The sequence below is a fragment of the Phoxinus phoxinus genome (assembly GCF_949152265.1).
Source record: "Phoxinus phoxinus genome assembly, chromosome: 2".
Taxonomy (NCBI): domain Eukaryota; kingdom Metazoa; phylum Chordata; class Actinopteri; order Cypriniformes; family Leuciscidae; genus Phoxinus; species Phoxinus phoxinus.
This window is the reverse complement of record NC_136877.1, coordinates 48,191,938-48,480,295: the sequence shown is the minus strand read 5'-3', so window position 1 is coordinate 48,480,295 and position 288,358 is coordinate 48,191,938. Positions and strand designations below refer to the sequence as shown.

The 288,358-nt window shown below is 38.6% G+C and overlaps 17 protein-coding genes across 29 annotated transcripts in view; 3 read left to right on the top strand and 14 right to left on the bottom strand.

The window, feature by feature from the left end:
- vax2 (ventral anterior homeobox 2) overlaps nucleotides 1–8,246 on the bottom strand; it is a 26,491-nt gene extending 18,245 nt beyond the window's left edge. The window contains exons 1-2 of the mRNA XM_079598016.1: nucleotides 7,465–8,246; nucleotides 4,215–4,402 (exon numbers count right to left, since the gene is read on the bottom strand). Of these exons, the coding sequence (XP_079454142.1) occupies nucleotides 4,215–4,402; nucleotides 7,465–7,714 (438 nt within the window). The 5' untranslated portion in view covers nucleotides 7,715–8,246. The remainder of the gene's footprint in view (nucleotides 1–4,214; nucleotides 4,403–7,464) is intronic.
- A 4,759-nt stretch (nucleotides 8,247–13,005) lies between these two features.
- On the bottom strand, nucleotides 13,006–36,989 carry adisspb (adipose secreted signaling protein b). Its single transcript, XM_079588975.1, has 6 exons — nucleotides 36,733–36,989; nucleotides 33,332–33,430; nucleotides 25,152–25,288; nucleotides 19,161–19,299; nucleotides 16,071–16,196; nucleotides 13,006–14,738 (listed from the first exon to the last, which is right to left on the bottom strand). The coding sequence occupies exons 2-6, from the start codon at nucleotides 33,348–33,350 to the stop codon at nucleotides 14,638–14,640; spliced, it is 522 nt and encodes a 173-aa protein (XP_079445101.1). The 5' UTR covers nucleotides 33,351–33,430; nucleotides 36,733–36,989; the 3' UTR covers nucleotides 13,006–14,637.
- A 6,076-nt stretch (nucleotides 36,990–43,065) lies between these two features.
- On the bottom strand, nucleotides 43,066–46,327 carry LOC306986791 (uncharacterized protein). The gene is made up of 5 exons (XM_079590428.1): nucleotides 45,997–46,327; nucleotides 44,308–44,392; nucleotides 43,761–43,847; nucleotides 43,446–43,652; nucleotides 43,066–43,328 (listed from the first exon to the last, which is right to left on the bottom strand). Exons 1-5 carry the CDS (start codon nucleotides 46,027–46,029, stop codon nucleotides 43,246–43,248), a joined length of 495 nt encoding a protein of 164 aa, XP_079446554.1. The 5' UTR covers nucleotides 46,030–46,327; the 3' UTR covers nucleotides 43,066–43,245.
- Nucleotides 46,328–49,512: 3,185 nt separating this feature from the next.
- LOC306986798 (uncharacterized protein) lies at nucleotides 49,513–72,620 on the bottom strand. Of its 2 annotated transcripts, XR_013795027.1 has the most exons (8): nucleotides 72,512–72,620; nucleotides 71,373–71,472; nucleotides 70,302–70,451; nucleotides 69,553–69,640; nucleotides 54,882–54,966; nucleotides 50,330–50,416; nucleotides 49,885–50,091; nucleotides 49,513–49,779 (listed from the first exon to the last, which is right to left on the bottom strand). XR_013795027.1 is itself a non-coding variant. In XM_079590441.1 (5 exons), the coding sequence occupies exons 1-5, from the start codon at nucleotides 64,750–64,752 to the stop codon at nucleotides 49,697–49,699; spliced, it is 495 nt and encodes a 164-aa protein (XP_079446567.1). In that variant the 5' UTR covers nucleotides 64,753–64,811; the 3' UTR covers nucleotides 49,513–49,696. The 2 variants fall into 2 exon arrangements, 1 of the variants encoding a protein (XP_079446567.1); XM_079590441.1 differs by lacking the exons at nucleotides 69,553–69,640; nucleotides 70,302–70,451; nucleotides 71,373–71,472; nucleotides 72,512–72,620 and adding an exon at nucleotides 64,720–64,811.
- Nucleotides 72,621–80,695: 8,075 nt separating this feature from the next.
- Nucleotides 80,696–98,180, top strand: LOC306987991 (3'-5' exoribonuclease HELZ2). Its single transcript, XM_079592681.1, has 14 exons — nucleotides 80,696–80,845; nucleotides 80,933–80,990; nucleotides 83,733–86,775; nucleotides 86,843–86,952; nucleotides 88,158–88,301; nucleotides 89,329–89,499; nucleotides 89,819–89,963; nucleotides 90,512–90,604; nucleotides 91,320–91,512; nucleotides 92,559–92,693; nucleotides 92,771–92,983; nucleotides 95,857–96,007; nucleotides 96,328–96,498; nucleotides 97,916–98,180. Exons 3-14 carry the CDS (start codon nucleotides 83,816–83,818, stop codon nucleotides 98,056–98,058), a joined length of 4,629 nt encoding a protein of 1,542 aa, XP_079448807.1. The 5' UTR covers nucleotides 80,696–80,845; nucleotides 80,933–80,990; nucleotides 83,733–83,815; the 3' UTR covers nucleotides 98,059–98,180.
- A 4,605-nt stretch (nucleotides 98,181–102,785) lies between these two features.
- On the bottom strand, nucleotides 102,786–117,364 carry ponzr6 (plac8 onzin related protein 6). 7 transcript variants are annotated; one of them, XR_013796715.1, is made up of 7 exons: nucleotides 114,888–115,656; nucleotides 114,685–114,755; nucleotides 113,542–113,716; nucleotides 112,600–112,699; nucleotides 107,979–108,109; nucleotides 105,302–105,462; nucleotides 102,786–103,240 (listed from the first exon to the last, which is right to left on the bottom strand). XR_013796715.1 is itself a non-coding variant. In XM_079605348.1 (6 exons), exons 4-6 carry the CDS (start codon nucleotides 108,088–108,090, stop codon nucleotides 103,019–103,021), a joined length of 495 nt encoding a protein of 164 aa, XP_079461474.1. In that variant the 5' UTR covers nucleotides 108,091–108,109; nucleotides 112,600–112,699; nucleotides 113,542–113,716; nucleotides 114,685–115,343; the 3' UTR covers nucleotides 102,786–103,018. The 7 variants fall into 7 exon arrangements, 6 of the variants coding, with proteins under 6 accessions (XP_079461474.1, XP_079461473.1, XP_079461476.1 ...); XM_079605348.1 differs by having other exon boundaries at nucleotides 114,685–115,343; XM_079605347.1 differs by lacking the exons at nucleotides 112,600–112,699; nucleotides 113,542–113,716; nucleotides 114,685–114,755; nucleotides 114,888–115,656 and adding an exon at nucleotides 117,255–117,364.
- A 4,366-nt stretch (nucleotides 117,365–121,730) lies between these two features.
- On the bottom strand, nucleotides 121,731–161,101 carry fxr2 (FMR1 autosomal homolog 2). The gene is made up of 17 exons (XM_079605201.1): nucleotides 160,507–161,101; nucleotides 156,511–156,563; nucleotides 154,088–154,181; nucleotides 151,525–151,596; nucleotides 148,785–148,933; nucleotides 144,839–144,932; nucleotides 144,635–144,751; nucleotides 143,426–143,596; nucleotides 140,954–141,032; nucleotides 140,671–140,837; nucleotides 140,382–140,468; nucleotides 139,158–139,377; nucleotides 135,956–136,135; nucleotides 134,741–134,944; nucleotides 131,597–131,704; nucleotides 125,662–125,756; nucleotides 121,731–123,351 (listed from the first exon to the last, which is right to left on the bottom strand). Exons 1-17 carry the CDS (start codon nucleotides 160,555–160,557, stop codon nucleotides 123,241–123,243), a joined length of 2,052 nt encoding a protein of 683 aa, XP_079461327.1. The 5' UTR covers nucleotides 160,558–161,101; the 3' UTR covers nucleotides 121,731–123,240.
- Nucleotides 161,102–165,925: 4,824 nt separating this feature from the next.
- On the bottom strand, nucleotides 165,926–179,411 carry LOC306994592 (putative G-protein coupled receptor 132). 2 transcript variants are annotated; one of them, XM_079605205.1, is made up of 4 exons: nucleotides 179,275–179,411; nucleotides 178,993–179,124; nucleotides 177,511–178,093; nucleotides 165,926–167,664 (listed from the first exon to the last, which is right to left on the bottom strand). In XM_079605205.1, the coding sequence occupies exons 2-4, from the start codon at nucleotides 179,000–179,002 to the stop codon at nucleotides 167,268–167,270; spliced, it is 990 nt and encodes a 329-aa protein (XP_079461331.1). In that variant the 5' UTR covers nucleotides 179,003–179,124; nucleotides 179,275–179,411; the 3' UTR covers nucleotides 165,926–167,267. The 2 variants fall into 2 exon arrangements, with proteins under 2 accessions (XP_079461331.1, XP_079461332.1); XM_079605206.1 differs by having other exon boundaries at nucleotides 178,993–179,162; nucleotides 179,275–179,344.
- Nucleotides 179,412–183,132: 3,721 nt separating this feature from the next.
- Nucleotides 183,133–193,560, bottom strand: ugt5g1 (UDP glucuronosyltransferase 5 family, polypeptide G1). Of its 3 annotated transcripts, none has more exons than XM_079605203.1 (2): nucleotides 187,111–187,368; nucleotides 183,133–185,593 (listed from the first exon to the last, which is right to left on the bottom strand). In XM_079605203.1, the coding sequence occupies exon 2, from the start codon at nucleotides 185,580–185,582 to the stop codon at nucleotides 183,996–183,998; it is 1,587 nt and encodes a 528-aa protein (XP_079461329.1). In that variant the 5' UTR covers nucleotides 185,583–185,593; nucleotides 187,111–187,368; the 3' UTR covers nucleotides 183,133–183,995. The 3 variants fall into 3 exon arrangements, with proteins under 3 accessions (XP_079461329.1, XP_079461330.1, XP_079461328.1); XM_079605204.1 differs by lacking the exon at nucleotides 187,111–187,368 and adding an exon at nucleotides 193,444–193,560 and having other exon boundaries at nucleotides 183,139–185,593; XM_079605202.1 differs by lacking the exon at nucleotides 187,111–187,368 and adding an exon at nucleotides 186,620–186,791 and having other exon boundaries at nucleotides 183,139–185,593.
- LOC306994594 (cornifelin homolog B-like) lies at nucleotides 193,444–204,536 on the bottom strand. 3 transcript variants are annotated; one of them, XM_079605210.1, is made up of 5 exons: nucleotides 204,387–204,489; nucleotides 204,068–204,197; nucleotides 203,687–203,841; nucleotides 202,483–202,560; nucleotides 193,444–193,558 (listed from the first exon to the last, which is right to left on the bottom strand). In XM_079605210.1, exons 2-5 carry the CDS (start codon nucleotides 204,168–204,170, stop codon nucleotides 193,514–193,516), a joined length of 381 nt encoding a protein of 126 aa, XP_079461336.1. In that variant the 5' UTR covers nucleotides 204,171–204,197; nucleotides 204,387–204,489; the 3' UTR covers nucleotides 193,444–193,513. The 3 variants fall into 3 exon arrangements, with proteins under 3 accessions (XP_079461336.1, XP_079461335.1, XP_079461334.1); XM_079605209.1 differs by lacking the exon at nucleotides 193,444–193,558 and having other exon boundaries at nucleotides 201,826–202,560; nucleotides 204,068–204,231; nucleotides 204,387–204,536; XM_079605208.1 differs by lacking the exon at nucleotides 193,444–193,558 and having other exon boundaries at nucleotides 201,826–202,560; nucleotides 204,387–204,536.
- Nucleotides 204,537–209,155: 4,619 nt separating this feature from the next.
- Nucleotides 209,156–211,584, top strand: LOC306992358 (cornifelin homolog B-like). The gene is made up of 3 exons (XM_079601124.1): nucleotides 209,156–209,328; nucleotides 209,432–209,586; nucleotides 210,410–211,584. Exons 1-3 carry the CDS (start codon nucleotides 209,226–209,228, stop codon nucleotides 210,527–210,529), a joined length of 378 nt encoding a protein of 125 aa, XP_079457250.1. The 5' UTR covers nucleotides 209,156–209,225; the 3' UTR covers nucleotides 210,530–211,584.
- A 12,733-nt stretch (nucleotides 211,585–224,317) lies between these two features.
- On the bottom strand, nucleotides 224,318–232,060 carry ponzr5 (plac8 onzin related protein 5). Its single transcript, XM_079605211.1, has 4 exons — nucleotides 231,891–232,060; nucleotides 228,224–228,335; nucleotides 225,448–225,605; nucleotides 224,318–225,354 (listed from the first exon to the last, which is right to left on the bottom strand). The coding sequence occupies exons 2-4, from the start codon at nucleotides 228,315–228,317 to the stop codon at nucleotides 225,232–225,234; spliced, it is 375 nt and encodes a 124-aa protein (XP_079461337.1). The 5' UTR covers nucleotides 228,318–228,335; nucleotides 231,891–232,060; the 3' UTR covers nucleotides 224,318–225,231.
- Nucleotides 232,061–237,058: 4,998 nt separating this feature from the next.
- Nucleotides 237,059–240,317, bottom strand: LOC306991392 (uncharacterized protein). Its single transcript, XM_079599165.1, has 4 exons — nucleotides 240,063–240,317; nucleotides 239,240–239,290; nucleotides 239,035–239,133; nucleotides 237,059–238,943 (listed from the first exon to the last, which is right to left on the bottom strand). The coding sequence occupies exons 1-4, from the start codon at nucleotides 240,127–240,129 to the stop codon at nucleotides 238,876–238,878; spliced, it is 285 nt and encodes a 94-aa protein (XP_079455291.1). The 5' UTR covers nucleotides 240,130–240,317; the 3' UTR covers nucleotides 237,059–238,875.
- A 9,497-nt stretch (nucleotides 240,318–249,814) lies between these two features.
- Nucleotides 249,815–288,358, top strand: part of LOC307012412 (calcium/calmodulin-dependent protein kinase II inhibitor 2-like) — a 428,881-nt gene continuing 390,337 nt past the window's right edge. The window contains exons 1-3 of the mRNA XM_079639058.1: nucleotides 249,815–250,084; nucleotides 250,340–250,645; nucleotides 253,820–254,490. Of these exons, the coding sequence (XP_079495184.1) occupies nucleotides 250,435–250,645; nucleotides 253,820–253,905 (297 nt within the window). The 5' untranslated portion in view covers nucleotides 249,815–250,084; nucleotides 250,340–250,434 and the 3' untranslated portion in view covers nucleotides 253,906–254,490. The remainder of the gene's footprint in view (nucleotides 250,085–250,339; nucleotides 250,646–253,819; nucleotides 254,491–288,358) is intronic.
- cldn7a (claudin 7a) lies at nucleotides 255,836–265,603 on the bottom strand. Its single transcript, XM_079604781.1, has 4 exons — nucleotides 265,144–265,603; nucleotides 260,099–260,263; nucleotides 258,314–258,398; nucleotides 255,836–256,666 (listed from the first exon to the last, which is right to left on the bottom strand). The coding sequence occupies exons 1-4, from the start codon at nucleotides 265,364–265,366 to the stop codon at nucleotides 256,498–256,500; spliced, it is 642 nt and encodes a 213-aa protein (XP_079460907.1). The 5' UTR covers nucleotides 265,367–265,603; the 3' UTR covers nucleotides 255,836–256,497.
- Nucleotides 268,339–283,106, bottom strand: chrnb1l (cholinergic receptor, nicotinic, beta 1 (muscle) like). Its single transcript, XM_079589062.1, has 11 exons — nucleotides 282,994–283,106; nucleotides 281,691–281,824; nucleotides 281,364–281,408; nucleotides 280,553–280,662; nucleotides 279,868–279,976; nucleotides 278,700–278,847; nucleotides 278,320–278,505; nucleotides 276,504–276,727; nucleotides 276,232–276,410; nucleotides 270,161–270,302; nucleotides 268,339–269,932 (listed from the first exon to the last, which is right to left on the bottom strand). The coding sequence occupies exons 1-11, from the start codon at nucleotides 283,043–283,045 to the stop codon at nucleotides 269,792–269,794; spliced, it is 1,470 nt and encodes a 489-aa protein (XP_079445188.1). The 5' UTR covers nucleotides 283,046–283,106; the 3' UTR covers nucleotides 268,339–269,791.
- The window catches only part of chrnb1 (cholinergic receptor, nicotinic, beta 1 (muscle)), a 33,662-nt gene continuing 31,570 nt past the window's right edge, over nucleotides 286,267–288,358 (bottom strand). The window contains exons 10-11 of the mRNA XM_079589053.1: nucleotides 287,506–287,653; nucleotides 286,267–287,381 (exon numbers count right to left, since the gene is read on the bottom strand). Coding sequence (XP_079445179.1) covers nucleotides 287,241–287,381; nucleotides 287,506–287,653 — 289 coding nt within the window. The 3' untranslated portion in view covers nucleotides 286,267–287,240. The remainder of the gene's footprint in view (nucleotides 287,382–287,505; nucleotides 287,654–288,358) is intronic.

The window sequence follows — 288,358 nt, the reverse complement described above, 5'->3', positions numbered from 1 at the left end:
ATATTTCTCACTTTGCCTATATTTTTCATTAATGCCTATATATTTCCTTGAAAATGTAAATAGTTCGATCTTAAACCTGATCGTGGAATTATATCCAGTTTGAATATGAGTCTCTATTATCTTCTAGAGACTGACTGGTTTCTGTATTATTATTAAATCACAATGAGAGAAAAAAAATAGGCCTACTTGATAATTGTATTCCAGTTTGACGCAAGAAACCATGACGTTTCGAACCTTCAGTAAATGAATCGTCACTTCCCTCAAACGGAGTTTGAAGCAAAACAATACAACAGGTTTCGTTTATGGATGGCGTTTACATTAATATTTTAATCACAAATCGTGTCTGTCATTACGAAGTTTCTCATGCACATTTTCTCTTTCAGAAGAGACGCACAAGCTCAATGAAAAGGTGAAAAGTTTATCACGATGTGTTGTAGAGATCTAGTCGTGTTTTAGTCTCCACAACTGAGGCGCAACAAGTCTCGTGCGCGCGCCTGACAGGAGATGGTCCGTTCTTTCTTTCCTTTCTTTCTTTCTTTCTTTCTTTCTTTCTTTCTGCTCCCGAGATCTCGTGAAATGCATGTTTCATAACAATCAAAATTATGTGCAAAACTCGGGCGCGCGCGCGGATACATATTTCTCTCCATCATTGTAAATCTTCAGTATATAATTAATGGTGTTGGATTAAATAGATTTATATTCAGGTGAATTATTGAATATTGCGATGTCCTTCAATATCGCTGGAAACATAACACCTGCAGATGCGCATTAATTATAAAAAGTCTAAAGACCCGCAATTAAACGTTACAAGTTTACATCGCCTGTGCTTCACTCTTCGGGTAAAGTTTGTTATTTTGCTTTCAGTAAATAAGTTATTAGAAATGTATGTAAAGAGGCATATATTTACAGAGACAATTTTCAGGGGAATAAACTGAAATGCAGAAATATTTTGGAAGCTTGATGCACCAAGGGAATTTGTATGAGCATGAATGAATATGGATTAGTATTAGCACTTACAGTCTGTGTTATAGGCCTATATGTAAATTTCAAACGCAATCGCATTCAAATGAAAATGGAAATGCTTTTTGTTGTACTGAACATGATTTGTTGAGTGTCTCCAAAGTCTTTGGTTGATTTTACGGCACGCATCTGTTCAAAACGGAAATGATTTCAGAGAAACGATTTATATGCTGTATTTATCTTTTGAAATTCAATTAAAACTTAATTGGATTATTTTCTTCAAAGTTAATGAACTCTGCGCATAATTTTTGCCTCTTTATTCATAATTTAAATAGGTCATGCTGCTTTGACAGAACATTTAATTTCTTTTAATTAGTTTTGATTTCAATTAAGAAAAAATCTTAATATTATAATTACAGGAATTCTATAGAAATATGTTATACAATAAACCTATTTGCCAGAGTTATTTTGACTGAGCCACCGTTTAAAGCTGACTATAAGTTCTTGATTTGTTTTGATTCATCTCGTTTTCTATTAGACGCATATATTCATGGACTTTCATCATCCAGAGATTAATGCTAAGAGAAGAACTGGACTGGTCACTTCTTTCTGTTCTTCACCATTTTAATTTTGAATTAAAATCCCGTAGTTTGACAAATATATATTTTTAAAGAAAAAAAAAGTGTCCATGTATATGAGCTCTTTAAAAACTAAATGCATAATAATTATAATTTATAGTATTAGATGGACTATAGCATTTCACAGAAAGTATATAAATTGCCCATGTGTAGCCCATCTACAAAACAGACTTTTTATTTGTTATACAACCTCATGTGTTTGTGTGAAAATATATCATCGTGTTTTACAAATTCACTTTCATATTTCCAGCTGTAATAATGCGCCCCTAGTGTTCAAATTCTGACAAATTTATACCCTACTTAAAAAATATATTTTATTTGTATTTTTCTTAATTTTAGAAAACATAGGCCTATTTAATTGTATATGCAACTGCGCAGATAAGAATTTGGAATAGGTTTTTTTATTAATTCCTTTCAATTCATAGTTTTTTCATTTCTATTGTAACAATTTGCCAGTGTTTTGTTTGGCTCAGATTAAAACATAGAATATAACAGGCGGGTAAGAGGCAAGGTTTGAAACCCTGACTGCAAACATTAGCTATAATATTTCTCCATTAATCGTTCCAAAATATTTTAATAAGCACGTGGCAGCAATCCGATGAAACTATTGTTTGAATTAAATAATTCCCAGTTTATATTTACATTGTATTGAATACTCTTTTTCATGGCGATGTAAGACCCGTGTTCTGTGCAGATAATATATTGGAATTGCTTTGAAATTGCTGTGTATCCTACTATTCATAAAAAATACCGCATTAAACCGAAATTGCTTGTGTTTTGAAAATTGAGCCATCATGAATGTCCACATAATACCGTGCGTCTACACACGTGTTTGTGTGATTTATAAGGTAAATATACAGGATATTCTCTGTGTAATAGTCTATTTGGACACATGCCTGATTTAGTCGTGTTATGGTGGATCCGCCGTGAGTAACAATTAGTCGTTTAATCGTATCAATTTTGTCCAAGGAAAGTGATTATTCGATTTTTTTTAATCACTTGGATAATAGGCTACATATGGCTAAAATCGGACTAAAATAAATGCAACTTTATGAATTCCGACAACTTAAAAAAAAAACGAGACAAGTAAATATTCAATCTGAAGTGACGCAGTTCGTAATGCATGAAAGATGACTGGACAACTGGGGCCCCATTTTTTCTTTTTTTTTTCTTTCTTTTTTCACGTCTGGATAAAGAAATGCTCCGCCTACTAACGCCCACTGTGCGAATACTAATTATGAGTATTGTGCTCATAACAATGGAAGCTGACATGCAGCATTTGCAGACAGGAGATTGTTAACTCTCGCGCACGATTTGACGTCTATACACTCGTTAGGTTTTTGCCAGTTTGCCACACCATCTGTAATCAGTAGCAATAGCTTTGACAAAACAATTAACTTACTAAAACGAATTATTTATTTATTCATCTGTTTGTTTGTTTGTTTATTCAATCGTTTGGGTGTCCATTTATTCATTCATTTTTATACTTATTTTCCGTTTATAGGCTAATTAATTATATTATTCTGAGTCATTATAGATTATGGTCAATTTTTTAATATCCCAACTTATCCCATATTCATATCCCAACTCTTTATATATAGGCCTATAGAGTTATCGTTGGTGCGTCCATTTATTAATTTTTTTATTTAAATTTAGCCTACTTATTTATTACCGTGTATTATTAATTATATTATTTAGATTCAACTATAGATATATGGTCGTTTATTCATATCCCAACTTATATAGGCTATTTATTATTTACTTATTTAATCGTTGGTGCATTTATTTATTAGCCTATTCTTTTTTTATATAGGCTATATTTACTTATTTTCCGTGTATTATATGTAGTATCGACGGTCGATTTATTGTCGTTTCTTCATACAAACCTATTTATTTGTTTACTATTTATTTATCTATCTATCCCACACACCGTCCTTTGTTAAACTTTTTCAGCTTTTACATTTAATTTAGCCTATTTTAATATTGCATTTTCTTTGAGTTCATTGTATTTTGACATGGTCATTGAGGATATTAATGCACTGTCACGTAAAAATAAATCTGTAGTTTTATAAGACATTATTAGGTTTTGTGTTAGTCGCATGTGTTAGTTGTGTTAGTCTTTAAATCTAGAACTATCTGCATATTAAGAGTCATTTTTAAATAATAGACAGACTACAAAAGAAATGTTGAAAATGGACACATAGAGCTGATGTAACTGCTTTTTCAATCTACTGATGCATTTTACACACACCAACATTAATTTAGGGCTAACTCTAAACCCCTTAACCGCTATTGGTACAATAATAAATAAATAAAAAACACTTGAAAATCGATAAAAACAACTATGATCTGATGTCATAAACCATATTACATGAAGAAGAATGCTGCTGAGTTCAAAAAGACACAATCAAATTGCAATTTGCACTGCTGTCAATATTAATATACAATTTCGCCTACTATATAGCTATATAGGCCTATATATAGCCTAATAATAAAAACATCAACCAAGCATCAAAATATTTTATTTAAAAGTAAACATGCATTAATGTATTGCATTAAAAAGCAGCACGTATACAGAAGTGAAGCATGTCTTTAAAGCACGGTTCCGTGTCGTACCTGTGTTTCCGACAGATTGAGCTGTCTCGCGAGCTCCGTGCGCTCGCGCCCGACCACGTACTGACAGCGCGTGAACTCGAGCTCGAGCCGGTAGAGCTGCTCCGCCGTGAAGGACGTGCGCGTGCGCTTCGGCCGGTCCAGATCCAGGCCTTTCGGCAGCACGATCTCGCGGATAGTGCCCTTGGCGTCTGTTCGGGACACACACATCATCATTTACTTTACTGTGTTGAGATTTAAAGCAATTTCTCTTAGATTATTATGAGTGGGAGAATCAATTATTGAATAGGGCAAATATATTGTGACGCGTTAAAAAAAAAAAAACGATAAGTGTTTAGATTTAAAAAAAAGTCATGACAGGATATATTTAACAGACTATGACCTTAGTTCAATATAAAGGTTACTTACTCGTTTAATGGTTAATGCAAGTTTATAGAAAAAGTAGTTTAATCGAGATTCGATTTTGTTTTATGCAGTTTCTGGCACACAACTAACGAGCAGGAAAAGTCCAGTATCTTGATGATTTTGCCCTTCTGCTGAGGTTATAGTTTGAAATGGCATCATGTTACATTTGTGAAAATTTGAGTTGGTCTATCAAATCATAAAAAAAAATAAAAAAAATGTCTGTTATATTCATCCAAGCAGACCAGAGCAGCTTAACGAGAATTATATTAGTTGGCAATCACTTTAAGACTGTTTTATCAACATGAAACATAATTATCAACACAGTGATGATCAACATTTTATTGATATCACGACTGACACGCGACAGCAGAAATCATGATGTATTAAAGCAAATGTCTGTGCCAAGTATATGTTCATATGCTCAATGATGCAATATATGTTCCATCAAAAGCATAATGCATTGGATAATATATATTGGGAAGCCATAACCAAAGCAACATTTTTATTTATCATCATATTTTTCAATCTAAACAATTAATTTCTGTCACTTTCAAATAAAAAAATAAATAAAAAAAAGTTGTTTTAAGTCTTTGGAGATGCAACAGAATCGATTAAACCCAGGAAGATTATTATCCTCATGTAACTGAATTATACAGACATTAACCCGTTTATTCCATATTTTTTATGAAGCCAACATAGTAAAGATATTTTTAAAATATGTTTTTTTTTCTCGCATCTTATCATTGATTTGAAAAAATTGAATGTTTAAACTGAGACTTATTTTAAAATCATTAAAACGTCTATTAGTAGCCTAAAATAAAACAAGACTTTCCTTAAAACTGCAGTGTTTTGGAATTAAGATGAAAAAACATGCATTGCAACGAGTCATATCATATCTGTCAGGGTGGGAGTACAAGAAGATACTTAGCTTTTCAGAACTTTACAAATGGTGATTATTAAATGATATGATTTTATTAGAATGGATTCAATCAGCTCTATTTTCTCAAATGATGTGGGGAAGTATTAATATTTATCCTGACATTGATAGCTCCGCCTATCTGGATGTCTGCCTGGCAACCAGGCTCAGTATATAGGATCACACTTTGATGAACTGTAATATCACACTAAGATTAATGGTGTTTGTTGATATGAGCAGTGAGATGTTAATGGCGAAAGCGTCTGTAATTGCGTTTTCCTCGCGGTTTAATACGAGCGCGAGCACATCGAGCATGACGACACAGACGAGCTGACCTTTCCGTGACCCTGGTTCTCACGAGGACTCCGGCGCATTCAACAGCAGCTTTAAAAACAAATAGTGACACCGGGGATCGTGTTGGGATGGTGGGCTTCCAGAGCCGCCGAGACACTATTGCTGCCACAGTTTCAATTTCACAAAGCATCCAGTGTCCGTCCGAATCAAAAGTCTCGGCATTTAAGAGCATTTCATCATTTCATTTCCCTGATGTATTGTAGCTACCAATACATTACGATCAAATCAAATTATAAGCCACATATATGGCTAAACTGAAAACATATAAATGCACTGAATAGTCTCAATTTAAAAGCATTGCTATAGATTGACAATACATATTAAAAGTCGTTTCATCTGCATGATGCAAACTATTCAGATGATGGTAAAATATTTAGTGCATTGCATGTATTATTTAAGCATTATTAGTGCCGTTTTTATTTTCAAAATTGGACCACGCGCTGCTCGTCTTTTCTTGTTTTTAAAACTAAAATGGGAACACGAAAAAATGCATGAAGAAAGGTTAATTGTAAAATTATTTCTGGTGATATTCTATAGGCTAGGCTATATTAACGATCACATAAGCCATTTAACTTTTTTTTTTTTTTTTTTTTGCATGGACCTATTTCTTACATTTTGCTCTAACTGTTATTCATTTCCCTCAATTTAATAAAAGAAAGATTTTATCTGTGTGAATAAAATGTGCTCTTCCAAATACTGTGGATTGTGTTCATACAATTCCATTTAAATAATGGGCCACATATTGAGATATTTTGTGTGAATTTAGAACCGAGTGTTTGCATTTTTTTTTTTTCTGTCGTTGTTAATGTTATTATAGCTTATTTGTTTTATGCCTATACACTCATGTTTGGTTTACCAGTAGTTTGTGACGTTAAATACATGATCTCTTTCATAATTTTCAAGCAATATAAAAGACACACCTCTCAAAAAACAATGAGTTAAAACAACAGTCTATTTAATATGTATTTAATATTTACAATAGCCTATTTATAACATATTATATTTTTCAGATAAACTCACTGCATAAAACTGTATGATGTTTTAAATATTTGTTCAATTTCAGGCTATATTATTTCATTTTAAAGGCATCCTTTTAATATTTTGTTGTGGCATATTATCAGTTTATTTTGTGCATCAATTTTTGTATTCATGTGTGGTATTAATTGTAAATTGTAAACGAATCTCAGATATTTTTGGTGTACATTTAATACTAATAATCTTAAAAATAAAGGTTCTTTATTGCCATCTATGGCTCCATGAAGAACCTTTAACATCCATGGAATCTTTCCATTCCACAAAAGATTCTTTATAGTGGAAACAGATTCTTTGGATTTTTAGAATGTTCTTCACACTGAGAAAAAAAAACGGTTCTTTTATGGAACCTTTTAATTTTAACTGTGTATGCTACGAGAACTAAGTAAAATACAAAACCAATGAATAGTTTTGTGTAAATTTACGCGGATTTTGTTAAAGACATTAGAAAAATATTGTATTTATTTGTTTTACTAAATAACGCCTATTCAAAACCAAACAGGAAATGATGTAGTCCCACGGATTTACAGTATATTCGCTCCTCACCTCTGACCAGAATCCTTCGACAGTAGTCCGGATCGACTCCTAAAAGTTTATCGTGTCCATCCTCGCTGGATGAGGTCGGTGTGGACGCCGAGGTCCCCGGTGTGTCGGTCGAGCTCTGCACAGGTGACCGGTTCCCCACTTCCGTCCGGCTCTTAGAGTCTCTCCCGCGCTCACGGCACAATGCATTGGATCCACAGTGGTTTCGGTCCTCAGCGATCCCATCGCCCATACTCGTGGCTTGATCAAACATCTAATAATTGAACTGTTTTATGTGTCCACTTACTTTTATTGGGCTATTTTCAGCCTAAATAAATAGTCTGCGTAAATTCTTTCCTGACAGAAATGGGGAGATTAGATTATTCCCAAAACAACATCAATAGAATCCAGCGACGGAACCGAGTTTCTGCCCAAATGTTTTCGCATGTTCCGGCATCGGGCGTCCATGCAGGAGGAGATGTGTGAAGAAGGGAAGGAAGGTGGAGGTGGAGGGGGCCCTGTGGGCATGTGGAAGGACCCTCCTCAGCTATAGGATCGCGCTCAACCCAAAATACATTGTGCATATATGCGCTGGGCTTCAAGGTCTGTGACCGAGGCACTGGGAGGCGCTTCACTGCTTAACCACGTAGAAGTAATTCCACACAACAAACATGGACCCGAGCAGCGCAAACTTTCCCTTTCCCCCCGTGCGTGACTTATATAGTCAATTTACTCGATGACTACACTGGGTGTTTCTTTTTTTGTGTGTGTGTGTGTGTGTGTCGTATTTGCTCTGGGCTCTACAGAAGCTGTGGAAGAAGAGCCAGCGGATTTCAGGATTTCTTCGGGAGGAGGGAGGCGCTCATTTTTACGTGGGACCAAGTCAGGAATATCCGATAATAAACGACAAAATGCAAGTAAAGAAATAATATCGGCCAATTATCGGTGTAATTCAAACACAATCCGCTGGCTTCAGCCGTCACGTTAACATGTAATTCCAGAGTATGTGTATGTTTTTTTTTTTTTTTACTTTGACTGACAGCAGTGACGTCACTTCCGGACTGTAATCCATCAATTGATTGATAAACAGAGACGAGTAAGAGCACGAGGTGCTTTCAACGCCCGTTAGCTTCAGCGAAATGTGAATGAAACTATCCCTGTTGTCTTTAGACTTTATGCTACTCGGTAAGTAGAATAAAAGATTGTTGTTGTTTTGTTATTCACAGTTGCTTTGTAATCGCGTTTAATTATTTTTCGCTTCCTGAATAACGGATAAGGCAAATGAATGCGTCACGATTATAAAGTAAGCGCCTAAAAATACGGCACGATTATTTAATTAGGCTAAGTCTTTTATTTATTTTTTTACTAAATCATCAAGGAGAGGAACACGCCGAGAGACGTAGCCTTAATATTTATTTTGCAGATTTAAATTAATGAATAAACTATTACATTTAAACTCTTTAAAACTGAACAAAATATATAGAAAAAACTAAAAGAGCATTATTTTTTTGCGATTTGACACTATTGTTTGTTTTAGCTACTTTTTTATTTTTAATATTGACAAATGCACAGATAACTTCTTCATAATGTGCCTCTACAAGTGTTATATTTGAGAGAAGGGTCGATTACGGAAAAGGGTGATTTATCAGCGATGCCATAAGAACAATTTTAGTTCCCCAAAGAACCTTTCAGGGAACAGTTCTCAAAAGAACCATTTTTCTCTTAGTGTGAAGAACATAAAGAACATTTTGTATAATTGAAAGGTTCCATTTACGGCAAAGGTTCTTTATGGAACCATATGCCAACAAAGAACAGTTATTTTAAGAGTGTAAGATGGAATACACATTATGCGCGTTATTGTGCAAGTCTGAACGAGGGGTTTATTTGTGTTTACCTCACGGTACACGAACCGCAGGTGTTCATCTCATCATTGAACCGTTGCCATAATACACAAAAAAACAAAATTAGAATCTTTTATCTGAGTGCGCAATCCCATTACGGAGGCCGCAATGACATAATTGCAGTTTTGCCACTTTCAGCAGTGTTTATCACTCAGTGCCGAAATGGCTCATTATTGAATTCAGCTGCTCAGCACAGATTAAACAGTGAACGTGATGAATGGAGCTGTCACTCACTTCCTCAAACCAACAGTACAGTCAAGAGAGGTTTAATTGCCTCCACTGCTCTCTGGCCCCACAGTCTCACACACTGGCCCTTTCCTCCAACACACTAATGTTGCAAAACAGCCAAATACACAAACAGACCTTCCCAATGTGGTTTTACCTGACTAAACCAAGAACATGCTCAAAAAAGGTCACACAGACACACACACACACACACACACACACACACACACACACACACACACACAATAATTTAACTATAACTAAAAAATAATTTTCATGATTTATTACAACTTTTTATCTTTTTTCAAATCAACTTTAATGTGGTTCAGATAACACACTATTTTAAGTTCCTATTTATTAAATCTCCATTGTAAAAAAATAAAAAATCTAAATATTTTTATTTTCAATGAGCTCAGAATTTTAAGGCAACAAGGTAACTTAATTTTAAACCAAAAAGATTTTTTACACACACACACCACACATACAGCCTTTATATATATATAGCCTTGTAAACAAAAGCACAAAACCATAATTTAAGTCTCACATTCACAGATTTTAACAAAAAGTGGTTCTTCAGAGGATTTTGCTTAATTTTTATTTTTAGTCAACTTAATTAATTAATTTATTTAATAGTCAAGGCTTTAAGGTTGGTATACAGAAATGTAGGGTAAACTTTAAATTGTGACAACTAACCCCCGTCTCTCCGTTCTGCAGCTTTTAAAAGTTATATGTTGGATATTTATATGTTTGGTCAGGCTACAATATGATTGAAGTTTTAATTGTGATTTAATCTGACTCAGTCAACCATGACAACATGTATGAATAATAACCCTTAATAATTCCTTAGTTAGACCACAACTTAAGGGTTAAAGCAAGACGCATGTTATAGTTAGTTCTTAATCCTGATAGACTGGAAAACTGTGGACCAAACGTAGATATTATTAAACTCAGCGTCATGTTAATTTCCTTAATAGTTTATAAGAAAATTATGGAACCTAAAAGAAGACTATAATTCAAGAAAATATGATCTTCCAAGGTGAGCAACTATAGGCTATAGAAAACCATTGAAACACGGAAGCTGCAGTAAACTCTTTTGGGGAAATATGAACAGACTCATAAAAAAACAAAAATAAATGTATTTGATCGAAATAAAACGTAAACATTGGCCATAGTAATACAGTCATTTACAAAACAATTAGTATTGTAAATTAGATCGATGTTAAATTTTACCCAAAATTATACAAAAATAAGGGTTTTGAGAGTGTGAGGGAAACTTCTTATTTTCGCAAACACATTTAAGTTTCACTTGAGTTTATTTTTGGCTTCAATGACCAATAATAGTGTGACGCTTACAGTAGGCCTATTTTTTAAAGTCTCATTTTTCGCGCGCATGCAGGAAATTACGTGTGCCATTTATTAATGGGAACTTGTGTTATTGTGGATCAATCAAAGTTAAAGGGATGGTTCACCCAAAAAAAAACCTGTATGAATTTATTTTAGAATTTATTAAGAAGATGTTTTGAAGAATGTCGGTAAGTTGACGGTACAGCCATTTACTTCCATAGTATTTTTTTCCCATAATATGGAAGTCAATGGGGTCCATCAACTGTTTGGTAACAAACATCCATCAAAATGTCTTCTTTTGTGTTGATCAGAACAAAGACATTCATGGGTTTGGATCAACTTGAGGGTGAGTAAATGATGACAGGATTTTCTTTCTTTTTTTTTGGGCGAATTATAATTTGCGTTTCAATAATGATAACCAACGCAATAGTGCAAAGGCGCTGCAGCTCAAACCAGCTGTACACTGCACTATCACGAGGAAGCTGCCACATCTTCACAAAACTAAGATTATAAGAGTGCATTTGGCTTTAAGCAGAGTTTTCTGCTTCAGTCCATCAGTGTTAGATATCACTGAGACGCACAAAGGTACAGTGACACTCGGGCATAGAGACAATACTGTTTCCCTGAGGGGAGAGATCTTGACAACGAATGACTGACAAATCTTGACGTGCTGATTCGGGCTCGAGATAAAATACCATTCTCTCTTTGTCATTGGACAGGTGAAAATGAGATGTTAGGGTGTCAGATTTGGACTATAATTTATAGCCTACTTCATTTTTTCTTTCTGCAAAGTTTTTGCACGCAGATTTTTTAAGTAGCATAAATTTCTACGGAGCCCCCAATGGGACAAAGTGTTGGGGAAAATGATGAGAGGGGAGGAAAAATAATAAGTCAATGCTTATGTTTTGCGTTCCCTCGAGAAACTTTGCGTTCTTTGCGCGTGAACGCAAGTTTCTCCGGGGAACGCAAAGAGTTAAGCAGGCGAACGCAAACTTTCTCTGGCGAACGCAAAACACTTGCGAGAGAAAGCAAAAGCATTGGCAAATAACTTTTCCTCTCCTCTCATATTCCTTTTCTTCACCATGTCCCTATAGGCTGCTCGATACATTTCACATATGGTATTACAATCTAAATTAAGTAAAGTTAAAAAAAGAAAAATAAGTAACTTTAACTTGGCCAGATTACTTTGCAATATGGGCTACTCTGTTTCAAGCAGGCCTTCATTTTACTCAAACAATATAACTTTAAACTAGACCATGCTTTTAAAGTGAATGCTTTACTAGAACATCTAAGTAAATAAAACTGTAGCCTAGATATTGTGAGTAACCTACTACATAATAGAAGTAATACCAACCCGAACACAAAGACCTCACATAACGGTAAGATTCGTCGGATCATTTTTGAGGATTAATGTGTCATTTTGAGTATAAAATGAACAGATGTTGTTACTAAACCTAAAACGATGGCAAAGATAAAACAGTGTAAACACAGCTGTGAAACAGTGAAAAATGCAACCTTATTAATTTGTCATGCCTAAGTGCATGATGGGAACACCCTGTCAAAAAGTTGAGTATTTTACTTAATTTTACGTTGATATTTACAGGTTTAGATTGAATAGGCTACTAATATAGAATTTACTTTGTTTTTTAAATTATTGCCTTATCCAGGTACATTTGCTGTAGTATTTACTTAACCAGAATCATCAGTGCATGATTAAAAATAATACACCTACCGCGGCTCTAGAAATGCAATAACCTTATTTAAATTATTCTGATTTGCTACTAATTTAGTTTTGGTTACGTGAATAATGGATGTTTGCTCTCTAAACGTAGCTACCCACATCTTGAGGATTACATTTAAAAAATATATATTTTGCACATAGCCTATATGGAAATAATGATACATACATTTCAGGATGAATTGAAAATAAGACTGAAATGAAGTTAAAGCTCCTTCAGAAATAATAGTTTCACATTAAATGAACGCTCACCTGTCAGCTTTTCATCTCATCTCACCTGTTCTCACGAGACAATGAGCTTATTTAGTTTTATGCATGGATGTCTTTCACTTATTTGGAAAATACATGGACATTGGTGCATTTGTATATTCATTATTTATTTGATTATCAAGCATGATCAAACCTTTTTTTGTACATTTATCAATTACCAATACAACACCAGAAGTTCAATCCTAAACCGTGAATAGATCCATTAGTTAGAGTACACTGACCACTAGTGGCTGTTCAATGCAATGATTCACTAACTACAACACACACTGATTATTATAAAAGCATTTCAAGTCAACAAGTCAATTTTATTTGAGAGTAAAAAATAATAACAGTAAGACACAGGGGAAAAAAAAGCTCTCAAAAGTGAAGAGTCAACCGTATTATTTGCTCGGGGAGAAATCCCTTTTCTGTGAAGACTTTTTTGGAGGGTTTGACGCCTTTGAAAAGAAGCTTTCACTTTTACAGAGATCCGTAAATGCAGTTCAATGGACATACAGTAGCTACAACGGACACGATGAAGAGGAAAATATGATACAGGATAAACAAGTATTTGTCAATGCTTTTGCGTTCTCTCACAAATGTTTGCGTTCCTCTGAGAACTTTGCATTCGCTAGCAAAGAACACAAAGGTTTTACGCTCGAAGCCGCGAAAGCTTCTCGGTGGAACGGAAAAGTTTTTGAGAGGGAACAAAATACATTTGCTAGAGTAAAAAGCCCACAGGAACATGGCGAAGGAAAATTATTTGAGATGGGAGGAAAAATCAACAAATATTGACAAATATCAACGCTTTTGCGCCCTTTTAAATGTTTTGCGTTCGCTCGCAAACTGAGCAAAGAGCTCAAAAGATTTTCTGAGCGAATAAAAAGTTTGTAAAAAAAAAAATTTTTTGCGAGGAAACAAAGTTTTCAGCGATTTTTTTTAATTTATTTTTTTGCACAAAAGTAGCCTATTGACGTTATTTTTCCTTCCATCTCATGTTTTCTCGCGCCACATTGGCGTACGACTGAACACAAAAGCATTGACTTGATTTAATTCCCATCTCATATTTTCAGGGGCTCCATACAATACTACGCTGCAAACATTCCGTGTTTAATGGCTCACATTACTGGCATCAGTCAAACAAACTAAGAATGTTTATGAGTTCAGGCACTTCGGCTCTACAAAACAGACCAATGTTACACATAAAAAGATGTATGAACAGCCCTTAAAGTGAGGATCTTATTAAAATATAACAGGGCAAACATGGATCTAAAATGAAAAATTTGATCCGAGTAAATAATTACCAAATCAATTTCAGTTCATAAAACATTCACACTTTTAAGACACAATGCGATAAAGTTCATGGTGCAACATGTAAGTTTGATGTTGTGGTCAGCAGCGCCCCCTACTGGTACAAACAAGAGGCTGATTCACAGTGAGCACAAGCATCGCCCTAGATTGAGTTTAAAATCACACAGATTCGAGCAAGAAAGTTCAGTAACACAGACATAAAAGCATATTATATTCGTTTCATCTAAAATAATACTAGAATTCAGAGCAAAACACACTATTTGATTGTTTTTTTCCCCCCTCCAAACCTGAAAAACGACAAATCACAGAGAGCTACAGTAAACGACAGATCATTCCTGCATTCCATTGTAACAGTACAAAGAAGCCAGTGACCACAGTGTGTTTTCGAGCAGAAAGTGGCACTGAGAGGGAAGAAGTGTGTTCAGGCGTTTAGTCGAAGCCTTGCCAGTCGCTTTGCTCAGAGTCGTACTCGAGTTCGGCTCCCACACACCGCACGCCCTCCAGCAGCATCGGAGTCCCGTGGAGACGGTCTGAGGAAAACAGGCACTAAAGTGAACGTTATCAATTCAACAGCATCGCCGTCGCACAAAACAGGCGCTTTTAACTTCTAAAATGCTGCCGTCAGTACAAGTTAAGCTCAATCGCGAGCATTTGTGGCATAATGTTTATTAAAACAAAAAAATTATTTTGACTTGTTCCTCCATTTCTTTAAAAATTGCAAAAATCTGGAGATTAATCACTTACATTTGACAAAAATAGGCCCCATTCATTTCCAAAGTCAAATACTCAATATGTAAACATGATTTTAATGAGGGAAATTTCGGTCTAAAGTTTCAATTTGACAACCCCATAAACCCTAAAACGATTACAAAAATGATGAATCCTGAAAAAAATGCATCAGTTTTCACAAAAATATGAAGCTTTAAAAATTGATGATAATCAGAAATGTTTCTTGAGCATCAAATCATCATTATTATGATTTTTGAAGGATCATGTGACACTGAAGACTGGAGTAATGATGCTGAAAATGCAGCTTTTATCACAGGAATAAATTACTTTTTAAAATATATTCAAATAGAAAACAGTTATTTGAGATTGTAATAATAATAATTCACAGTATTACGGCTTTTACTGTATTTTGGTTCAAATAAATGCTTCCTTGGTGAGAAAAGACTTTAAAAATCTTGCCAACAGTAGTGTAATATGCACATTTTAACTGAAGAATTCATGTAAATACTTTTAAGAATGATACGCTTCACATTTATGCTTTAAATCCCTCAACAACAAAAAAACTTTTGCTTCCATTTCAAGATTTTTGCTTAAATTATTATGAATTATTATGAAAAAAGTTGAAATTATTTTGTGCTAATGAACATTATGCCACAAATTTTCTTAAAGGGATAGTTCACCGAAAAAATAAAGAAAATTCTGCCTCATGTTGGAACACAGAAGAAGATTTTTTGAAGATTGTTGGTAATTAAACAGTTGATGGCAGACATAGACTTCCATAGCAGGAAGAAAATACTTTGTGTGCCGTCAACTGTCAGGTTATGACATTCTTCAAAATATCTTCTTTTGTGTTCAACAGAAGAAAGAAACTCATGCAGGTTTGGAACAAGTTGAGAGTGATAATTTTTTTCTTTTCCCAGTGAACTATCCCTTTAACTTGTATTGCTCCTGGAATATTCCTTTAATAAAGGTTTACTCCAGAACGCCAGTAGAGGGCAGCAAACAACCTCACATGTGATCTCCTTCATTCAGGGCATCCTTTAACAATGTGCCTTTAAACAGTGTCCCAAAATATCACAACAACCATAACTCTCAGTTATTAGCCAGTTTGGCTGTTAAGATCGGTCACTTACCCATGACACGGGCGTGAACTTTGACCTTCACACACGCGTCCTCTTTGCTCTCACTAAGAATCTGCACCTCCTCACACATCACTCCCTCCTGATGGGCCATGTATTCACACGTCACCCTCAGACCTCCTGAACACAGATACAGAGGAACATCATTACACAGGTTCATCTCCAGGCATTGTACATGAATGATGTGAGTTTGTTTAGCTCTGGTGACATGAGTTCAGCTGGACGAGTGTGTATCCATTAATGGACACATCTCCTGTCTGATGTTTATTCAGCATTTCCTGGAATCATGCGCACACGATCTATCACGGCAATGGAAAATGCCTAAAGCTGATGTGAGCTGTCATTTCAGTGGCAGACAGGTAGCCCCGCCCCCAAACTAACACGATTGGCTGAGACAGAAGTGGACATGTTGGGACTCTCACAGTATTAATAAGTCTAAGTTTAAGCATTAATGTTTAAGTGGTCGTTCACAAATAATGCTTTTAGGCAATCTATTGCAGTTTTATCAATTGTTTGTCTATGTAAACATGCGTTAGATTTTTTAAAATGTTTATTTATTTGGTGATGCCCAAGAGCACCGCTAGTCTTCCTGGGGTCCACACAACACTTAAATATTATTTATGCTATTTAAAAAAAGATATACACAAAACATTAAAATGACAAATGGTCAATGACAAATCCGAGTCTTACAACAACAAGCCTAGCATATATTCAAGATTTACAACCATCTGTGAATGTACAAAAAAACTAATGTTTTACACTTATAAGTCATCCAATTAACTTTTGTGCATAACCGCCTAAAAATATGCTAATCCAATGTGTGTCAAAGATGAAGTTTTTGTTTTTGAAGGCAGAGTCGTGTTAAAAGAAAGCCAACTACGACCACTGTCCTGCGCCTCCAGTTTTTAAACACACATTAAACTGCAATATTAGAAGGTATTAAGCACTGAATATGACACACTTAACCTTTAAATTCACCAAATGTTGTCCATATGTGCCTAAAAGCTATTTAGCTGCGCACTGAATAACCCATAAATGCTTTGTTATTCTAATACCTGCAAGTACGTTTTTAAAAACATGGTTTTTATTTGGTCATCAGATCAACAGCACTCAGAGCGTGTGCGACTTGCCTATTCAAGAACACATATACGCGCTGAAGAATCTTTTGTGATCATGCTTTCCTCATACAGCACTTGCTCATCCGTTCACATTAAATAAACTCTTAGAAATAACTGGTTGAAACCGGATCTGAGAGCCTTTCACTGGAATATCCTGTATGACTCTCGTGAGATTTTATTCTTAAGGGGACGTACATCTCAACCATAGTTTATTTGGGGGGGTGGGGGGTGGGGGGGGTCTAGACACACTTAAATGCTTTCATAAAACACTGTATTAATTAAAAAAGTCAATAACATTCCAATAAACAACAACATAATATAAATATATTATTTACTATCCAATCTTTTTTCTTCCAAAAATAAACAAATATAAATATCCATCCATCCATCCATCCATCCATCGCTCTAACCATCCATCCAACCTCCAACCATCCCTCTAACCATCCATCCATCCAACCTCCATCCATCCGTTGCTCTAACCATCCATCCAACCTCCATCCATCCGTTGCTCTAACCATCCATCCATCCAACCTCCATCCATCCCTCTAACCATCCATCCATCCAACCTCCATCCATCCGTTGCTCTAACCATCCATCCATCCAACCTCTATCCCTCCATCCATCCATCCCTCTAACCATCCATCCATCCATCCCTCTAACCATCCAACCATCCCTCTAACCATCCAACCATCCCTCTAACCATCCAACCATCCCTCTAACCATCCAACCATCCCTCTAACCATCCATCCATCCTCCATCCATCCCTCTAACCATCCAACCTTCATCCATCCATCCAAACATCCGTTGCTCTAACCATCCATCCATCCCTCTAACCATCCATCCATCCCTCTAACCATCCATCCATCCCTCTAACCATCCATCCATCCCTCTAACCATCCATCCATCCCTCTAACCATCCATCCATCCCTCTAACAATCCATCCATTCATTATTCTAACCATCCATCCAACCTCCATCCATCCATTGCTCTAACCATCCATCCATCCAACCTCTATCCCTCCATCCAACCAACCTCTATCTATCCATCCATCGCTCTAACCATCCAACCTCCATCCATCCATCCCTCTAACCATCCATTCATTGTTCTAACCATCCATCCAACCTCCATCCATCCATTGCTCTAACCATCCATCCATCCAACCTCTATCTATCCATCCATCCATCCATCCATCGCTCTAACCATCCAACCTCCATCCCTCTAACCATCCATCCATCCAACCTCCATCCATCCATCCCTCTAACCATCCATCCATCCCTCTAACCATCCATCCATCCCTCTAACCATCCATCCATCCCTCTAACCATCCATCCATCCCTCTAACCATCCATCCATCCCTCTAACCATCCATCCATCCCTCTAACCATCCATCCATCCCTCTAACCATCCATCCATCCCTCTAACCATCCATCCATCCCTCTAACCATCCATCCATCCCTCTAACCATCCATCCATCCCTCTAACCATCCATCCCTCTAACCATCCATCCCTCTAACCATCCATCCGTTGCTCTAACCATCCATCCATCCAACCTCCATCCATCCATCGCTCTAACATCCACCCAATCATCCATTGCTCTAACCATCCAACCTCCATCCATCCATCCTAACATTCAAAAGGCTCGTAAAGAACTTGGACACTTAAAAATGCATGTCATTGCATTAAATCCGTGAGGGGACTGCAGGGCTGAAGTGTTGACGAGTTATGAAAAGCTAATAATTAATATAAAAACCTAATGATCAATGAAATCATAAAAATGTCAAGTTAGAAATATTTAAGATAAAAACAAACCAGCACGTCATGTGACCATTCAATTATTGAAATATTAACTTAAATAATTTTAGGTCAAAGGGTTGACAAAAGTTTGTGAATCCCTTCAATAAGCCACCAAACACCAGAACTAACGTTTCTTCATCAGCGTGTTCAGTCAGAAAGCGATGGGACGTACCATCTGAGGACGCGGTTATATTAGTGATCCGCAGGTTTGGATTGGGGATCGGGGCTGGACACACGTCTTTCCCGAGCTCTGGCACCTCAGGCAGTGTGAACACGATCTCATATCGGTGCTGCGCTTTCAGGAAGCCCACCTGAGGAGATCGAGAGAAGCAGAGAGGTTATGAGTTATCTATGATGATACGAGTCAAGCTGCTACTTTTGATGAAGATCATGGTTTACTGTGATAATAAGTTCACGTTAATTAAATCTTAGCTAACTGATGAAATAATCTTATGAATCATAGTTTACTTATTATTAACAAATTCATGAATCAGATGTAACCCTTTCGAATTTAACATTCGTAGTTTTCCTTTATTCCTAGTCCTAAAGTATATTTATTTGTAACTACGGTTGATTTATATACCATAAAAGGAAGTTTCTGCATTTTAGGTGCAGTACTATCATTAACCTCTAGAGGGCGGTTGACGCTGTGGTATGTTGAGAGTCAACGTATGTTAAAAATCAGATGAAGAAGCCTGCTGAATATGTACGCACGAGGTTTGCGCGTAGCTGCAAAGACGATCTACTTTTCATTTGTTTCTTCGGTTCAATGTGCATATTCTTTATAAAGAGTCATATTAATCGTCGAGGTCGTTTATTTATCCTATTGCTGAGGAAGACAACCGGTTAATGCTTTTGGTTACTGGTTTTTCTTTTACAAGAACTCTGATTGGTTTTTTTTGAATGCTGATTCGGTTTGAGTGATCTACCAATTCGCCTTTGGCTAAGCCACGCCCTAGAATGTATATTGACCAATCACAGCGCAGCCAAGAACGAGCTCCCACAGAGGGTCCGACACTTTTTCACGGCGCTCCATTGACTTCAACGCAGGCGGCTCATATTTTTGGTCTCGGCAGGCTATTACGTCGTCGTTTTATAAAAAAATATGGTTAAACGTTGTGCCGGGGGCATTTGTAACACAGATACGCGTTTCCCAGAGAGGTTGGAGGGGGGTATCCGTTTTTTCCCCTTCCCAAAACCGAAGTTAAATACTGACAAGTGTCGTCTTTGGATTAAACTGTGTGGACGTCCTCAGTCAGCGAAACCCCTCAAGGATCAACAACACACTTTTGTGCTCTAAGATACATTTAGCTTTTAACCTTACTGTGAAGTTATAGTTAGACAGTTTTATGCTGGATTAGATTTATGATTTCGGTTCTCTGCCCTAATTGTTGATACGCTAGCACACGCTGCTAATAAATACAACTTTATACTCGCGTAGTCCGTTTGCTTTGTAAATAATAACGATTATAGAAGTGAATAGAGACCTACCCAGCTTTGCATGAACAGTGTTGCTCCTGATATTGTGAGTCACAGCCTCCGTCTCGATTAGGATATGCGGTGGTTCTGGTTCATTGTTTGACTGTGACCGTTATGCTTTTGCCTGTATTTGGATGCCTTGTTGTTGCTCGCGTTTCACCGTATGTCTTGAATAAAGCCTTTAAACGCACACTGCAGACACTTTTGCCTACTTCAATCGGACACTTTATTTGCTGCTTTATAAAAGTTTGATAAAATTTTAGCAGGAAGAGCTGTCACAGCATAAGCCATGTTGATACCAAACCAGAGCCCAGATGAAGTTGTCGGAGGTAGCAACAGTAACTAAGGGGGGCGGGGCTTAGCCAAAGGTGAATTGAACGGCGAGCCAGACCCTGATCTGCTACTTAAAGAATCATCGTGGTCCATCACGGATGCACACAAGAGAGCTAAGCACATACATACTAACCGGGTAGCAACACAAAAGGCCTTAACACACAAAGACATTGAAGCTCTTTACACACACACATGACCATTGGAGCTTTACACATGAACATTTGAGTTTTATACATATAGACAATTGAGCACTTTATATACAAAGGATCCAGAACAAATTATTGAGACTGTGTTTTATTTTGTTTCATTTTATTTTATTTCATTTTTGGTATTCACATTCAACTTCGGGTTTGATATGAATCATTTTGTTGTTGGTTCATAGTGTTGAGTGGAAACCAGACAAAGAGTCAACTGTGAGAATATTGTTTATATTGAATGCGAATTATTGTAAATAAAATTGCCGGCTGGTAATTATCTGAAATTGATTTGGTCCACCCTTGTACTCTTAAATCCTCCCAGAGCCGAACCTAGTCTGAATTTAACCTCTGTAGAGTAACCTACATTAAATACTACATTCGTCATCCTCGTTACACATAGTTGATTGCTTAATTGATGATGACATCATAGTTTGCTGATATTATTAATAAAATGAATCTGCCTTGACTGATCAATGATGAAAATATAGTCAACATATCTTGATGAATTTAGAGCTAAATGATAATTTATAACATGATAGTTGAATAATTTATGAATGGAATGAACTGTAGGTGCAGAAGACATTAAATAATATCTAATATATGATCCGCTAACTGGATGAAACGGCAAAAATATTCTGTCAGATTAAATGTTCATTACTTATTGAATATAAGGAAGCAAAATGGGATAATAATTTGAGGGTTATAAACTAATGAGCTCTGGTGGGAAAGAGAGTGACAGAACTCATGCCAGGAAACCTTGAAACTGCATCTGGGTCTCAGCGAAAGATGACAGAATCACATGACGTCTAATCGGACCAGAGTCCTCATCAAAACATAATAATCGAACCGAGAGACAGTCCAGAGGTGCAGGTGTTCATATACTGCGGTCTCCATGGCAACGCAGGGCAGTAACGGGGCAGTCAGATGGAGGGAGCGAGAGCATGTGCGATGAAAAGAGTCACAGAATATGACACCCACTGTGGGGTGAACGCTACGCGAGCATGTTTGTCTATCTTGTCTCAGATATTTGCGAGTAGGAGGAATGAAAAGACTGAGTCTCTCTGTGCCATCAAATATATTCAAAAACTCACTGTTCTCACAACAACAGCAACTTGTGCACAGTGAACTGTCACAACAAAACAGACCTTGTTTACTTTCATAATACACACTCCATTTTTGTGTGTTAATTAAAAACAAAAACAAAAGAGTCATCATAATAACATACCAATAAACAAAAACATTAGACTATTTACTATCCAATCTTTTTTTCTTCCAAAATTAAACAAATATAAATATCCATCCATCCATCCAACCAACCATCCAAGCATCCATCCATCCATCTATCCAATCCATCCATCCATTCATACAATCCATCCAACCATCCAATCCATCCATCCATCCAAGCATCCATCCAATACATCCATCCATCCATCCAAGCATCCATCCATCCATGCATCCATCCATCCATACGATCGATCAATCCATCCATCCATCCATCCATCCATCCATGCATCCATCCATCCATACAATCCATCCAATACATCCATCCATCCATCCAAGCATCCATCCATCCATGCATCCATCCATCCATACAATCCATCCATCCATCCATCCATCCATCCATCCATCCAAGCATCCATCCATCCATGCATCCATCCATCCATCCATGCATCCAAGCATCCATCCAATACATCTATCCATCCATCCAACCATCCAATCCATCCATCCATCCAAGCATCCATCCAATACATCTATCCATCCATCCAATCCATCCAAGCATCCATCCATCCATGCATCCATCCATCCATACAATCCATCCATCCATCCATCCAAGCATCCATCCATCCATCCATCCAAGCATCCATCCATACATCCATCCATACAATCCATCCATCCAAGCATCCATTTATCCACCCAAGCATCCATCCATCCATCCAATCCATCCATCCATCCAAGCATCCATCCATCCAAGCATCCATCCATCCAAGCATCCAACCATCCATCCAATCCATCCATCCATCCATCCATCCATCCAAGCATCCATCCATCCAAGCATCCATCCATCCATCCATCCATCCAAGCATCCAACCATCCAACCATCCATCCAATCCATCCATCCAAGCATCCATCCATCCAATACATCCATCCAATACATCCATCCATCCATCCAATACATCCATCCATCCATCCAATACATCCATCCATCCATGCAAGCATCCATCCATCCATCCATCCAAGCATCCATCCATACATCCATCCATACAATCCATCCATCCAAGCATCCATTTATCCACCCAAGCATCCATCCATCCATCCAAGCATCCATCCATCCAAGCATCCATCCATCCAAGCATCCAACCATCCATCCAATCCATCCATCCATCCATCCAAGCATCCAAGCATCCATCCATCCAAGCATCCATCCATCCAAGCATCCATCCATCCATCCAAGCATCCAACCATCCATCCAATCCATCCATCCAAGCATCCATCCATCCAATACATCCATCCAATACATCCATCCAATACATCCATCCAATACATCCATCCAATACATCCATCCATCCATCCATCCATCCATCCAATACATCCATCCAATACATCCATCCAAGCATCCATCCATCCAATACATCCATCCAATACATCCATCCATCCATCCAATACATCCATCCATCCATCCATACATACATCCATCCATACATCCAACCAGGGTCCGAAATTAACACCCGCCAAGCGCCAAATGCGGGTAGATTTTCCATTTGGCGAGTAAATCTCAAAAGGCTATCCGCCACACTGGCGGGTGAATGTTCATACCAAAATAGTAATGTAATAAAATGTTTTTAATAAAATGTTTGTCCCGCCATAGTCTTATCTGATCGGTGAGTAGCCGAATGTAGACGAACTGCTGCGCGTGTGAAGGGGCGCATGTTTAACTGAAGAACGAGCAGAGAGAGAGCGAGTCCCGGTCGCGCGCGCGCTCTCTCTCTCTCAGCTTCACCGTCTCCTAAGCGCTGTCTTCAGCATCCGAAATTAACACCCGCCAAGCGCCAAATGCTGGTAGATTTTCCGTTTAGCGAATAAATAATAAAATAAAATGTTCGGACACTCGGGAGGTCGTGAGATATTGCACACGTTACGAGTCAGTTAAACTGATATTCGCTTCAAAGCAGCTGGTACACGGCACGACTGTCCGTGAGCTTTCGCGCTAAACACAAGAGACCGGAGTTTTCAATGTTGCAGGCAATAGCTTCAGATAGAAAATGACAGAAATGTGTGTGAACAGTAATGGACAGATTATGAACAGCTAAATGAACAGTAGCCATTCCTTTCAACAAACGAGAGAGAGAGAGAAAGACTGAGAGTGTGTGTGTGTGTGTGTGTAAAATAAAAAATAAAAAAATTATTATAGCCTACATTTCAAATTTTGCTCTGGACAATTTTTTGTTTGTATTCAACATAATACCTTATTATCTCAATTAAATGTACTGAAATTAATGTATATGTGACACAAAAAGGCTGTTTATTATTTTGGCCGGTAAAAAATATGCTTGGCTGGTGGATTTTTTCATCTACCAGTCCCCGTGGCAGGTGAGCCAAAAAGTTAATTTCGGACCCTGCATCCAACGTTCTTTTACCATGTTGCTATGTGGTTGTTAGGCCATTGTTGTTTATTTCATACTGAACCCATTCCTTAGAAAGGTAACACACCTCTCTCTCGAGCAAGCCGCATGATTTGCGATATTATTCAGCTTCACACATTGTAAAACGAGTTGCACACACACACAAAAAAAAAATTCAAAAGATTCAAAAGGCATCAAAAGGTTATGGAACAACTAATCAGGAGTTAAAAATAGTGTCATCACAGCCGTGGGCGAGCGGTTAGATCACATGCTCTGACATATTGACCTGTGGAGCTCATATGCAACCAATCTGGCTTTTCCTGATCCCGTTCGCGCTCTTCAAATTCCAGGTGCAGCTCTTGGCATGAGTTCTGTCAATGCCTTCACATAACAAGGCATAATAACAAAGAAGCTAAAGAATTGATGTGAGCTGAGAAATAAACTCTGTGTTCGTCCTGTAATATGAACTCCTATACTTGACTAAAGACCATCAAATAAGGCTAATGAATAACCTCAGCTATATAACTCGCTCACCTTAACCAGGAAGTTCCCGGTTGATTCGGGTATCACCATGACGACGGAGTCGTGCAGTTTCTCGTCAAAATGCACGTGCGAGTGAGCGGCGGCGGCCGGTTCCTCAGCGAAGCGAACACCCCCCGTCTTAGACGACGCTGCAGAAGAACAAAAGCAAAGCACTTACAGCTGCGCTAATTACACACTGCCCACAGATTTACACACATCCACACTGAGAGGCGCTGAATGAAAAATGCTCAACAAGAAGCTTTCAAAGTTGCAATTATTCAAATCAACCATGCCATTTGACACCCGAAAACCCTGAAAGACCTTCCGTCTAATATCAGAGATCTTTTCATTTCTTAAATCAAAGAAAGTTACAGCAAAATGGGCTTACATTCAATTTAAAACTTAATTTCCATTTAGAAGGTTTTCTGCCAAAATTCATAGACTAATGTATTTTAAATAACGAAATAATTTAATTTCTTTAATCAAAGAAAGTTACAGCAGAGTGGGCTTACATTCAATTGAAAGTGTTTTAAATCAGTTTAAAAACACTTGGATGTTTTTTTAATTTTTTATTTTAACCTAAAAATGGAATTAAAAATGATTTTGACAACAGGAAATGACATTATGAGTATTAAGCCTAACAAAACGGTTTTTATTTTTATTTTTCAAGTTTGTCTCTCAGTCTCTTTCCCACAGGATTTATTAGGGATTGAAAACTGGCTTTAGGTTCACTGTGTTTTTAGGGGATGTTTATGTCTAAGATGTGTTCATGCATTCAAAAACGGCTAGATGGAGCACAACAAAATGAAACCAGAAAGCAGGAGTTAATTAAATTAAAAAGATGCATCTTTTCTGAGAGGGTTTTACAGTGCAAGCTGTCTAACACCTTCAGCACATTCAATGTGCCAATTACAGCACCAGCACTAAAAATATCAAAACTAAAAAAAGAGAAAGAAAATCCCTAGCAATGTTCTTCCCGGCTCTCCTCTTTTGCAGTCTGATTTAATAAAGCAGGAAGCCAGGCCTTCAGGGGTGTGTTTCTCACACACAGATCACACCAGGTCTTGAACTAAAGTGCGAGATCAATGCCAATTCTTCTATTAAAATCCATTTGTGTTGCAGGATTAGTGTAAAACTGCTTTTGAGAACCCACATATTCAAGTACAGTAGTTACATTATTGTAGTAAATTCACTTCCATTCAAAAGTTGGTGTGTTTTTAAAAGAAGTCTCTATTCTCACCAAAGCTGCATTTATTTGATAAAAGTGTTTTCTATTTGAATATATGTTAACATGCAATTTATTTTTGTGATTCAAAGATGAATTTTCAGTGTCACATGATCTTTCAGAAATCATTCTTATATTCTGATTCGCTTCGATTGGCAATATTGAAAAAGTTGTTTTCAAAAATGTTGTGCTGCATTTTGTGGAAACCTTTTTCTCTAAGATTTGGGATGAATAGAAAGTTAAAAAGCCTTTAAATTGAAATAGAAATCTGGTACTACACGGTTATCCGGACCACACGATGGCCTAAGCCCTAACCCCGCCCCTAAACCTACCCGTCACTGGGGTTAAGACCAATTATACGATGGCCTGCCCCTAACCCCGCCCCTAAACCTACCCGTCACTGGGGTTAAGACCAATTATACGATGGCCTGCCCCTAACCCCGCCCCTAAACCTACCCGTCACTGGGGTTAAGACCAATCATACGATGGCCTGCCCCTAAGACCGCCCCTAAACCTAACCGTCACTGGGGTTAAGACCAATCACACGATGGCCTACCACTAACCCCGCCCCTAAACCTACCCACCTACCCGTCACTGGGGTTAAGACCAATCACACGATGGCCTACCCCTAACCCCGCCCCTAAACCTACCCGTCACTGGGGTTAAGACCAATCATACGATGGCCTGCCCCTAACCCCGCCCCTAAACCTACCCGTCACTGGGGTTAAGACCAATCATACGATGGCCTGCCCCTAAGACCGCCCCTAAACCTAACCGTCACTGGGGTTAAGACCAATCATACGATGGCCTACCCCTAACACCGCCCCTAAACCTAACCGTCACTGGGGTTAAGACCAATCACACGATGGCCTACCCCTAACACCGCCCCTAAACCTACCCGTCACTGGGGTTAAGACCAATCATACGATGGCCTGCCCCTAACCCCGCCCCTAAACCTACCCGTCACTGGGGTTAAGACCAATCATACGATGGCCTGCCCCTAAGACCGCCCCTAAACCTACCCGTCACTGGGGTTAAGACCAATCATACGATGGCCTGCCCCTAAGACCGCCCCTAAACCTACCCGTCACTGGGGTTAAGACCAATCATACGATGGCCTGCCCCTAAGACCGCCCCTAAACCTACCCGTCACTGGGGTTAAGACCAATCATACGATGGCCTGCCCCTAAGACCGCCCCTAAACCTACCCGTCACTAGGGTTAAGACCAATCATACGATGGCCTGCCCCTAAGACCGCCCCTAAACCTACCCGTCACTGGGGTTAAGACCAATCATACGATGGCCTGCCCCTAAGACCGCCCCTAAACCTACCCGTCACTGGGGTTAAGACCAATCATACGATGGCCTGCCCCTAAGACCGCCCCTAAACCTACCCGTCACTGGGGTTAAGACCAATCATACGATGGCCTAAGCCCTAACCCCGCCCCTAAACCTACCCGTCACTGGGGTTAAGACCAATCATACGATGGCCTACCCCTAACCCCGCCCCTAAACCTACCCGTCACTGGGGTTAAGACCAATCAGGGATGACTATACGGGACTAAAAGACACACGTGTGGTCCGGATAACCGTATAGTTCCAGAAATCTTTTATAACATTATAAATGTGTTCACTGTCATTTTTGGTCAGTTTAATGTGTCTTTTTGAATCTTATACTAACCCTAAACTTTTGAACGGTCTCCAAATGCTCACATCTGGACCCACAGAGCACAAAGCCCACCGTAATGAACATCAGCTTTGGGGATTTGTCCTTCATTTTCACTCTAAAATCCTCCATGACTGTTCAAAGCCTCTGCCAAAAAAAATAAAAACTGCTTTTATTGTAATTTGGAGATAAGACATTACAATAAATTTCCTTTTTTGTGTGTGTGTGTGACGTTTTATTATTATTTTGAATCTAAATTAAATTATAAAGTAACTAGATTACATTTTCTGAAAAACACGTGCATGCTGATTTCTCATGCTAACCGTGTTTGTCGGAGCATTTCTATGTGGTTGATAGAGTCTTCTGCTGGTTTCTTACATTTACATTCATGCATTTAGTAGACACTTTTATCTAAAGCAAATCAAATTGCATTCAAGTTACAAATTTGATCAGTTCATGCACTCCCTGGGAATCGACCCAAGATTTGAATGCCATGCTGCACTGTTTGAGCGACAGGTTTCTTACTTGTCAAAGAGCCCACTTCCAAGATATTCTAGTTTCTAGATAGGATTCAATAAATAATGTTAACAACTCACCTCTCACAAAAAGCCACATGATTTAAAGTGCCCCTATTAGGCTTTCTTGGATATTATCTTCCATTTAATGTGTAATATAGCGGTTTGTCAATGTAAAAGGTCTGTTTCAAAGATCAAAAAGCACGATAAATGCAGTTATTGTCTCCTAAAAGAAAGAAGTGATTCTGAACTGCCTGAAACTCAATTCCTGAACAAACCTATGTAGAGGTGTGTAACAAATTTGCATAAAGCCAGTCTATGGTCTTCATTGGCTGCCCGTGAACACTTTAGTTGTACAGTATCTGAGACTGGAAGAGTTTGGTTCGTGTTGAGAAGTTGTTTTCAGTGCTGTGTGAATCCACTTTGAACTTCAAGCAATTCAAAATGAAGAGGACTTGTGCTGGATTTGATCTGGAAAAACCAACGGCATCATTCGTATCACTGTGTATCAAGTGCTGAGAAAGATCCAGGGATGAAATTAAGAAATGTGACCCTGGACCACAAAAGCAGTCACATGGGTCAATTTTCTGAAATTGAGATTTATACATCAACTGAGAGCTGAGTAAATAAGCTTTCCATTGATGTATGATTTGTTAGGATATAACAATATTTGTCTGATATACAACTATTTGAAAATCTGAAATCTGAGGGTGCAAAAACATCGAAACATTGAGAAAATCTCCTTTAAAGTTGTTCATTTATGTTCACGATTGTGCAGCATTCACTCACAAAAATAAATGTTTTATATATTTACAAAATATCTTCATGGAACATGATCTTTACTTAATATCCTCATGATTTTTGGCATAATGTATTGACGCATATGTATTGTTGGCTTTTGCCACAAATATACCCGTGCCACATGTGACTGGTTTTGTGATACAGGGTCACATATGGTATTGGCCGTTTGGTTTCAGACATGCACTATAAGCGGTAGACCAATCACAACAGACTGGGCCATTTGACCAACAATAATAGTGTCAATAATACAGACATTAGTTATAAAGTATTCAAATAAGTGCCTTATCACACATGGCAATCGCACAATATGCTGTTAAATCTGAGTGGGCTATAATGTAGTGCCGGCACTGGGGACTCATCTCATGAAATGATCGGACATTGACAGACATACCGCTGATTACATCAGGGACTCTTTGGATCCCTGCGCTACGAATAAAAATAAATGACATTTACGATTCAGAGGAAGTCATAAACGAGAGTAATAAAACAACAAGATGGTGTCGCCAAGATACTTCACATTCACACTCAAACTAGCTTCAATAAACATGTACATTTACATTTTATCCAAAGTAACTTATGAATTAAGAGAATCACAAACAATTAGTCATATAATAGCCAACAATATTTGGCAATGCACAATGCCAAGTTTAGAGTATGAGAACGATTATCACACAAACTGGAGAAGAAGTGAAATGCAGAAAAGTTAAGATAAATCTTAAGAGAACTATATTTGAGCATATTTTAGTACAAGTATATTTTACAAATATAAAAATGAAATCTGGAGGGTCAGTGTTAGCCTGCAGCTGTATGTCATGTGGCATAGAGGTAAAATTACACCTAATGTAATGTAATCTGCACGGGACAGGACGACATTTGTAGTATGAGTGATCACATAATTGGCCTCATTACAGAGGTTATGGGACTCCAACGGTTGGCCCAATGTAGAGGCTATAAACACACACACACGACTAACAGACCTGCCAACTAGTGTCTCGTGGTCTTGGATATTACCAAGGTAATATCCAACACAGAGAATATACACGGCATTTAATACTGTCCTGGGACGGAGATGGGAAATCTAGATTTAAACTTGATGCATAGACACTGCAGCCTACATTTAATAACCTGTGAGCACAACAGACTAGAAGCTTATTATCGTATAACTTCTTATTTATCCCCACACTTCACGGGTCCATCCAAAAACCCAAGGTCCGACCCGGGAACCTCGGACACGGGTCGGGTTCGGTATTACTTGCCTTGGGTATTGGGTAATTTAAAATAACTATGCTTTTTCCGAATGGACCCGAGACGACCCAAATTCTTTTCAACTATGTTGGGCATTTAACAATGTTATTATTTAAGGGCGTTTTCACACCTGAAAGTCTGCACCAAAGTTCATGTTTTGATACATTTTATACATTCAGTAAGTTTTGGTTTGGTTTCACATTGCAATTATGCGAACGCACTAAATAACTTTACATGACAGACTTGCGTCCCGTCGTCATCATCTACAGGTGAAACTTGAAAAATGTGAATATGGTGCAAAAGTTCATTTATTTCAGTAATTCAACTTAAAAGGTGAAACTAATATATTATATAGACTCATTACATGCAAAGTGAGATATTTCAAGCCTTTATTTGTTATAATTTTGATGATTATGGCTTACAGTTATGAAAAGGCTCTCCTCAGCTCATCGGGCAGGCAATAATATAAAGTAATAAGTAGGGATGCACAGAATCCAGGATTCGGTTTCGGACTCGGACGAATATTGGGCTTTTTGACGGGGTTTGGTTTCTGCCGAACCTTAGAATTTTTTTCCCATCGAACCCTAGGCTTGCGCTACGCTGGTCGACGTCACGCCGCCGTTGATTACGGGAAGGTGTTTACGTAGGTGGACCATGCGAATGCAGTAAGTTGTGAGAAAGTGAACATGGAACTCAGAAAAAGTGTTGTTTGGCAGTACTTTCGGTCAAAAGAAGGCGATTCAAGTCGAGCTACATGTTCAATTTGCAATGCCGATTTATCTCGCAGTGGCAAGGACCCTAAACAATACACAACATTGACGCGGTTAAAACATTTGCGTATGAAACATCCGAAAGAATACGAGTTGTGCCTGAAGGAATCTACAGACCGCAGCCAAAATGCAGCAACTTCAGGAACGGCAAAGGCATTAATGTGTTTACTGTGTTAATGGACTGAGGATGGGAGTAGGTTTCGGTAGAATCTTAACCAGTGGATTCGGTATTCGGCCAAACCCCAAAAATCTGGATTCGTGCATCCCTAGTAATAAGTAAATAAATAAATGAAAGTAATGGAGCAGCGGCCAAATCAGTCAGAAGGACACCGGGATTTAACCTGACTGACTGCGGCTTGGACACGTCAATGCCGTTTACGTTCGGGTCCAGTCGGGTTAGAAAATAAATGCCGTTGGGTCAGACTCGGGTCTAATTTTATCGTCTCAGTCTCGGGTTTTTCTGTTAACAAAATATATATATTTATGCATGTTGGTTCCGAATAAGAAGTGATTTAAGTCGGTATTTCAGGACCCAAGAAAGACCTCAACAAGTAGGACCAGAAGAATTTATCTCCATGACTTTCAAGGCCCAAATGTCTGATAAATGCCTGAAAAGGTGGATTGGACTAAATCATATTTGTTCTTTATGTATAAATGATCTAAAAGCAATTCCGTTCTTCTTATTGAAAGCAGAAATGCTGCTGTCTGGCAGCGACCAGAGATCGACAGACTCTGTAGTAAGCGAATGCTCAGTGGTGCTGTATAGAGGTTTAGATTATGAACCTCATCTAAAACTTCACACCGTAGCCATGGCAACGGCGAGAAATCTGGCCCTTGAGGAACAGGACATTTCCAAAAAAGCTGTTCTGGGGTCAGTTTTGTGCTTTAATACACAACGACACAGCCTTGGTTTGGAAGATGCTTTGTGAATGTCGCACAGCTGCCCGAGCTGAAGAAACCGTAGATGTTCTGATGCAACAATACACAGCATGACAACAGACCCTCTGCCTTCATCCAAAATGAAACTTTATCGCATTCATACACAAAAACAAAATGGAGGCCATCTTTGTGCCTCCAGGATGGATTGATTACCACAATAAGTGGTGGAAAGACAGCAGCCAGACATTGTCTTTTGGGACTGTTTCCGACGACTCTGAAAGGCTTCTCAGACAGACGTGAGAACACACACACGAGCTCTCGCACATTTCCTGATAATAAGAAACAGCCCACATGTTTAGCAACTGCTGAGTCACCACCAACTGAGCAAGAATTCATGATTGTTCTCGCTTTATTAAAATCTCTGAAGCCTCATTCCTGAGAATGAAAAAACCAGCAGGTTGTCAAAAATCATAATAAGCAGATTGACATTTTTGAAAGGCAGTTTAAAGTCAGTGTGGTGGGAATCGGGATTATTATTTAAAAGAAAATTAAAAGCGCATTCAACTTCCTACATTTCTTTCCTAAAAAGCATTTTTAAAAGTTGTCATACACTACCGTTCAAAACTTCAAGTTTATAATGTCTCTTATGCTCACCAAGGCTGCATTATTTGATCCAAAAAATGTCATATTGTGAAAAATTATTACAATTTAAAATAACGTTTCCATTTTTAATATATTTTGGAAATTAAATTTATTCCTGTGATGCAGAGCTAAATTTGCGCTCAATAAACTGATAAAAAAACAACAAAAAAAACATTCTGGGTTCATTGATGAATAGAAAGTTCGAATAAAACAGAAAATGCATTTAACGGAAGCACCACTAATAATTAATGATAACATTCATTTATATATTCATCAGCAGTAGTACAGTATATATAGCATTTGATAAATCACAGAGGAATTGAGTTTCTTTACCCAAAAAAAGAAAAAGTTTTGATTTCTGGCCAATTTGAAAAATTAAACACAAAGTTGATGTAAAAATGAAAACCTTCAGTTGAGAGGGTGGAAAAGAGAGAGAGAGAGAGACGTACCTTTCTTAGCAGTGGCCATACTGGCATCAATCTGGACCAAACGCAGGATTATCTTCTGTTACGACCTCATCGTAGATATCACCTGACCTCAAAACAACCCTGAGAGAGAGAGACAGAAGCAGAACCACACAAAAGAGAAATCAATAAACAGAAGCTGATAGATGATATAGAAGAAGAAAAAAATTGTGTAAAGATGGATTTTTAAAACCAAGAGTGGGGGAATATCATACTCTTAACACCGCTAAGAGGCTTGCATTGCTTCTGTTAAATCTGCCGCATGTTTCCATGACACACAGTGAACTCGGCCAGCTGTACGGACCATAATGCAACAGGACAGACTCACCATAGAGTAGTGAATTATGAAGAAAAAAAAACACTCAGGAAGAGAGCTGGATTAAAGCATCACTGAGTAGTTCTTCCGATTCTTATGCCCGGTACACATATGGTTTTGGGCCGTCCCAGACGAAAGATGGCCAATCGTGGCGATTGATTTCTGTCATCGTGGATCCTAATCGCTGGATCTACAGTGAGAGAGGCTCAAAAGACGCCCGTTGTGTCAGTCTTGCGACCAAAGATAGCCTGCGATCATCTCTCAGTGCAACCCTCGTCTACTGACTAGCCAATAAACATGCAACATGAAATGGCGTATTGATCAACGCGACATGCGCTAACTTAAAACTACTGTCCTCAAGCTCAATTTGCAAGATTGTCATGGCATTTTCTCAAGCCATGACCACGTCCATATTCTCCTCTTTTTTTCCCAGCGCACATAAAAACCACAATTGCCAAAGTTTGATTCATCTTGCTCTGTTTGTTCACCACTAGCTCATGCTGATGACGTTTACTCTTCTATATTAACTTGCGTCGTAGCCTACGATTCAACAGGATTGCGTCCTGACACCGATTGTCGTTTACGAATCCCCACGACTCCCTACGTCAAACGGATCAAGCCAAAATCGTGTAGTCTGAACCGAGCATTAGAGAAATCTGTGTTTCACAGACGTACTTTACATTTTTAATCACGCCAGAATCTGTGTTTTTCTCACACAACCTCTGTAAAAATTGTTATGCAGATGATGTTTGAACGGTCAGCGTTTCTTAAGTTTCAGACGGTCTTTGTCTTTCGATTACTCCACTCTTATTCCTCTGGGTGATGAATGTGCCTTTTATCAGATCACATCTTTCTGCAACTCGTTAGAAAACCGCTGTGACTGGAATGAAAGAATATTATATGGAGGGACTTCCTAATTCACCGGGGACTGGGAGCTGAAAAACTCGAGTGAGAGAGAGAGAGTAGTATTAGTATTGTTCACGAAAGCCTATCAAATCTACTGTCAAACACATACTGCAAGAACCAGGATGTCAAGACGTTAACGCACATCAGAGAGAAGAAAGCTTGATGACGTAATTAAGTGGCAGAGAGCTCAGATCTTCATAACCACAGCAGTCATTCAGCACTGGGACATAGAGAAAAATAATAATCATTGCTATTCTCATTATAACAAAACACTCAAGACTAGCCATTTAAGAACGATTATTCCTGCCTGTTTATCCGAATAATGAAAGATATAGAGAAACTGCAGAAGGTAGACAGTAGAAAACAATCAGTTTCAAAAGGAAGCCTCACTATTTATTTTGCTTATGCTTAAGGGTTAGTGAAGAAGTAAATAATGTGTGTTACTTTTCTAAGCAATCATACTTACGTTTTCCCCAGGCAGACGATACAGCTGACGGAAATATCATGGAAACTCTATTAATTTTAATTTATACATTTTTTAGCAACCACTCAGAATACTTCAGCAACACAATGGCATTGTAGCAGTGACTTTTGACACCATCACATTTTCTTATGAACGTAAACAAATTATTTATCTACTGCATTTGTTGCACAGTGCGCACCCAGATGAAGCGATTGCACCAAATGCAATAACAATTTGTTTGTGCACCAAATGCAATAAACTTGTTTTTAATGCACAAAATGCAATAGATATTTTTTGTGCAGAAAATGCAATAGCTAATTATTTTATGCACCAAATCCAATAACTATTTTTATGTACAAGATGCAATCTTTTTTTTTTTGTGCATAAAATGCAATAACTGCAATAACCATGTATGCACCAAATAATATGATTTTTTTGTGCAGTAAATGTTAGAAATACGTTTATGCACCAAATGTAATAAACATTTGTACGCACTAAATGCATTAATTTATTTTGTGCACAAACTGCAATAAATCATTTTGTGCATCAAATGGCAAATTCAGCAACAATTATTGCATTTGGTGCACAACAATATTTATAACATTTACTGCACAAAAATAATCATATTATTTGGTACATAAATGGTTAATAGGTCCAAGGAAATAATGATTTATTGCATTTGCAATCAATGTTATTTAGTGTTCTAGTTATGAACACTATGAACACATTATGTTCTAGTGTTATTAACTAATATGTTTGTGCTCCAAATGCAATAACTAAATCATACTTTTCAAAGGGTGTGGTTGCTAATTCCAAATTCCACAAATACACATGCTATCCTTGACTCACTCAGTCTTTTTACTTTATTATTATTATTATTATTATAATAGACCCAATATTATATTATACTAAAGTTTAAGATGCTAGGAAAAATATCCTGTTGAAACTACAGTAAAAAACATGCAGCTGTGGTTGGGTGTGCCCCTTAATATATTATTATTTATGTCTACCCCTTTTCTATATTCACAAATTACTTAATACATTTAGAAAAAGAAGTGCAGACATAATACGCAACTGCGCATGTAATCCGATATCAAAGCACAGATTTCCCTCCATCATCTCTAGGCTACATCACACACACACACACACACTTCTGCTGAAGTGTGAACACAAGCGCTGCAACAGATATGAACCAGTTTTCGGTCTGTACTAACATGCCACAGAGAGAGGAAACTGGGTCAATGTCTCATATGGATTGCTTTAGCGAGGACATGTATATGCTCATGTTCACCCTTCACAACCTAAACATACTCGGCATGCATCTTAATCCTGAAAGCCATCTGGAAAAACACGAAATCCCAGGAGAATCTGCTGTGGCTTCAGTCAGTCATGCATTCTTCGCTAATTGGACACTGTGATTATCCTGAGGCAAAATACTTTGAGAAGAATGAGCCCTAGCCTGAACTTATAGGTTGCAAATATTATTTAAATGCATCAAAAATGCATTCAGTCTGTTGCATTACAAACGATTAATGAAGCTTTCCGATGCTGATGCTGAGACAGAAATGCAGATCTGTGGGGTTTGGGACTTGAAAGACTCCACGGACGATTAAACTATGAAATACTGACTTCTACCGCGTTTAAAGCGGAACCGATGGAAAGACATTGCATTTTTAAAAGCAAAAGGCTTGAAATACTCACTTATTCTCATTGATAGTGGGCTTCTGCTGTGGTTGATTACAGTCTATAACTTCATAAGATGTTACAGAAATGAAACATAACCCGCCAAAAAACCCAAACCTCCAGTCAGAACCACCCGACTGCTGGTCTGCGAGCGACTGATCGACTTCACACACACACACACACACACACACACACACACACTTAATAGAAGCACAACTTCCGCGTTAATCACGTGGTTTCTGCTGTTGCGCTGCGTTAACAACGCGTTGTGATTCATAATAACAGTAATAACTCGGACTTTATAACGTTTGTATCTCACAACTGAGGGAAAAAGTGTCATTCCTGGTATTCGGTGCCTTTTGGCCATCATAAAATGTAGAAAATCAGACTCAGTTTTTGTGTAGTCATGATAGCAGCAGGGTGATGAAAAACATTTGAAACAATATTCTGGTTAAGGTCGGGTAGATGTAACTATTTATGAAACAAAATAAATGAAACAGAAGATCAAAAATGTCCAGTCCACCCTGTTAGGGAGAGATAAAAAATGCCTTGAATCAACACTAAATTCAACACATTTTCAAATAATTCACTTTATTCAACCCATTTATTCGTGCATTTTCAACAGCAAGCACTATTGTGGTGTAAACTGTGGTTTATTAAGATTTGTATTTATATATAAGACGAACAGAGCCTCAGGTCTCCTGCGATATGGACATATACTGTCTCCACACGCCACAGAGTGTTGTGGGAAAGCTTCCTTCACATTTGTTCCTCCTCCCCCCACTTCCTTCTTTACACATTATTCTCTTCACTCAGTTCACAGTTTTAGGGAGATTATATACAATTTGTATAATACAAACGATAATGTTCTATGTCAATACAAGTGAATAAACAGTTGTGGTGGAGATTAATTATGTAACTAACCATAGAAATCTTAACTTTACATTTTAAACTTATGATAAACTTTTATCACACTTCCCTTTTGAATGTCGGATGATGACTAACTTTCCATTCCAGATCTAACAATAAAACTAAATAATTCTTACTTCCTTTTATTTAGGATGTAGACGAACTTTCGATATGATCTAACCTTCTAACAAACTTTTGACTTTAATGTAACCTTTATTGGTCAAATGGACTCAATGTTCTGTTCTTTGACTGTATTGTGAAATGATTGACTGAAATATTAACCCTTTACAACCCACTGAGCAATGTGACGTCGGAGTGACGTCTTTACTATGTCATTTTTGGACGTCCAATTCATAGGCGTCGATTTCGGTAGAGATTTCGTCATGAGTCATTTTGTACCCACCACTTTTTTAGGGTTGCTAGTATAGGGCTGTAACGATACACCAAACCCACGATTCGGTTCGTATCACGATTTTTGACCCACGATTCGGTTCGTATCATGATTTTTTTTTGGGATTACAAAAAAAAAATCTTCATGTTTTCGGTGCTGATGCGGAGGTGTTCATGTAACAAGTTCATGTAACATGTAAGGGTGGCGCTGCCAATAAAGCACCTAAAAGCTGTCACAAAGAACCGGCAAAAGTAATGATTATGAATATGTCAAATATAGAAAGGGGACATTTTAATTGTTTATTAATAAACAAGTGTTTTCTGTGTCGGCTGCAAATATGAAGTTGACGATGCTGACTCGCGATCTTCGCAGTAGTGAACGCGCCGGAGAGAAATGCACATTTCATACGGATTAGCCTACATCTACATAGCCTAGTTTTCTCTCGTTTTGAATTGCTCTGTTTAAAAGTATGATTCCAAGCGTTCTGTAGATAATAGATATATTTCTCAGGTCTGTGAGGCAAGTAGGCTGTGCTGAGTTTCTGTTCATTTATGAGACGAGATCAAGAATGCGTCGGCGCCTCCGTGTCGTATCTAGTCTGCTTTACTTATTATTTATTAAATCCAGGCAATTGGTTGATGATACATTGATTAAAATTAAGATACATTTAATACAAAACGAAAATCACTTTAAAGAAAGGCTTTGTGCTTTCTGTTTGAAGTCTCTTTGAAAGTTTTAAAGCAGTCCGAGAACTGTCACGTCCGTAACATTTGTTTTTTCCTCATAAATGCGAACACGAAAAATTCAATTAAATAACATTAATACTTTATGTTCTGCATATAGTAGCTTGGAGAGCTTACATTAGTAGCTAAGCTACAGGACATTGTCTTTCAAAACATGACCTGCGCGAAAGAGAAAAAAAATTTAGCCTATGCATCATTGTACCCAGCACTTCTAAAAAATGCTCTTCCGAATGCGTCTCTGTCCCCAGCACATTTCAAACCAAACTGACGCCCATGGTCCAATTCGATCCAAGGGGTTGTTTTGTAACGCCAGGCGACGTCTACCGCACGTCTAATGTTGACGTCTGTGGGACGTCCGTGGGGTTATGTGGACGTCTTTTCAACATCAAATTTAGACTAATATTAAACTTCTATAACTGTAGTCAATGCAAATCCCTATTGTAAGATCATTCCCCACATTGGGGGGTGTTTTGTCTTGGTCTGAGTATATAAAGAAATGTTTCAAGAGGCTCAGGGCGATTTTGGTGCCAGATCAACACATAATGTCCTCAAGATACTCTGCATTGTGTATCTTTTCAGGTCAGGTATACATCTTTGACTCTTTATCTCTGAGCATTTGATATTATTGTGTTGACTATCTTTTTGTAATTGTCATGATACATTTACCTGACCATTAAAAAAATGTTACATTTGGATTTATTCTGAGTTACTCTGGAATGATTACCTCCAGTAGATTACATTAATAACACCTCAATTCTACGATCAGGGGTGCGTTTCCCGTACAACTATATAGGCTAGCTCGCTGCTTAACTACCATAGTACGATGCGCACCGTTGGAGAAATCAACTAGCTAGTCACGACTGTTTCCCGAAACCGTATGTCGCAAAGTATCATTCAACTACGTTGGTTTATGACGTCTCGCACGTGGTGGACTAATAACTTATTTTCCTTAATCTTTTTTAGATCGAATTAACGCTAGATTTTGTCATATAAGGCCTCTGCGAGCCGGTGCGAGACTCGAAGTGTTACAGGAATCCGGATGGGTGTCATTTCAATAAAGAGTTCAATTGAAAAATCAAACATTGATGCCTGTCATGTTCTTCTATGAATGGGACAGACAGCAGCGATTGCATTATTGAACGGTAAATATAAAATAAAACACACACAAGTACTTTTTCAGCTGTTATTGCTTTTTGTTAATGTCAGTTTTGCATTTGGAGAGGCAACGAGGTACTGCATATTACTTAGTTAAGTTTTAGGCTATATTTTTGGAGGGAAAAGCTTAGTGTTCATGTTCGCATGGGTAGTAGTAGCACTGGCTTTAGCGGCTCTAACTTAACTTTTCCATATCATTCATCTGATGATGGACGTCTCATGATATTTATTTTAGCACAACTGGGCTGTATTAGGCTATTGATTCCCGTGATTTTGCTTATAAATTCCGATTCAGCCATTAGCCTACCTTGGTGATCACGCAAAGTGGTGGCGGTCCGTTCAGAATTCGCGTAGAAGCTAGCTCACTTCTGATGAAAGTGGCCACCCCCAGGACCACAACGTGAAACATGATCATGTACTTAAGACTAATATAATTTTAAGATGAAGCCATACACATATCAAAACTATAACAGATTAAAAACGAATTTACACTTTTATGTTTGGTTGTAAGTGCAGAGTGAAGATTTTTCTCTATGGCTCTGGGTTAGTGTAAGGTTAGTAAGGTTAGCTGTAACTCAATCCAAGTAACTTAAGCAATTAACTTAGCCTGGGAAAACCCAGACCACTTCCGGCAAATTTAGATTTGCTCTGCAAGTGGGTCTGGCAAAGAGCCCATTGAAACCCATTTCCAATCCGTCGAAATCGCGGCACCAATCAGAAACGTTGGGGCGGGCTTTACACGATGACGACAGAGCAGAGACGGTGACGCAGATTTTGTACATTACAAAGATGGATGCCGCCGTGGAACATCACAACATCACTCGTTCGAATCAGCGATCGCGTCTGTTTCAAGCGATTTAAAATTGTCATTTTCGTTAACACAAACAGAGAATTGCTGAGAGTCTCAGATGTTTCTCCGTCGCTCTGCATACGTCATGTCATTCATCGCTCTGATTGGTTTTAGATCTATCCGACGTCCGTTGGTGACGCCCCTGTGGAAATGAATTGTCTATGGAGCTTTGCCAGACCCTTACTCAGTTACAACTGAGAGTGGTCTGGGTTTTCCCAGGCTACAATTAACTAACAAAACACTTGTAACTTCTGTTACAGCTATTGAGACATCAATTAAGCATAGCTGATACAAATGAAGGTTTTCAAATAAAATATTTTTTATTAAACAATGACAGACAACAAAAATGTGTGCTTGTGTGAGTGTGCGTGAACAAGAAAAACAAAAACCAGGGGCAGGTGATCCATGAAACAGACAGGACTGGTGATGGCCATAACAATCATTGAGGTCCAGCATTGTACTCACAAGCCGCTTCACTCAAGACAACAAATGAAAAGTTAGTATATCCCCAAAATTAAATAAAATAAAAGTTGCTATAAAGGTGGTAGCGATTCATTACCGAACTAATTAGATGCTACCTTCACAGCTGGCGAAGTCGCGCTAGCTAACAAGCAAGCAGGCAATGCTAGAAAATTGGTTGAAACAACCAAGATAAAATATAAATAATTACGCTGTGCATATACAAATGAAGACCAGTATAAGCATCGCAAAGGGCTTCTGAAACAATATAGACAGTTGACAATTCAAAAGAGGTCGATATTTCAGCAACTTGCCTCTGGAACAACTCGACGCGCAGCAATGTAAGTGAATGGCGTTTAACGCCCAAATAACAGTGTTTGGAACTAATCCGATCTTCAAATCCCGGAAGTAGGCGGTTAAAAGCGGCGCCATTTTTTACAGCGGAGGTCTATGGGAGTGTCGCAACTCTTTCTCTCTATGGCTCTGGATGAAATGAACCAAAATCAAGGGGGTAATCTATCCCCCGGAAACTGAAGCATCCCTGGGCGCCGCCATTGGCTAGCGGACCCCCACCTGCTGTTAGCATTCCATTGACTCCAATTCATTTTGGCGTCACTTTGACAGCGAATAACTTTACATCTGAGGCGTTTAAAGACACCGTTTCTCCATTGTTTATTTCTAAAGAAACACGAAAATGTATAAAAGGCTCCATTACCTTGTATCTTACGTTATGGCCCCGTAGAAGCAGTTTTTGTAAAAATAGGCTAACGATTGCGTCATAACCACGCGACTCTGTCGCACAAGTCAAGAAATTACCGTATAGACTGGCAGAGAAGCTCGCATGCAATCGGGGGGACGTGGAGGCATAAAGTCCGATAAAGTCAAGGGAGAAGCCCATAGAGAGTGATAAAGTTGCTCCTGCTGCTAGCTCATGGACAGCTAATGCTCACGCTCTCCGTCTCTGCGAGATTCGTAAGGGAATGATTCAGATTTGTCTCGGCACAGCAACTAGAAGACTGACAGCTGTCAGACAGGTTTCTCACGTCACATCTACGTCGTCAAGCTCAGTTTGAGCCTGCGCAGTTCGCCTGGCGATCAGGAAGTGAGTGCTAATTGACTTCACTTTTCTCCGTAGAAACCTATGGGGTCGCTGTGTCCAGTTTATATACTGTCTATGACCAAAATGCAGTCACGTGACAACATCCACACCACTCGTTGGCCAGATGTGTCTTGAACGCATTTCCATAACTGTGCTTCGATTGGTCTGAATTACCGTGCGGGAAAAATCCAACAGAATCTATGAAACCCTTTTTCCCTGAGCTGTTTGCTAAACAAAGCGAAAATTTCGCTGTTCTTGTGGGTTTGTGAAAGTTGGGACCTAATATGGTCATAAGACCAAATTTCTATGAGGCTCCGCACCTCCTCACAACTCCAAGTTTGTCCAAGAGATGCCATGCTAAAAGAGCAAACTGTCAACAAACATTAGTCCTCATCCCATAATGCTCAGCGCCGCTGACTACGGCAGCTGGTTTAGCCCAAAAATGCGCAGTTCTTTGACAGTTGGGTCTGTTCGAGGTCGGATCACGTTCTCACCACAAACAAACTGCTCCAGAGTTCGTTTGAAAGCGTACCGAGACCGCTTGTTTGGTCCGCTTTTGGTGCGCACCGAGTGTGATTGCTGCATTCACACCTGCCCAAACGAACCGCACCACGGGGGACAACGAACTCTAGTGCGATTCAACCCAACTAAACGAGGCAGGTCTGAAAGCACCCTTACAATACAGTTTTTCACAATAAGTCTGATGGCAAAATCAAATAAAAATTTGTCATTAACATAACATTGCTGAGGTAAGACTGCACACATTTATTTTTACAATATAGAGAATATACACAGCAATACAATACTTTTTACAATACATATTTACAATGACACTGCTTTAAAGCACATAACACTTCATAATAATAAAAAAATAATAAAATGAATAACATTTCATGTAGTGTACTTGTGTATCCGGATGGATATATTATGATTTATGAATCATGTTCACTGTGATTCCTCCTCGTAGACCATAATGGCGCACTGTCTTGTTCACATCCAGATGTTTTCCTGAAAATAAATAATGCTAGCAATTACTGATTTGCAGGCTTGATCATCAAAACTAAAGTTTTTAAGTTTGGTGCATCAGATCAACCTCAAGAAACAATTCACGAATGCTGTGTTTACCGTCATAAACCAGAGTCATTCTCTCTGGCTTCTTCTCTGCCCGATCACAGGCCTCCTTTAGTAAAACTGAGATTTTTTCCAGTGGGAACACGTCCACTTCCATGATCTTACCGGCACATCTCACATTAATGTAGATCTTCTCCACTTTGGCTATTTCATTAGGGTCAGTGAGGGAGATTGGGTAGTACTGAGACGGGATCTGAGGAACTGAAACGACAATGATTTGATAATATAATGACCTTGAGAACACATATAATATGGGACATATTTCTTGATTTGATCTATTGGGAACTTCATGCCAGAGTGCAGACAGACCTGAGTGTGAGTTTACGGTGGATTGTGCGGTACGGTTCCCCTCCTCCGACACCAACGCTTGAGCAGGTTTTGTGACTGGGATGTCATCTGAAAAGAGAAACTTTTTGATTCAAGATTCTGAGGACAAACCTTTTTTAATTGTGCACTATAAGACCATGAATTATGAATTCGTGTTAACTTTAATATTGCAGTTTCAGGGTCTAAACTGCTGAGATGGCTGCACTAAATTATAATCCATGGTTTCACACCACACTACTGCATAAAGATGCTACTAATCTAATCAATTTCATTAAATCTAAGTCTTTAAACTATAAAATAACACCAGTGGAAGAATGGGAATTGTGGGCAATATTATCTTAAATTTTTTCTTTATTATTATTATTAAAATATATGCACAACTTATATGAATTCTATTAAAAACTAAGCAAAAGCATTTCGATCCAAATGGGTTTAAGAAACAAATTCAGTTCAGCGTGTCCAAACGACAAACTACAACTAACTATAAATATAATGAGCTAAGTGTGTATGGATCAGATGTGCACCGTACGTTTGTGTGAACTCTCCGACGGCTCCGTCTGATCAGGTGTCGAACTGCTGCTTCCCCACCAGGAGACTGGGCTGAAGTTCTCCCACTTCAAAGCACATTACAAATCAAAGGTTATTTTAAAGTAAAGTAATGTTTGAATTAAAAGTCCACAGGCTTCTACTTTTTCACTAATCAATAGGCTTGCACACAAATGTGAGAACAGATTTCAGATTTCCACAGAATTGCTATAGCATTCTCTAAATTCTACACATGCCCATAACTTGTGCCACTGGTTTAAATACTGTTTACACTGTAAAAAAAGAAGAAACAAAAGTGAAAATGACTTTGTCATATAAAAGGTGGTGGGCTATTAAATAACAGTCCCAAACCAGTTTTTGGTAATAGTTGGTCATTTGTATGAGCAACCACAATATAGCTGAAAAAGTGAAAATAAAGCGACATTTTGGGGTTATGGAAAAACAAGTTGCATGGTGAATACACAACATTAACTTATTTAATGAAACATAAGTGCTCTGTTGATGAATATAATAAACATATCTGCTTTTTTGTAATTTCATGACTATTAACTAATTGACAACATATACGACGTTGCATGCTCGTAGTTTCTTTTCCGCATTGTTTACATAAGTGACATAGGCTACACAGCGCGCAGTTAAAGAGCACACGTGACTGGCCGGACTTTTCATTTCGTAAGTACGAAAATAACTTAAGAATAATGACACAGACCTTCCTAACCCTGACCGCAGCGCAGATACTGAATCAAGACAACACGTTTTTCTCAGGAACTCTTTAGGCTTCTATAGTGGTGGTGGTAAAAACATGTATAAAACTGATCAGAGATCAGGTAAACCCCACAGACACTTGTTCATTGCTTCATGGGTTGACAGATCTTCGCCCCCAGCGATGAAGGAATGAAGCCTCGTTTCCTGAAATCACGTGATACCCACTCGGATTCGGAACCATTGATTCGGAATCGGAACAGAAGCTTCCCGAAGCAGTGTTTTGAAATTACCATCACTAATCTTTAGTTAAAGAGGTAGTTCACCCAACAATTCTGTCATAATTTACTCGCCCTCAAATTTCTACAATCCTGTGTTTATAAATGTATTTGTACTGCTGAATGATTTCAAGTAACCAAACATTTGATGGGTCTACATTGACTTACACAAAAAAAAAACTATGGATGTCAATTAGGTTAAAAAAAATCTCCGAAATATCTTCCTTTGTCCAGGTTTGGAACAACTTGAGAGTGAGTAAATGATGACAGAATTTTTAGGTAAACTAACCCTTTAAACCGGGTCTGACCAAAGCTTTCACACACGCATTTCACAATAAAAGTCTCTCAGAAAAACAGAATTACGTTTATTGTCGTTTCTTTGACTGGACACTCCGCTACCCACCAGTTGAGAAACACTGTCATATACTTTATATTGTATTATATGATATGATATATTATTTTTAATTACTTTTGTCATATTAGACACTTACATTTTTTTAAATTAAAACCAGTATTTTTAAATGTTAACACCATAGACTGTATAAAACAAGGTTACCACTTCATTTTGTAAGTAAAATGTTGCCTAATATTTGTAGCTATTTTGATAATGCTCTCAGGTCTGTTCTACACATTTTACCAGATAAATCCAATCAAATCATCTTGTTTGAGATTCAAATGTATGCTAGTCTTACCAGAATAGTGAAATAGCAGTAGATCCCGTCCATGTCTTCTTAAACAGTAGCCTATATCCACACTTTAACACTAGGCTACTGACTGAAACTCACCAGCTTTCACGGCAACTTACTTTCACTTTCTTTCATCCCACAGGCAAATACCATAGGATTCTGCATAATTTATTCGTGATAGCAATCACGCATACCAATATTGGAGACAGTCGCATTGTCCCACACAAAAACCGCGGAGAAAAATATTTGATTTTGAAATCGAGCTTCGCACCGCGCGCACGCCAGAAACAGAGGACAGAGTGTGTGTGTGTGTGTGTGTGTGTGTTTGTGTTCATCTGAGCCTCATTGGTCCGTCACTGCCCGTCAATGTCAGAATAATTGAGATGATCAATCAAATGAAAGTAGGCGGGCGTTGTTCACAGACGCTGCAGAGCGCGCATTCAGCAGCGCGACGCGCAACTTTGTCTATAGTTTATGCTCAAGTGCGAGATAAGATGTAAGTAGCTAAACTAAACATTTCATATTTTACAGCTGTTTTAGGTCATACATATGTTAGAAATAATCAGGCAAACTAATAAACGTTTGTCTAATTTCGCCATTTTTACTGAAATAGGCCTATGTAACGTTATTCATGTAGGCCTATGTAATAATTAGTTAAGGCGAACGTTTATGGCAAGCCGTTTTAACATTTAATCATTTAAGCCTACTAGTATCTATTTTCATGCTACTAGTACTTATTCATTAGATACTAGTGCTTATTCTTTAGGTACTAGTGCCTATTCTTTAGGTACTAGTGCTTATTCTTTAGGTACTAGTGCCTATTCATTAGATACTAGTGCTTATTCTTTAGGTACTAGTGCCTATTCTTTAGGTACTAGTGCTTATTCTTTAGGTACTAGTACCTTTTTAAAGATACTAGTACTTATTCAATAGATACTAGTACTTATTCATTAGATACTAGTACTTATTCATTAGATACTAGTACTTATTCATTAGATACTAGTACTTATTCAATAGATACTAGTACTTATTCATTAGATACTAGTACTTGTTTAAATAGTGACTAGTCACTATTTTTTTGTTACTAGTAAAAAAAAATTTTTTTTGCCATTGACTTCTATGGGATCTGTCATTTAGATATCAACTATTCAGTTCTGACTAGTATCTATTCCAATTGTGACTAGTACATATATATTAGATACTAGTACTTATTCATTAGGTACTAGTACTTATTTTTTAGATACTAGTACCTTTTAATAGATACTAGTACCTATTAAATAGATACTAGTAGCTATTAAATAGATACTAGTACTTATTCATTAGATACTAGTACTTATTCTTTAGATACTAGTGCTTATTATTTAGATACTAGTATCTATTAATTAGATACTAGTACTTATTCATTAGATACTAGTACTTATTCAATAGATACTAGTACCTATTTATTAGACACTAGTATCTTTTGTAATTGTTACTAGTAACTATTCTTATTTTACTAGTCACAACTGCTTTTTTACTAGTCTTATGTTAATACTAGTCAGAACGGCCACGGTAGAGTTCAATTAAAAATCTTACTAGTAAAATTTAAAATCTTACTAGTAACATTTGGAATAAATACTAGTATCTAATAAATAGGCACTAGTATCTATTGAATAAGTACTAGTATCTAATGAATAAGTACTAGTATCTAATGAATAAGTACTAGTATCTAAATAATAAGCACTAGTATCTAAATAATAAGCACTAGTATCTAAATAATAAGCACTAGTATCTAAAGAATAAGTACTAGTATCTAATGAATAAGTACTAGTATCTATTTAATAGGTACTAGTATCTATTTAATAGGTACTAGTATCTATTAAAATGTACTAGTATCTAAAAAATAAGTACTAGTACCTAATGAATAAGTACTAGTATCTAATATATATGTACTAGTCACAATTGGAATAGATACTAGTCAGAAGTGAATAGTTGATATCTAAATGACAGATCCCATAGAAGTCAATGGCAAAATTTTTTTTTTTTTACTAGTAACAAAAAAATAGTTACTAGTCACTATTTAAATAAGTACTAGTATCTAATGAATAAGTACTAGTATCTATTAAATAAGTACTAGTATCTAATGAATAAGTACTAGTATCTAATGAATAAGTACTAGTATCTAATGAATAAGTACTAGTATCTAATGAATAAGTACTAGTATCTATTGAATAAGTACTAGTATCTAATGAATAAGTACTAGTATCTATTTATTAGGTACTAGTATCTAATGAATAAGCACTAGTATCTTTAAAAAGGTACTAGTACCTAAAGAATAAGCACTAGTATCTAAAGAATAAGCACTAGTATCTAATGAATAAGTACTAGTATCTAATGAATAAGTACTAGTACTTAATGGAATAGATACTAGTATCTAAAAAATAAGTACTAGTAGCATGAAAATAGATACTAGTAGGCTTAAATGATTAAATGTTAAAACGGCTTGCCATAGAACGTTACTGTGAGGGGACGGGACAAAAACATTAACGAAGCCGTTTTCATCATATAAGGCACAGGTTAATATATGAATGTGTACATATTGAGAATTAATATTATAATAGCCTATAATTTGTAGTCTTCAGTAAATTAAAAAAGACCAGCTTTAGGGGAAGAGACATGGCAAGATAAGGATACTGAGAGAAAAAGAAAGAGTGATGGAAATGAGGAGAGCAGGTATTGACAAATAATCTACTGCCCGCTGACATGGTTTAAAAGTTATTGTTATCCTTTTTTCTTTTTTTTTTGGCCTTCAAAACATCTTAAAATGCACATATGTAGATCAGAAACATCTAAAGTGTCTCGGGGGAGCCCCTGAGTCCCCCTAAACTGCCTCACATTTGGGACATCAGTGATTATAAAACCCTGCGTTTATCTACTAATAAACAGCCGTAATATGCATGTTAATAAACTAGTTAATAGTGAGAATTAGATCCTAAACTAAAGTGTTACATTTTTTTAATCATACACAGTGATATGTTACCATATTATCATGTTCACTGAGTTCATCACTGAGAATTTGAATCATTTGTAATGTGATGATCAGATGCAGATATCTAAATTAGAGAATATCATAAATTCTGCGGTTGGCGGGTGGATTATTTATTTTTAACAGCGGATTCGGGGTGTCTCAAAGAGCACCAGATTAATGAATTTATCTTTAAAATATACAAAATTTTCTTGCGGGGGTGCGTGCCCCGAGCTCCACTTACAGAAATATTGTGGGAAACACAGTAGCCTATATGATGTTCTATGAAAAATACAAATGTAATTATCTTATAATTAAAATACGTAGGCCTACATGATCAAGTTTTTTTCCACCTCCGCCTCATTTTGAGCCAGGAAAAACCCTGCATATACTCATCGGGGGCTGAGCCCCCCTAAAAAGAAAATCCATCGCCCCTGGTGTCCCAATACTGTTTTTCACAATATGTCTGATGGCAAAATCAAATAAAAATGTGTCATTAAAATAAAATTGCTGAGGTAAGATTGCATACATTTATTTTACAATATAGAGAATATACAATATACACAGCAATACAATACTTTTTACAATAAATCTTTAAAGCACGGAACATTTCATAATAATAACTTGAATATAACAAAATAATAAAATGATTGAGCTAAAATAACATTTCATGTAGTTTACTTGTGTATCCGGATGGATATATTATGATTTATAAATCATGTTCACTGTGGTTCCTCCTCGTAGACCATAATGGCGCACTGTCTCGTTCACATCCAGTTGTTTTCCTGAAAATAAATAAAGCAATTAGTGATTTGCAGGCTTGATCATCAAAAATAAAGTTTGGTGCATCAGATCAACCTCAAGAAACAATTCACGAATGCTGTGTTTACCGTCATAAACCAGAGTGATTCTCTCTGGCTTCTTCTCTGCCCGGTCACAGGCCTCCTTTAGTAAAACTGAGATTTTTTCCTGTGGGAACACGTCCACTTTCATGATCTTCCCAGCACAACTCACATTAATGTTGATATTCTCCACTTTGGCTATTTCATCAGCGTTAGTGAGGGAGATTGGGTAGCACTGAGACGGGATCTGAGGAACTGAAACGACAGAGTAAAACAATGATTTGATAATATAATGACCTTGAGAACACATACGCACTTCATCAAGATCCCAAAAGGACATTGTGCATCATAAATCACAGTTCAGTTCAAACAGGTTTGAAGGCCTCTAAAAAAAGTTCAAGTCAAAGAAACATGGCATTGGTAATAATGTGTAATATGGGACATATTTCTTGATTTGATCTATTGGGAACTTCATCCCAGAGTGCAGACAGACCTGAGTGTGAGTTTACGGTGGATTGTGCGGGACGGTTCCCCTCCTCCGACACCAACGCTTGAGCAGGTTTTGTGACTGGGATGTCATCTGAAAAGAGAAACTTTTTGATTCAAGATTCTGAGGACAAACCTATTTTAATTGACCCTTCGCTAAGCCACGCCCGAAAACCGCCACTGGCCAATCGTGGCTTAGCAACCGTAACTAGGCGCGGGAGGTCTGGCAATCTTTCGAGCGAGGGAAACATGCCGAAGTGTTGTGCGTATGGATTGTGGAAATCTGATACCCGGTATCCTAAAAGTTTGGACGGGGGGGTGGATCAAGCAGTGTGGGACGCCCCATTCACAACTAAATGTCGACAGGATGAACAAAAACACATATTGCTTGGAAATAATGACGGTTCTTAGTTCATAATGCATATATCTGAACGTAAAATAAGACGATTAAAGGCAAGGCGGAGGCTCACTGACATACTTTAAAATATATTTCAGCATTTTGTTAATCGACGGCCTAACGTTACCCCAGAGTAACTTTACCCCAATCCGATCACGGCTTTACAAGATTTATGGATAAGCTGTTTGATTTATCATCCATCCATCCATCTTCTTCCGCTTATCCGGGGCCGGGTCGCGGGGGCAGCAGTCTAAGCAGAGACACCCAGACTTCCCTCACCCTAGACACTTCCTCCAGCTCTTCCGGGGGGACACCGAGGCGTTCCCAGGCCAGCCGGGAGACATAGTCTCTCCAGCGTGTCCTAGGTCTTCCTCGGGGTCTCCTCCCGGTGGGACGTGCCCGGAACACCTTCCCAGGAAGGCGTTCAGGAGGCATCCTAAACAGATGCCCGAGCCACCTCAGCTGACCCCTCTCGATGTGGAGGAGCAGCGACTCTACTCTGAGCTCCTCCCGAGTGACCGAGCTCCTCACCCTATCTCTAAGGGATCGCCCAGCCACTCTACGGAGAAAGCTCATTTCGGCCGCCTGTATCCGGGATCTTGTTCTTTCGGTCATGACCCAAAGCTCATGACCATAGGTGAGAGTAGGAACGTAGATTGACCAGTAAATCGAGAGCTTCGCCTTGCGGCTCAGCTCTTTCTTCACCACGACAGACCGGTACAACGACCGCATTACTGCAGCAGCTGCACCGATCCGTCTGTCAATCTCCCGTTCCATCCTTCCCTCACTCGTGAACAAGACCCCAAGATACTTAAACTCCTCCACTTGAGGCAGGAACTCTCCACCAACCTGAAGTGAGCAAGCCACCCTTTTCCGACTGAGGACCATGGCCTCGGATTTGGAGGTGCTGATTCTCATCCCAGCCGCTTCACACTCGGCTGCAAACCGTCCCAGTGCATGCTGAAGGTCCTGGTCTGTAGGGGCCAACACGACAACATCATCCGCAAAGAGCAGAGACGAAATCGTGTGGTCCCCGAACCTGACACCCTCCGGCCCCTGGCTGCGCCTAGAAATTCTGTCCATAAATATTATGAACAGAACCGGCGACAAAGGGCAGCCCTGCCGAAGTCCAACATGCACCGGGAACAAGTCTGACTTACTGCCGGCAATGCGAACCAAGCTCCTGCTCCGGTCGTATAGGGACCGGACAGCCCTTAGCAAAGGACCCCGGACCCCATACTCCCGGAGCACCCTCCACAGGCCGCCTCGAGGGACACAGTCGAATGCCTTCTCCAAATCCACAAAGCACATGTGGATTGGTTGGGCAAACTCCCATGAACCCTCCAGCACCCTGTAGAGGGTATAGAGCTGGTCCAGTGTTCCACGGCCGGGACGAAAACCGCACTGTTCCTCCTGAATCCGAGGTTCTACTATCGGCCGTAATCTCCTCTCCAGTACCCTAGCATAGACTTTCCCGGGGAGGCTGAGAAGTGTGATCCCCCTGTAGTTGGAACACACTCTCCGGTCCCCCTTCTTAAAAAGAGGGACCACCACCCCAGTCTGCCATCCCAGAGGCACTGTCCCCGACCGCCACGCGATGCTGCAGAGGCGTGTCAGCCAAGACAGCCCCGCAACATCCAGAGACTTGAGGTACTCAGGGCGGATCTCATCCACCCCCGGTGCCTTGCCACCGAGGAGTTTCTTGACTACCTCGGTAACTTCAGCTTGGGAGATGGACGAGTCAACCTCCGAGCCCTCAGCCTCTGCTTCCTCAATGGAAGACGTGACGGCGGGATTGAGGAGATCCTCGAAGTATTCCTTCCACCGTCCGACGACATCCCCAGTTGAGGTCAACAGCCGCCCACCTCCACTGTAAACAGCGTTGGTGGGGCACTGCTTCCCTCTCCTGAGTCGCCGGACGGTTTGCCAGAATCTCTTCGAGGCCAGCCGATAGTCATTTTCCATGGCCTCTCCGAACTCCTCCCAGGCCCGAGTTTTTGCCTCCACAACCACCCGGGCTGCAGTTCGCTTGGCCTGCCGGTACCCGTCAGCTGCCTCAGGAGTCCCACAAGCCAACCAGGCCCGATAGGACTCCTTCTTCAGCTTGACGGCATCCCTTACTTCCGGTGTCCACCACCGGGTTCGGGGATTGCCGCCTCGACAGGCACCGGAGACCTTACGGCCACAGCTCCGAGTGGCCGCTTCGACAATGGAGGTGGAGAACATGGTCCACTCGGACTCAATATCTCCAACCTCCCTCGGGATCCGGTCGAAGCTCCGCCGGAGGTGGGAGTTGAAGATCTCTCTGACAGGAGACTCGGCCAAACGTTCCCAGCAGACCCTTACAGTACGCTTGGGTCTGCCGAGTCTGTCCAGCTTCCTCTTCCGCCATCGGATCCAACTCACCACCAGGTGGTGATCAGTTGACAGCTCCGCCCCTCTCTTTACCCGAGTGTCCAAGACATACGGCCGCAGGTCAGATGAAACGACCACAAAGTCGATCATCGACCTACGGCCTAGGGTGTCCTGATGCCACGTGTACTGATGGACACCCTTATGCTTGAACATGGTGTTCGTTATGGACAAACTGTAACTAGCACAGAAGTCCAATAACTGAACACCGCTCGGGTTCAGATCAGGGGGGCCGTTCCTCCCAATCACGCCCCTCCAGGTTACACTGTCGTTGCCCACGTGAGCATTGAAGTCCCCCAGTAGAACGACGGAGTCTCCAGTCGGAGCACTTTCTAGCACCCCTCCCAGAGACTCCAAGAAGGCCGGGTACTCTACACTGCCGTTTGGCCCGTAGGCACACACAACAGTGAGAGACCTATCCCCGACCCGTAGGCGCAGGGAAACGACCCTCTCGTTCACCGGGGTAAACTCCAACACATGGGGGCTGAGCTGGGGGGCTATAAGCAAACCCACACCAGCCCGCCGCCTCTCACCATGGGCAACTCCAGAGTGGTGAAGAGTCCATCCTCTATCAAGGAGTGTGGTTCCAGAACCTAAGCCGTGCGTAGAGGTGATACCAACTATCTCTAGTTGGAACCTCTCAACCTCACGCACAATCTCAGGCTCCTTCCCCGCCAGCGAGGTGACGTTCCACGTCCCTAGAGCTAGTTTCCGTGTCCAGGGATCGGGTTGTCGAGGCCCCCCGCCTTCGACTGCTGCCCGATCCTCTCAGCACCGGCCCCTTATGGCCCCTCCTGCAGGTGGTGAGCCCACGGGAAGGCGGCCCCACGTCGCTCCTTCGGGCTGAGCCCGGCCGGACCCCGTGGGGGGAGGCCCGGCCACCAGGCGCTCGCATACGAGCCCCAACCCCGGGCCTGGCTCCAGGGTGGGGCCCCGGCTGCGCCATACCGGGCGACGTCACGGTCCTCAATTTGTTACTCATCATAATGGGGTTTGTGATTTATCATTATTAGATTATTTTCACATTTCACTTACCCTGCTGTGCTAACACAGTTTGTGTGTTTCCCATTTGAATGGTCAGTGTATGAGGCGCCTATAGGCTTTAACTTCAATTTTTAAGAAATTATTCTCTAATCGGTTGCATTATGTCGGGGATATATCTCTTAAATGCATGCAGTCCCTTCTGTCTCGCTCTCTCAGATATTTCACCTGTTCGCCAAAAATGACTAATTATCTCCTTGGGAATGTCCGACACCGGTACACACTGTAATAGACGTGCCAGGCGCGAAAGCTTGTCAGGCGTAGCAACAGTAACTAAGGAGGGGGGGGGGCTTAGCGAAGGGTCAATTGTGCACTATAAGACCATGAATTATGAATTCGTGTTAACTTTAATATTGCAGTTTCAGGGTCTAAACTGCTGAGATGGCTGCACTAAATTATATTAATCCATGGTTTCACGCCACACTACTGCATACAGATGCTACTAATCTAATCAATTTAATTAAATCTAAGTCTTGAAACTATAAAATAACACCAGTGGAAGAATGGGAATTATGGGCAAAATGATCTTAAATGTTTTCTTTATTATTATTAAAATATATGCACAACTTCTATTAAAAAAACTAAGCAAAAGCATTTAGATCCAAATGGTTTTAAGAAACAAATTCAGTTCAGCGTGTCCAGACGACAAACAAAACTAACTATGAATACAATGAGCTATAAGTGTGTATGGATCAGATGTGCACCGTACGTTTGTGTGAACTCTCCGACGGCTCCGTCTGATCAGGTGTCGAACTGCTGCTTCCCCAACAGGAGACAGGGCAGAAGTTCTCCCACTTCAAAGCATATTACAAATCAAAGGTTATTTTAAAGTAAAGTAATGTTTGAATTATAAGTCCATAGGCTTCTACTTTTTCACTAATCAATAGGCTTGCACACAAATGTGAGAACAGATTTCAGATTTCACAGAATTGCTATAGCATTCTCTAAATTCACATGCCCATAACTTGTGCCACTGGTTTAAATACTGTTTACACTGTAAAAAAAGAGAAGAAAACAAAGTGAAAATGACTTTGTCATATTAAAGTGGGCTATTAAATAACAGTCCCAAACTAGTTTTTGGTAATAGTTGGTCATTTGGTATGAGCAACCACAAAATAGCTGAAAATAAAGCGACATTTTGGGGTTATGGAAACAAAAGTTACCATGGTGAATACTTATTTAATGAAACATAAGTCCTCTGATGATGAATATAATAAACATATCTGCATGCAAATCCTTGGAATTTTTTTGGTAATTTCATGACTAACTAATTACGACGTTGCATGCTCGTATAGTTTATTTTCCGCATTGTTTACATTAAGCGCGCGCCGCGCATTTACAACCCCACATGATTTGTCATTTCTTAAGTAGTAACGAAAATAACTTCACATACCTTCCTAGCCCTGACCGCAGATTCTGAATCAAGACAACACGTTTTTCTCAGGCACTCTTTAAGGCTACTTAGTGGTCAGAACCCGGCCAAACATGCATAAAAACACCTTTTACAAATCTATTGCACATTTTTTTTATTGAAAGTAAATCTTTCAACTGCAATTTATCTAATCAAATAATAAGATTATCAAGTGTCTATATGTTCTTTTATTGATTCTCAAGGTTTGTTTTGTTTGTTCTGTGGCTCAGCTAAACAGGCCAGTCGCCATACTATTAACTATTCATTTTAATCATAGGCTACTAATGTCTAATTAAAACGTCTACAAATGTATAAAACTGATCAGAGATCAGGTAAAACCCACAGACACTTGTTCATTGATTCATGGGTTGACAGAGATCTTCGTCTCCAGCGATGAACTGTTTCGAAAGCCTCTTTTCCTGAAAGCACGTGACTCTGGCGGTTTGATACGCACTCTCGGAACCATTGATTCGGAATCGGAACAGAAGATTCGAAGTTTCGAAGCTTCACGAGGCACGAATCTTTAGGGTTATGGCGCGTTTCCACTGCATGGTACGGCTCGGTTCGGTTCGGGACGGTTCAACACGGCGCGGAGCGGTTCGGCTCGCTTTGCTTTTCCACTGCGTGGTACGACTCAACTCGGTACGGCACGGTTCGGTTCGCTTTAGCTCGGTTGCTTTTCCACTGCAGTTAGTACCGCTTCAAAGTGGGTGGGACTGATCGTTAAAGGGGGGGTACAATGGTGTTTCATGTATTCAGAGTTGGTTACAGTGTTAAAGAGATGGATTCTCATGCTAATAATGGCCAAAGTTTGAAAAGTTATTTTGAACGAATAACAGAGAATTTCTGTGCTGAAAATCATACTTCCGGGTTGCAACACGTTTCGGCTGGTTTTTTTCTATCGTAGATCTAATGACGTAGACCAGAGTGGAACTCCTTATATGAGCATTGCTCTCGGAAAAGCGCGTTCACGCACACGTCGACCAGAGGAGAGAAAGACCGCGCTCATCGACATCATATATCTCTATATAATATCTATGCATCGACGCGCTACTACCGGAAATCATCATCAGCAGCGCTAAATAGGAATGGTTGATGTCAAGAATGTCTCCAAAAAAGTGTGTTTTGGGATGTGAGGGAAAGTTTACCTTGTTCAGCTTCCCAAAGAACCCAGTGTTACTGGAACAGTGGATGCAGTTTGTATTTCCGGGACAGCAAAGGAGTGTGGCAAGTGCGGTTCTCTTACGTAGAGTTCTCTCGTACTGCGTCGAAGAACGCTACGGGAAAGATATTTCTTTGTCGAGATTGAAGCCTAAAATTAATCCTTAATTTTGTAATATTGTAAAACGCTTTTCTGAAGCATACAACCTAGGCGGAGCAATACAGCTCACCCATTGGCTGCTCTGCCAGAAAAGCACAGCCTATGCGAGGCCAGAGACGCTGACCAATGAGGACGCTTCGCGCCCTTCTGCGTCACCTCCCGCCCAAACAGGCGTGGCCTAGGCCTATAAATACGAGCATAGCTGTCTAACACGCCGATTTTCTTAAATTCAACGAAGCTGCACGCATCGCTGGATTGATTCGAGCCGCCACAGCCGTTTGGAACAAGCACCTCAGCAGGACGAGCCCTTACCTGAAGCCGCTGGTCATCGCCGCCTTCAGCCGCCGTTCCCTGCTGCGCTTCTCCGGCGTGGAATATCCTTTCAGTTTTGTGTGTGTTTTGTGTGTGTGTTCGCCTACCGCGTCACACATTTTTTCCTCACAAAAGAGCAACGAGTGTCTTTTTAAAGATGTCTCGCGTTTCCTGCGGCTCCTGCCGAGCCGCGCTCATCGACGGGGACCACCACGAACTATGTGTTTCCTGCTTGGGCGAGGAACATGCAGCTCTCGCTCTCGGTGATGGCGGCTGCCATCACTGCGACATGATGCCAATCGCGACTCTGCGGACTCGCCTTGCATCTTTCGCCGAAGCTGCTCAACCGCCCCCTGTAGCGCCGCGCCGTAAGAAGCGCCGCGCTCAGCGGGTCCCGGAACCTCCCTCCACGAGGAGCTCGCCGCCGCCACCGCCGCTAGCTCCTCTCAACGTTTCGCTTGAGTCGCTCACCGACGGACAACAGCCGCAGCACGCCGCTTTGTCCGTTATGGAGGACGACCAGCAAGCCGTATCAGAGGGGGATGACGACTGCTGTTCGCTTCTCGCTTCGGAGAGCGAGGGATGGGCGAGCTCTGTGGACCTCCCCTCCCCCGCCGTTCCGGAACGTCGAGGAGGGAAGATCAGCATCGAAGCAGAGCTGATGCGTCTGCTCACACAGGCCGTGTCGAGCCTCGGCCTCGAGTGGTCGACGCCCGAACAACCTGCACTCAACCGGCTGGATGGCCGCTTCCTCTCTGGAGACCGCGCTGCGCCCCCCTCCAGACACGCACCGTTTCTTCCTGAGCTTCATGAAGAGGTAGCGAAATCGTGGAAGGCGCCTTTTTCAGCCAGAGTGCGTACTTCTGCCTCGCCAGCATTCTCCGTAGTGGACGGTGCTCGAGACAGAGGCTACCACGCTCTCCCTCCGGTCGAGGAGGCCGTAGCGACTCACCTTTGCCCACCCTCTGCTGGACGGCGGGCTAAGGGAGTCCTACCATCCAAAGCTTGCCGCACATCGTCAGCTCTGAACGGCCGCGTGTATTCCGCCGCCGGACAAGCTGCATCGGCGCTGCACACCATGGCGGTGCTCCAAATCCACCAGGCTAACCTCCTCTGCAAGCTAGACGAGGAAGGCCCGGGCGCGATCAGTGTTCCGGACTTACGTAGCGCCACAGACCTAGCTCTTCGCGCTACAAAGTCCGCCGCACACGCCATCGGCAGGATTATGGCCTCAGCTACTGTTTCCGAGAGACATTTATGGCTGACTCTCTCTGAAATGGCGGAGTCGGAGCGCTCTGCGTTCCTCGACGCTCCCATTTCACCGACTGGCCTCTTCGGATCCTCCGTAAAGGACTTCGCGGACCGATTCGCCGAGGTACAGAAGACTTCGCAGGCCATGAGACATTTCCTGCCAAAGCGCTCCAGTTCCGTAACAGGCCGCCCTAAACAGCCGCCTGCCCGAACTTAGCAGCGCCCCGCGCCCGCCGCACCGGCCCAGCAGCAACAGGCCCGAGAGAGACCACGGTCTCGCTCCGCCGGACGCCGCCCGCCACCGCGTGGTCCTCGGCCCAAGATTTCACTCAAGCCCGAGGCCTCGGCGCCATCCTAGCCCTGCTAGGAAAAAGACGGTGTTCGGGTCCCGCTGCGGCCGGACTTCCACCAAAGATTTTCGCTTGTACAGCCCTAAGTTCCGTGTTTGTACCAGTGTATTTAGCAGCCAACAAACCGGCCGTAAAGCCCGTTTGCCTGCACACAAACGCCGTTTTCACGGCGACCCAGATAAATCTAAAAAAGAGTTTAATTTCTGGTGTTCCGGCCAAGGCCGATGGTGTAATGTGTGTAACTGCAATGCCCACCCAGTGCCCATTCATTCACACAAGCACAGCCCCGTTCAACACAGGGTTTGCACACATAAAATCGGCTCATGCCGATTGTGCTTTGCATGTAGTGAGCGTGCCCACTATCCAGTGCCCACAACCACTACACACTGCACGTTCCGCGGTTTCTGTAAAAACGAAACTAACGAACGGTCAGTCAGTTCACAAACACAGTGTCCCCGGTGTTATAAATGTGCCCGCTACCAAGCGCCCACGTTTATTCACAAACATAACGAGCCCCGTAGGGCTCGCCCCGCGTGCTCTCTCTCAACTCAGAGAGTCGAGCGCGCGCGGGACGCATACTGTGTTAAACATGTCCCCCGCCTCAGACGCCACGGCGTCCATGTTACAGCACACGGTTGCTCTCGTGTCGCCGCCATTTCGCGACCAGGGCCCAGATTACATTCAACCCCTAGTCACACGTGCAGATGCATGGGAAAGACTTCCCGGGGTCTCAGAATGGGTGCTAGAGACTATAAAAAGAGGCTATTCGCTACAGTTTCATCGACGCCCTCCCCGTTTCACGGGAATAGTCGAAACCACGGTAAAAACAGAAGTAGCACATCTACTTCGAGCCGAAATAGCGAAGCTATTGAGCAAAGGGGCCATAGAGCCTTTATCTCAAGCTCAGAGCGAAGGGGGTCTGTACAGCAGATATTTCCTGGTACCGAAGAAAGACGGGGGTCTCAGACCCATTTTAGATCTAAGGCGTCTGAACAAAACGCTAACAAAGCGGAAGTTCAGAATGCTCACGACCAGAAAAATCCTCGCGCAAATTCGCCGAGGAGACTGGTTTATGGCGATAGATCTGAAAGACGCGTATTTTCACATACAAATTGCGTCACGTCACAGGCGATTTTTGAGATTCGCCTTCGAGGGCCGGGCATATCAGTACACAGTCCTGCCATTCGGCCTGTCTCTAGCACCTCGTACATTTACAGTGTGCATGGACGCGGCGCTGGCACCCCTGAGACTCCGAGGCGTTCGAATTCTGAACTATTTGGACGATTGGCTAATTCTGGCTCAATCGCCGTCAGAACTCGCTCACCACAAGACACTAATACTCGATCACCTCGAGTGCTTAGGTCTGAGAGTCAATTGGGAGAAAAGTTCACTGTTTCCCAGTCAAAGGATCTCCTTTTTAGGACTGGATCTGAACTCACTGTCTATGACAGCACGGCTGTCATCACAGCGCAGGCGAAATACCCTGCAAATGGCGAAATCCTTCCGCAGCGGCCACATAGTGCCACTCAGGAGATTTCAGAAAATGCTGGGCCTCATGGCCTCAGCCTCAACAGTGCTGCAGTTGGGCCTGCTGCGCATGCGCCCACTACAGTTCTGGTTGAGAACGCGCGTACCGCGCCGAGCATGGTTACACGGTCGTTATCGCCTCAAGGTCACTCAGGAATGCATTTCAGCCCTGACACCATGGAGAGCGTCAGACTGGTACCGGTCAGGTGTAAGCCTGGGGACTTCCTCGAGCCTGAAGGTGGTGTCCACGGACGCGTCCATCTCAGGCTGGGGAGCACTGCTCGACGGCAGACCGCTCTTTGGCCAGTGGGCAGAGCGGGCCAAACTACCGCACATAAACTGCCTGGAAATGATGGCGGTGGACTTTGCGCTGAGGCGCTTCTGTCCCCGGATAAAAGGACACCACGTCCTGGTCCGCTCGGACAACATGTCGGTAGTAGCCTACATAAACCGCCAGGGTGGCCTGAGATCCCGAAACCTATTCAGGTTAGCGGAACGCATACTGGTGTGGGCCCAGCACAACCTGCGCTCGTTAAGAGCAATGCACGTGCCAGGCCACTTGAACGTAGGCCCGGACAGACTCTCACGGAACAACGTTCCTACGGGAGAGTGGTCCCTACACACACAGACAGTGCGTCTGCTGTGGAAAACGTTCGGCAGAGCGGAAATAGACCTGTTTGCAAACCAGGAAAACGCTCACTGCCCAGAATTCTTTTCGAAGAGCACGAACGCGCTGGCCAGAGTCTGGCCCTGCCGTCCGCTCTATGCTTTTCCTCCTGTCTCGCTCCTGCCTCAAGTGCTGGAGCGTATCAAGGAGAGCGGATGCTCAGTACTACTAGTTGCTCCATACTGGACGAATCAGACCTGGTTCCCAGCTTTGATGCGACTGAAAAGTACTGCCCCGTGGCCGATTCCAGTGAGGAGAGACCTCCTCTCACAGGCCAAGGGCGCGATTCTGCATCCTCACCCCGAGCTTTGGTCCCTACACGTATGGGCCATAAACGGGTACCCGCTAACCTCCCAAGAGGAGTGTTAGACACGATCGAGCAAGCTAGGGCTCCGTCTACTAGACGACTCTACGCTTCCAAATGGTCGGTGTTCTCTGGATGGTGTTCAGATCAAGGTCTGTCACCACTTCAGTGTGGAGAACCGGAGATTCTCTCCTTCTTGCAAGAGCTATTGGATAAGGGAAGAACCCCATCCACGCTCAAAGTCTATGTGGCTGCCATATCAGCGTTCGTTAATCCAACGCTTGGCCGTTCACTAGGCAGGAACGACCTGGTGGTCCGCTTCCTTAGAGGCGCCAGGAGGTTAAACCCTCCAAGGCCCCCCTCAGTCCCCGTTTGGGACCTTTCTACAGTGTTGAACGCTATGAAAGGGGCCCCTTTCGAGCCTATTCACTCAGTTGACATGAAACACCTGTCTTTCAAGACCGTGTTTCTTTTGGCTCTCGCTTCAGTGAAGCGTGTGGGAGACTTGCAAGCGCTCTCAGTGAGAGCTTCTTGTATGGAGTTCGGGCCAAACGACTCTGTAGTCGTGTTGAAACCGAAGCATGGGTACGTGCCTAAGTCCCTCAACACACCGTTCAGGGCTCAGGTCATCTCCCTGTCGGCCCTGCCGGCCTCAGAGGACGGAAATAGCTCCCTTTGCCCGGTCAGGGCATTAAGAGCTTACGTGTCCCGCTCCGCTGTTTTTCGACAGACGGAGCAGCTCTTTGTTTCGGTCAGCGGACGCTTCAAGGGGCGAGCCGCGACGAAACAGAGTCTGTCTCGATGGGTAGTGGACGCCATTGCGCTAGCCTACGCATCTAGAGGTTTGGAATGCCCTTTGGGCGTCAGAGCACATTCCACGAGAGGCATGGCCTCTTCATGGGCTTGGTATAGCGGAATCTCGTTACAAGATATCTGTATGGCGGCAGGCTGGTCCTCCCCGTCTACATTTATTAGGTTCTATAACCTAGAGGTTCCTGCGTTGCAGGCTAAACTGCTCTCGGTCTAGAAGACTATGTATAAGTGCTCCTGCCCCGCGTTGCGGCCCAGGTCACTTCAATGTTAATATGTATAAGTGTTCCTGCCCCGCGCTGCGGCCCAGGTCACTTCAATGTTTAATATGTAAGTGTTCCTGCCCCGCGCTGCGGCCCAGGTCACTTCAATGTTTAAGCATCACTCACTGACAATGTGTCCCATGAGCATGCTATTACCCCTCATATATATCTATATTTACATATATATGCTATTATGCCTTAAGAGGCACTACTATAAAGGGATGATGCTATTTTAGCCGCTCTCCCTATACTTCTTGGGGTAGGCACTTGTATACCAGGGCGCGCGCGCCCTCAGGTGTCTGTGTCGGTCCAAGAGCACGCACGGCGGTTTACATAGGGTTCCCGTAGCGTTCTTCGACGCAGTACGAGAGAACTCTACGTAAGAGAACGTACTCGGTTACTAACGTAACCTCGGTTCTCTCTAGAAGAGGGAACGAGTACTGCGTCTCATGGCCGTGCGTGTCCACGCTGCGTCGCTTCATTGACGAAAATCGGCGTGTTAGACAGCTATGCTCGTATTTATAGGCCTAGGCCACGCCTGTTTGGGCGGGAGGTGACGCAGAAGGGCGCGAAGCGTCCTCATTGGTCAGCGTCTCTGGCCTCGCATAGGCTGTGCTTTTCTGGCAGAGCAGCCAATGGGTGAGCTGTATTGCTCCGCCTAGGTTGTATGCTTCAGAAAAGCGTTTTACAATATTACAAAATTAAGGATTAATTTTAGGCTTCAATCTCGACAAAGAAATATCTTTCCCGTAGCGTTCTTCGACGCAGTACTCGTTCCCTCTTCTAGAGAGAACCGAGGTTACGTTAGTAACCGAGTACGTTTTGTGTTCTGGTCATTTCAGTGACGAATGTTTTATTAACAAGGCCCAGGTCATCGCTGGATTTGCAAACCAAATATATATAGTATATAGTATATATATAGTAATATGGCCTACCGCACCACGATCGATAATAAGCAAACCTTCCCGGGCGCTCCCGCTTGACTCTATAGCTCCGCCCACACCCAGAATCAAGGACCTCGGCTTTTTCCGGTTAGAATCGGAAAGCTGTATTTTTATTTTATAAATATGATGAAACTAAAGACTTTTTGGAGATATGAAGGACGCACTATTACTCTATAGGTACTCAAGATTAACATGAGATTGACTGAAACTAAGTATTTTACCCCCCCTTTAAGTTGCATGTCCGGTGGTAGCCGTGTGCGGCTAAGAGCTGTGCTACTTCCCCAGATAGCAGACCGATGTCGATTCAACGTTGATTTTTAGTTGTAAAGGTTAGTATCAATCATCAATCAAATTTCAACGTTGAATCAACAGTTACGTTCAATCAGAACGTTATTACACCGAAAATAAAACATCGATTCAACATTGAAATGCGGTTGAATGGCGTGTCTGACGTTGATTCAACGTTAATTCGATGAGCAAAACGATGTTGTTTCAATGTCACGAGAAACGTTGTTTCCACATTGATTCGATGTCAGTTTGCTATCTGGGTCCGCTCCTCGGCAACCAACGAGAGGAACGTCTGCACCTCGTCCACTGACCACGATTCAGCCATTTCTTGTTTGATTTTTTTTTTACTTTTTTTGTCAAGTAAAAACTCTAAAAACAGGTGCTACCGCGTTTGCTGTTGTCTGGCTATTTAAATCTAGCGGGTTTAGTGTCTCGTGTAGCAAATATACAATGACGCTGAAGTGACGATTTTGTCTGACCAATCAGTGATCTGCAGTGTTTTCACGTCACATTTAGTATCGGTACGGTACGCTTGGAACCTCAACAGAGGTGGTACCATTTAAAGCGAGCCGAAGCGAGCCGTGCCGTACCGTACCATGCAGTGGAAATGCGCCATAAGTGAGCCGTACCGAACCGAGCCGTACCGTACCATGCAGTGGAAAAGCGCCAAAGCGTGCCGTGCCGTACCGAACCGTACCGTGCAGTGGAAAAGCGCCATAAGTTCACCCAACAATTCTTCCATCATTTACTCGCCCTCGAGTTGTTTCAACCCTGTATTGTATAAATGAATTTGTCCTGCTGAGCACAAAGATATATTGAAGAATGATTGTTGATGGGTCCCATTGACTTCCATAGTATGGAAAAAAAAATATATATATATATTTGGATGTCAATGGTGCCCCACAACGGTTAGGTTGCAAACATTCTTCATTAAATCATTAAAACCAGTATTTTTAAATGTTACCACCATAGACTGTATAAAACAAGGTTACCACTTCATTTTGTAAGTACAATGTTAATATCTGTAGCTATTTTAATAATACTCTCAGCTCTGTTCTACACATTTTACCAGATAAATCCAATGCAAATGTAGTCTTACCAGACTAGTGAAATAGCAGTAGATCCCGTCCATGTCTTCTTAAACAGTATATTCAGCAATAACACTGCTGACTGAAACTCACCTATATATAGCTTTCACCCCATACTTTCACTTTATTCAGCACATGGCATGGGGGTTCCCCCTAGAAATACCCAAGGATTCTGGATAAGGTCTTTGCATGCATTATACCGATCACTTAAATGTCTTAAAGGAATTAGTGTACCCAATATGATTTCATTTATTTTAGTGTATACAAAGGATCACATATCTTTTTCATAAAATTAGTTTATAGTGATCACCACATCATTAAAACTCTAAAAAATAATTAACAAATTGTTTTTACAGTTTCATAAAGTGAAATCATTATGTAGTGTATTTATTTAAGTATTCAAGATACTTTTTATATCATCTTCATATTTTCCATGATATATGTGACCCTGAACCACAAAACCAGTCACATGGGTCATTTTTCTGAAATTGAGATTTATACATCATATGAAAGCTGAATAAATAAGCGTTCCATTGATGTGTGGTTTGTTAGGATAGGACAATATTTGGCTGAGATACAACTATTGTAAATCTGGAATCTGAGGGAGCAAAAAAACAAAACATTGAGAAAATCTCCTTTAAAGTTGTGCATTTATGTTCACGATTGTGCAGCATTCACTCACAAAAATACATGTTTTATATATTGACGGTACGAAATGTTTAAAATATCTTCATGAAACATGATCTTTACTTAATATCCTCATGATTTTTGGCATAAAAGAAAAATCTATAATTTTGACCCATACGATGTATTGTTGGCTATTGCCACAGATATACCCGTGCGACTCCAGACTGGTTTTGTGATCCAGGGTCACATATGGAATATATGAATATATGTTTTCCATGATTTTCATGTGAATATGTATGTTTTGTCCCACTGTAGAGTGCCTGAAATAGAGGAGGATTTGAAACAGTTTTAGCTTGAATGTCTTCACAGTTTTATATTTTTTTATAAATGAATCTATTAAAGCTGAAGTTTTCAAACTGGAAGGCCTCGAGTATGTTAAAATTTCTATGGAGATTAAAATGATTTATACTTACCCTTTGTCACCATGATAAAGGCCCAAATTAATTTGGGTAAATCAATAAGGCGATCAGTGATATACGGAGATGTCAGTGCCGCTCACTCATTAAAACAACACTATTGACAGAGAGACATGTGCTTCTTCAAGACAATACTTACTTGGAATTCCCCTCACTTTTATGACATCTTCTCAGGTTTTACTTTCACTTCATTTTTATTTTTGTCTGTCAAGTTCATTACAGCACGGCACGCGTTCGAAAAAAATCTATTGGAAATAAAAAATCAATGTATTGTCAACTGGTTCCTTGTCTTCTGCTGCTACCCAACAGAGCTTCTGAATTATTGTGCAATTTGTGGTTAAAAATGGTGTCTAGTTGAGGAGCTCAGGAGGACTTTAGCCTGCTAGCTAGAGCACGAGACTCTACATCCATTAACAATACAAGGAAGGAGGAAACATATGTATAATATATATATACAGTGCTATGCATAAGTTTAGACACCCATGCTAAAGTTGCCTAAAAAGAGGAATAAAAAATCATATTTTGGAAATTGAACTTAATGCCTTAATTTAAAAAAAATAGGAAAAATCCAACCTTTAAGGACACCAATTTTCTTTGTGAATGAATAATGTATCGTAAATAAATAAATGTTCTTCCTTAAAATACAGGGTGCATAAGTTTGGACACCCCTATGTTAAATTCCCATAGAGGCAGGCAGATTTTTATTTTTAAAGGCCAGTTACTTCATGGATCCAGGATACTCTGCATCCTGATAAAGTTCCCTTGGCCTTTGGGATTAAAATATCCCCACATCATCACATAGCCTTCACCATACCTGGAGATTGGCATGGGGTACTTTCCATAAGATCATCTCTCAATGCAAATCAAATCAGCAGTTAGGCGAACTGAAATAAAACCATGCCAATCTCTAGGTATGGTGAAGGCTATGTGATGATGTGGGGCTATTTTAATCCCAGAGGCCAAGGGAACTTTATCAGGATGCATAGTATCCTGGATCCATGAAGTAACTGGCCTTTAAAAATAAAAATCTGCCTGCCTCTATGGGGATTTAACATAGGGGTGTCCAAACTTATGCACCCTGTATTTTAAGGAAGAACATTTATTTATTTACGATACATTATTCATTCACAAAGAAAATTGGTGTCCTTAAAGGTTGGATTTTTCCTATTTTTTTAAATTAAGGCATTAAGTTTAATTTCCAAAATATGATTTTTTATTCCTCTTTTTAGTCAACTTTAGCATGGGTGTCTAAACTTATGCATAGCACTGTATATGCGAGTCTGTTAAGCAACATGATTAAGACATAGCGAGAGTATTTTAAGATTAAAAATAATTAATTTTACTGGATATATAAATGTATCTTATTAAAATATATCTAACAAATAAGTCAAGAAACTCAGCAAGTATGACAGTAGTGCAGGTGAAAAAATTCCACTGTGCAAAGCGGACATAGCATAAAAGAGAAAAGATTGAAGGCAATTAACAGGTACATAGATCGGTCAGATGTTCAGAAAGGAGTAGTTTAAAAGCAACTGGTGATATGAGTTTTTCAAGTTTTAAGGTTTTTTGTAATTCATTCCAGTCATTGGCAGCTGAAAACTGGGATGATTGGCGGCCGAATGTTGTGCAGACTTTCGGGGTGACTAAGGCAATATACCTACTAGATCGTAGACTGCGAGTAGGTACAGCAATAGTAACTAGACAGCTTAAGTACAGCGGGACTTTACCAAGCAAAGACTTGTAAATAAGTTGATACCAATGAGTTAAACGCCGCACAGTTAATGACGGCCAACCAGCTAATGCATAGAGCTCGCAGTGGTGGGTGTTGTAAGGAGCATTTGTAACAAAACGTATGACGCTATGATAGATAACGTCCAGTTTTTTCAGCAGAAAATTTGAGGCAGTTCTATAAATGACATCGCCAAAGTCAAACATTGGAATGATAGTCATTTTCACCAAAGCCAGTTTGGCAGCATAAGTAAAAGAGTTTCCCCTGTTGCGGAAAAGAAAGCCAATTCTAGATTTAATTTTAGATCTTAGTTTGTTAATGTGCGGCTGGAACGAGAGAGAACTGTCTAACAAGACACCTAGATATTTATATGTATCAACATATTCTAGCTCAGACCCATCCAGCATGGTGATGTTAGGTAGACAAGCAGGTGTTGGCCGCGAACGATTGAAAAGCATACACTTAGTTTTACCAGAATTTAATAATAACTGAAGATTTTGGAAGGAATATTGAATAGAATTAAAACTCCCCTGAAGATTTTTAAGCGCAGTATCTAAAGAAGGGCCTGACGTGTACAGGATGGTGTGATCTGCATAAAGATGGATCTGAGAGTCACCAGCAGCAAGAGCCACATCACTGATGTAGAGGGAGAAAAGAGTCGGTCCGAGAATCGAGCCCTGTGGCACCCCCATAGAGACCGGCATAGGTCCCGACAACAGGCCCTCCGATTTAACACGCTGGACCCTGTCGGAGAGATAATTGGAAAACCAGGCAAGGCAATCAAGGGAGAAGCCAAGGCTATTGAGTCGGCTGATGAGAATACTGTGATTAACCGAATCAAAAGCCTTGGACAGGTTGATGTAAACGGCTGCACAGTATTGCTTTTTATCAATGGCGGCTATGATATCGTTCAGAACCTTTAAGGTAGCCGTGTTGCAGCCATGACCAGCACGAAAACCAGACTGCATAGCAGAAAGAGTACGGTGGGATTCCGGATGACTAACAATTTGTTTATTGACCAGTTTCTCAAAAACTTTGGAAAGACAAGGTAGGATGGATATTGGTCTATAGCAGTTAGGGTCGAGGGTGTCTCCCCCTTTAAACAGAGGAATGACTGCAGCGGATTTCCAATCTCTCGGGATTTCAGAAGATAAGAAAGAGAGGTTAAATAGACTGGTAATGGGGGCAGCAATACTATTTGCAGATAATTTTAGAAAAAAAGGGTCCAGTTATAAGAGTTAATAATATATATATATATATATATATATTTACTTTAAATAATATATCAATGAATAAATAAATAAATAGTAATTTAAGCACATTCCTCACATTATCTCAACTTAAATTCAAAATAACTTTTCAATAAACCTTTTAATTCAGCTCAAAATATAATACATCGGGTGTCTCTGCCGACCTCTTGTGGAATAATAATAATATAACATGATATTTGCACTAGATGACCTTATATCACTATTTGGAGCAAATGAGCTGTTCCTCCTGGGTCCTAAAGCCAGTTTCTCTTCATGATGCATTCAGATACACATATAGACATTATAAAATACATTTTTGGTAAAGGTTTGGCATTTTTTGTCAGAATTTTGAGCATTTTTAGGTTTTTCTATGTGTAGAGAAGCATTCCTCGCATACATTCAATCCTATGGGGGTCAGATTGACCCGTGAGGGAAGGATTTGTTACTTTTTTAAATTTCAACCACAAAACTCCTCAAAGGTATTAAAAAAATTTCCCAATAATTTTCAAAATGACCCGAGGGAAGGATGAGGGTTAAAAATCTATTATTTTAAAGTTTATTATTGAACCACAAAACACCTGAATTGTTTTTTGTGCGTGTGAATTATGTTTCAAATTTGGCTACGACACACGTACGTCGTCTTTTTTGCATGAATTATTATTTAGATTAATCTCGCTCCATATTCCAGTTGTTCGTTGTTGCTTGAGCGTCTGTATAAAACAAAAGCAAATAAAAACAGTAAACAATGACATCACAGTTTACCTGGATCAGGATTGGCTGTTTCCGCCACTATCTCCTCATCCAATCGCTGAGGTCACTCTCCATTGTGAGATTGGAAGGGAGCCAATCGCTGAGTAATATGGAAATCAGTTGTGATTTTTAATGAGAAAACATAATTCACAGCATAAAATAACAACCTTAATTTCAGGCAACAGTGGGATTCGAACCGGGAAGCTTGTGATCAACTTTACTCCCATATAAATGTATAGGAAAAATGTTTTTATGATAATTTATGATAAACGTAGACTTTCAAAAACATTGGTGTTGGAGGAGGTCATAAAAAATTCCTTCTCCTTTCCCCTTTTTTCCTGTCTCCTGTCTCACCCACGCTCGAACAGACTTTCTCAGGGGAAAAAAGGAGGGCATCAATAATTAATTTAACAAAACCACAGATTCAATTACAACTACACCTGGACGTAGGTATAGGCTATGTGCGTGGGTATGGATGTGTATATGTGTTATGTGTAAGGTTTAAGAATGTGTGTGAATATGGGGACTGCCCTTGTAATATATATATATATATATATATTATTATTATTATTTTTTTTTTTTTTTATAAATGGGTGTGAATATTCCTTTATGTCTCTCTTGTTGGGGTAGGGAGTGTGGGTGTGTGTGTGTGTGTGTGTGTGTGTGTGTGTGTGTGTGTGTGTGATTTCCTTTCTTTTTTTAAGAAAATCCTGTATTGTACATAATATAAAAAAAAGATTAAAAAAAAATCACAACTATACCTGGTTATGCTATTGAATTCCAGTCCTTATGAATCAAAAGCTGTCTCGTCCCTGGGTGGGCTCGAACCACCAACCTTTCGGTTAACAGCCGAACGCGCTAACCGATTGCGCCACAGAGACGGGGTTGACTCCGCTTTCAAAACCGAAGCACTTCATGTGAACGTAAGCATGTTAAAGGACAAGACAGAGTGGAGAGTGTTAGTACAACAGAAGTGACTGTAGCAGCCCTAAACTGGTACATTAAATGTTAACACTTTACAATAAGGTTTCATTTGTTAACATTAGTTAATGTATTAACTAACATGAAGTAACTATGATCAATACATTTGTTACAGTATTTATTAATCTTGTATTAGCATTAGTTAATAAAAATACAGCTGTTCATTGTTTGTTCATGTTAGTTCACCGTGCAAAGACAACTTTTGATTTTTAATAATGTACTAGTAAATGTTAAAATTAACATTAGCTAAGATTAATAAATGCTGTATAAGTGCAGATCATTGTTAGTTCATGTAAACTAATAAAATCTTATTGTAAAGTGTTAATTGTTACATTTATTAAGCATATTTTCGTGTTCTACCATTTCTGATGGCTGTATATAATTATGGCCACTAGATGGCAGTGCAGATTATTGCATAGATAGTGGAACAAATGATGGGCAAGTTCCTGGTTTATGGTAACACACATGACATTATGGATTAAGCTTTATGTTAATACTTTTCTGTAATCAATGTCCTCTATAATTTTAGTTAATACAATAGAGGAGATTGGTTTAAACAACAGAAACTCAAAATATTATTGTATCTAAACCACATTAATTATCTAAGTCGATTTGACAAAAGACAAAATGTTGTGATAACATCATGAAAATGTTTTTTACAGTGTACTGTAAAATTGATATGATCAATAAGTTATGACAACATGTTTTTACATTGCTGCATTGCTTTTTTTTACAAGTTATACAAGAATCAACTAATTTTTTAAGTCAGTTTAATGTAATTTAAGCTGAAATTGATTAAAACAAGTTGATTGTACTCAGAATTTAAGGCAGCAACTTTTTTTTACACACACCTCCTGAAAGAAGTCACACCATTTCTCCAGACGGGGAAGGTCGATTCATGAGGATGCAAACGCCTGCAGTCGGGACACTCGTTGCCTTGCGGGACTTTTTCTGAAAGCAAACATATTGAACATTTCTCCTCTTCTACTTTCAGCATCCGACACCTGCAACTTCTGTGTTAAAATTATTTTATAATTAGTAGTGTTTGTTTTATCGGTACATACATGCCAAATATACAACAAAAAACATTTGTTGAACTTATCTCTATTTGCATTTCATCTGATTTTGTTTAAAACTCGATGAACTGGAACTGAGGTTTATTGGAAACGTGTTTAAACACATTAGGCTTAAAATAAATACACTGCAAAAGATTTGTTGCTCTAATTTTGGATCTCAACCTTTTTGACTTCAAGGCCCTCCTCACTATCCACTTCACAACAATATTTGTTGTGGACAATTTCTAGCCAATCAAATATTTTAGAGCTTGGCATAACTAGAAGGATCTATATTTGTTATAAAATAACTAAATACTATGAGATACCTTGATTTTAAGTTGGTTTAGCTTATTATAATGCTTGTTTTGTCTTATTTTAAACAACTTGAAGTCATCTTGAGGACCCATTGAAAGTTTGTTGAGACTTTTTCTAACTTTCATGCTCTACTCATACTTCATATCATTATTTCAGAGAAGGGTGGGTGGGTCAAAACAGTAAACCATAGACTGTAAGGAAATGGAGAAGGAAAAAACCCCTGAAACTCCCGTGTTTCCTGGTTTGAGACTTCTAGTCATCATATGCAAGCTGGACAACTTGCTGTAAAACTAAATCTGCATATAATCACGTTAGTTCTTCCTTCCATCGACCCATCGCTACAGTAAAGCTAGCACTGAAAAGTGTAATCTAACATGACTAAATTCAAAACTGTGTACGTGATTGGCTGTTAACTGAGATAAGAAAAGTAACTTATAGCTGTAGAATCGCAAATGGCCTCATATGAACTGCAGCAACAAACAACTCGAGATTTAAAGATGACAAGAAATTAGACAAATCCAGATTCTGAAGATTTGCCGAGAAGCAGACGTCGTGCGATTGAGTTGCAAATGTAATTATATTAATACTTTACACGGATTTGTGTAACATTAGGAACTCACCTGATCTATTTTCTCTGAATGTTTTATGTTTGAAAGCGATAAACTTCAGTCACGTAGTTCTGAGCCGTTTGACCTCTTCTTCTTCGACGATGACAGAAGTTCAGGATCTATGAAAACATATCTACTCGCGCCTCGGATAACTAGCCCGGCTAGCTCAGTCGGTAGAGCATGAGACTCTTAATCTCAGGGTCGTGGGTTCGAGCCCCACGTTGGGCGATACATTTTTATTTTGCATATTAAATATTTATTGTAAATTAAATTACACATTTGATGTAACCTTTGGCCCTCTAGCGGTTAAAACTGTATGCATTTTGCGGAAGAACATTGTTTAGGATGCGCTTCGGCTCTGCGTCACTGTGCGGATGAATAGCCTATTTCTTTCTCAAAAAAAAAAGAGAGAGAGAAAAAAGAGCGAGATTATTCTACTGCTCATAAAACATTCACTATAGGTTTAAGAGATAACCAGTTTAGATGGAAGGAGCTGACTAGCTGAAGACGTTTCGTAACTTTAGGCTACCTGTAAATAGAGACTTCCTTGAAAATAAATTCCAGATAAGCGCTAATAATCCTATGAAATGAGCCTTCACAATAGATAATGATTTACAATTAACTCTGTTAGAGAGATACATATCGCAGTCTGTTCAATAAAATACTTTAGCCTACTCACCTGGGTTTAGGGTGACCAGATGTCCCGAAAAATTCGGGACAGTCCCGAAATCTGAGCTGTTGTCCCGAATCCCGAATCCGGCCCTAATTGTCCCGAAAATTATACTTATACAAAATCTTGAATAAAACTTGTATGATAAACATTAAAAACTGTCCGTGGAGGTTGAGTTTCTTTTTATCTTAGAAAAAAAGAAACAAAAACAGATGCCGCAGCCAAAAGCAGCCAGTGTATTATGATATATGAGCCAGCCCCCGCCGGCCGGCGGCTCATTGGCTGCGGGCTGCGGCTGCGGCATCTTTTTTTGTTATCTTTTATTTCTAAGATACCGAAGGCGCGAATTTAGATATGCATAATGCATCACTTCAATCTTTAGATGCTAATAAAACAATTTCAACTCAAATTAATGTTTCATTATGTTTAATTTATTTGACAAGTAATTTTATATCGTTTGACCAGCAGGCGTCACCAGCGCGCGGTGTTTAAATTTTTTTTTTTTTAACACTACACCCCCCCCCCCCCCCCCCCCCCCCCCACCCGTCCCGAATTTCAACCATTCGCATCTGGTCACCCTACCTGGGTTTATGTTTGCGCGAATCATTTTACATCAGACTGTTGTGAACAAGGGGCCGTAAAGCAGGCTTTGCTAAAACATTATTACGAGGATGGATCAGTAGCTACTAACTGTTCGTGATCCAGCTTCTGGACCGATTAGGCCTATACTGGACACGGCAGTAATGAAATGGTTATTATTACAGTTCTTACAACTCTCTTATTATTACAACTCTGATGAGTTGTTTTACGGATATCCGTTAATTAAGAACCCCCTGAATATCGAGTGTTTTTGTGTAATTAGCTGTGTAGCCTATGTTAATAGCTAAGGGAGAGAGAGTTTATAGATAAGACTTTAATGCGCACTTATACTGTGTTTATTCAGATCTTACGGTGATTTTCTGGAGTAATACGGACGCTTCATCTTTTGTGTTTAGTAGAATTAACATAATAAAAGTCGTCAGTACATTTTTGGCCATCATTCGCACGGGTCCGCTACAACACTACTAATAGTGGGTAAAGGCAAAGTTAACCGTAATTAAACCAAATATACCTGTTCTATCTCCGTGCAGCATTTATTATCTGGCTCTGAAGGCATTATTGTCCAACGCCATGTCAAACTGAACACCTCTGACAGTTTCTGGTCTGATAACATCATTCCCTGAGATGAGATCGTCCTGACACGGACGCGCACGAGCTCTTGAAGCTCCGCCCTCTTCTTGAAACGGGGCCAGTGTGTTTCAAGGAAACTGGAACTGAACTTAATTTTACCAGAGAATTACTGTGTTTCTCAATGTCAAGGATACTTCCTTGGCAGGACTGGTCCTTCCAAGTAATTTCCTTCAGAGGCGAGGCTCCTCTTTAGCATTAGGAGAACACGTAAATGGAACAGGCTATAGACGGGTTTCTTGTATACAAACAATACTGGATGCGCGCGCATTAAAGAGGCAAAACCGCTAACAGGTGTTATGCCGAGTTCTGCATTTTCAGCATCATTAATCCAGTCTAATATGGTAATGATAAAAACATATTTTATCAGGATTCTTTGATGACTAGAAAGTTCAAAAGAACAGCATTTATTTGAAATAGAATCTTTTGTAACATTATAAATGTCTTTACTGTAACTTTTGATCAATTTAATTCATCCTTGATGAATAAAAGTATTGATTTCTTACATTTTGAATCCATCTTTTTGGCGGTTAGTGTAGTTTACAGCACAACAGCTCCGTGTCATCTCTGTTTCTGCTAGAATTGCTGTAAAGAGTGCTGCTTTCTGCCGCCTAGTTGCGCGCGCATCTATGTGATGACGTTGCACAGAAACCCGTGAAAATGTCCGCTTTCGGCGCAGAAATGGAAGTGCTACGGATTCGGTTGCTGTACAGCAATTGAACTCAAGTGGACATCTGAAAATCTCTTTGAAAAATTTGTAAAAAAAATAAAATAATAAAAAAAAAAAGTCAAATCAACTTTTCCTTGCCCTAAGAGCAATACAAACAAACACATAGGACAAAAATCCTGACTGAGGTTATCATAATTCATGCATGAAAGGGTTAAAGTAACACCAAGTAACATTTCCTCTGCGGTCGCCCTACTGGTTGGAAGCTGAATTGTCCATTAGCGCTGTCGTAAATAATTTAGCCTACCGCAGCCTGGCTGTCGCACACGCACGCGCACGCTCGCTGTTGATCTCCAGCACCGGCTTTGGAATCAACAATGGCCACATACAAGGTAGAGTATTGTAATAGTCACCTATTCTGCTTTCATGTACAGATTTTTTGAGGTGATGGTAAACATGCTTTGTGGTATTGTTTTTCCTTCACATGTAAAGAAAAAAAGAATTAACTGTTGTGTCAAATGCCTATGATGTAAGCACGGATTGTTATAAGGACTTTTTCTTTGTTTTTTATTATTTTTTGCCACCGGATAACTTTCAAAAAGGAGAATAGGGAAGTGACGTGGAGGAGGGTACTCTGGAGTGCAATCGGGGAAGCGGTCGGAGTTTAGCGGGCTCTGTGTAAAGGTGGCCTGAGGAATTCAACTGACTTTTTGTGGATTATACGCGGGCTTTTATGGACTACTACAGCATCCCGGCGGCTAAACAGACTGTGGCGAGGTTGCGTGAGTTCATGGAGGAAATGTGTTGACTGCGGCGTCTCGCCACGCTTCGCCCGGTATATTTTTGTTTTGTTTTGTTTTTCCCTTCTCTGCGCGGAGGACATCTAGTTCAGTCCGGACAATTTATGTTTGATTGACTGAGTATTTGATCTGCTGGGACATTGGGTTTCTGGGGTTTAAATGTGCGTGGAATTGAGTTGCAATGTTTGTTTGATGTATATCGGAGCGCGGCCGCGCCTCCAGCGCTGAATAACTCTGTGTTGCCCGACGTGTATAAACCTTATATATCTGTCAATACACGTTGTTGAACCTGAGTATTGTGAACTTTTCGTTAATGTACAATTATTTTAAGTTTATACATGTATGATTGCTTGTTTATTTTGTTGATTTAAGGGGTTTCTTAACCAAAAGTAAGCTGGTTGCTGTCTGTAATCACCCCAGGTATCAGATCCACCCGTTTATGTTTTGCGTGATGTACTTTTCCCTTACTCTTTTAGTGTAAGGTAAATTGTTACAGTATGATGCATGATTTACGCTTACAAAAGCGTCCGAATTTGAGGAAGTGGTGGGGGGAGTGACGTATGCCGTAAAGCACTCGAATTTTGTAGTTCTTTTTGTGCACGGGTTCCGACCCGAAACCCGAAGTTACATAGTGCCAGTAAAAGCGATACAGACCATGTCAGGCTATGGCAGACGTGTCATTTAACTTATTTTAAGTCGATGTACCATCACAAGGGTCTTGGAAATATATTATGAAGGTTGAAAAGATACTTAGTGTTACTTTAAAATGTGCATAAACAATTATTTCCATACTTTTCTCCCACCTTGTAGGCTACTTGGTTTTTAAATTGTCCCACTTTTTTGAACAAGATAGCAAAGCTGCGCGCATAGGATTGTGGGATTTGGGAGCGCGAAGGATACACATATGCATCCTTTTCTGATATGAGAAATTTTCAGAACGAAGGACTCTGTCCTTGGTTGAAATTCCGAGGATCCTTGACATTGGAACAGTCCTTCGACGATGTCGATCACGTAGCATCATCGAAATTCCGGCTTCCGAGGATCCTTCCTTGACATTGAGTCCAACACAAATTTCCCCTTGGGGACAATAAAGTGTATTTCATTTTCATTTTCATTTCATTTTTCATTTCACACGAGCTAGATGAGTTTTTGCTAGAAGACATTCTTGTCCCGCTTCGGATGCCACGATGCCATCAAGCGGTATCTCTGGTCGTAATCAGTCCTTCACTGACCAATCAGCGTTCATTAGCAGAATGCTAGCGTGTTATGGGCAACAGCAACTCAACCTGTAAGAAATCGAAAGGACATAAGTACTCGTTCATTCAACTTTCGACCTATAACCCATGTTGAACTTGCCAAACCTACAATCAAATCTGAGATTTCTCAACGGCAATCGGTTGAAAGAGACATTTAGCCATCTAACTCCATAGACTCCTATTCATTTTGCACACGGACGATCGCCCCCAGTGGAACTCTGGTGGAACTACAACCAAAATTCGGCACAATAGGACTTAATAGGGAGTGGCCAGGCTCTCCGTAGACGGGCTCTGATATTACAGGCACCAGATAATTTGCATTTAAAGGGACACTCACAAAAACGGCGTGTTTTGTTCACCCCCCAAAAGATGATTTTAACATGCTGTAAAAAAAAAAAAAAAAAGACCTGTTGGGTATTTTGAGTTAAATTAAAACTTAGGAGATCTGAGACGTATTTTACATCTTGTAAAAAGGGGCATAATTGGTGCCCTTTAAGTACTAAACAGCAAATCTACAGCAAAATGGAGCGATCTTTAGAGAAAACTAAGTAAATATTTAAGGACTATAGTAAATTTTCGCTAGAAATTGCATCAAAGGTGGAAAACAAAAATTTACATTTACACAAACTGACGATCATCCGCAACTTTCAGACGCAAAATTGAATATTTAAAGCTGAAGTCGGCAAGATTTTCTGGAGTAATACAGACGCTTCATCTTTTGTGTTTAGTAGAATTAACTTATTAACATAAGTACTCGTTCATTCAACTTTCGACCTATAACCCATGTTGAACTTGCAAAACCTACAATCAAATCTGAGATTTCTCAACGGCAATCGGGTGAAAGGGACAAATTTAGCCATCTAACTCCATAGACTCCTATTCATTTTGCACACGGACGATCGCCCCCAGTGGAACTCTGGTGGAACTACAACCAAAATTCGGCACAATAGGACTTAATAGGGAGTGGCCAGGCTCTCCGTAGACGGGCTCTGATATTACAGGCACCAGATAATTTGCATTTAAACGGACACTCACAAAAACGGCGTGTTTAGTTCACCCCCCAAAAGGTGATTTTAACATGCTGTAAAAAAAAAATGACCTGTTGGGTATTTTGAGTTAAATTAAAACTTAGGAGATCTGAGACGTATTTTACATCTTGTAAAAAGGGGCATAATTGGTGCCCTTTAAGTACTAGACAACTGGTTTATGATGTTCAGCGACCGACTGGTATATCTAGTGATGCAAACTAGGCAACTAAACTTTTTTTTAATTACATTTTTGAATTGATAATATGCGATCATGATTAATGTAATTCATAAATGTGACGATAATAGAATTTTTAAAAAGTTAATCTCCGCCTATGACCAGTGCGTCTTCTGACAGCGCCGAGTCCAAAAACTTAGTGGCTTGTTGCTTCGTTGCCTTATCAAGCAATGACTTTGCAGGCAGCGTTTGCACACGAAGGTACCATACGAAACTGATTTTAGGCAGACTTCTGAGACAGCGTAACGGTTAAATAATAATAATATAATAATCTACAGCAAAATGGAGCGAGCTTTAGAGAAAACTAAGTAAATATTTAATGACTATAGTAAATTTTCGCTAGAAATTGCATCAAAGGTGGAAAACAAAAATGTACATTTACACAAACTGACGATCATCCGCAACTTTCAGATGCAAAATTGAATATTTAAAGCTGAAGTCGGCAAGATTTTTTTGATCACATTCACTGAAACCGACACTAGGCTCCGACAGAACAACATAAAACCCGCGCTTCTATCTCCAGCTGGAGACTGTTATTTGTTTTGCAAAAATCCACGCTCCCGGTTCTTCTGGTCCAGTCAGCGCAGGGCTGTGTGAGATCTGACTGTCAATCACAGTTCGTGCAAGCGCCACAGATCCCCCCTCACGCACGTTACAATATCACATGCACACGCCTGAAGTTCGCAGGTGTGTTGGGTTGTACGAAGCGTGATGGCGGAGAGAAAATCTACTAACAAGCTTCCAATTTCTTGGTTAACAACCAGAGCTAGGAGGTCCAAAACAACCAAGGAAAAGAAAATGATGCTTTGATGCTGAAGAGACGTGGGCGTTCACAGAAAATCTGGTGCACACGCACTGATGAGCACGAAGCTCGGTGGTAGTGGGGGAGGCATGAACATTTTGGCTAACTGTACGTACACACCGCCGCCGACTTGAGCTTCCAAAGCTACCGGAAGTCATTCATTTTCAATGGAAGCTGGCTTCTCTCAGCTGCAAGGAGCGTCAAATCCATCTGCGTAGCGTTTTGAGCGACCAGAGCGTCAATCAGAAAGTTGAAAGTAGCTCAACTTTATGGTAATGAGCTATGACGCGGTTCAGCGGCAAAACGCCAGCAACCAATCGGAATATAGACGTCCTTCGCGCTGGCTGATTCCGGAGAAACATACGATGTTCGTTCCTACCAAAACAAAATATCAAAGTCTGACGTCTTCTCCGCAAATACAATACAGCAGCACCAAACACAACAACTTCGCGATGATCCATAATGATCCACGATACACATTTGAGGATGAGCACAACTTTTATTGGAAACATTTACGAACGCTCGTTTTAAGCGGGAATCGAATGCAATTCATTTGCGCATGGTAAGACCGATTTGACCAATTGCCAGAGGTGGAAAGTCCAGGTTCAGAAAGTAAAAGTCCTCCTCAGTATTTTGTTCCAATCACCTGGATTTGCTAATTAGCACAGTTTTTCAGCCAGGAGATAGAACTAATTAGTGAAATCAGCTGACTGAGTTCATGGGTGGAATAAACATATGGCAGGACTTTTACTTTCTGAACCCTGGACTTTCCACCTCTGCCAATTGCACTAGATGCAAATAATAATAATAATAATAATAGTAGCTATTTATTCTTTTTTCCCCGACCAAATGTGACCATAAATGCTGTCATTATAAAAGGTTTAGTGTCAATGTATTGCTTGTTTTTTCTGTTAACATTTCATGTTGTGACACTCCTCTTCTCCCGCTGTTACGTCAGAGCGGCTAAAGCGTCATCAAGTCGGCGGGCGGTGTGTACGTACAGTAAGTCCCCTCAATCTGCCAGACTTGCCGACTGCAGCTTTAATGACTACAACAGTAATGTCTCGCTAGAAATGACATCAAAGGTGGAAAACAAAAATGTACATTTACACAAACTGACGATCATCCTCAACTTTCAGACGCAATCTGTATTTTTCTAGCTCAACTGTCACAGAACGGAAAGCGCAGGAGTGTGTGATATCAAAGGCAGCGGAGGATGCATCTATGCTTCCTTCAAAAAACCTATCAGACGAAGTGTCAGCAGGAAAAAGGAAGTGAAACGAACATTGCATTCCTTCCGACCTAGGAGTGCAGCATTGTTCAGTTTTCTGACGCAGCCCTTGTGTAGTCATACGGTTATCTGTAGGAATCCTTAAATCTCGGATGACGACGCTTCAACTGGCACACAACTGCAGGTGTGGCACACCTCTAAACAGTTAAACTTGCACACACTTTCAAAACGCCAGTGGCTGTTGATATGACAACCTTCCCTTTGTTGACCGGTGGAGCAGGTGCAAGCAGACAAGGCAGTGCGTAATGCTCGATCACATCAACACAGCATCACTCTCTGGCACTCCCTTAGGATTTATACACTCTCAGTAGTTCATTAATAGGAAGGCTATTAATTCCTTAATTCCTGGCTTCCTCTCGGTTCCGAAAAGGTACGTTTATTTAGATTTAGTCATTTGTCATTTACATTTTAGCACTTATTGCCTAATCAAACACTCATAAAAAGCTTTCCTTTTTAGGTCAATCTTATAATTGATACTTGTTCAGAGTGACCCTGACTATTACTGTATTAAGTAGGTAAGTACACATTTTCCTATAAACTCATGTTTTAAAAATGGGATATGGTGTAAGTGCTAGAACGCACTTTGATGTTTTTCTGTGCTTATCTCATTCCTTTACAACCCGACACCCCCCTCACACACACACACACACACACACACACACGCTGTTATTAAAAAAGTAACTCAGTAACTTTTACTCTGATGTTATTTAAATGAGCTACTTTTTACTTTTACTAATATTTGGTAACGCTTTAGATTACAGCCCGGAAAGTACTGTGTAATTAAAGCGATTTTTTTTACAGTGTAACTTTCCGTAATTATAGTGTACCTATAAAGTACTTACATGCAAGCATAAGAGAACAATATGTAAAGTTTAGGGAATATAGGGGTAACAACCAGGAGAATTAACTAATTATTTATACTGTGAGTATTATAGAAGAGGTACTTATTCTACTATTATGATACAACAATCTTACATTCGGGAGCAATTATCGTTTACTTTTTGTTTACATACTGTATGGACTTATTAGGAAATGCCGGGCAGTCTGGTTGAGGAGAGACAAAGAAAGGACCTTACTGTAAATGAACATCTGAACTCTCTCTTGCGAAGTTAGCATCGCCATTTGAGATGAAAAGTCTCACCTCAGAATACATCTCTCTTTCCCTCTTCCCCAACTCCCTCTCTCTCTCACGCTGAGATCACCTGAAATACACCAAAAATATGGTTTAAATGTGAACAATTATCATATAGTTGTATACATGTTTGGTATCATTTGGTATCATTTGAAATGTCTCAGTGCGACTGGTACAAATGTCTCATTCCCAAAGAAGTAAACCAGAAGGTAATAAAGTTAGTTTAGAAATGTCTTGCACACAGGAGAGTGTGACCTTCAGGCTCTCCTGCTCTCAAAAGGTGTGTAACCTCTGAATGCAAATTCCCATTGTTAGCAGATGTGAAAGAAGTTTCTGTATAATGAAATGCAACAAGAGGCTCGGGGTGATTTGTAACTCAAATTAGCCCGTGATGCTGAGAGTGACCAAGACTCTCAACTTCATAAATGTCAGGTTCACATCTCTTCTCTTTATTCCAGAGCATTTGATGTTATTGAATTGATTATCTTTGAACTGATTATGAAATTGGCGTGATACATTTACCTGACATAATAAATTGTAAACATTTGATTTTATTCTAACTGACTTATTTTCAGTAAAGAGTTCAAAAGAATAGTCAAACATTCACTCAAATTTAATGATGCACAGATATCGTTAAAACCTTTTTAATTTATGGAGTCAGGTGAAATATAGCGAGTTAATACATGAGAAAAAGTATTTAATTTAATCAAATTACTTTGCCACGAGGAAAGACAGTAACCGCTTATTGTATGCCTTCATTGGGCCGATCGATACAGCAATCTTTTAAACAAAAGTGCACTGAAAACTAAAACTATTGCAACTTTTTCTTAAATATTGGGAAAAGTAACAGGGTAAGTGCAAAAAAAATATACAATATAATATCATTGACTCGGAAACCTTTACTTGAAAAACAACTTAATTCAAAACAAACACTGCTTTTTTTAATCAACAATTCATTTCAAATGCTTTAAGTCTTGACAGAAAGTAGCATGTTTTGTCCCCTTATTTATCTTGCTTGGCTTCTTCCTCTTGTTCCTCTTCTATTTTTGTCTTTCTTTCCACTGATGAATCTTAAGAGGAAACCATGTTTCTTGCTATATTATAAAAAAAAAAATCCAGTTGATCCAGAAATGTGATACTCACCATTTACTAATCTTTTCCCCTTACGCCATCCGAGAAGTAGGCTATACGGCTTTCCTTCTTCAGATTAAAACAAATTAAGGTTTTTATAAAAAATAAATAGAAAAAATTAAGTACAATATTAGAGGTAGGGGGGAATCTTTCTTCAAAAAAATGGCAACAATTTATTACATTCTTTAATTACTTACAAACCTTAGACGTGGATTGAGCGGGGGTATATGTTTTTATTATTTATTTTTTATAACTAATATTATCATCTCAATTATGCATGTATCCTTGCTTATATGTAGGTGTATATTAATGTTTGGATATGTTTGTTTGTTTTTTCCTTTTTTTTCTTTTTTTTTCTTGATCTTCAGAAGTCTTGTTGATCAGATTGGGGATCGCTTTGTTGGGGCTGGGTAGGGTGGTATAAAATGTAAAAATGCAGTTTGCAACAATAAAAATTATATGATAAAAATAATAATAATAATCACTGGGAAGACACATATGCATGCTCATGTGTTCCTAAAAGTTGGAGCATGAAACAGCACATACTGCAAAAACTACTGTAATCCATCCGATCAATGGAGGGATTAATGTCTTTCTGAAGTGAAACGATAAGAGTTTGTAAGAAAAATACTAATATTTTAAACTTTTCCAACTAGACTATCCTAACCATCACTTCAGACCAACTGTCACCCGCGCGTGCATGAGAGGGTTGAGTTCACACTCTTGTCCTGAACGTAAGGGGAAGGGTGACGTGACGTTATTTTGTCACTTATTGGTAGCAGTATGCTAGCTGGAGGCGTTTACCTCCAGTCTTTGTGCTAAGCTAGGCTAGCAGTGGGTGCGTCAGACAGAGTTACGGCACGCAGAGATAAAAATGGTGTGTATGTACTTATCTAACTCTGCATGGGGGATACGGTGAATAAGCTAAAGTCCCAAAAAGTCGGCGTGTTCCTTTAAGTGCCCATATAATGACTTGATTTGTGTTTCCAAACAGGACATACATGGAGACCTGACTCTGCTAGCAGCAGCAACATAAAGGTTAATAACGCCGAGACCGTTTGCAAAACCCTCTTTGAAATGCTGGAGTCTGAGTCTGAATTTGATCTGCAACTCTGCAAGAAAGATATTAAAAAACTTTTGACTACCAATCCAGATGTCTTTAAACACTGTAAACTTGAAATAGAAAGACATGACCAGGCGTATGCCAGGCCTCTTGATGAACCAATGCTCTCTATCAAAATCTCTGGAAGAGAAAATGTTGGCAGATCTTTTCCTGGAGATGAAGTCTGCGTAGAGATCTTGAGCAGAGAAATGTGTCTGCGGGAAGATGAGGAGATAAAAGGCAGGGTCGTTGGATTAATAAATAGAGATGAAAACTCATTAACCTTCATCTGTAAGATGGTGGAAGACAATCCTGAATTTTTTACACCCGTTAGCAAACGCATGACCAGAATACGTACAGTTCAAAAGTATAGGGACAAAATTGAAGTAAAACAATACAAATACGGACGCTGGGTTACAAAGGAATTTGTTAACATAGCTGAGAAACAAATGTTAGTTGTCAAGGTTTTAAAATGGGACAATCTGAAAAAATTCCCTCTTGGTGTGGTTACGAAAGTAATTCCAGAGAGAGATGCTTTGCCTGAAATGCTAGGCATTGAACTTGGCTCTATAGACACACCTCCACCATTCACACCACCTGAACCTGAAGATGACAAGGCTTTAGAAAGAAAGAATTTGTGTGAAATTATCACTTTCACCATTGACCCAACTACAGCTCAAGACCTGGATGACGGCATTAGCGTGACTGAGCTTAAAACGGGTGATTACCAGATTGGTGTTCACATCACAGACGTCGCGAGTTACATTACCAAAGATAGCGAGCACGACAAATACGCTAGACAGCGCGGCAGAACAATTTACACTTCAGAGAAGGAAGACACGGCCTTCATGTTCTCCAGAGATCTGAGCAAAGACTACTTGAGTTTGATGCCTAGTAAAGATCGGAAAGCCATATCCTTGCTGATAGACATTGACAAGAAAACAAGCCAAATACTAAACCGCCCGCATTTTGCTCTAACCCGCATTAAGTCTGACAGACGGATGTCGTATGAAGAGGCAGACCAAATTATTCAGAAGTACTACAACTCGGATGACACAAAGCCTCTGCGGGTCTCATGTGTGGAGGAGTGTGTAGCTGTTGCTTACCGTTTCTCCGAGGTGCACCGCAAATGCAGACTGGGAGGTGGATGGCCATTTGGGAGGCAGGCAGGGCAAAGTTACTCTCACGCCATGGTAGAGGAACTAATGAATCTCTACAACAGTGCCGCCGCCGAGGAACTCATATCTACAGACAGCACAAAAGATCTCACACCACTGAGGTGCCACCGGGAGCCGGACCCAGAACAACTGAAACAGTTTAGAGAGAAATACATTGACCTAATTCCCATGTCACTTTGCTTCTCAAATATCTGCGAAGTAGATACTGAAAATAGTGAGGAGGATGTTTGGTCCAATGACAATATGGAGCATGCAGACTTATCATTGAACATTTTCACCTCCATATTTCACAAGATCGAAGCGTTTGCACAGAGAAAAGACTACTATAATCTGATGCAGTTAATCTTTTCAGATGAAATCCATCCGACATTTATCCCCATGGTGCGGGAGTTTCGTGACATTCAGAAGAAAGCCGTCATACTTCGCTCGTGCTCCTCGACAGAGTCCAGGTTGGGTCACTATGATTTACAGCTTGACGCATACACCTGGGCGTCATCTCCTATGAGGCGTTACCTGGACCTTATCTTGCAGAGACTTCTGCACACTGCGCTCTCTAAGAAAATCCTTAGGCAATCTGACTACACGCAAGTTGAAATCAACAGGTTTTGTCAGTCTGGAATGGAGGCAGAAGACAAGGAAGCCCAGCTTTTGAGACTAACAAAAGTTCAGTTTGAACCCAAAGATGTGGTCAAGCTCGCAGTAGTGGACAAGATCACTCCGCAGGGGCATGAATTCACAATATCGTTTCCTCTGGATCCTATGTTAGAGGGGATTACTATCATGTACAAGCATCTCAAAGTTGTGGATCAGCCAAGATACAATGAGGACGAGAACTCCATGACTCTTCATTGGAAGAGGAGAGTGTATTCCTTCGGCAAATTATTCAAGATTTCAGACCCTTCAAAGCCCATGAAGAATGTGACCCCAGTGGCAAGTATACTGTGGAAAAGACTGGTATCTGCCGTAAAACAGCAGGATTGGGTGAAGACTGAGCAATGCCTCCGAGACATAAAAAGAGGGGCGATTGAAGAAAATAAAAGGCTGAAAAGTAAGGATTGTTCAAAGGAGCAACCCCACTATAAGGAACTAACCATGGAGCTGGCGTTAGGCACGGTTGTTCAGGTGCAACTTGGGACCGAACTCAAAGATGGCTTACCAGTTCCTGTAGTTCTACTGCTCAAGATTAATGAATGCTTTGAGATCTGTTTGGACCACACGAGAAACCCCACTGCGTGCTTCTCAAAAGAGGAATGCAATGCATCTAAGACTTTCTATGAGAGCTACAATGATTACCAGAACATCTGGAGACGACTATGTCAGATAGACACCGCTTACAATGCTTTGGAAGAAAACAATAGTGTCATCTTAGAGAATGTGCGGATAAATTGGAGCGGGGATGAAACAAATCTCCAAGGGTTTTTTAATATAACTAAGACTCAAAAAAAGGAATGGTCTCTGGAGTTTGACCTCAGGAACTCCTTCTTGTGCATCAGACTAAGACACCAGAAACCAGAGACCGTTGAGAATGATGCAAAACATTTGCATGGTTCTGCAGTTTCAGATCTGCAGGGTTCACTACCTTTCACATGGGTTGCACACGCAGTAACCAGAAAACCAAAGAAACAGAAGAATACAGACAATGAAGACCGGATTCATTTTCAGATCACACAAAGATCTATGAGCTACATCCCAGCCGAGGTTAATGCAGAGGGAACCAAATTCACCATTGAAGTAATTCCCAAAAAAATTCCATTTTTGTGAGTGATCATTCATCCAGCTGATATATTTCAGATTTATTCACAAATATATACATGGTTTGTAACTAATGCAATGTTTTTGCAGGCTCAGGGAACAAGCAATTGCAAACCTAAGACTGGCTAATAACCTGGTGAAAAATGTTGCCACTAGACAACAACTTGAAGAACTGAATGATGGTGAGTGAAGCAAAATGGCAAATGTATTCAAAGCAGATGGTTTAATGCAAACTATATCCATCTATGTAGTACAATGGTATCAGGCTATTTGAAATTCAAAAATAAATAGTCAGACAATTAACTCACATTAACACATGAGTCCTTGCAGCCGAACAAATGCATGCCTGAACAGTTCAAATAGAAATGTTTTGCAGGATTAATAAAAGGTTCTAGCTAGTAAAAAGTTGCTGGGTCTCACTGTTATAGTCGTTAGGATACTGTTCCCATAAGTTACACCATTTTCTAATGGTGAATGAAATTATGTAAGAGCATATTTTATTGTACACTATGAAGTAGGCTACCGATGTCTAAAGCCTGGCGTCTGATGATGAATTTCAAACTTGTCTATTAAAATATATCATATGTGGCCCGCCATGCAATTTATAAATCATGCAATTTCACGATCAACAGAAGGCCACAGCACTAGATTATAGGCCTGGGGCTCCAGTGTCATAAATAGAGGATGGATACCCGACCCGAGCCCGACGGGACCCGCCGGGCAGGGCCGGGTTCGGACAGATATTTAGAAATTATGTTCGGGTTCGGTCACATCAGCGCAATAAGGCATTGAACATTTAAAATTTAAAACACCTTATTATGTAGGTAGCCAATGTGCCTGATGCTTGCCTTTCACTTGATGCAAACATTCGTTTTTGTGATTAAAATAGGCCTACATGTAAAATATTACCATAACATCTGTCTTCCTGTGTGCGGAAATTTGTTTATGTAGCCGTGACAACGTAACATGTGCATGCGCGCCTGTGTTAAGAGCGCTTGTTGCTCCGTGCGCGCTGATGCGCTCATTTTGTTGACATTTCTGAATGCCTTCCTACAGTTGCTTAATAAAGGCGGGCTTTCCACAAAAACAAATGTGCATGTGTCATTAGTATGTGAACAAAAAAAAATGTTTAACTGTCGGTCTCGGACATAAATATCTTTATGCCTGTCGGGCTCGGCTCGGGTTCGGTTAACGTATAACGTAGCCTACGTTACTGCTCTGTCGGACGCGGGCTGGGCTCGGACAGAAAAATTCGCCCGATCAACTTGTGTGCATCCATCCTTCCAGCATTTAAGTAAATCATGCAACGTGAAAGTGGTTTATGAGATATTCTATGAAAATCTCATGTATGTGTTAACGTGGTTAAAACCTTCTTGTGTTGAATTAGATGCTGATCATCAAATCAGAAAAGAAAAGTTCAAATTGTACGATGTGGACGAGAGCCTGAACATGCCACTTCTGAATAAGAGCCAGCAGAAAGCTGTTGAGGAAGCTATGAAGAAACCTTTTACTGTGATTCAAGGCCCACCAGGTAGGCTATTAAAATAGCTTACAGTACAATGTGTGTCCTCCAGTATTTCTGTCGTATATTTAAAACTAGTGATGGCTATGAATCATTAAAGATTAAAATCATTAACAATTCAATCTAAACGATTCATCGATCATTTTCGCCAAAGGGGTTTGCAGTTCATTGAATCATTTGGAAGTTGTTATGGTTTCTCAGTCAGTGTCAGTAGCTAATCAATACAGAGCTGAATAAAGTGGATATCTACAATCACTTGAAGTAAAAATATGCTTTTATTTGAGAAACTTCAACTGCTGTGTCATGTGAATAAGGGGCATTCAAGTGTTTTTGTGTGTGCTGCACTTTAAAAAAAAATGTTTTCTCTTGTAAACACAGTCTAAATGAATGTTTTTGACAACTGCACCCCGTTCACTGTTTTTACCCTTCAAACATGAGCGCTGCATTTTATAATGCCGAATGAAGTTGAAAAGAACTTAAATTGTTAAAAACGTGTATCGAAACGCATTGGCGATAGCCAACATGAATGCTGCATGTGCAGTACTCAAGAAAATGAAAGATGCTTATCTCAGGTGTAAATTCAACATTTTGGTGCTTATTCATTTTTAAATATACATCTCCAGGAACAGCAACATCCTGAACTTCCCCTACACAATATTACAGGGTACATTTCTTTAGTTTGTTGGGAAAACAAATTCAGCATTAAGGAAATCTGAATTATATCTTTCTTGTTGCAAGTTGCCTGAATCGATATTTGATTTCACCATTACAGACTCATTTTGTTCCTGAGTGATGTGAATCGTGTTTACACTAACATTATTGCTCATATGTGAGGGTTTATACCGCAATTGTATGTCTTAGTGTTTTTATATGGACATGAATGAATGAATGAATCAGTAAATCCAATGCCATTGTAGAATAGTCAAATACAACTCTAAAAATATAATTTATAATGGACTGATTTGCAGTCTTGATAAAGATGGTGTGTTTTGTTTTGTGTCCTCGTGCCATACACCATAGCATTTTTCATCCACAGGTACAGGGAAAACAGTGGTTGGTATTCACATTGTTTACCAGTTTTTCATGAAGAACAAAGACTTTCTGGCCACTTCTGAATCTTCCAAATCAAACCCTGATCAGAAACCCCCCAAAAAGCCTGCCATCCTGTACTGTGGACCTTCGAACAAGTCTGTGGACATTGTTGCAGGTGAATTGTGTATAGTGTTTTTTTTTATAGATAGCAGACCCTCTGATTATGCATACAAATATAGCTAGGCAGCCAGAAACATACAGTGTGCAAACATATGTAAACATGTGGACAATTGTGTGCTGTATTTACTAAAAAAAGAAAACTGAGCATGAAAAGAGACAATTTATTTTTATTAATTGGATTCTGACTCTTTTTAGAATGCAATGCCAAATAAAATCAAACTTGTGAGCAGCATTTGCATTTCCATGTATGCATAGAGTATTTTTCAGGCTCTATTTTACTTGTTAAACAGTTTACTGTTGATCTTGTGACCCAGAGCAGTTGCTAAAACTCAGGGGAGTCCTAAAGCCTCTGAGAATCTACTGTGATCAGATGGAAATGCGTGAATATCCATACCTGGACAGTCACCTGAAGCTTTGCCGCAGATCCCTCCGTGATGAAAAACCAAACGAGGAGCTCAGGTAAGAGCTTCCTGTAAATTAAGCGTAAAAGTTGGACAAAAATGGGAGTGAAAAAGCAAGACAATGCCAGCATGTACAGGGTGAAAAGCAACGGTCCTAGTACTGAGCCTTGAGTTACTCCATACTCAACTTTTGATCAGTATGACACACAATTCATTTACTACTACAAATTTGTAAGGTTCAGATGTACAATTTGAACCATGCCAATGCAATTCCAAAAATGCTAATGTAATTTTCAACTCTATCTAAAACAATCTGGTCGATTAATATAAAATGTTGGCTAAGATCAGGTAACACTAATATGGAGATACAATCACGATCAGTGCCCAGTTGCAACTGGCCCCTGATGATAAATGCAAATTATTTGTTACTTTGATGAGAGGAGTCTCAGTACTATGATATGGTCTAAATCCTGACTGGAAGTCTGCAGACAATGCTAATAATAGTATAGTATAACATAATATTGTAACATGACCACATGTGTAGGTGGTGCACTTTACATCAGATGGTGTGTGAATAAACCCATTAAACTTCTAATTCTGTTGCAGGGATATTACTCTGATGTACCTTGTCCGTAAACCTGAAAATCCTTTTTCAGAAAAAATATTGGATGGGTGCTTAACAGAGGACGGAATAGATGAGTGAGTAAGACTAAAGTTGATAAATGCCTGTGTGATGTTGGTAGAGAGTATGCTTTTAGTGGATGTAAGGGTAGTAGACTGTTCTTGTATTTACTGCCACCATGAGGCCATTTCAAAAAATAATCTGTAGGATGGCAAGTCATGATTACTCAAATGTGAAACAGAGGTAACTAGTAACATATTATGTGATGAAAAGCTGTCAGGCACAATGTTCAGTGGGAAAAGATTGAAGATATGTGCAATAAAATATGGTTAGCACACTGTTTTGACAATTCAGAATAGAAACTGTTATATGTGGTGTTGTGTTTTGTTACCTTTTCACAAGCTTCCATTTCCAGACATGCTTTCTACCATCTCAACAACGATAAACTTTCATGTTGAGTAAAGGTTTTCTTAACTTTTCGGTACATGTTTGAATGGCAAGTGCATGTCAACAATATCTTTATAGTCCAGTGTTTCTCAATCCTGGACTATCAATGCAGAGTTGAGTTGCTGAGTTCAGGCATGAAGCATGACGATAGAATAATAAGCCTAATAAGATATAATGTCTAATAAGGGAAAATGTGTTGGAAAACACTTGGAAAAAGTGGAATTAAGAAACTTTACTTTGGTAATTTACAGATTTTTTTGTTTGTTTTTGTGTGAATTTGAATGCACCAAACAAATCCGTTTGTTGTATACAAATATGTATGACTTCCAAAATGCGTCTTTGCAGCTACAAAGCCGTTTTGAAGGAAGCTCGTCAGGATGAGATCAGGAAGTGTGATGTAGTTCTGTGCACCTGCGCTTCAGCATTGAAACCCGAGATCCGGGAGGTCATGGATTTCCGGCAGATACTCATTGATGAATGTGCCATGGCAACAGAGCCAGAGGCCTTCATCCCTTTAGTTTCCTACAATCCACAGCAGGTGAGCTCGGGGATGACATATCATCATCATCATCATCATCATCATCATCATCATCATCGGTTTCTGTTTTAAACTAAACAAAAAACACAGCAGATTCTGGCAGGTGGAGAAGACTTGCGATTTGCAACATGTCTCCAAGTCTGTCCAAAAGTGCCCCGTTCCCTAAAAAAAAGTGAATTTTTTTACTAAAGATTTCATTCCTTATATAATTTTCTCCCTAACATATCTTTCTTGACTCTGAAAAAATTGGATTGTAAATGCAAAATAACAGTTTTTATATCCGAGATTCAAACCTTAAACATGCATATAATGAGGTTATCTGACAACAATGCAGAATACATTGTAATATTTATCCGTGCATAATGTTTTTTTACACTGTATTTTTTTTACACAAGCTAGTTGGCTGTAAAGATTATATACTAGGGGTGCAACAATATCGTGTCACGATATATCGCAATACAAAAAATGAAACAATATGTTTCGTGCATAGTGACAATATATAGCTATTGTGTATAGTTCACCCAAAATAATAATTACTATGTAAGAAAAAAATCAGTTTACAGAGTGTTTAGTGTCAGTACTACATTAAACTACTAAATATAATGTTGAATATAATGTATAACAATGCAATGGGGGAATATTTGTCGGTCCTGATAATGCCAAATGTCTTATGTTACCAATAAAAAAGTGGCCTACATTATTTTAAATATATCTTGTCAGTGAATATTTGTCTAAAGTAATTCTGTTTTCAACTTCAGAATCATGAATATTTTTATTCTGGTGTCACTATTGCCCTGTGCATTGGGGTGTTCATTTACACCCACCATAATATCAAATTTAGCATTTTAATCAACAGTACATTTTTAGTTTCGCAATAATATCGTATTGTGAGTTCAGTATCGTGATATGAATCGTGACATGAGGGTATTGTTACACCCCTATTATATACTATGCACTTTATAGTAATTCTGAGTGTATATAGCCGAGTGGACGACAATCATATGCATCTTCACATCGAATAAAAATCTCACTGGTTTCCTTTACAGATAGTTTTGCTGGGTGACCACAAACAGATACGGCCGATAGTGCAGTGTGCGCTGGTGAAAAAGATGGGCATGCAGCAGTCTCTGTTTGAACGCTACATGGATCTGGCCATAATGCTGGACACTCAGTACAGAATGGTAAGAAACAATCAACCGAATCTGAATAAAAAAAAATCATTTTGCTTTGATGTTTAACAAATGCACGTGTATGTTAGCATGAAGACATTTGCAGGTTTCCTTCAGAAGAGTTTTATGATGGCAAGCTGAAAACAGGAGCTGAACGAGGACCCCCCTTCCTTCGTAACAAGAACGGACTGCCTACGCCCATCTTGTTTGGTCACGTCCAAGGAGAAGAAGTCAGTTTAGTGGTGTCTACAGAAAAGGGCAACGAGAACTCAATGGCCAACACTGAGGAGGCAGAGCAGGCTGTAAGTCTGATACCGCCTTCAGTTCACAAGCGCTTAAGAAGACCACAGCAATGCCGGAATTTTCCGATAGGAAAGTGTTGATGTCCTACTCGTGTGTTGATTAATGAATCATGAAGAAAGCAAGTTGATATTGATCCTAAGTTAGTTAAAGGCGGTCATTATAGGGACTTTAAGCAACAGCTGCTGATGGAACGGCAGCCGGAAGTAAACGGTTAACTGCCGTAGCTAAAGAACGCAAAAATCACTAAATGATGTTTTATTAACAAGGTTCGGGAGGAACGCGTTCTAATGATCAAGCAATCAAGTCACTCCAACCAGCTGTCATAAATCAGTAATGAACAGATCCACTCAATCAGCATGAGTAAAACCTAGAAATATTCACAGTCAACTCACCCTTATTCCTCGACAGTTTTCAGCATCCCTCCACCACCCCATCTCCTCACACTTGCATGGCTATCTTCCTAACCAGAGACGGGGGAGTACTCTGGGTTCAGGCCCAATTTCCGAGCTCGGAGCCCTCCCCCCGGACAGCACGCCAAATACGCATAACCATTTACTCTCTGATCATTCGTAAGTGTGAACTCGTGAAGCAACAGTAAAGAGGACGGCTTAGGGGATAATTGAATCATTTGACATACAAATAAAGAAAGTGATTTTAAAAAGCAGGAGAGAGTTCAGATTCAGATTCAGATTCAGATTCAACTTTATTGTCATTACACAAGTACAGGTACAAGGCAACGAAATGCAGTTTAGGTCTGACCAGAAGTGCAATAGCGGCAAGTGCAAGATATAATGGTTGCATAGATTTTTACAGATAGATATGTACAATTAATATAGTAAACAGATGACTATTACTATAAGTAAAATGTTACAGATAGATATACAATGATACTGAGGCTAAGATGAGCAGTATAACAGTGTAACAATACATTTAAAATAGTACAGATAAAGTATGGACACAAGCTATCCGAATAAAGTGCAGTGAAGAATGATTACATATTACAGTTAAAATACGATATTGCAAAATCCCGTTAAAATAAAGTGCAAAATGCATATGTAAACACATTACTGTAATAAACAGTCAGCAGTGTAATTGAGCATAATCCCATCAAAATAAAGTGCAAATGCATATGTAAACAGCTGTTACTGTCATAAACAGTCAGTAGTGCAAATGAACAGTCCAGTATTGCAAATACAATAAAGGCAAATGTGAAGAGGGAGAGGAGAGTCAACAGTATATGAGGGGAGTGAGGTTAGCAAGACTTAGAGTTCAATAAAGAAACAGCTCTAGGAAAGAAACTGTTCTTTAGTCTGCTGGTCCTAGTCCGGAGGCACCTGAAACGCCTACCGGAGGGCAGAAGAGCAAACAGTCTATGGGCTGGGTGAGAGGAGTCTTTAAGGATGCTGCGAGCTCGATGCAGACAGCGCTTCCTCTGGATGTGCTCGATGGCAGGTAGTGGAGTCCCAGTAATGCGCTGGGCGGTTTTCACCACCCGCTGCAGTGCCTTGCGCTCCGCAACAGAACAGCTCCCATACCAGACGTTAACACAGTTGGTGAGGATGCTTTCTATTGTGCAGCGATAGAAGTTCACCAGGATAGTTGAGGAAAGCCGATTCTTCCTCAGTGTCCTCAGGAAGTAAAGGCGCCGGTGAGCCTTCTTGACTAGACAGGAGGTGTTGGTTGTCCAGGACATGTCCGCCGAGATGTGGATCCCCAGGAACTTGAAACTGGGGACACGCTCAACAGCCATTCCATTGATGTAGATGGTGTCATGTGTGCCTTTTGACTCTTTCCTAAAGTCCACAATGAGCTCCTTCGTTTTGGTGGTGTTGAGGAGCTGGTTATTTTCAGTGCACCATGTGGCCAGGTGCTTAATCTCCTCCCTATAGGCAGTCTCATCATTGTTACTGATGAGACCAATCACCGTGGTGTCGTCCGCAAACTTGACAATGGAATTAGATCCGTATACAGGTTTGCAGTCGGAGGTGAAGATGGAGTAGAGAAACGGACTTAGCACACAGCCCTGTGGTACGCCAGTGTTAAGTGTGATGAACTTGGAGCAAGTGGAGCCGGATCGGACATTCTGGGGTCTATTGGTCAAGAAGTCCAAGATCCAGTTGCACATGGAGGTGTTAATGCCCAGGTCTCCAAGTTTAGTTATTAACTTAGTTGGAATGACAGTGTTAAATGCTGAACTGAAGTCAACAAACAGCATACGTGCATAAGTATTCTTATTTTCCAGATGTGTGAGTACAGAGTGCAGTGCCATGGAGACGGCATCCTCTGTGCTCCTATTGCTGCGGTAGGCAAACTGATGTGATGTGAATTTTAAAAAGCAGGAGAGAGTTGCTTTGGGCATTTAATGATATACATAAACAATTACAACATACCATAAAACATAACATTAACTTTCTTAATCTTTCACGTAGTAACGACTAAAAATCGCGCATGTTTAATAGAACGCCAGAATGCCGTGCCAACAGATGCTTAAAGTCCCTATTATCATGAATAAAACACAGCTATTGACCAATCAGAATCAAGGACTGGAACTAACCCTTTTATACAGGTGAAACTCGAAAAATTTGAATATCTTTTAAAGCTAAATCGCTATTGCTAGCCTCTACAAAAATGTCCCACCCTACCTTTAATATTGTGAGTATTCCTTGTAAGTGCAAAGTCAGTGGGTAAAAATCTGATATTGCACAAAAATGATTATATTATTATTCTGAGCGGAATCACTTCAACACACCTCCTCATATAAGCAGGAACTTGAACTTGAAGGCAGCATCATTTCTGTAACGATAAATCACATCATTCTCATACACTGCCAATATTCTCTTGCATGTGATTTATTTGTTTTTTTTATTTCCAGGTTAATGTGGCACAAATGTTGATTGAATCACACGTACCACCTCAGAATATTGCAATTCTGACCCCGTACAACGCACAGATGTCAGAGATCAAAAAGACAATGCAGAAGAGAGGAATTAATGTCACCGTTTGCACAATTATGAAAAGCCAAGGTGTGTTATTCTCATTGCATCAATCTAGAGTTTAAATTGAATTCTGCATGAATTTATGCTCCGTCTCTTCATTGATTTGAATCTTATCTTAATTTCTTTTTCATCGATTTTATTATCTTATTATGCATGTTTATTTTTGTTTTAATTGTTTGATAAGCGCCATTTGTAAAGCTCGCTTTAAAGGCACTATATAAAATAAAGTTATTATTATTCAGGGGATAATGTGGAACATGTGTGTTCAAGACTCGCTGTCTGTCCCCTTTGTTTCTGAGATTAACGAGTGAATGAAAAGACGTTTAAGTGTAAGCTGCTGTGTGCAGGAAGCGAGTGGCCGTATGTGATCCTCTCCACTGTTCGCTCCTGCTCCGTGTCGGACATAGAAAGCTTCACACCAAGCAAAGCGTGGCTGGGAAAAAGACTCGGGTTCATCACTGATCCGAATCAGGTCAATGTTGCCATAACTCGTGCACAGGATGGACTGTGCATTCTGGGTAAGCACTGAGGAACGCTCATAAAGTGATGACAAATTTTGTTTTAAAAAATTGCTGGTTACACTTTATATTTAAGGTCAGTGGTAGTACACTACCAATCACAAGTTTTGGATCGGTGAGATTTTTTTATGTTTTTAAAAAAGTCTCTTCTGCTCACCAAGGCTGCATTTATTTGGTTTAAAAAAAAAACCCGGTAATTTTGTGAAATGTTCTTACAATTTAAAACAGCTGTTTTCTATGTGAATAATGAAGTGTAATTTATGCCTGTGATCAAATCTGAATTTTCTGAAGTCTTCAGTGTCACATGATCCTTCAGAAATCATTTTAATATGATGTTTGATGCTCAATAAACTAAGATAATAACTTCTGATTATTATCCATGTTGAAAACAGTCATTTATCTGAAATAGAAAGTTTTGTAACACTAAAGACTACCGTTGAAAAGTTTGGGGTCAGTAAGAAATTTTTTTTTTTTGGGGGGGGGGGGGGGGGGGGATAAAAGTCAATCAATAATTTTATTCATCAAGGATTAATTATTTTGATCAAAAGTTACAGTAAAGACATTTATAATGTTACAAAAGATTCTATTTCAAATAAATGCTGTTCTTTTGAACTTTCTATTCATCAGAAAATCCTGACAAAAAATGACATTGATAATAATAATGAATGTTTTTTGAGCAGCAGATCATCATATTTTTATGATTTCTGAAGGATCATGTGACACTGAAGACTGGAGTATTGATGCTGAAAATTCAGCTTTGATCACAGGAATAAATTACATTTTAAAATATATTAAAATAGAAACTGTAGGCTATTTTAAATTGTCATAATATTTAACATTACTGTTTTTTTGTTGTATTTTTAACCAAATAAATGCAGCCTTGGTGAGCAGAAGAGACTTGTTTTATTAAAAATCTCACCGATCCAAAACTTTTGATTAGTAGTGTATATAGTAAGTACAGAGTATTATTAATAAACAGCATGTACTTCCTATAGGGTTAGGGTAGGATTAGGGTTTGGTTTAGGGTTAGTTGCATGTAATTTTGCATAATTTACTGTTAATACTATGGTTAAGTACATACTTTAAACAAGAACACTGTAAAATAAAGTGTAGCCAAATTGTTTTATCATTTCAAACACTTCCTTTTGTGTATATTTTGCTTCAAAAGTGTGCCTGTGCTGTTTTCGTTTAAAGCAAATGCCTGTTGGTTTCGTATTTTGTTATCTAATGCAATGACTTTCAGTATTATTATATTTTGTATGTGGCTGAAGTGTCCACATGTATTTGTGGCGTGTGTGTGTACAAGTGGTCACTGTATTGTCTGTATCTTTTACATCCACGCACACGTACACAGATCTTTATATGCTCATACATAACCTACTGCTCATGTAATATTCCCATTTGTGTTATGTCTTAGGTAACAGTGAGCTGTTGAGATGCTGTAAGCTTTGGGACAGACTCCTGGCTCACTATTACAGTAAGAGCTGTGTGGTGAATCCAGCGAGTGACATCCAGGTCAAAGCGCCGCCGAAAGGAAGACGCAAACAGAAAAAGCTCTGAGTGTCACGGCAGTCACGGCTGAGGTCCTTGGACAACAAAAAGATTAAAAGGAAAAAACTCTCCTTTTAAAGAGGACCCTTGTCTGAAGTAAAAAAAACAAAAGTAAAAAATATTTTTTTTGTACATTATTTTATATAAAAATATATAATAAAATATGTTGACCTTAAAACTGCTTGAAAATCAAAGTCATAAATCGAAACTACCGTAGTTGTGTACCAGATTTGAGCTTGATGTGTCTGAAGAATTTTCCCCATTAGATGCCAGTAAAAAAAAGTTTTTGGGTTTTTCACACCCACACAATTATACTGCATAATTTATCCAACTATAATATGTGTAATAAGCAGAAAACAGGAATACCAAATCTGAGAAAATGGCACCATCTGGTAATTTTTTTTTTTTTAATTTACATTTTGAAGCATTTCCAACAGAATGAAAGCGCATTTTTGTCCTTAAGGTCTTGAAGTGGAAATATTTTGTGTACCTAGTGCAAAATAGATTTATTAAAGGGGTGGTTGAGTATTATTTCACTTTTCTAACTTTAGTTAGTGTGTAATGTTGCTGTTTGAGCATAAACAACATCTTTTTGTTACAACGCTCAAAGTTCAAAGCAAAGGAAGATATTTGCTTTTAAAGAAAAGGACTACAACACACGGCTGGTTTGGACTACACAACATTCCTCCCGGGTTAGTGACATCAGCAACCCTAAAATGTACATAAGCCCCGCCCCCGGGAACACAGTCCATGTTGAGAAGAGGAAGAGTTGTTGTAGTCGAGCTCATTTGTGAGTCATCTCAAACTTTAGCATCCGTATTTTCACATGCAATAGAAAGTCACTCTGTGTGCATCTCACAACAGCAGATACGAGCGATTTATAGATTACCATCTAATTGAAGATAGTTAACGCCACATCATAAATAAATTCATCAACTAACCTTTCAGAGACGTCCTGTTGCTTCTACATGTTGTCACTTCTTGAGTCTCTCCATCTTTGTCTGACTCCGTTTTAACATTAAAGGCAGAACAGTTTCTGTAATTTTAGTGTGTCTGCGTGAGGTAATCGCAGCTGCTAGCACACACACACACACACACACACACACACACACACACACACACACACACACACACACACACACGAGCTCTTGAAACCCCGCCCTCTGCAGCAGCTCTTTTAGATTTAAAGGGCCAGGCACAAAACGGTGCGTTTTTGCAAACTCTCAAAAAGTGACAACTTTAGCATGCTATATGTGTAAGCATTAAGGTACGAGAGGCTGTGCTGTATCGTGAATAAGTCAGGGCTGAAGAGCGTTGTTAGGCACGACACGAAGCGGAGTAACACCTTCAGCCGTGACTTATTCACGATACAGCACTTGCCTCGAGTACCTTATTGCTTTTATAAAACGGTTACCACACAATACAGCTATCAAAGCCGAAAACTATGCAACTTTCATGAAGTAAAATCACTAAAAGCCTTCCTTCCGCTGGAAAAAATAGTCCCTGACTGTAAACAGCAACAGAAGTTACATTATTTCGCCAATAGATGGCGGCAAAGACTGTCTTTTATGAGTGAGTCAGTCAGGAGAGATTGGAACTAACCGTTTATAAAAAAATATCTGGGGTATTTTGTGCTAAAACTTCACACACACACACACACTCTGGGGACATCAGAGATTTATTTTACGATCTTGTGAAAAGGGCATTTTACCACCCTTTAAAGGAAAATGGGTGAAATAGTAAAATTCCAACAAAAATATACATTTGTCTCAAAATGTATGCAACTTAGGCAAAAAACGAACCTAAACTGAAAAAGACAAACATTTCCATAAAGACGCACACGGGTTAAAGAATGATTCCTGAGTTTTGGGACATTAATAGTATGAAGACGAGAGAAATAAGCCTTGTGTTGACCTCATATTACCCACTAACTTTTACATTCTTACAACTTCAATTAAAATGTAGGAAATTGCATCAGCTGACCATAAATATGTAAAATAATAAAATACTAATTATGGATTAGGAGGGATCTGTGGAATATAATTGCTGTGAAATCCATATTTGAATAGAACTAGATAATTTAAATCTCAACCTCAAAATCCTTGTCAGGTCAATAGTTTAACATAATGCATTTCATATCATTATTTTATTTAAAAAAAAATGTTAAGTAGAACAGCTATTTTATTTTTTATTTTTTTTCATATATTTTATTGGAAACAGCATTCAAACAATATTTGCCACGTAATACAGTACAAGTCTCAATTTTATATTTTCAGAATAAACAATTCTTCAAAACCAAAGTCCTTTTATTCTTTTATCCCATATCCCTCCCTAACACCCACCCTCACGATAGCCAGTCAGACATACAAACAAAACCAAATAAGTAGGATAGGAAGACTAAGTAAACTTAAAATAAATAAATGATCAAAATAAATGATTTAATATTAATAAGAGAAAAAAAAATTAAAATTAAAATACAGAAAATAAATAATAATAATTTAAAGTTAGAGGTTAGTTGCCAATACCCAGGACTCTGTGCCAGGCTGCTAGGATTCATGGATCAGCAGGAGTCATGAGAGCTATGAATCAATTTCCCATATAATGTAGCTTATGGTGTGGTGGGCAGATAGTGAGTCATAACGAGGTAGGAAACAATACAGATACATACTAAATATGCCACTACAGTGACATTTCCCTAACGGAAAGCTGGTTTACATAATTTAATAGTGGTTTCCAATGAGAATAAAATTTGTCAGTAGCGCCTCTGAGTGTAAACTTTATTTTCTCAAGTTTTAAGAAAAACAACGTGTCACATAGCCAGGCTTTAAACGACGGTGGTAAAGGTGACTTCCATAGAGTCAGAATTTTCCGACGAGCAATTAGAGAGGTAAAAGCTATTACATTTATTTGAATTGTTGTCAAATTAAGTTCGTCCGGAGGTCTGCCAAAAATCGCTATATGGGGGGAAGGACAGATCTTCACAGCCAGAATCTTTGAGATTGCATCAAAACATAACTGCCAAAAATGTAATAATTTGGGGCATGACCAGAACATATGGGTCAAGTCACAAGGGGTCTGAGAGCATCTATTACATCCCTCATCCGAGCCACCCGGATAAATCTGGGCAAGCCTGGCCTTGCTAAAGTGAATCCTATGCACCACTTTGAATTGAATGAGGCTGAACCTAGCACAACTGGAGGAAGAATTAACTGCTCGAAGGGCTTTTCCCCAAAAGTCATCAGACAGGGAAATCTGAAGTTCGTTCTCCCAGCTGGTCCTAATTTTGTTTACAGCAGAATCAAAAGATGGGGAAAGTAGGTTATAGAAGTAAGATATATGGCCTCTTGACAAGGTCTCAGCCTTAATAATTAGATCCATGCCACTTGGCGGAGGGATTTGAGGGAATTGAGGGGAGTGGGTCCTAGCGAAATCCCGTAACTGAAAGTATCTAAAAAAGTCAGAACCGGTGAAATTAAAAGTTATGCGCAATTGCTCAAAGCTAGCAAAGCAGTTGTTAACATACATATCGCTGACATATTGGAGGCCACTCCTAGCAAAAAACTTGAATCTAGGGTCAATTTTAGCAGGAAGGAATAGATGGTTATTGCAAATAGGTGTTGTCTGAGGAAGGGTGAGCCAGCCAGAGTTACGTCTAATTTGTGCCCAGATTTTCAGAGTGCCAGTTACTACAGGATTAGATGTATAAAGTGACGGGGAAAAAGGAAGGCTACTGCAAGCTAGAGCCTGGAGCGAAGAAGAGGAGCATGACTTGGCCTCGATTTGACACCAATTGCTCTGAGCCGAGGTAAACCAAAGCATAATCTTATGAGCATTTGCAGCCCAGTAATAACCAATAAGACTAGGCAGGCCCAGACCACCAAGGGATCTACTCCTCTGCAATAGTGATCTACTGGCTCTGGCGTGTTTGCCAGCCCAAATAAATGAGGAGACAATACTTCCTATGGCAGTAAAAAATGACCTAGGTAAGAAGATAGGCAGACATTGGAAAAAATATAGGTATCTGGGAAGTATATTCATCTTAACAGCCGAACAGCTATTTTTGATGCTACAGTTATTTCATATTTTAATTTAAATTATGTGGGGTTATGAAATATTTGCTTAAAAGGACAGGTCACCCAAAAATGAAATTTATTTTATAATTCACTCGCCTTCATGTTGTTCCAAAACTTCTATGTGTGACTTAAAAAAACTTTAATTTAAAATGTATTGTTGTAAAATCAGTGCTCCTTTTCTTACTTTGTCATTAGGCTTACCGTACGAGTACACATAGCGATAGTTGTGATTGAGTTTGTCAAGTTAAGACTGTTAATGGATCTACAGGTGAAACTCGAAACATTATAATATGGTGCAAAAGTTCATTTATTTCAGTAATTCAACTTAAAAGGTGAAACTAATATATTATATGGACTCATTACATGCAAAGTGAGATATTTCAAGCCTTTATTTGTTACAAGCCTTACATCTTATGAAAACCTTTTTACAATAATACAATTCTGAATTTGGGGTTTTCATAAGCTGTAAGCCATAATCATCAACATTATAACAAATAAAGGCTTGAAATATCTCACTTTGCATGTAATGAGTCTAGATAATATATTAGTTTCACCTTTTAAGTTGAATTACTGAAATAAATTAACTTTTGCACTTTTTCGTCTGTTTAGCATGTTATATTAAAAACGATATTTATGAAAAGAAATTCACATACAAGAAACAAACCGTTTTGATCCGTTTAATATATATATATAAATCTACATTTGACAATTTGTCTATAGAGAAAATAAAAAAAATAAAACCGTTATCATAAAATATTTTGTTCAGAAAAAAATATTGGCCTCGTTAAACAAGTAGGCTATAGGTATGAATATAGAAATAACATCTCAACAGATTTCCTAACAACTACGTAACTTCATCAGAACTGCAGGTCTTGCTTGAGGTCAGAGGTTAAAGGTCACTGGTATTCAGGAGGCTGGTAGCCCATGTTGCTGGGTTGAGTGGGCTGGTTGAAGGCTTGTGGCTGCTGGTTGAAGGCTTGTGGCTGCTGGTGAATGGTGTGTACGGTGGGGTTGATGACCACTAGATTGTGTCGACGAGACTTCAGCTCTCTGGCCATCTGACACCACACACACACCGGGCAGCAGGTCACCGCACAGCAGTCGTCCTGGATCGAACCCTTCATGAGAGAAAAGACAATAAATTTACTCCTGAAAATAAAAAGACTGTTCACTCCTGGTATTGAGATGCGCTTTGGTCGATCGGATCACATGTAGACGAGAGACACATTCCCGTTTACACCCGGTGTTTTAATCCGTCTCTTTTGTCCACTTTCAACCACTTCTGTCCTGATTTCTTCGAGGGGAGGGTCTATGGCCGGGAAAACGCATGTGTTTTTTCAGATCTTTCAATTTAATGGACGAAATACGCTTGTCTAATTTAACGGAGACGACGGAAAAACACACGGAGAGCATCAGCTTTAGTTTCTGCTCTGACAGACACAAGATCAGCTGAACGCTGTGAGCATAGATACACATAATAAAAGCTAGATGTCTCTAATGGTATCACCGGCGGCCATCTTGTCACAGGCAAGCTTTCTGGCAGGCTCTGTGACACCTGATGTAAGGGGAGTGATCTGCAAGAACACATATAGAGAGCCTAAGTCCCTCCTCTTCCGGTTGACCACCATGGATGGGACCTTATTTCGGAAAAATATTGTATGGTAGTCAATGGCGAGAGACAACAAATAGTTTGATCTCGTTTGAATTGTGCCCTGAATTACACATATGATGTTTGTCAATTTAAAAGATACATTTTAAAGTCAAGAAAGTCGCAGTTTGATGTAAAACCGTTGAGGTAAGACTGTGAAAATACGTCATTACAAAGACTACAAACCCAAAAGGCGCACATGTGACGTCATACTTTTTCTCTCAATGAATGAAGCTAACTTTACTGAAGCTAACGTCTGTCACTTTTTCTATAGTCTTACGTTATAATCGTAACGTTACGCTGTGATGCCGGAGTGTGTTGTACCAGACTGCACACACACGAGCAATGGTGACGTATAGTGCGAAACGAGAGATGAAGTTCATTGAGTGATTTCCACATAAAACTAAACGTTACTCTTCTGTTTTATGACAAACTGCGACTTTCTAGACTTTCATAATTATCTTTTAAATTGAAAAACATCATATGTGTAATTCAGGGCACAGTTCGGACGGAATAAAAAGATAAGTTGCCATTGACTACCATACATATTTTTTCCGAAATAAGGTCCCATGAGCCGGAAGTGGCTCTCTATCCTCTTGTCTCGCTGAAATCTTGACGGATATCCAAACGGTTTGGTTTCTTACTAACGTTATTAACGTGGCTATAATACTGGATGCTTGAACATGTTGAAATATATAATATTATAATTATTCATAAGTATGCAGTGTCATAACTACATCTCTGACGTTTATAACAAACCAACCCGTTTGAAAATTGAGCAAGTTATGGTTATTTAAAATGTACATGCACCATTAAAACACAATGTTACGAGTGAAGCGAGCTGACTGTGGCAAGATGGCCGCCAGGTGCGGACGTCGACCTCCATTGGCCAGCAGCGCGGACGAGACATCTAGCCTTTATTATGTATGTCTATGGCTGTGAGTGTGTGTTAGAAATCAGGAATGGTGAGAGAACATTGTGTTTGGTACGTTTTTCATCTTCAAACCAAACTTTAGTGTCAAGTCGACAAAGTTTAAATCCCGTCTGGCCAGCGCTTCCCATAATGTTACGTTCAGTAGACGGAGAGAAGACGGTCTTTTGTGGCTGTTTGAACACATTCGATCACATGAGTGTTTACACATCCGGCTCGAATGTGCTTTCAAAGACCTCTGGAAGTTATATTCAGTCAAACCTCAAATGCACATTTTAAATCCACAGTGTTTTTTTTTTTTAAAAGCAAGTTGTTAAATAAGCACTACAACGTTTTTCCGATTCGTAAACATAAACTCACTTTATACTAATTTTATACATTTAATACCAGTAGTTTAATTAATCAGAATCCTGAATTTTTTATCACGGTTTCCATTAAGCAGCTCAACTGTTATCAACATTGATAACAATCAGAAATGTTTCTTGAGCAGCAAATCATCACGTTAGAATCTCTGAAGGATCATGTGATCGGCTGGGAGAAATGATGCTGAACATTAATTTATATTAAACAGTAATAATTGCATGACAACATAGTAATTACCCTAATTTGGTATCTCTCTCTCATACTGCTCCTCATGGCGAATGTAATGGGATGCAAAATGCCTCCGAAGCAAATCTCCAGCATGGGGAGACAGAGACACTCTCCAAAATCCTCACTGGTTTTACACATGAGGCAATATGTGCACCAGAAACCACAGCAACCTGCCACAGGAACACAGATGTGTCACACACACACAGAATTGGTTAGGCTTTCAGTTCACCCGAAATCTCACATCCTCAGACAGCAACATAGTGTCGGTCCAGATCCGGCCCCCATCTGTGCAACACTTTGTTGTTGTCTGGGACACAAATATATGAAGAGCTCTTTTCCAAAACGCGTAAACGCCATTTAAAAAAAATAAAAGTTTATCATGTAGCCTAGTTTTGCTGTGTACTGAACCTATTCACTGCTCCATCAACGTGTCATGCCAAAATCGCTATATTTCCTGGTTTAAGATGCAGTTTCTTTCCAAAACGCGATAAGCGCCGAACCTATTTTTAGCCTAAACGCGATACATCCTCTCGACCAATCAGAATTCGGGCGCGCTCTAAGCAATCAAAATAGGCGGCGATCTGAACAGAGGTTTGTTTATTTCATTAATTCCTCAAAATGAGTTTTTTAAAGTAGGGCTGTAAACGATTAATCGCGATTAATCGAATCCAAAATAAAAGTTTTTTTTACATAATGTGTGTGTGCGTATTGTGTATAATCATTTTGTATATATAAATACACACACATGCATGTATATATTTAAGAAAAATGTGTTATTTATATATAAAATTGTTCTATTTATATATAATATAAATCATATAAAAAAATATATGCAGTATATAAATGCAAATATTTCTCAAATATATACATGCATGTGTGTGTATTTATATATACTAAATAATTATACACAATACGCACACATATATTATGTAAACAAACTATTATTTTGGATTCGATTAATCGCGATTAATCGTTTACAGCCCTACTTTAAAGTTTACAAACACTTTTGATTGCCTTGATGAGGCAGTGAGACCTACACCTGGGGGTAGAAAACGCCGACTGGACAAAGATAATCATAAAAAACAACAACAAAAGAAGATTCGTCACTCGGGAGGCGCGTTAATACCAACAGTGGGATGTCAACACAAAGCTGCTCCCACAGGTTTCTGTCAGGCCGAGAGGCTGTCACCGGACGACCTGATTTTTATTTATTATCTTGATTTTTATTTTATTTATTTATTACTGACTGACTTGCCTATTGAATATCGTTATCATTATTTAATAATTCGTTTTTTCATGCATATGTAGTGGACAAATTGGTCCTATATGTTACAGGTTTGACACTTTACTAAAAATGATTCTGAATGTATTACTTAATTATTTATTTAATAACTTATTGAATATTGTTATCATTACTATCATTACTTTTTTCAGGTTCGGCACCAAATTACAATTAGCCTAAATTACTAAATTATTTAAATGTATTTTTAACATTGTTGTATTTAAGGACTGGTATATGAGTGTTATTTATATGTGGTGGAGAATATTAAAATGTGTCATTGGAATTATTTATTTTATTCGTACTATTTATTTAATTTAACTATTTATTATAGTTGGCTTTTATTTATTTCATGCATTTGCACTTATTTAAAGGACAAGTTCGGTATTTTACACTTAAAGCCCTGTTTACAGATCGTATCTGATGAAATAGAACGGTTAAGATTAAAATTTGGACACATGCTGCTGTCCCGAGAATTTTAGGTTTATTTAGCGTTTGTGGACCTATTTTGCCAAACGCGTCACACCCAGATTCTTCCGTTGAGAGCTTGAATAATAGACACCAGTTGGTGGCGATAATGCACCTTTGCCAATTGCAAGCAAACCGCTGGCATTTCATTGAATACACAGAAGAAGCAGAAGAAGAAGCGGCGGAGTAATACCGTACCTCACACAGCACATTCAATACAAGTCAATGGAGGTGGACAAACACTACGATAAAACCTGTTGGAAAGCATCTTTTTCAGCGATTTTTTTTGGGATCATACCAGTGAACACCCCTGACCACTCGGTGAGTTTCACGTCTTTGTAAACGAAAGTTTAATGTGTTTTAGGAAGGAATCTGCCAGTGCACATAGACAACCATTGTGGGGGTGGGGGTGGGTGGGGGAGCTAAATAAACCTAAAATTCTCGGGACAGGAGCATGTGTCCAAAGTTTAATCTTAACCGTTCTATTTCATCAGATACGATCTGTAAACAGGGCTTTAAGTGTAAAATACCGAACTTGTCCTTTAATTTAAAGTATTTAAGACAAACCATCATTTTTTTTGGAAACAATTGATGGATTTATAGCGTTTTGGAATTTTTTTTAAATTAACTTTGAATTTATCATCAACAAAATTGTTGTTTGATTTAATAATCATTGTAAAACATGTTCAGACAGAGCCACAAAACCATTTTAACAGGATAAATAGAATATTCACAAAATGTGTGGGTCTAGGTAAAAAATGAAGTTTTCCTGAAAACTATTGAAATGGATTTATAGCGTTTTGGAAAAGAGCTCCTCATATGTTCATTTATTTTCATCATTCCTCCTCACACACTACAGTAGCCTATAATATCCCTCTCTCTCTCTCTCTCTCTCTCTCTCTCTCTCTCTCTCTCTCTCTCTCTCTACCAAACACTCACAGATGCCCATGTCGTCGCAGCAGTCACACACTCCTGTTTTCCACATGTTTTGCTTGAAGCCATCAGGGGCCAGAACCATGGCTGACTGGACAGTTACAGTTGACTGTGCCATGATTATCACTCGCAGAGAGCTGGAAAAACACATGGAAAAAGACACAGACAAGTAAATTGACAATTCAGCACGGTCTCTCGTACCCTTATTGCTTTTATAAAACGGTTCCCCACATAACACAAATATTTAAACCGAAAATATATGTATTATTATTATGTTTCCTTTTATTATGTTTCCTCAAATCCCATCCTTCCGCCATAAAAAATAGTCCCTCCTAAACAGTCACAGTAAAGAAAACGTCGAGTGTTTAGGATTGAGTTTACTTACTAGGAACTGTTCTTGTGCGCTTTGCCATTTATATATATATATTTTTAACTCTATATATGATTTTTCCTCACACACATAACTTACATACGCTTATCTCTGCAAGTTAAAACGTTCGTTTCCGTCCGGTAAATTAGTCCTAGTTATCAGACCTGTTCACTAAGCGCCATTAACCTGTATTACTCGATATACATACAGTACCATACCTGTCCTGAAACTGAAAACTTTAAAAGTATATTCCTTCTGCACTTCAGAAAATGTGGGCTTCCTTTCACACGCAGTGTTGCCAGATTGGGACGGTGCTTTCCAGCCCAAAAGCTCACCCAAACCCGCCCACTCCAAGAAAAAACCGCCCAAAATTTTACTACCAAAATAATGTGATATAATTTTATGGCCATGTAATTCAAGGTTGATGAGCACAATTTGTATCTCCTTAAAACAAAATAAAGATGATAAAAAATATATATAAAAAAAATACATTTCCCAGGAAAACGGATCAAAACAGGGCAATAATTAAGGAGAATTAGCAAATATGACTTTAAATGTCCAGATGGACACTGTCAAAACGGCAATCAAGAAATTAACCGATGACTTTAACCCTCAGAAGAACACATTGCAGAACATAACGCAGAATTTAGCAGTCAAAACTAATTCAAAACCTTTCTAAACCTTTTTCAGCAGCTGTCAGGGACAAGTGGTGCATGCAGTCTGGACGGTGTAAAAGTTGCAGATGTCTGCACAGGATTGACCCACATTTTTTTATTCATTTTTGCATTTAGTAATTTATAATAAACACTTGAAGTTGGCTATTAAAAAGGTGTAATGAATATGTTGAATTGTATTTATTTGTTTAGCCTACCTTCATCCTTCCCTCGCACTTTGTAACATATCTTTCCCTTGGCCCTAAATTATAATTATTTTTTTATCTTAATTTTTTTGTCCAGAACGCTTATTTTATTTCAGTTTGATCATATTTTTCTGTTTTCTAATGAATTTTTAATTATTAAATTTTTCTATTTAGGCTACCTTTAAATTACTAGATTCGAACAATAAATAATACATAGTCATTTAAGCACATTCCTCGCATTCTTAAATTCAAAATAACTCACAATTTCATGCATTACCCTTTTAATTCAGATGTCTTTGCCGATCTCTTGTGGAAAGAAAATAAAACTTTCATGATCTTGTCACTAGATGGCCTTGTTATAGCTCTATTATTTGCAGCAATGAGCTGTTCCTCTGGGTCTTAAAGTCAATTCCTCTTCAGGATGCATTCAGATGCACATAAAATAATGATTTTGGTAAAGCTTTAGCATTTTAGTTTAAATTGTGAGCATTTTTAGGGTTTTCTATGTACTGAAGCATCCCTCGCATTCCATTCATTCCTATGGAGATCAGATTGGGAAGGATTTGTTACTTTTTTATTTATTTATTTTTTCAACCACAAAACTGTGTGTGTGTGTGTGTGTGTGTGTGTGTGTGTGTGTGTGTGTGTGTGTGTGTGTGTGTGTGTGTGTGTGTGTGTGTGTGTGTGTGTGTGTGTGTGTGTGTGTGATGTGCTCGTGGTTCAAGTGCGATAAAAGACCTTGGGTCCTCTCTGATGAAAACTCAATTAAACACACAAAAAAAGACCCGGGAAGGATACGCTCAGAGTGTCACATCATATTTTGTCGCTAGGAAGGTTATTGTGTGTGTTCGTTTTTATATAATGTCGATGTGCAGGCTAGACTGATTAAACAGCTCAATAACCCTTTAAACATTAATTTATGTCCCGTAGACTGGTCCATTGCATTACGATTGCAAGCATTATCAATAGGCCTATGTCAAAAAATTGTATGTGTGAAAAGTCCCGATGTGTAGGCCTGTGCTGTTCAAGAGTGTTCTTGTACGAGTATACACACCAAATCTACAACATCTTCTCCCCGTTTTGCTGAATTAGGAACATATACTAGGCTACTCTTCTAAAGCAGAAAGACTAAAATATGCGGTTCTGAAGTCATCGTGTATTTGATGGGGTGAAGGGTGTGGCCTCAAAATGAAAGGTGAATGACGACTTACATTAAATTAATGAACAGTTGCGTTTGCTGAAATGCATGATAGGCTACATGGAACAGTTGCGATAGTTTGCAGAGGGCCTAAACTCGTCAAGCGCCTAATGCAAGTAAAAACATTAAAAAAAAAAAAAAAAAAATCATGTATGAATGCTAACAATGCGATATTAAAATTCTGTAAAAAATGCCCGTCTCGGAGTAATAAACAGTCGGTTATGTCTCAAGTGAACTAAACAACAGAGAAAGACAACGTGTGTATCAGTAACAGTGCATTGCATCAGGTCTTAAAGAGACAGTAGCCTAATATTCCTGCTGCTGTTTTCAATGTTAACGCTAACACAATCACTAGCATCATTTTGTGTTGTCGTTTTTCATCTGGTAAAATAAACCGTGCAGTCTTTCTCTTAATTAATAAAGTCAAGCTATTTAAAAACTCTTTAAACTTTAAAAAGAATTAATCTGTTTAAGTTATACACACTGTAAAAAATAATCCTGTAAAAAAACGGTAAACTACTGGCAGCTGTGGTTGCCATTATCATACTGTTAAAATACGGTGTATTACTGTTTTTTAAATTAACAGCTAAATACCGTTTTGACAACTACAGTATAAAACTGTAATTTTACAGCCCGGTATTTAACAGCTATATGCTGTAGTTGCCAAAACGGTATTTAGCTGTTAATTTAAAAAACAGTAACACACCGTATTTTTACAGTATGATAAAGGCAACCACAGCTGCCAGTAGTTTACACATTATTTTTGTCATGGATTACAAAAAAGGAATAAAGTATTTTAAAAATATAAAAATATTTTTTTTTATTCTGATACAACACCAGATACAAAACACCAGCCCTTTTAAATATCTAAGCAACATATAACACCAGGCCACCATGTTTCTGAAAACAAACTGCATGTGTGGGGAGTGTTAGCTACATTTTAAAGGGCACCTATTATGACATTTAAAATGTTCCTAATGTTGTTTAGGGAGTCCCCAACAACAGTTTTACATGCATGCAATGACAAAAAACACTTTTGTTTTCGTATAATATGCATTTATTGTTACCTGATTTGCTCACCGACTCCCAAATGATTCGTTTAACGACTCGTTTTTCAAACCCCTCCTTTGCACGACGCTAATCTGCGTTGATTGGTCAGATGACCCAGCAGTGTTTACAGATAATACTTATTTTTAACACGGAGTACAATGATGCTTTTATCAATTAAATTGTATTATAATAATGATTATAGTCCACTGCTTTGTAGTTTGTAGTAAAAAACGAAAAATAAGATACATAATTTAATGTTATGTTAGCGAGCATAGCCCAGAGTTCATATTGTAAAAGCACAATCAGTCTTTGTTTGCGTTAGCCCGATGCATAAACATAACGTTTTTACAAAAAAACAAAATGCAGTTACGTTACTACGAGGTATTACTCTATTCTTTAAGACAACTCCGAAAACAACGACAAACACTTCACATATCTCAATGCATTTGTCATTGAAGACCTAGAAGCTAAACGGTGCTTACACAACAGACAAAATAATTATTAAGCATGCTACATAAAATATAAAAGCAAAAATTATTAATAACACTTACAGGTTGTGATACGGAGGAGGAAGCTGATGCAAATACACTTGGAACTGAACCTTCCTTCAATATCATCCAGCTCGCGAATCCAAGTTTGATTGCATTTAAAAAGCAATCTTCAAAATGACGCGAACAAAGCACAAGGCTCGGACTACACTTCTGTGGTATAGTTGTATATATGAATTGTAGCCACTTAGTCTTCAAATGCTCCTCCTTGGGCAGATGAAAAAAGTTTGCTTTTGAGTCGCACTTCAGAACACAGCGTCTCGTCGCCCTGATGTTTCCCTGCTGGCCTTGGAGCGCAATAAGTGGGAGTATCGTATTCAAATAACTTGACAAGTTGACGTCATCTAGTCAAGAGAAAAAGCTTCGGTCTTCTAACGATTCATAAAAATGATTCAGAGTCGACTCTCACTTTTGAAAGACAATAACTTTATATACGGTGCACTTTCATATTTCAAACTTTGCTGGATGTTTTTTTTCACTTAGTTCTATGTTACACACTACATGAAAGGTAAATTTCAAAATTCCATAATAGGTGCACTTAAAATGAAGTGCCACTCAAAGTCCATAAGTCTTTTTAAAATATTTGATACTTTGGTACTGACGGTTATGGTCTTCTTCTGCACGGTTTTCCCAGATTTTTTGGACATCACTTTTCCTCTGGCAGCCTTGGTCCCCTTTTCTGGATTAATTCCAACAAAACGTCTGAAAAATAAGAGGAGAATATCTTCAGTGAACAATGATTTAAAAGGAATAGTTCACCCAAAACAATCATTTATCCCATAATTTACTCACCCTCAAACCATCCTAAGTGTAAATGGCTTTCTTCTTCCAGCCAAACACAATTAGAGTTATATTACATAACATCCTTCCCAGATTTGTAAAGTTTTTGAAGCTCCAATAAACGCATCAATCAATCATAAAAGTAATCGATATGAATCCAGTGGGGTTAATAAATGTCTTCTGAAGAAAAGCCATGCATTTTTGTAAGAAAGATATCTGTATTTTTTTACTTTATAAAATATAATCACTGACATCTGGCATGGCCGTATGCGTGTTCATGATTGAGTTGAGTTCTGGCGGAAGGGTGACCTCTGACCTGACGCATGACGTAGGACGATTGGCGAAGACGTAGCGAAAGCTTAGGTTAGAATTGACAAACGCGGAAGTGCAGAGGATAGAGTAAAACACAAAATGCAGGTCATGACTTAGAAGTCTAAGACATTTTGAAAGAAAAGGACTTTGATATAAGATTTCATATATGTCAGGTCAGAGGTCATTCTTCTGACGGAACTCGACTCTATCATGAACTTGCGTACGGCTGTTTCCGGAAGCCAGTGATTATAGTTTATAAAAGTTATAAACATGGATATTATTCAATGCCATTGCAAAGCTGGGAAGCCAGTATATTATTTTATATAACTCCGACTGTGTTCGGCTCAAAGAAGAAAGTAATATACACCTAGGATGGCTTGAGGATTCCATTGTCACCATACTAATACTAACATATTAAATAGAAATAAATTAAATAAGTCCAAACTTGTTACCTTTGAAGCAATTCTAGTGTAGATGCTGCTTCCTCTTGGTACTGCAAATTAAAGATGTAATACAAAGAGAACAATGCAGCAAGTCCAGAGAGAAAAGTTGGCTGCACACCCTCGCAGATTATTCGGCCTTCCAGGCTGATCATCCACCGTTTCATCCACTGTCCCGGATTATCACCTGGACCATAAAGGAATGGATAAATTAATGTTTATTCTATGATCTCTGGAGAGTTTGGTGTAGAAAAGGTAGTGAGAAATTAGTACATTATTTTATAACCTGAAAAAAGGCACACAATGTCATGTCTTACAAGATAACAAAACCTACAATATTTCTATAAAAATAAAAAAAAGGAAAAGGAAAGGTTGTTTTAGTCTGTTTTTAACTTAATGCTAAGTCAGCCTCCGAGAGGGAAAAAAAGTTTATAATACAATAGTGTAGTGATTGTGTTGTAAAGACTCAAACTTGGCTTCATATGTTTCACATAGATCACAGGGGTATCACATGTTTTCCCGCAGAGCTGACAAGGAAACATGTTGTAAAGAACAGATCTAGATTCTCTAGTTAATAACTACCGAAGCCATCGAAATACGTTATAAAATACGTTATAAAATATGGCTGAAACAGATGCAGTGCACGCTTATGGTGTTCTGCGATAAAGCCAGCAGCGGTTTGAATAGGCATCTTTACAGTAATTAGACAAGAATTTAAAATGTTGTTCATACCTCATTTACAGACAAAAAAGATTTGCACATGTGCCCGTTTCATAAACACTCATAATTCAAAACTCAACTTCATAATTCACTTGCATGCTTGACAGTATAGCGGCTGCCTATAAAACGCATGAGTGTGCGTGCAAATCTTACCCGTTCACTAACCGGATTCACTGTTTCTTTATATTGTTATTTTATAAGTGGCCCACTTGATAACAGGGCGATTAAAATAAGCGTGGAGCGGCAAAGTTAACGTTACACCGGCAGATCATTTGTCTATGTCTCTATATGTCTCTCATGGACTGAATGCACACGTTAAAATTAACTTACCACACAAGAAAAAAAAAAACTATTGATTTCGTTCATTCCCATTCATCTATTAATTGAATAAAGTTGGTAAAATATGCAGATTGAATGAAAATTAGGGATTCTTACCTGTGTGTGTGATAAAATGGCTGTATGACGGCATTCTGGGCTCAATCTCACTCGGTCGACCAATTATTTGCCTATAGTTAAAACACAATTTAATTGAGGCATCTGATTTAAATCACAGAAGCTTCAATAGATGTTTAAAATGTTATATTTTAAAGTAATAGGTCATTTAAAGATAATAAAATAATAAATCGTTGCAAACCTACCTCATTCAGATAATCCAAAATTCCGCCTTGTGCACATTGGACGAAAATAGGGTATAATACTGTTAAATAACAGTGACAAATTGTTGTTGATCGACCACCACCCCGAAGTGAACAAGTCTTCCCATAATGCATTGTAAAAAAAAGCAATATGCTGTTATAACATGGAAACAGCAATTTGCTGTTAAATTTCCATGTAAATTAACAGGAATTTTTTACAGTGCAGTGAAGACTATTATTTTACATTTGGTTATTTAAATATCTGAAAACTATCGGTTTTATAATCATTATTATTATTATATTTATACTATATGTAATTATTATTCATGAGGGTTTTCCAGTTTCAATTGAACCTGAACATGTCACATAACCTGTTCTGATGAATGACTATTTTGTGTTAATGGCCTAAACCCATACAACAGGTAATGATATTTCTATAAATATACTTATTGCTAAAGCACAGACATTAGGTTACATAGACTTTTATAACCCATCTAAAGTTGTTTTACGTAATTTTACATTCTACACTGTATAAAAAAATGTTGGTTTAACTTAAAAAAGCAAGTTACCTTAAAATTTTTAGTTTGTTGTAATTAAAATTTTTAGTTAATACAATGAAGAAGAATGGTTTAAAGGTGCTCTAAGCAATGTCACACATTTTTTAGGCCAAACATTTTTTTGTCACATACAGCAAATATCTCCTCACTATCCGATAGCGGTCTGTCTCGCGGTCTCTGTAGACACCCCAGGCTCCACAAACAGCAACAAAAACAAACTGGACTAACCCGCACCACAACATAACAAACTGTTCCAGCCAATAACCGACAAGAAGGATTTGGGGTTTGGGTTGTTAGTGTGCGGATGAGGAGGAGGGAGGGTCTAGCTAGCCTCCGTTTTGTTTGGCAATAGTTCGAACGTCAAGTGACGTCACCCAGGATCGCTTAGAGAACCTTTAATAAACATAAACTCAAAATAGTATGTTCTCTTCACACATTAGTTATCAAAGTTGATTTGACAAAAGATAAAAAGTAAAATAACAAATATTATGTGAAACTATACAGGTTTCATTTTTATACTCGAAAAATGAGAATATCATGCAAAAATTCATTTATTTCAGTAATTCAACTTAAAAGGTGAAACTAATATATTTTATAGACTCATTACATGCCATATGAGATATTTCAAGCCTTTAATTTGTTATAATTGTGATGATTATGGCTTACAGCTTATGAAAACTTCAAACTCAAAGTTATAATATTGTGAAAAGGTTTTCATAAGCTGTAAGCCATAATCATCAAAATTATAATTAAAGGCTTGAAATATCTCACTTTGCATGTAATGAGTCTATATAATATATTAGTTTCACCTTTTAAGTTGAATTACTGAAATAAATGAACTTTTGCACCATATTATAATTTTTCGAGTTTCACCTGTATAAGACAAAACCAAAAAACGAATGAATAGCAGAGCTGAACTGTGTTGAAAGAGCTTAATAACATTAAAATCACATCGGATATTGTTTTGAGGGTTATATATAGCATCACAAAAAAACGGAGTAAAAACGGTTACTGTGCATCTACCAAAAACCTGTCCCATTTTTGCATAACTCACACAATGTAAAATGAAGTATCTATTGAGCAATTTTTTAGGCTCCTGAGTCATTTGTATAGCAAGTCTGGACAGGTTTGTGAACAGAGAGGATATAAATGGCATCGCATTAAATGGATACGGCGAAGAGCTTCAGTTTGCCATGATCTATTATATCCATATCACGGTGAAACTCGAGCCGGACCGACAGAGAAAAATCCCTTCTGCACCTGTGAGGACGGTCACTCCCTCGCAGAGAAACTCAATGCAAACCTCCACACCTTTTATTCTGGTGAAGAGTGTCATGATGACGAGGAAGGGAAGAAATGATGGAAAATCATCGAGCAGAATGACCACAGAACTACATGAAATGAAGGAACGTATAAGTGAGGTCAGGGAAACTAGTTTTCCATATATTTCCCCCCTGATTTTACTTGTAAATAGCCTCCAGGTTGGACTCCGGGATGTAAAACATTCAGCATGAAGCATTAGACACAGCTGTATAGTCTGTAGAAACTTACGAGGATGTGATTTTTAAAGTATTTAGAAGTGCTATTGTCATTTACAATGCAAGCCGCAGTGCCTGAGCACGCATGAACTAACACTAAATGAGAAACATTACATTCCTGGACAACTTTGTTGATGTGTTTTTAAAAGCAAAAAAAAAAAAAGTCCTAAAACTAAAAAAATATTCTAACAAATAGTCATCAGATAACAGCTGAGATATGAAATACCACAGAAATTATGCAAATATTGCAGAAGTGTAGAAAACGGTGTACTTGCCCGAAGCTTGGTCTTCAGAGTGTGTGTGTGTGTGTGTGTGTGTGTGTTGTGTTGACGCTCTGCTGTTCAAAGGAGGAGGTAACCATAAAGCCATTGTGACCACAGCACGTCACACACACAAACCCTTCCTTCTTCAACATCCTCATCATCTTCATCAGTGCATTAGTAGAAAAACAGCATTTCTGGTGCGATCAAGGAATTAAAGACTCTGACAATCATTAGACATTGTTATCTATCCTGAGTGCAAACCAGTTCACAATGACATTTAGAAAAGTTGATATTATTATGATCATATGTGACCCTGGATCACAAAACCAGTCTCGAGTCGCACGGGTATATTTGTGGCAATAGCCAACAATACATTGTATGGGCCAAAATTATAGCCTACATTTTTATTTTATTCAAAAAATCATGAGGATATTAAGTAAAGATCATGTTCCATGAAGATTTTTAGTAAATTTCCTACCATAAATATATAAAACATTTATTTTTGGGAGTGAATGCTGCACAATCGTGAACATAAAAGCACAACTTTAAAGGAGATTTTCTCAATGTTTTGATTTTTTTGCTCCCTCAGATTCCAGATGTTCTCGGCCAAATATTGTCCTATCCTAATAAACCATACATCAATGGAAAGCTTATTTATTCAGCTTTCAGTTGATGTATACATCTCAATTTAAAAAAAATTGACCCATGTGACTGGTTTTGTGGTCACATATGAAAAGTTATTTGTAAAAAAAGTATTATGTGCATAGCCTAACCCCCAACACATCCTGAAACAAAACCGGTTTGCAGGCACTGAGCAGAATAAAGATAAACAACTCCGTGACGCAAAGTGTACACACACTCCAACCCACATGATGATGATCGGTGGGTAAACAACACACAGATTGAGTCGTCGTCTCGCATTGTCTCAATCGCATCACGTGACGTCTGAAGCCGGGATCAGGTTCTGAACCGCTATTGTGAGTTTTAGCATTTATACACGCGAACACAATCCCTATTATAATTCCTCGTATTAAAAGTCAAGCTATATAAAAAGTAAACATGATTTGAGAGGTTAGTTTGTGTTTGAATGTACGAGGCGCTCACACACGGACTTGTGTTGGTCAATACGAGCTGATTTGCCTGTGTTTATTGAGCAGTGTTTAGCAAAGCTACACGATTTCCCTGTGCTGGTAATAAAGGAGCAAATTTATCAGCTTATAAAGTGCCCAGTATTCAGCATCCGTTTAATTTCAATGGCCTGACTTTAATGTTTTGTCTGCGGTAGGAATGCATTACCTAGCATAAAATTAATCTAGCATAAAAAAGAGGTCGTTTTAAACACGACCAAAAGCAATGTTTAACTATTCCCAGCATTTTGGTCATACCCTTGTAAATGAATGATTTCCCTCCTAATGAGTTTTTTTTTTTTTTTAAAGAAAACTGCCCCCAAAAATGACATAATTTGGTGAAAAGACAATTAAACAACTGGCATTTGCCAAGCTAAACCACTCAGCGCCATTGATATAGATATAATCAATTAATGGGGTTGAGTGGTTTATAAATGGTTTATAATGGGGTTGATATATATATATATATGGGTGATATATATGGGTGATTCTTTAACTATGGTACTTTTCTTGTCCCTGGATGAAATAATAAAATCTAAAAAACATTTCTTCTTTTTTGTTTTTGTCACACTTACTTCACCCAAAGGGGAACTTATAAAAAAATGTATCATGGCTCAATCATTCTTTTTATTATATAATATGAGGCCTTTTATACATGGTTTTTACTGTTTTCCCTTTGTCCCTAAGCCAGACTTTGTACCTTCAACCTCGCTTAATTTTAATTTAAAGGGGTCATGACATGAGAAACCAAATTTGCCTTGATCTTTTAGTATATAAGAGGTCTTTGTACCATTAAAACGTCCTGCAAGTTTCATAGCTTAAGACGTCCTCCCCATTATAAACGAATCATTTATTTAATCAAGCTCTAAATACAGCTCGTTCTGGATCCATGGTAAGAAGTGACGTCACGGTACAAAGTGACGTACCAGCGTTTGCATGTGACCGCCTCCAGCACAAGACAACTACGCTTTAAGCGCAAGACAACTACGCTCATTTCGTATCGCCGCGCGCCTCACAAGTGTTCAGTCGACGGACAGCGAGTGGGTCTGTGTACAGGGAAATTACGATGCCACAGATGTGCTGTTCCTGGCTGTGGACAAACAACATCTTTGAATACGCTGCGAAAGATCCAGTCGTCGTCAGGGAAAAATGAATGCACTTTATTTTTTGCGGACGTCCCAGTCACGGCAGTGTTAGTTTAAGCGTTTGTTCTATACATTTGAAGGATGACTGTTTTGAGAACAAATCCCAAAATGATGCTGGCTTTGCCAGAAAACTGTTGCTCAAAGATAAGTCCGTGCCGACTATTCTGGGCTCAACAACGACGACGCAAACTATAAGTAATGTATTTAAAACTTTAAAGTACTTTTTAAATACGCTGAATCCGCAAATGTTGTGGCTGGGGGCGTCAATAATTGATGCATAGGCACTGACGTTAGCCAATCATAACAGTGGGCGTTAACACTGAACTCTTAAAGGGGAAACACCCCCAAAACAGACTGTTTGAACCAGAGGATGAGAAACAGGGAAAAGGTCATAAATCACCTCATTTTAAAAGTTTTTTGTAAAAAAAAAAAAACTATAGTAATACTATAATTGCACCCAAGGGAACATAATAATAAAATAAAAAAATCCATGTCATGACTCATGACCCCTTTAAGATGGCAAGCAATACCACAGCACAAAGGTCAAAATCATATAGAGAAAGAATAAAATCAGATCCACTTAAATATGCAGAGTTCACCACATAGAGCAGTAGAAAAATAGTTTTTAATTGGAAGTTGCCTATCTATGTCATTTCCACCACAACACATATTTTAAAGTAAAACACATAAAAAACATACAATCACACCAATTATATTCAGTGGTGTTGATAATTGTGCAGGTAGGGGTAAGATATGTGTATACACTTTGAGAAATACATGATTTTGAGCTATGATAAGTAAATGAAATGTTCCAGTGATCTAGTTTTATGTGTTTTTTAGAGTAAACATTGTAACATCTTGACAGTTAAATTAAAAAAAAAAATTTTTTTTTACATAATATTATATATATATGTGCTGGGGAAAGATTAATCGCATCCAAAATAAAAGTTTGTGTTTACATAATATATGTGTGTGCTGTGTAATAATAAAAATAATGTAAAATAATAAAATTATTTTGTATATAAATACACACACATGCATGTACACATTTAAGAAAATGTGATATATATAAATTATATATAAAGTATATACATGCATGTGTGTATTTATATACAAAATCATTTTACACAGCACACACATATATTATGTAAACAAACTTTTATTTTGGATGCAATTAATATATATATATATATATAGACAGTGTTGGGGGTGATGCATTGCAAGTAACTTGAGTTATGTAATCGGATTACTTTTTCCATGCAACTAGTAAAGTAATGGAACAAACTGTCTGAGTTACGGTTTCAAATAAGCAATGAAACAACTTGTTTTCCCAGTAAATGATTGAGTAAGTGCCGAGGCGCTGCGCGTGAACATGACCGTTTCTGTAATTCACGACTGCATGAGCATTTACTCCTCTCACTTGCACAAAACAGGGAAAGACCTTGTTCCTCAAAATAAATGAAAACAGTTAAATCGAAACTCAGAATATTACGCAACACCTATTAAATATATTACACAATATTGTATTTAAGAATGTTTTTGCAGATGACATTCGATGATGCAATTCAAAATACCAGTAAGCGAAAATAACTTCTGATGAACGGTCTTCTTCTGTGACCCAGAACAGCAGACGTGGATTTATTATTTTCACTTCTGGTGTGAAAAGGCCTTTACAGAAGCCAGAAATATAACTTTTATGGGATTTATTTGTTATTAGCCTTCCGGTACTGTTCACGCGTCAGCCAAAAAATGATTGATTTTGCTTTATTTCAACGAAATGATCGTCCTATTTTGTATTCCGATTTTGTTTTTTTTAATTGAATATTTGTATGGGATCGTTCATGTAAACTAATGTAGCTAGTTAACTAATGAACCTTATCGTAAAGTGTTATCAACACATCTAAGCATAACATTTGGTATAACAGTTGTTTATAATCTTTTTTTTTGTTTAGTTTATTGCAAAAAAAACCCCCTCAAAACTCAAATTGAGGGGTTTTATTTATTTAGACCGGTTCACAAAACAGCAGTTAATATTATATTTAGTCTGACGATAATTTTACTTACTTTTTTACTGATCACTTGCTGAGGAAAAAAAAAAAGAAAGTTTTTTTTTACATGTATGCAAGCGTTTTCACAGGTTTTTTTGTACCTACTTTTTTGTAAAGAGCCCATAACAAACCAGTTGCAGAGGAAAGACAAGAAAAACTGCACACAGGTGTCATTCCAGAAATAATTTATTTCACTTCCATTTTAATCTTTTTTGTTTTTCAACGATGTGGAAAGTACAACCAAAAAAAAAAAAAAAAAGAAAAAAAAAAGAAACAGAAAAAAAAAACACATTTGAGAACAGGAACTGAGATGGCAAATAGTTGCAAAAGTGAAGGAACGGTCCCTTCCCCTTTACCCATGACTAACACCTGATCGGCTCCTCTGCCAGCCCAACAGAGACAGAAGAGGCCCAGACTGGAGCGCATTACATTACAATGCTCTCGGATGCGCGTGTGTGTGTGTGTGTGTGTGAGAGAACTAAAGCATCAGTCTCAGTGTTAGGCATCATCTGCTCAGAGAGCCTTCTAGACCATCAAGACCAACCATTTACACCAGAACGGAAGCTGTCGTGTGTGTGTGTGTGTGTGTGTGTGTGTGTGTGTGTGTGTGTGTGTGTGTGTGTTTCTGTCCACGCTCACACTCATCCTGCCTTCCTTCCAGCAGAAGCTACGCTGGGGAAACAGATGTTGAAAACCTGGAAATGAATCAACACTGTGAACCTGTCAGCTAGTTCATTTACGTCTCTCTGTGTTCGGACACTTGTGCCACTTTCCCTCCATTTCAACTGAAGAGACCGAATCCATTCGGGATTCTTATGGGTTTTCTCTCGGATCATGTAACGCTCCTCTCAATTTATATGCTCACGACGTACAATCGGACACACTCGTACACACAAACACACATTAAACGGCTTTCAAATAACGCCTTGACCTTGGACAAACATCCTAATTTCATGTTTGGCATTAATCTTTCTAACCCCTCTTATTCTGCATAATCATTTCCTCACACAAAATAAAACACCAAACAAACAGGAACCATCTACTTCATCTCATGGACAACGCAAATATTAAGGAAAAACAGAAAATACTCAAGTTTTTTTTTTTCTAATTCAAATTCAAGGCACAATGTCTCTCCGTCTTGCCCTTAAACTCAAGAGTACCACAGACTCAGCTGTCAATCACTCGCGAGAGGCTCCGCCTTCAACCCATCGCCTCTCCGCTAGCTCCGCCCTCGTTTAGCTAACACTGTTTCAGAGATGCGTCTGCTCGGGAGTGTTTTCACAGTCCCACACCAGTGAGTACAAACAAAACAAAAACAAATAATGACAGCAACGACAACAGCAAAAAAAAAAAAAAAAAAAAATCTAAAATAAATCCCAAATAGTCACGTCCTGTTTTCTGTGTTATGTCAGAAATTTAAGTCATATCCATCAGCTCATTTTTGGCAAGCTTGTCTTAAATATGCACTAAGTACTGATAGATAGGATAAACATACACCGTTATGTGTGGTTTTAAGTAGATGCGTTCGTCATTTTTTTTGTATCATTTTCTTCTCGTAGACTTGTATGAATTCAAGGATTTTAGTCGATTTTCATTCGTCAGTTTAAAGGTTTACGTGAATGCAAGCAGGAACAGAGTTTGCCATGGTGTCTTGCTTTAGACGTGGGCGCGATGAGTTTTACGAGACGCCGTTGACCAGGGCCACGGCCCCCCCGGCCGATGCCACGCCGTTACTCGGGGAGCGCTTGGAGGGAGTCAGCTCTTCCTTACTCACGCTAGTCCCGTTTTCCTGATGGAGAGACACAACGAGATGCAGTTGAAGACTTTGTTCAGGGCAGAATCCTCATGAAAATGTCCTTTATGTACATTTACATAACATTTTATGATGGTGGTACAGCTGCTACACACACACACACACACACACACACACACACACACACACACACACACACACACACACACACAACGACTGGCATTTAATGAAATAGGCGCTTCAGAGTGAAGTGGTACTTAAAACAAAACCGTTATTATTATTAGATTTTATCTGAAATCCTCTTTTTATTTTACAGTAAAATATTACAACAACATTTTTAAAAATATATCTTTTTTAGTTTTATTATAGTTCTATAAACATTTAGAATTAGCTTATTTTCATTTTTAGTCATTTTGTTGTGCTTTTTTAATTTTATTATTTTTTAATACTGCTATGTAGGTCAAATTTATATTTGTATGTGTATTTCAGTTGTTATTAGTGCCATCAAATCAATTAATTGTGACTAATCGCATCTAACAAAAACGTGTGTTTATAAAAATACATAAATGTATAAATGTAATGATACATGTATAAATATGTAAAACTTATGTTAAATGTGATTAATCACTTGTAAATTGATATATATATATATAACTGAAATAAAGTAAAATATTAGTTGAAAAACGTGAACTAAATGAAAATTAGAAATGTTGATGGCAATAAACTGAAATAAGTTTAAGTTAAATTTATTTTATATATATATAGATAGATAGATATTTTACTTTATTTCAGCTTCATTTCAATGAACAGTAATGTTTTTAGTTTTAGTTAACCCCAATAATAAGCATAACAATTATCATCATAGCTAAATTGTGCAGCCCTACAAGCAATCACAGCATACCTGGAACTTATTTCTTTCAATAAAAATAATAATAATAACTAGAACGTACATTTCCAGAAGAAAATGTGAATGGTGCTTGCAGTGTCAAAAAACACGACCCGGTTGCTAGAGTGTGGTACATGATTGCATACGAGCAAACAACCATGTCTGTACGATGTTCTGCTGCTGAGATATGGCTTATTCATGTTGTTCAGGTGGTTGCTAGGGTGTTCTGGCTGGTTGCTAGGGTGTTGCTAGGCGGTTGCTAGGGTGTTCTGGGTGGTTGCTAGGGTGTTCTGGGTGGTTGCTAGGGTGTTGCTAGGTGGTTGCTAGGGTATTCGGGGTGGTTGCTATGCGGTTGCTAGGGTGTTCTGGGTGGTTACTATGGTGTTCTGGGTGGTTGCTAGGGTGTTATGGATGGTTGCTATGGTGTTGCTAGGGAGTTCTTAGGTATTTTGGGTGGTTGCTAGGGTGTTATGTGTGGTTCCTAGGGTGTTCTAAGGTGTTTTCGGTGGTTGCTATGGTGTTGCTAGGGAGTTCTAAGGTATTTTGGGTGGTTGCTAGGGTGTTGCTAGGGAGTTCTAAGGTATTTTGGGTGGTTGCTAGGGTGTTGCTAGGGAATTCTAAGGTATTTTGAGTGGTTGCTATGGTGTTGCTAGGGAGTTCTGATGTATTTTGGGTGGTTGTTAGGGTGTTATGGGTGGTTGCTAGGGTGTTCTAAGGTATTTTTGGTGGTTGCTATGGTGTTACTAGTTGGTTGGTAGTTTTCACAGATGGTTACTATGGGGTTAGGGCTGAGGTTAGGCACTCGGCCGCAGAGTATTTAAAATCTCTATTAAACGAGTGCATTATAATGAGTGCACGAGGCCTGCGGCCTCGTGCCTATGAGTGAGTTTTTATAGAGTATTTAAAATCTCTATTAAACGAGTGCATTATAATGAGTGCACGAGGCCTGCGGCCTCGTGCCTATAGCCTATGGTTGCTAGGGTGCTGTAACTGGTTGCTATGGTGTGGCTATGAAGATTTTAGGCCATTACTTATTGGCTGCTGGATAATATAAATCCTCTGAGGGAGAGAGAGGGGGAGACATGCAGGGGTGTCAGGCCCTTTGTGTCTGTGTGTGTGAAAAATGACAGTTGGGATTTGAATTTCTGAAAATTCCGCAATGTTAAGTCAATGGGACTTTTTTGGCCGCTTTTTCGTCCGCTGTGCGAACATCGTACACCCGATCGCTTAGAAAAGATATAGCACACCTCTCCTCAATGAGCCGGTCAATTTGACACCTCACCCAGGGGTCTGTGACAAACGGTGCGGGGCGAGTTTCGCGCCAAACTTTTGTGTGGAATAATAATAAGAAGAAAAATAAGTATGCAAGATAACACTAATGTTGCTTTGCCTATAGGCAAGCACCATTAATAATAAACAACATGTTGAGGGGTGTGTTTAGTGTTGCAGTTTCGGCGGACCTTGGGATGGGACACGAGTTGGGTCGCCGCCTCCTTCCCTGGGAGATTCTGTCTGCTCTGGGAATCGGCACGAGAGATGAAGTCAGCAACAGAAACTAGATCAACACAAGAGCAAAAAGACAAAACAGCAAGAGATCAAACAAGTGGAGCAAACCGATAACCTACAGCATGAAAACAGATCTTACATGTTGACCGTGACTCTGAAATTAACATCAACCAAATGATAAGGAATACATTTGATTAAAATGTTAAATTATAGAGACAAACAAATTAATTGAATACATTTTTAAATTGTAAATGGCAAATAAGTTTCAAGATAACATAAAACAAAATCTAAGTTTAATATCTAAAGTAGCGCATCTAACAAATGAAGTTTGTGAAGATCAGAGTAGAGAGAAAGAAAGGCCAGGAGAAGATGCTTGCAGAGAGAAGCATCAACAGGAGGGACTGGGGGAGTAAATGACCTACTGAGGTACTTCTCTTATAACCATTTAATGATGCCCTCAAGACGAAATATCCTCTAGCAGGTCTGATTAGTTCATGGTCTGTGTAAGCAGCCGTGTTTCTGGCTCATTTGGTGCCCTAGACGAAATAACACGAGCGCCCTCGGACATTTGTCATTATAAACGGCCTCTAATGAACTATAAATAAGAGAGAAAGTGTCAGAGATGCCGATATTGCCACCACTGCTTACACGGAATAACTTAAACGTGGGTTTTAACACCTTGAAGAGAATATCACAGATCTTGCATCTCATGGAAACATATTTTGATAGCAGGGAACTTCACGTAATCAACTCTGATGGAAAATACACCCAAATAAATCAATGACACGTACAGGAAACATCATGTAACATAAGGCATAAAAAGGATCTAGAATTCATAAAGAAAATATTCTATTGATGATGTTAAATCGATTAATCACAACTAACATAAACGTTAGTAAAAAATAAAATAAAAAGCTTGTATGCGTGTATGTGTGTGTGTGTGTGTGTGTGCGCGCATGTAAATAAAGGCTTGAAATATCTCACTTTGCATGTAATGAGTCTATATAATATATTAGTTTCACCTTTTAAGTTGAATTACTGAAATAAATTAATTTTTGCATGATATTCTAATTTTTCGAGTTTCTGCGGCTTATTCATAAAGAGAGCCATTTACTTCATTCCTGAATGAGTCAGCTGTTTGAACGAATGAATGGACTCAATTACTTACTCATTTACCAACTGCAAGTAGGTGGTTTCGTCTCTTATTTAGGGTTTCATTTCATACAAAAAAAAAAAAAAAAAAAAAAAAGGCGGTGCTTATCCAAAAATTTAAATGGTCATCTACTCGCCCTCATGGCTGTTGAAGACTAAACGTTTATATAAAATTCTGTTGAATCAAATACATTTTTTTTTTGCTCTAAAGCTGCTTTAATATCTATTTGATTTTCTCATTTAACACAATAAATGCCTTTAAATGATCTTTTGGGGGTAATTTCTCAGCCAAATTCGTATTTGTGTTTAATTACAGTGTGCAATTATTTAGATTGAAAGTTAAAAAAATATTTTTAATCTTTTATTAAAACGTAAAAGTTTGCACGAGTGCAAATGTGATATTGATTTTAACTTCTTACACATTTGCTCGTGTGATATTGCTTAACTACACCGAACAAATTTATAAACGCAACGCTTTTGCCCCCTTTTTTCATGAGCCGAGCTCAAAGATCTAAGACTTTTTCGGTAACACTTTACAATAAGGTTCATTTATTAAACATTATTTAATGTATTAACTAACATGAACAATACATTTGTTACAGTATTTATGAATCTTTGTTAATGTTAGTTAATATGAATAAAGCTGTTCATTGTTTGTTCATGTTAGTTCACAGTGCATTAACTCATGTTAACAAGATTTTAATAAAGTATTAGTAAATGTCGAAATTAACATTAACAAAGATGAATAAATGCTGTATAAGTGCAGTTCATTATTAGTTAACGTTAACTAATGTAGTTAACTAATGAACCTTATTGTAAAGTGTTACCACTTCTTCTATGTACACAAAAGGCCTATTTCTCTCAAATATTGTTCACAAATCTGTCTAAATCTGTGGCTGCGTTTACACTTGGCATTAACATGCGACCTGTATCTGGATGTTGTCCACGCACACAAGACAAGTGTAAACGCGCTTCTGATCGGAATGTTATCTGATCAGCGTGTCCAGTTTCGGAGGTAGTCGAAGACATGCGATCGGATCTCAGTGTAATGTGTATGCAATCCAGCCATCGTGTGTGTGTGTGTGTGTGTGTGTGTGTGTGTGTGTGTGTGTGTGTGTGTGTGTGTGTGTGTGTGTGTGTGTGTGTGTGTGTGTGTGTGTGTGTGTGTTCACAGGTGGACGTCATATAAATCCCCGGCCAGTCTCCCCACGTGCTGTCAGAAAATGATGGCCAGACGCAGTTTAGACAATAAATTAAATTAATTTGAACCTTACAATAAACGTCAATATTTAAAACAGTTTATTTAGACTTACATGATACTGTGTGTGTCATTTTTCATTTTAATTGTGCAACATTATCTGAAGAGGCGATCGCCTGTACAATCACAGCTCTGATCAGTCATGATCTTAACCCTTTGGGGACTAAGCCCTTTTTGGTCCGTTTTCTCTATTTTTACATTTGGGCTTATAAACCATATGTAATGGAGATGGAACACCATGTGTTTGGTATCTATGGATTCAGAAGACCCTAAGCTAACATAAGCATGCATGTAATGTGTTTATAAAGGAAGTATGAGTGAAAAATGTACAATAATCGAGAGAATTTCAAAAACGAAAATTTTATTTTTGTCATTTATTACTGAAAATCACCCCTCACACAACAATAGTGAACAGTTTTTGAACCAAAAAAATATTTGTCAAACCCTTTGCTTGACAGCCATTTGTAATTGTTCAATCAAATGTGTTAAGAACAATGAAATAAGGAACTTTTTTTACAAACAGTCCCAGGCGTGAAAAAGCGTCTGCTTCGAACTAAATGAGACCTGCTTGCTCTGAAGAACAGACACACTCACAACCTGGCAGATTTACTTTGCAGTAATTGTTCCAGAGCTTGTTCTTGTACTGCTTGCCATCATAAAAGTGCTAAAACAATACAATAATAATGCTATTTAAGTTATTCTGTCTCTCTCTTATATAGATCTCTGTGCGCTCTGTAATACTCCGCTCCGTTCGCTTTCTGTCTCATTCTCCGTCCACATGACGCTGTTTGTTTGTACATGTTGAAGGCTACAGAGTCCTCTGATTGGCTAGAATACGTCATGGTAACCTTCTTCTGATTGGGTAAAAAAAAAAAAATCCTCCCAGCGGCAATTTTTCCATTGGTGGAGTTTGCCTAACAACATCGATTTCATTGGCCTTTTTATGCAGTGGTATTGTGCAACAGCAAAGTGTGTGTCTAATACAAACGGGATATCACTGTTTTCAGCGGAATCTGAGGAAGACGGCAAAAAAGACCGCACCTCTCTATCATTAATAGTTTTGAAGATAATTGCACATTTGTAAAAGTATGCCTTTTTGGGCGGTACCGCCCAATTCGTCCCCAGAGGGTTAATGAAGAGCGTGCGCTGCTTTGCCAGAGCAATTATGGGAATAAGCTTTTTCTTTTTTAATGTTTTAAATGTTGAATGTTTTTATTGTTTCAGCATGTTTATTAATCTCCCATTTCTGTTAATATAGTCATTGCAAACTGTAACCTTAAACCCCAATGTTCGATGATGTGACTTAACCATGGTTATTTTGTATGATCAACTCTGAAAATAATCCTTCATTCAAAAAACGTAATTTGATTTAAGACTGGAGATTGCACAGGAAAGTAAAGTAAGTGAGTGAAAGCAATTGGGACATTGCTTAATTTTTATAATCTTTACTCTTATTGGTGTCGTGCTACAGACCTAATTTAAATAATAAGCAGGAAACATAAATCCGATCGGTTATCCAGATACAGAGGCCACTTAATATGAACAAATGTAAACGGACGGTGTCCTGATTGGCTAATGATCCGATCTGCTTGATCGGATCATGGTGATCGCATGTTAATGCCAAGTGTAAACGCAGCCTGTGTCAGTGAGCACTTCTCATTTGCCAAGATAATCCATCCACCTCACAGGTGTGGCATATCAAGATGCTGATTAGACAGCGTGATTATTGCACAGGTGTGCCCTAGGCTACATTTACACGTGGACGGCTATTTTCATAAACGGACATTTCAGCGCTCTCCGTTTTCAAAAAACAACAACATTGTGCACACGTCAGTTTTCAGAAAAGTGTTCGTTTACAAGAACCGTGTATATGCCGTCTAGAGCAAGCCAAACCTGTAGGTGGCAGTGTAACGAGAAGCTCAAGTCCACGTTAGCCAATCAGAATCCTGAAAATAGTCTCATACTGTGACGTCGGCTGCCTAAAACTCAGCTTTTCTCAGATTTTCTCAGTTTACATGCAAATTAAGTTTTCCAAAATTTCCCAAAAAGTTTTTAGAAAGAATAGTTTTCAGAGGCGAATTCTCTGTTGCGTGTAAACGAAGGGCACAAACAAAGGGAAATGACTCAGTTTTTAAAAATAACCATGTACGTGTGAACATTAGTTCTTAGAGCCTTAGGCTGGCCACAATAAAAGGCCACTCTAAAATGTGCAGTTTTATCACACAGCACAATGCCACAAGTTTTGAGGGAGTGTGCGATTGGCATGTTGACTGCAGGAATGTCCACCTGAGCTGTTGCCCGTGAACTAAATGTTCATTTCTCTACCATAAGCCGTCTCCAAAGACGTCTCAGACAATTTGGCAGTCCATCCAACCGGCCTCACAACCACAGACCACGTGTAACTGCACCAGCCCAGGAATAACAGATGACGAAATAATGACTTGATATCTCGAAATAACAAGTTTTCTGTTTTTCTTCTTCACTATGCGGTTCATGGCTTCCATAGAAGACAGCCTGAATATAATTGCATCCAGACATTATTTTTGGGGGTGCTATCGGGGGGCTCTGGTCTTTCCTCGAGGTGCTGAAGCAGCAAATGCTCATAAATGTACAGTAAGGTCTGAAGAGACTCATGTGAAATCATACAGGAGAAAAGCCAGTCAGTAAAAACCTTTTACAGTGCTTGTATAAAGATTTCTTTCAATGCATTTGATAATTCATACTCATAAAGTAGACCTGAAATTACATGCATTAGAAGATTAAAGGGGTGGTTGAGTATGATTTCACTTTTCTAACTTTAGTTAGTGTGTAATGTTGCTGTTTGAACAAAAAACATCTGCAAAGTCACACCGCTCAAAGTTCAAAGCAAAGGAAGATATTTTATTTTAAAGAAATAGTTTAAGGACTACAAATAACGGCTGGTAGGGACTACACGACAATCCTCCCGGGTTTATAGACTATCTATACACGAACACGATTTATAGACTATCATGACAGTATATGCTAATCAATGACTAGAAGATAAATCCACATAAGCTACATAAATTCACCAACTAACCATTCAGAAATGTCCTGTTGCTTCTACATGTCACTTCTTGAAGCTCTCTGTTATAGTCTGACTCCGGTTTGAACATAAAAGGTTAAAAGTCTTTGAAATTTCCAGTGCATGTGTGTGTGAGGTAAAAGGACACAAGCTGTTGAAGCTCCGCCCCCTTTGTCGGGAGCAGCAGCTCATTTGCATTTTAAGGAACAGACACAAAAATTGTGCGTTTTTTCTCTCCCTCAAAAAGTGACAGTAACATGCTATATAAACATATCTGTGGGGTATTTTGAGCTAAAGCTTCACATACACACTCTGTGGACATCAGAGACTTATTTGACATGTTGTGAAAAGGGCATTACACCACTTCTTTAAAACGCACCTGCATACTATTTTTCCCATCATAAATTGTCATCTTGACACCTTCCCACTCTCTCACCTGTGTCACCCGGCTGTCTGTCCCGGCTGGTGGACCCTCCCTCGGGACGGTTGCCACGGTTACGGCGCCGGCGGCTCCTGTTGCGACGCTGGGGCCGGCCTTCCTCTTCTGGGAGAAACGAGGAGAGACAAAGAGAGCATGAGACGCAAGGGGGCCAATCTTCCGAGGCAGATCTACCTAATTAAATCGAGCAAATTTCCCCAAAGGCTTTCCTACTGTGGATTTATTTTTTTATATAAACGTGAGCTTTCGCGATAGTGCAGAATTCAGTGATTTGCGCTTTAGAGACTGACAGAATCATTAAACATGGATAATAATTAGAAATGTTTCTTGAGCAGCAAATCAGCATATTAGAATGATTTCTGAAAGATCATGTGACACTGACGACTGGAATAATGATGCTTTGATCACAGGAATAAATTACACTTTGTAATATAACGGTTTTCTATTTTAATATATTGTAATGTAATAAAATTTACTGTATTTTTATTTTATAAAAATATTTGTCAACTACACGTCCTAAGAATGAAAAATACCCACGATTAATCATATCGCAATCTCTATATCAAGCCTAAGCGATTTTATGAAATAAATTTGGGCTGTCAAAGTTAACACACGCAATTAATTTGTCTAGTTCAACGCGTTAAAATATTTTAAACAATTAACGCAGCATCCGTTTATATGATCCCACTCTTACACACACACATTCTTGTACATCTATCTTTATGAGGACATTCATTGACACAATGCAATCTCTAGCAGTTTACCCTAACCTTACCCATCACAACTAAGTGCCTAACCCGAACCCTGACCCTAGCTTTATAACCTTATCCCTAAAACCAAGTCTTGACCCTCAAACAGGCCTTTAAAGGGGTCTCAGAAAGTGAGGACCGGCCAAAATGTCCTCTCCAATGGTCTAAAACTCAAACTGGTCCACGCAAAAGATAGTTGTACAAGCGCACACACACACACTTCTCTTTTGTGGAGTATCTTCACAACATAAGCGCAGTCATATGATGTACGTGAAGAGTTGAGAGAATGAGTCGCGGGTGAGATCAGGGACTCTGCTCTTAAAGAGACAGCGGCCAATAAAGCGTTCAGTCAGTAAAGTTAATAAAAGAGCAGAGAAAAACACACTGCTCTTGACTAAAGAACATTTGTAGCTTTAATAAGGATTACTCAATATCTAATTTATAATGTATGCAGGGCAGACTGTTTGATAACTAATCAATTTCAGTATATGTCCTAGGCCTACCTGTTTGACAGTAAGGGCACGGGTAAATATGACATTTATTTTTTACTATTGTACCATTGAGACAAATAAAAAGTTTGCAGTAGGCTAATGCAAAGATATCAATATTTAATTTTGTAAAAAATATGATTTTAATTTGAAAACAGTGCATTTAAATGTTTGAGAAATGCACATTTCAGAATTATCACTAATCTGTGTGTGCATTTTACTTGAGAACCAAGCGAGTTGACTCATGAAACCATTCGTTTATTATATCGCAATCGCAATATTGACCTCAATAAACGCAAAATGACATTTTCCCCAAATCGAGCAGCCCTAACTAGAACATGCACTAATCTTAGTTAATGTTCATTTCAACATTTACAAATACATTATTAAAATCAGAAAAGAGATCTACAAATCAGCGAAGTTTAATCCGTTGGATCTTGATGGCTTGGTTGTAAGGCATCTAGAACTGTGTAGTGAAAGAGGAAGTAGGTCAGTTGCCCACGTTAGCTGCACACCTCACCACATGCTTCAAAAAAACAATCCTAAAAACAAAAACATCACAGTTGAGGAGGAAACTAGCGAATAACCACAAGAGAACGAACGCAGTGAGAGTCACAGAAAACATGTTCACGCTGCTGCTGCACGGACTTGGACGAGAATCCATGAACCACATTATTAGATTGTTTTCTAAGGCTTTGTTACAATTTTAAAATAATATAGCATAGCTTAGTTCTATCATCTATAAACCTACACTAATACGTCAATATGTTTCTAAATATGTGAATGTTTTTCGCGATGTCAAAATAAAAGTTTAAGCCATCGCTCTGAGTTTGCATGTTTTGATGTCCACATGTTCTTGTTCAAGAAATTAGTTGCTTTGATCATTTTAATAGCCAATTTTACTAAATAATAAACAAGGATTTGATCATGCTGTAAGTTGATTAATTGTTTATATTATGTATATTTCATTGTTTTTTTTTAACAGTGTTGGTTAATAAAAAAAATAAAAAAAAATAAAAAAAATTACAAATCACTTTTGATACTTTTTGTAAACCAATTATTATTACGTTGTTGTTATTATACATGTAATTTAAGTCATTTTTGTAAGGGTATTCACTTAGGTCTATTTATATTACCAAAAAAAAAAAATTATATATATATATATATAAAATACAGGTCAAACTCGAAAAATTTTAATATCAAGCAAAAGTTAATTTCAGTAATTAACTTAAAAGGTGAAACTAATATATCATATAGACTCATTATATGCAAAGTGAGATATTTCAAGCCTTTATTTGTTATAATTTTGATTATGGCTTACAGCTTTATGAAAACCCAAATTCAAAATTAGAATATTGTGAAAAGGTTTTCATAAGCTGTAAGCCATAATCATCAGAATTATAACAAATAAAGGCTTGAAATATCTCACTTTGCATGTAATGAGTCTATATGATATATTAGTTTCACCTTTAAGTTGAATTACTGAAATAAATTAACTTTTAAATGTTTCCAGTTTCACCTGTAAAATTACTCAATTGTCAAAATAATTGACCAATTACTTGATTACCAAAATAATCATTAGTGACAGCCCTAGATTAGTTAAATAAGTAAAATGCACCTGCATTATTTAGCATTTTGTGACTTTCAGTTGAATAAAACAATTTTTCCAGCCATATTTTGTCAGTGAATATTATTATCTTAAATATAATGCATGTTTTTTTTTTAAATGGTCTCATCTCATTCTCGTGAACCCAATACAGTGTATCGTCTCGTGAGCTAAGTGTATTACACCCATAACTGACATCATTAGACTAAAGACGGGAAAGGGGAAACCAATAAAAAAAAAGTTAATACTGCAATGCAAATACAGGGTCAGATTATGTGAGCTCAAATGTTTGTCATACCCAGTCCGTTCTCACTGGTGGCTGCCTGACCGTCTGATTCGTTAGCAGCTGCGTCCATAAGGCTGGGCTCCTGGTCATTACGGCGACGGCGTGAGCGTCTCCTGCGGTCGATGCCGCTCATGTTCTCACTGGCGTCTGTGTCGCCGCCCAGTTCCCCGTCTCCCTCCAGCAGAGAGAACGGGTTGCTGTCTGGATCTCGGAGCACTGGGAACACACAGAAGATCAGCAGGGCACAAAACATGACAGGCAGGAGTTTGCATGAGGGGCTTTTGAACATGAACGTTTCCATAGTTCCTATAATTATTGGCTTTTGGCGGACCACAGGAACTGGGAACGATTTTAGTTATAGGAACACCTTTTTTAAATGAGCTCCTACTTCAGAGTAGTGTCTAATCCAGCACACGGGGTGGGTAGGGGGCGCTATTACGCATCTTCTGAAATAGTACAGAATCTCCACATCAAAACACAGGAGAAGGAGACACATGATAGAAGCATTGCTTATGCACATGTAAAATAACAATCCACAACATTTAACACAATATAAATAACAACTGCCTAATGTTACTGAATGAAATGTTGACCAGTACGAGCTTCAGGATTGTGAAGCTTTAGGGGTGTTGATGAACTCGTTCTACTCCATCTGTGCTTTTTGATCATCATTTTTTTAATGAAAGCTAGAATAAAATGCTTTTTAGTTGTTTAAAAGCAGAGGGTCTGTTCTTTCTTTTGATATATTTTGCATGTTCAGATATTTATACAACAGAAAATTCTGGAGGGGGCATGAAAGCATCAAAAATGCTGGTGGGGAAAGAGTTGTTAATAATAATAATAATTAGTATTCAAAAATATTTATTATATATTATCTAGGGCTGCCACCAACGACTATTTTTGTATCGATTAATCTATCAACTAATTTATCGATTAATCTAAACAAATAATTTTCCACCACAATATCAATATAAGAACAATATCAATTGTATTGCTATCTCTAGAAACTTTAGTTCCCACAACTTTTGCTAATTTAATTTTCATGATACTTTCAGTTGTTTTACTAGATGACAATGTATTATTATTACTAACAGACAGAGAGATTTCACTCACGAGTCACAACTACCAGGTTAAATATTTTACAGCATAACTAAAAAAGAAAGAATATGCGCTATAAAAGGTTCCAAGGCTTTATTTAATTCTGTATTGATCACAGGCGTGATGTACCGGAGCTGATGGTGTTAGTGTTTCGGGGCCCCGGTCCTCCTCGGCCCCTGCCAGCGCTGGAGCCACGGCCTCGACCTCCGCGCTTGGAGCCGCGATCATCTGACCCGACACCCTTGGGCCTGAGCTCCCGCTCCCCCAGCTCTTCAGTCTCGGACGCATTCGACAGCTCAGAGTTTGTTCCTGCGAGGATGACAAGGATGAATAAAGAAAGAAAAGAAAGTGTTGAGCAGCTGACTGCCACCGAGAGATTTTGAACAGATTAAAATTAAACGTCACACGCATTCAGCTGATAAACACCCCGGTTATATATTTGCATCTGACAATTGTGTGAAAAGCATGTTGTATTTGAAGCCATTCAGGATCATAGGGTCACGGTTATTGATGGAACTATTTTTTTGTAGTGCTTTCCACAAATATATTGTAGGATAGATACTAAGTTGGCATATGATTGAGTATTTATAAATGACAATATATAATCTTTAATCAATCTATAATCTGGGAATCTTTAGGCGCCTCACGATCCGATTCCAAAACTATTCTTGATCTCTACTTTTTTTTTTCTTAGTTTACCGACATAATTTTTTTTTTAAAAATTTAAAAATGTTCATGTAATTATAAGGACTACAAAATAAAAAATCTAATCAAACAATTGTATGTTTAAGGAATCGCATGCACGAGCGGTCTTCACAAAGCAGACGTTAGCTTTTGAAATGAAATTCTCATTGTGTATGACATTAATGAATAATAATAATATTTTTTTTATAGGACATTAATGAAGTGGTTTGATTTGTTTAAAAAAAAAAACGATAAATAGTGCAAGTCAAAAGTCCTCATATAAAGCCCATTGGCAGCATGAAGTAAAAGGCCACCTGAAGTAATATCCAAAAGAATATTGGATATATATATTTTTTTTTTACATTAGATCGTCTTGCCGCAGAATCTACGCTGTGTTGTTGCTAGCGATCGTGTCAAGATTCAGACAAGCGTCCAGGTGAAGGGTGAAAGGCAGGTGTGGAGAAAAGAGCTGTGGAGGTTTTTGTGCCATCTAGTGGTTTAGAGGAAATTAACAGCAAATATGCCTTTTACACAGGGGTGCCGTAACCCTGTTGTACATCTTATTACACATGATCGAAATGTTTCCGCTTGTAGTCGTGTTGTAAGGGATAGTGCGTTTCCGGGTACAAGCCTCCACTTGTTTCAAGTTTTTGAGCACTATTTAATCAGGTTACACATTTAAGGTAAACTTTTATAAACTGCTGATGTGTACACTACAGTCTCTGGACTCGAGGCGTCCCGGGCACCAATATTATTAATGATTCATTAAAGATGAATCACAGTCTGTACATCTGGGATTTCAGTATGGAGATTAAAGGGAATATTGCAGTTTTTTTTATATTTTTTATTAATATATAACCTTGTATGAAAATACTATATGACAAGAAAAAGCAGGATTGTTTTGCAAGACATAAGGGCACAAATTTAGTAAAAACGTGACAGTTTCCTCGACCGTGTTGAAAAAACGCTTTTTTTTTTTCACCATCGCGTGATATTACGTCACCAGAAGGAGTCGTTTGACAGGCTCTGCGTTTGCTCAGTGCAGAGTAGGTTGGTATTCACTTGTGATTGTGTGTTTTTGGTGGTTATTGTATTTCAATTAATCATCGTCGTGGTAAATTATTGTGAATTATGGCCTGTCAGGACATCAAGTCCACAGGTTTCCGAACAAGAAAAAGGACGGTGCTCTCTTCCGTGCCTGTGTGCGTTTTGAGCAGGGTAAGAGACGGGACTTCACTTCTGCTTCGGAAAATGCGATAGTGTGTAGCGTTCACTATAGACCGGATGATTATAATCCCGGTGATATGATGAAGTTATATGACGGCGGCGATATGTGCACACTGTCCCGGCTCCTTCATCGGGTCGCCCGGTCCTCCGTCAGCATGTGTGTCGGCCACCGGCGGGAAACATGACGGTCACGGATCCGTCAGAGATCACTTATTGTACATCGGTTTTACAAAATGTGCCTTGTCTTAATTTTAATTCATTAACATATCCTACATAAACTTGTAATGTAATGCATTTATGTGTTTGTTATTAGTCTGCAGCTGACACTTATTATTATAAATATAATATATTATGTTCGTTTTAAATCTGTATTTTAATGTTTGTGTTGGCTGTTTCTACATAAAGTTTTTATACAGTAAGACAGTTGTGATTTTTTTATTTATTCTTTGTCACCAAAATGGAGCCATTCAAAGCCTTTATAAAGTCCCTCTTCCTCTGGAAACTGTCTCCTAATGGCTGACACACACAAAACATGCAGGTAAGGGTCTAAATACTAGCTTTGCTATTGCCTGATACATGATCATATTCTGTACAATATTGTGATCTGAGCATAGTCTTATACACAGGCTATATCGGCTAACATGAATACATCTATAAGCTATACAGTCTGAAGCTAACACTGTTCTCTCACCGAGACCCCTGCCCTGTTCTCCTCACACCACAACTCAATGCGTCTCCTCTGACCGTTGTTCTGTCTAATCCTGGCCTGTCCTACTCTCTTGGCTTCATATCAGGCTCAGAATTATATGGCTGAGGTCCGTCATACGAGTAAACATTTAGGCTACAATTTCCTCAGCGTCCGAACTGTCATTGCGATCCATTGCTTTCCTATTGTTTACTTTGACCGCTCTCCCTCCCGTTACGTCACTTCCGGTTTGGCGGTTTTCAAATGCGGAAGTAAAATTCTCACAAAAACGACTCCAGAAGCCTAAATAGCGTTTTATAAGTATATGTTTATATTTAAATCTAAATCTAGTTCCTACATTATTTTTCTATACATTGGCTCACTGGGTACTCTAACCTGCAATATGCCCTTTAATGTTGGCTTGCTCAGTTGGGGATATTCAATTTAATTAATCAATGAATAATACTATTGATTAGCATTACCAAACATGGACGTTTTATTATTATTTTAATTTAATACTGTGAAGCTGCTTTGATACAATCTGTATTGTGAAAAGCGCTATACAAATATTCTTGACTTGACTTAATGTTAAGATCATGATTCTCCTGTAGTTTTAAAGCGAGTGAATATTAGTACCGTTAGTTTAGACCCGGAAACAGTGACGCTTGACGTCGAACTTAAGGATCGGATAGACTTGTTAAACACAGAGGAGCATCATGGGAGTTGTAGTCTCACCATAGCCAGAGTACGCATTGTTAGATTTGCGTCCACGTCCTCTTCCTCCGTAGGTGCGTGTGGTCTGCACAGAGTTCGTGCTCTCGTCCGTGAGGTATCCCCGCTCACGCTCACCGGCGACCCCTGACCCCGAGCGGCTGGGAGCTGCGCGATATCCCACCCCAATCTGACGGAGCTGCTCGTCGATCTGTAGACGCTCCAGACGCAACTGCTCCACCTCCTGTCAATCACAGAGAAACAGAGGCGTCAGGCACTGTGGTTCAAGAAAAAATTTAATAAAATGTGCAATGTAAGACAATATAATATATTGCCATATATAATATAACAAAAATGTTAATCGTTAGATTAATTCGTCACCGTGTTATTGGATAAATGAATCACTTGACAGCCCTATTTATTTATATATATATATATATATATATATATATATTTACACACACGTATACATATATACAGACACACACACAATTATAATAAAATATAATTACTGGTTTTCATTTGATTTTTTAAAAGCAAATGGGGGAAAATATTAAATATGCTATTTATATTGCTGACAATACGATACAGTATGTAATATAATATTATAAATTATTAAAATTAAAGAAAATACTAAATTAAGAAAATAATAACGTAATATACCGGTAATAACATAAGCAGTTATTATTATTAACAATTGTTTGTTTTACCATCACAAAAAATTATAAAAAAACATTATTGGCAGTTCTTCGTGGCATCAGTCTAGCAGGATTATCTGCACAGACAGCATTTATCGCAGTGGGTTTGCACTAGATGCAACATGTTGTAAGCGTGTGTGCGGGTGTCAAAGCAGAATGTGACAGCTGGCGGTTTGAAACAGCAGCTGAGCGCTGGTAGAGCTGGGACGGGACGGAGAGGGGAAACGTCTATTTTGAGAGGAGTAGATGGCATGTAATCCACACTTTGCCCGCTCCCCAACCATATCTACCCCCAATGGGGGTATTTTTAGTGTCAGTTCGTGGTTAAGGGTGACCAACAGCTTTCCATGAAAGACGACATCAGCTGACCAGTCAAGATACCAAAGTTAGTTTACAACCTCTTTAGTGGTACAATGAATCTGTGCAATTTTGTGTTGCAAATAATGTATCAACATGAACAGAACAAACACATGGGATTTCCAGACACCCTTAAAGTGAAATGCATGTGCAAAAAAAGGACAAACGTCAGTTTTTATGACTGGTGACTAACCTGAAGGTAGGCCACGTGGTATTCGAGCAAAGCCTGGGCGTTACTGATGTTCTCTTTGGTTCCAACAAAGATAAAGGGAACCATTCCCTGGAAACAAGAGAAAGTGAAGAATAACAGTTGTGCTGTTAGTAAATTCAGAAGCAACTTCAGATGTTTAAGGTTACAAACATGTCACAATGTGTGTCCCCTTTTTAATGAAAATAAACAGCTTGTTATTAATAATGTGTTGATTTCCTCACTGAGGTTTTATTTAGCTGTATTTGTTGTATTGGGTGGGCGGCTCATTCACCTCTTGGCTGCTGACAGTGTTGACAGTGTTGTCTCTGCCAGCCCCCTGCCTGCCTACCTCCTCCCTGGGCAGCTTTTTATCATTGTCCCCTTCGATCCGGACCCGAACCACACCTGATTTGTCTACTATTTCCTGGATAATTTTGCCGTTTTTGCCAATGACCTTGCCTGTTGTAAAAGAGAATCATTGGGTAGGACCATTTTCAAAATGTATGTCGCTCCACAAATAAACTGCATCCAGAATTGGAAATTAAATGCGTCTAAGAAGCCGAAAACCAACTCACCGACGAGATTCCTGGGAACCGGGAAGGAATCCTCTTTAAACTCCAGAAAGGTTCTGGCCTGCTTTACTGCCTCTGGGGTCTTGAGTCAGAAAGAGAAAACCCGTCAAAAACACAGCAGTCACTCACCTTAGATGCATCTTTATAAAACCACACAAGATGAACAAGGTGTTTAACGGTACACAAAAAAAATTAAGGTTTTAGATGCAAAATATGCAAGCGAACTACTTTAGAATAAGGTTAGAATTATTGCGCTCCCATTCTAATCCGCTCCGTCTATTTGACGCTCATCCGTAGACACTGCCACTTGTGCATTGAAGTCTGCAAAGTTAAACGTAGACTTGTTTGCTGTCAGGATAATCCTTTATGCGAAATGTACAACATCGCATTAAACAACATGCATCTGACTCTAGTTCAAGCCATGTAGGTTTAATGTTTCAAGCGCTTAATATAAATGTTATATGTTTAAGGATAAAAAAAATTAAATAAAGATTTTTTTTTTTTAAAGATATCAACAGGATTTCGCAATTAAAGAGAAAGACGAGAGGAGTTGAATTGTGGGAAACAGGTGGGGTGAATCTGCCAAACAGCAGATTAGAAAAATGTTTAATAGTGATCTGGTCAGAGACAAATTCAGATGCGGTGACTGTCATCTCAACTTTGTTGCTATGTTCAATAAAGTCTTATTTTGACTTCTAAAAAAAAAAAAAAAAAAAAAAAAAAACGCGTGGAAGGCGTTTCTCCTTTCCACAAGCGTTTGCGCTCCCGTGGCGTCTGTCGTTGCTATGCAACCATGAACTGCGCTCTCCATGATGACGAGGAAGTATCAGCAAAGGATTAATTGATTTCTAGCCCTTGCATTAGCTTTACTACTAGATATATTTATGGAGATGAGAAATAAAAACCCGCCCTGTACCGCTATGATCAGCTGTTCGGCCGAGCTTTCCATGTTACGGAAAGGCTGAAACTGATCAGTTGGTTAATCACATGACCTGCGGTGTGCTTGCGGCATTCTGAAAAGTTTAGATGTTTTCATCTCGTCGCGGCAGAGGCGCACCTGATAAAAAGTGCGCCACACCGCATGCCACGCGCCTACATTTGAAATAACAATCTTGAGCGATATGTGAACGGCTCTTATGCTCCGTTTTTAACAGTTAAAATGAGAAACACATACTCCGAGAGCGCATCACAAGATGTGTTTGATTAGGCTATACCATCTGGACACTAAACTTGATCAGCTGAATCAGTGTTTTAAAAAGTTAATCGCCGTTCTAAACTAATGCACTGCTGCATTGTAACGCACACACACACAGGCAGTAGCTTGCACATCACGTGCAGATCGCGCACACACCAGTGTTGTTTTTGGCAGCCCTTTTAGTTTTAGTCTTAGTCTTTTTGACGAAAATGCTTTTTAGTTTTAGTCACATTTTAGTCACTTATAAACATGATAGTTTTAGTCAAGTTTTAGTCGACGAAAACACAAAAAGGTTTTAGTCAATTTTAGTAAAAAAAAAAAAAAAAGTAGTCTTTAACAAATTAATTTAGGTTAAAAAGTATTGGAAATGGCTTAGGTTTGACAGGTTGCAGCAAGTGTTGCAATTCATAAAACAACAGTTAACCTTAAACCCTTTGCATAATAAACTAGACTTTCTGAATAATTCGATTGGTTGGGTCCTTACATGCGCTTCGTGAGGCACACTAGCACACACACGCAAGGTCTCTCGCTCCCTTTCTCTGCTGTGCGCGCGCTACACATGCGCGCTCTTGCTCGCTCTAATTCTGAAACTAGCGTACACTATGGGATTTGTTTCATTATGATCGTACAGAGGTCAAAATTATCGTATAAATACGATAAATATCGTATGTCTCTGGTTGTTGTTGTGTGGAATCTGGTGCGCGGCAGCCGGGTGGTGGGCGTAACGTTACCCAAAACAACGATTAGAATGCGGCATTGCTGAATTTTTTTTTTTAGCTCAAAACAGACCGATTTCACGCAAAATAGGCAGAAATGACATGCATTGTGAACGTCAGACTTATAATTTTCGTTCCACCTCGTCTCGTCAACGAAAACTCGAAAATGTCTCGTCATGTTTTAGTCACCTTAGAGCCATTTTTAGTTAGTCATCGTAACGTTATCGTCATAAAAAAAAGGTGTGTCAACGAAATAATTGCGTTATCGTCATCGTTGACGAAAACAACATTGGCACACACAGAAACATTCAGTAGCGTAGAAATGTGTTGTCAACTGTATTGATTGATGAATAAAATAGCTTAGAAACTGAAAAGTTCTAGCATATATTTCTTCGTAACTAAAACCCACCGCTTTACTATTAGTAGAGAGACGCTGCCAGGTAGAATTAATTCACACGTAATCGTGCTCTCACTAATGCATTCATATAAATAATCTTTACTGTGCATTCTTTTACATGTATCGTCACACCCCTAAAAAAAGCTCTTAAAAGAAAAGATGAAGACCTCTCCGTAGATCCTGAATGTGCAGCTCTCTTCTTCCAGCTCAATGGCTGTGACGCCGGGAACTTTGCGGGCCTGTTGGATGTTGGCGCCGTGAGAGCCGATGGCCAAACCCATCAGATCCTCACGCACCTTCACTTCCTCCTGATACGCAGACGCCAGCTGTTTACTTGTCTGCGGCACACACAAGAACACACACGTTGAGCTGGAGGTCTGTTTAATTAAACCACATGGGCTTTCTAGCATGACCAGGATCACTTTTACAGGAACATGTACATAATGACCAGAAAACTGCACTAACAATCAACAGGGGAACAAAGTTTGAACTGCAGACGAATTCTTCCCACAAATTGTGCCGCTTCAGGAAAAAAAAAAAAAATCTGCTCTACCCAAATAAAATAAAAAGCACAGGCAGCTCTTCAGTGTTTGTTTACTTAATGAATTGATATTTGTGGTAAAACATTGTTGTATTAGAACTAAATCAAGTTAACTATTCCTCAACTTACATGGGTTTATTCCTATACTGCTATCCACAGACCAAGCTGCCAAATAAATAATAGCAAGAATATATACATGATACAATTTAAAGACAGCAAAAGAGATGTACGGGTGAAACTCAAAAAAGTTAATTTCAGTAATTCAACTTAAAAGGTGAAACTAATATATTATATAGACTCATTACATGCAAAGTGAGATATTTCAAGCCTTTATTTGTTATAATTTTGATGAGTATGTCTTACAGATATGAAAACTTTTCACAATATTTTAATTTTGAATTTGGGGTTTTCTTAAGCTGTAAGCCATAATCAAAATTATAATAACATTATAACACAATTATAATAACAAATAAAGGCTTGAAATCTCACTTTTCATGTAATGAGTCTATATAATATATTAGTTTCACCTTTTAAGTTGAATTAATGAAATAAATTAACTTTTGCACCATATTCAAAATTTTCGAGTTTCACCTGTACAAGATATTTTTCTACAATATTGACTCAAATGAAAACTATTTTACAAATGCCATTATCAAGCCTGCACCTGACACAAGGGGGAGCGACTATTTCTGTTAATCGGTCAAGTTGATATTATTAACAATCAATGCAATAATCTCATCCAGCTATTATATCTTCATGTTCATTGTGTTGTTTAGGACAGGCTAACCTATTTAAATGTAAAAACGAGTATCACATGCATCACATATTTGCTAACCTCTAAGTGTTTGGTGGCCTCCTCATTACGGGACATCAGCATGAGTTTGGTGCGAATACTTCGGAAGTGCATGTCACTCAGTAGAGATGCTCGTTTCACCGTGGACTCGTTCGTGGACTGTGGAGAAACAGACAAACACCTTCAGACACAACAGAGCATATTTCAGTCTCATAAAGAGAGAATAAATAAGCATTAAACACCGACCAGGACAATTAGTTGGTGTGTAGAGGTGTTGTAGAAGATGCAGTTGGCTCCGATTGCTTTCCTGAAGTCTTTGTGGATGTTCTCAGTTAAACAGCTGCAATATTCAAAATATAAATAAATAAACAATTCTTCCAAAATCCCAAACTACAAAATCAATAAAGCAATGGTTCTGCTGGTCTGTCTTAATAGAGTTAATATAACCTGGGTCGTATTTTATTTTACTCAAAAGATTTTTATTTTTTTTCATGGCTTTTAAGCATCATCGCACCATCTGTTCACGTTGGCGTAATTTGGTTAGCATGAGATAAAATGATAAACAAATTTAAACTAAAATACTGCTTCGAGGAAGCAAGATAGATGTGGACAGAACAGAAAATGTGCAGATGTACACTACTACTCAAAAGGTTTGAGGTTGTAAGTCTCTTATGCTCACTAAGGCAGCATTTATTAATAAATATTACAATTTAAAATATTCCCGATCAAAGCTGCATTTTCAGCATCGTTACTTCAAGCGTCAGTGTCACATGATCCTTCAAAAATCATTCTAATATTCTGATTTGCTGCTCAAGAAACATGTCTGATTATCAATGTTGAAAACATTTTCATATTTTTATGGAAATAGCCAAATTTTTTTTCAGGGTACTTTGATTAATGGAAAGTTCAAAAGAATATAATTTATTTGAAATAGAAATATTTTATAAATGTTAATAACAAATGGTCATATACAATTATATAAATGATCATTTTAATGCTTGTTGAAAAAAAGTACAAATTAATTATTTTTTTACTGACCCCAAACTTTTGGACTGTAGTGCAATATAAATATTTCAAAAAGTTATAAAAAGACCATTTATTTTTCCACCCTAACTATGCATGATTGTATAATTGGTTGCATTTAGCATTTTCCCTGCTCTAGGTAGAGTTGGGAATCGAATATTAATTCCATTTCTAGTCAGGAATCAGATACTCGTAAAACATTTTTTGATTCCACTTAGATTCTTGTGAGCGCATTTGAATCTGGTTTTAAACCATTAAATATGGAGTCAAAATAGGGCCATATATATCTGCAAAATAAAACAATGTTTCGCAAAAAAAAAAAATGTTTTGCAAAAAAAAAAAATGTTTTGCAAAAAAAAAAAAAAATGTTTTGCAAAAAAAAAATATGTTTTGCAAAAAAAAAAAATGTTTTGCAAATAAAAATAGAGTATTGAGAAAAAAAATGCTTTTTTGCAAGTAAAATAAAATAATTGCAAAAGAAAAGTTAACCACTGAGAGAAAAAATAAAGTTTAGCAAAGTAAAACTTCAGCAGCATTGACTGCAACACATATTTCCCTTTGCGCCGCTCCTTTAAATCCGCGTTTCTGTCATCCGTGCCTCTGCGGTGCACGCTTTCCTTTGCGCTTCCTTTTTCTTTGCGCCTCGCTTTGTGTCCCTGATTTGACGTGGGGGGTGGGGTCAAGAGGTTGGGGTGTGTACAAGGGACGAAGGCGCGTCCTTCTCGCCTACGTCATCAGCGCGAGCCCCAGACCGAGTGGATCGATCGAAATGGCGGAGCAGTAGTGATGGGATTTATGGCTCTTTGAGGGGATCCGTTCCTTTCAAAGAGCCGTTCAAAAGAACGGCTCTTTTTAAATATTTAGTCAGTTTTAAGAAGCCAGCTTGGGAGCATCTTAGTTTATCCTCACTGGGAGGAATGATGAGGTGAGATTTGTAGTCAAATAATTAAAACTCAGATATCACACACCAATAGTTGAATTATTCTGAAATATTGATTATTACCTCATTTGTCATGTGTGGACTATATTCCATTGCACAACATCCATCTGCTTAGGAAGTGACATCACTATTTTGGATTTACCTTTAGTACAAAGTGTGTGTATGTGTAAAGCTATGTTGACTTATGTTATTCATACAATACCTAACGTTACTCACAAATAAACATCAAAAACAAAGCCGGCTGCAATGAATTTCTGTGCAAAACAGCTTTTACTACAAACACTTCCACACAAGAACATTTTGATAAAAAACAAAAAATATTTAAAGTTTTAAATATATACTGTAGATGAAATTAGAATAAATAAAATGGAAATGTCTACATACAATCCACTATTACTACTGTACACTTTGCAAATAGGACATCACCCGATGATCGATGATGTAACTTATATGGTTATGTATGATCAACTCTGGAAATATTCCTTCATTCAAAAAACGTAATTTGATTTAAGGATGGAGATTGCACAGGAAAGTAAAGTGAGTGAGTGAAAGCAATTGGGACATTGCTTAATTTGTATTATCTTATTGGTGTCGTGCTACAGACATAATTTAAATATTATGCAGGAAACAGAAATCCGATCAGTTATCCAGATACATTTGTTAATATGAACAAATGTAAACGCACGGTGTCCTGATTGGCTAATGATCCGATCTGCTTGATCAGATCATGGTGATCGCATGTTAATGCCAAGTGTAAACACAGCCTTTGTGTGCATCTGTGTGAAACACGCATAGGAAAAAAAGAACGACAAAGAACGGCTCCCCTCCAGCCGCGACTCGGCTCCCATCGTTCATGTTTATGAGCCGTTCAAAAGAATCGGTTCGTTCGCGAACGTCACAACTCTACGGAGCAGAGACATGCGGGTGATGGATCACAGGTATGTATTATTGATAGCTTTCTTATTATTATTATTAGACTCCTATATTATTAATAACAGATACTTCAGACCGGCTAGAGGGTGGTATTTAGCAGTATCTGTTATTAATAATATAGGAGTCTAATAATAATAAGAAGAAAGCTATCAATAATACATACCTGTGATCCATCACCCATCCGCCATTTCGATCGATCCACTCGGTCTGGGGCTCGCGCTGATGACGTAGGCGAGAAGGACGCGCCTTCGTCCCTTGTACACACCCCAACCTCTTGACCCCACCCCCCACGTCAAATCAGGGACACAAAGCGAGGCGCAAAGAAAAAAGGAAGCGCAAAGGAAAGCGTGCACCGCAGAGGCACGGATGACAGAAACGCGGATTTAAAGGAGCGGCGCAAAGGGAAATATGTGTTGCAGTCAATGCTGCTGAAGTTTTACTTTGCTAAACTTTATTTTTTCTCTCAGTGGTTAACTTTTCTTTTGCAATTATTTTATTTTACTTGCAAAAAAAACATTTTTTTTCCTCAATACTCTATTTTTTTTTGCAAAACATTTTTTTTTTTTGCAAAACATTTTTTTTTTTGCGAAACATTGTTTTATTTTGCAGATATATATGGCCCTATTTTGACTCCATAATTAAAGCGCAAGCAAGACGACATGAAAGAGAACTCAATTCGGCATGTGTTTTCTGTGCATGGCACAAAAAGCCACCTCTCATACAATATGAATACTAATAAATACCTAATAAACCTGCTGCCGTCTGTCATTACTATTAATCAAAGAACAAAAGAAAAAGAAAATCACTCACAAATCTTCTCTAAATAACTTTTGTAACTTTAATAAGGAGAAATCTATAATAAAAAATAAAACTATGCAGTGATTTCACATATTTTACACAACTTTGTTCAGTTGTATTTATTTGTGCTATTGCTAATTTGATTATATGTTCTTATTGTATTACCGACTGTACACTTGTCTTTAATAATGTTTGAAATGTATATCAGTTAGTCTAGTTTATTAGTTATGTCTTTAAGCTTCTGATTTTTGGTAATGGCATTCAGCTGGAACAAAACGTTTAGCAAAAAAGCACACGATAATATTTTTGATGTTTTGATGTTTGATTGTTTTTTTTACCATATTGGAATTGATAAGCAGAATCCAAATTGCTAAAATTCAAACGATACCAAACCTTAGCTGTGTGCCACCCTATCAGATTAGACCTGCGACCCCACAGAACCACTGCAATAAAAAGTTGTAAACATTAAAAAGTGGACCATCAGAACGTGTGACTTACATTTCTCTGAGATCCTCGGGTACAGCAATAGGGACTTTGTAGAAGGAGCTTTCAGAGGAGGGGCTGTTGGGATTGACTGGCCGGATTCGTTCCGATGTGACGATTTCGTTGTATGTGGCGTCGCAGGCTGCATACTCGATCACATAGAACTGAATCGGGATGAAATAATAAAAACAGATATCACACACACACACACACGATAATGTCTGCATGCTAACCTATGCTTGGGTAGTTAAATTGTTTTATACCAGTTGTTGCTCTGTGGAATCATTTTGATTGGTCAAACACGGCATTCTTGAATCAAATATTTTTTTATAAATACTGTTAAAGGAACACTCCACTTTTTTGGGAAATGGGCTCATTTTCCAACTCCCGTAGAGTTAAACAGTTGAGTTTTACAGTTTTCGAATCCATTCAGCCGATCTCCGGGTCTGGCGGTAGCACTTTTAGCATAGCTTAGCATAGATCATTGAATCTGATTAGACCGTTAGCATCTCTCTCTCAAAAAAATTAGATATTTTTCATATTTAAAACTTGACTCTTCTGCAGTTACATAGTGTACTAAGATCGAGAGAAAAAGAAAAGTTGTGAATTTCTAGGCCAATGTGACTAGGAACTATACTCTCATTCCTGCGTAATAATCAAGGGACTGTGCTGTCGTACCAGCAGCGCAATGATATTACACCACGCCTGAAAATAGTCCCCAGCTAGAAAACTTCCAACGTGACCGGCAATAAGTTTGAAATATCATTGCACTGCTGGTACGGCAGCACAGTTAAATAGGAAAAATATCTAAACTCGGTCAATTTTTTGAGAGAGATGCTAACGGTCTAATCAGATTCAAGGATCTACGCTAAGCTGTGCTAAAAGTGCTACCGCCAGACCCGGAGATCGGCTGAATGGATTCGAAAACGGTAAAACTCAACTGTATAACTCTAGGGGAGTTGGAAAATGAGCCTATTTCCAAAAAAAGTGGAGTGTTCCTTTAAGATGCAAATTTGACCATTTAATAAAGTCAAACTCAAATTATTTTAAATGCCCTCTTATTTACTTATTTGGCAATTATCCATGCAACAAGTGGGATAAAGGTAGTCATCTTTGATTGTGGCTCCTGAGGGTTTATTTTGCGGTAATGACCAGCTGACTGTTTATCACAACGGCCTCTTTCACAGCCTCGCCACTTTAAAGACACAGCAAACAGACTGAAGCTGCTCAAAGACGCTTTGTTGTGCTAGACCACTAGCTCAAAATGACAGTAATAAGTCACTCTGATGAGACACGCTAGCACACGCTCAGTGAGACCAAAGCCATCTTGCCGACAGAAGCATTAAGGGAACATTAAGCATCTACTGCCTGTAACGCAATAAAAGCAGCGAGGAAGAAAATCGATTTGAAGGTAATCGGGGAACAGCCTGTCCTGCCCAAAAACAAACCCTTTAATAAGCAGCCACTTCTCATATCAGCGTAACACGCGACTACACTCGATGACCTAGAATGCAGTCAAAAGTCAAGTCTAAATTGGTCCTATTATTCGACTGTCCCAGTATCAAGAGTAAAGTGTGCAGGAGGGAAAAGAGACAGCGTCCCAGTGCTTCACGACGAGAAGTCTGACTGTCACCCATGCGCTGCCTTAACCTAATTAGCCAAAATGTGTGTGTAGAGGCAGGTTTGAACAGGAACATGTGACAATAAACAGTGGCAGACACAAGCTCGGAGGAGTTTAATAGTAGTGTATTAAAGAGGACTCATTATGATTTTTTTTTTTTTTACGTTCAACTTTCTTTAGTGTGTGATGTTGCTAAAGTCCCTCCAGCGGGAGTTATTCTCTATATCAGTGTCACTGTTTCTGAACTCCCTGAAACACCTCCATTCTAGTCTTGAGTTTTCTTTCAGGAACGAACACGTCACAATATTCCTCATTTAAATAATTCCCGTCCAAGGCATACGCAGAATAAAGGGACGAGGCCTGGTTGAGTTAGTAGTGTGTTGAAACTCGCGATTATGGTAAGAGGCGTGGCTTTTCCCAAACACGCCCAAAGAGCTTGACCAATCACAACACACTGGTACAGCAGACCAATCAGAGCACACTGTGCTTTTCAGAAGGCGGTGCTTCATAGAGACAGGAACTAAACAGAGCGTTACTGACAGACTGGGAAGAGAGGAGCTGCAACAGTGGAGAATATGTGAAAAATAATGTGCATTCAAGAATAAAAACTTATCGTAGTAGACCCCAAAATCAAGACTTTGTAAAAGGGCGTAATAGGCAATAATAGGAAAATAATCTTTAATGATGCAGCCATTCAGACATTACTAGTATTGAAACCAGAGCATTCCTTTAATCTGATTCCTTAAGTGGGATCCATATAGATTCCAGATGTCTTTAAATGGACCTACATTTTGCGGTTGTTTATCTTGCTCATGCAAACTGAACACATATTCTAGAGCTGAAGGCGATCTGCTATTAGATCACCAGGGGGTTCAGTCTGACTCAATAAATGAGATCACTCTAGTGTTTATGGGTAAGTGGGTCAGTGCTGCAGATGTGTGTGTTAAAGGCCTAATTGAGCAGCAAGTCCCAAAAAGACCCGAAACACCCTTCATCAATATTCATACGTTCACTTTGGACTCAATTTCGGAGGCGTGAATAATGAGACAGAACCCTTGAAATGTAGACTCTGTAAGCCACATCTGATCAAACACATGCTCATGTGCACAGCTTGCTCACCTGGGCCAGACTTACCTCTCCCTTCATCATCCTCACCCTCGCCATCCACCAGCCGCAGGGCTCCTGCTCGTTGGCTCTGGAGTAAACCTGCAGGAGAAAGACCAGCGCAGGTGAGTGTGTGGAAGGAAAGCACTGGGGAAAATGGACATTGTGTGAAAGCAGGAAATTAATTAGTGTTCGTTTGTCAATAAAAGGAGTGTGTTGCAGGATGGCGGCATGTTTTGGTCAACCGATTTCTTAAATGGAAGACCTAGATTAGGATGCCCAATATATATATATATATATATTAGGGGTGTAACGGTACGTGTATTCGTACCGGACCGTTTCGGTACAGGGCTTTCGGTTCGGTGCACGTGTGTACCGAATGACCAAATGCAATATTTTGTGTGCGGAACATAGGTACATTTTCGTGTTTCCACACGAACATTAAGTGGCAGAAGTCTCCGCGTTCAGCGCAAATCCCGCCCTGCAGCTGATTCTAAAGTTTTACCAGTGTTTTACCCGTCGTCACTGTAACCTAAACCAATGAAATAGACTGCAGGGCGAAAAAAAGCTTTTCCGCTCTGCGTGCGCCGCCGCACTCTCCGTTCCGTGTGTGTGTGTGTGTGTGTGTGTGTGTGTGTGTGTGTGTGTGTGTGTGTGTGTCGGCCCGCTGCGCTCTCTGCTCAATGTTCGAGTCCGTGTTTGCGCTGCGCGTTCTGCTCTGTCGTTAACGGCCCAAACACTCCAATCATGTACCGATCACGCACTGGAAAAGCAAAGTCCGCTCAAATAAGGTGAAATTTCTCAGTAGTGGACTTCTGTTTGCTGAGCTGGTATAGTTATATATATTTGAGGAATTGCAATTTATAACAGCAAATTGTGCAATTAATTAGTTCATTTTTTTATCGATTCCCAGCCTTAATTTTTAAATATGAGCAGGCCTACAAGCTGGGATTGGTAATGCTGCACTGTAATCATAGTTATTTATTTATATTTTTCATTATATTTTATTATGTGATATTGGTTTGAGACAGAGTATTTTATTTAGTGGAGAACTTTGCAGCAGTATTTTATTTCTTATTCTTTTTTTATTTTACATATATGTTATTATATTTTATTAAAAAGTGTTTAAAAAAAGTGTAAACAAACTGTTAAAAAAAAGTTTATAGTAATAAACAACCTGTAGTTTAATGTTTGCATTTCTTTCCCTTACTGTACCGAAAATAAACCGAACCGTGACTTTAAAACCGAGGTACGTACCGAACCGTGATTTTTGTGTACCGTTACACCCCAATATATATTATAAAATAATGTAATGATAGCTATTAAGATGTAGATACATTTGCAGAAACACTTATTTTACACAATATTTACCACATAACTTAGTACTTGAAGTACTATTAGTACTTGAAGTACAATTTCAGTGATTAACAGATCAAGATAATTATTTTCTTGTTGTGACCAATAACAGAAATAGTAGATATTGAAATTCTATATTATTTTTTAATAATATAGATTTAAAAAAAACACTAAAATTAAAAAAAATTCAGCCAATACCAGATATTGGAACATAAAATGGCCAATATCAAATGGTGGATCATGTTTTGCAATTTAAAGGGGTCATGACATTAAATTTTTATTATTTTAACATTTTCCACGAGGTTTACTTATAATGTTAATAAAGGTTGTCACACACAAAAACAAATATATATGCAGAAAAACTATTATTTTCAACATTCATTCTGATCCTGTCTGCATGATCCATTTTTAAGTGCGGCTCCTTTAAGGTTTGTTAGTAAAGCCACTGTTATGATTGGCTAAAACTCATTCCATAGGAAAGCGTATCAACGCCAAAGTAGTTTGAAAATATTATGTCAATAACACTACAAATGTATTTGTCCGTGTGACGTCACAGATCCCGCAATATCAAAACTAACTGTTTTTGGAGCTTGATTGAATAAATGCTTTGTTTATAATGAGGATGACGTTATAAGCCATGAAACTTGCATGAAGTTTTAATGGTTCAAAGACCTCTTACATGTCAAAAGCAAATTTGATTATGTCATGACCCCTTTAAGGTATACAGGTGTTGCAGTGAGAATATTTAGCATACAGTGATGAAAATACAGGAGAGGTATAAATCAGAATGAACGTTGACAACTCTTAAAGACAACATGAATTTATTATTCAGCACACACCATTCTAAATTTTTTTTTTAACTTAGTCAAAATATATTGTAGTCAAAATATAACAACTTTTGTCACCTCTGAAGTTACTTTTCTGCTCACATAAAGGCTGAATGGGCATCCAATCAAATCCCATGGATAAAATCTCATTATAAATAAAGCCCCTTTACACATAATTTCCTGCGTCTCACTCCGAAGTACGTCATATTACTAAAGTGAAATGTGTTGTAAAGGCATTTCTTGTTGTCTTTAAAGAATGACCAGTGTTAAAGGAAAGTAAATGTAAGATGAGAGTCTGATGCATGTTTTGTAAGCAGAGCATTTCGAAGGGCTATTTTTCCAGTGATGATTCATATGTGGGGGATTTTTTTTTTTCAGGGTGATGATTTGAGGAGTGAATGTATCCCTACCTCCACCTCATCTCCCTCACAAATGTCCTTGTGGTAATCGGTTGGGGGCGGCAACCTCACGTCACTGAACGGCAGCTGTCTCTCCGGTTGCCAACTTGTGGAAAGAAGCCACACACACACACACACACACACACAGAGGGAACTGTCAGCCAGCTTTCTAACGACAGGTACAACTCTAGTTTCACTACTTTGACACCCCACCTCCAAAAACCCTGCGCTCATGAACCCAACGCAGAGAGAAACAGTGGTTTAATGAAATACGTTTGCTCTGGCAGATGTCAGTGTCTATTTAGTATCACTCTAGTGGAGGAGTAAATGTGCGGAGGAGGGGTGTCGACACCGAGATTTGAGGGTTCATTGTGGCTCTACTGAAATGAGCAAAACATATGCTCTCAGATGCACATGCACAACATTGAATAAGTCACTCTTAAATTAAAACTAAAGTGTCATGAACACTCGCAGTTAAAGGACAAGTTCGGTATTTTACACTTAAAGCCCTGTTTACAGATCGTATCTGATGAAATAGAACGGTTAAGATTAAAATTTGGACACATGCTCCTGTCCCGAGAATTTTAGTTTTATTTAGCGTTTGTGGACCTATTTTGCCAAACGCGTCACACCCAGATTCTTCCGTTGAGAGCTTGAATAATAGACACCAGTTGGTGGCGATAATGCACCTTTGCCGATTGCAAGCAAACCGCTGGCATTTCATTGAATACACAGAAGAAGCAGAAGAAGAAGCGGCGGAGTAATACCGCACCTCACACAGCACATTCAATACAAGTCAATGGAGTTGGACAAACACTACGATAAAACCTGTTGGAATGCATCTTTTTCAGCGTTTTTTTTTTGGGACCGTATCAGTGAACACCCCTGACCACTCGGTGAGTTTCACGTCTTTGTAAACGAAAGTTTAATGTGTTTTAGGAAGGAATCTGCCAGTGCACATAGACAACCATTGTGAGGGTGGGGTGGGGGGGGGGAGGCTAAATAAAACTAAAATTCTCGGGACAGGAGCATGTGTCCAAATTTTAATCTTAACTGTTCCATTTCATCAGATACGATCTGTAAACAGGGCTTTAAGTGTAAAATACCGAACTTGTCCTTTAAATGAAAAACCTCACGGTCTTCTTAATCGGTTTGACCATATCAGCTAAACTCAGGTTAGTTAGACACCATTATACACAAATCTAATAAAATCCAAAGCACATGGTATCAGAGAGATGATCGTGCTCCTGGTTGTCCATGGGTCAGCAGAACCATCCCAAGAATGGCAGGGCTACCGTCCCACACTCCCCTGCCTGCATACCTCACCGGGCTATTTATGGATCTCAGTGCGCCCGAAACGGAGTGAGAGGAGAAGAAAAACGACAGATAACGATGGGAGGAGTAGGGTGACATGGGGGGGGAAAGGAGAACTATAAAGAGCTGTCTGACAGATGCCCGAGAGAGACGCGCTGGAGCACATGGCTAAAGGAAAAGTGGAAGTGATCTATCAGTTAAGCGCTAAAGAAAACAAGCTGATAGTGAGATGTGCCAAATCAGATAAGACCCCATCTTACATGCATTTAAATAGATTGATATACTTGTACGTCGTTCATACTAGAATGAATTTAATAAATAAAATAATGTTTTGTTTTTTTAAATATGTCTACACATCACAAGTTTGGGGTAGTTTTTTTTAAATGTTTTTGAAAAAACCTCTTATGCTCACCAAGGTTGCATTTATTGGATCAAAAATACAGTAAACCCACTGGATAACACTTTTGGGTGGGGTTGGATGTTGTATTTTTTTTTTGCATAAAAAAAAAAGATCTGCTGAAATATCAAATAAAAACATTTAAACAAAAATACAGTAAACAAGTAATATTGTGAAATATGATTACATTTTGAAATGTTTCTATTTAAATGCATTTTAAAATGTAAATCATCCTGTGATCAAAGCTGATTTTTCAGCATCATTACTCCAGTCTCACGTGACCCTTCAGAAATCACAATATGATAATTTGCTGCTCAATTAACACTTATTATATCAATGTTGAAAACAGTTGTTCTGCTTAATAAAGCTAAAATGAACAGGGCTTTTATAACATTACAAATGTTTTTACTGTCAATTTAACACATCCTTGCTGATTTATTTATTTATTTTTTAATCGTGCCGACCCCAAACTTTTGAACGGTAGTGTGCGTTTATATATTTTATTTAAATATTTCAAGATAACTGGTAACAGGCCAGCCTGCAGTACCATTGCTAAGCCACTGTTAAAGACCCCAGAGACACATACACTGCATTTAAACAGGGTAAAGCTCTTCTTGGCTAACTTTATATGCGTGTTGGTTGTGTAGGTGGCAGAGAGTGAACACACAAGCAAATCCTCGTCAAAGGCTTTGGGAAAGAGCAAGGAAAAGCTCGGCCAACTTACTTGTTTTCAAAGACTATTGTGAGGGAGTCTTCGTGTACATCTTTGATGAAACCCTAAAAAAAAGAAAGCAGAGAAAATATGATCAGCATAACTGTTCTCCATGGTACCAAGTTAGTACCTGTTGTTTAGGGAGTTACATTTGCTAACAAAACCTGTGTGAGACACAAACGTGATGCAAAACCGTGTGCTATTACACATTAATGGATTATCACTTCAAAAATGAAAAGTCTGTCATTATTTACTCTCTCAAGTTGTTTCAAACCTATATGATTTTTTTCTTCTGCTGAACACAAAAATATATATTTTGAAGAAAGTTGGTAACCAGACACTTGATGTCCCCCATTGACTTTCATAATATTTTTTTTCCTACTATGGAAATCAACTGTCTGGTCAACGACATTCTTCAAAATATCTTATTTTGTGTTCAGCAGAAGAAAGAATTTCATACAGGTTTGAAACAACTTGACGGTGAGTAAATGATGACAGACTTTTCATTTTGAAGTGATCTAATTCTTTAAGTTGATAAAGCAACATGTGCCACAAACGTGTCCAGAAGCACGCCACAGGTGTAGCATGCGCGAGCTTGTGAACGCGAGACGTAATAGGGGAGTTGTTGGAGGGAGGCACCCAGAGTCCCCTCCTCAAAATCTGTTCCTCATCCATCACTCCTCCTACCTCCACAAATCTACCCGAGCTGCCAAAAAAAAACGATTACTCCAGTCGCCACCCCCATCATAGCTTAGCTACATACAGACAATGCCTAATATGGGACGGGGAGACAGTATGTAAGCTGCTTGGAAGAGACTGGCTGCTTTCAGAAAAACTAGCTCAAGTGCATATGCAGGCCTATTTAGAGTCACAAGACATGAATTCACACACACAAGCGACTAATGGATGAATCTGCACTCTCACGGCTGCCAAATAGAGAGACATACAGTATTTCTTTCTGTACGTCAGTCTATAGGGCAAGGCGGCACTGAACCAGTAAAAAACTGAATCTAAAATCATGTACAATAATAACCAGCTCTATTTATGAGCCATTAAATCCCTGCTTATAAGTCAGCAACATATGAAAAGCAAACAGGGCAGGCTTTTAATATAGACCGTCCCGTGTTGAAGCCATTCCAACATATTAGATCGTGAAGTTACGCATGTATGTCTGCTGACGGCTTGAGAGGTACTGAGACTTGCGTTAGGGAATGTGACACTACAGACCGCAAGGACCCAACAGGACGAGTGACGGATATGAACTGATCTATGACGGAGACCTCCATTCATTCTCACATTGGGGAACCGCGTAGAAACCTTGAAGTCAAACTGCATGTCTAAAAGAAATGACTTTCATATTTCAAACTTATGAACGGGTCTTATAAAAAAGACTTTCGTTAAGGAAAACAAAACCCTAATTGACAACAAAACTGAAAACACATATTTCAACAAGTTATAATCTGCACATATCAGTTGCACAGATCACGACTCTGACTATTAGGGCGGCAGACTTCCCCTTCAATTGCCTAAGGAGTTAGAAAAATGCTAAAGATTTTTCTACTCATAACCTGGTTACAAAAGCAAGACTTTGGAAACATGTAGTTGCACTTCAAGGGCATCTTAAAACCCAGAACAGAAGGGAAAGTGGCGACACTTGTTAAACGGTGCTAACAGCAAAAAATGCAGAATATGTTTATAAACAAAACAGAGGCGGGACTAAATTGGCAACATGATGGGTCACGGAAGGGAAAAGTAATGCCTCCTAAAGACTGAAGTGATTTTGGCAATACTATAAGATAATTTAGTCACACTGTACGTCATGGATCTAATAATCTTGGGTACGACATTGTATGTAGACTGTACGATGATGACACGTGTTGAATTGTAGGCTATGACGCAAGTTAATATAGAAGAATAAACGTCATCAGCATGAGCTAGTGGTGAACAAGCAGAGCAAGATGAATCAAACTTTGGCAATTGTGGTTTGTATGTGCGCTGAACAAAAAGAGGAAGCGAGTAGAATATGGACGTGATCATGGCTTGAGAAAATGCCATGACAATCTTGCAAATTGAGCTTGAGGAAAAAAGTTTTAACTTTTACTGCATGTCGCGTCGATCAATACGCCATTTCATGTTGCATGTTTATTGGCTAGTCAGTAGACGAGGGTCGTAGCAGCAAACACACTGAGATGATCGTGCTAAAGTGTTAAATCTTTGGTCGCAAGACTGTGACGACAGCCGTCTTTGAGCCTCTCTCAGTCACTGTACGACGCACATCCACGACCACAGAAATCAATGGCCATCTTTCGTCTGGGACGGCCCAAAATCACATAATGTGTACCGGGTATAAAGAGAGCAAAGGATAAGAGCAGACAGAAGTGTGTTAGTAATAGTGGTGGGGGGTTGAAGAGTGTTGGGTGTCAGCAGAGAGAGAGAGAGATCACCTGTTCCTCTCGCACCTGCTTCGGCCCCTCAGAGTTTTACAGCTTGAAACAGCCGTCATGTCACCTTACCACTAAACACTATATCCTTATATATATATGAGGCTACCTATTGAATAATACACCCATCAATACACACACACACACACAAAAAAAAAAGCTTCATATGGTCTGTGCCATCAGGATCAGGCTCTGTTGAATTCTCCGTTCACACTTCCACAGAGATGGACGAAATCACTGAAACATTTGTGTGACTTCTTCGCAGCTGCAGTTTGATAACACTGGAGGGACACGATACCTAAATACCTCGTGATTGGTCCGATCATCATCTGGGACTGATCTCAACTCAACCCGAATGTATTCATAGGCAACAGCAGTTCTGGAACGAATCTTTGGTCCAAACGGCCCATTCGGTTGACGACGCAACACTTTTTTGTCGTCACAAAAGCTGAACAGAGAGGTTTCCCACAGCCTAACCTGAACTCAAGCGGTCCAAACCAAGAAAAACACAACCAATGGCACCAATATGCATATAAAAATCACAATATAAGGGCCGACACTTGATCCCCCGGTTTCACAGACAAGGTTTAGGACGAATCCCAGACTAGCGGTTTTAACTGAAAGCAACTTGCACTGATATATCTTTAAAAAAAATGTCAGTGCCATGGTTTTGTCTCAAGATTCACATTTATAAAAGCTTAGATGTCCAAATTGAACTAAGGCTTAATCCTGGCTTAATCTAAGCCCTGTCTGTGAAACCAGGCATATATGTATAAAGAAAAAGAAAAAACACATGGCCTTATTGACATAATTCATCCGAAAATGAAAACTCAGTCTTCATTTTGGAAGAATGATGACATTCTCACTTTTATTTGCAGTGACGGGGAATAACGCTGTCATACCCTAACATCTCCTTTTGTGGCCCACAGAAGAAATAAAGGGATTGGTACAACATGAGGATGATAAATGATGACAAATTTCATTTTTGGGCCAACTATCCCTTCGAGCACTGATGGAGTGTCCCATCATCCCCTGGTTTCACAGACAAGGCATTGCATGTTTGAGCTGGTTCAACTGAAAGCAACATACACTGACATATCTTAAAATATGCCATTGTTGTTTCTCAAGATTCACACCAGTAATGTTTATCAAATGCCCTAATTGAACTAAGGCTTAATCTCAGCCCTGTCTGTAAAACCAGGCCCTTGTGTCTCAAAACAAAAAGTGAGCCACCCATCCTCTTATGAAAGCCCAGAAGTGCTGTCTTAGGTAGGGCAGATCACTAGATTTTGAGACACTACCACTGGCTTCTCATCAATAGACTCATTAGCTAACCTGCTAACAGGACTCAGTGGTTCCCCTGTTTACCAGCTAAGAAATACAACAAACAATCAATCCAAAACAGGCCGATGACTAGCGAGCGAGCAGGTCCAAAACATCACAGCACATCTCGGGCCTCTTTGAAAGTGATACACATCACTGCATCCCACCTGAGCTGTCCCGACTCGCTCGTGAATGCGTACACTTGACCATTATGGTTTCATATTGTTGTTTAAAATGAGGTTACCTTGTAGAAGGCCCCGTTGGAGCCGCGCACCTCCACAGCCAACCCGTCCATGTTGGTCGGCGAGTCCCCACGACTGAGCCTTTCTTTAGGCGCTCCTAACGCGAGCGAGTCCGGTACCACCCCCAGCTTCACGGGCCTCTCGCCGTTCTCCGGCCGCTTGTGTGTGTCCAGTGTTTCGGGTGAAAGAGGGGGGCAAAGGTGACGGGGGAGCACAGGAGCCACAGGAAGGGGTTCAGCTCCAACACCCTTTCCAGCGGGGCAAATCAACTCAATGACTGCGGGCTAAAGCGCGAGAAAAGCTCGCGGTATTACAGTTAGAAACGGATTGGATTGATGTTGTCTGATGACGAGTGTTAGCACAACAGCTAGCGCAGCCGTTGATCAACGGTCACCGACGCCTTCTGGCACTTGAACTCGCGGTTCCTTGCATATGATTTTCGTGAGAATCCTTTCTACTACGTCTGAAAACGCCGTTGATTGGGACGTTTGTTCTTTAATAAGACTGTAGTGCTGCTGTGCTGCTTCACCCTTCCCCTCCAACACACGCCGTCAGAGTGGAGCAGCAAGACTGTCTGTGAATGACCCCGAAATCCCCACCCCTCTCCACTCTAGCCACGCCCATTGTAGAGTTTGTGGTCGTGATTGGTCTACTGAGCTGCCACTCACGCACAGTCGTGCGCCGTGATTGGTGGAATTGTCGGGGGCCGGTCGACGCGGACCCAGTGCTCGCGGCTCCTCGTTCGCCGGGTTTGTCTCATTAGCGCCAGTTGTGTAGTTGCTATATTTGGGTGGCTCTGGTTTTTCTGATTCACAAAAACTGATATGTAGATACAGGTCATGTAAAGACTCCAGTTTTAAGCCTACCTCAGGGAAAATATGATAATGTTTGTTAAACATGATGGGGCGATGCCAAATGCTTTGGGGCCTTTTACAACACCCTGCAACCACATGATAACCATGAAATTTACTCATTTTAAAACACACTTTGAAGGCTTTGGTGCATTAGGCACAACCGATTGATTTTATATGTCAAACATTTAACAGTGTATTTCTTTTTGAATCAGGACTCATTTAAAATGTAATATGATAATGTGTGTTAAACATGATGAGGCGATGCCAGATGCTTTGGGGCCTGTTAAAACACCCTATGTAACTGCATGATAAATAATTATGAAATGTAGCCTACTACCGGTACATTTAAAACACACTTTGAAGCCTTTGATGCCTTAGGCACAACCGATTGATTTTGTATGTTAAACATTTAAAATGTCCAGTGTATTTCTTTTTGAATCAGGACTGCTGCTTTTTTAAAACCAGTGCAATTCCCTGTTTGAAATACTTTATGGCAACATTAAAATACCAATATTTAATCAAATGCCATGCATAACCACTGAACTACAATACTTTTGATGTTGGATCGTGAAATCTTACAGCTTCATGACTGTTGCGCATGTTATAGACTGATATCTGATACACAAAAGGAAACAAAAGTGCATTAAAGTTAACTAAAGTACATCAAATTGTCTGTGATAGGCCACTTAACAACACACATGGAAGGTGTGAACTGTTCCAGGATGTTGGTTGACTAATTGACGTGTGAGGAATGAGAAGTCAAACAGTTTGACCAAATGAGAGGGTGAGGAACTGGGGAGGGGATGAACAGCTGAAGACAGCAGATGTCGGAGGACACGTGTCACGCATCAGGGGATATCTGAACAGAAGACACTGTAAAGGGACATTAAGGGGATTTCGAAGGTACAGACATTTCTTCAGTGTCACATGATCCTTCAGAAATCATATGCTGATTTGCAGATTTTTCTCATTGAGGCAGATTTGTCATTTTGCATGATGACAAGTCTGTTGAACAGGTGCAAGGAAAACAGTCAAAAACAAGCTGTGACGGCTAGCCAAAGAAAACAACACAAAGCTCCCCTTTTTATGAAAGGACTCTAAACACATGCATATATAGTGACTGTCAAGGAGTAATGTACCACAGTGTCCATATGTCAGTTCTCACAAGGTTTTAAATGGAGTTTGTTGAGCTAGAGAAATATCTTAATCTAAAGAAATAATTCTATTTTCACAAACATCAGTGTGATTTCTGACATTTTAACATGTTATTGTGCAGAATCATACATCAGTCATGCAGTGTAACATACACAATCAGGAACTACTGAAATGAGAATTGATGTTTATACACTGTATTCAAAACTTGTGGTTCCAAATTTTTTTTAGGTTGCGACAAAATTAAAATTGCAATAAAAAAATAATTCAATTAAATTAGGCCTATATATATTTTTTCAATTATAAAATATTTTGTAAGGTACAATATTTATATATTTTTAGCTTTTATTTAAAAAAAAAAAAAATGTTTTAGTGCTTATTAAATGCAGACACATCCAGGTTTTTGTTCTGAGCCAATTATTTGGCACCCGATGTTGGGGTTTATTTAAAAAGTAATGCACTACAATACTGAGCTGTTACTTAGATACTTTTGTGGGAAGTAATCCATTACGTTATTAAATTGCGTTACTTTTTGCACCTAGACTGGGCTTCTTCTTTTTTTTTTATAACAAAAACTTAACAATAAAAAAAGGGTAATTTTTTAACAAATGTAAAGTCCCTTTCACACCAAAAGTAAAATGTTCCACTTACTCTCGATTCCTCTCAACATGCATGGGGACAGGAGAGCTGTCAGTCAATACATGGGAAAACAAAGTTACTTGTTTTAGGCTACTTATCAAAAAAAAAAAAAAGTAACTCAAATATGTTGTTGTAAATTGAAATGTAATGCATTACTAATTACTTGAAAAAGTAATCTGATTACATAACTTGCGTTACTTGTAATGCATTCCTCCTAACACTGCATGGGACTCTGGAAGCACAGGAAAATAACATTGATAATAACAGAACTTATTATCTCAAACCTTTTAATAAGTCCATTTCACATTTTTTTTTGGCAGCCGTCTAAAACAATTAGGAACTGCTTTTATGCAGTTATGAAACTAACGTTTATTTACAGTGTGACAATTGAACCAGAAGTAGGTATCTAACCTAGTATCAAATACTTTACAAATGATTTAATCAGACTTCAAAAATATAACAAACAAACTGCATTTGGTAAGGCAATATGAAAATAACGCAACAGATTACTGTATATAATGATTTATTGATGCATACTCATACGGTTTCACAATCTATTTAAAAACAGTATAGAAACTGCACAGTAAAGCTGCACATCATTATTTCTGAAATCCTAATATCCACCTTTTTAACGCCCCGTGACGCTTTGCGCGGATTGTGGGAGTAACTTCCGTTAAACTGTAAACAATCAGGGAATGTTAAAGGATAATTACAGTATTTAACACCTTGAGTCTATATTGTAGTTTGTTTTGGATGAACAAGAGTGGTGGACAACATTTTTTTGACAATGGTTCCTCTCTCGAGTTTTTGACTATAATAGAATTGGCCATGGACCCATTTAACATTGGAGTCAATGGGCATGTCCGAAAATGTCATTAAAACAGCCAATAATGTTCGTTTACAAAACTGTTAAACTCACCGAGTGGTTAGTGGTGTTCGTTGATGATTATAAACAATATATCGTCGCAATATATGATTCCAATCCGTTTATTTTGCTATAGTGGAATTATTTTTTCAGACACTTCACAACCGTGTAACTTCCGCTCAATATTTGAATCTGAAGCGTTAGCACACTCCCGACCACTTGATGGCGATAACTGATGTTTATGTCTCGCGGGACACTCACGGTCACAGTCGAGTTCAACTTCATATTGCACTGGTCAGGCCTTATGAGAAACGGAAGCGAGCAAAAAGACTACATCGACCAAATGTAAACAGCCCCCTTTCCGTTTCCGGTAGCGCATTTATATTAACGAGCACTCAGTCCTTCAACAGAATTCAATGGGATTTTACAAAATGACGAACAAAACACGACAGAAACTGTATTTCGCAACACTTTTTGTTTCTGGAATATCAACTAACATCACTAATCACTCGGTGAGTTGCACAGTTTTGTAAACGAACATTATTGGCTGTTTTAATGACATTTTCGGACATGCCCATTGACTCCAATGTTAAATGGGTCCATGGACAATTCTTTTTTAGTCAAAAACTCGAGAGAGGAACCGTTGTCAAAAAAATGTTGTCCACCACTCTTGTTCATCCAAAACAAACTACAATATAGACTCAAGGTGTTAAATACCGGAATTATCCTTTAATCGCTCTATGAAAATATTTATCCAATATAAAAAAGATATATATATATAAAAAAAACTGGGTACAGCGAGATTACATTATTCTACTCACTCTTCAATCATCAAACATTGCAAAGAAATGTGAAAGTGTAAATGCTTTAAAAAATTACAACAGAACAGATACTATTGGTTAATTTCGCAGCGATATCTGTTGCTTTAAATGTTTATTAGCGGGAACTGTGATGTCATTCAGAGTGATTTATTATTAATATTGTATCTAGGCTACATGCTTTAGAAACAGTAAACACTGCTAAAATAGAGATTAGAAGTGAAAAGGGGAGACAGTAACATTTTAAAGCATCCGTGTTCAAACATGGAAAGAGACGATCGAGGATTTGAGGAGAAAAATAGAGATTCAAGAGTAGACTATGCAGTGAATTATTTATGGGATAGGCTAGATCGTAAATTAAATCGGGAGAGCAGCAGACCATAAATGCGCAGTATACGTTGTTCCTTTTCAAAGAAAAAGGGAAGAGAAAATCATGAGGAAAATAATGCAGCGACTGTAAAGAGATCGCCATTGATTGTTAATAATACCACTTTAAAATAAGCGTTGCATTATCCTGACGTCTGAAAATAGAAAATGAAGGAAATTGTACAGCTCATCCAGTCACTGACGGATAATGATTATTTGTTGTACAACCTTATGATTTTAAATGATTTTTTCCAAACCGGAAGTGCCTCCCATAATCTAAAACGCAGGAGGGAAAAGGTGGATATAGTTTCTTGCGGAAGTGAACATATTGATAGCTGCAGTATGCTGGAAAATAGTATACATTTCAGCCCATAAATGCATCCAAAGCAAGCACATGCAGTTTCACTCTGTGTTATATTCTCAGTGCACTGCTCAACAAACTCTGATCTGACAGCACATGAATGCCCGCCTTTGCATATATCTTCCAGGAGGTGTCAGACATGATTTGGAAATCCTTAAAACCATTTAAAAAGTCGCTCTGATCCAGGATCTTTGGTTTTAATGCAGCTTTCTCTATAATCCGGAGCCACTTCTATAGATAGGCTAAACTTGTTTTTCACTTTTATCAGTCAACACGATTAGTGTTTCTGTTAAAACAACTATAGCAGATGTTGGACAAAATACATACACTAGGCTACCATTCGAAAGTTTGGGATCAGTGTTTTTTCTGAAAGAAAGAAGAATTTAATACTTTTCTTTAGCAAGGGCGCACAAAACTGATCAAAAGGGACAGTACAGACTTTTACATAAAGAAACGTTTCATGGTTTCATCCAAAATATGAAGCAACAACTATATACATTATAATTAAAAATGTTTCGTAAGCAGCAATCATCATATTAGAGTGATTTCTGAAGCATCACGTGACACCGAAGACTGGAGGAATGATGCTGAAAATTCAGCTTTGGTCACAGGAATAAATTAGGTACTGGTAAAGTGGGACACTTTCTAATAATTTACCTTCTGCATAATGTTTTATTATGATCCAAATGTCTTAGCCCCTCATATGATACTATTCTAAATAGCTTAAGTGCTCTACTATACAAAATAAAAAAAGAAAGAAACATTAAACACAGGATGGATGACTCTTCCTCAAACACACATGGACCCCAAACCACATTTATGAGGGGCATACAAAAAGGGAACTCAATTCCCCCATTAGAACGACTTAAATGGCGGTCCCAGTTTGCCAGTAATACCCTGTCCCAGTTTAACAATACGCTATTGGCAAACTGGGACTGTCAAAATCACATAAATTTAAAAAAAAAAAGATTCATATGAATATGATTTTTTACCAATTCTGATTCACCATTACATCCTATAACAAAATATATAACAATTACAAATGATCCACGAGTGTTTTAATTTTTATAATCTTAACATTATTCACCTCAGAGTGCTATGTCATTTCACTTTACCATCACGGTTCACTGTAAGGTTGTTGAATATGGAGTGCCAAACCCCCGGAAGTGATCATAGCCACAGAATCTGTTTTTTTTATCACATACTTGCTTATGATGAGCTCAGTGTTGATTTTTAGCAATGGAATCATTTACATGTAAAGATAGAAATTAAGAAGCTTAACTGTCCCACTTTACCCATTGTCTCACTTTGCCAGTATTCACCCTACACTTTAAAACACATTTTAAGTCATTTTTTTTACACCATGAGGATAAGGTGAGGATAAGAGACCTTCCTTAAAAACCCCAAACTTTTGAACGGTTACACTTGAACTCAGTAGGGACCTTATAAAGTATTTTCAGCAATACAGAGACAGTTGTGTATTCGAGTGTCCTCAGGCTGTCTAAACACTTGACTGAAGATGCCGAAGGTGTGTGTTTCCCAGTGACGGTGACCCACAGGACGTGCAAATGTCTCATACCAGTCATGTCTTAATGACACGACGACAGGTAATTAGTCAAATCTCAGACATTTTCACGTCTTGTGTGAAAAAAAAAAAACATGCCTTACAAAGACACCAACCCCGATTAGCATCTGCACAAGACGACAGCTACACATCTGCACGGCCTTTGGGAAAAGTCTGTACTCGTGACCCCCGGTGTGACCTTTGACCCCGGCAGGGGCAGAAGAGAGATCTGCGAAGCTCTTGGCGAGCGTCGTTGCAAAGAAAGAAGTAGAAAAGAGGGTCTAGGAGGGTGTTGAGGCTTGTGAGCCCGTAGCAGATCCGATAGTACAGGTAGAGGGAAACTTCCACTGAACACTGGTCTTTTTCACTCTCCGTAAGAAGCAGGGTGACAAATCTGTAGCCCACCACTAGATGATAAGGAGCAAAAATGACAATGAAGATGACAGTGATGACAACCAGGGTGGCGACGATCCTGCGGCGTTCGTGATCCGGGACAGACGGGGAGTTTCGTAGAGTCAACCCGATCCGGGCCGAGGTGTACCTGTGAGAGGAAAGAAAGGCCAAAAGGTTAAGAATGATATTGTGTTAACAGTGACATTCCTGTAAAGAGACAGACGTTGTATCTGTGTTTGCCATCTTTGCAATGGCATTTTGCCAGCATGCTGATTCATTCCTGGGGCTGTGTGTGCTGAGACAACATGTTTCTGATGTGCAAATAATCACGGGTTTGCTTAAAAGTTTGCAGTGACGAATAACAGCGTCTGCGATTGAGTGACATTTCACCAACTTTACAGAAGGGCCAATAGTTTGATCTTTGTTTACTAATAATGTGAACACACATGGATGACAGTATACTTATTGAACACTATTTTAACATTTTATTTTAAAAAAAAATTATAGCAAATACCACACTGTAAAAAAAAAATATGATCAATACGTTGTGAACATGTTTTTACATTGCTGTAACTCATCAAAATTCGTTTTTTATACGTTTTACAAGATTCAACACTTTTTTTAAAGTCAGTTTAATATAGGCTGATTTAAGTTGAAATTACTTAAACATCCAAGTTGATTGTACTTAAAATCGAAGGCAGCTACTCTTTTTTTTTTTTTTTTTTTTACAGTGCATTAACTAAATGATACTGAAGTAATGAATTGCATAACTAATTATTATTAACAACTAATTAATAACATTTAGCCATTTAACCAACTTAAAGTAGGCTCAAGACCTGTAGGTTACTAAATATTGAGGTCATGACAACATAACAAAAACAACGTGTGTCATAAATTACGTTTCATATGGATTTGTACATGAGATAGTAGCCAAAAAAAAAAAGAAAAAAAAAAGTACTCTGATCCGTAAGACTGCGATACGGGCATAATTTTTCACAGCAGTGATCCCAGGAGGACATCTGTGTAACTTTTTTTTGTTCCAGTCCATGATAAGCTCTGGTCTCCTGTTTTCCAACTTCAAGTATTTGAAATGCTTTGGCCAGGCAGTTCATATTTGAACTGAATACCTTTTAAATCCTCTTTTGAGTAGCGTAGCCGATTGATTTGCTGTTTCTCCCTCTGCATCTTTGGTTTTGTTTCGGGCCAAGTGTGATGAGAAGGACCCAGAAAGAAGTCACATTTACCTCGTTTCCACCAACCAAAGTTGGTTCACCTTCCCAGAACCTGTTTGTGTTTCCACTGAGAGAGCCCAGCGAGCGTCGTCGTTACGTCACTGTGTACGTCGCCATACGTCTTAGCTTTCCCAGAATTTTTTTGAATCCATCTTTCTTTAATCGTTGTACTATCTTTCTACTAGCGCTGTGTTTTTAGCAGTGGCGGTCACAACCTTTCCCGTCGTGTTGTTGGTCACAATAACCCTGCCCCCAGCCCCCGACGTAAGCATGACGTGGTAAAAGAACGGGAAAAAGAGTTGGTGCCGCTTTGGAACCAATTTTCCTGGCAGAGAACCGGTTCTTTGGCTGTCGAAACACAAAGAACTGGTTCGCAAGTAGGCACCGGCACCGAACCGGCTCCCACCAATGCTTTGGTGGAAAAGGCTTTATTGACTAAGTTCAAGCACCGTGTATGGCATGGTCTTCCTCGCCATCCTTACAAGAGTGTAATACCCATCTGTACTGTACACAGGCCCATTCTCATGGCTGTCTCAATAGTTGCATGTCCAGGGGCCGGTTTCACAAAGCTATTTTAGACCGGTCTATAGTGTCAGACAAGTCTAAAATTTGCTCATAGACTAGTTAGACTGTTTCACAAAAATAAAGACTTGACTTAATTTAGAGACCAAAAAAATTAGACACCCCCATGCTATCTTATAGGTCCAAGACTCTATGTTACCTTGGCAACCAGCAGTTACAATCAGTTACATTACAAACGGCCAAAAGAAAAGAGAAAATGTTTCTTCTTGCTACTACACTCTCCGCTAAATTTCCCAAGTAAAATGTCCTTGTAACTGTTATACTCCTCCAACAAACGCATATTTTCCGCTGGGGTAAACTGCACTGAGCGGCTGAATGCGCTTACTCGATCCGCCACGTTTTTTTGTTTTGAAAAGTGTCTTATTTTACCCAGAATGCATTGCAATGTAGTCCTACTTAAGTTAGTCAAAGTCTTAAGTGCTTTGTGCAACGGTCTGCTTTAGATGTCTATCTGAAGTCTGACTATCTACTATATCTAAGCCACAGTCAAAGTCTATCTTTGTGAAACCGGACCCAGATTCAATTAATTTGTGGTTAGTAATGGACATTATTTACTGCATGGAGGCACAGCATTTCTGTTCTGACCTCCACACGTGTCAGAATACACAATCAATGTCTGAAAGACCGGACAGATTCGATCTTCTTCACCTTCATGCCACATGTAACTTGACTTCCTTGAGTAATATAGACTCGCTCACGTTACGAGTGGTCAGCACTTGTTCGAGATCAAAAGTGACCGCTCTGAACGAGGATTGTCCTTGTGTACGTCTCTTATCATGTTTTTTTTATGTTCTCGGGCGTGTGTGTTTCTGTTTTGGTGGGTCATGGTTTCGGATGTTTTCATTTTCCCCACCACCATCATCATCATAATCATCATCCAGCTCTTTTCCAAGAAATTAGCGTAATAATAAGGCAGTTAAAAACTGTTTTCTTCTCATGGTTAACCTGCCTGGCTTACATATGGTGTCAGCCATTTTGACTCATGTGGTATCCAGAGGCTTTACCCACAATACATTTCTCAATGCCAGAAGGGCGTAAGTGCAGTTACGCCCTTTTAGCACCAAAAAGGCACAAACTGGCTTAGTATGTTCAGAGTTAAGTCTTTTAGCTTATAATAAAGAACTCAAAATTGATTAAGCACTGAATTGTGTCCTTTGAAAGAGCTCATAAAGAGCTTTCAGTTGATATATATATATATATATATATATCATCTCCATTTTTCCTCTGGTTCTCACCCCTCGAAATCTAGGTTAAAACACGTGCCAAGTTCTTAGAAATGTATGTTGGTTTAATTTCGTATGAACATTTTTTATACCATTTTTGTCAAACATTTTAAATGAATTATGCTTAAAAAGTTATGTAGTGAAACTTCATAGTAAAAATCTAAAATATAGATTTAAAATAGGGCTGTCAAATTGATTAATCGCATCTAACATAAAAGTTTGTGTTGATATAATATGTGTGTTTATGTATATATACTCGTTGCACCATGCATTCCTAAGAAATAATAATAACAAAAATCATGAAATTTCATTCTTTTGATGGTGAACTTTTTTTCTTTATGATGTATTTTGTTTTGTATTTTTCTTTATGATGTAAAAATTAAATGTATTTTACTAAATTAAATTACAAACATGCTAATATCAGAAGAGTTAGTGTAGGCCTATATGGTAGTTTTATTCATATTTTGGAGTCTCTTTAATTTGCATATTTTTTTGTTAATTTTAGTTTCATTTTTAGTAATTTTGTTGTGCTTACTAATAAATATTAGTTTTAGCACCTCAACTATTATAATAATAATATTTTTTGCCATTTCAACTAACACTTATTTCAGTTTATTGCCAAGGCAACATTTCTAATATTTGTTTAGTTTATGGTTTTCAACTAATATTTATGTTTTATTTAATTTAACAGAAATGTTTTTAATAGTTTTAGTTAACAATAAAAACACTGAAAAGAGGTGTGCAGTCAAGGCCAAAAGTTTTGGCACTGTCATAAATTTTGTGTTTTGCAGATTGCTGCTTCAGTATTTGTAGGTTTTTTTTTTTTTTTTTTTTCATGTTTCTATGATATACTGGAAAACAGTGATAAGCATTTCATAAGTTTGAAAGGCTTTTATTGGCAAAAACTTTCAATATATGCGTTTCACAATCACAATCTGAGGACTTCAAGTTCTCTTCGGGATTAAATCCAGGGAGTTGCCTGTCCACAGATCCAAAATTTCAATGTAATGATCTCCGAGACACCTCATTATAATTCTTGCCTAGTGAAATCATGCAAGAAAATGCACGGATCTTCACCAAATTGCTCCTGGATCGTTGGGAGAAGTTGCTTTTGTGGGATTTTTTGATACCATTCTTGGTTTTAGGCAGAACTCCCTTGGATGAAAAGCAATCCCACACACTGATGGCCTCAGGACTCATGGCAGCCTTCACCTTTTCTTCTCCGGAGTCAATCGATTTCCCAGATGTCCCAAAAACAGTCAGAAGGGGGCTTCATCAGAGAAAATAACTTCACAGTCTTCTGCTGTCCAACTCTTGCACTTCCTGGAGAATTTCAGTCTGTCGTTGGTGTTTTTCTTGGAGAGAAGTGGCTTCTCTGCTGTCCTTCTTGACCCCAGGCCGTTGTCCAAAAGTCTTTCCCTCACTGTGCAGATGCACTCACACCACCTCCTCCTGCTAATACTGAGGCCACATTTACACATAGCCGGGTTTTTAGAGAAAATAATACCCCCCCCCCCCCCCCCCTCTCTATTTTCAATAATAACATCGTGCACACAACATCGTTTTAAAAAAAGTTGTCATTTACATCAACTAAATACGCCGTCGTGCGCCATCATAACTATGCCAAACCTATGGGCGGCAGTGTAGGGAGAAGGATAAAGCCACGCTAGCCAATCAGAATCCTTAGAATCGACAACAACGAATAACACGAGTGACTTACTGTTCACGGCGCTCACATGACGTTAAGCATTTCCTGGCGCATAATGTGACGTTTGAGAACCTAAAACCCCGTTTCTCCCAGTTGACACGGCAACACATAACCGGCGTTTATCAGAAATCTGGCCGGAGTTTTTAGAAATAATCGTTTTCTGTGATAAAAACAGGGTTTTCGTGTAACCGAGAGGCCAAACCGCAGGGAAATATCTGCGTCTTCCCTTCGTGTAAACGGGGCCTGAGCAGCTCCTGGTGCTTGCTGGACAGTCCGGGACGTCCTGAAGCTTTCTTCACTGCAGTTGACGTTCTTGATGATCCGGTAAATGGTTATTTCATGTGTAATATGCTTTGCAGATGTTCCTTGCATGTGAGCATAGATATATACACTAGATGTCGCCTTGGCTACGGCAGGTCATTGGAACGAATGCGTCAATAGAGCCGCCATCATGGAACAGAAGAGCCCCTCCTCTTTATTGCGTCAATGTAGGCAAAGGTCTAACGTAAATAAAATCACCATAAATCGTCATGAATAAGATTTTCTAGTTTTTTTGGTTCGTTCCAACGGTCAGACGTGTATTTATCATTGAGTCCAGTGAAGAATAATTTTTTTTTTTTCCTAGTTCAGATTTCGTTCGTGTGAACATCCATACGCAGCACAAAAGTCCGGCATCATCCATGAATTCGAAGTACAGGTGGAGATAGCAGCGGTACCTAGCTAATTCCTATGACAAGACCCCTGTTCCAAGATGGCGGCGGTTTTGACGCATACTTAGAACCCCAAGGCGACATCTAGTGTATATATATATCTATGGCATGTGAGGCCATTTTGAGGCAAAGCAATGCACGTTTTTCTTTGAAGGAAACCATTGCTAACACACAACAACACAATGATGGGAAGCACTTCTTCTCTCCTTGTATAGCAATTAATCTGCTCTTATAATCCAATGAGAATCAGTGATTTCACCTGACTAGTACTCGCTCACACTTACTGTGCTGATGATATGATTAGTGAAATGATGTTAGCTGGTCATTTTGGGGGTTTTGAGATCAAGTAAATATTTGTTGGCCAATTAAGCTTTTTGACCACAGCGACTGAGGTAGCAAACTCTGCGAAAGACACATGCCATGCCACAAACTTTTGGCCATGACTAGTCTGTACTGCATTTGTGCATTTTTTAGGGCCAGATGTTACTAAACAAGACAAATTAGCGTGAGAACGCAATCCCATAAAAGCGCCGATGGGAATGGAAAGTTCTGTGGATGATCTTCTGATGACGCACAAAATCAAGAACAGCAAGAAGTCTACCAAGAACAGCGCAAATTAGCATCTGGTAAATATTGGCACAAATGCCAGTAAATTATAGCACGTCTTATAAAAAAAAATAGTTCTTGATTCTGACTGGCCAATTATAGCTGTTTTATTCACAATAAAACACGTCTACGACCGCTTCACCCAACGGCTCTATGTATCACTACTCAACACCCCATAGCAACCACTCTTAGCAACGTAAACATGTTCTCACTGATGTTGTTCTTTGAAGGTTTTAGAGTAGAGAGTGAGAGATCGAGTAAGCGAGTGTACCTGCATTTACAGTAGATATAGCATTTTCCTTCAGCTCAGTCCTATATTCGCAATAAAAAATCTGTATGAATGTTCGCTGCGATATCTTGTCCTTTTGACAGTTAAAGGGTAACTGTTGCCAAAATTGAATCTAGGCTCTTTTTGTTTATCTACCCGAGTTAAACATTCATGTAAAAGCATAATTAGAATGGAAACGCCACTTTTAAGATTTACCGTGTTTTCGTTTTAGGTCAAAATGCCTTTTGAATGGGAGTGCATGGTACAATGATAGCATTAAAATCGCTGTTTTTGAAAACACTAAGGAGGTTCGACACAACATGAAACTGTGCTGGAAGTATCACCAGCGGCTCTACACATGAACTCCAGCAATAACTACATTGTTTGTGTACACAAAGTTTACTGAAAAGAAAGGTTTTGTACGACTCACTTTATCAGTTAGTGTTTCCGGTGGCTGGAATTTTGTCAGTCAAAAGTAGTCGATCTCCGAATGCAGCGTAACATGAGGAGAGTAAAGATGGAAAGTTCCTAAAGCTCGTTTCTATATAAATTTACGGATAATTCGTTTTTTTTGTCGTTAGTGAAAATCAATATTGACTTTGTATTTGAAAAAGGATCCTCATAGGCTATAATAATGAAATGATTCAATGATACAGATCAACTATTTTTGACTGACAAAATGCCGGCGGCCGGGCAGAACAACAGCTACAGTGAGTTGTTCAAAACCTTTCTTTTTAGTAAACTTTGTGTCCACAAACAATGTAGTCAATGCTCAAGTTCATGTGTAGAGCCCCTGGTGATACTTCCAGCACAGTTTCATGTTGTGTCGAGCCTTCTTACTGTTTAAATATTTTAATGCTATCATAGTAGTGCCCCATGCACTCCCATTCAAAAGGCATTTTGACCTAAAACGAAAATACGGTCAATCTTAAAAGTGGCGTTTCCATTCTAATTATGCTTTTACATGAATGTTTATCTCGGGTAGATAAACAAAAAGAGCCTAGGTTCAATTTTGGCAACAGTTACCCTTTAACTGTCAAAAGGACAAGATATCGCAGCAAACATTCAAACAGATTTTTTATTACGAATATAGGACTGAGCTGAAGGAAAATGCTATATCTACTGTAAATGCAGGTACACTCGCTTACTCGATCTCTCACTCTCTACTCTAAAACCTTCAAAGAACAACATCAATGAGAACATGTTTACGTTGCTAAGAGTGGTTGCTAGGGGTGTTGAGTAGTGATACATAGAACCGTTGGGTGAAGCGGTCGTAGGGTTTTCCCCGTCGCCGTGCCCTGATACCCAGTTGCGTCTTGCTTCTCCGTGTTCACCAGTTTTAGTCCTTTCAATATAAAAGTCTTCTCTACTGACTGACTGACTCATAATAGTCTTTTGCCGCCATCTAAAGGCAAAATAGTGCAACTCCGTGTTGCTGTTCACGATCAGGGACTGTTTTTTTTCCAGCGGAAGGAAGGCTTTTAGTGATTTTACTACATGAAAGTTGCCATGATAAATAGTTTTTTTTGGCTTTAATATTTGTATTGTGTGGTAACTGGTAACCGTTAAAAAAATATATATTATTGTTTACGTAAATCACCTTGCAGGATTCATTTAAATACTCTCCTTCCATTAATTTTGCGTCTGAAATGGTCAGCCGCAAAAATAACCCTGTCCACGTCTTTTCACTGAGTTTCTTTAATAAAACCTGACAGTAGTTTTTTAACACGAAAATAATATGTTTCATTTATATAACGCCTTTCCCAAGCTCAGGGACGCTTCGCAATAACAGTAAAGAACAAACAATCAATTCATACATAAATGGACAATAGACATTTGCCCAGTCCAAGAAATGAGCGATTGCAGATGCACATCGCATTGCAATCAGAATACAAACAGAAACAAAAACAACACTATTTACAGACAGCATCAGTGGGCAGTTGAAGCAAAGTTATGACTGTAATACTGAGTTATGGAAAATGTTTAAGAAAAACATGTCATGACTGATATTACTGTTTAAACAAATGGGTTTTGAGTTTAGACTTAAATTCATGCAGCGTGGTTGTTGTGCTAGCCTAAGAGCCAGGGGAAGAGAGTTGCATAGCTTAGGGACTATAACGGAGAAATACCTGCCACCCATAGATGATAGACGACATCTCGGCTCACAGAGGAGTTCACAGCCAGAAGATCGGAGAGGTCGAGGTGGAATATAAGGAGAAAGTAAGTCAGAGAGATAGGAAGGAGCAAGACCATTGAGTGACTTAAAGGACAATTCCGGCGCAAAATGAACCTAGGGGTTAATAACACATGGTTACCGCGTCGATCGTTCTCTGGGATGTGTTTTCATGATAATCGAATGTAAAGAGTTTTATCTCTAATAACTGATTAGCTTATAACACTAGTATATGGGGCATCGAATATACCGAAGCATTGAGAACTTTGTAAGTGTACAGACAGTTTAATAAGAAGATACTTTATAAAGACGCGTATACAGGCAGGAGCCATCTTTGGAAAACAGTCTCGACCAATCGAGCCACGAACGCCGTGCTACGTGAGATGAACTGTGACTTAAACCTATCGACCAGCTCACTTAGCACGGCGACTTTCGTGGCTCGACTGGTCGAGACTGTTTTCGATCAGAGAACGATCGATTCGGTAACCATGTGTTATTAACCCCTAGGTTCATTTTGCGCCGGAATTGTCCATTAAAGGTAAGCAGAAGAATTTTGCGGGAAGACACGGGTAGCCAGTGGAGGTTGAACAGAATTGGAGTGATATGAGCAGATCGTTTAGTGTAAGAAAACAATCTGCAAAAGAGGGTTTGCGCTGGCGCAAGCTGTTATCAAATCCGGCCCTTAAAGGATTAGCTCACTTTCAAATAAAAATGTCCTGATAATTTACTCATCCCCATACCATCCAAGATGTCCAAGTCTGTTTTTCTTCAGTCGAAAAGAAATTAAGGTATTTGAGGAAAACATTCCAGTATTTTTCTCAATATAATGGACTTCTATGGCAACCAACGGTTTAAAGGTTCAAATGTCCGTCTCAATGCAGCATCAAAGGCTCGACACGATCCCAGTCAAGAAATAAGGGTCTTATCCAGCAAAACGATTGGTCATTTTCTAAAAAATAAATAAAATTTATATACTTTTTAACCACAAATGCCTGTCGTGTAAGATGCGCCACGCATTGCGTCATCACGTTGGAAAGGTCACGCGTCACGTCATCTATCTAAGTTATTTGTCTGTGTACTCCGGTTCAAAAAGGTAGAGAAGTTAAAATTACAGATCGTTTCGCTAGATAAGACCCTTATTTCTCGACTGGGATCGTGTAGAGACTTAGAAGCTACATTGAGACCCATGATTGAGACGGACATTTGAACCTTCTTTGAACATTTGAATGGTTGGTTGCAGTTGAAGTCCATTATATGGAGAAAAATCCTGGAATGTTTTCCTCAAAAACCTTAATTTCTTTTCGACTGAAGAAAGAAAGACATGGACATCTTGGATGAAATGCGGGTGAGTAAATGATCAGGATATTTTTATTTGTAAGTGAACTAATCCTTTAATGTGTTTTTTAATAAATTATTAGATCTGGACCCAATAAGAGCATTATTTCATTGACCCAGCTGCAACGAAACTCAAAAACATGTGCCTTTCACTTACCCTAGTATAGAGCAGGGCATCAGGAACCCTAACGCAACTGTGGCAATTTTGAAGTAAGCGTATCTGGCGCTAACAGGGTACTGCTCCAGACACAGCTCTCTCTGGGGCTCGAACACGGATGGGTACAGGCCAGCCAGGCAGAACAGAAATATCAACGTCCACACGACTACACCAGAAAAGGCTGCCACACGCACTTTCCGTACGCCACGGCTGCTTAGAGGATACACGATCGCTAGACAGCGGTCCAGGGCGATGAGGCAAAGGAAAACGACGCTGGCATAGAGGTTAACGTAGAAAACGTAGCCCACAAGCTGGCACGTCACGGACCCGTAAGGCCAGCGATGGTCTCCCTGCAGGTAAAGGATCCACAGAGGCAAGGTGAGGAGCTGGAGAAGATCTGAAAGCAGTAAGTTGAGGATATAGACCAGCTGGCAGCCGCCTCCACCAGACCGGCCGAGCTGGTACAGGCCCCACAGGGACAGCAGGTTCACTGGGAGCCCGATAGAGAAGGCAAAGCTGTAGATGTAGGTCAGACCCAATCGGTCATTTGCCAGAGGGATTTGGCAGCTCCCATTGGTCAGGTCTGTGGAAAATAAGGGGAAAAAATTGCTCAAATCGGAAGTGTATATAGCTCAAATACAGTCAACATTTGAAGTGGATCAAAAAAGTCCTAATTAATCCTAAAACAAGAACAGGTATTGTTCAAAATTCATGTATAACTTTGATGAAAGCTTTTGATCGACTTTAAATGTCGATTACTTTAGGTTAACAATAGGAATGTTGGTAATTCGAGGATATTGGACATTTTTGACATTCATAAGAATCAGAATTAGTCGATATTGGATATTTAATTGTGCATGCATTTTTGCATTAAATTGAACTTTGTCATCATCTAATGTTCAATCTTTAAAAACAATTAACGGGTCTTTAGTAAATGATTTGAAATACCATTCAAAATTTGTTTTTGTTTTAATACTTTAATTCAGCAAGGACACGTTTAATTGATGAGAATTGAGAGTAAAGACTTTCACTTTTTTAACAAACGGTTTCTATTCCAAATAAATGAACTTTCTGTTCGTCACAGAGTCGTGAAAAAAAATGCATCACCGTTTCCACAAAAATATGAAGCAGAGCAGCGCAACTGTTTTCAACATTGATAATAATAATAATAAATGTTTCTTGAGCAGCAAATCATCATATTAGAATTATAATTAGAAAATTAAATTTTTTATCAAATAAATACAGCAAATAAATGCTATAAATGAGATTTAATTAAAAAGCTTACCAACCCCAAGCTTTTGATCGGTATGTTGCAATGCTTAATTTAACTTAACTTGATTTTTAATTTATTCAGACAAAACCATACCAAATTTTAATGTCAATCATTCATAACATGAAACATTTATCAGTCAGTATCGGCCATAATTTTAATAATGTGCATCTCTAGTTGTTGTGTTTGTGTGCAGAGGAATGATAACTTACTCAGAATCATGGTTTCTATGGTTGAGACTTGTCCATGACATTTGAATCTTCAAACTCTTCATTAAACACGTTGAACCAAACCTCTCCACTCCCCTTAGTTTTTCCAGTCACCTCTGACAACGATTAAGCAACCTTAGCAGAGCACAGAAACGTCACATGACACGATCCCACTATAGAAATAATGTTTGTCATCAGAAAAAAACACTTCAAATATACAACAATCAACAAACTACAGTTCCAAAACATGCATATTTTTATTAAAAAAAGGAGAAATAACCTCACCTCGATTAGGTCCGGAGAGCGTCTTCTGCATGTCCAGCTCCATGTGCATGAACCTGTATGTGTGTGTATGAATTCGAGTGGAAAGTGTCCAACCAGGGGCTTGTCTGGCTTTTTGATCATTTCCCCCAGCAGGAAGCCACTTCTACTGCTTTTGAGCAGCAACATCCTGAAGCCTTTCTCCTTCAGAACAAAAACACCCTCCTGCCTACAGGCCATTATGTGAGGCAGAGATATGAGAGAGTCCAGGCTGTTCTTTCAGACGGAAGGGCCACTGAGAGACAAGCTGTAACACCCTTACATTCGTTTCCATGTCCCCTGTGACACCCCTCTACCCCACGTTTACTGGACACTGTTTTCATTGGTGTATCGACACACAATGTAAAAAGCAAACAATAGATGTTTTACCAGCCAATGTACATTTGAGAACAAAGTAACCCTGGGCTGGCAATTCTGGGCATGTCTGAGTATTTCAGAAAATGAGGATTAACTGGGATTTTAATGCACAATCATCTCTAGGGTTTACAGAGAATGGGCCGGAAAAAAATGATATCCATTAAACGACAGGTCTGTGGGAGAAAAAGCCTTGTTGATGCAAGAGGTCAGAGGAGAATAATTGGTTCAAGCTGATAGAAAGGCAACAGTAACTCAAATAAGCACTCGTTACAACCGAGACCTGATGAAGAGCATCTTTGAACACAGAAGAGCATCTCTGAACACATCTCTAAACACAGAATATCATCTCTGAACACATCTCTGAACACAGAAGATCATCTCTGAACACAGAAGAGCATCTCTGAACACATCTCTGAACACAGAAGAGCATCTCTGAACACAGAAGAGCATCTCTGAACACATCTCTGAACACAGAAGATCATCTCTGAACACAGAAGAACATCTCTGAACACATCTCTGAACACAGAAGAACATCTCTGAACACAGAAGAGCATCTCTGAACACAGAAGAGCATCTCTGAACACAGAAGATCATCTCTGAACACATCTCTGAACACAGAAGAGCATCTCTGAACACAGAAGAGCATCTCTGAACACATCTCTGAACACAGAAGATCATCTCTGAACACAGAAGATCATCTCTGAACACAGAAGAACATCTCTGAACACAGAAGAACATCTCTGAACACAGAAGAACATCTCTGAACACAGAAGAACATCTCTGAACACAGAAGATCATCTCTGAACACAGAAGAGCATCTCTGAACACATCTCTGAACACAGAAGAGCATCTCTGAACACAGAAGAGCATCTCTGAACACATCTCTGAACACAGAAGATCATCTCTGAACACAGAAGATCATCTCTGAACACATCTCTGAACACAGAAGAACATCTCTGAACACAGAAGAGCATCTCTGAACACAGAAGAGCATCTCTGAACACAGAAGATCATCTCTGAACACAGAAGAGCATCTCTGAACACAGAAGAGCATCTCTGAACACAGATGAGCATCTCTGAACACAGAAGAGCATCTCTGAACACAGAAGAACATCTCTGAACACAGAAGAGCATCTCTGAACACAGAAGAGCATCTCTGAACACAGAAGAGCATCTCTGAACACATCTCTGAACACAGAAGAGCATCTCTGAACACAGAAGAGCATCTCTGAACACAGAAGATCATCTCTGAACACAGATGAGCATCTCTGAACACAGAAGAGCATCTCTGAACACAGAAGATCATCTCTGAACACAGGAGAGCATCTCTGAACACAGAAGAGCATATCTGAACACAGAGGATCATCTCTGAACACAGAAGATCATCTCTGAACACAGGAGAGCATATCTGAACACAGAAGAACATCTCTGAACACAGAAGATCATCTCTGAACACAGAAGATCATCTCTGAACACAGGAGAGCATCTCTGAACACAGAAGAGCATATCTGAACACAGAAGAACATCTCTGAACACAGAAGATCATCTCTGAACACAGGAGAGCATATCTGAACACAGAAGAACATCTCTGAACACAGAAGATCATCTCTGAACACAGAAGATCATCTCTGAACACAGAGGATCATCTCTGAACACAGAAGAGCATATCTGAACACAGATGAGCATCTCTGAACACAGAAGAACATCTCTGAACACAGAAGAACATCTCTGAACACAGAAGATCATCTCTGAACACAGGAGAGCATCTCTGAACACATCTCTGAACACAGAAGAGCATCTCTGAACACAGAAGATCATCTCTGAACACAGAAGATCATCTCTGAACACAGGAGAGCATCTCTGAACACAGAAGAGCATCTCTGAACACAGAAGAACATCTCTGAACACAGAAGATCATCTCTGAACACAGGAGAGCATCTCTGAACACAGAAGAGCATCTCTGAACACAGAAGAGCATCTCTGAACACAGAAGAGCATCTCTGAACACAGAAGAGCATCTCTGAACACAGAAGAGCATCTCTGAACACAGAAGATCATCTCTGAACACGGAAGATCATCTCTGAACACAGAAGAGCATCTCTGAACACAGATGAGCATCTCTGAACACAGAAGATCATCTCTGAACACATCTCTGAACACAGAAGATCATCTCTGAACACGGAAGATCATCTCTGAACACAGAAGAGCATCTCTGAACACAGAAGAGCATCTCTGAACACAGGAGAGCATCTCTGAACACAGAAGATCATCTCTGAACACGGAAGATCATCTCTGAACACAGAAGAGCATCTCTGAACACAGATGAGCATCTCTGAACACAGAAGATCATCTCTGAACACATCTCTGAACACAGAAGATCATCTCTGAACACGGAAGATCATCTCTGAACACAGAAGAGCATCTCTGAACACAGAAGATCATCTCTGAACACAGAAGATCATCTCTGAACACATCTCTGAACACAGAAGATCATCTCTGAACACAGAAGATCATCTCTGAACACAGAAGAACATCTCTGAACACAGAAGATCATCTCTGAACACAGAAGATCATCTCTGAACACAGAAGATCATCTCTGAACACAGAAGATCATCTCTGAACACAGAAGAGCATCTCTGAACACAGAAGAGCATCTCTGAACACAGGAGAGCATCTCTGAACACAGAAGAACATCTCTGAACACAGAAGATCATCTCTGAACACAGAAGATCATCTCTGAACACAGAAGATCATCTCTGAACACAGAAGAGCATCTCTGAACACAGAAGAGCATCTCTGAACACAGAAGAGCATCTCTGAACACAGGAGAGCATCTCTGAACACAGAAGATCATCTCTGAACACAGAAGAACATCTCTGAACACAGAAGATCATCTCTGAACACAGAAGAGCATCTCTGAACACAGAAGATCATCTCTGAACACAGAAGAACATCTCTGAACACAGAAGAGCATCTCTGAACACAGGAGAGCATCTCTGAACACAGAAGATCATCTCTGAACACAGGAGAGCATCTCTGAACACAGAAGATCATCTCTGAACACAGAAGATCATCTCTGAACACACAACACGTCACAGGGGACACCAAAACTGGACAATAGGAGATAGGAAAAACGTTGCCTGGTCTGATGATTCTCGATTTCTGCTGCGACATTCAGATTGTAGGGTCAGAATTTGGTGTAAACAACATTAAAAACTAACTGTGAAACTAAGAACTAGAAACTAATGTAGGCTACTAACCACGTACAAGAAAGTGGCTGGCAAGTGTATATAAAATGATGCCTAAATTGTATTAATTTACAATGTTTGCGTAGTGTGCTATGAATGCTGCTTATTCGCTTTTATTCTGCAGATGTGAACATGTGGTAAATTAATGAGAGCAGGAAAGGATTCATGACCTGAGTTAAGAAATACCAGGAAGTGTATTAGAACTGAAACAAGCAAAGACGTTGCCTATTGAACTTTTAATGATGATTAAAAACACATTCACAGTAGGAGAGGGAACAATATCAAGGCTAAACTGGGAATACATCTTGTTGGCTTCTTAGTAGGCACTAGATTATGTGTTGAGGATTTGGTGAAGACACCACAGTTAGAATAGCACACACTCTTAGAAAGAAATTGCAACAATTTTACCTTTAGGGGTACAACAGCTTGTCACTGGGGCAGTACTTGGGACATCTTTGTATATTTTTTTACCCATAAAAGGTTTATAGTAGTTCCTTAAGGTGCATTTTGCTACTAATATGCACCTTATAAGGGAGGAAAAAGGAACAAAGACGTCCTTTTAAGGGAACTGCCCCAGTGACACACCCTAAAGGTACAATTTGTGCACTTTTTTTTTCTGAGAGTGTAGTTTAAAGTACAAGGTATATATATGCTTTATTATTTCATTTACATGAGGTTTTTTTTTTTTTTTTGTCAGAACTATACTTGTTGACACCTCATCTAATACTGTAAAAACATGCACACTAAAATATTGCTAAACAATATCCAGGCATTGCATGTACAACTTACATGTGGCCTACAGTTGTTTTTGTGAACACATGCACATTGGTTTCCCACAGTAATGAAACAAACGTATATTCACCATGCATGAGACTATCAGTGCATGCATTCCCTGGGAATCAAAGCAATGACCTTGGCCAGAATGCATTTATCAGCAGATGTTTCGTCATTTCATAACTTGGGAAATCGGATTGCATGAGAAAACCCTAAATGGACCAAAGTTGGACAGGAAAAGATTTTTGCAAACTGCATGACAATTGATTTAGTTTCATCCAGTTTTGCAAATATAAAAAGCTCAGTTCAGTCCACCTTCCTCTTTTTGATTGACTTCCTGCAACACAAAAGCTTGCAGACATATACTGAGGTCAAAAGAGCAATCACAGTGAACGCCAGTAGAAATGCCAACACATCTAGGTTGTGGTACGAGTACCAAGGCAAATTATTAGCCTCAGAGCGAAGATGAGCGGCTCCTTTGTGTCTCATGACATACTCAATCCAAAAAGTGGCACTGTCAAGAGGAGACAAGGGCTGATCGCGATGCAACTCTGACAGTTTGCGGATGTTGCTTCGGTACAGCGGGTTCTCCAGGACGTCTTTGAGGCCTTCGAGGAATTCTTGCGACGTGAGCGTTGCGGCTTGAAGCACTCGAGCCGCACCTCGAACCTGCAGCCGCAGGACGTTGTCAAACTGGTCAAAGAGGATCGGTAACGCTAAGACCGGGACTCCATGGTAAATAGCTTCATAGATGCCATTGGTGCCACCATGAGATACAAACACGCGAGTCTTCGGATGGCCCAGGAGATCATTCTGAGGAAACCACTCTAGAAGTAAAGTGTTTTTTCCCAAGGTCGAGGGTCGTTCCCCATGGTACCTCCACACGACTTTCTGAGGGATCTCAGCAAACGCTGTAGCAATGGCTTCTGTGATCGTTTTAGGGAGAGCACCGACCACAGCTCCCAAAGACATGATAACTACTCCATGCTCTCCAGAGCTCTGCATAAACTCTTCCAGATCCTCGGGAAGGGCTTGAGCCGGCCGACATTGAAAGCCCCCGATGTAGACCACGTTAGGCATGGTGGGTCGTGGAAACTCAAAGACAAAGTCCACTCTCATCAACCAAATGTCAGCAGATTGTTGCACCGAGAGAAGATCAGTGCCAGGCGGGAAGTGGCGCTCAAGCAGTTCGCTGTAAATTGGCACGATTACGCATCGCTCCTGAAGTAGGCTGAACAGATGCCGTAGGAAATTTTCCGTCCGTTCCATGAAGCTCATTTGATCATGGAGCAATGAATTATACATTGGGATGTAGGATGGAGGTGATGGAGCGATTTGCATGTGAGCATCCCCAGCATTTAGCCAACGTACATTGTAAACCAAAGGAAGGTGGAGGAAATTGGCTAAAAGGACTCCGATTGGGAACGCCGGGTCTGTTAGAAGGAGGTCAAACTTGGCGTCTCGCAAGCGTTCGACAAGCACTGCATCGTCCAAAATGGTGGAAATCATTTGAAGCGCTCCGCTGTGAAACACCTTTAGCATGTTGGTGATATCTTTCTGCTGTTCAAAGAAACGAACGAAGGGCGACATCCTTTGTAGTGCCAGCGACCTCTCTATCAACATCTTGAAGTAGTCAGGGCCGACGTCTTCGGTCTCCGTTGGGTTGACGGTGACGGTGTTGTAGAGCGAGGAATTCTCTTGGATGTACCAACTTTTAGACGAACGCACCACTGTGAGGCTATGGCCGCGGGTGTGGAGATTTCTCATAATGACTTGCATGTTCACCCAGTGACTGCCATCCTCGGGCAACACCAGGATATTTCCACCATGACAGCAGCACGACACAAAGAGCAGGCAAGTCAGTGCAGAGAGTTGTGTCGACCTCAAATCCATCTTTTAGAAAGCTGTAAATACACAGAGAGAGAGAGAGAGAGAGAGAGAGAGAGAGGGGGAGAGAGAGAGAGAGAGAGAGAGAGAGAGAGAGAGAGAGAGAGAGAGAGATATGCAGGATGTTTACAATTTTACAGCCAGAGTATTTCCTCCTAAAATAAATAGTTAGACATTTCGCATATACAATGATTGAAAAATGGAAATATGAACAGAAAAAACATGTGGAAGGCAGAGGTTGGTCTGGATTGTATAAAAATGCTCAAATTGTGCCCCAAAATTTATGCATAGCTTATATAATATTACAAAAAAAAAGGAAAAAGAAAAAAAGTCTCTGTTTGGATTTAAATAGGCAAATGCTTGTGAGTCTTTGACTGGATCATTATTGCAGTGATTATTATGTTTCTAGCGTGTTAAATGTTTGGCAACAGTTCTTCTAAGCCTAATTGACGGAGTGTGTAGCTTTTCGTTTCTTAAACAAGCATGTAGGAAGACACACCATGGCCATACTCCAGGATGACAATGCCAGGATTCATCAGACTCAAACTGTGAAATAATTGTTGGGAGGAGCATGAAGAATCATTTTCACACATGAATTGGCATGGAAAAAAACTTGGAGGAGACCGCGCATCCCAAAGACTTTCAATGAATTTGTCATCCTGGATTGTGGCCATGATCTTCCTACATGCTTCCTTCCTTCCTTCGTGTCTATAGGGTTAGAAGAACTGCCAAACTGCCGGCCAGTGAATAATACATTATCATATAACCTATACATCAAATAAATTACGGCGATATACATTTTGGGGCACAATTTGAGCCCTTTTATACAATCCAGACCAACATTTACTTCACATAAGAAATGCTCCATGTCTGGAACCACTTTAAAGTGCAACAAATTTGGCCCTGACCATACAACTTTTCATAATTTCATCATATTTACCAACAAGTATGATATATGAGAGCGCATTAAAAGAAAACAGCCAGAAAGAGAGCATTTCTGCGTTTATGTTTGATCAGTCCCGCATCTACTATACTGGAATTACCTGTTCGTGTTTTCAGATAATAATCCATTTGTTAGCTTGAACAAATTAAATCGTAATACTCTCCAGATCTTGAGGTAACAAGCAAAAGCAAACGCAAAAACTCTGCAGCTGTTCAGTACAAGATACTTGTCTCATCCTTGATGGCCGAGTCCTAACTGTTAGGAACTTCTCTCTTTCTCTTCCTTTCCTAAATTCCACATCACATCCCCTCCAGCTCCTCCCACTGGCTTTCTTTTCCAAACCTATCTGCACGGTGTAGCTCAAATATGCGCATTCAGCACAACATCAAACCTCAAACACTCCATTAATCCATAGCTAAATAAAAAACATACCATCAAGAGGCCTTTTAACAAGATACATCGAGCCATGTGCCCACAGATCACCGAACACATTATGAAAATATCGGCTTTTTAGCACATTAGTATTGATCTTAGTTTGAGGCATTACCAGTATACGTGCTGAACAAAGACATTCAGGGAGGTTTACTTTACCTTTTGTATGACTCAGCCAATCCTGTCGACGCTCTGGTTGTCTTGTGCAAAGACTGCCAAAATAAGCTTTGGATTTCCAAAATGTATCCACACACATTCAAGATATGATCACTTCCAACCACACTGTATAAGACAGGCCAAAACAGGCAAAAGGCTTCTTTGCTAAACCTTTTTCTCATGCTCTGTAACATGAGACCTAAAGTGGCCCCTGGTCACAGTTTTGGATTAGCTTCCAGTCAGAGAGAGCAAAATGTCCTCGCTGATTCTGTTTGCATTCATGCGAATCAATGTTAAACTTTAGGGTTGGATAACAAGGGGAAACTGGGGCGCTGCAAAATAAGGGCTATTAGCACTCAGCTCACACATAGCTTTGTTTGCCAAAAAACAGCTTGGATCAGTTACTCTTGGAGTGAAATGCATTTAAACATTTAAGTACTAAAGGTCACTAATCTGTTCTGTGCAACGCAAAAGCAGCTGAGTTTATATTCATGTAATACATTTAAGAAGTGTTTTTTTTTTTTTTTTTTTTACATTGAATTGCATTGTAATCAGTGCTGGGCAACGATTAATCGATTAAAAGTTTGTGTTTACATAATATATGTGTGTGTACTGTGTATAATTATTTTGTATTTATAAAGACACACACATGCATGTATATATTTAAGATATTTATATTTATATATAATAAAAAAATATATAAATATATGCAAATATTTCTTATATTTCTCATATATATACATGCATGTGTGTGTATTTATATATAGAAAATAATTATACACAGTACACACACATATATTATGTAAACACAAACTTTTATTTTGGATGCGATTATTCGCTGCCCAGCACGAATCATAATGTGTTTTACATTAAACACTTTTTATCTAGAATGGTCAATTTGTTTTACACCATTACAATTATAACGTGATTATAACTGCAACCAACTGCATTATCCTTTTAATCAAACTATTTCAAAATAATCAATTGTAATGCAAAATAGCAAAATGCTATTTTTCTGGAATATTTGAGAGCAATACAATCATAATCAGTCTTGCAGGACTGGTTTGGAGATCTGGATCAGCTACTGCTAAAAACCCAGCCAGCAACATAATATCGGCCCAGATCCGGCCCACATCCGGTACACTATGTTGCTGTCTGGGAAGGTTTAACTAATCAAGATCCGTTTGTACATTCGAATAACTAATAATATGTAGTTTCAACTTAAAAAAAGTAAGTGTTTATGATACCTTAAAATTTTAAGCTTAATCAACTTGGATTTTTGAGTCATCACAACAACAAAAATTCTCAATTTAAGTTGTGATAACTAATTGTAAAAATCATTTTATACAGTGTAAAGAAACTTGCAAAGAGAAAATAACTTGCTGAGACAGTCAACAGAAGTCTTGCCTCATCCAGACATAAGCCACCACATTCCTGCTGTTGTTTTGGAAAAATTCCAGGAAGTGCACTGAACTATATATAAGGCCAACCTGAATTGCTAAAAAATGCATACAGCAAAAACATCAAATGACAAACACAACTTTTCTAAAATATTGTGTTTGTCGTTTTCCAACAAAAATACCTAAACACCCTAAAAACAAGATAAATTTACATGATAAACAAATTTGTGCACATTTCTTCACCCCATTGTCTAATAGTTTTATCTTGCTTTAAAAGTAGGGTTGCCACGGAATCAAAGTGTTAGTAGTTGGTACCAATACCAGTCCAATTTTGCAGTTCTTCTCGGTACCAAAAACTTTTGAATTAAGTACTTAAAAAAATGCATGCATTTAAATATCAATCCAGATACTTTGCAGAAACCAGAAAAAATGGAAGAGATTAAACATACCAGATTAACTCTGTGAAACAAGTCTCGTCTCGCACAGCTTCCTCGATGGATTTTGTAGATATTTTAAAGGGAAAACAAAAGTATCTAATTATTTTCGGCAGTTACTATACATTTTATATTTTAACATCTTTTTTTTTTTTTTTACCTACAGTGTCATTTGACTATAAATGTCATTAAAGGTAGGGTAAGTCAGAATTGTCTAAAAAAAACTTTTATTCAAATTTGTTTAAACTGTCTTTATATACCAATGCATAATTAAAATGTAAGTACTCTGATAAAAAGAGTATACAAATCGAGTGACTCTAGACCGTTTAATCTTCATTAAACACAGCTCATTAATTCCATTCACTCCCACCTAAAAACGGGTGCGCGACTGCGCGCACGTGGGCAGAGCCAGTAATAACGGCGGTAGTCATGGCGACGGAGAGTGACAGTCGCGCAAGCCAATCCTGTGATTCGTCCCGAATGGAAATAATGAGCTGTGTTTAATGAAGATTAAACGGTCTAGAGTCACTCGATTTTTATACTCTTTTTATCAGAGTACTTACATTTTAATTATGCATTGATATATATAGAAAGTTTAATCAAATTTGGTAAAAAGTTTTTATATAAATCCTACCTACCCTACCTTTAAATAGAAACAAATACACATAATACATCAAGGTAAAAAATAATGACAATAGGTTTTCCCCAGAATGTGCTGTGCATTATAGGAAGGCTTCTCCCATAATGAACACAGAAATGACAATAGGCTTGGGGTTTAGAAGTGTTACTTGTGTGTTGCCTATTATATGCATTTATTTGGCAGATTCACATACTGACACGGCAAAAAGCGCTATGAACTAACGAAATATGTGCAAAACGTGAGCATATGCTTTAAAACAGAATGGTTTGGAAAATTTTGTGAAACTCTTACTTGTTTCTGCCAACAGCCGAGGCTTGCAGTGTTAAGCAGAAAACTGAACATTTGAACTTTGCACTGATAGACAGTGTTAATGTGACACTCAAAGTGGTGAAGGGATCTGAGATTTTATTTAATGTTTAAAAGAACAGAACAGGGTGTAATAGTTAATAAATGGCTAACCATAACATTTCATCATGGTTTTTAGATCTGAGTGAGACTACTACTATTTTCGAAACATGAAGAAGTCTTAAACAGTCCAACAAGCTATAAAATCATCAATGCAAAACAACTTGTAGATGAATTATCTTGAAAAAGACTATAAAAGAGGAGGCGAGCTGCCAAGAGCAACAAAGGCAGGTGTAATTGCTGACTATGACTCACTTCATGGACTTTATCACAAAGCCACAGCTTCCTTTTTCCTCTGTTACTTTCTATAGTTCAAATTACCTGGTACAAAACATTCTGCCTCTGGGAATGCCAGTGTTATATGTGAAGCTGACTGAGACTATGGTACCTTAATGATTCCTCATATCTTGCCAGCTTCAATAAGTGCTGCCTTGTCCTGTGACCACATAAACATTGCTTAAAAATGAATATAGTGAGTATGTGTGTGTGTGTGATTGTGCATAGATATGACTATGTATTTAAGCAATTGATGGTGTATGGGAAACAGTGTGAAAAAAAGGTCACATACGAACAGTTGATGCCAAACCCTGTAATGAAACCATATTTAGTTGATCAAAAAGGTAAAAACATGATTGCCCCGTTATGCTATTTGAACTTATTTATTCGCTTCAACTCAGTGAAAAGTATTGGATTTTGAATTCAAGTTTATAAGGTTTGAAAAATTAAAGTAATCCATTGTCTTGACCAGTGATATATGAACAAGAACGGAGTTATCTGTTTTTGCAAATGAACTCACAGATAACTTCCAACTTCCGTTCTTGTTCATGTTCATATATCATGTTTTTTTTTTTTACTTGTAACTTATAACAAACAACTTGTAAATGTCCCAATTAGGAGAGAATTTTCAAAGAGTTTAATTAAACTTTCATGTTATATATTTTTGGATGCATTTGTGAGTTAATAAACGTAACTGGTTGTGTACACTTGGCACATAATATCTAAATATCAATCAATCGATCGATATAGCCCTGAAATGAATCGAATCGTAATCAAATCGCAGATTTTTTTGAGGTATCGGCAAATATCGAGAGAATCGATATCGTATCGTATCGTGATGAACTGTCCGATTTACACCCCTAACTGTACGTTCACACCGCGGCCGGCGAGAGCGGCAAAAGTCGCTCTCGCCGCCCTGCTATCGACGCCGTGAGATTCGGGGACTCTCTGACGCTCTGACGTAGATTTTAGAATGCGTGATTTTTTAAAAACTTTATTTAAAGGAGCCGCAAAGCAAATAAGAACTGAACATAAATCAGTATCATATTTTGTGCATACTGGCAACACGTAGGGTATAAGTTAACCTATTCAAATCTTTTAAATGTGAAAGTAACAAAACACCAACAATTTCAGACACCTTTTTCCATTCGTCGTTCTTTTTATTAATGTCCCTGTATGTAAACAGGGACACGTCGTACAATAACGGGAAACCCGCAACAGAAATAATTAACTTTTCCTCCATTTTGCTTAGGAACTAATGTGGCCGGAACCAAAGTTTACAGGATTCTCTGGTATCCTCTCAGGCGGAGGACTTCTACATTACGATTGGTTGCCGCTGGTTGCCGCCGAACCGCGTCATAGCTTATTACCATAAAGTTGACTTGATTTCAACTCTTCTCGCCGCTCTCGCCGTCCAAGACGCGCAGCGCCGCCCTCGCCGGAGCTCGCCGCCGGCTCTCATTGAAAATGAATGGCTTCCGGCCAATTTGACGCTCTCGCCGCCGGCGGTGTGAACGCACAGTAATTAAAAGTAACTAATTGCATGACTTTTTATGGAAAGTTAATTTTTGCATTATTAATTTTTTTGTCTTTTAATAACAAGTTATATTTTTGGCAAATGTAAAGGCCCTTTCACACCAAAGGTGAAATGAATAAGCCTTAGGCTGAAGAAAATGCAAATTCATGGCTGTACAGTAGAGGCCACAAATAAAACACACAAAAATAATGTTAATCTAAAGTCATTTTTGCTTATTAGTACGGGTGAATTGGATCATTGAAGGTCAGTAGCAAAGACATAGGTTAATAAAGTGAGATTAAATACATAAAGTATATTTGTGTAATTTAACATTTAATTAGTGCAGGTTTGTATAATATTCTGAGTTTGCATTTCACTTTTTTTTCACACTTTTTATATCATAAAGAGTTTTTGTACCCCGAGTTGCAAACGCGAGTTTACGTCTGAACTGAATATGATGAAATAGACCACATTCAACAAAATAATAATGATTAGAAATTAGATTGATTAGAAAACGCGTATTTGTATTGAGTTGTCCTCGAGAACGACATCCAAACACAAACAGCGCGATTCTCAACAACAGATTCTCGTGAGATTAGAATCACTCGCAAATATTCAAGAACGTACGAGTCACAGTTACCTTAACGAATCTTTCACTGAATGAACTCACAGAATCCAAAATGTTTCTTAAAATCAAATTGAACTGCAAGTATTATGTTTAGAAATGTAGCAAGTTTTGTGCACTTCAAAAAAATCCCAAATTAACTAGTGTCCATATGACTGCATGTTATCAACTTATACTGGGTTACCATATCACACACCATATGTGACCCTGGACCACAAAACCAGTCACATGGGTCATTGTTTAATTGAGATGTATACATAATCTGAAAGCTGAATAAATAAGCTTTCCATTGATGTATGGTTTGTTAGGATAGGACAATATTTGGCCGAGAAACAACTATTAGAAAATCTGGAATCTGAGGGAGCAAAAAAATCAAAACATTGAGAAAATCTCCTTTAAAGTTTTGCATTTATGTTCACGATTGTGCTGCATTCACTCACAAAAATAAAAGTTGTATATATTTACGAAAGGAAATTTTTTAAAATATCTTCATGGAACATGATCCTTACTTACGTAAAGGTATAGCGGAGGATCTTTCCTCTCTGGTCTTGTTTCTATATTCTGCGGCCTTTCTCTTCTTATCATACACTTCGTATACATTTTTTCTCTTTCGACCCTCAGCCATTTTCAAAGGAATGGCTGAAACCGTAACTCATCACACATAATACACCTGAAAGTGCGCATGCGCAGAAAGCGAAAACTACATAGGGACGAGCACGTACGACGGCCTTACGTAAACATATCACCAGAATGATTGACACTTATAGTATAGGACCAATAGTAAAGGCTACCCACCCGGAAAAAGAAAATCCTCCGCTATACCTTTAATATCCTAATGATTTTTGGCATAAAAGAAAAACGATAATTTTGACCCATACAATGTATTGTTGGCTATCGCTACAAATATACCCGTGCAACTCGAGACTGGTTTTGCGATCCAGGGTCACATAATAGCAATGGTATTTGTAGGGCATATGTCCGAAAAACCAATGTAGACCCGTGGACCTTTTTGTCAGTTTATGATGCAACACAAAGGCTACCTGTATGTTGAATCGACTTCTCACAGATGACCGCAGTGCCATAGATATGGGAGGAGTGAGGGCACAAAGCTCAAACAGCGGCCGACAGAAAAACTCCCGGATGTGGAGAAGCAACCTGGAGAGCAGCAAACACAAAAATAGATAAATTACTGAATGAATCACTCGATATGATGATGATGAGCTCTGCAAACTCACAGACATGGCAGTCATCAAAGCATCCACAGATTCCAGCGCTCCACTGATTCAATCTGTTATCACATGGCTGAGCAAATATCATGTTGTTGCTATACGATAACCAGAGTGAACAGAGGAGATAAGAACAGAATAAAATAAGCTAAGAACTGATTCATTATTGATTATTCGCCTAGCTCTTCTCACAGACAGAAATGTCTTCTGTGTTATGGCTGAACAATTTAACAGAAAGAAATCATGGCTTATTTTAATACAAGAATGAAGAAAATGTCATGTTCCCCATATATTTTTTGCAGACCTGAAAGTTAATTATGCTCCAGGAAAAGGTCATATTGTAATTTTAAAGTGGCTGATCTGTAGTTCTGGAGCTTGACAGCCACAGGCCTCATTCGATTTCATTTTCAAAAAACTATGGACATTGCAATATAAAGATGACTATAAACAATATTTGTTATACCAGTTAAAACACTCTTCACATCCTGATAGCAATCAATAAAAGAAGTGGTCCAAATATTTAAAAAATGTACATATATCTTCTGTGGAAGTCTCAGGTCCAAAAAAATTTCGTCCAATCATTGCATTCGGTCCGAATGCAATGATAGGAAGTTCTACCTGTCTGTCAACCGATAAATTTGCATACCTCCGCGCACCTGTTCACGCAGTTTTATGCTAAGCAGAGTTGTAGACAGACGTCAGTCACTGAGTGCCGCAAACAAACAGCAGAAACCTTTTACAGTTCCCGGTGAACCAATACGATGAGCTTTCTACCCGGAGCTGTTTACGTCCTTGGACTGGGATTTATGCGTTTCAATGCCAGTAGAAGAGGCCCCAAAGTTATGTTAGTTTTGCTTTTACTTAGTACTAATTATTTAGTATTTAGACCATATTGTGCTTTATGTTTCATGTTTACTCCCGTTTAGTCAGTGCTTGTGATAGGGTAGCAAAAGCGCACGCTGGTTTGTATATTATATCTGACGTCACACAGTTAGTATGCAGTACGATAGAGATAGTCGGTTTGTTGTCACACAGTCAGTATGCAGTAAGATAGAGATCGTCGTCGGATGATAATTGTGAGCGACACTTTTCTTCAGAGTGTGTGTAAATGAGGAAAGTAAGTATATCTGCTGCATTACTCGTGATATTATATTTCTTTGTCTGCTGTTATTTCTGCTATGGGTTCCCACACCTTGGTTAACCTCAAATTCAAGGACCTTTCAAGGACTTTCCAGGTCCAATAGCCTAAAATTCAAGGACCTAACCCTCTGGTCATCTTTATTTAGGGGTCACACTTGGCTCTGTCGTGGTCAAAAGTGACCGAAGCCTTGACATGCAACTTCTTTTTCCCCCCCAGGAAAACCAATGTAATATATTTTTGTTCAATAATATTTTTTGATTATTTAGAATTTTGAAGGGATTGTATGATACTACGCAATATTAATAAAAAAATTATAAGCAATTTTTTTCCATTGAAACAATTTTTTTTTTAAATATATATATATCTATATATATATAATAATTTTCACATTTCACATTAAAAGTGGAAGCCTTTAAAAAAAAGTTTGAAGTGAGAAAAGTTAAATTTTGAGGCGTTAAAAAAAAAAAGTTTCAAGTGAACTTCTCTTTTAACGAAGCGCGTAACTAACGTAAATCAAGCAAGCTAGTACGTATAGGCCACAAAGTGTTGCCGAAGTAACACATTAGTGGACCGGAGGGAATAATATGGATTTTTTTCCAGAAAACTTCTTGCACAAAATAAATTCAAGGACTTTCAAGGACTTGTATCTATTATGATAATTTTCAAAAACTTTCCAGGGCCTTGAAATCTTTTTTTCCGATTCACAAACTTTCAAGGATTTCAAGGACCCGTGGGAACCCTGGATATGGATGAGAGTTAGGAGTTTAAGGGTCGCTACACGACCGTTGTGTTAATTATATCCACGTCCGTACGTTACTTTCTAGCTTCGGTCCACCTGATTCAGTACGTCAGGTCAAAATATGTCACAGCATCGTGTTTAGACATGTTTATACCGTACTTTACTATTTGTTGTTATGAATGTTCAGCACTTTGTGGTTGAGCAAAATATGAAGTGGTGTAAAATATTATTATCTGGACCGCTATTGAGGCTTTGAAGTATATCATAGACGACAGAAAGTTATATCTACGTTATTGGTAACTTAATGCATGGTAGGAAATCTGAGAATCCCATTTAAGTGTTTGAATCCTTTCTCTCTGCTTACATTCTTAGAGTTTAAGAGATATATAGTCATATTCTGACTATTATTTATTTTATGTTTGTAATGTATATTAGTGCTTAAGTGTCACGGATACAACGGAAGCAGACAGGTGGTAAGTTGAATTGAAGTTTATTAAACAAGGTGCAACAGATCCGGGATGCAATGGTGAGTAGATACTTTGAAGTTAGAGTTCACAAAGACTAAACTGAATGGTAAACAATGTCTCTTGGTTGTAGATGCTGGCGAAAGGGTTCGCGAGGGTTCTCAATGGAAGACAGCAGATGGGAGATACCGAACACGACAGGTAAGTAGAATCTCTGAGGTGAGTAGCGTGGATGAGTCTGTATGTCAGTGGTGTTTGACGAAACCAGACAATGACTGGTGAGTGAGAGTGGTGTATAAAGGGTGTGACTGATGAAGAGGCCAGGTGAAGGTGATTAGAACTCCGGGGAAAGTGAACGAGTGGGTGGAGCGAGTGATGAGGATGGAGTGAGTGCTGATGAGGGCGTGGCTGTGACAGTACCCCCCCCTCCCGAGGCGGCTCTTGACGGCTGAGAAGAGGGGCGAGTACGGCGACGAGGTCTCCCACGACCTCTGGGTGCAGGACGGTCAGGATGGTCGGCATGAAACTGGGTGAGAAGAGTAGGGTCAAGGATGTCATCTCGATGAACCCAGGAGCGTTCCTCAGGTCCATAGCCCTCCCAGTCGACCAGGTATTCCAACTGGGAACCTCGTCGCCGAGAGTCCAAGATGTCGTGAACTCGGTAGATGGACTCCTCTTCTACGGGAACGGGAGGAGGAGGCACGTCATCCTGGGCAGGAACTGAGGAGGGAGGAGTGACAGGTTCAGTGTGAGGTTTCAACAGAGATACGTGGAATGATGGTGCAATTCTATACTCAGGTGGAAGGTTGAGACGATAAGTGACGTCATTGAGCTGCCTCTGCACCGTGAATGGTCCGATGTATCGAGAACTCAGCTTTTTGCAGGGCAGGCGGAGGCGTATGTCTCGCGTCGAGAGCCAAACCTTTTGACCAGGGTGGTATTGGGGAGGTTCGGTTCTGTGACGGTTGGCTTGTCTCTTGTGTCTCCGCACTGCCTGCTGAAGGTGTACATGAGCTGAGTCCCATACCCTCTCGCTTTGATGGAACCAATAATCGACAGCTGGAACTTCTCACGGTTCACCTGACCAAGGGAAAAGAGGAGGTTGGTACCCTAAGACACATTGGAATGGGGTGAGTCCAGTGGTACCTTGTCTAAGGGAGTTTTGGGCATATTCAGCCCAGGGGAGGAATTGGTTCCAGCTGTCTTGGTACTGGTGGCAATAGGATCTGAGGTAACGTCCAATCTCCTGGATCTTCCGCTCAGTCTGACCGTTAGTCTGGGGATGATATCCGGAAGATAGATTAACCGTGACTCCGAGGAGTTTGAAGAAAGCCTTCCATACCCGAGAGATGAACTGAGGTCCTCTGTCCGATACGATTTCTTCAGGGATGCCGAAGTTTCGGAAGACGTAGGTGAAGAGAGCTTCGGCCGCTTCAAAGGCAGTAGGAAGTCCGGGCATAGGAATCAACTTGCATGATTTGGAAAACCGATCCACTACAACAAACACACAGGTGTATCCATTGGATCGAGGGAGGTCAGTCATAAAGTCAATGCCTAGATGGGACCATGGACGCTGAGGAATGGGTAGAGGCACTAATTTCCCCTCAGGGAGCTTTCTGGGAGTGTTGGTAATGGCACAGACTGAGCATCCACTGATGTAACGTGAGACGTCCTGGGAGATGGATGGCCACCAGTACCGTTGACTGAGGAGCGAGAGGGTACGCCTACTACCTGGATGTCCAGAGCCCGGAGCGGTGTGAGCAGAGTCCAGAAGGGTGGTACGGAGCTGAGGTGGTACAAAGGTGAGCCCTTCTGGACCTCCCGGCGGAGCAGGTTGGAGATTATTAGCTTGGGAGATTTGCTCATCAATGTCCCATATGATGGGGTTGAGGAAGATGGCTGGAGGAAGGATGGGTTCAGAAGAGTTTTCTTCGGAGGAGGATTGGTGAAGACGGGATAAGGCGTCTGCTTTGACATTCTTACCGCCAGGGCGATAGGTGACACGGAAGTCGAACCTGGTGAAGAAGAGTGCCCAGCGGGCCTGACGAGGATTCAATCTTCTAGCTTCTCTCAGATACACAAGGTTTCGATGATCAGTTATAACCTCAAATTGGTAGTTAGCCCCCTCCAGCCAATGCCTCCACTCTTCCAGTGCTAGTTTGATAGCCAGGAGTTCCCGGTTGCCGACATCATAGTTGTGCTCCGCCGGGGACAGCTTCTTGGAAAAGAAGGCGCATGGATGGAGTTTGGGAGGCTCACCCTGCCGCTGAGATAACACAGCCCCAACACCGGTAGATGAAGCGTCCACTTCGACGATGAAAGGAAGATCGGGGTTGGGATGAACCAGTATTGGGGCAGTGGCAAATGCGTTCTTGAGTTCGTGAAATGCTTGGAGGGCTTCTGAGGATAAGGACAGAGACTTGGGCCGGCCTTTCAGAGAAGAGGTTAACGGAGTACTGATGAGACTGTAACCCTTGATAAATCTTCTGTAGAAGTTTGCAAATCCTAAAAACCGCTGGAGCTCCTTGACTGAAGTGGGTTGTGGCCAGTTGTGAATGGTTTCCACCTTCCTCTGGTCCATTTGTACCCCATGTTGGTCAATGATGTAACCCAGGAACTGTACGGATGGGATATGGAATTCACACTTTTCGAGTTTAAGGTACAGTTGATGTTCTCTCAGTTTTTCTAGGACTTGGATGACGTGTTTGCGGTGTTCAGAGAGTGAGGAAGAGAAGATGAGAATGTCGTCGATGTACACTATGACGAACCGATTGAGGTAGGTTCTGAAGATCTCGTTCATGTAACCTTGGAAGACTGCTGGAGCGTTGGACAGTCAGAAGGGCATAACGAGGTATTCATAATGGCCGGAGGGAGTGACGAACGCGGTCTTCCACTCGTCACCCCGTCGAATACGGATGAGATTGTAGGCAGAACGAAGATCTAACTTGGAGAAGATTTGAGCCCCACGCAACTGTTCCAAAGCCGCTGGGACCAGAGGAAGAGGATAGCTGAACTTGATGGTTTGGGAATTCAGGTGTCTGTAGTCGATGCACGGCCGCAAGCCTCCATCCTTCTTACCCACGAAGAAAAAACTCGAAGCGGCAGGGGAGGTAGATGTACGGATGAATTGCTGATGAAGAGCTTCCTCCACATACTCCTCCATGGCCTTCTGCTCCGGGATGGACAGGGGGTAAATACGGCCTTTGGGTAAGGTGGCTCCAGGTAGCATGTCGATAGCGCAGTCCCATGGCCGGTGAGGTGGTAATTGGGTTGCTAGTTGTTTGCTGAACACATCCTGGAACGCCCCATACTCAGAGGGAATCGTCACAGAATGTTGGACTTCAGGACTCTCGACTGTGGTAGAATTGACTTGACACGATGGGTTTATCTTACATGGAGAGGAAGAAGATGATTTTTTGATTGAAGCAGTTAGAAAAGCACTGTTCACCCCAGCGTAAGATCTCTCCAGTTCTCCAATTGACAGAGGGTTGGTGTTGTACCATCCATGGGCATCCCAGGATGAGTTCAGCAGTTGACTCCTCCAGCACCATGAATGACATCCTCTCAGTATGAAGACATCCAATCTGGAGAGTGACAGTGGGTGAAAAGTGACGAATTCTTCCTCGACCCAGAGGTTTACCTTGAATGGTTTGTACTCGGAGATCTTGATGCGCTCTGAGCTTTCGAAGGTTTAACTTTTGGAGTAATTGGGTGGAAATGAAGTTCCCTTCGGCACCGGAGTCGAGTAAGGCTTGCGCTGAGACACAAAGACGAGGGGTGAGTAGCAGAACCATGGTACGATTGAGAGTTTCAATTTTAGGAGGAACTTGAATGGTGCTTACCGCAGTACGCAGAGGTCAAATGGGACAGCCACTGAGGAGGTGTTGATCGGAAGCGCAATACATGCACAAGTTATGCTGGATCCTTCGTTGACGTTCGATTGAAGTGAGACGAGAGGAGTCTATTTGCATGGGCTCTGGTGCTGGAGGAGCGGCAGACGGTGCGGAGGACGGAGAACTTACAGCGGCTGATGCAGGATGTTCACATGCTGAGAAACGCTGGGAAACTTGAATGGTCTTTTGAATGAGATTTTCGAGACCCATTGAGTCATCAAAAACGACCACTTGCTGACGGATTCTCAAACTCAAGCCACGTCGAAACACTGTAATTAAAGCTGTTTCGTTCCAGTCACTGGAGGCCGCTAGGGTGCGGAAGCGAAGAGCGTAGTCGCAAACGGAATTTGAGCCTTGATGCAGATTGAAGAGTTGATCGTGAATGGACAGTCTATCAGCAGATAATCCAAATACTATCTTGAAATGTTGAAGAAAACTGGAGAGAGATTTTATGATGGGTGAGTTAGAATTCCAGATGGAATGTGCCCATTGGAGAGCGCGGCCAGATAACAGAGATATTATAAACGCCACCCGGGCTGAGTCGTTAGAGAAAAGATGAGGTTGCATCTCAAAGTATAATGATACTTGCAGGAGGAAGCCGCTGCAGTTCTCCGCCTCGCCTGAGTATGTCGCTGGCCGGGCCATGGGACTCGCAGAGGCAGCTCCCGAAGCAGCGGGTGTTTGCGGAAGTGAAGGGAGGTGAGGATTTTGAGAGACATCAGCGATGAATGGAGGATTAACTGGTGGATTTTGATGTAAGGCTTGACTAACAGCTTGAACCAGATCCGCGAAAGTATCGCGCGGTGGTGAATCCTCGGAATCGGCTGCAGCTTGCATGTTGGTCTGGTCTTCTGTCACGGATACAACGGAAGCAGACAGGTGGTAAGTTGAATTGAAGTTTATTAAACAAGGTGCAACAGATCCGGGATGCAATGGTGAGTAGATACTTTGAAGTTAGAGTTCACAAAGACTAAACTGAATGGTAAACAATGTCTCTTGGTTGTAGATGCTGGCGAAAGGGTTCGCGAGGGTTCTCAATGGAAGGCAGACGGATGGTTGAAGACAGCAGATGGGAGATACCGAACACGACAGGTAAGTAGAATCTCTGAGGTGAGTAGCGTGGATGAGTCTGTATGTCAGTGGTGTTTGACGAGACCAGACAATGACTGGTGAGTGAGAGTGGTGTATAAAGGGTGTGACTGATGAAGAGGCCAGGTGAAGGTGATTAGAACTCCGGGGAAAGTGAACGAGTGGGTGGAGCGAGTGATGATGAGGATGGAGTGAGTGCTGATGAGGGCGTGGCTGTGACATTAAGGAGGAATGAGTGTATGCATGTTTCCTTTATTCATCTGTATTTTGTTTCTCTCTTTATAGAAACCACACTCAAAATTACACTCAAACTCACTCACACAAGAAAGAGGAAAGAATAAACAGATTAATAAGAACTTTCTCTCAGCTGCTCTTCATTTCATACTTGGAATATTTGGCCTTAAGTGGTGTTCTGGCCGACACATCTGAGTGAACCTGGTGATAAACCCAGAATTAGCACCTAGACTGAGCATCTACTCATCATCTTCACTTCAATGCCAACACTAGGAAATTGAATCTGCGACAGTCATGTGGTACAAGTCAGAGTCTAAGTTGTTTACGGCCATTATAATTGTGATGTTATGTGCTTTGAGACAGTAATTTAACGGCGTCTCTCGTGACGCTTTGCAGACTCTGCTCTGGCTGTGTGTGTTCAAGTGTTTTGAAGGAGGCGCTTTCAAAGCTTTAGCCTACTTGAACTTTAATTGTGTTAATTAATGAAATACCTATAAAACATTCATATGAAAAAACTAAATCATGATAATATTTTAAGGGCCCTCTGGATATTAATGGACATTTCAGTCTAGCACCAGTTAACTGAATGACCCTTTGTTTCTAAGGATAATTTCTAAAAAATATTTTTTTTTTGTTGATAGAGCATGAAACACAAACCCTTATATTCAGCTTTATTGACATTTTTAATATTTCTATTAATTTCATCATTTACAGATCTGCACAAACACGCACTAAAACATATTTTCCTAACATCAAACCTCCAGTGTCACATATCAATGGCTCAATTATAACAACTTTCCCAACTACAGTGAAAATCTCATTGAACAGATATTTTCATAAAGATATTGAGTGTGAGATCAAAATAAAATAATATGTTCTGTCTTTAATAGTTACAACAATCTATATTATAAAAATAATTAATGTGTTTTGAAACTAAACATGCTGTAACACTAAAGATCCCAAATCGGCATTTTCCTTAAGGGAACCCATTGTTCAGAGTTCTCCACTTCCTGGATTAAAGCCGTACACCAACAACATCTTAAACACACTCCCCTACAATGCAATGCCAAAGGGCTGATCTCAGGTCAGTGTGTGTGGGAGGAAGATCAAAAACTCTGATTACACCCGCCGAACAGCAAGTCTTTGTGTTTTTGTGACTGACATGTCTGTGATCCGATAAGGAGAGAGAGCGCTTTAGAGAATGTATTGTGAAAATGATAATAGAGGTGAGGAAGATGATGGTGTTCTTTAGGTTGGCCTGTTGTTGAACAGAGTGATAGGTGATAGTCTTGCCTTCATCTCCCGTCTGATCTGGCACCAAGAGCACGGTCCGCAGAAGAACGAGTACACACAGTCATTACAGATGGAGTCCTGTGTGAAGAAAACAGGGGTTAAACATAATGAACCACCAATATAGCTAATGTGATGCTGATGGTGTTCAATAGACCTTTATAGACAAAAGCGAGGCTGTGAGGGAAAGACTTTCTGTGTTTTCAATGGCATCTGCTGTAAATGGCTATTTAAAGCTCCTAGATCACTTATATTTTCAACCAGAGTTCATGTTGTCTAGAGTTTGTCTACTTAATTTTTTTGTAGTGTTTGTTTCATAAGCAGAACAATCCAAATTCACAATAAATAACACTACTAGTACAACCCGGGATGCATGTCTATCCCTTACAGCCTCGCTTTCATTCCCATTAAAAATAAAAGAATCAATAGACCTTATTCAGAGCATCGCCACAACAGGCACGAAAGCGAGGCTGTGAGGGACTTACCATGTTTTCAATGGCATCCATCCACTGTGGAAAGCTGTATAAAGCTCCTAGATCACTTAGCTATTTTCCACAGCTCATATTGTCTGGGGTGTCTACTGAAATTTCTTGCAAATATATTCCCTTACAAAAATTACCCATGGTTTTACTAAAAAAAACGAATTGTAGTTAAACCCATGGTAACCAAAAATGAACCATGGTTTTGCTACACTTACCATAGATTAGCCATGGTATTAGTAGTAAAACTGTGGTTCTACAACTGGTAATAAATCCGCAGTACAACCCACTGAAGAGATGATATCCCTCGGCAGGCACTTATTTCCTGATACTTTAGTGAATGCCGATATGGCACACAGACTCAATTTCATTCCTGGAAAAATCAAGATGGCGCTGCTGTGAGGCTATGCCATATTGATTTATGCCGTTCATATTGAACGCAGATGAAAAAATCTCTTTATGGCACGCACTAACAACTCACACCTTTTAAAAATGTTTTTGTCTACTGAAAGTTTCGTCAGCTCATCGTATGTTGTAACTTTACGTATGTTAAACAACAACACTAAGTTATAGTTCGTTCCCTCACAGCCTCGTTTTCATTCCTGTCAGAAATTAAACATGGCGCTACCCTGATTAAGGTCTATATGATCCAGCTTGTCTTAACACAAAATAATGCAGTTTCTTTCTAATCTATGCTTTGGTTATCATAAAGTTTCTCTCGTCTTTACCGTGATGCCGTATCGTGTTCGTGTGGACACCCTCATGGAGAGAGTTACAGGAGGAATACACCCGCAGCTGTCCAGTAGAGGGAGACAGAGACATTCTCCATGATCTCTGGCTGTGATGCAGGCGAAGCAAGGGAAACACCACACAGAGAAGCAACCTGCAGAAGACCGACCAGTTCAAGTCATTATTCTGCCTAAACAACCGATTGTGCACCTGCTTAATAATAATAATAATACATTTTATTTATTTGGCGCCTTTCTGGGCACTCAAGGTCGCCTAATTTTTCCTTAACACATTGGAGAGTTTCTAGAGCACTCAGAGATTGCACTTTTTTTTATTAAAAGCACTATTTGTTTTAAACCCAGACATACACACAAACTCACATTCATTGACGTTGTCGCATTCACAGATGCTGGTGGTCCACTGGTCTGATGCTGCAGACACCACTAGTGGCCTAGGTTGTTGAATCACCATCTTGCTTGCCATGCTGAATGAGTCTCAGATCCAACAACTCTGAAATCCCAGAGGTGAAAACACTGTAAAGAATCTAAAGCAGAATTTTAGCAATTAATAAATAGACTTCAAAAGTCAGACACTAAAATGTGTTACTTTGTTGCTTCCATAAAGGAAATTCTAAATTCCAAATTCTAAAAACAATAACACTTGGCTCAACAGTTGCTCCAGCCGCAGATTTCGTCTCACCTGCAGGAAAGTTCAGCAGAAGACTGACACCTTGAGAGGGCGATGCTGTCATTTATGGAGGGCTGATGGAGGGTGTCGGGAATGTCTACACGTAGACTCTCACTCATACGCACATAAAGGATGCTTATCAAAAAACAACTTTCTAGTTGTGCTTTCATCAGACCAGAACATAATAATAATAATAATAATAATACATTTTATTTGTAATGCGCTTTTCTAAAACCCAAAGCGCTAACATGGTAATAATGAGAAAAATGACAAGTATGCAAGATCAATAGATTTGGGGGAAATGGACAAGAAATACAACGTGGTTATCCTTATTGTATTATATTTTTTTATTTGAAAGTACTACCTAAACAAGTGCATTGAGGTGAGATAAATGTCACAATCTTTATTTTAATTGTAGTTAAACTCAGAATACTCCAATCAATTCTTGATTAATCATCGTTTTATGAACTCCTCTTCATTCTTACAGTAGCCTACTGTTTACGTAAAGATAGGCCAGACATCGACTGCAGAGCACATCATGTCTCTGTGATTTCCCAGTCTTTCAGTGAGTACTTTAAGCTTACAGTTTATAGTAGTGTACTGTAAAGGTTCTTCAATACAATTTTCAGGAGACATTCATGGAGTCAACAAAGTGTAATTTTATTGACTGCAACACTTAAGTACTGACCACACATTGTGCAGAAGAAAGAAAAGAAGAAGAAAGAAAAACCACTGCCTAATACATGGGACATCAGCACATTACTGAGTTCTGGGTCTCAGATGTTTAACTCAACCACAGAAAATGAAGCCCTTTAACAAGACCAAACCATTTTTATAATTACAGGGGTCTCACAAAAATGATCATTCCATTACATCAAACAATAAAGAAAATACATTTAAACACACACACACAAATCCTGTAAACATTCGAATTAACACACGACCCCAACCCATATTGTCCCAAAAACTACATTTTCCATAATTCCCAAACGAATATATAGAGGACACCAGGAAAGTCTGCATCCTTTTAATTCCAAGCCTTTGTTGTTGCATTCATGGATCCCGGAGGAACCACGGGTAAGATATACACATTCAAACAAACTTAAATAAAAGGTCAAACCCATATCTTGGTTGTGGTATCGTTTACTCACGTGCACTCTAGAAATAAATGGTTATTGGCTTTGTTGGCTCCAGTTCCAATATTTGGGTAAATTATATAAAGAAACTAAATAATTACATAGAAATTCATAAATAAACAGACAAATAACCATTAATCCCTTAGATCAAATGAAATAATGTCGCATGCAAAAAGAAATTAAATACAAAGTCAACTAGAAGCATTCAAATGAAATGTTCCTTCAGTGTGGCCTTGGCCATCACACGTGCATTTGGATGAAAAGCATCTGTTGCAAATCACTACGAGCAGGCTCTCCGGGTGCAGTGCTTTCAGTTCAGACAAAATCAAATCCAGAGCTCCTTGATGAAAGCTCCCAATCCAATATGGACTGCATTTTGGGGGCCTGGATACACAAACGCTTTTACACATGAACGCTTTTAGTAGTTTTTCGCAGATCAGTGTGAACGGGATCATTTCAATGACGCTGTCATCATAAAGGGAAAGGAAAAACATTTTCATTTTTAGCACTTCATTGTCATGTAAACGTACCCTCAACGTAGTGAGCGCTAACAAGACCCGTAGACACAAGCAAGGAATGCAAGAAACCAGCAAAGACAAGGGAAAGGAGCACAATATAGAGGGATCCGAGCACACGGGGATCAGGTGAACTCAATCAAGCAAACAAGGGGGCGTGGAAACATGGCCAACACTAACAAAGGGTGTGTTTCTTTCTTTCTTTGAAACCATAATGAGGAAATAATTTATTTACAGTCCCCCTATATATAGTCAATAATTGTATCCCTTGAAACTCATCTTTGATCACCAAAACTACACATTAAAACATTTTCCTTGAAAAAAAAAAGTCTTCATGCCATAAAATGGCTTGAATGTAACTCCACACTCTTTCCTCATTTAGTATACGCAGTTCGATATGCAAATGAGCCCCGCCTCTACTCACTCACTCAGCTCAGAGATCCACTCGTTGACGATCACACGTTGATCTGATTGGTTACAAGGTAGTTTGTGACGTCAGAAATACCAGCGATTTCAAACCGTGTTTTTGGTTCACTGCAGTTTTAAGCAGAAAATATTCAGCAATGCTGTCGACTTATGAATTTACACATGGTTTGTCTTAAAGCAGATTAAAAACACCATATAAACAACATTAAAAGCTGTATTTTCACCAAATCATTTGTATTGGAAAAAAGAAGAAGATGAAATGTAAGGAAGTGTCTTGCAAAGATGGTTAGCAAGGAAAAACTCCCAATGATGTTATTTAGATGTAGAGGAAGAAACCTGGGAACAATGATAGATAATAATATTAATGTAAAAAAAAAATCAGTTCAACATCCCATAATGCATCCTTCATGCACAAAGCTATGGTGTGTGAAGACCAGTGAAGGCATTACTTTTAAAATTTACAACAAAATATCTGAGTTACTTTTTCAAATAGGTAACGCAAGTTACTTTGTTTTCCCATTTATTGACTGACAGCTCTCCTGTCCTCATGTTGAGACAAATCAAAGTGCAGAGGCGCGCGCGTGTGTGAGTGTGTGAACATGAGTGTGTGAACATGATGTTTATTGTAGTTCTAGACTAAATGTTTGCATTTAAAGGAGTATTTACTTATCTCACTTGCACAAAAAAATATTAAATATTCCTCAAAATTAATAAAATCAGCGAAATGCAGAATCAGAATACTATGCAAACCTCCAATAACTAAATATGTTAAATAAAAACATTTTTTTTGCATTTAATCTCACTTTATTGACCAATGTACTTGCTTCTGACCTTCAATGATTCAGTTAAATAAGCAACAATGACTATAGATAGATAGAAAGGTTTGCTTGTTTGCTTTCCTCTACTGTCCTTCAGCCTGAGGATTATTATTTCACTTTTGGTATGAAAGGGTCTTTACATTTGCCCAAAAATATAACTTTTGTGTTATAAAAAAACAAGCCCAGCCCAGGTGGGGAAAAAAGTAGCGCAAAAGTAACGTAACGCATCACTTTTCTAAAAAAGTAACTAAGTAATGCAATTAGTTACTTTTTAATGGAGTAACGCAATATTGTAATGCATTACTTTTAAAAGTAACTTTCCCCAACACTGGTGAAGACTGATAAAACAGCAGTAGGAGCTTAAATAAAAGGCTGGTATGTCAAAAACACGAGTTTGACGTCAAGACCCTTTGTTTGCCGGCTTTAAACATTTAAAATATGAAATATTGGGCTTGAGTGCATGCTCTTTTTTTTTGTTGCATTCTTACTTTTCTTTCTCACAGATAGCCTAGTTCTCAGTTTCAGTGCACGCACGTCCTGGAGTTATTTGTCATCACTAACCCTGGGTCAACATATTTTGCTAAGCCTGGAACAAAATTCCTCCCCAAAAATGTAATCTCAACCATAACCCTAATATACTCATCTATAAAATCAGAGGGAAGTGATAGGTGAATAACGCTGATGTAGAAGCATCACCCTGCGTATAACTATAAGCCTAAACTTGACATAAATTGGATCAGATCAGATTGGTTGATTGGAAAGTTGTTGATCAACAAAGATGTTGCGCTGTGTTCACCCGGTTCTGTCGCAGCCTCATTAAAGGATTAGTTCACTTTAAAAAAAACTTTTGCTGAGAATTTACTCACCCCGATGTCATCCAAGATGTCCATGTCTGGCTTTCTTCAGTCGAAAAGAAATTAAGGTTTTTGATGAAAACATTTCTCCATATAATGTACTTCACTGGGGACCAAACGGTTCAAGGTCAGATGACAGTGTCAGCGCCGCTTCAACGGGCTTTAAACGACACCAGACGATGAATAAGGGTATTATCTAGCGAAACGATCGGTCATTTCAAAAATAAATAAAAAAGTTCAAGTTTTATAAGCACAAATGCTCTGTTCTGTGATGCGCGTTCGTGACGTCACGTAATACGCAATTACGTTGAAAAGGTCACGCTTCACCGAGTCAGTGTTTACAAATGTGCGGACGGAGGACCATACACACATATTCAAATGTCTTTGTGTCAGTTTATCGTTTAAAATGCCCATTGCGTTTGCGTATCCTGGGTGTTGTAATATTAAAAAGCCTAAAAGAAAACTCGTCAGGATAGAAATGTTTGAGTTTTCATAGAAGCGTGACCTTTTCAACGTAATTGCGTATTACGTGACGTCACGAACGCGCATCACAGAACAGAGCAAGGCGAGCATTTGTGCTTATAAAACTTAAACTTTTTTATTTATTTTTGAAATGACCGATCGTTTCGCTAGATATGACCCTTATTCATCGTCTGGTATCGTTTAAAAACCGTTGAAGCGGCGCTGACACTGTCATCTGACCTTGAACCGTTTGGTCGCCAGTGAAGTACATTATATGGAGAAATGTTTTCATCAAAAACCTTAATTTCTTTTCGACTGAAGAAAGAAAGACATGGACATCTTGGATGACATCGGGACGAGTAAATTCTCAGCAAAAGTTTTTTAAAAAGTGAACTAATCCTTTAAGCCGACGAGTCGTTATGTCTCACGGCAGCAGAACTGGTATCACCTGAAATCTATCGATAAAAAGAAAAGCATGTATACCGGACTAACCTGCTCAGTGGAGACGTGATGTGAAGTGATGCTAATCTCGGGTCTCTACACATGTGCAGGATCTATAAAGTCTGAAAACTCAGATCCTCGTCGACACTCATTCCCTCAATCTTCATAAGCAGTGTTGTGTTTCAGAGCTCAGGTCATCATGGCCACTAAGATGGTGATCCAGCAGCCGAAGCCCCTGGTTTTGGCTCCGGGTTCTGACCAGTGGTCCACCAGCCTCTGCGAATGCGACACGCTCCCAGACTGTGAGTGCATTTTCATTGAAATCCCTACGGATAGTCGGACATTTGATTGTTTTTTTCTTTGTGTGGTTAACTGGTGACCGATCTTCCTGATCTGGTTGGGCAGGCTGCTTTGCGTTCTGGTGCTGCCCGTGCTTTGCCTGCATCACAGCCCGAGATCACGGAGAGTGTCTCTGCTTGCCTCTGCTGGACAGTTTCGGACTCATCCCACCCATCACTATGGCGATGAGAGTGTCTGTCCGACGCACGTATGGCATTGAGGTAATGACTTTACTGGAATTCACTGCAAAAAATGCACATCTTAATCCGGTCTGAACTACACTATAAAAAAAATTGTTGGTCTAACTTAAAATTTTAAGTTTGTTGTAATTAAACATTTGAGTTAATACAATGACGAAGAATGGTTTAATAAACAGAAACTCAAATTAGTATGTTATCTTCACACATTAGTTTTGACAAAAGATAAAAGTTATGATACTAAATCATGAAAATATTTGTTTACAGTGTTGCATTCATTTTAGACAGTTGAATTAACTTAAAAAAGTGAGGAAACCCCTTGCTTTAAAATGATTAGGCTAAATGTTATGCGTAATTGGAAAAATTAAGTTATCTGGAATTGTCAACTTAATTTTTTCAATTACACATTCAATTCACATTTATTTGCGCTTTTCACAATACACATCATTTCAAAGCAGCTTTACAGAAAATGCACGAGTCCACGTTACAATAGTGATCTGCATCAGAGGGAACTTATGTATTTCAGAAATGTGCATATATATACAAAATCATAGTTAGCGAAAAATGTATTTTTAAAATAATGTAATAATTTAATGCAGAAACAACGAGCTCATTGAAGTATGAATACATGTTTGTTAAATGATTATGACACATGAAGTTTATTTAGCCTACTTAATAATCTTAAGGCAACGGGTTTCCTCACTTTTTTTAAGTTAAGTCAACTGATCCCTTTTAACAGTGTAGAATATTTTTTGATGTCAGACGTGAACTCATATCTCTCTCTCTCTCTCTCTCTCTCTCTCTCTCTCTCTCTCTCTCTCTCTCTCTCTCTCTCTCTCTATCTCAGGACTCTATTTGCAACGACTGTGTGTTGTCCTTCTGCTGCGGGCCGTGCTCTTATTGTCAGATAAGACGTGAGCTGAAGTCCCGCAACCGCCCCGTCACGCTCTTAAGCTTCCGGAAATAAAACAATTCATTATCATCATCATCATCATCATCATCATCATCATCAGTCACTGATTTCTGACTTCAACTCTAAAACTAAGTCAGTTGTCCTGACCCCGAGGTGTGGATTCCAGCTGCGGTCTGCTGAGGAATGAAGCCAGAACTCTTCTACATGATTCTTTCACTTAATATTACGATATTATTATTGATCTGACTGTAGTGGCACGATTGGATGAGAACTGAACTGGTCTGGATGATGGCATTGATGATCTTTCCAACAGAACTGAATCAACACTGAACTGACTTCAGAAGAACATGCATTATTTTCCTGTTATCACTGTAAATGTACAAAATTACCCGCCTCACGCATGCGCGAGTCGAACTTGTTCAGACGTGTCTGATGTATGCGCAAAAGTTCAGTCGGCAGCATCCAGTACACGGAGTTATCCTGGCATTGTTTATCAATAATTCTTATTTGTGTGGTATTGCCGTGCGTTCATAACTACGTAAGTAAAAATATTTAAAGTCATTGTAGATGTTTTTCAGAGAGTGTTAGAGCGTGATTCAGTTTATTTTTCCTCAGAAATGTTATTGTGTCAACATAATTTACATACAATCGCCGGTGCAATGCTCACATATTCAACGAGTCATCCTGTTATATTCTATCAACGATGTTTATTCAAGGGAGTTGTTGTCATATGGTGATTAAAAATATGTATACAATGTCTTATCGGCATATGTTACAATAGCGCACGAGAGTGCTAGAGCAGCGCACACACTTTTGTAATCTGACACCTTGTTAGCAGTAGCAGCGGCAGCCCGGTCTGTTTAATGTAGCTGCATTTAGAGTATAGATATTTCAATAAGCTCTACTTTGCTATTACTTCATACAACTTTAACTTCTCCATGTATACTTATACAAGCATTATCTGTGTATATTCTGTCATGTCATATTATCATTTATATTTATCATTCTTAATTTGTTCACTCACAGAAACCACTTTGATGTATATCCACGCAAACCTGTATACAACTTACAATTGTATGGCCTAATAAATATCTAGAATGGACACGTTCACTCTGGAGTAGCTGCAGTTCTTTCTAACCGAAGAATTAGACCAGTTGAGTCCCAACCATCGCACTGAGCGCAGAATATCCCACAAATTGGTCCTTCGAGCCGGATCGGGACATCAGCTGCGTTATGGCTACATCCAGAGATTACTACGAGGGAGAACAAGTGCCAGATCCTCATCCAAGTCGTACCCGGCGGGTACCCACCTACTTGGAGGATTATGTGCTTGATTATCCACTTCCACGTCATGTTCATTCTTTACCAGCAGAGGTCGCTGCAGGAATACCTTATACAAGCCAGGATCCTGATAGGGGTTATAGTACTCCTGCTCCCAGGGACAGAAACTTCGAAAGTGAAGAGCTGCATCACTTAAAAGCCCGATGGAAGGATTTAAGTAGCGAGATGAGAGAAATTCAAATCAGAATGGACAGTGCGAAACAGGCATCTTTTGCATTTAAATCTCCTGTTTACGAACACTATGGGAGTCTTCCTCACGTTGAACTCAGTAACACTAGATTAGAACCCCCTGTGACTGTAGCATCATCACTACAATATGAGGAAACACTTTATCACGAGCCCTCCATGCAACTGCAGTCACAACCAATCATGCATCCACCTAATATAGCTCGTGTATCTTCCCTGCCTGGGCCACAGCCTCAGAGATCATTTGCAGAACTCCGACGAATAGACTCATGGCCCCCCACGGCTGCTCAGCCTGTTCAGCCTGCCTATCCTCAAGTACCAGCCCGCATACAGCCACTGCCTCCATCAGCTGCTGCACCTCCAGCACATTCTTATGTGCAACCCCAACGTCAGCCAGTTGCTGTACCATCTGCACCAGCTTCACTGCAGCCACAGTACCAGCATATAGCGCCAGCTCCAGTTCAGCCTGTACCAGCGCAACCAGCGATGCATTCTCAACGCCTTTATCAACCACTGTCTCTGCCTCCACCTCATGGGCCTGGATTACAACCGCAGTATTATTATCCTGTTAATCCTATGGCACCTGGGCTGGTGGAAATGGCCATTGCATCTTCCTATGGCATACCCAAACCAAAATTGGCAGTCTTCTCCTCAGGGAAAGAGAGTGATTTTCTTATGCTCAAGAAAGGACTAGACAGCATCCTTGGCCCACACAGGCATTTAACAGAGGACTATAAATACCAAGTGCTTCTGGATCATCTACGTTTGCCTGCTGCTTACCAGGTAGCTAAGAGTTGTGTCAACTGCCCATTTCCCTACACCAGTGCCATGCAGGCTCTTGAACAGAGATACGGTCAACCAAGACAGTTAATTCAGAGCGAGCTGAGAGCTATCCTCAATGCACCAGTTATTCGACCAGGTGATGCGCAGGGATTTGAGGACTTGGCGGCAGCTGTTAACACACTGGTGGGCATGTTGAACACGATGGATGGACCCTCTAGGTACGAACTGCAGTGTGGCTCCCACGTTGACACTCTACTGACTAAACTGCCTGTCAGCTACAGAGACTCATTCATAGAGTACTGTCTCAACAAGCACATCATTATGAGCGGCAGTTCCAGGACTTACACACTGCCAGAATTTGCTGAGTGGCTAGAAAGGAAAGCTCAGGCCATTCAAATATCTAGGCGTGTAACAGGGCCAGCGCATACAGAGCCCTTTCGGCGAGAGCAGAAACCTCTTTCTTATCCCAAAGCTAAGGCAGCCACAATTCTCACAGGTAGTGAACAACGTAAAGTCATCAATTGGCCCTCCAGCTCCCTCACAGACACTAAAATGGCAGCTACAGCTAAAAAACAAGATCGCTTTAAGCCATTTTGTCCCTACTGCAACAACCATGAGCATTATCTCAATGCCTGTGCAGCCTTTGGCAAGTTGAGACACACCGAAAGAGGAATCTGGATTAAAGAGCAAAATAAATGCTGGAGGTGTGGACGCGGTCACAAACAGGACAGCTGTACGCTCAAGAAAGCTTGCTCTACATGTGGAGGACTTCACCTGCCTGTTCTGCATGAAGTTGCAGTTGCTGCAGAAACCCAAAGCATACTCACAGTGAGCGCAGCCACTTCTCAAGTTTACTTGGACCAGGCCAGTCATTCAGGCAGAGTGATGTTGAAAGTTGTCCCAGTAAGACTTCGCAGCGGTAAAAGGTTCATGGACACACATGCTGTGTTAGATGATGGTTCGGAAAGAACAATTATCCTGCCAGCAGCAGTCAAACAGCTGGGCTTGAAAGGATCAGAAGAAACTTTGACTCTCAGAACAATAAGACAAGACCTTGTTCAGCTAAGAGGAAATGCAGTCTCCTTTGAGGTATCTGCGATATCACACCCAAATGTCAAACATCAGATCCAAAGGGCATTCACAGCTGAAGAGCTCAACCTGGCTGAACAGTCTTGCCCCGCTAATTTACTGAAACGAAGATATGGTCACTTAAGGGACATTCAGCTGAAAAGTTTCTCTAAAGTGCAGCCTTTGCTACTCATAGGATCAGATTATCCACAGCTGATCACACCAAACTGCCCAATCCGTATAGGACCGATTGGTAGCCCTGTAGCGGTACGCACACTGCTTGGCTGGGCAGTTCAAGGACCAACAACCTTTCTCCAGCAACCCTCAAATGTAAGCTCATGCCTCCACACCACATTCCTTCCTCCTACTCAAGAGTTACGTCAACATGTTGAACGGTTGTGGCAGCTTGACCTACTGCCACAGAGAAATGAGAAAGAAGTAGTCCGCTCCAGACAAGATAAAGCTGCACTGGCAATGTTGGAGGAGAAAACGGTGCATGTTACCGTTGATGGTGCAACCCGCTACGCTACCCCATTACTTCATAAGCGAGACGCGGCTACACTACACTCATCACCAAACGCTGTCATGGCTCTTTTAAGAGCTACAGAACGTCGCCTTGTTAATAATCCGGACCTGGCAAACGTGTATGGCAAAGAGATACACAAGCTGGAGGAGGCAGGTTATGCAGTTCGAATAACCAACTCAGAAGCTGTCAATTCCGTTAATTCATGGTACGTTCCTCATCACATTGTGCTCCACAATGACAAAGCCCGGGTAGTCTTTAATTGCTCTTTCACCTACAATCAAATGAACCTAAATGATAATTTACTCCCTGGTCCCACTCTTGGTTCACCACTGATGGGAGTCCTGCTCAGGTTCAGAGAGTATGCCGTTGCGATAAGTGGAGACATACGAGCTATGTTTCACCAAATCAGGCTGTTACCTGAAGACCAGCCCCTGCTCCGCTTTCTCTGGAGAGACATGGAAAGAGATCGCAACCCAGACATCTATGAATGGCGGGTGTTACCGTTTGGGACCACCTGTAGTCCATGCTGCGCTACTTATGCCCTCCAGAGACATGTCAGAGACAACACCGAGGGCAATGAAGATGTAGTTGAGTCTGTCCAGCAGTCTTTCTATGTGGACAATTGCTTACAATCTCTTCAGTCTCAGCATCAGGCTAAGAAACTCGTTGACAAAATGAGAGCATTATTAGCAGCTGGTGGTTTTGACATAAGGCAATGGGCTAGCAATGTTCCTAATGTGATTGCACATCTACCCGCCGAAGCCAAATCAGTAGACTGCGAGCGGTGGCTTTCTTCAAACAAAACTGATCCACAAGAGTCGACTCTCGGCCTAGTGTGGCACTGTTCCCAGGACACTTTAGGTTATAAACACAGGCCTGTGTCAACAAGTGGGGAAACCTCAATGAGAGATGTCTATCGCATCCTGGCAAGCCAATATGACCCACTAGGTTACATCATTCCGTTCACCACAAGGGCCAAAATCATGGTGCAATCACTATGGAAGAGGGTTGGAGGTTGGGATGAACCTCTGCCAGCTGACCTCTTCTCAGAATGGCACGCTTGGGAAGAAGAGCTTCCTAAGCTACAGAGAATAACAATGCCTAGGTGTTACACACCAGCATGCAACAACACGTCCTCCATTATCGATGCACATGTCTTCTGTGATGCCTCGGAGAAGGCATATGGCTCTGTAGCCTACTTACGGGTGGAAACGGGTGATGACATCCAAATTGCATTCATCATGGCGAGGTCACGGGTGGCACCCAAGAAGCAACTCTCCATTCCTCGCCTTGAACTCTGCGCGGCATTGTCTGGTGCTCAGCTGGCCAAAACACTGAACACAGAACTCACACTTAACCTCAGACAGACAATCATGTGGTCTGATTCAACAACCGTACTACACTGGATACAGTCTGAGTCATGTAACTACAAAGTGTTTGTTGGCACGCGAATCGCAGAGATTCAAGACCTCGTTGGATACGAGAACTGGAAATATGTGGACTCGAATAACAACCCAGCCGACGATATAACGCGGGGTAAGACCCTCATAGATCTGTCCCACACCTGCAGATGGAATCAAGGTCCAAAATTTCTGCACCAATCTCCAGACCACTGGCCAGTCCATCCTGCAGTGTCAGTAGAAGATTTAGAAGAACTCCGTAAATCCGCATTCTGCGGTAATGTCACAGTCAGTCATGCCTCTTTTGATGTAGATAACTGCGAATCATGGGATGACCTCATCAGGACCACATATCAGTCTTTGCATGGTTCGGCAGCACCCCCTATGTCTGCCGAAGAACGCATAGAGACTGAAACTGCTGTACTCAGACGTGCACAGACTGAAAGTTTTCCTAAGGAAGTGCATGCCCTTAAAGCCAATAAATCTGTGCATTCAAACAGTCGATTATACTCACTTGCTCCAACTTTGGATCCTCACCTTAATCTGATAAGAGTGGGTGGTAGATTACGCAAAGCTGCAACACTGCCAGAGGATGCACTTCACCCTATTGTGTTGGCACCAGAACACCCCATAACAAAACTGCTAATTCAAGACTTTGACAACCGCCTGATGCACGCAGGTCCAGAAAGAGTCTTCGCAGAGCTAAGACGAACCTATTGGGTTCTTAGAGGCCGCCAGATGGTAAAAAAGTGCCAGAGACAATGTGCTGAATGTAGGAAATGGCGTGGCAAGCCCATTGTACCTAAAATGGCGGACCTGCCTGCTTCCCGTCTGAGAATTAACCAACCTCCATTCTGGTCCACGGGAGTTGATTGCTTTGGTCCCTATGTAATCAAAATTGGCAGACGGCAAGAAAAGAGATGGGGCATAATATTTAAATGTCTCACTACAAGATGCATACATCTCGACTTGTTATGCAGCATGGACGCAGATTCCTTTTTACTAGCCCTCAGACGCTTCATAGCAAGGAGAGGAAAGCCCTTTGAGATCATCTGCGACCGAGGCACCAACTTCAGAGGGGGAGAGCGTGAGCTCTCTGAAGCCTTTGCCGAAATGGAACCATCACTCCAAGACCAACTAGCCAAACAAAAAATTTCCTTCCAATTCAACCCACCTCACGCACCTCACTTCGGAGGAGTGTGGGAGAGGGAAATTAAATCAGTCAAGACTGCCCTCCAAGTTGTTCTGAAAGATCACACTGTCTCGGAGGAAGTCCTTACTACATTATTGATCGAAGTGGAAGGCATTGTGAATTCAAAACCCCTGGGGTACGTGTCATCTGATATAGCAGATCCTGACCCTATTACCCCCAATTTGCTGCTTATGGGGCGGCGGGACGCTTCCCTACCTCAGGCTGTGTATGGACCCAGCAATCTACTTGGACGGCGTCGCTACAGACACAGCCAAGTGATCGCCGATCACTTTTGGACACAGTTCCTCAGAGACTATCTACCCAGTCTTCAGCTTCGACAAAAATGGCAGAACAGCACACCAAATCTAGCAGTCGACCAGGTTGTATTGATTATGGACTTTCAACTTCCCAGAGCACAATGGCCTGTCGGTAGGGTGACCCGACTCCTACCAAGTGATGATGGTGCAATAAGAGCCGTCGAAGTGAACATCAAGGGCAATACATATGTCCGCCCTGTTGCTAAACTCATTGTGTTGCCTGAAATGCCTGAAGTTTAGTTTGTAACACCGGTAGTTAAGCTGGGACATTTTGTGGACTTACAAATTTCCTGTGTAAATTTGTGGGGCGGCTGTACAAAATTACCCGCCTCACGCATGCGCGAGTCGAACTTGTTCAGACGTGTCTGATGTATGCGCAAAAGTTCAGTCGGCAGCATCCAGTACACGGAGTTATCCTGGCATTGTTTATCAATAATTCTTATTTGTGTGGTATTGCCGTGCGTTCATAACTACGTAAGTAAAAATATTTAAAGTCATTGTAGATGTTTTTCAGAGAGTGTTAGAGCGTGATTCAGTTTATTTTTCCTCAGAAATGTTATTGTGTCAACATAATTTACATACAATCGCCGGTGCAATGCTCACATATTCAACGAGTCATCCTGTTATATTCTATCAACGATGTTTATTCAAGGGAGTTGTTGTCATATGGTGATTAAAAATATGTATACAATGTCTTATCGGCATATGTTACAATAGCGCACGAGAGTGCTAGAGCAGCGCACACACTTTTGTAATCTGACACCTTGTTAGCAGTAGCAGCGGCAGCCCGGTCTGTTTAATGTAGCTGCATTTAGAGTATAGATATTTCAATAAGCTCTACTTTGCTATTACTTCATACAACTTTAACTTCTCCATGTATACTTATACAAGCATTATCTGTGTATATTCTGTCATGTCATATTATCATTTATATTTATCATTCTTAATTTGTTCACTCACAGAAACCACTTTGATGTATATCCACGCAAACCTGTATACAACTTACAATTGTATGGCCTAATAAATATCTAGAATGGACACGTTCACTCTGGAGTAGCTGCAGTTCTTTCTAACCGAAGAATTAGACCAGTTGAGTCCCAACCATCGCACTGAGCGCAGAATATCCCACAGTAAAGCTGCTTTGAAACGAGAGCATTGTGAAGCGCTATATAAATAAAGGTGACTTCTTGACTTTAGGGTAACAACTGATGCTATAATGGTAAATGTTTGTATCAAGGTGGAATCATAAGGTGCTTGTTAATTTTGTTTTAAACTGTTGCTTTTAGTTTAATTTTATAAATATTTTTAATGTATTATGTCATTGTACATGTTGAAATAAAAATAATTGTGATTAAAAAATGCACTCTTTTTGTATGTTCTTTTGTTTTAATTCACACACGTTGGGCTTTCATTCATGTATCCTAATACATGCTATTAAAATAAACAGTTAAATGCAAAAAAAAAGTTTGGGATCAGTGAGATAAAAAAAATTGTATTAACTTTTATTGAGAAGTTATTAAATTAATCAAAAGGGACAGTAAACACATTTATACATGATTTCTGTTTCAAATAAATGTTATTTTGCAGTTATCTAAGAACCCTAAAAAAAATGCATCAAGGTTTCCACAAAAATATTAAGCATCACAAGTGTTTAAATAAGAAATGGGAAAAGTAATCGTAATAAGAAAGCAGCAAATATTCATATTAGAATGATTTCTGAAGGATCATGTGACACTGAAGACTGGAGTAATGATGCTGGAGAATATATATATATATATATATATATATATATAGGCCTATACAAGATATTCACATAGAAAACAGTTATTTTAAATTGTAATAATATTACTGTTTTTACAGTAGGCTATTCTAAATGCAGCCTTGGTGAGAAGAGAGTTTCAAAAATATTAAATAATTATAATTATTAGGCTATATAAAAAAAACACCCATTTACTAACGATTTAGTTTAATGCATTAGATAACAATGATCTAACAATGAAAAATACTTCTAAAGCAAATACAAATCTTAATGTTAATTTCAACATTTACCAATCAAAAGTTGTAGGCTATATTATTATTAATGGACCTGAATGAGCATGAACTATCAATTAACAATTGTATTTTATATTAACTGATGTTAACAGATATATTATTAATAGCCTACTGCTTAGTAAAAGCATTATTTTAAATATTGGGAACTTGTTAAGTTACCAAAGAAATCTTACCAACCCCAAACTTTTGAAGAGTATAAAGGCCAGTGGTCCTCAACTGCTCTGCACATGTGATGTGTCTTCCTCATTCCCCACACACACCTGATGCAGATCCTCAGCTCGCTGAGAGAGAGCTCAGGTAAGAGAGCGGTGGATCCCCGGGACAGGACTTGACCACTGGTGAAGGATACAGACTTGCTTCGGCCTAAAATTTGACAAGTCAAGTCAGGATTGATCAGTAGCTACTCCGCCATCTTACTCCGACGAAAGTGACTTCAACGTTACCCTTACACAGTTATGTGAACGTTATATTATTACAAATTTTAAAAAACAAATCTAACTGTAAAGCAGTTTTGACCCACAATGCACGCAGAGACATGAGGGTCGACCACTAGAAGTGAGACGACAAACAGGACTGGCCTTTCTCCATGATAATAATAACGCTGCCTTCTATTTTCATTGCATAAGTGAATTCACACTTCAGAGCTGAAGCTGTACTTCCATAAAGCATTATTATATAGCTTCCCACTTCAAACTGGCTTCCAAACACATTAAATCTTCAAGATATAGTCGCTAAATTACAATTCTTAGAAAGCAACTCATTCATAGTCATTACCCATGAAAACCCAAGAGGGCGTGTGTGTGGGAGACGACACAACAAACACTTGTTATCACTTTGAATATGTGAAATATGTGAGAAATTATACTATGTTGATTTTTGATATTCCACTCAGCAGGCATTTAGTAAGTTTCACAACACAATTAGGAGTAGGCTAACTCAATACATTTAAAACATAAACATAAAATACAGTAAATAAAAGGCTCATGGGACAAACTATAAACCATTACTATTAACAGGTTTTTACTGTAGGGTTGTACAGTTAAATTAAAATTATAATATTTTTTAGTGTAGGCTAGGCCTATGATGTTTGATTATTGGGCTCCCTCTACTGGCTAACTGCAAGATGTAATGCACAATGTGTGTGTGTGTGTGTGTGTGTGTGTGTTCTCTTATTTAATTGCCACATAACAAATGGCTTAATTCCAATTTTGTCAAACTAAACTAGATGATAAATAGGCTAGTAGCTTGATGCTAATTGGACCCATCGGGAAAAAACACACTGAAGTTCTTCACACTGGCCATCTTGCTATCATGTTTGGCCATCTCTCGTTTTAAGACTGCCTCTCCTCATCTCTATCAGTGCATGTATGCAGCTCATCATGTCTGTTTATTCCTGTTTATTACCCTTTAGGACAATGTAAAAAACTCAGCAGTCGGATTCATCACACTGCAAGATCTTCATATCTCAATCTCATAGATCTTCATTAGGCTAATCTTCTATATCTTCTCCATGTGGGCTGGCCAGTGGCTACCTCAAAAATACATCTAGACACGTTATGCCTATGCATTAATATAAACTTTTTCTGGTCTCATACATTCAGCGCTCTGCAGGACAGACATTTAGAGTATCGGTATTTGGCATCAACTCTTATTCAAAGTATCCAAACAAATACAATTATTACATAGGATTGTCGGCAGGTGCTTTTGTTTAATCTTCTGTTTATGGATTACTTGTAAACTTGTGGTTTGCTGCCATCTACTGGTGGAACTAAATAATTAAACAACAGTTTTTTTTCTTCTAACCTTTGCTACTGCTTTTGGCTTTTAATCATATTTTCTAATTTCACAAAATCACAAATTTTCACAGTGAAAAGGGTTCATTTTGGAAACTTTATTTTTAAGAGTGTTTAAGCATCATAGCTATTAACTGCTATTTCATCTTTGTGAGAAACAAGCAGCATGGAGTATTATATCAAAATAATGATTTGAATGATTGCCAAACGAATGTAAGGCGGGAAAACACACAGGATGGATGGACATAGATCTTTAAGATGAAAATGGTGAAGTTTATTGCAGAATAGAGGTGACAAAGTGCAGTTAGCACCTTGGAGTGAGACTGAACCCCTAACACACTAAACACACTCCGCTCTTGATGTAAATGAAGTCGCTCCTGTTGTAACAGTTGTGGTTGTTTCATGTTTCTCAATGAGTCTCGTGATGGGTCAAACACAAGCTTTTATTTAGCTTCTTTCACATAGCCATCCTTATACAGTCGTTTCTCATTCTCTCGCCTAGTTGATCCCCCCATCCTATGATAGCTCACTGGTGCCCTCTATTGACTGACCTATATTGTAACAGTGGTGTGTATAGGCTAATATCCCACTGCTCCTATTCCACAGCCGATCACCGTATAATTTTCACAAAGCAGCTGTACAATCACCCCAAAATTAAAATTCTGTCATCAATTACTCACTCTTATGTCTTTTCAAACGCTACTTTCGTTCATCTTTGAAACACAAATGAAGATATTTGGAATGAAATCTGATATATTTCTGTCCCTCCATTGAAAGTCTGATCGTTCAAGAGCCATTCCACCGAATGGGTGACATTTGCTTGTTGTAACTTTTTCAAAATTAAACTTTATTTTTTATATTTTTCAACACTGAATCTAATACTACACATGTTTAACTATTCAGAATGTGTATTGGTCAATCTCAGGCAACGTTATTTAATTTTTTACAAGGTTTCTTAGCAAAAGATGGACGCATGTTTTCTCAGTCCTGTTACCGAAACTCATGTGCCATTTAAAAAGCATGTTTAAAAGCATGTCAATTAATTCCTTTGTTTTCCCCACAAGAAAGTGTTTATTTTTAAGAAATTGTTGGTTATATGTTAAAATAATTGATATTTGTGACAAAAAAGTCACTATATATTAAGGGAAGGTGTATTTTAACAAAAAACACGAAGCATTTTTTTCATTTTAAAGAAGACCGAAGCCTCAAGTTTATAATTTTTTGAATAATTTAATTTATTAAACAAATGTATAAATGATGGACCAAACAAAACTGATAAAAACAGTGGTTTAACACTATTTTTTTAGAAAAAGAAAACATAATAGTAACAGGACTGAACACTTGGTAACAGGAATGAACATTGGGTAACAGGAATGAGTGTCCATATGTGTGTGTATGAGAGAGAGTGTACATGACTGTGTGTGCGTAAGATTTCTGTGTTGAAGTGATGTACTATGTGCTAGTAGTACTTCACAGTGAAGGAGGTGGAAAGAGAAAGAAGGAGAGAGAGAAGAAGAGAGAAGGAGGGAAGATAAGAAAAAACATTTTTTTTTTTTTTTTTAAATTCAAAAAAAGGAAGAAAAGAGAGGGTTGCGGGTGTGTCTCGCTCCTTCCATTGCAATATGCCATAGGTGGGTGTTTCTGGCACCTGCATAGTATGGGTTTTCTCCATCTTCTACAATATATAAGAAAGACAAAGACAAAACGTTTAAGTCACTTCATGGTGGACTGGCTTCCTGGAAGTATGGTGTTCACATTATACAACTAATGCTAATGTCTACAATATAAGTAATTACAACCTTAAAACTCATAATTCAGGTGAAAAGTATTATATCAACTCATATTTACAGTATTAAATCAACAAAACAGAGGACTCTACTCACTCCTGTTACTTTAACTCACTCCTGTTATTTTTCATATAAGTAACAGGACTGAAAGTAACAGGATTGAGTTTTTAAGCAAAACATTATCAAATACATGGCATACGGCCACATATCATATATGCTAATAGCATGAGGACACTGAGCAAATTCTAGTGACTGGCCAAAAGTGAATATTTTTCAAATAAACAAATAAAATCTAAGAAATAATTTAGGTAACAGGACAGTATGCTGAGATTAACCTACTCAGTCATATTTACAATTTCATCAAGTATACAAAAATTAAAATGAGAGGACTTACTTATGGTCTTCCCATTGCCTTCAGAAGATCCAGATGATGCAACTTCCTGTTGAAAATGTGTCTTTTGGAATATTCCAAGTTTTTCAGAGGGGGGGATGTGTTAGGGTAACAGGACTGAGTGAAAACCCGGGGACACGACTAAAATATGTATTTTATCTAAAATATTAGATAAAATATTTTTTTCTCATGAAAAAAATACATTCTAAAGCATAGATTGGATATAATGTCACAAAACAATGCAAACAAATTCAGATTTCTGAAGGATTTTAATCATTATATTTCATGGTAAAGTTTAGAGATAGAGAGTGGGGACATGCAGAAAATGCATTTTTTTTGTGTTCTATGTAGTTTTTATTTATGTTTTTAATTATACATTTTAAATTTGTAGTTAGCTTAATGTGCAGGACATTTTGCTTAATAATAAAATGTATTTTAGAGTTAATTTTCATGCAATTTTATACATACAATGTCCTGGGGACAGAAATGTCACCCTTTCGGTGGAATGGCCCTCAAAATGTTCATAAAGAGATTGTTAAATAAATTAATCGAGCGGTTTAATCAAAGTCTTCTGAAGAGACACAAGCATGTTATTTGTTGAACAAATGTAATTTTATTCACATATTACATTCACATAATAAATGATATTGATGAAACGGATAATAAGGTAAATGTGAGTGTGAATGTGAATCTGTAGCCTACATGCTTGACACGCAAGCACAAACCTCATTGGTTCTTGCTGAAGCTCAAACGTGCTAATTAACATGTACCGTAATTACAAACTTTATGAAGACGTGAACGCACCATTAGCCTAACCATATTTGAGTCCTCTATGTACATGCGATGATCAAAATTGATATGCTTAAATAAAATAATGCCTATATTATATCGTTCACTATAAAGCGATTGGGTCTCTTCAGAAGACTTTGATTAAACTGCTCAATTCATTTTACAATCTCTTTATGAACATTTTGAACCGAGTTTTAGATGAATGCGCTTTAAATGGAGGGACAAAATATCTTCATTTGTGTTCTGAAGATGAATGAAAGTCTTATGGGTTTGGAAAGACATGAGGGTGAGAAATTAATTACAGAATATTCATTTTTGGGTGAACTATCCCTTTAAATAAAGATTGTTTTACTAAAATATAGACATACCAGATGACCATCAGACTGTTTTTATTCAGGCAATAGATTGAGACAATAAACTAATAGATAATTATCACCATGCTTCCACCAGATGATTAACCACAGTACAATAAAACAATACTTTTGTATGACAATTTCTTTAAATATGCAAATGAGGTATTATAATAAATAAATATGCATTTGCTTACAATTCCAAAACAGAAATCTGAACATTGTATAAAGCCAGGTTCAAAATTATTGTTTTATTTTCTTAACACATCAGAGTTAAAGGTTTTTACAGAGGAGATTTGGATTTCTCTTTTCATCATAAATGTGCTGAAAATAATAAACAAAATAAACCACGATCCATTTTAGGAATAAAATGTTCTATAACTGAATATTATATCAATAAACCTTTCAGTAAAAACCTTCAGAATATAAAAAGGAGCAAAACTGTAAAGTTTGGTCTAAGAAGGAAAAAAAAAAAAAATGTATTTGGATAAAACAGCCTTTAAAGATATGTATTGAAATTGAAATTTACAGATGCAAATCGATAAAAGGAAATAAAATAAACACTTAAATATCTATTTTGTATGTTTTATTTCCACTAGTCTGAAAGAAGACTTGTTATGGAAACAAAATCTCAAATTTGTGCCTGAGAAAACTGGATTTGCCTGTAAATGGAGCAAATACAACGGTGCAGATCTAATGCCACAGAGAAGAACGGGAGTCGTTTCATTTGTAGGAATACTGAGAAAAATGAGGAAGTTGTGTAGGTTGCAAGTTAGGGCCTTCATTTCGCTCGACCGTTGATGAATGTGACGCTTTCCTCACGGACATTCATTTCTCGGGATATCTGACACCAGGAGCAGACACCGCAGAAGGTTGAGTAAACACAGTCGTTGCAGATCGAACCCTAGAGAGAGAGAGAGAGAGAGAGAAACACGATGAATCTCCAGATGTAGACAGTATTAGATATGAGACAGCTAGAACTGGCTTTAGAACAAACCTGGATCCCATAGCGAGTGCGCACGGCCACCCGCATGGCCAGAGTTATCGGAGGAACGCATGATCCACATGCGTCCAGCAGAGGCAGACACAGACACTCGCCGTGCTTGCGAGCCGTCGAACAGGCGAAGCAGGGGAAGCACCAGAAGGAAAAGCAACCTACAAAATATCACGACCGTTAGTGATGAGGAGTCAAGATGACATTGACATCTCACATGTGCTCAACCCTCTGCTGCTCTTCACAGCTTTTTTTTTGTCAATGAAATGAATGTACTGTATTTTAGTTTGATAATGTTTTTTATTTAATATTTTGTATTTTTAGGGGATTTGTTATACTAAATTATATTTACGCTGTATTTTTAATCCATTTATTCACTTTTTGAGCATAGACCTGAACATATACAGGTGAAACTCGAAACATTAGAATATGGTGCAAAAGTTCATTTATTTCAGTAATTCAACTTAAAAGGTGAAACTAATATATTATATAGACTCATTACATGCAAAGTGAGATATGTCAAGCCTTTATTTGTTATCATTTTGATGATTATGGCTTTTCACAATATTCTAATTTTGAATTTGGGGTTTTCCTAAGCTGTAAGCCATAATCATAATCAAAATGATAACAAATAAAGGCTGGCAATATCTCACTTTGCATGTAATGAGTCTATATAATATATCAGTTTCACCTTTTAAGTTGAATTACTGAAATAAATTAACTCTAATTTTTCGAGTTTCGTCTGTATTTTCCACCTTAAACTGTCGTAAATCTTGAATGCTTTAGAGCACAGACTTGTTTGATCTCTTTTCAAAGACGACACATGGCAAATTATTTCTGAAGTGAAAAAAACACACACAAAAAAAACAGAATTTTACGTGTATTATTATGAAAAATGCACAAAAATTACTATTTTCAATTTTTACATGAAATATATATTTTCAAAATCACGTTTTACGCTAAAACTGCAAGAAAATCAAAGCCTTAAATCTAACCCAGTTGTGTTTCATATTTGAGCTTGATATCTCAAAAAATGAGCTTTCAGTGAGATTTAGTTTGGCCGCAGTACCAAAAGATTTCACTAGTGTCTCCCATTCATTTCCAATGCGCTCATTTTTGACTGTGAGGAGCACAAGTGTGACTATCAGGACCATTTAACCTTTTCGGGGTTTTTTTTTGTTAACATAGCAAGTGCCGAAACCTTAACTAAGTTTCATACCATTCCAATGAACTAAAAAATGCGAGAGAAAAAAACAAAACGTAAATTTTTTCTGTAAAAATGACCGAAGAGCACCAGTATACACTTATAGTCCAGTGCGACTTATATATGTTTTTTCCCTCTTCGTGACACATTTTTTGACTGATGCGACTTATAGTCCGGAAAATACGATACATCGCAATATCAATGCTAAAACCATATTGTATATTGCAGCACTCACCATGAAATCAAAATTGACTTTTTAAAATTTTAATGGAATAATTGCAATGTTTATTATAAATGATTCATCCGTGCGTGAGTGCGGGACAACCTGTCACACAGCAAACGATAATGATCCAACGGTCCAATCAAGTCCTGCCCTGCAGTTTTTCTGGTTCGAGAAGCAGTTTCACTCAGATATGCATCATATAAGGAAGAAGACTTTTCCGTTTATAAAGAATGTAGTCAATTAGTAATTACAGTAAAAACTAATTACACACGATCCCTTAAAGGGTTAGTTCACCCAAAAATGAAAATAATGTCATTAATGACTCACCCTCATGTCGTTCTAAGCCCGTAAGACCTCCGTTCATCTTCGGAACACAGTTTAAGATATTTTAGATTTAGTCCGAGAGCTTTCTGTCCCTCCATTGAAACTGTATATACAGTATACTGTCCATGTCCATAAAGGTAATAAAAACATCATCACAGTAGTCCATGTGACATCAGTGGGTTAGTTAGAAGTTTTTGAAGCATCGAAAATACTTTTTGGTCCAAAAATAACACAAAATAAGACTTTATTCCGCATTGTATTCTCTCCCGGGTTTGTTGTCAATCTGCGTTCAGGACTCCGCAGTGACGCTGCTGACGTAAGACGCTGATGACGTGTTATCTGGTGCGCCCGAGCTTCGTTTACAGTCTGAGGGAGACGCACGCTATATTCAAGCTATTCTACATTGTTTGCGTGGATATCATTTTTTTAATGGTGCGTAAATGTGCATGTCGCGGATGAGACACTTTTACAGCGTGCGTTTCCCTCAGTCTATAAATGAAGCTCGGGCGCACCAGATAACACGTCATCAGCGTCTTACGCCATCAGCGTAACTGTGAAGGATTGACAACAGACCCGGGAGAGAATACAATGCTGAATAAAGTCTTATTTTGTGTTATTTTTGGACCAAAAAGTATTTTCGATGCTTCAAAAACTTCTAACTAACCCACTGATGTCACATGGACTACTGTGATGATGTTTTTATTACCTTTATGGACATGGACAGTATACTGTATATACAGTTTCAATGGAGGGACAGAAAGCTCTCGGACTAAATCTAAAATATCTTAAACTGTGTTCCGAAGATGAACGGAGGTCTTACGGGCTTAGAACGACATGAGGGTGAGTCATTAATTACATTATTTTCATTTTTGGGTGAACTAACCCTTTAATTCTGGCACACCTCCAGAGAACCTTTTACACACATATTTCAGTGATGATGTGTCAGATAGATTTAGCAATACTGTTGTATAGTTACGAAGTGACATTCTAGACACACCAAAATCAACAAAACCGAGGGAGAGACTCACACTCCGGGACATCCTGACAGCAGTCACAGATTCCAGAGCTCCACTGGTTGGAAGTGTGTGCCGCGGCAAAGGCTCTCGGCTGTTGAGAAGTCATCCTGCTTATTACCAAATCCTTCAAGACACAAGAACACACAGACATATGAGTGCACACTGCAAAAAAAATCCTACTTTTTCTGATTTTCCATATCGAAACACTCTTACATTAAGATACATACAGATAGAAGTCTTGTTTTCCTCCAAACATATCAACATTAAGAGACTTTTTGCTTTAAACAAAGAAAAATATCTGCCAGTAGAGTAAGAAATACTTTATACTACTCTTTTTTTTTCACTTTACACTTTAAGTAGAGTAAAATCACTTAAATGTGATACGTTTTTCGCAAAATAATCCTTTTTATTAAATAAGACTTGTCTTATGTCATTTGCTTCTCAAGTAACTGCGTCTTGATTTAACCCCTTAAGCGGCACCCCTTTTTTAAATAGACATGAAAATGCACAAGCCAAACTTAAATGGTTGTAATTCAATAATGCTTTGGAATATAGATGGAAGATTGGTCTTGGTTTAAAGAAGACACTTGGCAGATTTGTGTAGAAGTGAAATAAATTAAAGTTAAAAAGAAAAAAAGTTTGAGTTTATGAAAATGTACAATGTTAAAAATTAGGGATGTCCCGATCAGGTTTTTTTGCCCTCGAATCCGAGTCCGAGTCATTTGATTTTGAGTATCTACCGATACCGAGTCCCGATCCGATACTTCTATAATACATTTTTAAAAAAGAAGAGCGAAAAAACAGATCCAGGATGTTCCTTTTTTTTTTTTTTTATTAACCTTATTTTAACATTCAACAACTCTGTTGAGCACTTCTGTGAGGTAGCTTGAACAATCAAGTAATAAATAACATAAATTCTTCACTTTTGGTGATGTCAACAAAGTGATGTCATGCCGCACGCGTTGCTGTTTCTGTGTGGAGTCAAAAGGGTCTAACTCTGTGCCACTGCATAACTATAGATGTGTTAAAAAATAATGAGAATATATATACATATATATCTGATCGGGAGGTAACGTCCGATTCCGATCGAGTCTGAAACCACGTGATCGGGCCCGATTTCCGATCACATGACCGGATCTGGACATCCCTATTAAAAATTGTATTATTCATATTTTATATAAAATATATATATTAAAAACCTGGAGGACTCTAAAAATGCAACAAAAAAAAAAAAAAAAAAATCAACATCTGAACAAGTTGTGTTTAGTTTGGGCGCAGTACCAAACTTTTCCACTAGTTGACATTACTGCCCATATAGAGCTGGTAAGTCCCGCCCCCTCCGTAAAACCCCGCTGGACCTCAAAGTTGAAAAAGCGTCAATGCAAGTGAATGGGAGAAAATAATTATTTTCTGGTCCCGTTTGAATTGTGCCATGAATGTGAACATATGTTGTCTGTGAATTTTTTATATAATCTTTCATGTTACAAGTTTGACAGTATATGGTATGATTCGTCGGCTAGCAGTTGTGGAAAAGACATAACGAGAAAGACTACATGTCGCCTATGTGACGTCACCCCATAAAGTTGACTTACCCGTGGTTTTCGCCAACCTCAACGATTTTGTCCTCTCCCTGAAAGAAGGCGGTGAAGTGCACCAAAGACACAGCCATGTCTAGCGGGATCCGTGAGCTAGAGCCGTGTGCTAGTGGTGTTGACGTTTCAAACGCGCGTCGAAAGCAGCGAAGAGTTGTAGTCCACAAAGTGCTCTCACACAAAGTCTACCCGTATCAAACTTCTACCCGCTAAATTGTAGCATTCTTCACACGAAAGATTATATAAAAAATTCACAGACAACATATGTTCACATTCATGGCACAATTCAAACGGGACCAGAAAATAATTATTTTCTCCCATTCACTTGCATTGACGCTTTTTCAACTTTGAGGTCCAGCGGGGTTTTACGGAGGGGCGGGACTTACCAGCTCTATAAGGGCGCCTCCATTTCCATATGTGGTTTGAGTGATCTGAACCATTATTTTTTACAAATTTTCATACAATTTATGAAGTAGACATCCTATTCAGGAGTAGTATTGGAAGTTTGGCAGATTTTGAAATGAATTCAACCTCTAAGAAACACAAAAAGTATGTGCATTATAGCTCGCCGCCACATCACAAATGCTGAATCTATTATTATTTTCTTTATATTTAAAACATTTTCAGGTCTTTTTTTCCTAAAATAATTGAATGGATGCTATCTTTTGAACTCTTGGCATGAAAACAAACTGAGGTTTCTACCATTCTTTCATGATTTTTCATGTTCATCACTATTTGATAAATTGATAAATTACGGCTCCTCTGTTATTTATTTTGATTTATTTTTGAAAATCAGTCACCAAATATGAAAACTAGAGATTGTAAGCTTTCAAATGATAAATAGTTTGTCAAGATTAGTTTAGGTTTAGTATAGGATATTACTGGTTTAAATATGTAATGGCTGTGGTGGCTCGATGCCAATATAAGAATGTGCTCTGAATTAAAATCTAATTAATTAGTCATAGCGGATTAATTTTTTTGGGTGTAAACAAACTTGAACCCTTTATTTTTAAACAATGCCATAAGAAATCTTTTTTTTTTTGGTTCCCAAAGTTTTCTGTCAGTATGAAGAACATATTTTTAAAAAATATAAAGAGCCATTCTCCACTTTAAACAACACGTTATGTAATGAAAAGGATGTTGAAGTTTCTTCATGGACCAGAACTTTTGATTTTTGACGAAGAACCGTCTATTTTTCCATTAGCATCAGCACAAAAGTGCTCATTGAAAAACTCAATGTCATATGGTGATTTATCATTTCTAAACAACTGTAGTGTTCCAGTGTTGTTTTAAAGACAAGTTATTCTTGAAAAACTAAGCTAGATATTTAAACAAGTGCATATTATTGACACGCATTGTGTAATGGATTACCTAATCAGATTCCAAAAATGATATACTTGTAATTATATATACGTTTTAAAATACTCATAATCAGGTTACATATTTAGTGATTACACAATTACGTAACATTCACAAAATGGCAGTAAATTATTTATAATTGACTAACTCTCAGTAAAACTGTCCTTTGCTAAACAGTCTTCCAGTTTAGTGGAATTACACAAGGCAGATTGTCAAATTACACATAACAAATATAATATTTCATATTTTTTGTGTTTTATTTTGATTGCTATTATTTGAAAATCATACATTTTTATGGTTTAAACAATGATTATCTTTTCATCAACAAACTCCGTTCCTTCACAAAAACCCGTTTTGGAAACCCTGGCGTAATATAACATCTAATGCACTTTACTTTATTGATTTTTGTTTTGTTTTTGTATTTTTACATCACTATAGTACAAGATTATCCTAAAAAAAATGTTGGTTTAACTTAAAAAAGCACGTTACCTTGTTGCCTTCAAATTTTGAGTTTGTTGTAATTCAAAATTTGAGTTAATACAATGAAGAAGAATGGTTTAATAAACAGAAACTCAAAATAGTATGTTCTCTTCACACATTAGTTATCCAAGTTGATTTGACAAAAGATAAAAAGTTGTGATAAAAAATATTATTTTACAGTGTATATTACTACTCCAATTTTCAACATGTAATTTGTACCACCAAGTAATCTCAAAAGCGGCTCTTACCTGAGCGCGGGACTAGAGACGAAGGACAGACTTGTGTTCAGTCACACTCAGAGAGGCAGACTGATGGAGATCCAGTGTTGCGAGTATAGGTGTGTGTCTCACTTAAAGCGTTTCCTCGAAGTCACTGGTCAGGTTAGTGATGATGGTGCGTCACACCCGTGACCCTCCACCTGAAAATGCATCATCATGTAGTGTTAACATGGGCAACGTTTCACCTGAGAATGAAGACTATTGTTTACCTGTGCGCATGTTTACCTGAGTACACATCTTGGGTTAGCTGGAAGAAAAGGCATAAATTAGCTGGATAATAACAGCCAGCTGTTTGCTAATAGGAAATGTGTGAATAGATAAGTGATTTTTTCGTCTACTCTGTTTACTATATAACAAGATGGACCGGTTATCATCACGTTCCCATTGTGGACTGAGGACATATAGCTTTAAGTTAATGATGAGTTAATGATCAGGAATGTATATGAACACCGCCTGACTATTGTTCATCAAAACATGATACAAAGCTTTGTCATTTGCAATTGTAATCGCACTTAGGAAATTGAACTCAGGCCTGGTTTCACAGACAGGGCTTAGATTAAGTCAGGATTAGGCCTTAGTTAAATAAGGACATTTGGCTTTTATAAACGTGCCTTAGAAAGAAAGAAAAAACATTACTGATTATGTGTATCTTAAAATAAAACAGTGGCAATGATATATTTTAAGATATAGAAGTTGCTTTCAGTTGAAACTGCTCAAACATGCATTGCCTGGGACTTAAGTTTCTGTAAAACAGCCCGTGCAAGTCTAACTTGGTCTTATCTACATTTTAGGGGGCAGTGCCATTGTAGAGGTCAGGTCCCAAACTTAAAGTATGCAAATTATGGTTGATAATGCAAATTATCAGTAACCCGGCTCATTTGACTTTCAATAGAGAGAACAGGAGTTTCCAGAAACCTCTCGACTATCAAATAAAACATCTTTCTTTCTTCAGTCGTAATGAAATTAAGGTTTTTAGAGGAAAACATTCCAGGATTTTTCTCCATATAGTGGACTTCAATGCGCTCTGAGGGTCCAAACGTGAGTTTCAGAGCAGCTTTAAAGTCTCGACACGATCCCAGCCGAGGAATAAGGGTCTTATCTAGACAAACAAACTAGCCAGACTGTGTTTTTAGGCCACCAAAAAGCCGTTTTAAGTTGAAAACAGTGTTGTGCAAACGGCCCCTCAAGTCTTATAAGAACACACTTTTTATTTACAGACACATCAACAAAGTAAAATAAAGAATGAAAAAATAAAAATAGCACCAACATCAAGAACATAGACAACAGTATATCACAGAAGACCATTTTGATATCATTCAAAAATATTAAATTGGTTTATGATTATTATAGTTTTATTTAAAATTCATACTCATTTATTTGATTTTAATATATTAATTTGAACCAAACAAATCATGAGACTATAAAATCATGAGTGGAAAGTAGGCCTATCTTTATAGGTTCATACATTTTTTAGATCAGTTTAGTTTGATTATTCAATAATGTTTCCTGATGATAGGCTACTATCATAAATGTACAGACAATGTGAAAAATGTAAAGAAGGGCAATTATGAGCATGTGTTTGGCGTCATCTCTTTTAATGGAACAGAGCAGGTCAGACTTGTTATAGCATTACAAGCTAAGCTCCTCTTTCAACAGTGGGTGCTCCTTCAGTTTTCCACCCGTACCAATCCCACATCACCACCACGTGTGGGAAGGTTAGTTTTTGTTTTGATCTGTGTGACTCCGCCCACTGCCGATTTACCCAATAGTATTTCAACACCACCGGGTTGCCATTTGGAAGAAAACACAGCGAATTGCAGCCATGGAAGCCAGCAAACAAACTAGGTCAGAGATCGCAGATTATACCCGACCTAAAAAGCCTCGACATCCATATAAAAAGCTCTGTGTCCAGAGGCGTATTAATCCTCGCCGGCTTCCGTTATCAATCGCGCTGGTTCCTGTTGCATGTCCTCAAACTGGCAACCCTGCGTGAGTCTGAGGAGGAGGGGGAGAAACAACTATGTTTTGAATTCGGACTGCAGTGCGCATTTCAACCACTAGCTGTCAATATTACATACTGCACTTCTGAATTTTACTTCTAAAGCAAAAAAATATGTGTCTTTTGTGGAAACTTCAATATCAAGATGAAAAAATTAAGGGCTGTAGACTCTCACTTTTGACTGATCATCTGAGACGAGCTTATTTCAATAATAAATCCATGGAAGGATTTCAGTCCTTCTGTCCTTCCAAATCCAATTTAAGTTTCAAAAATCATTCAATACTTGCAGTTTGTAAAAATAATAATAATAAAAATCAGATCATGACTTTATTATGACTCCAGTCTGATATGATCGAGCTCTTTCTTTCTGTAAAAAGCAGATTTCTCATGTAATCTACAATACGCAGAGTCACGGCGCACTGGTTTGTGTTGTGGGAGTTAGTTTCCAGAAGAACTTTCCGTTAGTTTGGTGTTGAGAAAAGATGCTTATCGCACTTGGTTTTGGAAGAGGGTCATAAGGGTGGAATGTAAGTGTGTGTGTGTGTGTGTGTGTGTGGGCATAGGGTCATGTGCGTGGATGTTTGTGTGTGTGTGCATGTGTGGGTGCCTGTTTGTGTAAGTGTTTTGATGCTTGCATAACCATTGCAAATCCCACGTTGAATTCGAATAATGCTTGAGAGAGTAATAGAGGCTCCAAACTGAAATTTGGTGCAATATAATATTACCATATTACCACTACCTACTAATATAGGGGAGAGTGGGGCACAAACTAACACTTTTTGACTTTCTCCGTTAGTGTGAATTCCCTTGGGGTTCATATCATATAATAATTTTTTACCACATTCATTTCACACATGCCTAGTACAATTATGTGGGTTTGTTTCAGTGATACAGTGTATATTTTTTCTTGATTTCCCCCTGGAAGTGAATGTGACAACATGCCCCATAGGTGGGATTGTAACAAGACCATATGCCAGCTTATAATGTTATCTGATCTAATAAAAAAATATATAAACAAACTATAATATTTTGTCAATGAAATACAACAAAAATTCACTTTTTCATATAAAATAATGCCATTTTTTATACTTTTTAACAAGTGTTTGACAATGAACACACCGGAAAATACAGCTTTACAGCATAGTTCAAAACATAATAATAATAATAATAATAATTAATAATTTCTAAACATTGACTCAGTCAAAGAACTATCTCAAATGTTAAATAACAGATAGGCCTATAAGATTAAATATCAGATGTGTCTCATTTAAAAAAACACAAAAAACAGAGATAAAAAAATAACTTGTATATTGCCTATAATAAATATTAAGTAACATCATCCAAAGATTTCAGAATATTGGCGCATTTTTTTCTTCCTCAAAATAGTTTTGATATGGCAACTACTAGTAAATCCATTAAGTTTCGTCCTGCTAGCATGAGTGTAAAGTTTTAAACTCTGTGTTAAAAGCCCCGCTGTTTTTGTTTCATGTCACAGTATTTGAACACCTGAAGATGTAGTTTAAAAACATTTCACATCATTGCACGAGTGATTTAATTTCACCTCAATGCCGTTCTCGATCTGCTGTTCCACACACAGCTCAACAAGGGCAGACATGGGGATCCTCCTGCGGCCCTGTTCATCTTAAAAACAAATAAATGCAAGCACCAGAAAGCACCTGCAAACACACAACGACAACTCAAACACAAACAATTTTAAGCAGGTTGGCCATTAAAGGTTGTGTAGGTAAGAATTGTCTAAATAACTTTTTTTCAAATTGCCTTAAACTGTCTCTATATACCAATACATAATTAAAATGTAAGTACTTTGAAAAAGAGAGTATAAAAATTGAGTGACTATAGTGTATTTAATCTTCAAAAAACACAGCTCATTAATTCCTACCGGGACAACACAAGTGATTGGCTTGCGCGACTGTCACTCTCCGTCGCCATGACTACCGCCGCGCACCCGTTTTTAGGTGGGAGTGAATGGAATTAATGAGCTGTGTTTATTGAAGATTAAATACACTAGAGTCACTCAGTTTTTTATACTCTCTATTTCAGAGTACTTGCATTTTAATTATGTATTGGTATATAATGACAGTTTAAACAAATTTGAATAAAAGTTTTTTTAGACAATTCTGACCTACCCTACCTTTAATAGGCCTACAGTGAATACACACTCACTATCATCATCCAGATATATCCCCCCAGCATTCACAAAGTCCATAGCTCCACTTGCCATCCCGGTTAGGACTGTACCACTCTCGGGAGATGATGGGGGATTCTGATCTCTCCATATATTGAAAGCAATACCTGTGTCATTTTAATGTTGATATGCAATACTATTACAAACATTTATTGTATTAGATTGTTTAAACTGAAACTTAACCATCCTTTTTACTACGAATCTTAATTTCCAGAAAAAAATATGTCTTTCAAGACGCCGAATGATAAATGCCTTAATAATCCAGCAGCTGTGACACTGAACAGAGTATATACAACAACAACATGAATTCTTCCAGCAGCCTGGTTTAAAAATGATCACCTGTTGCTGTTTGATGTACAGAAACCCATCAAATTCGTCAGATAAATCAAATATTAAAGGTAGGCTACACTATAAAAACCAAAACTGCATGTATTTTGCTGAAGAACATTGTTTTGGTTGTGCTTCGGCTCTGCGTGACTGTGCGGATGAATATGATTATTCTGCTCATAAAACCAAGATGGAAAGGATCTCAAGCTGACGAGCTGAAGACGTTACTGTATCTTCTTTACCTGTTAATACACACGGTACGTACTTCCTTACAACAACCATGAAATGAGCCTTCACAATAGATAATGCTTTACAATGAACTCTGTTAGAGAGATAGCCTACATATGGTAATTTATCTGTTCAATAAAATAGTTAACTCACCTGATGAGTAGTAATGTAAACACTTATAATAGGCTTACATAGTGAATCAGGGTAAGACAAAAACACGTTTCCGGAAGAAGGATTGACGTATTGACTAATTATTTAAATCTTATGGTTTAATTTATTTTTCGTCAACTTTGTGCAGAAACTCATTTCTTCAGCTGTTGACTGAGACAAGCTACTCCCTTAAATATGCTCTGGTTCTCATGAATTTGACTAAAAGTTGAAAGCTCATAAACATAATTTACTGAACGCTATAATGTTTTCATTCATCAGTTTTGATATATCAATATATTTTAGGTGCTCAAAAAAAAAAAAAAAAAAGCACAGACAATAATGAGTATTCAATGCAATTTGATAATAAAATATGTCTAATTCAATAATTTTAGTTCTAACCCAGCAGCAGGTTAAAAAATTATAATGATAATGTATAAATAATAACAGTAGTTCCTTGCAAAATACACTTTTGAAAACAGTAATGTAATATAGGCCTATTAAAGGGGTCATGACATGAGAAACCAAATTTGCCTTGATCTTTTGGTATATAAGAGGTCTTTGTACCATTAAAACGTCCTGCAAGTTTCATAGCTTAAGACGTCCTCCCCATTATAAACGAATCATTTATTTAATCAAGCTCTAAATACAGCTCGTTCTGGATCCATGGTAAGAAGTGACGTCACGGTACGAAGTGACGTACCAGCGTTTGCATATGACCGCCTCCAGCACAAGACAACTACGCTTAAAGCGCAAGACAACTACGCTCATTTCGTATCATCGTCGCGCCCGCGCGCTGCGCGCCTCATCACAAGTGTTCAGTCGACGGACAGCGAGTGGGTCTGTGTACAGGGAAATTACGATGCCGCAGATGTGCTGTTCCTGGCTGTGGATAAACAACATCTTTGAATACGCTGCGAAAGATCCAGTCGTCAGGGAAAAATGGATGCACTTTATTTTTTTGCGGACGTCCCAGTCACGGCAGTGTTAGTTTAAGCGCTTGTTCTATACATTTGAAGGATGACTGTTTTGAGAACAAATCCCAAAATGATGCTGGCTTTGCCAGAAAACTGTTGCTCAAAGATAAGTCCGTGCCGACTATTCTGGGCTCAACAACGACGACGCAAACTGTACGTAATGTATTTAAAACTTGAACTACTTTTTAAATACGCTGAATCCGCAAATCCTCTGGCTGGGGGCGTTAATAATTGATGCATAGGCACTGACGTTAGCCAATCATAACAGTGGGCGTTAACACTGAACTCTTAAAGGGGAAACACCCCCAAAACAGACTGTTTGAATCAGAGGATGAGAAACAGGGTGGGAAAAGGTCATAAACTACATTTTAAAAGTTTTTTGTAAAAAAAACTATAGTAATACTTTAATTGCACCTAAGGGAACATAATAATAAAATAAAATAAAAAACATGTCATGACCCCTTTAATATCAATGATAAATAAAAAGAAGATAGAGGAGTATTTGTGTAACATGCGGCCATTTTTGGTTCCATTGAATCAAGTATTTCCAAGAAATCTTCGTAGTCATGAAGATATCATATTATCAGATTCTGTGATGCTGAGGGGTGAAAATGCAGCAAATTTAAGCCTCACAAGTGTGATCTTTGGAAAGATCTCAGACCTCAAGAGATTTGCTTTACGGATAAAGAAGTAAAAAATGTACTGTTTTGGTCCAAGTTGAAACTGAGAGGGGCGAGTGCCTTGTTAAAACATGCATACTTCTTCACATAAAGTCTAAATCTGGCCAAAGGAACCTGCATTGGTATAAAGGCTGCTGTAAACAAAGATGACCGGTGGAGATACACAACGCAATATCATTGTTATCATAACAAACACACAGTGATAACAGAAAAACACGTTTCAACAGTTTACATACTTTTATTGTGTTGTTTTAAGATTCACTTTAAAAATGATCACACTTATAGCATTGTTCGTGATTATACTGAAGTCATTTCATCATGGAGGCTTTAAATGTAGATGTTGGGTATAGATATGAGACAAATCATCCCGAGAAACTTTATAAAGCTGGGATCAGAAAGGAGTTTGTGAATTTGAGATGCACATGTTCCGAAACTGTTTCTTTGAGGCTTCATTTAAATCTGTGTAAAAGAGAAAACAGATTTTTGTATGATGATCAATGGTAATATTTTCCATAACTGCCATTGTTATACTATATTATGTTTAACTTACATTTCTGGGGGTTGTTGCAAATACAGCTGATCATTTTGTGGTTCTCCTCAATGGTTTTAGGACGGTGTCTCTTTGTACACCTCAGACTATTATGATGAACTAAGAAGAGAGATTTGGATATTACATTAAAAAAAAGGAAATACTTTCGTGGTACATATTAATACTTTTAGCACACAATGCTTTTGCGAAAAGACTTATATCTTACTTGTGCAGCCACAAACGGCAGATTGCTTGCTGGATCCCCTCTGTGAACAGACTGTGTGGAGACATGAGGTGACATTAGTCTCACATCGAAAGGATAAACAACCATGATTTCAAAAACCACAACATCATGCTTTGTGACTACAATGTAAAAAAATTATCGTGATTTTAACGGTAAAATACTGTAAAAATGCTACGGTGAAAAACTGTTAGTATAGGCTAACAGAAAGTTTCTATATATACAGGTGAATAACTGTGAAAGATCTAACTGTACATTTAATGTAAATTTACTGTAGAATACAGTTAAATTTACAGTTTTTGGAAGTGAAAAAGAACATGTCATTGTATAATTTACACACCACTGTGATTGGTGGTTGTCAGTGTATTACAATGGTACAAAACAGATATTAGTACTTTAATAGTTTGGTAAATTAACATTATATCAGATAAAAAAAAAATTACTGTAAATTTTAGTGGCTACACTCTAAAAAATGCTGGGTTGTTTCAACCCAAAATTGGGTCAAATATGGACAAACCCAGCCGTTGGGTTACATTTTTTAATTAAAAATGTTAACCCGACGGTTGGGTTTGTCCATATTTGACCCAAATTTGGGTTAAAACAACCCAGAATTTTTTAGAGTGTACCGTATTTTTTTACGGTAAATTTACTGGCAACCCCAGCTGCAAGTTTTTTACCGTAAATGTTACGCTTCTTTTTTTATTTTTTATTACACAATATTAGAGATGTAACTCGTTCACTCAAAGGTAATAATAATATTAATGTGAAAACTAGTGGTGCAAGCAATGTATACCGTTCCAGAAATTACCTGAGTTGTTGCACAAAATTGTGGTCAGAATCAGCACGGCAAACACCAGACAGATTGGCTTGGACATCTTCACGCTTGCACTGCTCCAGCTTGTTGAAGGACTATCTCCTTTTATCCCCTCGTGTAATGATTATCTCCCCTTCCCACTTCCCCCCCTTTATACTCTCGACTATTCATGCGGTTTAAGATTCACAGCATAAATAAGTCTCGACATGTCCATCGTGCATACCGCAATTTTACCTGAATGAGAAGGACGATACTGTTTGTTTACTTGTAATCTGACAATACTCAAGAGAAAACATGTTCAATCTGATAAAGTTGATCCTGTCGGGTGGGATTGAATATCTAATATATCAACACTAGAGTTGCTTCAGAGGTCAGAGCATCTAGTGTGAATCAGAAGTATAATGCAGTACGCTAGACGTACAGTTTATTTGGTCTATATGGCTTAGACTGTGACATTAACACCATAGGATTTAAAATAAAAAAACATTTGGCCACACATAATTGCAAACATTTCTGATGCATACATACTTCTTATCAGCCATGAACCATTGACAGTTTCTCCCTTGTATGCAGCAGAGCAGACAGTGTCTTGATGTAACACCACAAACCCATTCAAAATCATTGAGATTTTGTTGCTCATGTGTACACTCTTAGAAGAAAAGGTTCTATATAGAACCTTAAAAGGTTCAATAGGCGCTTTGTATTTGGAACCCCTAAAAGGTTCTACACTCTTAGAAAAAAAGGGTTCATTGGGGTTCTATATAGAACCATGGGGTTCTTTACTCAACTCCAAGGAACCTTTTATGCTAAAAAGGTTCTATAATGACAAGAAAGAACCCTTTTGGTTCTTAAAAACCCTTAAAAGGGGTTCTGTATATAGAACCTTTTAGGGGTTCCAAATACGAAGCGCCTATAGAACCTTTTAAGGTTCTATATAGAACATTTTCTTCTAAGAGCCAAGTACTTGGACGAAGATTTACTGTTGTTCTTACATGTATAGCACGCACCTATTTTATTTTTGTAAAGTTGCCAAACTTGCCCTCAACCGTGTTTCTTACTAAACAACCCACATGTTATATTAGTTATTTGGTAACACTTTACAATAAGGTTCATTAGTTAACATTAGTTAACTACATTAGTTAACATTAATAATGAACTGCACTTATACAGCATTTATTAATCTTTGTTAATGTTAATTTCAACATTTACTTATACTTTATTTAAATCTTGTTAACATGAGTTAATGCACTGTGAACTAACATGAACAAATAATGAACAGCTTTATTTATATTAAACTAACATTAACAAAGATTAATAAATACTGTAACAAATGTATTGCTCATTGTTAGTTTATGTTAGTTAATACATTAACTAATGTTTAATAAATTAACCTTATTGTAAAGTGTTACCAGTTATTTCATAAAACAGTTACAATAACCTGAAGACACACACTCGTCTACACCAGAGACTGCACTTCTTACGCAGATTACGTCTTTATGGGGTTAACAAGAAGCTCATGCTGCTGTTTTACAAAGCTGTTGTGGAAAGTATTGTTAGGTATAGGATTACAGTATGGTTTGGGAACATAACTGTACAGCTTAAATCTAAATTAAGTGCACCTGGTGTTGACAGCATTGAAAATTGTAGGGCAAGTAGAACATCTTAACCTTCAGGATTTATACGAGAAAAGCATTATTGATCAGGTACAGAATATTTTGGGTGCAATCTCACTTTTTGGGTAGAAGACGCAGATTCCCAACTATAGGCTATTAAAACAACAGTGTTGCACAACGCGTCTATGAACAACACACTGGTTTTTGGTTTCAGAATGATCCGGTGTTTTTTTCCTCCCAAGTTTTTTTCAGTTGAGTAAACGATTCAGTGACTTATAACGGATCCTGAATTATATAGTTTTTCTTTTAACGAATTGATTGCATCAGTACCTATTGTTTGTAAGATTGAAAGTGGCCCCTTTCACGCATACAGTTTTTACTGGTAAATTACCGTTATCTGATCTGGCTATGAGCTTGATATTGCTCTTATAAATATCCAAGTGTATGATACATCTTTTATTCTTCAGGTCAATCATATATTCATGGGAGAAAAAATCTGTTCGAATAAGCAAAGCGATATCTTTGTCATAGTATAATTTCAATGGTTAAAGTTTCCACAGTCATTGCTAATGCTACACTTCATTTGTACCATTTTGTTTTATTCGTTTATTTTTGTTTAGCTGTCTACTTTTTTTAGAATTTGAAAAATAATACAAATATTGTTTGATAAGTGATATCTCTGATTGTACCCATACGGAAATGTAATATATGTACACATATGAAATATACATATATTAAATATATCCACATATATAAAATACATTAGAAAATGGAACAATTGACATAAAACCAGCCCATATATTTTATGTATGTATAATAGTGTTTTTTTATATACATGTCACATATATAATGATCAGTTTTCAAATAGAATTTGTGTAGTATTTGTTTTGTTTTTATGAGCTGGTCAAGAAGAGGTAAAATAATAATAAATAATACATTTTATTTATAAAAGATTCGAAAATGAAAGAAAAAATTGAAATGAAATGTGGATATGTAGACTTGATCTCTAGACTTGAAATAAATATTTAAATAGTAAATAGTTTGGCATATATAAATTAAACATATCGGTGACATATATGGTCAAAACATACAGTATTATATAAATAATAATCATATACATCATATTAATATATGCCAATATAATATGGCACATTTATATATGTTAAAAACCTCAACATATATGTAGAGATATGTATATATGTGATAGCAATATATTGTTGCGTCACTAGCGATATAGGGACATATATGTCATATATTACATTTCTGTATGGGTAGTCCTTGAAAACCAAAAAAGTTGTGCTTGAAAAGTCCTTGAAAGTCCTGGAATTAAATTTGTACAGCTCTGCAGTAATTATGTGTGTCTCGTGTTTTTAAGAGCAAAAACACGTTTTGTTTGATCATTGCCTTATGCCTTTCACTCAGGCGTCAATTTTTTTTTTTGTCAAATTGAACAGATAGTGAAACTAAAGCGATTCTCCCCAACGCGGGCGAATGAAGACAACGGCGCAACGTTTAAAGATCACTTCCGATGACTGACATCACAGAATGTACAGGTATTTTGGAGCTGATCTGTGAATGGTCTCTTAGCGGTAAAAAGCCAGAACGCCGTTGCTTGTGTGAACAGCATATTTGTGAATTTACCAGTCATTCTGGCAATTTTACGGTAATTTACGGGGATTGCTGTGTGAAAGGGGCTAATGATTCAACTCGCTCCTATGCGTTATGTACTTTTGATTACAATAGGCAAGCTTTGGGACATATCGACTGCTCTGTTGCTTAGTTATGTGCTTTATGTCTGTTTAAACTGCATGTTAATGATCTTGTCACAGTTAAAGTGGTGGTTGAGTATGATTTCACTTTTCTAACTGTAGTTAGTGTGTAATGTTGCTGTTTGAGCATAAACAACATCTGCAAAGTCACAACGCTCAAAGTTCAAAGCAAAGGGAGATATTTGCTTTTAAAGAAAAGGACTACAACAAACGGCTGGTTTGGACTACACGACATTCCTCCCGGGTTAGTGACATCACCAACCCTAAAATGTACATAAGCCCCGCCCCGGGAACACACAGTCCATGTTGAGAAGAGGAAGAGTTGCTGTAGTCGAGCACATTTGTGAGTCAGCTCAAACTTTAGCATTCATCTTTTCACATGCAATAGAAAGTCACTCTGTGTGCATCTCACAACAGTTCCTATATGAGCGATTTATAGATTATCATGACAGAATATGTTAATTGAAGATAGTTAACTCCACATCAGCAACATAAATGCATCAACTAACCTTTCAGAGACGTCCTGTTGCTTCTACATGTTGTCACTTCTTCTTGAGTCTCTCCATCTTTGTCTGACTCCGTTTTAACATTAAAGGCAGAACAGTTTCTGTAATTTTAGTGTGTGTCGTGAGGTAATCGCGGCTGCTGGGACATTCTACCAGAATATGTTAAACTATGAGAAACACATATCATGCCATCTCAGGATGTTTTTATGATTGAATAAAATACATTTGTTATATGCATTTCCCCCCTAAAATGTCAGGCCCTGTCACAGACAAATTTGTATACTGTAGGTTATGGATCACATGTCCCTGATTGTATCTAACATGGTTTTGTAACTCCTTTAAGAAATACAAGTAACTTTTCAGTCAACTGTAGTACACAAAATCACAGAATACCCGCCAGGCACTCACTGATTCTTGAGAGTCGGGACAAAACATGTCCCACACAGAAAAGTCTAATTTATAGCAAAAATTAAGAAATTCATCATGATTGGCATACTTACAAAGTTAAATCTAAAGGATTTGTATATACCTATCTGATTTTTAGAATAAACTTTTTATCTTTTTGGGGAAAATTTGAAGGTTTTCTACAGGTCCATGTAGAAGGTCCATGTTATTGCACTTGTCCTCAGCAAGAGGTCACAACATTAACCATCCCAAAAAACTTTAAAAAAGCTCTACAATTGTGAAAACATATATATCAAATACAAAATAAGGGGTATACATATAAAAAACAATGCATGAAGTGAACATCAAACAATATTTTCCATAGAAATCTGCCTATTAAAGTTGTGTCCTCAGTTTCTGTCAACTCCGTCAGATATTTTCATAAAGCTCTTTAAATCAGGAAATAGCATGGTCAGCTATATCCCTGAGGACCCCTGTTCATCTCCCTGCCTGTGGTGAATGCAGCAATACCACACATGCTCTAGTACGTTTTAATTTTTTTTATATTTTAGACAAACAATGTCAATATTCCTATGGTCACAGCTGCACCATGTCAATACCATCTTTCCGTTAAGATACTTTTTTTTAAACCATAGTGGATTGAATTTAAGCATTTTAGTGAGGTTATTGGGACAGCTAGCAACTGAGGAAAAACTACCTAGCTGCCGTGTACAATACATGTTTTGGTGGAAAATACATGCCCTTACGTCAACTCCGTCAGACGTCAACTCCGTCAGGTTCTATGTCTGACGGAGTTGACCTGTAAGATGACGGAGTTGACAAATCCACCAATAACCTCTTAATGTGCGAATATAATATTATTTGTGAATATAGTGAAGGGTTAAACTGTTATTTCAGGGTTTTATTTACACATAAATGCACATACATAGCATGCATTACATTATTTAACCATACGCATCTGACTTGTAGAGAATGGGCAGGCAGTGGTCTGCTTATTATTGTGTAACGTGTAACTTTGCCAGCACTTTAATATATATATATTTATATATATAGAGACAGATAGACAAATGAGAAGCCAGTGTAGGGCTGGGCGATATGACCAAAAAAATGTATCACGGCAGAGGGTAGCCCCTAGTTTCCCTTATTGTTTTTTTTTATTTTTTATAGTTGGAAACGGTTTAATTTAAAATAGTTGGAAACGGTGTATGTGGAATATGTTTATTATAGTTTGCTTTACAGTAAGTTCAGTACTCTAATAACAAGGAGTAGTTTTAGTAGTAGTGTTTAAAGAGCACATATGTTCACTAATCAGCAATGCACACATTTTGTGTCAACACCGTCAGTTTTTCGTCAACACCGTCAGTTTTTCGTCAACACCGTCAGATCTTCGACGTTTGGATGTATGTTTTTGTTAATTTTTTTGGGAAAAAAATATTCTTCCTTCAGTTGGTGTTGTTTTTGTAATAAAGGACCATCTGATCTACATCCTCTTATGTTTTATTTATTTAAGGAATTTGTTTTTACAATATTGAAATTAAAATCAAAGTTTGAAAATGCAAATATTTAGAAATCTGAGTTTTCAGAATAGTGTGAAATCACAACTTAAGTTTATATATTGTATTTTGTTTACATATCAGAGTAACTAAACACTATTACAGTATACTTCATAACTTTAGATTCTTGTTGGATTGGAAGAATTTAAATTGTTTACTTTTTAGTGTGTCTGACGGAGTTGACACAAATCCAGTTCTGAAGGGAAACATGTAAATTTGTTTAAAATGTTTTTTTATTTAGAACCTGTTCCTTTACATGGTTAAATAGCTAAGACCTTTCTCTGCAGAAACGTATAACTCTAATTGATATAGTGTGTATTTTAAAAAAAAGTTTTTTAAAACGTGTTTTGTCCCGACTCTCAAGAATCAGTGAGTCGTAAAATAACTACCTTTACATAGGAGATTTTTACAAAAACATAGTAGTGGATAAACACCCCCACCTTCATCTACACAGTTAAAGAGATTAATTCATAAATATTTCCTCAAATAGTATACTTTTATGTCATAATTTCCTGGGTGTATGTGGAAAAGAAACCTTGGGTTTATTTACTAATAGTAAAGAAGAGCAGAGCCGAGAAGAGTTGATCACGTGCCGCTTGAACTGAGGCGCTACAGAGATCTGTCACATTTACAAGCGCCAGAACGGTATTTATTGTCTGAATTGCTTAATAAAATTGACAGAATCTGAGAGCTGATCATTTATTATCAATGCGTGAGAGTTGGCAGCCCTGGCCTCAACACGATAGATCACCATTGGGATGAATTAGAGCGGAGACCTTCTCGTCCAACATCAGCGCCTGACCTCACAAATGCGATTCTACAAGAATTCCCATAAACTGCTTAATTCAAATCTGTATTTTAATTTATAGGTTCGTAAATTTGACATGGTAATATTAACATTTTTTTTTCCTCTTAACAGTTTACTTGGAGCACCAGCAGTATAATTGGTGGGTGTGTGTGTGTGTCGGTGTGTGTGTCTGAATGATTTATTATTATTATTATTATTATTAGTGTGACTTGTCCTGTGTGTTGTAAATTGTTCAGAATGCGTCTAAATAGTTTGTCTGGTTTGTCTTGTCTATTGTCTTTTGTCTGAGAAAAAAGAAAAGGAAAAAAGAAAAGAGAGATGTATGTATAAAAAGAAGGGGAGTGTGCATTGTGTTAAATTTATTTTGTTTTTGTTTTTTTCTCTTTCTCCCCTATTGTATAGTTATACGGAGGTTATTGTTTAGGACTGGTTAATATTTGAATGGAATTGGCTGGAAAACCAGGTTGTTTATTGCATGGTCTCTCTGTTTTCTTTGTACTTGCATAATAAAAACAATTCTAAAAAAAAAAATAAACGCCCATAAACGCACCCCTAAACCTTGTGGAAAGCCTTAGAAGAGTTGAAGCTGTAATAGCTGCAAAGTGTGGGCCAAATGAATGTGCATGTAAAGGCAGACGTCCCAAAACTTTTGGCAATATAGTGTATAATAAGGACCTAATTCTTTAGAATATATTTACAGTGTAATGTCTATTTTCAAATAACGTTTTACTATAGCATACTAAGGCCGTGTGACACAGGACACAGGAATGTGACAGGGCCTGACGGTCGGCCATTTTAAACTGCCATTACTCAGCCCGCTAGCATGCTAGCACAAAAATTTGTTAACATGTAAGCAAGGAATTTCAGTAACCTTTTTAGTTTTGGATTTAAAACATTTTCATTATTTTCTGGGATGTTTTACCGTGACAGGGCCTGACCCTTTAGCTCGTCTTCCTAAACAAAAACAAGCTTCAAATATTACAATTCAATGACAGAATTCAGCCTTGATCAATGTCAGCTTCACCTGGGACAAATGATGTCACTTCCTCTGAGTCATACCCTTAAAGTTGTATTTCACACATTTTATGTAAACGTGACAGGACTGATCAGACAAAAATATGAGAACCTAATGAATGACATATATACCTTTACAGAACAAGAAATCAACCATGAGCCAGTTTTAGACATTTTTGGAGGAAATACTTTTTTATTCACTGTCACAATTCAAGGACAGATAATGTACAGAATGCCACTGCTAACACACACACACACAATCACACACACACACACACACACACACACACACACACACACACACACACACACACACACACACACACACACACACACACACACACACAACTCTTGAAACCCCGCCCTTTGTGCCGGGAGCAGCAGCTAATTTGCATTTAAAGGGCCAGACACAAATTTAATGACCAAATATATTTTTACATATTTACATAACATGTACTATGTTGTAAATATAATATGGATAACATTAAATAAATATTTTTCCAGCAGGTCAGATATTGATTATTAATCACCCAAACCCCTTTATCTAAATCTCTCTTTAAACCGTCAGTCTTTCGTATTCTCCAAGTTTGATAGTTTTTTAACACTTTTTATTTGTGTTTGTAGTCAAAACCGCATCCAACACGCAATGGGTTATGGGCAATATTAGCCAATAGTGTGCATAGATCTGCAAATTTTCACATTTTCACCGGAAATAGTAAATCATCGCGGGTACCTTTTGGATACTCATTTAAACATGCTACGATTTGGGACACACTAATTCTAATTTCAATACCTTTTAGGAGGGATAGTATGCCAATTGGGATGCAGCGTCAGTTTCGTTCATGTTTCATTGTTAAATTAATCAATCTTGTGAAAGAATCTGTTAAATTAACTATTTAACGACACAGCCATAAAGAACGGTCCCTTGTTGTCAACTACTGGCATTAGATGCAACCAGCAGAAAGACTCACTGAACAATATTCACAGTTAGTCTGGAACAAAAGAGTGTAGTAATAAAAACAGTGAGAAGTTTTACTGATGTTAGACTGTATAACCAACCCGCGAGAACAGGCTGGTATAACATCATAAAATAAACAGGGTGTACAATATATTGCAATACAAAAATGCAACAATATGTCGTGGGTAGTGACAATTGTGTATAGTTCACCCAAAATAAAAATTACTGTGTAAATTTTTTTCAAGTTTTCAGAGATTTAGTGTCAGTAGTAGGCCTATACATTAAACTATATATAATGTTGAATTTAATGTATAATAAAGCAATGGGGGAATATTTGTGGGTCCGGATAAAGCCGCATGTCTTATGTTACCATTCGGCCTGCATTATTTTAAATATATCTAGTCAGTGAAAGAGTGCATGCATATTCGTCTTAAATAATTCTGTATTTTCAGCTGCAAAATCATTTATATTTTTATGCTGGTGCCACTATTGTCATGTGCATTGGGTTACCAGCACCAAGTCCAAGCCTATTCATTTATACAATGTACCATTTCAATCAACAGTAAAAAAAAAAATTAACCTTTACCATGTGTTGTGTGGGTGCTTACACTAACCAGAAGGTAATTTAACCAGAGCTCAATGCCACACATGTCTTGTAGGCTATCGCAATAATATCGTATCTGAGTTCAGTACCGTGATATGTAACGAATCGTGACTTTAGTATCGTATCGTTACACCCCTAATAAATAACAATGACACAAAGACATCCCAACTATTGCAGTCATAAGATAGCCTACACAAAGCAACTTGCAATGCAGGTTTTTTTCTTCTTCTGTTTGGACTTAATTTTCAAATAAACACGTGTTATCACAATTACTGCATGTTTTTAATAGGCTATTTCACAAAGATAGCTATAGCCATATTTTTTTAACAGCATAGCCTACCCGGCGCTTAGGAAACGGTTAAAATTGACGAATTTATCATGATCTATCTTTTTCTCCCCCTTCCAGTAATGTGTTGTTAATTGTAGCCTACAAGTGCGTCATTTTAAGTAATTTAAATTCCTTAAAGACAACCCGTGAAACATTCACTAACGTCCAGTGTGGGTTCTCACGTAGGTTAGAGTTGGCGAGCCCACACACACGGTGGGCGAACCGTCAATATAAGCACCTGCCCACGGCTGTGTGTGTGTGTGTGTGTGTGTGTGTGTTGAAGCTTTCAAGCCCTCCCTTGCAGTGACGCATACAGAAACGACCAAGGAAATCCCCAAGTGAGAGTTACGACAGACTATAGGCAACTTCCGACTCGAGTCGCGTTGAACACGGCGTACAAATCGACACGGAAACCAAATACGTGTCAAAACTGCATCCACACTCCGGACACATACAAGGTAAGGCTACGTTTCGTTGTTTTAAATGTGTATGTTATATGTTTCTGCTAACGTAATGTAAGCGAAAGCTTTGTTGTTGACCAGCGTGATCATACTCAAGCTCATCCGGTGCACGCGAACACTTTCTTCGTCCCTTGTGTGTTTACAAGGTGTATATGTAACCCGATTGCTTGTTACTAATGTTATAGATTTAATTATTTATTTTAGGGCATATAGGTTAATCGTTTTTTTCTTCTCGTTTTCCCCCCTCCCCAGGTGTTGTCAACACTGGATCAGTTTAGGTGGATTGAGAAACATTTGTCGCCGTCGCGGAAGTGCACAGCGAAACCACCGACTTGTGGTCGTTTTTTATGAATACACCCACCGAAGTACAACAGCAGGAGGTCATGTACGGCATGGCAGAGATGCCCGATCTCATACCACCGACAGGTGCTTTACAACCCAGTCCTGTGATCCCGTACGAGCTCGGACAGGCAGGGCGAACCCGAGCAGACCCCCTGTCCGCCCCGCGAAGAGCGCAGCGAGCCCCCAAACTCGGGCAGATCGGGCGCTCGACGAGAGGTGGGTGTGAGATATTAGCCTGTGTTTTATACTGACTTGAGATTTTTTTTCTTTCATTTTTCTTGACCCGAGACCAAAATACCGAAATTAAGTTTTGTTTTTAAAGGTATAGGTCACCCAAAAATGACAATTCTGTCGTTCCTAACCCGTAAGACTTCCTTCATCGTCGGAACACACATGTGACCCGGACCACAAAACCAGTCACATGGCTACATTTTATTAAATTGAGATTTATACATCATCTGAAAGCTGAAGCTTTCCATTGATGTAGCCTATAGGTTTGTTAGGATATGACAATGTTTGGCAGAGATAGCCTACAACTATTTGAAAATCTGGAATCTGAGGGAGCAAAAAAATTGAAACATTGAGAAAATCGTCTTTAAAGTTGTGCATTTATGTTCACGATTGTGCTGCATTCACTCACAAAAATATGTTTTATATATTTACGGTAGGAAATTTACAAAATATCTTGAAACATGATCTTTACTTAATATCCTAATAATTTTTGGCATAAAAGAAAAATAAATAATTTTGACCCATACAATGTATTGTTGGCTATCGCCACAAATATACCCGTGCAACTACCGAACTCAGGCAGATCAGACGCTCTACGAGATTATGCTGTGCTTTTATGTTGGCTTGACATTTTAATCCTTGACCTGAGACCAAAATTTCAATATCAAGTTTTGTTTTTAAAGGGATAAAATCAAAACTTCGTTTTCATTAAAAATGAAAATTCTGTCATTAGTTACTCACCCTCATGTCGTCCCAAGACTTTGGTTCATCTTCAGAACACAAATGAAGATCTTTTTTGATGAAATCTGAGATATTTCTGTCCCTTTGTGCTTCAAGAAGTTCATAAAGAGATTGTAAAACTGTTCCACATGAATTGAGTGGTTTAGTCAAAGTTTTCTGAAGAGACTCGAACGCTTGTTTATGATGAAAAGATTGAATTTAGGCTTTTATTCACACATAAACATTCATCAACTTGCTGATCAATGTTTAGATGTGAATTAAAGCCTAAATTAAATCTGTTCATTATATAAAGTGATCGAGTCTCTTCAGAAAGTTTTGACTAAACCACTCCATTGATATGAATTAGTTTTATGATCTCTTTATGAACTTTTTGAAGAGTCAAAATGTACGTGGCTATCAATGGAGGGACAGAAATCTCTCAGATGTCATCAAAAAATATCTTTATTTGTGTTCTGAAGATGAACGAAAGTCTTATGGGTTTGGATTGGAATTAATTAATGACATAATTTTTATATTTGGGCGAACTATCCCTTTATAACGTCCCACAGAGCCTCCGCACTGCACATTGTGGATGTGTCCCATGTGTAATTCAGCCGAATGAATGAACTCAACTGTGTCTGTCAAATAACAGAAAACATCCCAAATCTGCAGCGCTGGAGGCAGGACAAGTTTTATCTATAGAAGTTATATTTATCTCCTAAAGCTTTCCAGCTACAGAATTTGCTACCAACTTTTTAAATCTATAAACAAATGTTAGATCGTGCCGACATCCCGCAGTCCACGGCAAAATGTTAGATCGTGCCAGCATGTCCAACATTTCAGATGATCTGATGCCGGATCCTGCCAGAAGATTGCAGTTTTCTTTTGTCTGGTATCCAGTTAACAGCAAGTCTTGTCTGGTTCCAAGACCAGTGTTTTGTCTTCCACCCAAAGCTGTACTAACAGCAAGAAGTTGAGTGAGAAAGCCAGGCAAGAAGAGCGTTACAATGGTAATGTAAAAAGAGCAGAAACAGGAGACAGAGTAATAATGATAAAAATGAGCAGAGTTTATTGAATAATCTTAGTTGCATATGTTTCAATGCTCACCTGACCAGTACAAATCCAACAGATGTAATCATACCCCCTTCAAAACATCGTCCTGTGACGTTAAAACCTTGAAATGAAGACATTGTGTCATCTCAAACTGTCCTTGAAACCACAATCGTATGACAAATTAATAATAATAGTTACAAAAAGGAAACACAAGTAAATGTTTGCTTTCTTAAAGGTAACCTTCGATCCTTAGATCATTCACAAGCAACATGTTCCCTTTTCTAGTTATTAAAAATAACTTTGAGGGGAACTTAGTTGAGCGCACATGAGTCACCACAAAGTCGTAATTAAGAGAAAAAACCTGATGTTTCTGAGAGAGAAAACATGTTGGACGCAATGGATGCAGCGTCTGTAAATTTGTTACAATAAATTATTATAATATTTGTAATATTAAGTTGCATGTACAAAATACAACAGTATTGTACAATTACGATACAATATACACTGCCGTTTTTTTTTTTTTTTTTTAAGAAGTCTGTTTTTGCTCACCAAGGCTGCATTTATTTGATTACAAAAAAAAACAGTAATATTGTTAAATATTATGACAATTTAAAATAACTATTTTCTATTTTAATATATAGTAAAGTGTCATTTATTCCAGTGATCAAAGCATCATTACTCCAGTCTTCAGTGTCACATGATCCTTCAGAAATCATCATAATATGATGATTTGATGCTCAAAAACATTAATTATTATTATCAATGTTGAAAACAGTTGTGTATCAGCATTTATTTGAAATATAATCTTTTGTAACATTATAAATGTCTTTACTGTAACTTTTGATCAATTTAATTCATCCTTGATGAATAAAAGTATTGATTTCTTTTTTCTTTACCCCAAAAATAAAAAACAACAATTCTAACCGACCCCAAACTTTTCAACGGCAGTGTTTAAAGCTGCAGTCATTAAAGGATTCGTTCACTTTCAAAAAATGTTTTTGCTGATAATTTACTCACCCTGATGTCATCCAAGATATCCACGTCTGTCTTTCTTCAGTCGGAAAGAAATGAAGGTTTTTGAGGAAAACATTCCAGGATTTTTCTACACAGAATGGACTTTAATTTCAACCAGTGTTCAAAAGAAGGATGAAATGTCCGTCTCAATGCAGCTTCAGGACACGCCAGGACACGACCCCAGTCGAGATAAGGGTCTTATCCAGCAACACGATCGGTCAAAACACCGATGCACATTCTTTACTCATCACTGTTGTGTATTTTATGTATACATCGCTATCTTATGCTGCAAATACAAACTTCCCAGTAGGCTTTTGAACTTATCGTTTCCACTCTGTTGTCAGTAACACATTTCTTCTTCTGCCTTTACAGTGGTCATTGACGACGAGGACTTGGACGATATCATAAACAACAACAGAAGCTTCCCGGCATCTCGGAGAGTATCACCCGTTGCCTGATGCGTGACGGACTGTGCCAAACACCATCGACTCGAACTCAGATCTCTCACGCACACACACACACACGTTCTCACTCGCCGTCACCTTCACTGTACAAGCGTTTACAGCTTTCGCCTGCTCGAGGTCAAGCGAGAGAACTGTGGACTGTCCTGTTCACTTTACGCTTGCTCGTCACTTAACTGATGTCCAATGATCCGGTCTGGTGTCTTCATGTATGAGGGGATGGTGGTCTCTAATGCAACAGGGCTATATTTATTAAATGTGCACTTTACAGCAGAATATGAAAGCTAGCCTCATCAGGTTGGATTACTCATCTCCCAAAGAAGACATTTCCAGTGAAACGCGCCATTTGGTGACACCCTGGTAAACGGGGTCCACCTTGATTATATTTCTCTAAATGACATCAGTTAATTGTAAAGTCACTGTTTCTATGTGCCTGTTTGTTTGAATTGAATCGAGTACAATCTTAAATGCATACTGACTGCGACAAACAATCTCATATGTTAGTCAAAGTGTCTTCGACTTCGTCTAGATGTCTGCATGGGAATTTATGGATTTTTTGTAAATTGTTTTGGGGGAATGGGAGTTATAAATAAAGTATGCATGAGTACATTTATCGCCATTGTTAATGTTTTTGATTAGAGGCTAGTTGGAAAAAAGTTTGTTTTGAAAAATGTGAAAAATTAACTTAAAGTCGTCCTGTAGTCAATCATTTTATCCCTTAATAGCTGTCACCGTCCCGGGACGCCTACGTTTACTTCACTATATTACAATTAAATCCTAAATTAATCATGACAAACTATATATCGTTGGAAAGGTCTAAGACTCCTTAATAGATATTTCAGCCCTTTTTTGTTACACATTTATGCAGGAACAGTAATAGAGGAATTTTTGACAAGAGCGCACCTCAAAAAAATCGACATCATAACAGGAGTTCTGACCTTTGTCACAAAGTCAACGCACACACTTTTAATAATTGAAATGTTGGTCTTTTTTTATCGCCTTTATTACATTACATATTTTAGTAGTTATCATAAATTAGGTATCATTTGAAAGCTTACGGTCTCAGAATTCATCCTGTGAAAACTGTTTTGAAATTGGACATTGTGTTACCATAGAAACGGTACTCTAAATTATTTTATCAGGCTCCTCCCCTTTTGGGCATCATTATGTTTCATAATTTATGATCAAAATATTTTCGAATCTTGACAAAACACATATTGTCAGAAAGGTCTGAGTCTCAAGGTTCCATATTTTGTGACAGAAGTGATATTTGGACAGAAATTTATTAATTTGTAATGGCAGAATGCATACAGTTAAATTCAATGGAATTCAATGACACCCGGAGGCTATTTTTGGTAATACGCCTAAACAAAATCTCATGGGAACTTCAATTTTCTTCAAAATTTGGAACACAACTTGGTTCGATATATGGCTTTGATTTTATAGTAATTTTAATAGTAAAACTATTTATATACTTTATATAAAAGAAAAATATTAAATAAATGATATTTGATTTAATGTAAATTGAAACATCCATAACTTTTTCATACTTTAATTTTTTGAAGTGCTTTCACTGCAGCAATAATCTGCTATTTTTTTGTGTGAAATGCCAGCGATTTCAAGTCGTGTTTTTGAGACTGTCTTTGGTTCACTGCAGTTTTAATGAGGAAATACTCAGCAGTTGAGTTATGGTTTGTCCTAAAGCATATTAAAAACATCACATAGACATATATAAACAACATTAAAAGCTTGATTCTCACCACAGGGGGACTTTAAATGTCGGATCTTTGCTGGCTGGCATGATCTTTTCTATTTGATTAAAATTTGCAAAAAGAGTGAAATATTTTATTTCCAGGTTTAAGTTATATAAAAAAATCCCAGATTTCAATATAAATGTGTGTGTGTGATGCAGATTCACACTGGGAATGTGATAAAGCAAACTTTATTGAAAATAAGCATGTAAAACAAATACATAATATCTAACTAACTCTGATATTATCATGAAACATAAGTAAAAGATATTCAGAAGGACTCATGGGTGGTTAAAATGAACACGATGTGGCATTAACACAAGTGATGAGTTAATAACATCAAAACGACGTTCATGATCCTGCTCGACCATATGTGAAACACTGCAATTACATAAGAGTGCCTCATATGAGTATTAATAATGTTAGCATTTCAGCTGCTATAGGATAAATACTCAAAAAAAGAAAAGAAAAAAAAAAGCAAATCTTGACAATCTCCCTCCATTTTGGGCGACTCGCACCTGCTCAGTGTGGGTTACAGCGCTCCCTAGTGGACACTTGGGGAACGCCAACATTTATGATCCTCTTCTTTCACACAGAGAAAACAACCTAGTCGTTTACTTCATTGAAAAGCCGAGGAATCAAAGCAGGCTGTGAGTATTTTTACTGGCACTAGATTTCTACAATCCTCCATTTCAAAAACTCCCAGAGAGCGTGTAAATATATTATCTATTTGTGTTTGGACAACTGATTGCCTTTTTTTGTATGGGACATTATTGTAAACGGCTTTGTTTCTCAGTTTGAGCTGTGGAAGAAACTGAAGTGTCTCGGTGTGTGTTGCTCACACGTACTCTTTGTTGCTGCTGCTGCTGGCAGTGCGGGCACAGTTACTTTTGGGGTATTTGGACACTTGTTTGCTTCGAGTGCAGGACGCGGTCAACATGGCTCCGCCGAGAACGTCCAGGAACGAGCCGCCCCAAGCTATGAAAATGGCTGCTCCAAACTCAAACCTAACGGTAAAAGATAAAGAGAATTATGACAATGATACATTGTTTGAAACGAGGTGAACTGGTCTAGATGATAGTATGAAGGAGATTCTGGATGAACTGAGAATCACGATTCTATCGGTTTAAATAGAGATCATGATTCTTCCACGATTCTGAATAGACAATTAATCAAAATAACATGTAATATACTAGAGGTTCCGTGTTATAAAAGTATTTAATTAATTTTAAAAATTTTAAGAAAAATAAATTTGAATGAATGAATGATTGAATGACTTCACCTACTTTAGCAATCAGTGTTTTTGAACGAATCTTGAATGAATGATTCAATTACAAATAAAATGTGTAACAGTCTTTTATCGCCACCTACTGGTGTAACAATGTAACTGATTACTCATCTTTACTTCTATCTATCTATCTATCTATCTATCTATCTATCTATCTATCTATCTATCTATCTGTCTGTCTGTCTGTCTGTCTGTCTGTCTGTCTGTCTGTCTGTCTGTCTGTCTGTCTGTCTATCTATCTATCTATCTGTCTGTCTGTCTGTCTGTCTCATCCATCCCTCCATCCATCCATCCCTCCATCCATCCATCCATCCATCCATCCATCCATCCATCCATCCATCCATCCATCCATCCATCCATCCATCCTCCAGATTGTGTAGAAAACATTTAATAATCTTTAGTTAAATTTTCGCATTTGTCTGAACAAAAACGACATACGATAAGAATGTAAATTCACTATCTGACAGTAGGTGGCGCTTATGGATCAGCAGAAATGCAGTGGGTTACCAGTGTAAACCGTTCCTTTTCATAAGAGAACAAGAAGACGACAGTAAAGGATGAAAGAACCAGATGACAGAGAAAGACAGTAAGGTCGATAGTAAAGACGACAGAAGAAGACTACAAAAGACGACAGAACAATACGACATAAACAGAGAACATTCATATCAATATCATATCAATATCAATATCATATTCATATCATTTATCTGAACAAGTAAGCAATGACATACATTTATAGTATAAAGCAGTCAACTAATTATTGGCACATTTGAAACCTCATATATTTACTATATACAGGTGAAACTCGAAAAATTTGAATATGGTGCAAAAGTTCAACTTAAAAGGTGAAACTAATATATTATATAGACTCATTACATGCAAAGTGAGATATTTCAAGCCTTTATTTGTTATAATTTTGATGATTATGGCTTACAGATTATGAAAACCTTTTCACAATATTCTAATTTTGAATTTGAAGTTTTCATAATCTGTAAACCATAATTATCATCATAACAAATAAAGGCTTGAAATATCTCACTTTGCATGTAATGAGTCTATATAATATATTAGTTTCACCTTTTAAGTTGAACTTTTGCACCATATTCAAATTTTTCGAGTTTCATCTGTATTTGCATTCTAGGGTTTTTCTCATCCCTGTTCCTGGATTCTCCCCGACTGACACTGCACATTTGGGATGTTTCCGTAATCTAATACACCCGACTCATCTCATAAACACTAGCAGAAACTGAAATGGGTGTGTCGGATAAGGGAGACTTTCAAAATGTGTCTTTTTGGGTGACCTCCAGCAACAGAGTTGGGACACGCTGCTCCAGAAACTGTGCAAAGTAAAATTCCTTGCGCTCACTTGGTGTTGACTGGAGTGAAGGGGTTGTAGAAAGCCCGGATCACGTTGTGGGCGAACCACGAGCAGGCGACCACAGCGCAGAGAGCTGAGGAACAAAACACAGAAGGTGTTTCAAAGAAACGACAGAAGATCTTTCATTCTTTGATATATCATCAAAGCACGGCTGCCCTGTTCACTGACCCACAGACTGAGCCGAGACTGACGTTATATAAGAGAAGCTTTACTGTAAACTTGCTTCAGTTAGCGTCTGTCTCAGTAGTCACACACACACACACACACACACACACACACACACACACACACACACACACACACACACACACACACACACACACACACACACACACACACACACACACACACACACTCACAAACACACACACACACTTACTCACAAACACACACACACACACACTCACAAACACACACACACACACACAAACACACTCACTCTCACACACTCGCTCACTCACTCACTCACTCACTCACTCACTCACTCACACTCACTCACACACACACACACACACACACACGAACACACACACACACACACACACACTCACAAACACACACACACACTTACTCACAAACACACACACACACACACACTCACAAACACACACACACACACACACACACACTCACAAACACACTCACTCTCACACACACACTCTCTCACACTCAAAAACACTCTCACTCACTCACTCACACACACACACACACACACACACACACACACACACACACACACTCACTCACTCACTCACACACACACACACACACACACACACTCACTCACTCACTCACTCACTCACACTCACTCACTCACTCACTCACACACACTCACTCTCTCACACTCAAAAACTCACTCACTCACTCACTCACTCACTCACTCACTCACTCACTCACAAACACACACACTCACCCACTCACCCACTCACTCACAAACACACACACACACACACACACACACACACTCACTCACTCACTCACTCACTCACTCACTCACACACACTCACTCTCTCACACTCAAAAACACACTCACTCACTCACTCACTCACTCACTCACTCACTCACTCACTCACTCACTCACTCACTCACCCACTCACTCACAAACACACACACACACACACACACACACACACACACACACACACACACACACACACACACACACACACACACACACACACACACACACACACACTCACTCTCTCACACTCAAAAACACACTCAAAAACACACTCACTCACTCACTCACTCACTCACTCACTCACTCACTCACTCACACACACACACACACTCACTCACTCACAAACACACACTCACTCACTCACAAACACACACACACACACACTCACACACTCACTCACTCACTCACTCACTCACTCACAAACACACACACCCACTCACTCACAAACACACACACCCACTCACTCACTCACAAACACACACACTCACTCGCTCACTCACTCACTCACTCACTCACTCACTCACTCACTCACTCACTCACACACACACACACACATACAAACACTCACAAACACACACATACAAACACTCACAAACACACACACACACACACACACTCACAAACACACACACACACACTCACCCACTCACTCACAAACACACACACCCACTCACTCACTCACTCACAAACACACACACTCACTCGCTCACTCACTCACTCACTCACTCACTCACTCACTCACTCACTCACTCACACACACACACACACACATACAAACACTCACTCGCACACACACACACACACACACACACCTCCCACGAGCAGTATGATGCCTCCCGTCACGGCTGTTCGAGACTTGCGGACTTTATCCTCGGCTCCACAGGTGGTGCACTTCATGCCCAGGCAGGACACGCCGAGCCCGCTGATGGACACGATGATGCCCACGATCATCAGAGCGCGCGTCGCTTGGAGATCGCCTGAGGAGACAGACAGTGTGTCAGTGTGTGTCACGCTACACTCAAACTGAGGTCGAGACTTTAACAACGGTCATGGCCAAACCTCCAGGAAATACCTAACAAATAAATCACTTTAATATTATACAAGTATTACATTGTTATTATTTATAATATTAAATATAACAAAAAAATTAAATAACATTTTACAATAACATTTAGGCTATTTAAAAAAAGTCATGCCAAACCACCAGAAAATGTTAAATAAATCAGTTTAATATTATAAATAAAAATGACAATGTCGTGATGTTATACAATAAATGATACAAAATCTTTGATTTTAAATTATTCATATATTTTATAATATTACATATAACACAAATTGACCAAACCACTAGGAAAGAGCTGTTAAATAAATCAGTTTATTATAAATAATAATAGCTTAAATACATTTTACTTTACTAAATTATTACTTAGTAAATATTATAAATAATAAATGACCATAAAAAACTAAACTTTAATACAATAAATAAATAAAAAATACTTATATATATTATATTATAATGCTTATAATATAATATTACATTATTGTTATTTATATTATAAAATTGCCCAAACCACCAAAAAATAGCTGTTAAATAATTCAGTTTAATAAAAATATTAATAATGACAAATATAGCTTAAATAAATGCTAGTTTAGTATATTATTACTTGGTAAATATTTTAAAAGTAATGACAATAATAAATTTGTATTAAATCATTAATGGTCAAATTACTTAATATTAAATTATTATTATGTATAGTATTAAATATACCAACACCAGGAAATAGCTTTGAAATAATTCAGTTTAAAATTATTATTAATAATAATAATAATGACAATAATAACTTGATAGTATACAATAAATTATAAAAATCCTTAATATTAAATTATTATTTATAATATTAAATATAACAAACAGGAAATAACAGGGAATAGATTTAAGTTTTATTTATAGTATAAACTTAAAACAAAATGAATTAAAATTCTTGCTAGGCAGTTGCTAAAGTGACAGAGGGTCTGTGGAAAAATCTAGAGAAAAACTGTAAAAAAAAAATAATACAAAAAATGTGATTAAGATAATAATATATTAGTTACAAATCTATTCAAAAAAATTATTCATATAAATGAATTTAAATTAGCTTAACATTTTTAATAAATAATACATTAAAGTGAGTAGAACAAAATATATAATAACTGAAACTAATTTTAGATTTATAATATTATTTTTTAATGTGTATAAATTGGTCGTTTATAAAAGACAGATGCCTTATCAATTTTAGGGTCCTTCACACAGGGATGATCATGTGACATCGAAAAGATTGAAAACCCCTGACTTAGGCAATTCAGCTGAACGAGTGAACAAGAAACTATCTTAACAAGAACCAGTCTGTGCCAGTGCATTCCTGTACATGTGCACACGAGAGAGAGAGAGAGAGAGAGAGAGAGAGAGAGAGAGAGAGAGAGAGAGAGAGAGAGAGGCAGGGGTGCAAGCTGTGGTGAAGCGGAAGAATTATTCCTCTGCTTTATTCATTAAAACACAATAAGGCCTCTCCTGCCAGGCACAGAAACGGAGAGCTGTGGAATTCAGAGGGTCACTCTTCATCCCCCTGTTTTCTCCCTCCATCCTAACTCAACCTGCTGGCAGGTGCGGTTTCGGCTGGTTTCGGCTGGAAGTGTCCCGCAGTTTTCTCAGAAGTGACCCCTGAGGTTCAGCACAGAGCTCCTCAGTAAATACACCAGTTCAAGGAGCGAATCGCAAGAGCTCGATCACGTGTTCTTGAACATTGCGTTAATCCGTGTGTGTTTCCGCAACACTGGAACGTGAGGTTGTGGTTTTCCCATCCCAGTCCTCGGGGAATCCATGCAGGGAATGTTTCTGGAACAGCCCATGAACTGAAACACTCAAGTGAATGAACAAACTCATAATTCGGTGTGGTACAATAATACTTTGGCAGTTTTAGACACAATGGGTTACAGGCTCACTCTAAACAAATCTTGGGTTATTTTTTTTCTACCCAAATCCTGGGTTGAGCCTTTTGGGTCATTTTTTGGGGGTTATTTTTCTAGTATTCGGGTAGTTTTTGTTTTACCCAGACGTAACAACCCATTTTTTGGGTAGTTTTCTTGTGTTACCAAGATCTGTAAACCCGAATAAGTTGGCAAAACTCAAATTTAAGGCAATTATCAGTTGCCTCATTTTTTTTAAGTTAAGAAATTCAAAGTTTTAGTAAGCAGAACTACTTTATTTTGTACTTTTACATTTTAATTGTTCTTAACTTTAAATATTTGAGTACACTAATTCATACATTTAAACCTTAAAACTTTATTGTAATCTCAATGTGAACACTCTTATTAGTATAAACTTGGCTTTAACAAGCTAGTTTGCTAACATACTAATTTGTTAACAATAGTATGATAAGCACTTGTTGTATGAGTGCAACAATATAAAGGTATTATTTACTCTCAAATAAAGCTCATGCACCACTTGTCACCATGATGGTACCTATCCTAAAACCAACATTAACTAAGCATAAAAATTAAATTAGCATAAAAAAACATTAATCGCTACTAAATCTCCCACTTAACATTAATCTTGCACAAAACCCCCCATTATATTACACTTAATTTTAGCATTTACTCTCCCTTTCGAGTGCCATCGGCAAAGCATGCTGGGAAATATACATTAGCCGTTTCAGTTAAACTTAAGTTCGTCTAAATTAAAAGAAATAATTTCATAAAACTCAAAACAGTGACACAGTTCAGTTTACTTAAAATATATCAGTTCTGTGAACTTGAGAGAAAAACAAAGTGCTAAATACGCATAAAAGTTAATTTGACTGAACTAATTAGTTTAATTTAAGTTTGTCCTACTCAAACCAGTTAATTATTGTGAGGGTTAGGGTTAACAACCCATGATTGAGTTATTTATCGCGGGCTTTTAGCGACCTCTTCAGGAGAGAGCAGTGCAGCGCCGTCAAAATGGTGCATGTCTTCGGTAAAATACAGGTGTGTGTGCATTTTATTAGGCTATAAATGTGTTATTGTGCTGTATATCGTTTAATCTTATGCAAAGCAACATACAGGGGCGCGATGTGAGTCTCCTAATCGAGTGTCGCGTCGCTTTTTTTCTCGTGATGGAAACGTCTGATGCCTTGCATAAAATGTTATGATTTTATTAAAAAAGATGCAGAATATAAATACGTATGATGATGTTAAAATATGTTCTCAGATCTGTGCACTGTTTGTTTATGTCAGTCAGTCTGCATATTTCGGCAGCGAGTGAAACGCAGGGCGGCGGTCAAAAGTTAAAAGTTCCCGATTACACTTGAATTACTTATAAATGTTTCATTTTTAAATAAGTGTACATTTCTAATATTTAGCTTAAATGTTGGCAATATGTATTAAAAAATATATTTAAGTTAATCTGTAGACATTAATTCATGTATGAAGTAAAAAAAAAAAGCAACAACAAAAAAGCTAGTATTATAGTAAATAAGAATCAACTATGCTGGGTTAAATAAACAACCCAATTTTCAACCCAACATGTGTTCTGTCCTATATTTACCCAGCCATTGGGTTGAAAACAACCCAAAATTGGGTTGTTTTTTCAACCCAGTGTTTTTCAGAGTGCTGCTTTCACCATGGCTACTGTCCTGCCCGGTTACATTACAGGAATACGGTAGAGTCAAACTCCCAGAGACGAGGCCAGCATCCATTAATCAAGCAGCGCTGGCTGGGAATGACACCGGTGTTTATTTGAGTGTGTGTGTGAAGAGTTGGAAACTGGCTTGATATGCCAGAGAATTCCAATAAACACCTACTGTATAGATTTACAGTAAACTAAAGGACAGGCCTCTTGATCAGTATAGGCTAATAATAATGATAAGATTTATTTATATGGTGCCTTTCCATTGCTCAAGGACCCTTATATACAGGCTATAATAAATCCAATGTGTGATATATTTTGATCACTGGAAATATCTACACTTGTCTTAAATTGATATTTATTCACTTTCAATCACCTGGCTGATTTACATTATGATCTACAGCCCATTATAAGTATAGCCTAACATACAAAACAGATATAAACATGAATCAACATCCTCATTTGATCACCCTCAAGTTGTTCTGACTAAACCTGTATGAATTTATTTGTTCTGCTGAACACAAAAGAAGATATTTTGAAGAGAATGGGTTACCAAACAGATGATGGACCCCAATCACTTCCATAATACAGGGAAAAAATACTATGGAAGTCAATGGGGTCCATCAAATGTCTAGTTACAGACATTCTTCAAAATATCTTCTAAAGAAATTCATAAAGGTTTAGAACAACTTAAGGTGAGAATTTTTATTAATTTGTATGAACCATCATTTTTAGGGGGAATCAATGTGTGTATAATATATGATAGAAACATTTTTGCAACATATGATTTACATTAACTTTACATTAAAAAAGAACTGAAAACCTTTCTTTTTAGAAAAGCGTATTTTTAAGTATTTTTAAGTGTCTGCGTATTTTTTTTATTTTTTTATTCTTGTAGCACTTTGAGATTTGATGTCAAATGTATAGTGCATTATAAATAAAATTCATCATCATCATCATCATTAACTTACTTTAACTCGTTTACATTAAGTTCAACTCAATTTTTACGTGTAAATGACTTGTAGGCTACTGTCAAATTGAGCATAAGAAAAAATTTCTGGACGCCACTGAACCTACTTTTTTAAAAGTTGAAACAGAGTTTTTTTTTTTTACAGTGCGTGTGAGAGACATGCGACATACAGCGACACACGGACGGACATAAAGATAGATAGATGCAAAGAAAAAGAAAAACTAGAATAACATGGTGTAACTCACTGTCTAGCTGTAGTACGGAGTCGTATATTTTGCACTGGAGCTGCCCGGTGCTCTGGAACGCGCAGGACATCCACAGCCCCTGGTACGTCGCGACGGCCGTGATGATACTGTCCCCCACATACGCGGACATCTTCCACTGCGGCAGGACGGTGCCCACGATCAGCCCAATGATGCCCACCAGAGACAGACCAAACCCCAGCAACTGAACGCCCGAGTTTGCCATAGCTTTCACTTAAATGGCAAGCTGAGCAACAGAAGGCAATACACTCGGATAATCCTGTCTCCTGTCCCGCACCTGAGGAACCTCTCCGATAAACTCAAACTGATGAGGAACAACAGGCTACTCAACTCTCCAAGACAGTCACTAACTCACTCACTCACTCAGCTAGCGGTGTTTGTTTATACCTCGACACAGAGAGATGTCAACTAACTGTTGCGTAAAATACTGATGACGGAGTGTAATCTCGAGGGAGTGAGGGGGTAACGGGCGCGCGCGATGCCCGTGCCTGTCGTGACGTCACGTCACACAGAATCACTCGCATCACTGAAGGTTTAAACCTTTGTTACATAAAATGTCGGGTAGCAAACTAGATGAAGTTTCTCTTATGGAAGAGAAGCGTCTCTAATATGCAAGCCCGTTTCCGTCACATAGGAAAGTCATAATTATGACATAAAAAGCCAAAGTTGTGAGAACACATCAAAATCGTGAAATAAAAAGTCGACGTTATAGCATCCCAGACAGCAACTGTGGGTGACACTACGATGCTGTCTGGAATAAATAGTCAATTAGTAGCCTATATATTTTTTCGTATTAAATAATTTCGATAATTTTTTTTCGCTCCTGGTCATTTCAAGGGGGGTCTCATCAAAACCAACAAAAAATACAGTGGACACGGCTAATAACTGCATATTACTGCTACTAAACAACAAAAACAACACAGCATATCAACTACTTTGTTTTTAATGAGTCAGCAGCACCATTGACTTTTACCTGAAGTGCAGGAATGAAAGCGAGGCCGTGAAAGCTCTCGGATTCCATAAAAAAAATACCTTAATTTGTGTTCCTTACGGGTTTGGGACATGAGAGTAATTAATGACAGAATTAAAAATGTTGGGTGAACTTATCTAAAACAACAACATTATTATTATTATAGTAATATATTTTAGCTAAAATATTTGTATTTCAAAAACTTTTCTTTTAATTTTACTTATTGGTGCTTATAAAAAAGCTTTACGTGTAGGCCTTATATTTTATGTCCCTGTAGTCAATATGCTAATTGTATGTCAATCCCTTAAAACTAATCTTTGATCACCAAAATTACGTAGGCTATTTTAACTTTTTTTCCTTGAAAAAAAATGTCTTCATGCATTAAAATATCTTGAATGTAACTCACGCCTGTTTTAGTAGGCCTATACGTGGTTATATGAATATGCAAATTAGCCCCGCCTCCACTCACTCACTCAGCTCAGAGATCCACTGGTTGACGATCACACGTTGATCTGATTGGTTACAAGGTAGTTTGTGACGTCAGAAATACCAGCGATTTCAAACCGTGTTTTTGGTTCACTGCAGTTTTAAGCAGAAAATACTCAGCAATGCTGTCGACTTATGAATTTACACATGGTTTGTCTAAAAGCATATTAAAAACACCACATAGACATAAACAACATGAAAAATCTGGATTTTCACCACAGGGGGACTTTAATACAGTTGCTATTGCCTAATCAGTCTCTGAACCCCCAACTTAGATCTGTAAGTCCCTTTCATGAGGCACGTTTGTCACGTCTAAACACTTCATCAGGAGACCTCTGCACTTCCAGGGAAAGCCTGGCACACTGTCAACTATTGTGTGCAGGACAGAGTTGGCGCCAATGTTACAATATTCTCACCAAAGTAAAGAGGAAATACCTTTAACCAGAGAGAAAATGTGGCGGAAGCAATAATGCTGTTGGAAGAGGAAATGGTTTTCACTCCAGAAAATGTCTGTGTAACACCCTGACCCTGACATGCATGAAGGTTTGCGTTTGATGGTTGTGTGAAGGTTTCTAACTATAAGATTTAAAGTAGGGCTGTGCAACGATTAATCGCATCCAAAATTAAAGTTTGTTTCCATGATGTACAGGTGAAACTCGAAAAATGTGAATGTCGTGCAAAAGTTAATTTATCTTAATAATTCAACTTAAAAGGTGAAACTAATATATTATATAGACTCATTACATGCTAAGTGAGATATTGCAAGCCTTTATTTGTTATAATTTTGATGATTATGGCTTTATGAAAACTCAAAATTAGAATATTGTGAAAAGGTTTTCATAATCTGTAAGACATAATCATCACAATTATTAAAAATAAAGGCTTGCAATATCTCACTTTGCATGTAATGAGTCTATATAATATATTAGTTTCAACTTTTAAGTTGAATTATTAAAATAAATTAACTTTTGCACCATACTTAAATTGTTTGAGTTTCACCTGTATGTGTGTGTACTGTCTAATTATTTTGTATATATCAATACACACACATGCACTGTATGTATATATTTAAGAAAAAATATTTATATATAAAATATTTATTTATAATATAAATGATGTATAAATATACAGTATATACACGCAAAAATGTATCATGTGCGTATTTACTTATACAAAATAATTATACACAGTACACACACATATTATGTGTAAACAAACTTTTATTTTGGATGCGATTAATCTACTTTAAAGGGACAGTCAGAAATGTGTTATCATAATTCAGATGTGTAGGAGAAAGGGGAACAAGAGTTGGAAGATAGGAGAAGGATTTGCTTCAGTAACATCTTGAAATTAGCACACACTCCCCCGGTCACCCCTGGAAACGTGATTTATCTGTCACCCTATTGGCCAGTTCTTGAGCACTGGGCCAGAAAGCCTTGACACACAAAAGAAACTTTAACGTTTTTCCGAAGCTTCTGTCCCCCATCTAGTTCCAGTAAACAGAAAACACTCAGTGAAGGGGGAGCACAGCAGACAGCGCTAAATCAGCGAAGAAGAACAGAAACCCCTTCATGGCTCCTCTTCTGACTGGCTCCAGGGCTTTGTGTGTGTGTGTGAAGATTATAGACAGTGAAAAAAGCCGAGATTAAACTGGTGTAAGCCGCCTTAGACGCCCACTGAACCGTTAGCAATAAAACACACAGGCCTCTGGTTCTCCTCAGAAGCAGTGACTCCACTAATGAGCTTTCCTCATTTCATTATTTCTCACCTTTCTTTTACTTCTTCGGTGCCTTTACATGAATATAGAGTCCAATTGATAATTGCGGTTTAAATAAATGAAACTGAAAACAAAGGCTGATTAACCCTTAATGCATGAATTAATAGTAAATCATGTTTCTTTTCTGCTTCAAAACAAGTATAATGCACATTTGAACGTTTCTGAAAGATGTTATGCTCACCAAGGCTGCATTTATTTGATCAAAAATACAGTAAAAACAGTGAAATATCAATACTATTTAAAATAGCAGTTTTCTATATGTGAATATATTTTAAAATGTCATTTATTCCTGTGATCAAAGCTGAATTTGCATTACTCAGTGTCACGTGATCTTCAGAAATAATTTAAAAATGCCGATGTTCAAGAAGCATTTCTGATTATCATCATCAGTTGAAAACATGTGAGCTGCTTAATGCAATGCTTTTCTTTTTTTTAGGATTCTTGAACAAACAAATAAATGACAAAAACTGGATCAAGAAAAAAGAGAGGAAAGAAAATTGGTTGTTCAGACTACGCCAAAAAAAAAAAAAGAAGTTATTCTTAAATATTAAATACAGTAATAAGTAAAGAGCACAAAATGAATGATTATAAGCGTAGTGGATGAATTGAAAGAATTTGACAATAACAAAATATATTGTCATGGAAACATGGAAAGGAAAGGAAAGGAAGGAAGGAAAGAAAGGAAGGACAGATGGATGGAAAGAACTGGAAGGAAAGGAAGGGAGGAAGGAAGGAAAGAAAGGACAGATGGATGGAAAGAACTGGAAGGAAAGGAAGGGAGGAAGGAAGGAAAGAAAGGAATGAAGGAAGGAATGAAGAAATCACGGACGTAAGGAAAGGACAGATGGATGGAAAGAAATGGAAGGAAATGTAGATGGAAGGAAGGAAAGAAGGAAAGAAAGAAAGAAAGAAAGAAAGAAAGAAAGGACGGGGGAAAAACAGTATGGAAGGAAAGAAACGTAAGGAAAGAAAGAAAGAAAGAAAGAAGAAAGAGAAAAAGAAATAAAGGAAAGGGAGGAAAGAAGGAAAGATGGACAGACAGAAGGAAAAGCTAGATGGACGGAAAGATAAGGAAGGAAAGAAAAAAAGAAAGAAAGAAAGGAAAGGGAGGAGAGAATAAAGGATGGAGAGACGGAACAGAGAGGAAGGAAAAGCTGGAAGGACGGAAAGAAATCGAAGGAAAAGATGGACAGAAGGAAGGACAGAAAGACAGACAGACGGAGAGAGGATTCTCTGGCGCCCCCTTGAGTCCCTGTGTTGTGTGTTCAGTGTGTGTTGTGTGTTCAGTGTGTGTTGTGTGTTCAGTGTGTGTTGTGTGTTCAGTGTGTGTTGTGTGTTCAGTGTGTGTTCAGTGTGTGTTGTGTGTTCAGTGTGTGTTGTGTGTTCAGTGTGTGTGCTCATGGAAAAGGCTGGTCAGGAGTGTAGTTGAAACTGGCATCCAGAAACATGGCCAGTGTCCCCAGTGAAGTGATGATGACAAAGAGCCAGAAGAAGAGCCGATCCAGAACCACAGCGATGTACTGCCAGTCATCGGTCATCTACACACACACAACGGGACATGTTTATCTCACGGACACACACAGATGTGTTTATGAACAATCATGAAGATCAGGGACAGACCAAGAGGAAGAGCCTCAGATAAAGGTTTCTTTGTGTTTCTGTGAGTATGTGTGGAAAAGAGAGATAGAAGGCGTGTGTGTGTGTGTGTGTGTGTGAGTGTGAGTGTGAGTGTGTGTGTGAGAGAGAGAGAGTGTTTATAGACTCACAGTATCATCCACATCCTGTTTCTTCAGTTGGTCAGACATGTAATTGATGGCGGCGATCGCAGATTTGAGATTCGGGGGCAGAATCAGACAATAGTTGTCACTGTTTGAGAACCTCTGCAACTTCACAGTGCTCTCATTATGACTAAAACACACACACACACACACACAAATAAACAAAGCATAATTCAGCCGAAACAAAAGTTTAATTAACAGTGTATTAAAACAACACAAATGACTGAAAGTGGATTATTAAAATATATGACAATTATCATTAAAGTCCCCCTGTAGTCAATAATTGTATCCATTAAAACTCATCACCAAAACGACATATTTCTTAAAAAAAAAAAAACTTCATGCCTTAAAATAGCTTGAATCTAACTCGACACCCTTGCCTCAGTTAGTATATGCGGTTCTATGAATATGCAAATGAGCCCCGCCTCCACTCACTCACTCAGCTCAGAGATCCACTGGTTGACGGTCACACATTGATCTGATTGGTTACAAGGTAGTGTGTGACGTCAGAAACACCAGCGATTTCAAACCGTGTTTTTGAGACTGTCTTTGGTTCACTGCAGTTTTAAGCAGAAAACACTCAGCAGTTGAGTTATGAATTTACACATGGTTTGTCTTAAAGCATATTAAAAACACCACATAGACATATAAACAACATAAAAGCTTGATTTACACCACAAGGGGACTTAAAAGGTGCTTATAAATTGCGTTTTACTGCACACAATTGCCTTATTATGATTTTGTTTTGGGGTTTTATGGTTGAATGTTCAACAAATTTTTCCTATATTCTCCATTCTTGCAGCTCCTCTTTTCCCAGTCTGTCAGTAATGCTCTGTTTAGTTCCTGTCTCTATAAAGCCCCGCCTTCTGAAAAGCACAGTGTGCTCTGATTGGTCGGCTGGAGCAGTGTGTTGTGATTGGTCAAGCGCTTCGAGTGTGTTTGGGAAATGTCACGCCCCTTGCCATAACTGCGAGTTTCAACACACTACTAATTAACTCAACCAGGCCACGCCCCTTTATTCTGCGTATGCCTTGGGCGGGAATTATTTCAATGAGGAATATATTGATTGTTATATTGCTCATAATTCTTAAGCTTGCACTAAGATTTCAGTTTGCACTAAATGTAATATTTTATGGTAAATAATGACTAAGTATGAGAAATAGTCTGTCAGTGTCAGTAGCAGTAGCAGTGTCAAATAGTCTGTCTGTCAGTAGCATGCATCCCGAATACAGCATTGTGCAGTTGTGCACGGCGTGCTGTACAGTAGCATTGCTGAGGTCAGTATTGTGTTGCTCTGTGCTATAGTGGGAATGAGTCTGTCATACAGTGCAGAATGAATGATAGCTGTGCGGTGTCTGGGACTGACCTCTCCTCTCTCACATTCCCATTCTTTCCAGGGGGAGTTTTTTCCAACAGGGATTATACAGAGAGCACCACACGTCCGGCACATGACATGCATGGTCAATGAGACGCACACTGGCATAGACAGGAACTCATACAAGCGTTTGTTTCCACACACACTGTATATGTGGTGTACGTGCTTTTGCTGTAAGCACACACCTAATTATACAAAGACACATCCTGGCATGATTAATACACACACAGACCTTTACGCTACACAAACAAACACTGCACGTGCATTCAACACAGATTCAAATTACACACTGTTGCACTAACAACTGTTTCTTCAGACAGTTAAATTAACATATGTGACCACAAAACCAGTCACATGGGTCAATTTTTTGAAATTGAGGTTTATACATCAGATGAAAGCTGAATAAATAAGCTTTCCATTGATGTGTGGTTTGTTAGGATAGGACAATATTTGGCTGAGAGACAACTATTGAAAATCTGAAATCTGAGGGTGCAAAAAAATCGAAACATTGATAAAATCTCCGTTAAAGTTGTGCATTTATGTTCACGATTGTGCAGCATTCACTCACAAAAATAAATGTTTTATATATTTACGGTAGAACATTTACAAAATATCTTCATGGAACATGATCTTTATTTAAAGGGGCTAAGTGGAGTTTTCAGCGTCATCTAGCGTTGATGTTTCAGATTGCAACCAATACGTTTACAAGCGAGTGCACGTGCGCATGCTTTTTTTGTTTTTTATTATTATGTGGAGTTTGTGTTGGAGTCTGCGTTGTGCTAGTCGTTTCCTAGTATTAGCAGACTCCATGACATAAAGTTGCAGTGTCGTCGCTGTTGAGTGCAAAGCCAGTAGACGAGGCGAGAGGCGAGTGGCTCGGGAGCGCGCAGGTCTCAGTCACGTCACATATCCGACCCGGAGACTTCACATAGAAATAGGAATACTTGCTTTCAGAGGTAATAGCAAAACCCGCCAAGTGGATAATTTTATTATGAGATTACAACCCCTTCACACACAGGCAATAAAAAATGGATTCATTTTAGTAGAAAAACTACAAATAGCACCTTTAATATCCTCATGATTTTTGGCATAAAAGAAAAATCGATCATTTTGACCCATACGATGTATTGTTGGCTATTGCCACAGATATACCCGTGCGACTCGAGACTGGTTTTGTGATCCAGGGTCACATATGATGTATATTACGATGTTATGATGAACTATAAGCCTTTCTCCACTGACTTTCAAAGTTGTTCAAAACGTTTCTAAGGATGCTGATTGTTAGAAGGCAGGTTTGCCATAGACTTGAAGAGCAGAAGATATAAATATATGCCAATTCAAGGCCTACTATAATAGTGAATAAATAATACTAAAATACCATGTTAAGGACTCAGGAGGAGAAAACTTTTTAGTATGGTTGATTTGAAACATCGAAAGTCAACAGCAAAGACATTGTTAATAAAGTGAGATTAAATACATAGAGTATATTCGTTTTTAACAAGAAGCAATGAGAAATACATTTGCAACTCTTCTTGCAAAATATCGCAATACAAATCAACATTTTCAAAAGCAGTCAACCTCCTAAAATAATTGCTTTCATACCAGTTGTGAATCAGGTCCTCCAAACACCAGTTTTCATTCTTCACAAGCAAACTCACACATCAGACAAACGTAGGGCCCTATTTTAAGGATTTAAGCACATGGTCTAAAGCACAGGGCACAAGTTCACTCAGGGCGAGTCCGAATCCACTTTTGCTAGTTTGACGTCGAGACAAATGGTCGGCGCTCCCGGCGCATGGTCTAAAAGTGTTGTCCCTATCCTCTTAATGAGTAATGGGTGTGTTTTGGGCTTTTCGTGCGTTAAACCAATCAGAGTCTCATCTCACATTCCCTTTAAAAGCCAGTTGCGCTCGCGCCATGGCGGATTCGCTATTTAATATATAGCGGAAAAACTGAACGCGTCTCCAGAGTGCAAACGGATCTGCTCGTGCGTGAGGTAAAAGTGCGCTAGCAGACTATCTTCGGGACAAGCCGGCTTCCACCATATCTTTATGTACACAATAATAATCTTTTACATTATAATCCTTTTATTTTAAATATCTGGCATGTTTGTGTGCTGCTGTGCGTCCCTGTGTGTGTAATAAGCAGAGTGTACGCGCGTTGTGGACCCGTATAGGCACACATTACTAACGCGCTCTTTAAATAACAAAAAACATTGCGTCATTGACTCTAGAGCAGGATTCAGTTGGTCAATGGCTACGTTTATTTCTGTTGCCTCAAAATAGCAACAAGCGCCAACAATGCGCCTGAACACTCCTCGTTTTCAGCACGCACATCGGCGCACAAATAGGCGCAAATGCATTTGCTATTTAAACAACGTGGCGCAGGACGTGAAAATGATAACTGCGTCGGGCTGAAACTAGCAAAACACACTTGCGTCGCGCTTGGCGCTGCATTCAGTTTCAGTTTGTTTTTAATTTATAGGGACAAAGCATGTTAATGAACATTTGTACGAAATACAAAATGTAAACAAGCCGGATTATAGCAACATTGCTAAGTTACGTCCGTAGTCCCAAGGCAGGTACAGGAACAAATACTCAACTATAAACACAACCCTACTAAAACACAATGCGCCGGGTGTAAGATAGGGCCCTTAAAGCGCTAGTGACAAAACGACATAGGCAAGAAATTTGGGTTATTTGGGTTATCCAAATTTTGGATAGCAAGTACCACCTGCTAATAACAATGGATTGTCATTTATGAACAAATAAACCCAAACCAAAATTAAAAAAACAACACAATTAACTTTCCTTGAAATCACTTTTCTTATCCGGTAGCCCTCAAGACCGGCGGCCTTTCTTGAAGGACTTGAGCTTAGCACTGTAATAAAGCTGTAGTAAGACTGGCTAAAGAGAGGGCACCACATTATATCAGGGAGACGAGCCGTCCTCGAACAGATGAGGAGGGGAATAGACAGTTTGTTATGTCTATTACAGACAGATTGAGACCCTTTCTCTTCTGAGAGAAACCCCATCCATCTGCCTATCCTCCCATTCATCCATGTATGTGCATCCTCGACCCTCGGCCTCCCCTGCTGCTCTTGTGTGCATTTCTCTCTAATGCCTCCGCTCAACAGGAGCTTATGTTCTGGCGACTCTGGAGGGGTGACTGGGCTTAACTGGGCTGAGATCAAATGCCCTTGGATTGAGAGGAGGAACGGCCAGCACACAGACTTTCATCACCCGTCCGCGTTTATGAGTTGCTTAGAAGCGAGCAATATTGCCGACACCAGCAGATTATGGTACGAGCACATTATACTCTTGTTATTGATTTGGCATCTAAGTGTGTTTTTCTTTAAGTGAGTGTTCATGCACTGTGAACATGAACTGTGTCCAACAAGAGTGCAATAGGTATATATAGTGTATGGTACTATCGTAATTGTTGTTTTAACGATGTGCAATCAGACTTTATCGAGCATGACCCTCACTTTGCAAACACCAGACAGTGCATACACTGCGTGATGTAGCCGTTTACTCTATTCTAATGAGTAGCCTTTTAGGCTATATTTATATCATATTATATAGTTAAAAAATCACACAAAGAGTGCCGTCCCCCCAAATATCTGTGTGTGTGTGTGTGTGTGTGTGTGTGTGTGTGTGTGTGTGACCCTGTGCCCTCCAAAATTGAACCCCATTCACTTCCATTGTAAGTTCGTTACTACATTTTTTTACGCATTTTAATTAATAGTAAAATTCCATCAAATTGAACTGGATAATCCTTAAAATTATTCAAATTATGAATTAAGAATGGATCTTAATAAAACATTTTGTATAAATCTTAAACTTTTTTTTAAACTTTCTTTTTTAAAATGTATGAGTCATGAACTAAATGGTCTTCCATTAAGATTTATACAATATTTTTCATTAAGTTAATTTTTATTAACTCATTTACAATATTTCATTCAAAATATGAATAATAATTTAGAATAAACTCGAAAAATTTGAATATGGTGCAAAAGTTAATTTATTTCAGTAATTAAACTTAAAAGGTGAAACTAATATATTATATAGACTCATTACATGCAAAGTGAGATATTGCAAGCCTTTATTTGTTATAATTTTGATAATTATGGCTTACAGCTTATGAAGACCTTTTCACAATATTCTAATTTTGAATTTGGGGTTTTCATAAGGTATAATCATCCAAATTATTTGCTTTAAACTTTAAGCTTTGTATCTTTGCAAATGTTGTTTATGCTCAAACAGCAACATTACACACTAACTAAGACAAACCATGTGTAAGTTCATAAGTCGACAGCATTGCCGAGTATTTTCTGCTTAAAACTGCAGCGAACCAAAGACAGTCTCAAAAACACGGTTTGAAATCGCTGGTGTTTCTGACGTCACAAACTACCTTGTAACCAATCAGATCAACGCGTGTTTGTCAACGAGTTAATTTGCATATTCATAGAACCGCGTATACTAAATGAGTTACATTCAAGCTATTTTAAGGCATGAATAATTTTATTTCAAGGGAAAAAAACGCTTAAATATGTAATTTTGATGGTCAAAGATGAGTTTTAAGAGATGAAATGATTGACTACAGGGGGACTATAAAAATATTAGAGGACACACACATTGTTACATACAGAAGCATCTTATTTTGTGTCTGAAAAACCGCTTACCTTCCTCTCCACGGCATTACCAGCTCTGGGTTGATCTTTCGGATGAAGTATTCTCCTCCAGGTCTGAGGCCTTGGTCCAAACAACCCAGTGGGACGTTCTCCTTGGTCTCGTCCTCCACCGGCTCCTCAGTTTGGGGCCTGAGCACACCCAAGTAACGAGGCAGCAAGTGGATGAACACCTGCAGAACGTTAGAAGACAGGATATGCTTTCAGTTTTGAGTAATTGGATAACATAATGTAAAGAAGCTGCTCTTTAAATCAAGATGCGTCACCTTTCGCACCCACACGGGCATGTGGTGTGTGCTGGGAGTCCTGTGGTGGAGGTTCAGGACCACCACGCTTAGGATGACGGAGAACGTCACCAGGATCATGGTGAACATCACGTACTTCACGATGATAGGGATGCCAAGCGATGTTTCTGGGACTTTGTCAGCCAACAACAGCATGAAAACAGTGAGAGCAATGAGGACTGAGATGGAGAGAGTCATCTTCTCACCTGAGGGAGAAATCACGTCTTATACTGTATATACGGGCAGATTTTAGGCCATTAAACCTCTGTATAGGGAAACGTACAAACTATTATTTAATGCATGGAGGCAAATTTAAAAATGAGGCAGACAAAAGACGAAAAGGTTATTTTCTGTTAACTAAAATGATAAAAAAAACCTTTTCTGTTAATTGAACTAAAGGTGAGAAAAAATAAATATCAGAAGAAAAACTAAACGAAAATGAGAAATGTTGCCTTGGGAATAAACTAAAATTATCAACTGGAAAAAAATTAAAGCTAAAAATAAATCTAAAACTGAAATTAAAATAAAAAATAAATGAAATTACTAAAAAATTCAACCAAAATCAATGTGGAAACTAAAAATATAACAATAAAACTTCATTCAAAATAAAACTAAAATAACACTGCAAAATATTTTTTTGTCATCCACATTTTGTATACACCTTAAATACTTTTTGAGTCTTGTAAAAAAAACTACCATTCAAAGTCTTGGGGTACGTTTTTTTTAAAAGACATAAATACTTTTATAATTAGTAAAGACATTTATAATGCTCCAAAATAATCATACTGCCATTCATTTGAACTTTCTAATCGACAAAGAATCCTTAAAATAATGTATCAACAGTTTTCAGAGAAATATGAAGCAGCACAACTATTTTTATCATTGATTATAATAATAAGAAATGTTTCTTGAGCATCAAATAATCACATTAGAAAGATTTCTGAAGGATCATGTGACTCTGAAAACTGGAGTAATGATGCTGAAAATTCAGCTTTGATCACAGGAATAAATTGCATGTTAAGATCTATTACAATAGAAGAACAGCTATTTTAAATTGCTAAAATATTTCACAATATTACTGTTTTTACAGTATTTTTGATCAGATAAATGCAGCTTTGGCAAGCATAAGAGAAAACATTAAATAAAACGTTCCAACTTTTGAATGGTAGTGTTTTTTAAACAGTCAGGGTGTTTCATAAATCAGCAAAGTTGAACATAAACCAGTCATCGTATTGATTTTCTAATTAACCCTGAATCAGTCCTCAAGTAGGTTTATGTTTTTGGTCCTTGAGGGTCAGATAGACCCCTAAACTTCCACAGCCTATTTACTGCACAATTACTTAACTACGCCATAAATTGGCTCATGAAAAACCGTATGCAAGAAATGTATTTCAATTAATCATAAAATGGCCCTGATATGTCAGTAGACATTAAGAAATCATGTTCATTCCAAATACTTATATCCCTGACAACAGTATTCCAGCCAGGATATTGTCATTTAAAAGTGAAGTTGCAGCCCTCAACTGATGTTGATGTTGTCATGTTGTGTTTTGGCGTGATGCGCCACCCTCCACCTATCTACCAATCACGAAGTCAGTAGTGTTTCGGCATCCGGGTTGCTAGCTCTGCTCTAACCTACCCTAACTCTAGTCGGATAACGTCTAATGTCTATCTGGCAACCTCGCGTCAGGGGGGAGGGGATACACCGCTCTACAGTAATTTGAAAGTGATTGCAGTACCAGTTTTGGCCACAATCTTACATACGGTTCCTTTAAATGCTGATCTTAAAGATGGGCACCTGCACCAGGAGGCAGGTAGAAGACAAATATGGCCAGCACACTGGTGAGGATGCAGGGCACGATGATGTTGATGATGTAGAACAGAGGCTTCCTCTCGATGATCAGGTAGAAGGTGATGTCCTCGTACAGGTCCTCCTGGACGATCTTCCTGCTGGGCTTGTGACAAATCTGCCACTCGCCGTTCTCTTAGGGAAGAGAGAGGACTAGTGAGAGAAAAAGAGACAGAAGGAAGGAGAGAGTGTGCCATGTGCCAAGTTGCTACATCGCTTGGCAACCGTAAACCATTATTATAAATGTACATAATTACCGAACACTGACATTCTTGCATCGTTTATGACTTGGACAGGAAGGTGTCACATTTAAGAGGAAGTACACTAACCAGTGAAGGCATTCTCATCAATAACTATCTCATGGAGCTCGTTGCCATCTTCATCTAGACCGTACTGAAGGTCCACTTCTGAGGAATCATACGTGTAGGAACGAAACACCATTGTGCAGTTCTGCCAGTCGAATGGAAAGTATGCAACCTATCGGGCCGGAGAGCACAACTTTAAACTACAGTGAAATGAACGAGCAAGTGCAACTGCAGTTAAAGCTACAGTAGGCAATGTTTTGTTGAACATACTGGTTGAAACTCTTTTCACATCCTGAAAGCGTTCAATAATAGAAGTGGTCTAAATATTAAAAACTGTACATATATCTTCTGTGGAAAATGTTTTTGTCCAATCATTGCATTTGGAATGAGGATAGATAGGATGTCTGTCAACATATGTATTTCCATACCTCTGCGCACCTGCTCTCACAGACATCAGTGTTTTATGAGGCTATGCAGAGTTGTAGACAGACGTCAGTCACTGAGCGCCACAAACAATCAGCCGCCTTTTTTTTCTCCTCACAACTGCGAGTTTACATCTCGCAATTCAGAATTGCGTGATATAAAGTCACAATTGACCCTTCGCAGGGAGCTTGATTGACAGGTGATCTGACCAATCATACTTCTCCATCTGCCATTTTGTCGGACAAAGCAGTCAGGAGAGTTAGTAGATTAACATGGGAGGATTTGAACTTGAGAAGCGGAGTGTACTGATGCCTTTCCACGGTTAGAACAACATTCCTTTCGATGTTCATTCATGTTTATTTGATGCTATAAATGAACTAGAAGGAAGAGATGATCGGTTCACAGCGATCTGTCAGACACATTAAAGAGCCACAAAACGCTATTTATTGTTTAAATTTATTTTTAAAAATGACCAAATTTGAAAGGTGAGACTTTGTTTAATACGTTTAATATCAAAAGTAACCCAAAAGTAAACTGGTCTGTCCTGTCAATGTCCTCTCTGCTCCGCGATGTGTTTTTCACTGCGTGAGAACATGGTGTGGCGTGAGAGCGGCGTAGCTTGTCGGACATAGCGACAGTAACTAAGGGGGGGGCGGGTCTTTGCGAACGGTCAATTGCGGGATATAAAGCCCAATGAGAATTTTTTTCTCAGAACTGCATGTTTATATCTCGCAATTCTGACTTTACACGCTAAGACGTTGACATGTACCTCTATGGAGCAGGAGCTGCGGTAGATGGCAGGCGGATACCAGGAGACGGTCCCATCACTCCTCACCAGCACGTTCACATACAGAGCCACGTCAAACTGACCATCATTACTGTTAAACACACGGAGAACATCGCATAGTCCATGTGCCCTGAGCAGTTTAAATGCTGTAGTGTCATTTAATAATCATTAATATTAATATAATTTGATAGATCTCCTCATACTGAACAAGTTTGCCTCAAGAACCCCTGCTGTCAATCAAACTGTTCATTAAATATTCGCGGATATGTTAAAATCCTACTTTTGTGAACTAGTCCTAGATTTTTCGCCTGATCGGAACCAAACCAGTGCAATGCAATTCTCTGGACTCTCTAGATCAATAATTATTTGAAAAAGTTGAAATTTTGCATTTGGTTGGCTATAACAGGGTCATTTAGAAAATGGACGTGGCAAAATACACTCAAAAGCCTAAACGAAATTTAGCAAGTTCCTAAACAATTATTAGATTGCACTGCAAAAATGTATTCTTGTCAAGTATAAATATCCAAACAGTGTATCTTGAATATAGATGTATTTTGTTGGTAGATTTGTTCTCCATTTTTAATAACAAAGAAAGAAATTGTGGCAGGTGTCCTGTTATAAATCATGCTTTTAAAAAATCTTTCAAATGATATGAGGATGTTCTCACTTGTTGATCAGGTAGATGTCTGGACGCCACACTTTTATGGGAGGAATTCGCACAACGTCAATACTGTCATAGTCCTCAGGATTCCAGGATAACCTGTAGTCGATCCATTCCTGGAAGAGAGAGAGAGAGAGAGATATTCATGCAAACTGCTTATATATGCACACTACCATTCAAAAGGCTCTTATTCTCATGTAGGCTGCATTTATTTGATCAAAAATACAGGAAAAATAGTAATATTGTGAAATTCTTTTACTTTTTCATAGTTTTTCTATGAGATAATATATACCGTAATATACCGTAAAGTGATCAAAGCTGAATTTTCAGCATCATAACATCACATGATCCTTCAGAAATCATTATAATATGATGATCTGATGCCCAAGAAACATTTCTGATTATTATAAAGTTTGCAAGTCAGAAATATAGATATTTTAAAACAAAGTTACTGTAACTTATTACTTAATGCATCCTTGCTGAATATTAATTTAGTTTTGTTTTTCTCAAACCTTACAAACCTTTGAGCGGTAATGTATATTAAGTTTAATGGTGTGTCCAATGAGGATATCTCATTTATTCTCTTGTCCCTTAAATTCTGACAGATCATTTGGGAACAAATTTATCCCCAAACCTTATCTCCCCACACACACATGCACGCACGCACACACACTACATCAGAAGAAAGCACATGAGACAGTTTTAAAAAAAGAAAAGAAAATCCAGGAATTACTTGCAGATATAAAAAGTGACAAGTCAATTTAGGCGTAACATAAGCAGCGGTTAGAAGGGACGAGATAAACACTCTGCCTCTCACCATATTCATGAACACGTTTGTTGTCATCTCTTCATTCTTCTCGTTCTGCGAGAGAGGAGAGATAGTGACATTAGTGTGTGTCGAGTGTGTCGTGCTCTCAGTCCTCCATCTGAAAGCTAATGCTGCATGCATGACTGGGAAGCTGGAGTGCTAATGTTTCTCTAATGTTTCTGAACCAGTGGGTCAGAGGCAGACGGGCCGCCGATCTCCAAAACCACCGCACACAAACTGCGTGAGCGATGACAGAGAGAGAGAGAGAAATGAATAAAGAGAGGATCAGATGTGTGTGTGTGTGTGTGTGTGTGTGTGTGTGTGTGTGTATCATACCAAGCTGATGAGCTGTACTAAAGTCATTCCCACTCGGACCATCACTCGCTCGTTCCAGCTCCGTGCCGGTCGCACCTTCAGGTTGTAATCCTGAAACAAATCCTGCAGTAGCTGCCGTTCAGCCTCGGACGCCCCTGGACACACACACACACACACACCTCTTCAGTCATAAAGAGGGTTTTCTAAGAGTGGGCCGCCCCTCTTCAACATGCAGAGAGTCACTGGCCTCAGCGCTGCTTTCTTTGTCTTCTCATTACAAGGTCAAACTTGCTGTAGCAGTTACAGTTCATCACAGCACATCACTGACACACACAACGGTGACACATACACACCTGTTATATCCCCAATGACGTCTATTCAGATCAACTAGACCACCTACTACTGCAATGCAAAAATAATTGATCTTTTTTTTTTATAATACATTTAAATATATATCAATATATATATATATATATACACACACATGAATGAGAAAGAAAGCATGTGTAACAGTTTAATGGATGTGTGTGTCAGGTCTTAAAGTGACAGCAGCCTAATATACCGTCTGCCAAATTATGAGATCATAATATTAAATCAATCAATCAATCGATCTATCTATCGTTGACAAATATATAAAATAAATAAAACATTCCAGTTGTACACACATATGTAGTGAGTATACAAAATGTATTATCATACATATTTTGAATAAAATATTAGAATATAAAGATGCACACTGTTATAAAAAAACAAACAAACACACACACACACACACACACACTCATTTTATAATATGTTTAAAAACTCAGTAAATGTTTTTGAAAGGCATTTATTTAGCAAGAATGTGTTCAATTGATCAAAAGAGTCAAATACAGTTTCTATTTCAAATAAATGCTGTTCTTTGGACCTTTTTATCCATCAAAGAATCCTACAAAACTTTTATTAACGTTGCTAATAATCATAAATGTTTCTCGAGCAGCAAATCATCATATTAGAATGATTTCTGAAGGATCATTAACATTAACATTGACATTAATAATAATAAGAAGAAATATCTCTTAGGCAGCAAATCATCATATTAGAAAGAAAATAGAAAACAGTTATTTTAAACTGTAATATTATTTCAAAATATTACTGTTTTTACTGCATTTAATAAATGCAGTCCTGGTGAGGAAAATAAACTTCTTTCAAAAACATTTTGAATTAGAATTCTAGGACCCCAACCCATTCTTTTCTAGAATTTAGAATTTTAAAAGAATCTCATGGACCCCAAACCTTTAAAGGGTAGTGTAATGGTCTTTCCCCAGCTCGCGCTCTGCATTACCTGTGAGCGTCAGGAGCCAGCAGCTCCACAGGACCCCGAGCAGAGTCTTCATCGAGAGCACACGCTGTATATCCAGAGTTTGGTCCCGTCACCCCTGTACAAACACCTTAACATGTCCCGCTCCACAGTCTCTGTACTCTCACTAACCGACCGCCCGATGCGATTCTGGTCATTTCGAGACCGGCTGCAGGGCCGAACCTCTCCAACAAACCCCTGACGTGGTCACCTGATCATTTCTCCTCCCTGCAACCTGACTTGGGAGATGCAGTATCCGTGATTGGTTGGGAGGCCAAAGAATTATGGGAGGGAGAGAAGAATGTGTTTGGAATCTGTGGCAGCGCTGGCAGGCACCTGTTGATGGTGTGTGTGTGTGTGTGTGTGTGTGTGTGTGTGTGTGTGTGTGTGGCAGAGGGGATATTTTTGTGGGAGAACAAAGGGAAGAGGTGGGCACGACTGTTCCTCTCCGGAGGGTGAGATGGGACATAATTTAACATACTCTCATTCACACACACACACACACACACACACACACACACACACACACACACACACACACACACACACACACACACACACACACGGCAGTGTAATTTTAGTAATAACAATCATTGCAGCGACGGCTGTTTATTGATTTAGACCGCAGTCAACATGCTTCAGACAACTGTTAGCCAAGATGCTGACAGGAAGCACGGACAGGCTGTAAATTAAATGCAACACAATCTCCTCTGAGAATATTTCACTCAAACACCCCTAAACACAGAGCTCGTGTGGGCAGTGAAGGATCTGGCTAGCTGAGTTTATTCAGCTCGCTCATTGTGTCATTTATAATAAGACTTCCAGCCTTATACAAGTAATTCTGAATCTCTTCTGAGATCTCTTTAGTTTAAGGCACAGTTGTTAATCACAAAATGTTGTGTTTTTTTAAAGGCCACTGATTACACTTCCAACGGTTTCATGTTTTCAACTGTTTTCTGACCAATTTATGAAGAAACCCCGGCTGTCAGTTTAGTTTCAGTTCATAAGTTAAGCTTCAGGTTGTGTTCGTGTGCGTCAGTGATCACAAGTAAGTTACAATTATATCATATAGATAAGTTAATCTTAGCGATACTAATATGGTTGAGTTTACAGTCAGTGATAGCCTTTATCTCCGTTGTATGTGTAGGTTGTATGGCATTCTTATTGTTCTTATTAGCACAATAATATCTATGTATGTTATGTTATCTATAACATTTCCCTGCATCTACTCCAGGGGTGTCACCCTAAATATCCACCCAGCCCTTAAAATGTTGCGATTAACTATATATATACTGTACACTCATTAGTGATTGCCTCAGTCCCCTTTAAAACTCATAAACCGGCGGCAGGCTTCGGCTCATCCCCGTAGTTTAGTCTGCTTTATTCAGTGTGTTCTTCAATCCAGTGCCAGTGTCAAACGCAGAGAACAACGCGTGTGCATTTATTGATAGATTGTTATGATATCTGCATCTGAGTAGTTCATTGTCATAAATGTAGTTTACATAATATGATGTGGAAGCAATTAAAGACGGTTTCCAATCCCCTGTAAATCTGGGCTTATATATTTAGGCTATTCATTTATTTGATGAAATTCCTCTCATCTAAATGGCATGAGACTTTTCCAACTCTTGCTATACTTCATACTTCAGTGCAATAAAATGTATTATAATATAAATAATATAATAAGTCCAAAAGCAACACACGTGAAAAGAGCTACGAAAGAGAGTGGGAATGGCAAATGAGCTAATGACTGGTCCTCTGCTGCCATCTACTGGTTATAGTGGTAGTTTCATGTCATTTTCGTGTTAAACGTGTTTGTTTTCCACCAGGTGCCAGAAATCCTCCACTAAAGCATGGCACACTTTCCATGTTATCTCCATGAATGAAAATGAGAAATGTAGATCTTCTTTAAAGTTAATTTTACCGCACAAAAGCAGAAAAAAACATTTTAAAACATTACATTTGTTGAAAATAATTCTAAAAACATATTTTAACCAACACATTGCTAATCTAGACAAGTACAGTAATACAAAGTTTGTCTATATTCTTAATGAATATTAGCTGGTTATTTAAAATGAGTAGAAATTAATTCAATATTCAGGGGTTGTACTTCTCAAACTAAGTCCGGATCCGGAGAGAATTTAATCCGGACTCGCCTCCATTTCGTATTTCAAGAGCACTAATTCTGTGTAAGGGATTAAAAGTGTGGATTTCCTACTTTGATAAATGCAGTTAAAATCTTTTAATGAAGATAATTCATGCGACTTACTTTCACTTTGATTTGTGATAGTTTGCGCGTTGGCTTGATGATGCTCATCCGCGGTGATGCGTGTCGTCATATCTGGCTATAACATGACATATAGCCTGTCACACGTTTATTTTTTAGCATTTTTGGGAGGAGTCAAATTTACATATGTGGTTGCACCGTGTTACTTTTGGCTGCTCTGTATTTTGCACCATGTTACTATTTTGGCCTACTTGTGTTTTGTTCCAAAAAAAATGCTTTAATCTAATTGATTGAAACACTTAATCTAATTGTTTTGCCACTTTTGTTATTAATGTATTTTTAAATGGAAAAGGCATTTTATTTAAAAATGTTTTTATGTTGATTTGCATGTTTATTAAAAACAAGTTTTGTAATAACCAATTATTTCCGGACCTTTGACATTGATGAAAATTCAGATTTGGACCTTTGAATGTAGACTTTGAGAACCCCCGACCTATGTATTGTTCATGCCTACTCTAGTATACAAACAACAACAATTTTTTTTATCATACCCTCATCGGGGTCTGAGCCGCACTAATATTGAAATCCTCGAATCACCCTGATCTCCTCAATTCTCCTCTGTAGTGTCTGTATACTGTATGAGGCATCCAGTGAAGTCGTCTGATATAACGGTCTCTCAACTGTGATCCCTCTTGAGTTAGCTCGCCTCTCTAACTCTCATTCAAAAACATGTTATATTGATATATTATTTGCAATCAAAATGTTGAGATAGATAGATGCGTAGATATTAGTATAGACTTCGATTGATTTTATATCAGGGTAATGATATTATCTATTGCCTAACCAAAAGCCCTACCCATCAATATAACTCATAAATATGAGGATATTTACAGCCAAACTTTCCAAAACTATGGAAAGTTTTATGTGGGCGTTATAGACTTTATAGACATAATGATTTTTAAACTGTATATTCTGTCTTCTTATACACACACACACACACACACACACACACACAGCAAGAAACAGTTTTTGTATCCTCTGAAAAAAAAAAAAAAAAGCAGATTTCCTGAACACCTTTGCTCTTTATTCATCACATAAAACCTCATGACTAGAACAGCCTTCACACACTTCACACACAGCACATATCACACTGGGTATCAAAACAATGTCTTGCACACCATGCATAAATGCATGTAGACTACATTCTCAGAAAAAAGGTACAAAAGCCATCACTGGGGCGGCACCCTTTCTAAAGGTAACCCTTTGTACCAGATTTACCCCTAAAGGGTGCATAATTGTCTTAAAAAATACATAATAGTTCTATAAATTATACATATTAGTATCTAAATTGTGCATATTAGTACCACTTGACAGGGTGCCGCCGCAGTGAAAGCCTTTTTTCTGTAAAAAGTAGTATTTATTTGATCAAAAATACAAAGTTTGAGAAACAGTAATATTATTACACTTAATGTTTTCTATTTGAATATATTTTAAAATATAATTAATTCCTGTGATCAAAGAATACATTATCAGCATCATTACTCCAGTCTTCAGTGTCACATGATCCTTCAGAAATCATTATAATATGATGGTTTGCTGCTCAAGAAACATTTGATTATCAATGCTGAATACAGTTGTGCTGCTTCATATTTGAGGAAACACGAGTTACGTTTTTATCGGGATTCTTTGATAGTTCAAAACAGCATTTATCATACAGGAATCCTTTGTAACATTAAAATGTCTTTACAGTCATGTTTGATTCATTTTAAGCATCCCTGCATTTCTTTAAAATAATAATTTCCAGTAATCTATAGATTATTTTATAATATTCACAGATCTAATTGTATAAAATCCTACTAAACTCAGCAATAATAAAGCATCCATCCATTGTCTCAATGGAAATATTATGTGAATGAATTGCTGTGCTCTTTTTGTAACATGAATATGCACTGAACAGTGTCTAACACATCGCATGCCAGTGTTTTTGAGGTGGTGAGAGACAGATTTAGGGGAAGGGGTCAGTGGGAGTGGCATTGAAGCTGGCATAAGTGAAGATGCCCAGCGTCCCGAAGGTGGTAAAAACCACAAAGATCCAGAGAAAGAGGCGATCAACCACCATGGCAACATACTGCCAGTCCTCCCTTAACTGCGAGACAGACAGACAGAGGACAAGAAGAGAGAAAATGAGATGGGAAACAGTGCGAGCGAAGGGAACGTGAAGATTCGAGAGCTCTGAAGCAGGAAAAGTAATATGACTGTAAGCGACTCACAGCCTCGTAGTCCTTCTCGGCCTGCAGCTGCTCAGCGATGTAAGTGATGGCGTCCACGGCGGCCTTGAGCTCTGGAGGAAGACTGAGGAAATGACTCGGCCCGTCGATGAACTTCCTCAGGTCCGTGCACTGGCCATCGGGCTGGAACCTGCAACACAGGAGGAATATCCAACACGATGAAAAGTGCGTATCTATCCCACGAATCTTATTTCTCGTGCTATTTATACGGCAAAAATGAGTTTTTTTGCGTGCATATGCTACGCACTGAAAACCATTGGTTAGGATTAGGAGCCATAAAGTGCGTATCATATGCACGCAAAAACTATTTTTGGCGTATAAATGACACGAGAAATATCATTCGTGGTATAGATACGCACTTTCATGAGATCGGGCTGGAATATCACTGTACACAGCAACCAGCGTTGGGCATTACAACTAACCAAAAGATAAAACTTATATTCAAATTTGTTTAAACTGTCTTTATATACCAATACATAATTAAAATGCAAGTACTCTGAAATAGAGAGTATAAAAAACGGGGTGACTCGTGTATTTAATCTTCAATACACACAGCTCGTTAATTCCATTCACTCCCACCTAAAAACGGGTGCGCGACTGCGCGCACGTGGGCAGAGCCAGTAATAGCGGCGGTAGTCATGGCGACGGAGAGTGACAGTCGCGCAAGCCAATCACTTGTTTTGTCCCGGTAGGAATTAATGAGCTGTGTTTTGAAGATTAAATACACTATAGTCACTCAATTTTTATACTCTCTTTTTCAAAGTACTTACATTTTAATTATGTATTGGTATAAAGATAGTTTAAGCCAATTTGAAAAAAAAGTTCTTAGGACAAT

Bases quoted from the DNA above. Each gene is read 5' to 3' on its own strand.
- LOC306986791 (XM_079590428.1), bottom strand. From the start codon at position 46,029: ATGGACGGGATCTACTGCTATTTCACTATTCTG. The intron at 44,393-45,996 runs GTAAGACTAGCA...TGTGCTTTGAAG, and splicing joins ACTGCTATTTCACTATTCTG to TGGGAGAACTTCAGCCCAGT. The intron at 43,653-43,760 runs GTCTGTCTGCAC...TTGTCGTTTCAG, and splicing joins CACCGTAAACTCACACTCAG to TTCCTCAGATCCCGTCTCAG.
- LOC306992358 (XM_079601124.1), top strand. From the start codon at position 209,226: ATGGCCACTAAGATGGTGATCCAGCAGCCGAAGCCCCTGGTTTTGGCT. The intron at 209,329-209,431 runs GTGAGTGCATTT...CTGGTTGGGCAG, and splicing joins ATGCGACACGCTCCCAGACT to GCTGCTTTGCGTTCTGGTGC. The intron at 209,587-210,409 runs GTAATGACTTTA...TCTCTATCTCAG, and splicing joins GACGCACGTATGGCATTGAG to GACTCTATTTGCAACGACTG.
- cldn7a (XM_079604781.1), bottom strand. From the start codon at position 265,366: ATGGCAAACTCGGGCGTTCAGTTGCTGGGGTTTGGTCTGTCTCTGGTG. The intron at 258,399-260,098 runs GTGTGTGTGTGT...TTTGTTCCTCAG, and splicing joins CATCATACTGCTCGTGGGAG to CTCTCTGCGCTGTGGTCGCC. The intron at 256,667-258,313 runs GTGAGCGCAAGG...TTTTACCGTTAG, and splicing joins TTCACTCCAGTCAACACCAA to GTTTGAGTTTGGAGCAGCCA.
- adisspb (XM_079588975.1), bottom strand. The intron at 19,300-25,151 runs GTGAGCGAGTTA...CGATCTCCTCAG, and splicing joins CCGGGAACTTCCTGGTTAAG to GTGGGCTTCCTGAAAGCGCA. The intron at 14,739-16,070 runs GTAAGTGACCGA...TGTTTTCCTCAG, and splicing joins AGTTCACGCCCGTGTCATGG to ACCGTCTCCACGGGACTCCG.
- ponzr5 (XM_079605211.1), bottom strand. From the start codon at position 228,317: ATGACTTCTCAACAGCCGAGAGCCTTTGCCGCGGCACACACTTCCAAC. The intron at 225,606-228,223 runs GTGAGTCTCTCC...GATATTTTGTAG, and splicing joins CTGTCAGGATGTCCCGGAGT to GTTGCTTTTCCTTCTGGTGC. The intron at 225,355-225,447 runs GTTTGTTCTAAA...CTCTCTCTCTAG, and splicing joins GCACTCGCTATGGGATCCAG to GGTTCGATCTGCAACGACTG.
- ugt5g1 (XM_079605204.1), bottom strand. From the start codon at position 185,582: ATGGATTTGAGGTCGACACAACTCTCTGCACTGACTTGCCTGCTCTTT.
- LOC306994592 (XM_079605205.1), bottom strand. The intron at 167,665-177,510 runs GTAAGTGAAAGG...TTCCTCTCACAG, and splicing joins ATGCCCTGCTCTATACTAGG to GTACACCTCGGCCCGGATCG.
- chrnb1l (XM_079589062.1), bottom strand. From the start codon at position 283,045: ATGAAGACTCTGCTCGGGGTCCTGTGGAGCTGCTGGCTCCTGACGCTC. The intron at 276,728-278,319 runs GTGCCCATCTTT...TTTCTCCCTCAG, and splicing joins CTACCTGCCTCCTGGTGCAG to GTGAGAAGATGACTCTCTCC. The intron at 276,411-276,503 runs GTGACGCATCTT...AACGTTCTGCAG, and splicing joins TGCCCGTGTGGGTGCGAAAG to GTGTTCATCCACTTGCTGCC.
- LOC306986798 (XM_079590441.1), bottom strand. From the start codon at position 64,752: ATGGACGGGATCTACTGCTATTTCACTAGTCTG. The intron at 54,967-64,719 runs GTAAGACTACAT...TATGCTTTGAAG, and splicing joins ACTGCTATTTCACTAGTCTG to TGGGAGAACTTCTGCCCTGT. The intron at 49,780-49,884 runs GTAAACACAGCA...ATTTATTTTCAG, and splicing joins AATCACTCTGGTTTATGACG to GAAAACAACTGGATGTGAAC.
- fxr2 (XM_079605201.1), bottom strand. From the start codon at position 160,557: ATGGACGGGTTGGCTGTGGAGGTGCGCGGCTCCAACGGGGCCTTCTAC. The intron at 156,564-160,506 runs GTAACCTCATTT...TCTTTTTTTTAG, and splicing joins CCAACGGGGCCTTCTACAAG to GGTTTCATCAAAGATGTACA. The intron at 139,378-140,381 runs GTTAGTCACCAG...TGTGATTGACAG, and splicing joins ACCACGTGGCCTACCTTCAG to GAGGTGGAGCAGTTGCGTCT.
- LOC306991392 (XM_079599165.1), bottom strand. From the start codon at position 240,129: ATGTCCAAGCCAATCTGTCTGGTGTTTGCCGTGCTGATTCTGACCACA. The intron at 239,291-240,062 runs GTAATTTCTGGA...GTCTCCACACAG, and splicing joins AATTTTGTGCAACAACTCAG to TCTGTTCACAGAGGGGATCC. The intron at 238,944-239,034 runs GTAAGTTAAACA...TCTTTTACACAG, and splicing joins TTGCAACAACCCCCAGAAAT to ATTTAAATGAAGCCTCAAAG.
- ponzr6 (XM_079605345.1), bottom strand. From the start codon at position 109,534: ATGAAAGTTTTATTTTCTTTCCACAAGAGATCGGCAAAGACATCTGAA. The intron at 105,463-107,978 runs GTGAGTGTTTGG...TTCCTGTGGCAG, and splicing joins CTGCGACGACATGGGCATCT to GTTGCTGTGGTTTCTGGTGC. The intron at 103,241-105,301 runs GTAATTACTATG...TCTCTCATGAAG, and splicing joins GAGAGAGATACCAAATTAGG to GGTTCGATCCAGGACGACTG.
- LOC306994594 (XM_079605209.1), bottom strand. From the start codon at position 204,170: ATGGCAAGCAAGATGGTGATTCAACAACCTAGGCCACTAGTGGTGTCT. The intron at 203,842-204,067 runs GTGAGTTTGTGT...GGTCTTCTGCAG, and splicing joins ATGCGACAACGTCAATGAAT to GTTGCTTCTCTGTGTGGTGT. The intron at 202,561-203,686 runs GTAAAGACGAGA...TTCTTCACACAG, and splicing joins GAACACGATACGGCATCACG to GACTCCATCTGTAATGACTG.
- LOC306987991 (XM_079592681.1), top strand. From the start codon at position 83,816: ATGCTGGAGTCTGAGTCTGAATTTGATCTGCAACTCTGCAAGAAAGAT. The intron at 92,694-92,770 runs GTAAGAAACAAT...CGTGTATGTTAG, and splicing joins TGGACACTCAGTACAGAATG to CATGAAGACATTTGCAGGTT. The intron at 96,499-97,915 runs GTAAGCACTGAG...GTTATGTCTTAG, and splicing joins GGATGGACTGTGCATTCTGG to GTAACAGTGAGCTGTTGAGA.